Source organism: Erythrolamprus reginae, chromosome 3, assembly GCF_031021105.1.
Source record: "Erythrolamprus reginae isolate rEryReg1 chromosome 3, rEryReg1.hap1, whole genome shotgun sequence".
Classification (NCBI taxonomy): Eukaryota; Metazoa; Chordata; class Lepidosauria; order Squamata; family Dipsadidae; genus Erythrolamprus; species Erythrolamprus reginae.
In genome coordinates, this window is record NC_091952.1 from 119,362,581 (window position 1) to 119,640,927 (window position 278,347).

Genomic DNA, 278,347 nt, shown 5'->3' on the forward strand with positions numbered 1-278,347 from the left:
CATGTAAGTCACTTGCTAAGCAGGTGCTCATTAAGCTATCAGAAGTGTCATTCATCTTGAGAAATGGCCAAATCACTTCATCTGCTCTTTCTTATCTTACCTATTTCCCATTTATATCACAGTACAGTATATTGTACAGGAGTAGGCAAAGTTGGCTCTTCTGTGACTTGTGGACTTCAACTCCCAGAATTCCTGAGCCAATCATGCTAGCTCAGGAATTCTGGGAGTTGAAGTCCACATGTCATAGAAGAGCCAACTTTGCCTACCCCGACTTAGTACAATAATTGTTGCCCTGTATTGCATTCTTTATTAAGAATGTTGTACAGTTTCCTGGTAAACTTATATCGGGTTCTTTCATTATCCCCCTCCAGCGGAATACAATGTGCAGCTACTCCTAATCTGTAAATGACTACTTTCAGGTTATCCATGATAACCTAAATAATAATATCAAGTTGTACTTTCTGACATACTATACATTTAGCCAATACATTCATATTTAAATTTACACTTTTATTTCCTTACACATATTCAACCCTGTTCCATAAAATCAGATCACATTCATATTTATTACATTCTTCCCCTTTTTCTTAATTTCTTTGACACAGAAAATATCTGTGTTTCTTTTATTTCCTGTTTTAATTCATGCTGTTTGTCATTTTATATTCTAAGTCGCAATCTATATGTCAGGGCCATTGCCATAGATACTGATATTGTGGCCTTCACATAAAGCATTTAGTACCTGCTTAGAGAAGGAAAAGACTGGTTTGCCATCTCTAATTATATCTATGACCCTTGAAACATTTCCTGCTGTCACCAATGACAGGAGTAGTCAATTTTGCCCATTGTGCCAGAAGTACAAGAAGTCTAGTTCTGCCCCAAGTTTGACAACAGTATTCTCTGAGACGCTTATCTAGAGTCTATCTTACAAGCCAACATAGTTATCTATAGCTCCGCAATTTAGAAGTACAGTATATACAATGTGTTGTCATGCAGAGTGTATTGTCATCTACAGGTAGACCTTGATTAAGAACTGAGTCAGTTTGAAATTACAACAGTGGTGAAAAAGTAAATTTGTAACAAATGCCCACATTTACAGTCTTTTCAGTCTCTCCCTCTCCCTTCCTCTGTCATGTGTTAGCTATCACAGTCAGTTAGTATTCATCCTGTATTTGACTCATTTTTATCTTCCTTTTCCCCCACTAGCAGAATAAGCAATTGCCCAAGCAGAGTATCTCTTCTTGAGCTGTTTTTCTTTGCAGTGAGAATGCCTCTAAAAAGTGCTAACCACAAGTTAACAAGCTCAGCTCTGTGACCTCAATTAGCCTGCTTGCAGCTGCTGCCTGTAACTGACAAGACTTTAATTGCTTTCACACTTTCAACTTTTGTTTGTCCCAAGGGGCTTGGGACTCAGCATGCTAGACAAACAGCACTAATAAATCCTTTCAATATGTTTTCAGTTGTGTGCCGGCCAACTCTTGTAATCCCATTTTCTCCAATTAATATAAATAAAGCCATTGATTATCTTTGTGCTAAGGGATGAACATTTGATCCCAGTGACGCCCACCTTGATAATGTTCAGGAAGTTATTGTGAAGATCTGGTTATTCTCCCACACCAGAGATGGCCTGCTACGGGAACGGTTAGGTGCTTTGCTGCGGTAGCAATTTTTAGGATGTACATGCAGCTGTGCATGTGCAACAAGCGAAATGTTGTGTGAAGATGCTCGCGCGAGCAAGATTTTTGCGAGCCGCCCCAAGTCCTCGGAGAGGGGCGGCATAGAAATCCAATAAATAAATAAATAATAAATACATTTCAGCGATTTATAGATTTAGATTTATTGGATTTATAGGCTGCCCCTCTCCGCAAACTTCCATGCTTCCGTGCATGCGCGGAAGCAAAAATATCAGCAAAAATCACTGAAATCTCGTTCTCATGTGCATCCTCACACAAGATTTCCCTTGCTGCACATACACAGAAGCCAATTCTTGCACCCCCAGACACGTGCATGGCCGCAACAGCCTCGGAGCCCGCACCAGTAGTACCGAAGCCGGCAGTCCTTCACTGTCCCACACCTTGTAGTAGGTTAAAGGTCAAACTCCCATTGATGGATTTGTGTCTCTATGTCTATCTTCAGGTTGCATATGAATCTTTTTGATATTATTCTGATTTTTCATTACTGTAAACCACCCAGAATCATCAGGAGCAGGAGAGCCTCCAAATTGTAATAGATAAGTAGGTAAACAAGCAAAACAGGTTTGTTATCCCAAAGTTATTATTTTAAAGGAAAAGCTTCTATAAATGCCATTCTAAAAGCTATGTAATCCCCCCCCCCCCCATTAGCTGGCAGGCATATAGTGATATACAGTGCACTGCATCAATTCATTCTAAACTTCCTTCTTTACCTTCCTAGGCTAGACAACAGCAGGCAGAGCTGGCCCAGCAGGAATGGCTTCAAATGCAACAAGCTGCTCAACAGGCCCAGCTTGCTGCTGCCTCTGCCAGTGCAATCAACCAGGCAGGATCTTCTCAAGATGAAGATGATGAAGACGACATCTGAAATGTTTCTAGGCTGGAGCTTTCAGTCCTCACCAAGAAATAGTTTTCCTGCACAACAAAACCAGTGAAATTAATGCTTGCCTGTAACTTTGTCTTCACCTTGGACCAGCCATTGGTATTTTAAGGACGTCTGCTGTTGTGTGCTGTACATGTCAAAACTGTCTTTTTGAACTTTTGAGGACTTAAGGTTCAGTATCATATCAACTTTGGATTTTTAATGGTGTTTATGGAAATTTTAGACAGCTGTGCGTCATTTATTTGATCAACAGTGTTACAATAACGTTTATAAAATATAGCAGAATTTATACAGAAAACTCTAAATTCACACTTGCATTTCTCTTCCCTTTTAACCATAGAATCTTGTGTAAACATTTTTTTAATTTGTGTTTTTGAAATAGAGAAAGCATTTAATCTGCTTTGGGGAGGAAAAGCAAAAGCAAAGGGTTTGGCGTACTTTGAATTCTTTGTCTTTTAAGTAAGGAAAGAGATACATGGCAATAAATAACATTGCTAAATATTACCAATCTGAGAAATTATACATTTTTGCCAAACTAGAAAAATGTATGTTTAATAGCCGTTGTACAGATACATGATTTTTTTTTGTATGGGGTAAAAAAAATTAAAAATAAAACCCAGAACTTTATTATGATATTGATTCAGTGTTCTGAGCAAAACAGGTATTTCATTTCAAATGTTCCTCGATTTGGAGAATTAAAATGGTTATTGTTTAAAAGCTGTTTGATTTTAACAGTAGATGGGGTTATGAGCATAGTCTAAGCATGTTATAATGCACATGCTACTTGAAGGAAAAATAAAAATTTGGAAGAACAGATTTGTTTTTAATTCTGTTTGATGAGGAATACTTAAATAGGACTATGAAAGCAAACATTGGAATTAACGAGCATGCTCACTGTCAAAGGAATTTTTATTTAATTCTGATTATTAAAGTGTTGTCGTCAGCACAATGTTAACAGTTTTTCAGGTTAGTCTACCAATAGAGAAGTTTTTTCTTGTCAAACTGGTGGCATCTACATTCAGATATGGGACTAAATAACAATTTAGTTTCAAAAGTTTAGTGGCTTGAAAGTCTAGGCCAGCCAACAAAACCTGAATGAGGAATATCTTTTAGGGTGTGATTTTTTAAAAAAGAACAGTACTCAGATTATATATTTGGGGGAAAAAAAACCTCATTTTTCTGGTACTTTTTTGCAGAGGAAAGGTGCAATCTCAGGTTTTGCATACGGATACATGAAACATTTTAAAAATGATACGATTTTGATGATTACAGAAATACGCAACTGAAAGGCAAAGCAGAAGACTAAATTAAAGACATTCAATTAAAGGCCTGGCTGCAATTTAATTTTTAAGAGGTTTCCCATAAATTAACTTGCATCATTATTTATACACTGGTTACTGAGAAATATGTTTGTTTGAATGTTAAGCTGAAAAAAAAAGATGGGTTCAACTTGTTAAGTATTGGGACAAGATTTAGTTGTCATGAAGGTTGATGTACCAAAGGTAGAAACACTAGGCTAATGAAACTGTGTTAATGTGCAGTGTTGGCTTTTCTAATCTGTACTATGATACCCTTTCTCTTCCTGTTTTAAATGAAACACTTTTTTTAAGCAAAAACATTTTATTTTCTGATGCAGGGTTCAGGTTAATATTTTACTGCATCTGGCATGTATCATAAGTTTGAATCCCTGCAACTTTTCCTTTGGACATTCTTGTGCTTTTTCATATGCTGTATTCCTCAAGCAATAAAATTCAAATGTGTTTTTTTATTTAATGCTTGAATGTTCAGCTTTTGGGGGGATAATGCCATAGAGAAGCTTAACACAATTCACATTTATTTGGGTGGATTATGCACCTTCTTTAATAGCCAGGATGAAGTAACCAAAGAGGTGCTCAGAAGAGGTCTTTTATTCGAGCCAGTCCTTCAATGGTCATGTAATTTTCTCTTAATTACTCTTCCCCCAAATGTACAGGTAGTCCTCAACTTGCAACAGTTCATTTAGTGACCACTCCAAGTTACATCAGAAGATTGAAGAAGGTGATCGCATGACCCTGAGACAATGCAACTGTCATAAATACATTTGCCAAGCGTTTGAACTTTGATCACATGACCGTGACAATGCTGCAATGATTATAAGTGTGGCAAAATGTGGTAAGTGTGAAAAAAAATCATAAATCACTTACAACATCGGTCACTAAAGGAATGATGTAAGCTGAGGACTATCTGTATTCAAGAACACACCTGATCTATGTAACATAAGTACAGCTAATTGGTCATGTATAAAAATATTTGTTTGTTGGAATTGGTTAGCCCTCTACCTCCCAATGAACTGCATTCTTGATCTATGGAACTATTGCTGATCATTTTCAGGTCCTTCTCTTTTTTTTTAATCCTTTCATTCCAACACCATTAGGAGCTTCCTTTTGCATAATTCGGTTTTTTCAGTTCTGATTTGAGAAGAGACTTTTAATATGAAGCCCAAAGAAGATCTGTGATACAATTCTGATGCTATTTTTTTTTTCTATCCTAATTTCTGTTTCCTGGAATTCTTGTTGAAAGAGGCATATCAGTTCCTTTTTAATAAACCAAGGGTTATAGTAGTTGAATTTTAGGAACAGTTTAAGTCATTACAATGGGGACACTGAAAAAGGTATTTCCCAATGTCTGGGTAATTGTCAGCAAAACAGGGTAAGTCCTAACATTGAAATCTTTGGGGGTGAAGTTTAGTGCTTCTGGGTGAGTAGTGAAGGTTCTGGAGCTAGATTATAGTCAAGTATTGAGGATAATTCTACAAGACATTTTTTATAGGGAGTGCGATCCAGATAGGGCGGGGTTAAGGATGGTGCCATATTTTGCTGATAATGACTCATTCACACTGAAAAGAGGCAATTGTTTTGCAAACTTGCAAACCTCAGAATAGGTTGAGCAATAGCAGGCAGAATTGTAGGTTGTGCTGCGGCAAACGAGTCTGACAGCCTATTCATCATGCACTAACGACAACTGTAGCTTCCTGAACAGTTGCTTTATTGATCTGAAACTTTACGGTTTCCTATAACAGCAAATAACGTAGATGTAGAAAATTCCAAATATAGCCCAAGCATCACCACTGTCTCAAGGACCTTGATCTACCAGAACAGGGGTAGGCAAAGTTGGCTCTTCTATGGCATGTGGACTTCCAACTCCCAGAATACCTGAGTCAGCATAATTGCCTCGGATTCTGGGAGTTGAAGTCCACATGTCATAGAAGAGCCAACTTTGCCTACCCCTGTACCAGAACCTGAAGATTTCTACCTAAAGTAGGATAGAGAATTATTAGAACTTTTCAAAAGTTGTTTCTGGAAGCCTCAGCCAGAACAGCCAATAATGATGGAACTAGCAATGCTTGCAGGCAATGTTCCACATCCTTGAAGGACTAAACCCTGGGTGGAGGTTGGTAGACTGCTGGCAAATTTGTTCTTTGGACTTAGATTTATTCTTTAGACTTAGATCAATGCCCCCACCACCCACCACCAGGCGGGCTAAGGCCACTTGGGAGGTGACATGTGAGTGGGTGATGGTGATCGTAAATGCTACTTTGAGGGCAGGGATGGTGTCCCAGACTAATAATAAAGAGGCTTGTGGTTATGTTCCTCTTTAAGAGGACATTGTTACATCCTATCCAGATGAACATTTTTCATCCTATCTCCAACTTCCCCTTTGGGGGGAAGGTCATTAAGAAAGTGGTCAAGTACAGTTCCTGAGGACTCTGGATGAAGCAGATTATCAGGACCCCCTTCAGTTGCAATTCAGGTGTGGATATGGGATGGAAAAGGCATTGGTTGCACTTTGTGACGATCTCTAGTGGGAGTGAGATGGGATAATACTACTTGATTTCATCTACTTGATCCCTCAGTTGCTTTTGATGCCATCGACCACGTATGCTTCTGGAACAGATCTGGAGAGTAAGGGTGGCATGTGTTATCCCAGTTCACCTCCTTCCTTGAGGCCATTTCCAGTCGGTGCCAATTACTAGTGAGTGGTCCAATCCTGGGATCCTGATTTGCAAGGCTTGTTAAGGGTCAGCGCTTTCTCCACTTCTGTATAACATCTGCCTGAAATTGAGAAAGGAGATATGATCTGTCACCATGGAATGAGATACCTACAGTATGCTGATGACAACATTCAGCTCTACATTTCTGCCTGTGGTGAGTTAAGCGATGCTATGGCTGCCCTATCATCCATCTCCTCCCACTTATGACTGTAATTTGTTGCTTGTATACTTACAATTTATATTGATTGTTTCCTGATTGCTTATTTGTATCCTATGACAATCATTAAGTGTTGTACCTCACTATTCTTGACAAATGTATCTTTTATGTACACTGAGAGCATATGCACCAATGACAAATTCCTTGGCCAGTAAATTATTCTATTATATTCTCTCTCTTGGTGCTTGGAGACTATTGAGGTCTGGATAGGGAGCAGCAAGCTAAAACTGAGCTCTGAAAGTGGGTTAGAGGTTCTTGGAGAATTACAAATTATCTTTACTGGGGTGGATTCCCCCCAGTTCGGACCGGTTTGGACGAATTGGTAGCGACCCGCTTGTGACATCATGATGACGACACTGACCCAGTTCGGTTAGTGCTGGTCTGTGGGCGCCACCATCTTTTAAAATATATATATATATATATATATATATATATATATATATATATATATATATATATATTAATTCTTCTGAGCATGCGCAGAAGCCAAGTTTCTGGCACTGCGCATGCGGTCGCCATCTTGCTTTCAGCTTTTTTGTATTTTATTTATTTTGGGGGCAGGCACTGTGCATGCCCGCGCATGCGAAGTACCCACGAAGCGTGCCCAGGCCGCATGGGAGGAAACAAACTTCCAGCCAAGTAAGTAGGAACCCACCCCTGTCTTTGGTCATGAATGGGGTTGCATTGCCCCAGACTAACCCAATGCATAATATCTGGGTTCTTCTGAACTCCTGACATTTGCTTGAGGAGAAGAGACAGTTATGAATAACCGCGAGAGTCAGCTACAAGTTGTACACCAGTTAAAGCCATTTCTGGACCAACCTGCCTGCCTTTCTCGCAGTCACCCGCACCCTGGTCATCTCCAGTCACATTACTATTATAATGTGCTCTACAGTACATTGGGCTGCTCTTGAAGAATATCTAAAAGCTTCAGTCCAGAATGCACTAGACCAGAGTTTTATGCTAGCGTTGAGTTGTGCTCATGTCACCTCTTGCAGGAACTGCATTGGCTACTTCTGGATACAATTGAAGATCTGCTTATCACTTTTAAAGCGCTACATGCTATTTGAAGGGTCACCGATCTCCCATTACATCTCTCCTGATGGACAGAAAGGCAGGGTATATTGTAGATCTATTACCCTGTTTCCCCGATAGTAAGACACCCCCGATTGTAAGACGTATCGGGGGTTTCAGGGGGGTCGGCTAATATAAGCCGTACCCCAAAAGTAAGACATATGTCTTACTTTCAGGGAAACACGGGGGTATTGCCGCCTCCCTCTCATCTAGCTGCACGCCACCTCCTGCCCACGTCCGCACCGTCCCCCTCTCCATACGTTACCGCGTCTGCCACCTCCCTCTGATCTTAATGAGCGCCGCCTCCTGCCCACTTCCGCGCCGCTGTTCAGGTTGTTAATAAATGTTAATTTTATGGTTAAAACAAAAAATTCGACAATTTTTTTCCAATATAAGACATACCCCGAAAGTAAGACATAGTGGGGCTTTTGGGGATAAAAAGAAAGTAAGACACTGTCTTACTTTCGGGGAAACACGGTAGCGATGTACTCCTAGCAAGATGGAAAAAAAGGGCCTTTTCCATGGTGGTCCTTTTCCTATGGACCATGTGTGTGAGCTAGGCAGCCATATAAGTCTGGCAAATCCGATTGTGTCTTACAATATATTGTCGGAACCACCTCCAAATATTATCTTGCTCTCAGGACTTCAAAAAAAAATTCAGTTCTCTTTGCCTAAGTAACAATTCATGAATATGTCTATCAAGGCCGCCTCCATTACTCTCTACAAAAGCAGAGATTGCGTACAATAGATGTTAGCTTGGTCTACCTTTTTCTCTGCTTCTTTTCTGTGGATGGTTTCTTACCATAAAGAAATCAATATTCTCTGAGTAAGGCTGAGAAAACTGCATCTTCTACATAAAAAACAGTGGCATCAGCAAACTCATGGAAACTATATTATTTCTCATCTGCCCCCCAAAGCCACAAAAAAAACAACCACCCCACTATCAAAATTGAACATTCTTGGCAACAAAGAATTGTGGAATGACTGCTCAGAACACAAGAATAATTGACGGACAAAAAGAAAGTGAATTAATTGGCTTTAGCTTGCTCCAGATCCTAAACTGGGTTATTTTACATGGTGGTATTTTATACTTTATTTATTAGATTTATTAGATTTGCATGCCATCCCTTTATATGCTGTTTAAAGTGTTCACGTTTGAATGCACATTTGTGATACAGGGAGACATGTTACAGGAAAGAGTTAAAAAGCTGAAAGATGAGTTAAGAGCAGAGTCTTGAAGCACATCTATCTTCTAACGGGGTGGCAAGTTCATCTAGTTATTCTGCAGGTTGCCTGTTATTACTCGAGGCACAGATCTTCATAGTCATTTATGATTTGAGAGTATGTAACATCTTTACCCAGTAAATGTGCCCAGTTGTTTAGTAAAATGAAGAGGTGCTGAGGATGATTGTTTAATTATTTAATTGCCATTTTATAGTCCCTCGTTCTCTGAAAGGAGCTTAGTAATGGCACACATAATTCTTCTATCAACCTTTCAGATATTCTAACGGAAAGGAACAGGCTGGTATCATCCAGTGTCACATCGACTGAACATTTGAACCCATTCCACTGCAGCACTCAAATACAGGGTCATGCGGGGTCATTTGCCCAATGTGCTAAGTCATATATATTATGGTTGGATTTGACCTGTCATCTGAACCCTGACCATTGTCAGAATTGCCTTTATGGTGGAGACCCTGAACCACAATCTTCATCTATGGCAGACCTGGGCAAAGTGCGGCCCGGGGGCTGGATGCGGCCTGCCCGCTGTCTGTGACCGGCCCTCGGAGGTTGGAAGGAAGGAAGGAAGGAAGGAAGGAAGGAGAAATGGAGGAAGGAAGGAAGGAGAAATGATCTTTCCATGCCCTTTTGCAAAAGTCCAATAAATGCTCATTTTTTAATTGTTCATTGGTTACATTGGCCTTTCCAAGAAATTTAAAGCAAACCCCCCACCCCACCTCTCACGGGGGGAAATAGGGAGGACAAGGAAGAATAGGAATCCAAAGCTACTTTCAGGCAAAGCCTCCACTATGTTTTCTCAACAGACAATGTAGGTCAGTTGAAGAGAGGCACCTGAAAGGAATATTTTGAAAGAGAAGTAAAGAACTGCCCAAAAGCAGAAATAAAAGAGAAAATCAGAGAGACAGAAACTTCTCTCTATCTGGAGAAGGAAGGAAGGAAGGAAGGAAGGAAGGAAGGAAGGAAGGAAGGAAGGAAGGAAGGAAGGAAGGAAGGAAGGAAGGAAGGAAGGAAGGAAGGAAGGAAGGAGAAATGGAGGGAACAAGGAAGGAAGGGGTGGGCAATTAATTTATAATTATAATATAATTATAATATATAATTGTATATATAATATATATATAATATTATAATATAATATATAATTATAATTTATAATTATAATATAATTAACTCAGTTCTACCCAATAATATACAGTATTGGGTAGAACTGAGTTAATTATATTAATCCGGCCCTCTAAAACCATCCCAAATTCTCATGCAGCCCCATGGCAAAATTAATTGCCCACCCCTGATCTATGGTCTGTGTTTGGCTCTGCCTGTCATCTGGATTAATGGGTACCTTATGGTTAAGCAGCTGTCAGCCAGAAAATAGGCAGCCGTATTTCCATGGTTCTTGGATCTTTCAAAACCTCCCTTCCCAAAAATGTGGAAGCTGGAAGGGTGACACTTTCCCCCTCCCCTTCAGCACATTGTAACTCTGATCTTGATCAGGCCATCATAAGCCTAGATTAGTTTTTAATTGCAAGGGTGGCTGGGATACTAGCCAGGTAGGATGGGGCCCATTCAACAGCCCTCATGCATAGGGTACCATACTGTAAGGGTCAGAAATAATCTAGCAGCTGAAATTTCTGTAACCTAGGCTGCATAAACTTAGAGCAGTGATGGCGAACCTATGGCACGGGTTCCACGGGTGGCATATGGAGCCATACCTGCTGGCATGCAAGCCGTTACCCTAGCTCAGTTCCAATGTGCATGTGCGTGCCGGCCAGCTGATTTTCGGCATTCCCAGAGGCTCTGAGAGGTCATTTTCGGCTTCCGGAGAGTCTCCAGGGGGACGTGGGAGGGCATTTTTGCCTCTGAAGCCTGAGGAGGGTGAAAAACAGGCCTACTGGGCCCACCAGAGTTTGGGGAATGGGCTGTTTCAGGCCTCCAGAGAGCCTCTGGAAGGGTGAGGGAGGCCGTTTTTGCCATGCATTAAATTTTGGGTGTAGGAACTCGTGCATGAGTCTTCGGAGAGGGGCGGCATACAAATCTAATAACTAACTAACTAACTAACTAACTAACTAACTAACTAACTAACTAACTAACAGGTGCACATATGCTTTCGGCACCTGAGGGAAAAAAGGTTCGCCATCACTGGCTTAGAGCCTGGTGGTCACTGGAGCAGTTCTGTTTTGGAACTAGTAGCAGTTGCTCCATAGCAAACACATATTAATAACAATTAGGATTTTTGTTAGCGATGTCTCAGAAGAGAGCTCAACAGATCTGCTTTCCAGGAGAACTGGAGGTTCCAGTCACAGCTGTCCAAAACCACTCTTTCTGTATTTTTACCTCTGTCACTAATACTACGGTACCAGTAATTTATCAAGCCATCAAAAACACTAAAAATAATTTGGCTGATTTCAAATCTAATTCTCTCACATAATTGGAAATTATTTTTTCTGTTGTAGAGTATGCAAATCGTATGTAACTGGTTTTTGTCTTTGTTTTTATATACGGTATATTAAAAAATCCCATCTTTTACCACTAGGTGGCTGTCAAGGAAAATACAATAATTTATCGCATGGACTTTTGAAATATGGAATTGTAATAGGCAGTGTTTTGGAATGTTTCATCTTGAAATAATTTTTAATTTTTATTACCAGTGATTAACAGCAAAGCTGTAACATTATGCTGGGTAATTACTATTGAAAAACTATTCTGAAACATTACATGCATTAAGCCAGGCAATGATTTTATAATGAATTAATAGAGCAATTCTGTACCATATGTTGGATCCAGACACACATTGTTGCTATGGTAGTGGAATTCATGCCCATTTAGCCTGTCACGGAAGAGTGACATTACATGCAGAGAAAACATAATTTCAAAATGTATTCCGATTTCTCCCCACCATCACCCATGGCAGAGATCCCCAATCTCCAGGCTGCAGCCCAACTACCTGACTGCAGCCTGTTCGAAACTGGACCGCAGAAGAAATGGACAAGAACATGCAAACGAAATTCCACTCGTGCGAGCAGCAGGCAAGTGTGCGCACACATGCGAAGCTCCATTCGTGTGAATGGAGGGCACTTGCGCTTGAGCACGAAGTGCCTTCGCATAAATGGAGTTTAGCACCCTCCATTCACTTTCTCCCACGTCGCATAGATGCGCCTTATGGGTACGGGGGCGTTTTTCACGCGCGCATGCGCAGTGATGACAAATCTGGGGGTGGAGCCAAAAACATGATAGTAATTACAGTGTTCCCTCGATTTTCGCAGGTTCGAACTTCGCGGAAAGTCTATACCACGGTTTTTCAAAAATATTAATTAAACAATACTTCACGGGTTTTTTCCCTATACCACGGTTTTTCCTACCCGATGACGTCATATGTCATCGCCAAACTTTTGTCTGCTTTTAATAAATATTTTTTTAATAAACTTTAATAAATAAACATGGTGAGTAATAATCTAATTGGTTGCTAAGGGAATGGAAAATTGCAATTTAGGGGTTTAAAGTGTTAAGGGAAGGCTTGTGATACTGTTCATAGCCAAAAATAGTGTATTTATTTCCGCATCTCTACTTCGCGAAAATTCGACTTTCGCGGGCGGTCTCGGAACACATCCCCTGTGAAAAATGAGGGAACGCTGTACATGCATAGTGCTGGAAACTCAGCTTCTTTCTGCACATGCTCAGAAGAAAAAAATTGATCTAAATTTTAAAGAATTAATTTTTGTTTTTAAAATATCGCAGCACCCATGGACCGGCACTGACTGAACCAGTTTGGTGACTTCATTGTGACATCACCAGCGGGTTGCTACCGCTCTGAACTGGGAGGAACCCACCCAGTGAAGGGCTACCAAAATTTTTACTACCGCACTGTGGCCGTGGCTTATGCAGGAAGCCCTGCATTTTCTTTCAACATTTTTCAGTGCAAATTGGGTGCTCTGGGGTGGAGCTCCATTTTTGCTACCCCACTGCGTCCCCCCCATCCGGGCAGTAGCCCATCCTTGAGCCCACCCTTGTGAACCGCTCACAGAAATGGAGCTGCACATGTATGTATGTATGTGCCACTCACACACACTCTAGCCACCAAGCTAGAAAGATTGGGGACCACTGCCCTATGGAATTGAGAAATATTCTGGCAGAGAAAATCAAATAAATACAGGTAGTCCTTGAGTTATGACCATAGCAATTATATACCGCTTCATAGTGCTTTTAGAGCCCTCTCTAAGCGGTTTACAGAATCATATTGCCCCCAACAATCTGGGTCTTCATTTTACCCACCTCGGAAGGATGGAAGCCTGAGTCAACCTTGAGCCGGTGTTGAGATTTGAACTGCTGAACTACAGCTAGCAGTTAGCTGAAGTAGCCTGCAGTGTTGCACTCTAACTACTGTGCTACCCCGGCTCTTGAGCCCAACATTTCTGTTGCTAAGTGAAATATTTGTTAAGTGAATTTGCCCCGTTTTATAACCTTTCTTGCCGCAGCTGTGAAGTTACAACTGCAATTATTAAGTTAGTCACACATGATTGTTAAATGAAACTGGTTTCCCCGCTGACTTTGCTTACAAGGTCTTGATCACATGACCCTGGAACACTGCAGCTGTCATAAATCTGAGTCCGTTGCCAAGTGTCTGAATTTTGATCTCATGACCATGGGGATGCTACAACAGTTGTGTGAAAAATGGTCACTTTTTTTCAGTGTCACAACTTTGGTCACTGTGAACTGTCTTAAGTCTAGGACTACCTCTAGTGGACAAATCACCTACTCATTGATGGTCAAATCAGCGGTGGCCAACCCTTCCTATGTGTCTTTCAGGCTGTCCTTTGTACTACTGTTCATCAAAGGCTTGGGCCTAGTCTCGAGGCTTATCCGTGGGAGCTAGAGATTCGTTTTCCGTTTACTACCATCATGTTAGAAGGGGGAGAAATGGAGTCTGATGATACCACTTCTGACTGTTTTGGATTAGAATGGGGCTTGCTTTTGAGTTAGTAGAGGTGGGTCATTTGCTCCCGGCAGGACAACCACTTGTGGGTGAGAAAGTTAATTTTATTTAAGTGTTTATCTATTTATGCATTTATTTGTTTGTTTGTTTGTTTGTTTGTTTGTTTGTCAAGTACGTATTGGTAGTATACAAAGAAATAACACTGTTTATATACATAATTGTTGTGGTTAGCTCTGGCCCAGCTCCTGCCCCAAGGAATGTGGAGGTGGAGGTGGGGGAAACATCCACATGCCACAGGCCTGTTTTGCTCCTGATAGAATCTGCCGACAAAGCCTCTGACGAAGGAAGCGTGAGTGACAGGGAAGAGGGCAGTTTGGCAGACAGTCCAGGAGGAGATCAATCTTTCTTATCATCCCTGGATTCTGAACAAGAGCTTATGACAGACCTATGCATGCGCAGAGTGATGCATAGAAGAGAACAACTGAAGGATTATTACAGGAGATAAGTGAGGCCACCTGTGGTTGGGTGGGGCTGCTGTAATTAGTGCTACAGCTAAAAAGAGCAGCGTGCTGATCTTTTTCGTCAAGATCGTGGGTTTTGCTGTTTCCCTGTTCAAGGTTGTGTATGGACTTTCTGGACTTTGGAATTGGACTCAATTTTCCCAGTTATTGGGTGAGACATTGGGTTGCATTTAACCTGTGCCTTGTGTGTACCAGAAATTCCCTTTGACATTTAAAAAGGGAGTTTTTTCTGCTTTTCTGTTGATAAAGACTTTTGGTTTTCTTTCTATCGTGTGGTGTGTGTCTTTCTGGACTAATTACCCTGTAATTACAGGCGGTTGGGACACGCCGGCAGAACACATTATATTGGTACTAATAAGAGAGAAACTTGGGACAGGGACAGTAGACAGCTGGTGCAACAGTGGATAGTCTAAGGTTAAAGTTTTGGGGGTTTGGTGATGAAACAACAGAGTCCGGCAGTGAGTTCCATGCATCAACTACTCAGTTACTAAAGTTGTATTTCCTGCAGTTGAGTTTGGAGCAGTTTACTTTGAGTTTGTACCTGTTATGTGCTTCTTTATTGTATTGTATTAGTCTTAATTCTAAGAAGGGAGGGGAATTAGCCTTTCTGTGATCAGCTGGGCCTATCAGATAGAGATCACATAAATTGGCAGGCAGTTTTGGTCAAAGGGTTAATTGTCTCTTGATTGCGCCTGGGAGACCGGCCTTTTCCTCCTTTCTTTGTTTATGGGTTGTCCAAGTAACAATGGCTTATCAGCTAAAACAGGAACTGAAGGCAGGGAATCACAAATAATATGGTGTCTAGCTTTGCGTGCTCTTTATTTGAATGGATGATGAGGTGATATCAGACAGTAAGTGCCCTTTTAATGTACCTGATTGTTATCTGTTGTTGTGATGGAGACTTTCTCTCTGATAGTTGTAACTGAAGGGCAGTTTAATAAAATCTCTGCATTTCAAAGAAAATATAGTATATTTGGCTGCATGGAATTGGCATTCGTGGAAGAGGGGGAAAAGCAATGTGCTTGGACCCTTTCAGCTTTGCTGAAATAATCTATGCAGTTTTGAGAGTTGGATTACAATCAAATTATAGAGGAATAGCACTACACTGGGAAAGTTTGGCTTAGCTTCAGAAATTGCAACACCCGTGTTTTGGATTAGGTAATGACCGTATTCCAGATATAAACAAGGCATTTCCAGTTTCTTGAATCTCAATTATTTTTTATCAGCAGGAAGCATCTAGGAACTGTTTGATCAGGAATGTAAGCTTCTCTTTGTATAAGTCATGACTCACCAGCAAACTTCTATGGGAAGATGCCTTGACATTTTCCTTCTGCCCAGCCTGCCCCGCCTTCCAGGTAAAACTTTCCTTAGCCTTTCATGCCCCTTTTGATTAATTGTTGTGGTCTATAAAGGAGGAAGGGAAACGAGGGGATCCAACACGTATGGGGAAGGGATGGGTTGGTGGAGCGCTTGTACTATTTCCTCTTCAATGCCTGTACCGCAAACTGGAGCCGTCAACATCACTTGAAACGTAAGCATTGTGCCACTATAAACACGGGGTTGCCAAACAATGTCAACTTACAAAAGAACTAATCAGTGTGTATCCTGGTGATAACCAACCCTTGAAAAAACCTGAACAGCACACTTGTTTAGGCTGAGATTAAAACAGACCAAGTGGAAAGGTTAGACAAGGGATGAGGAAGACAGCAGAAAATCCAACACAGGAAAAACCCAACCAATTGTTTTTTTTTTAATGTTCTTTTTAGATGTTCTCTTTGTTGTGAGCTGCCCAGAGTCCGTGGGGAGTTGGGTGGCATATAAATTAAACTAATGAATAAATGAAACGAATAATAAATCCCAAGCACAGAGGTGCTTGGCAGATACTTCAGCTTCAATCGCAACAACACAAGAGCACGCAACAGATTCAAACAGATTCAAACTTAATATTAACCGCTCCAAACTTGACTGTAAAAAATATGACCAGCAACCGAGTAGTGTCTCAGTAGTGTCAACTCAGTAGTGTCAACCCCTAACCCCCAACATTTCTCCCTTAGACTATCCACGATTGACCTCTCCAGGTTCCTTAGAGGTCAACAAGGGGCGTGTATAAGTGCACCAATGTGCCTTCCGTCCCCTGTCCAATTGTCTCTCCTTATCTCATTTATCTTTTCTTCCTTTCAAATATGTTCACCTATACTTTTATATCTTTTCTTCTATTCTTTTCTTTATTTATATTACTACATATCTATTCACTTCAATGTGTATTATGTATTGGACTAAATAAAAATAAAATAAAAATAAATAAATAAATAAAATAGATGGCACATAATGTTCTTTTCAGCAGTAGGACGAGAGAAAAGAGTGTGAGAAAAACTTTGAAGGATGCTTCAAAGAGCAAAGGAGAGACTACAAGGAATTAAGAATTAAATGAACAAAGAAATGAATGAAATTATTCATTTAGTGAATTAGGTTTTATCTTCTGGGGTTTTTTTTTTCAGGCATGCAGAGATGTTTTGGTCCTGAACCTGTTTATTTGTAAGGAGTCACGCTACAGCTTGTCACATTCTCTGTACCTAACGTATCGCCTTTGAGGGAATTTAGCTCTCCCCAGTGCATACTTCTTTTAATTGGTCAGCAAAGAGTGTTGTTTTTCTTAGTAAATCTTCCTCCCAAGTTACTGGTGTTCTTATTTCACATTCCTTACTTTATGAGGTTTATTCCAGCTCGGTTTGCAGAAATACAGAAAGTTTAATGGCAAACTTTTTCCTCATGAGCTACTTTTTTTTCACCATTAGAAGTTTTTGATTCTCGCTGCGTATCTATTTATGATCTTGAAATATTATTTCTCCTCATTATTGAATTAGCTTTATATGAGCTTCTACAAGGCTTGTTACACAGCCATGTGTTTCTTGTCCTCCCGTACCCTTATAATATTCTTTCTAAAAAAGGCTCCCAAGACAACTCTAGGCTAAGACCTTCAAATATCAGTCACAGCAAAAGAAACAAGGCAAGGAATTTTTTAAAAAAATGTGATTGGAACAATATAATTAAAACCACCTAAAAGCCATGAATTTAAAAACCATGATGTCACTGTCCCGCCATTCTTTGGAAGCGAGATCTCTAACCAAGCTATGATAAAGTCCTGCTCCACATTGGACTTAGGAAAAGAACATAATAGCAAAACAGGGGCCTTGAGGAGTTGGGCGGCATATAAATTAGATAGATAAATAGATAGATAGATAAATAGACAGATAAATAGATAGATAGATAGATAGATAGATAGATAGACAGACAGACAGACAGACAGATAGATAGATAGAGAGAGAGAGAGAGAGATAAATAGAGAGAGAGAGGTTAGAGAGAGAGAGAGATAAATAGATAGAGATAGAGAGAGATAGATAGAGATAAATAGAGAGAGAGAGAGATAGGTTAGATAGAGAGAGAGAGAGAGAAAGAGAGAAATAGAGAGAGAGAGGTTAGATAGAGATAGAGAGAGAGAGAGATAAATAGAGAGAGAGAGAGAGAGAAAGAGAGAGAGAGAGAAATAGATAGATAGAGAGAGAGAAAGAGAGAGAGATAGAGAGAGATAAAAAGATAGATAGATAGATAGAGAGATAGGTTAGATAGAGATAGATAGATAGATAGAGAGAGAGACAGAAATAGAGAGAGAGAGAGAGATAGGTTAGATAGAGATAGATAGATAGATAGATAGATAGATAGAGATACAGACAGACAGACAGACAGGATATATATATATATATATATATATATATATATATATATATATATATATATATATATATCCTGTATATATATATATATATATATATATATATATATATATATATATAGAGAGAGAGAGAGAGAGAGAGAGAGGTAGATAGATAGATAGATAGATAGATAGATAGAGAAATAAATAGAGAGAGAGAGGTTAGATAGAGATAGAGATAGAGAGAGGGAGATAAATAGATAGAGAGAGAGAGAGAGATAAATAGAGAGAGAGAGATAAATAGAGAGAGAGAGATAGGTTAGATAGAGATAGATAGATAGATAGAGAGAGAGAGAGAGATAAATAGATAGATAGATAGATAAAGAGAGAGGTTAGATAGAGATAGATATAGATAGATAGATAGATAGATAGATAGATAGATAGATAGATAGATAGATAGATAGATAGGTAGATAGAACTTCTACAGCACGCTGAAATTAAAGGGCAGTTCACACATACCGGTAGGAGGATACTGAGATTTTCATGGCCATTTAAGAAAATGGAAAAATGAAGTTGAAACTGAACTCAGGGATTTGTTTCTGAATATTTCACTAATGGGACCGCATCTTTTAAGTTTGGTCCTACAAGCAGTGGGGCCTTCTCTATTCCACTAAGGTTCTCAGTCAATCTTCCTTGTTTTCCTAAGGCTCTCCCTGTTTTGTTTTGTTTTTACCCTGCTTGTGTTATATTGGAGGTAACTCAAGGCCATGAATCTATTCCTTACTCCGCCTACTGTCCTCACAATTATGAGGTGGATTGGACTGAGAAAGCGAGTGGCCCAAAGACACCCAGCTGACTTTTGTGCCTTAGGTGGGGGGGACTAGAATTTACAGCCTCCTCGATTCTAGGCCAGTACCTTAACACCACACCAGTTTGACTCTCTGAATTTTCAGACAGAATCAAAACAAGAATTAATTTCCAGTCCAATTGACAACTCAAAATGGACCCATATATCACTCTCTCAGGGGTGAAATTCAAAAATTTCCCTATTGGTTCTGTGGGCCTGGCAGGGGAAGGATACTGGAAAATCTCCATTCCCCACCCCGCTCCACAGGTATTTGCCGATTCTCCAAACTACTTAAAATTTCTGCTATTGGTTCTCCAGAACTTGTCAGAACCTGCGCTCTCTCCTTTGACTTAAGATAGCAAAACACCTTTGGCCTTCACTAAAGACTCAAAATGCTGTTATTACATTAATGCTTTCCCATCGACAAACTAGCCATTCAATATATCTTCATGCAAGCCAAGTTACTTTTCAGACCTCCACAGTAAAAAAGAAAAATGACGATAAAACGAAGACTGGAATTTATGTTTCTTCAGAATGACTGCTGCTCCATACCAGAAAAATGGTGTCATGTCTCATTCCCTGTCTTACCTTATGTTTTTCGAAGGTGATTTTAATTTTAAAAAATGACATGGGAAATTTGTATGATTCACGGCAAAGTTTAAGCCTTTGGCCTTGTCTCTGCTTGCTTCTGGGCTAAATTTAGACACTAAGCCAAACCATTTTAAAAACAAATGTGTCATAAATATTTGGAACTTCAGTGTGCCTTAATCACACCTTGTACCCAAAAGTTGCAATCCTGAAGGACAATTAAAGATGGGTGCTCCTGGCACAACTAGTATAGTGTTCATTTTTCTGAGTCATTTGACCCCGGTGAAATATTTTACCTGTTATTTACATCAGTTATGATATACGATGCACAAAATTAATTAGTTACGGTCCTTTAGATTAGGAGCCCTCCTAATTTCCAGGCTGTGGACTGGCACCAATACGTGGCATGCCAGAAACTGGTCTTCAAAAACAAGCAAACCCCCATCCATGGGTTGCAGGAAGCATATAGACACCCACACCTCTGGTCTGTGGAAAAACCTCTACGCTTGAAACCAGTACCTGATGCCAAAAAGGTTGAGGGCCACTGTTTTAGGTTATGTGAAAAAATCAGCCAGGTTAGACTTGTTGCAAATGTGAAAGTTACTTTATCAATGACTTGATAGGAATCATTGAGAACAGCTACACCATGAAGTCCAAAACAAATGGTGGGCATATCTAATTACATCTATACCAACAGCTTTGCTGTCTATAGGTTAACCTAGAAAAGTCAAAAAGAAATTTAGAGATTCAAAGAGGTTTAACTACCTGACTCAACATTAGCTCATATAGTACGTTCTCAAGCTAACCAGAGTGTTTCAAACTCTGTGCCAAGATCCTATCCACCACCTGTTTATTTGCTTGTTTTGCAAGCCTGTTATGGTTTCTTGAGTCAACCCTACCGCTCTTTTATACTGTCAATCCATCTGAAATGATACACATGCTTTATTTGTCCTTTCATGTACAGGAGGGCTGTCCAACTTGTGGCCTGTGGGACGAATGTGTCACGCACTAGCCACACCCATTCCTGATTTAGCGAAAGGGAGAAAAGTCCCAATGTATCATGTGATACTGCCGCGACGAAGCAAGTTTGACACCCCTGATTTACAGGTAGTCCTTGCTTAACCACCAGTTATTTAGCAAGTATTTGGATTTCTAAAGTACTTCCCAAAGCTACTCATGACCCATTTGGCGGAACCCAGGGGAAGAGCCTACTCTGTGGCAGCCCCAGCCCTCTGGAATCAACTCCCCCCAGAGATTAGAACAGCCCCACCCTCCTTGTCTTTCGCAAATTACTTAAGACCCACCTATATAGCCAGGCTTGGGGGAACTAAGACATCCTCCCCCAGGCTTTTATATTTTATGTTTGGTATGTATGTGCTGTATGGTTTTAATTGCTGGGGTTTTATATATGTTTTTAATATTGGATTTGTTTTACTGCTATATTGTTTTATTATTGTTGTGAGCCGCCCCGAGTCTTCAGGGCGGCATACAAGTCCAATAAATTATTATTATTATTTGCAAAGTTCTGAAGGCTGAAACCCTCTCTCCCTCTGATTATGTGATTTTATTTTGGGAGGTTGGCAACTGGCTCATATTTATAGGATTTTGCAGAGTTCTGTGATCACATGATCACAATTTTGGGCTTTTTTTGGCCGGTTTCCATGAAAAACCATTCGGGGGGGGGATCGGTTTGCGCAACAATTGCGGTGTTTGCTTAACAACAGTAGCATTCGTTTAACGTGCTTACTTAATGACCACTGCAAAAAAGGTTTTAAAATCAGGCAGAGTCGTGTGGTGATCCACTTAATGAGCGCCACAACCTACAACTTTAATTCTGGGCTCAGTCATAAGTCAAGGACAACCTGTATAACTTTTAATGTCAGGCAGAAAACAACAGAAAGACATGAGTTGATCAAACATCTTTATTGTTGCATGTCTATATACAAGAATCTCACCAAACTGCCTGCATTGTCTTGGGAAATGCCAGATAAGGGTTTCAAAGATTCTAGGGGAGCAAAGACCTGTGTCATTTCCTGATGTGCGAGGAATCTATGCTCTCCCTTCTTCACACTTCCCCTCCTTTAGCTGGAGATTCCACCACATTTAATTGTCAAACCTTATAACAAAGGAGTACCCAACCTTTAAACTGTTAACATTTCTTTCCAGAAGATATCTTCTTCATTTCTCTCCCCACCAAGTGTTTATCATCTGCAGAAGCCAAATGATTGCCTCTCCAATGTGTCAAGATCTTTTTTCCTCCCTCTGACTGCTGCAGTTTTGTTAACATAAGAGAAAAACAGTCATGCTACAAAAGACAGGATATTAAAAGACCTTGTTCCTTACTTGAAAATTAAGTATTTCGAAGTCAATGGGAGCTATTCATAGAAAAGATAGAGTGGATATCGCAGCAGGTATCAGCCTCCCTTTTTGCTCAGTAAGGTAAATGTAAAAAGGTAAAGGTTTCCCTAGTCTACTAGTGTCTGGCTTTAGGGAATGGTGCTCAACTCTGTTTCTTAACCCAGGGAGACAGCATTATGTAGCCAGCATGACTATATTCTGAGGTGCACAGAATGTTGTTACCATCCCACTGAAGTGGTACTTGTGTCAAGCCATCATTTTGAGTTAGAGACTTTGGCCTGCCAAAGTAGAATAGTACTGTGGGAATTGGGGAGAGGTGGTTGCATGAGAGGGAAAGATACTAGCCACAACAAATTCTTTCCAGAAGGTTCAAGGTCATCCTTTATTCAGCACCAGCCGGAGGTACAGGAGAAGACCATGGACTTTGAGTGAACCCGAGTGGTCCATGTGATGATGAACTTGTGGGTGTGGGGACAAGGGATGAACCTTAACCTGAGAAGAGAACTGTAGGAAAAGTTAGTATCAGGATGACTACAGTTCATAACCAACATGGCTCTGTCAATAAAGTGGAACTTGGGAGAAGGCCAAGATTTGGACTCTGATTTATTTCTTGGATGCTATTTGGAACACTGACAACCTGTTTATCGACTGGTATTTGCATCCTTTGAACTGCTAGGTGGCAGAAGCAGGCGCAGATAATAGGAGCTCACCCTGTCCTTATTTTTCCAACCATAGAGTCTCACTCCAACCCCAGATTTATGCAGAAATCCTATCCTCCACTCAGTCCCCTCCCCTTATATTCCTATAATCTGCATTATATCAGTTCTGGATCCCGTCAAATTAGATGATGGCACTTATTTTTTATTTATACCGACTGGTTACACCACTGCTTTTAACTTCTTTCCATTGCATTGCATCAATAGTTCTACTAGTCAAAGAGGGCGCATACCTTGTGAGGAGCAATGCCTCATAGCATAGGTTGATTATTCTGACATGCAATTGTGCAAAGTGGAGATCCAGGTACTCTTTGAGCTCGTTTGCTTGCAAACATTTCATTACTCCATTAATATTAGCAACAAGGAACTGCTTCCTGTAAATAACCCTTATTATAACGTTCAGTGGTTGGTACCGTCCCACTTTGCAAAAACAAACTATTGCAAAATAAAATCACATCAACACACACACATGGAGAAATATATAAACTTGGAAGCTTTTGTGTGTGCATATGTACACACACACACACACACACACATAAAAGCTTTTCCAAGGTAAAGTTTCAGCCAATTTAGATAGGAACCTGTTTATCTTGCCTAAAGCAGTTAGGACACTTTTAGATGTACCAGTACTAAGGGTTAACTGTGTTAGGCTATAATTTCTATACCTGAAGCATCAACTAGCTGACAATTATTTATCTTGTTATTTTGTTCCAGCAGCTATAAAACATTCTTGGCCTTCAAATAGGCAACATTGCCTGATTTTTGTAAAGTGTACATTGAATTCCACCTCTTCTTTTAATGTCTATCTAAAAACATGAATATGCACATTCTGAAATGTGGCCGAGGATAAAATGGAGGGAAGGAAGGAAAGGAATTAATAAGTAGTTGAGACAGTCTTTAACCAGTCAAGGATTTAGTTGTCTAAATGGTCTCTTTTCAATGCACCAAAATAAAATCTAGAGTCCAAAACCAGCTAACTAGAAAGGATAGAAGCCGTCTGAGGTGGCTTAAGCCAGTGATATCAAATCTATGGCATACATGCCACAGGTGGCAGTAGGAACCATATCTGCTAGCACACAAAGCTGCTGCCCTAGCTCAACTCCACACTGTGCACACTGGCTAGCTGATTTTCACCTTGCAGAGGCTCCGGAATGGCCTTTTTGGCTTTCAGAGGGTCTCCAGGGGGGCGGGGAAGAGCATTTTTGCCATCCTCAGGCTCCAGGGAAGTCTCTGGAGTCTGGGGAGGGCATAAAATGGGCCTACCAGGCTCATCAGAAGTCCACAAATGGGCCATTTATGGCCTCCAGGGGGCAGGGGGGTGTTTTTGTTCTCCCCAGGCATTGAATTACGGGTGTAGGCACATTCGCGCTTTCAGCACCTGAGGAAAAAAAGGTTCACCATATCTGGCTTAAACCAACTCTGCAGAAATATGAGCATCCTGACCTGGGAATGGGACAACTTGCTACAGGCAACCTAGCTGTGGGACAATTCAACAATTCCATACAACGATTTAAAATAAATAACATTTATTTTCAGCTTTGCCGTTCACATTTCATTCTGTCCCCCCTTTTGCATCCCTTCTTTCATAATTCAATTTCACCATTTCTTTAGTATTAGTGTAACTCTTGTACCCGCAGCCAGTTGTCTTTGGGGTGAGATGGCTGTGGGCAAGTTGTCTGTGGCGAATTAAGTACTGTACGGTGAATTGGCTATGGCCAATTGTCACAGATTTGCTTTGGTAGCCTTACTGAAAAGGGGGACCACGATTTCTCCGACAAACTACTCCTGCTGCTCTGTCTCTCTCTCTCTCTCTCTCTCTCTCTCTCTAGATAGATAGATAGATAGATAGATAGATAGATAGATAGATAGATAGATAGATAGATAGATAGAGGTTTGGCTATCTGATGAAGGCAAATAAGCCTGAAATAGATCTATAGTAGTCTCCCTTTTCATTATCAGCAAAAATGTTACATACATGCGCACACATGCACACACACAATGTTTTACTCGCACGGAATTAAGAACTAGGGTTTGCACTGTTTGCAAATCGTTTTGGTGCTTTGCAAGAGCCTGGGTGTGCAATGGTTACAGTGCAAATACTGCAAGCTACTTGTACTGATCACCCGACTGCCGGCAGTTTGGCAGACCGAATCTCAGTAGACTCAAGGTTAACTTAGCCTTCCATCCTTTCAAGGTGAGTAAAATGAGGACCCAAATTGTTGGGGGGCAATATTTTATTTTTGTTTGTTTTGTCCAATACACAATACAATGAAGGTTAGAGGATATATACGAGTAAAATGTATCAAAGAGAGTATAGAAGAGAAATATAGGAGTAAAATATAACTAGAGAGAATAGCAGAAAATATAAGAAATAAAATAGATATAATAGATAGATGATGAATAGAAGAGATAGAACAGTGTTTCCCAACCTTGGCAACTTGAAGATATTTGGACTTCAACTCCCAGAATTCCCCAGCCAGCATTCGCCCAGCCTAGAGAAAAGGAGGGCCAGAGCGGACATGATAGCAGTCTACAAGTATAGGAAGGGATGTCACACAGAGGAGGGGGTCACTTTATTCTTCAGGGCACCAGAGGGCCGGACGAGGAACAACGGCTGGAAGCTGACCAAGGAGAGATTCAACATGGAGATAAGGAGGAACTTCCTGATGGTCAGAGCGATCAACCAATGGAACAACCTACCAGCAGACGTTGTGAACTCCAACACTGGACATTTTTAAGAGAAGATTGAACTGCCACTTGACTGGGGTACTATAGGGTTCCTGCTTGGGAAGGGGGTTGAACTTTATGGCCTCCATGGTCCCTTTCAACTCTAACAATAAATTAATAAATAAATAAATAAATAAATAAATAAAATATAAATAAATAAGTCCAGATATCTTCAAGTTGCCAAGGTTGGGAAACACTGAGATAGAAGATATAGGAGAGACTATAGGACAGGGGACAGTAGGCACTCTGGTGTACTTATGTACTCTCTGTAAACCGCTCGGGTGGGGGGCGGGGCTGTAAAGCACTGTGAAGCGGTATACAGTACAGGTATTGCTTTTCTGAAGCGGACGAGAGCTTCCAGAAAGGTGGCAGCGCCTCACCTGTAGTAACCCAGAGGCTTCTCCCCGCCCCCCAACGCGGAGAGCCTGTCCTCTCCTGCCTGCAGCTCGTGAGGCGTTAAAGGCGGCCTGGCAGTAAAGCGGGCCAGCGGGGGCCGTCCACTACTCGCCTAACGCCTAATCCCCGGGCCTTCCCTAAGGAGCGGCTGCGGTGGCCAAGCCCGTCCCTCTCCCAGCTTCCTTAGCGGCTACCCTCCCTCTCTCCTTCTCCGTCCCCCTCCTTTTCCTTATCCCCATCCAAGCGAGGCGGAGTTGCTTCGTTCACCTCTTGCCTCTACCGCCGCTTTCTCTCCACAGCGCTAAAGCGGGGCGACGTTTCTCCACCGCCCCGGGGATTATTAACCCGGAGGACAAGGACTGGGAAGGGGTGCGTGGCTACTATCGTCGTTCCTCGCCGGCGCCGGAGCCCTCGGGAGAAGCGGACCCGCAAAGAACCACAAAGGAAGCGCCGACGGCGAAGCCAGCGGAGTCGCCATGAGTTGGGGCACGGAGCTTTGGGTGAGTTCTCTCCCTCCTCCCTCTTCCCCTCACACACACACAGCCCGGTTCCTCTTCATTGTGCCCGGGCTTCGCATCCGACCCTCTGCGGGCGTGTGTGGAACAGCGAGCCAAGTGGGCCGGCTGCCTTTGTGTATGCATGCATGCATGCATGTATGTATGTATGTTTTATGTATGTATGTTTTGTGTGTGTGTGCGTGCGTGTGTAAGCAGGCGTAGCCACCCCACCCCCCGCAATCTCCCTGTGTGGCGGGGAGCGGGAGGGGAGGTCGCGCCCGGGCTCTGCTTTGTTGAGCGAAGTAGTAGAAGCGCCTCGGCGGGGCGGGAGGGGGGTGGGTGAACAGAGAGAATAGGGTGACTTGGGTAACGTGTGTGTGTGTGTGGGGGGGTCGGTCTGTTTCCCACGTCGGGGGGCGGGGGTTAGGGGGCGGGGCCCAAAGGAAAGATTCCCCCTCCTCTCTTTCCCCCCCCTTCCCCTCCCCCCCTTTCTCTTAGAATTCTGCTATCGAGATTGCTCTAGATTTCACAGGCGAGCTCTGGGTGTGCGTGTGTGTTTTTCCTCTTTCCCCAGCGGTGGGTTTGAAGGATGTCTTTGCAAAAGAGCGCTGGGGTCTTTTTCAAAGGGGAATAATCCACAGCATCCCTCCCTCCCTCCCTCTCTCCTTCTCTTTCTCTCTGTCATTAAAGGAGTGGAGGGGGAGAGGAGGAGAACTTGCGCTGCCTTGGCTGGTTGTACAATTGTACAACCCCCCCCCCCCCTCCCTTAAACAAAGAAAAAAGAGGATTTGGACAATACAGGGCAAGAAAAGGAGACAGAGATTCATGCTAAGCCAGGAGGAAGAAGGCGGTTGTTTGTTTGTTTATTTGTCAAAGATGTATAGGATAGTAGTTTGTATAAAAATACAAAGTCGCCTGGAGAAGAGCAGCATAGAAAACTAATTAATTAATTAAATATTAAATAAATAAATAAGTAACACGAGTAAAAAGTAAGGATAAAAGAAAACAATAGGACAGGGACTGTAGGTGTGCCTAAGGTGAGGGTTTCGTCTTGTGAGGTGAGGGTTTCGTCTTAAGGAAGAAACCGAAGGTGGAGTGTGTCTCCAAAGGTTGGTCCCTGCTATCTTTCGGTGTGAGTCAGGTCTATGTGCCCCAGAGAAACTACACCAGGTTGGGCTTTAGTGAGCCGAAGGTGTAGAGGGAAAAAAAAAGACGGGAAGGTATGTTATAAAGCAGGCAGCCAAAAAATGAGCTAACTAGCAATCAAAGCTTCCTTTTGGCTTTAGCTGAGTTCCAGGGCTAAAATGAGAGAAAAATTCTTCCTTTGCAACCTTACTGTCTGTCAGAGATCTGAGTCACTCGGAAGCCTGTGTATTTAACATTCTCAAATACCACACCTTGGCTGTGGTGTATTTTCTGCTTGGTGTTAAGAGTTTCTTCTGTCAAATGTTTGAGTAATTGAAAATGGGGCAATTAATCCCTTCTGCTGTTTCTGTGCACATTTTTCTTTATTAAAAACAACAACAACGCCGCTTGTTATTGAATCTTGCTAGTAGAAACCATGATGGGAAGCCCAAGTACGGGGATCTTCCAACAACGTTGACAAGGGTCCATATAAGGCATCGCTTGGATGCTCTGGATGCAATTATTCTATTGATTATAGATGGAAAGTAATGGGCTGGGTTTGAGCTCTACAAAATACATCTTTGTTGTCAGGTGGTTAACTTTGGAGGTTGTTTTTGTTAATCAAAGCTGAAGCAGAGAGCAAGTCTTGTCATTTAATGGCTCTGCTTCTTCTATCCTAATTAATCGTGGCCAGTTTGCAGCCATTTCTGGTTCAGGAAGTACAGTACTATGCCTGGTCACTCATGTCTTCTTCATCTCACCCCTGGGCTCCTGCAGTTCAGATTGATGTTGAAATCCTTTTGGAAACCTCAGCTGGTACAGCAGGCAGCTGCCCATATAATTATGAGCATATCAACATTTTTCTGTGTTGCTTCTGGAACTGCACTGAGTGCCAGTTAGCTTCCAGGTACAATTCAGGTGATTGTCACCTTTAAAGACCTTTATTGCTCAGGGCTCAGATATCTGCAAAACTGCCTTTGCTGGATTATTTATTTATTACATGTAGATGCCTCCAGTCTCCCCGATAGGGTGACTCTGCTTCCTAATAGGATCTGTGGTTAAATCTGCCTCCCAGTTAGATTGGGAAGAGAGGCTTTGCTGAAGGTCCATTTTTGAGGGATGCTTCCAGATATGATTAGAGGCTGTCATAATTTTAACCTTATAGATTCATTATAATTAGAAGAGAATATATGTAGCTCAGGGTTGAAGTGTGAAATCCTTGACAGTCTCTGTGTTGGATTGTTTGCTGATGTTACTGATGATGTTACTTAGTCAGGTAATGAAATGCCTGCAAGCAAAACATCGAGGAAACCACATTGAATGATTCAATGGAGTCAGGTAATGAACAGGAATGTTGACATCAGAGTAGATTGTTTTCTTATGCACAAGTTTTAACTGATTCCTTTAAAATACCCCAGTTAGGGATGGTAGCCCATAGTTCAAAAACATTGTCCAAATTGTATGCAGTAACTTTTCCCAGATTTCATTCAGGAGATCAAGTCCACATATATTGGCCTGAAACAGTGATTAGCTCAAAGACACCCATTGAGTTTTTTCATTGCTTAAACTAGAATGTGCCCATCCCCCATTCTCCATTCAACATTTTAAACCACTAGTTGTCAAGTTGTATTTTAAATTGTCCATTTTTAAATTTTTGTATATTACTAATTTACAATTTAGTAGTATAACTTGTATAGCTGTTCTGGCACCCATAGCATTACGTAATTGGAAATTGAAAATGTGTCAGGAAATGTGGCAAAACATTTTAAAAATTATTGTAAATTTATTAATTAATTATTTATTTATTATTTGGATTTGTATGCCGCCCCTCTCCGAAGACTCGGGGCGGTTGAAGTGTGTATGAAATGAATTTTCTTTAATTAGAATCTTTAATCACTGAGTTTATCATCTGTAAAGGGGAAAAGCTGGACAATTTAATTAATTAATTAATTAAATAAATTTATAGGCCACTTTCTCCAAATAGACTCAGGGCAGCGTACAACAATAAAAAAAATACAATAATAAAATACAGTTTAAAACCCCAATATATACATTCATACAGCATTCATGCTGTTTATTCTCTCAAAATGATCTACTCTTTTTTCAGATATCAACTGTATTTTTAGATGCTGAAGCAACTAATATGTACATTTTTTTTCTTTGGGATCAACAGTGAACACTGAGTGAGTGAATACTGAGTTTAGGAAAAGCATTTGCATCTAAAATAAGTACAGTTAGTCTTCAACTTACAATGGCTTGTTTAGTGATCATTCAAAGTCACGACACTGAAAAATGTGACATGATTGTTTTTACAATCGTTACAGCATCCCAATGGTCATATGATCAAAATTTGTACATTTAGCAACTGGTCTTTATGATGTCATGTGATCACTTTTTGTGACCTTTTAATAAGTGAAGGCCTTTGGGAAGCCAGATTCACTTAACCTTGTTATTAATTTAACAACTGAAGTGATTCACTTAACAAGTGATTCACTTAACAACTGAAGTGATTCACTTAACAACTGAAGTGATTCACTTAACAATTAGGGCAATTAATGAAGGTCTTGTTTAACAACAGAAATTTTGGGCTCAATTGTGGTCATAAGTCGAAGACTACCTATATAAAATGTTTTTCAAAGAATATCAGTATTGCTTAGATTTATATACTGCTTCACAATGCTTTACAGCCCTCTACGCTATTTTCCAAAGAATGATGCACATTCATTTCTATATTTGCACTGAAAACTTTATTTTGCAATTTCAGTAGAATTTTAAGAAAGGGAGATTCAACCCATCCTTATTCATTTATTGCCTATATTTGAGCTAATATCTTGTGTTTTATAAGCATGATTTAAAAATCTAATTCATGAATGCAAACCATCCTCTATTTTATCGTGTTAATACTTTTTTTAAAAAACCCCAAGAACAGAAAATTTTCTCTTTTATGAAAATATCTTATCCTGTACACAGCAGTTACTGCCAATTCTCTAGTAATTGCTAAAGACAGAGAAGAAATATGTCAATTTGGCAGTGTTATGGTTAAGTTTTTATTTATTATTAATAAATTATTAAGCCATTTCTTTTGTCCTTTGTTTTACTTTGTCTTATCATGACTTGGGAATTTGGTTTTGTCAATATGCCTCTTTAAAGTTAAAAAAAATCTTAACAGGATATGAGAATCCAGCCTTCATGTGTTTGTCAGCTTTTTGGTGGTGTCACTATAGTATTTCTTCCCAACAACCATATAATAAATAACTTAATATTTTAAAAGTAGTTTTAGCCTGATTCGAGAAATAGATGTTTTTAAATAACACTGTGTACAAAAATGAATGTAAAATCCCAAGATTTCACCAGAATGATGAAACATGGGCTCCAACTGGTTGACATAAGCCTTTTCCTTATATGAAGTTGCAGTAAATGAACAAAAGGGGCTTTCCCAAATATGCCCATGTTACACCAACACTCCGCAGTCTGCATTGGTTGCCGATCAGTTTCCGGTCACAATTAAAAGTGTTGGTTATGACCTATAAAGCCCTTCATGGCACCGGACCAGACTATCTCAGGGACCGCCTTCTGCTGCACGAATCCCAGCGACCAGTTAGGTCCCACAGAGTGGGTCTTCTCCGGGTCCCGTCAACCAAGCAATGTCGCTTGGCGGAACCCAGAGGAAGAGCCTTCTCTGTGGCAGCCCCGGCCCTCTGGAACCAACTCCCCCCAGGGATTAGAATTGCCCCCACCCTCCTTGCCTTTCGAAAGCTGCTTAAAACCCACCTCTGCCGCCAGGCATGGGGGAACTGAAATACACTTCCCCCTAGGCCTTTACAATTTTATGCATGGTATGTCTGTATGTATGATTGGTTTTTATATAATGGGTTTTTAACTGTTTTTAGTATTGGATTTTGTTATATACTGTTTTATTGCTGTTGTTAGCCGCCCCGAGTCTGCGGAGAGGGGCGGCATACAAATCAAACAAACAAACAAACAAACAAACAAATAAATAATGCATATTTTGTAGTTTTGCTTTCTGTGCATCCCTATGACTATGTAGAATTGCAGTTAGTGGTAAACGGTTGGAGCCAACTAACAGTGCTTATAAAATTATGACTGTAATGGTCTACATTTCCACAGATGAGTTTATTGTTTTTGATGATAGTTCTCTTCATAGCTGCTTGAATACGCAAAGATAGATTTTCTCTGAGAGCCATCTAAAATGTCTTTTTATTTTCTGTAAGCTCCCTAGAGCAGTGATGGGAAACCTATGGCATGCATGCCACAGGTGGCACATGGAGTCATGTCTGCTGGCACATGGGCTGTTGCCCTAGTTCAGCTCCAGCACGAAGGTGCATGCTGGCCAGCTGATTTTCAGCTTGTGTGGAGGCTCTGGGAGGGACTTTTCAGCTTCCAAATGGCCTCCAGGGGGCGGGAGGACATTTTGCCCTCCTCAGGTTCCAGGGAAGCCTCTGGAGCCTCGGTAGGGCGAAAAATGGGCCCACTGGGCTCACCAGAAGTTTATGGCCTCTGGGGAGTGGGGGCAGTGTTCCCTCTAATTTTTTTGGGGGGGGCGCGGAAAAGTATAGTGTCTGAGCGGCACTGGGCGGCACAGAAATAATAAACAAACAAACAAACAAACAAACAAAAAAACCCACCCTGTTTTGCCTCAGAGAATTTCAAAATAAAATACTGTACTGTGTGTCTATAACAGTGAGCTCATAATAGGGCAACTCTGTCAATATCAAAATGCCACTTAAATAGTTGAGCTAGTTTCAAACTAGATTTTGATTTTCTTTCTCTCTTCCTTACTCCCATTCTTTTTCTTTCTCTTTTCCTTCCTCTCTTTTTTCTATCTGTTTCTCTCTCTTCCTCTCTTCCTCTCTCTCTCCTTCCCTCTCACTCTTTCCCTCTCGGCTTCTGGGCAGGTTTGGAAAACTCTGAGTTGATGATGATTTTTAAGTGAGCGATTGCTCACTGCTCAGCTTAGAGGGAACTATGAGTGGGGGAGGACATTTTTGCCCTTCCCAGGCATTGAATTATAGGTGTGGGCACACATGCGCTTTCGGCACCCAAAGAAAAAAAGGTTCGCTACCACTGCCCTAGAGTCACTGTGAGGGAGTAAGCAGCTATAATTTTCCAAAATAAATAAATAGTTTCTGAAGTAACTAAGCAACTTATATCTTTGAAGCATATTTTAAAGTTAAACTTGCCTTCTGATTTTTCTAATGGTGTACAGGTAGTCCTAACTTAACTATGATCCATTCAATATTATAACAGTATTGAACAATAGTTTTGGCTGGTTCTCAAAAGTTACACCTTTTGGCAGTCCACCCAATTTAAAACATCAGCACGCTCTTCAACATCAACATCGCCCTGCCTATTGGACTGCAAAATCCTGGCCTAATGACCACAATTTATGACCACCAGAATTGTCAACATCAGGCAGTGTGGTCATGTGATGCTTTGCCCAATGACTGCTTCATCAAGCAATGGAAATTCTGGTCCCAAATCGGGTTGTTAAATGGGGATTATCTGTGTTTGTAAAAGCAAAATACAGCCAATGTAATCATAGTACAAGTAGTCCTCATTTAGCAACCATTTACTGTTACAGCAGCAGTGAAAAATTAGCTTTACAGTCAGTTGTCACATTTATGACCTTTGCAGGTCTGTAAAGAAAAAGAGAGCTGAAGTCATATCATAAGCATCTTAGCAATCTTTTTTCTTAAGGACTGACTTACTGATCCCAATTGTAGTAGCTAAATTGTTTCCGGACATAATTCAAAGTGTTGGTTATGACCTATAAAGCCCTACATGGCATAGCACCAGACTATCTCCGAGACCGCCTTCTGCTGCACAAATCCCAGTGACCGGTGAGGTCCCACAGAGTTGGTCTCCTTAGGGTCCCGTCGACCAAACAATATCGGCTGGCGGGACCTAGGGGAAGAGCCTTCTCTGTGGGGGGCCCCCGCCCTCTGGAATCCGCTCCCCCCAGAGATTCGAACTGCCCCCACTCTCCTCGTCTTCCAAAAAAGTTTAAAAATTCATCTTTGCCGCCAGGCCTGGAGTTCCTTAGATCTCCCCCCCTGACCAATGAATGCTTTAGTTTGACTGTTGACTGAATGATATTGATAGTTTTAATTAGAATTTTAAGATTGTTTTTAAGGTATAAATTGGATTCTTATTATTGTTTCCTGTTTTCTGTACATGCTGTGAGCCGCCCCGAATCCTCGGAGAGGGGCGGCATACAAATCCAATTAAATCTAAATCTAAACGAGGGCTACCTGTAATTTTTTAAGGAATGGTCTTTCTCACAGACCTAGTGAACTGTGACAGGTATGTAGATTAGTATGTAGACACCAAACTAGCAGGAACAGCCAATTCTCCAGAAGATAGGCTAAAGATACAGAAGGATCTTGACAGACTTGAACATTGGGCACTATCAAACAAAACGAAAAAAGTAAGGTTCTTCATTTAGGCAAGAAAAACAAAATGCACAGGTAGAGTATATGTAGTACCTTGTTCAACAATAGTAACTGTGAGAAGGATCTTGGAGTACTAGTGGACAACCATTTAAATATGAGCCAGAAGTGTGCAGCAGCTACCAAAAAGGCCAACACAGTTCTAGGCTGCATTAATCGAAAGATAGAATCAGGATCATGTGAAGTGTTAATAACACTTTCTAATGCCTTGGTAAGGCCATACAGTGGTACCTCGAGATACGAGTTTAATTCGTTCCGGACCTGGGCTCTTAAGTCGAGCAGCTCTTATCTCGAACGACTTTTCCCCATAGGAATTAATGTAAATAATTTTAATTGGTTCCAGCCCTCAAAAAACTCACAAAGTTAGTCTAAATTATGCAGAAAGACATGTTTTTAATGAAGAAATGTACATGTACATATAAATGAATAATGAAGTTTCTTTCACTTAACTTGTAAACTTTCTTAAACTTTTAAATTTACATATGTTCAACTTCTCTGCCACCCAATCCTGTAGGACAGAGGTCCCCAACCCTTTTTGCACCAGGGACCGGCTTTAAGCGATCAAGAGAGGAATGGGTGAATGAATGGACGGAGGGTGGGAAGGAAGGAAGGAAAGAGGGAAGGGACAGGAACAGAGGAAGGAAGCAAGGAAACTTATGAAAGGGGAGAGTAAGAGAGGAATGAGTGAAGGGAGGGAGGGAGGGAAGAAGGTGGGAAGGAGAAAGAAAAGAAGAAATAGAGGAAGGGAAGGTAAAAGAGAGAAAGAAAAAGAGCAAGAAAGAAAGAAAGAAAGGGGGAAGGGACAGGAACAGAGGAAGGAAGCAAGGAAACTTATGAAAGGGGAGAGTAAGAGAGGAATGAGTGAAGGGAGGGAGGGAGGGAAGAAGGTGGGAAGGAGAAAGAAAAGAAGAAATAGAGGAAGGGAAGGTAAAAGAGAGAAAGAAAAAGAGCAAGAAAGAAAGCTGCAAGCACCCCCCCGAGCCCCCCAGGCCGGCTGCAACCTTTTAAAACATGCGCGCCGCTTCGCAGCTGTCTCCTGAAGCCGAACGCGGAAGTTAGCGTTTGGCTTCAGGAGACAGCTCCTTGGCGCTTGTATCTCGAATTTGGGCTTGTAAGTAGAACAAAAATATCTCTCCCCTCCCAGCTCTTATCTCGAGTTGCTCTTAAGTAGAGCAGCTCTTATGTCGGGGTTCCACTGTACTTGGAATACTGCATTCAGTTTTGGTCGCCATGATGCAAAAAGGATGTTGAGACTCTAGAAAGAGTGCAGAGAAGAGCAACAAAGATGATTAGGGGACTGGAGGTTAAAACATAGGAAGAATGGTTGCAGGAACTGGGCATGTCTAGTTTAATGAAAAGAAGAACTAGGGGAGACATGATAGCAGTGTTTCAATATCTCGGGGATTACCACAAAGAAGAGAGAGTCAAACTATTCTCCAAAGCACCTGAAAGTAGAACAAGAAGCAATGGGTGGAAACTAATTAAGGAGAGAAGCAACTTACAACTAAGTAGAAATTTCCTTACAGTTAGAACAATTAATCAATGGAACAGCTTGCCTCCAGAAGTTGTGAATGCTCAAACACTGGAAGTTTTTAAAGAAGATATTGGATAACCATTTGTTTGAAGTGGTTTAGGGTTTCCTGCCTAAGCAGACTAGAAGACCTCCAAGGTTCCTTCCAACTTGTTGTTGTTGCTGTTATTATTATTATTAATATTATTATTATTATTATTATTTTTCAGAGCATACTGCAAAATGTTGCATGTATTTAATATAAAGGTTTTTTCTCTAAAGAGCTTGAATCAAATGCTTTTAAAGCAGTTTTTAAAACTGGGTAATTATTTCAGTGTTGCAGATAAGAACAAATAGCTCAGAAAAAATGTTACCAACCTGGCTGCATATAATGCTGGACAGGTTGAGAGACAGGCTTGGCAAGTTATTTACCTTGAAGGAATTGTTATTCTCTCTCCAAATGAGTTAGCAATGGCTAGCTATAAGCCTTGCTCACTCAAGAATAGTCCAACTATGATGATAAGATTAAAAAAGAACCATACCAGGTCAATTACTGTTTCAATTCCATGCAATTTAAGATCCCAGAAGATGTCTGATTGCATGCCTACCTGATATTCTTATTTTGTTTCCATGGAAAATGAATCATTGGTCTTGAAAGAATCCCCCCGCCCCCGCCCCCCCACTTAAATTTTCCAGATTGGCAATAATATTTCCATGGTTGTAGATAAGTTATTTAAATCTTTGGAAACAATGTGCCGATTTCTTTTGTGAAGCTATTTAGGACAATTGTTCCTCAGACTGCTGTGAAATGGGAGACACCTTTTAAAAAAGTCTGAGTCTGTTTTCATTTAAAACTATCTGATGTCATTCATTGAGAGAAAGGGGGAGAACATTTGCAACATTTGTTTTCCATGTTCAAATAACCTGAACACAGTGGAGGTGGAAAAAATAAGATAAATTCTAGAAATAGAAGTGAATCATCCTCAGATGTTATTGATTTTAAACCATTAATTGCTTCTCAGACAATGTGTTCCATTTCTGCATTTGAAAGTTTAAATAATAAAGAATAGGGTTGGCATACCATGAAACTATCTGATACCATAATTGTTGGAATATTCATGAGCTGGAAGAGTCATGTGGTAGCTCAGTCAGCCAATGAGAGTAAAGTGCTATTGATCATGTGCAGAGAACTGGGCTTGGAGCTGGGTCTGGTCTCCAGTCTCAGTCTATCTCTGCTATGTCTCCGTTGTGTTATGTCTTTCCGCAAGGTATCTGTGTAAAGTCTTTATTGTGCTATAATTTCTGTAAGAAGTGCTTACAGAACTTCCTGTAAAGAAGAATGTATGGTACTGTAAATATTTAGATATAATTATAAATAAGTCATTTGAAAAAGCTAAATGCAACCGATTATGAGAGCTTCTGATTTATTTTCTTCAACAGGGATAAAATTCTCTGACAATGTATTTGCAGCAGCTTCAGATATATGAAGAGGTGAATGGTATTTCTGTATACAGGGACTGAAATATGAGAGTGGAAAACCAAACATGACAGTTTAACAACAATATATATATCCTGCTGATGTTTGGTTTTATATGATTTATAGACTCAAACATAACAAATTAAGACAACAAAGAGACAGAGAACGGCATAACTGTAATGGAAATATTTAAAAGACAATTTGAAAATCACAACAATAGAGCTATATATTAAAGGCTGTCCTAAGAAGAAAAAGACTTCTGATTTTGAGTGGCTATTAATGAGGAAGCATAACGATTGACCCAAAAGGTCATTGCAAAGCCTGTATAGACTTGCTCCCAGATATGAGATGGGTATGAGGAGCCCCTGAAATATATAAGAGGAGGGCCTGACAGAAAGTCAGATTTATACAGGAGGGGGAGCAGAAGGAGAAGGAATATCCTGATTGTGCAAGACTAAAGATCAATATCAGCAAGCTGAACTGTGACATCCTTGTAAGAGATAATGCATTCCTTTCACTTACATTCCTTCTGTACAGCTCTTGTTAACAAATAAGCTGTAGCTTTCTGGACCAGTTGTATTGCAGTAATCCAGACTTGATGAAATTTAAATGTTTTTCACATGCTCCACTTTCATTCAAAAGAACTCCAAGCTAATAACTGTTTTCAAGGAGAATGTTACATCAATGTACCCAGGTAGTATCACTGTTAATTTATTGCCTTCTTGGAATTAGTAGAGGAAGAGGAGTAAGAGAGTTAGGTATCATCCATATAATAATGACCTAACCCCCCCCCCCCACTGTTATACCCTCCTAACAGTATCATGTATATGCTAAATAGCATAAGGGATGCTTAGAGTCTATGGAATCATACAGTTGTTGTGGTGCAGTTGTTATAATGCAGTACTGCAGGTTAACTCTGCTCATATTGCCAGAATTTGATTCCTTTGATCCTGGCCGGCTCAATGTTGACAAGTCTTCCATCCTTCAGAGGTAAGTAAAATGAGAACCTAGATTTTTGGGGCAACATGCTGACTCTGTAAACTACTTAGAGAGTGCAGTAAAGCAGTATATAAGTCTTAAGTGTCACTGCTATTGACCAGTGAACAGGGAGCTCAATAAGCATCCCATAATGTTATCTTCTAAGACTGATCACTATCAAATGCATCTTCAAAGCCCATTCTTTAATGATTCAGAAGGCTATTATGACTGATGAAATTGAAAATCCCCAGGACTAGTTGGGATGTCTGCCCCTATCTAGTTCCTGACATCAAAGTGACCAGGGCTGTATTGACCCAAAGCAGTGGCTAAAATCAAACTGAGGTTGATTTAGAAAATCCACCAGCGTATCTGTTGTATGGGATTATACTGTAAGTAGTTGAAGAGCATTATTAGCAGATAAAAGTATCATGATGAGATCTGGATTAAGAATACTATTTATAGTGCTGCCAGTTATCCTAATTTTATTTTTTAGATATTTTTCTATAATACTGCAACTGAAAAGAGACTTAATGGCTTACATAAACTATAAAAAACCAGTAAGAGCATTATATATTGTGTTTCTTTAAAAAAGAAAGGATAGTGTCATACATTCCCACTAGACGTTTTCTATGTAGGCTTAAAGGATCAGACTTATGGAAAAATACAATTAATTGTTAAATACTATAGGTCTATAGATTGGTGAAGTATGAGGTTGGGAATTCCTTAATTTAATTAAAATAATTATTTTGGAGAACTTCACTGAAGGGTGCTGTATAGTTGAGACAGGGTTGTTGTTGAAAAAAGAAAGTTCCCTTGTAGTTTTTAGAGTGACTTGCTATTGGTGAGTTAATTGGTATGTACATGGTAAGGTTATACTTGATTCTAATTCAGTGGTATCTTGGCAAATAGTTTCTGTACTTAGCCTTTTGGATTATTTTCAGTTCTTCCAGCTGTATTATAGTTCTAAAAGAGGAGGAAATAATGGAAGCTGAAGGATTCCATCAAATGTTGATTTTCTGACTGAAATGCTTGCCAAATACAATTGGTTCTGTAACCTACAAAATCTTGACTCATAGTTGTAGGTTTTTTTGTTCTGGCACAAAATATGTTTGAGGTATTACATCATTTTTGGATATCTGCTAAATCTGAAAACTGTTGGATATTCTTAGTCCCTAAAATTACGCCACCGTCAAAAACATATAAAGACTGTCATTTTAAGTCTGCGGAGAGGGGCGGCATACAAATCAAATCAAAGAAAGAAAGAAAGAAAGATAGATAGATAGATAGATAGATAGATAGATAGATAGATAGATAGATAGATAGATAGTTCATAACTCTAAAACACTTTTTGTGTGTGCAGAGAAACTATTTTTTACAAACATATTCCATACAATCTATCTACAATGAATTCCAAGCATTTCATTAAACTGATTGATAGTGTTTGCTCCTTAGCATTTAAGCATATCAATTATTTGCTGAGCAGGGAGGGACTGTTAAAATCAATCTAGTACCAGTTGGGACAAAGCAAATTTGCTTAATGAATATTCCATTCCATCTACTAATATAATTTTGAACATTGCCGGATAAATTATTGCTAATTAAGGGCCCTCTTAATAACTTTAATAAATTAATTTAGAAATCAATACAATATTTACAGAATCAGTTATTGCTTATATAAACAAATCTTACAGGCCAACTCCTAATATTATTATGTTTGGTAGTTTTCCCAGTTCCAGTGGTTGAACATTGTCATAAATCATTGTTCAACTATTATTGTATCGGTAGCTACAGAAATAAAAACATAAGATGGACAGGTACCGTAATATCCTTGGAAACTTTAAACCCCATCTCAGTATTAAATTCTGATGATATTTCTGTTCACATATCAATGAATAACATTGTCTGGATGGCTGTATGATTTTTCTTTAGCAAGATCACATAGCTGGAAACAATGCGGTAGAATGTATTTCCTATAGAGATCACAGTGTGATTTTCTGTGCCATCTTGCTGTGCATAAGAGGCCAACAGAGATTCCAGAAGACCTGCAAAGCAATCAATACCTCTTCATAGCTAAATCTAAATTATTATTTTGCAGTATGGAAAGCCAGGGATTGCGGACCTAAGTAAGAATGGAAAATGCAACTGGAGGGTAGTAGTAAGACCTTTTGAGTAGGATATGATAATACAGCGATCCCTCGATTTTCGCGGGGGTTACGTTCCAAGACCTCCCGCGAAAATCGATTATCCGCGATATAGTGGTGCGGAAGTAAAAACACCATCTGCGCATGCGCGCCCTTTTTCCATGGCCGCGCATGCGCAGATGGTGGAGCCGGGGAGCGACGAAAGTGCGGAGGCTGTCAATGGTTCTTTTTAATGTCAGCCACCCTCCCAGTGCCTCCGGCCTCCTCGCCGCTACCCCCCGCCCGCCCGATTCGCCCCTCTCACCGGCTTTCTTGGGGCACGAGTCCTCCTGCATCAGCGCTGGCGGCAACGGCTTCTCGGCTTTTAGAATGCCCGCCTCCTTCCCTCCTTCCCTCCCTCCTTCCTTCCCTCCCTCCTTCCCTCCTTCCTTCCCTCCTTCCCTCCCTCCTTCCTTCCCTCCTTCCTTCCCTCCTTCCCTCCCTCCTTCCTTCCCTCCTTCCCTCCCTCCTTCCCTCCCTCCCTCCTTCCTTCCTTCCCTCCTTCCCTCCCTCCTTCCCTCCCTCCTTCCTTCCCTCCTTCCCTCCCTCCCTCCCTCCCTCCTTCCTTCCCTCCCTCCCTCCTTCCTTCCCTCCTTCCTTCCCTCCTTCCTTTCTTAAAAAGCACTTAAACAATGACAGAATAAAAACCTCCAGCCCTCACCTGTGTTTGAATTTCATTCACTCAGTCATCCATTCATTCATTCTTCTGTATGCCACTCAGTCCCAACACTTTTAACCCACAAATTACCATTTCCCATCCCCTTAATTACCATTTCCCCTTCCCATTACCTGTACCTGTACTGTACATATTGAATAAGACACTTAGTCATCCTTATTATAAATGATAACAATATTTATTTACATATTTACATTTGGGGGGGGAGGGTTAGCTTAACTAGGATAACTCGGGATCTTCTTCTATCACCATTTCTATAATGGACACTGCAGGTGATGGTGTGACAGACCTCTTGGTTTTCGTGACAAACATAGTTATGGGCAGTTGTTGGCGCAGTTTCTTTTTCTGGGCTAACATGGCTCTGTATGGTGCAAAGGTGTTGTCAAGGGAGGCCTTAAACAGTATAGAGCGAGTCATGTTGGGATCCCAAAGTTCCACCATGCGTTGTACATTTGCAGCAGCTCTGTTCAGTTCTGCAAGCTGCTCAAGCGTTAGGCCAACATCTTCTTCTTCCTCAGCTTGGTCAGCTTCCACTTCCTCCTCCTCTTCTTCACTCGCTGACCTGGTCAGCTCCTCCAGATCTTTGTCTCTCAGTGGTAGGCCATGCTCATCAAGCAAACCATTGACTTCCTCTGGTGTCATGTCAACGAAGCCTTCTCCACCCAGTGCCTGTGCCAGCTTCACAGAGTTCTGGACTGCAGCATATTGAATTTCTTCAGGAGCAAATCCCTTGTAATCATGCACCACTTCTGGCCACAATTTCTTCCAGCAGGCATTCATTGTCTGTGACTTCATATCCATTAAGGCATTCTGAATGTTCTTCAGACAAGATGCAATCGTGTACTGACGCCAGTAGGCCTTCAATGTGAAGTTTTCATCAGCATCCATTGCTTCCACGATGCTTCAAAGAGAATTGCGCGTGTACAGTGCCTTAAATGCGCGGATAACACCTTGATCCATCGGCTGGATAAGCGATGTGGTGTTTGGTGGCAAGAATTCGACTTGCACCCCAGCATGTTCATGTGCCAGGTCATCATGGCCTCCAGCATTATCCATTAGGAGAAGCACTTTGAAATTGAGTCCTTTGACAGCCAAATAAACCTGCACCTGTGGGATGAAGCACTGATGAAACCAGTCCCGCGTGAGGGGTTTTGTAATCCATGCTTTAGGATTATGCATCCAGTACACTGGCAATGCATTCTTATTTCTGTTCTTGAGGGCTCTTGGATTTCGTGACTTATAAATTAGCCCCAGCTTCATCAAAAAGCCTGCTGCATTCCCACACATGATCAAAGTCACCCGATCTTTCATGGCCTTAAAGCCAGGGGCTTTGGCTTCATCTTGCATCAAGAAAGTCCGTGAAGGCATCCTCTTCCAGAACAGGCCTGTTTCGTCCATGTTGAACACCTGTTCTGGAAGGTAGCCCCCTTCTGCAATTAGGTCTTTAAACGTGCCCTGGACGTAGTTTTCGGCTGCACCTGTATCTGCTGAGGCAGCTTCTCCATGCAATGACACACTCTTCAGGCCATAGCGCCGTTGAAATTTCTCAAACCACCCTTTGCTTGCTGTGAATGTGGCTGGGGCTGAAGAAGCAGAAGATGTTGATGGCTGGGGGTCTTGAGAGTCACCAGCACCTTCATCTACAGAGAATGACAGGAAAGGGAGAGAGAAGTGACTTGAATGAAAGCATACAGTACTGTAACTCCTTCCTTCCCTCCTTCCCTCCCTCCTTCCCTCCTTCCTTCCCTCCCTCCTTCCCTCCTTCCTTCCCTCCCTCCGTCCCTCCCTCCCTCCTTCCTTCCCTCCCTCCTTCCCTCCTTCCCTCCCTCCTTCCTTTCTTAAAAAGCACTTAAATAATGACAGAATAAAAAACCCCAGCCCTCACCTGGGTTTCCCTCATCTGCATCGCCTCCTTCTGTGTTTCCAAGACGGTTGTACAGTTGCTGTGCCTTTGTCCTTATGGTGTTTGTATCCAAAGCAATGCTCTTTTTGCGGCAGTCTTGTACCCACACGGACAAAGCAGCTTCCATCTTCATGAGTTGCGCACGTATGTACCCATACCCTAATTTCATGTGCCCCACACATGTGTGTGTGACCCCCTCTGCTCCCGGTACACAATGGCATACCCGTTTTTTGCTCTCCCCAGGCTTCAGAGCCTTTCTAGAAGCCTGGGAACGGCGTAAACGGTCTTACACACACACACACACACACACACACACACACACACACACACACTGATGGTCCTCTGGAGGCAAAAAATGGCCCATTTGGCAACTTCCAATAGGGACCATAAGGCCTGTTTTTTTTAATCTTTCCAAACTCCAGACCTTTCTAGGAGCCTGGGGAGGGCGAAAATGGCCTTCGACCCCCGGAGGTCCTCCGGAGGTTTCAGAGCCTTTTTAGGAGCCTGGGGAGAGTGAAAACAGGCCTTCCCCACCCCCTCCGCCTGTTTCCTGACTCCCAGTGGACCCAGAAAATCAGCTGGACCCAGAAAATCAGCTGGGCAGCGTCTGCATGCACGTTGGACTTGAGCTCACATGCCCACCAATATGGCTCTGTGCCATATGTTACCATCACTGACTTAATCCATTCAGATTTTACAGGGGTTTAAATTAATGATACTTTCTCAATATTGATTGTTATACCAATGTTACCACGCTAATCTTTATGAGTACTCATTCTAATTAATTTTGTTGTTCGTAATGATTTTGCATATTGCTTCATAAGAATTAATGTTCTGTGATAGACATTGAATTGAGAAGACCTTGATGCAAGCATGCTCATCCATAAAGCTTATCAAATGTTCTTTTTCTAGTAACCGTTTCCCAGCTTTTACTAATTTATAGAATAATTATTAGAATAGAGATAATCCTGTACAGTGGTCCCTTGACTTTCGCGGGGGATACATTCCAAGACCGCCCACGAAAGTCAAATTTCTGCGAAGTAGAGATGCTCCCTTCCTTCCTTCCTCCCCCTCACTCGTCCATTCCTGATTTTACTTACCCCCAGAACCCGCAGGGGCAACGGGGCGGCAAGCTTGGGGCTTTGCTGTGCTCGCTGCGTTGGTGGCGGGCAGCAGTAAGTCTCGGCTTCAAGTGGAGCGTACCAATGCTCTGAGAATTAAAGGGGAGGGATCAGGAGGCTTGGGCGGAAGTGGAGCTTTAATTTAAAGAAGTAGGACGGCTGGGGGAGGGAGGAGGAGAGTTAAAACACACAGTATTCTACATCGAGCGGCCCCGGAAAACCCTTAGTGTGCAAAAAAAACACAGATAATTTTTAAAATAATATTTTTTTGAAAAACCATAGTATAGACTTTTTGTGAATGTCAGACCCGCGAAAGTCAAGGGAACACTGTATATGCTACTTGGAGCTATACAAGTGCAATGCTTGATGCTTTCAAAGTTTTTACTAATTTTTCATAGATTTCTTCAGTGTGCATATAGAAAGCACATCCCAGTATTTTTCAGTATGAACATGTTGGTGATAGGGAGCAGCAAGCTGTGGCACAATTGTAGCTTCTTCTGCATACTATAAATGCAATAAGAGAGACCTCTTATTTGTACAGACTATTTCGCAAATGGCTGAAAAAGGAAAGTAGTTATATTTTATGCTTTTTGTCACAGTATATGCAGTATATAATGCATCCTTGAGTGAAGTTATTTTTATTTGTTTGCATTAAAACGCAAAAAGTTCAAGTATAGTAGTTTTTTTATGTAATTGGTGGTAGCTAATGTCATCGTAGTTGATTAAATATTAAGTAGTGTGTCTGGTTTCAACATTATGCATGCTGGCGTACTTCCACCTGAGAAATAGATCTACTGATCAATACAAATTTGTGTAACATAGATGAAAGTGTTACTTTTTAATTAGTTCTTCTCAAATACTGCATGCCAACTATTCCTAAAACACATTGGTTGCCAAAAAGATATCTGAGAATTTTCTCTGCATATGGAAGGATTAGAATAAAACTGCAGAGCAGTATAGTCATGAACGTTAGAAGTCTGGAGACGCTAAATTTGATTTCTTGAATGTTACCATATTTTTTGGAGTATAAGAAACACCTTAATTTGGGGGGGGGGGAAACAAGGAAAAAAGGCCTCTGCCTCCCAGCAATTTGCCAAACAGTACAGATCATATACACTATTTGCTACATATTTCTGTGCATGTGTGCCCGACCCATAGAAATAGCAAAGAATTGGAGAAATGTACAGTATGGTAGTACAGTATATTAATCCCAGAAAGTTTTCTTAAATGTAATCACACTAACTCCTCCAAATTATTTAAATAGATCTACTCCAAACTTTACTAAGTGAGGGTTTTACTCAACTTCCTTAGCTTAATATTAAACAGGACACTGTTACATTTCAGTTTATATTTTTAAAGATCTTTAAAATTGATGGGGCTTTCTGGAAGTATTCTCTGCTATTTAAAAGAAGATACAATAGTGCTGGGTCTCTTCAGATCAAGCATTTATTTTTAAAAAGCTTCTTCATTTTGTTAAGTTATAACAAAGCAGTCTTTAAAAAATAAGTCTAATAATTTGAACATTATATAGGCATTTATAATTATCGACTTACCTCCTTGCAGCAAAAAACAAACAGCCAGTTTCAGCACAGTCTGATCTCTCCAGCAATTTGCTTTCATGCAGCTTTAGTTTCACTTTCATTTTAGCACATGGGCTTGTTGGCAAATTCAATCAATCAGCTGAGTGTCAGGAGGCAACTAATCAGTGGCTTGTGCTAAGCAGGCTCTGCTGCTGTTTGCTGCAAGGAGGTAAATTGCTGACAGGCAGAGACCAAAGAGTGGGGGTGGAGAGGTGGGGCTACATTCAGTGTACAAGACGCACTTAAGTTTTCATCCTCTTTTGGGGGGTAAAAAGGTGTGAAAAATATAGTAGGTGTCAACATTGGATATGATATGGGAAACTTAAAAACAGGGAAAACATTTTTTATTTGGAAAAATACTATTAGTATTATTACTAATAAGTAATATTATTACTCTACTATTAGTAGAGTACTGCCATGTCTAAGCAGAGATCAGACTTCCAATAGGGTGAAAAAATGAGTCGTTATAATCATGTTGTTAAGATTGATTAAAATGCAGCTGACCAAATTTGGTCATATGTTTTATGTGGTGGCGAGAGTAAGTGTACAAATATATGAGCTATAATTTGTTAACAAGGCTAAAACAAGGTATCCCTTTGTAGCCACATATTGCTTCACCTTCCACTATTAATTTTATTGTGTCCTATTTTGTAAAATTGAATTGCATTCATCTGTCAGATGCAATGCTTCTAATATGAAGTGGCTGAAATTGCCTGCCTACATTCAGCATATTTAATGGATAGCTTATTAAATGTCTTGAATGCTATGGGGATAGCTGCAATTTTAAAATTCTCTTTCTCTGAAATATACATTTCAGCTAAATAGAGCTTAACGGTGATGAGAGTAAATGTTTTAATCATTGGATAGGACAGTGATGGTGAACCTTTTTGTTGCCATGTGCCAAAAGTATATGCATTTGCTCACCAGCACTCCCACATACCAGCACCCATAATGTCGCTACTGGCTTTCCAACCACCGGCAGGCAACTTGAACCGGGAGCATTTCACTCCTGGTTGGAAGCCAGGTTGAGTGAGGCAAGCCAGCTTGCGATTCCCGAGAGGGGTCGGCTGGGTGGGCTGGGCCATGGTGTGGCAGCTGCCATTTGTGTTCTTCTACATTCTGTGCAAGTACAGAATGCTTCGTGCATGCACAGAGGGTAGAACCCAGAATCCAGATAGTGGCATCTGGGCAGAGCTTCGGATTACCATTGCTACTGGCTTTCTGACCACCAACCGGGGAACAGTGGCTTCCAGCAGGGAGGAGCCCAGGCAAAGCCCCATGTTCAGAGCTTCTCCAGATGGCACATGGCACTGCTGAGGTGGGGGTGGGAACAGACAGCTACTGCTGGCCAGGGAATGGTGGCTTCCAGTGGGGAGGAGCCCAGGTCACACGGTCATCTGCACAGGTAGCCCACCACCCCACTCTCACTGCCTGCTCATTCACCAGTGCTCCATATTGCCTGAGGCCATCCAAGAAGCCCGCATGGGCAGGGAAGAAGGGAAGCCCGCATTACCTTGCTCTGCTTCCTTAGGAAGCAATCGCCGAGGTCCCCTCTCCACATCTTTTGACATGCGCACCTTTTGGTGGTCTTTGCATGCGCATGAGCACCAAAACAGACCAGGTGGTCGGTGCTCATGTGCATTCTGGAAACAGGAAGATCATCTTTCTGGAATGTGCATGCGCAATGGGAGGCTATTCTCATTACCATGCCCATGCGTATGAAAACTAGCTGGCGGCACACGGGAACCCAGAAGAGCAAGGGGTGATGGCTCTGCACACCCAGAGAAATAGCTCTCGGTGTTATCTCTGGCACGCATGCCATAGGTTCATCATCTCGGGGCTAGGAGACGTCCTGCTCAGAGCAAACAGTATCTATCTCCAGACTACTTAAAATGGAGATAAACTATTTAGTTTTCCATTTAATCTGTTTGGATAAAAGACAATACTTCGTTCCTTATTTTGGTAATAAATCAATATCCATTGTTTTGGGATCATCTGCTGATGACTGCAGCGACGTGTGTGTTTGCAACAATAAAGAAATGCCTTTTTCAGACTATTTAATTTTCCAAGTTTAGTTCATGGTATGGACTTTCTTGTCCCCCCCCCTTACTAATCAGATGTGATTTAATTTATTAACTGTAATTGAATTTACATGGTACTGGATGTGATTCAATTTATTAACTCTAACTTTATTTACATAATACTAGAAAGAATAACAATTAGCAGTCTTCAGCATGGCTGTTATTTTTCCCTTTTCTTTCCACTTGTTTTCATTTCTGATGAAACATTTCTTTTATTTTTCTTGTATATGCTTATTAGTGAAGACCTATCTTTCCACCCAAGTCGTTGGTAGGGTAGAGAGAGACACTTTATCTAGTTTTTAAACTATTTTTATCCTTTATTGATTTTATTGTAATTTTCTTTTTTGATTGTTGTGAGCTACATATGAGCTACAGTGGCACAGCGGTTATTTGATCACTAGGTTTGGAACTACAGTAATACCTCATGATACGAACTTAATTGGTGCAAGGAGGAGGTTCGTAAGACGAAAGGTTCGTAAGATGAAACATTGTTTCCCATAGGAAACAATGTAAAGTCAATTAAGCCGTGCAACCAAAAAAACCCCCGCAAAAAAAACGGCTTTCGGAGACTGCTGGGAAGCCGCGCGGCTGTTTTAAAAGGTGACAGCCGGCCTGGGGGGCTTCCCAGCACCCCCCGAACCTGGGTTCGGGGTTCGGGGGGGGTGCTGGCAAGCCCCCCAGGCCGGCTGCGACCTTTTAAAACAGCCGCGTGGCTTCCCAGCAGTCTCCGAACGCCGGTTCGTAACTCGAAAAAAGTTCGTAAGAAGAGGCAAAATTTTTCTAAACCCCGGGTTCGTATCACGAGTTGTTCGTAAGACGAGGGGTTCGTATCTTGAGGTACCAATGTACAGATAAGAAATTACTACTGTTTTATTATTTATTTTAGCATTGTTTTCTCATCCTCCCCTTCACTGGAATATATATATTGTTTTGGCCATGCTTCCCTCTTTTATTGTGCTTCTGATATTCATAGTTATTTTTTGGAACGTGCCTTTGTGCAACATGGAATTGAAAGGGTATGGATGAACTCTCTTAAACATGTTTTTTATTTCATCTGTGATTAAATTACACAATTTCCTGTGAGATACAGCAAAAGCATTTACTGAGGTCATATTCTTTATGTTGCATACAGAAAGAAGCAACAGGTAGTTAAGTTACCGTAAATTGTTATGTCTATGCTGGGTAATCATTTTCTCTATGATACAGATCTGTTTTTTCTTTTCTCTTTTGCTGAATAACAACTTTATAAGCATCATATGTAACCTTATTTTGAACGAAAAGTAAGAAATCCAATAAATACTGTAATTCACTTTTAGATTTTAATTAAGAAAGCAGTACTAGTTCTCTTAACGTTACAATTTTTCAAGAAAAAAAATTAAATATAATTTAATATATGATACTGTGAAACTATAGGTCCTGATAGATTTATGATTGACTGAAATAAAATATTGTATACATATTTTAAAATGTCCTATTTTATGGCAGACCTGTGATAATGCCTTCTCACACTAATTTCAATAAGTAGATTATTATATAATATATTCAAGTTACAAATCAATTTCCATAGTAAACTCAGCTTATCCACCAGAAAGCTAATATCGTTCAATTTATAAATGATATCATAGAATTAATTCATTGTAGTTTGTATCTAGGTTGTTATTCAGATATTGAGAAAGGTTTTAATTTGATTTCTTGGAACATGTGATTTACTCAGCCCTTAGATCATTAGTGATTAACAAAAAAAATTTTTAAATTTCATTTATTTTATAGAAAGGTGTTAAAGATGCTTTCTTTTAAAAAAATACAGTTTTGTCTTAAAATCTTTTGTTTTAGAAATTTTGAAAACATTAATATTTTAGTAGGTGTGATAAAACCAAGATGTTTGTGTAGTAATGATTTATGTTTTATAACTATATATTCTTTTCTAATTTATTCATAATTGGATTAAATCAGACTTGGTAGCATTGAGTCTTAGTTATAGGTTTTTAGGTTGTGTTTTGATTGTTTTACGTATCATAGTATAAAGGTTTCTAAAAAGTCTTCAATGATACATTTAAACTGTCGATATTTGCAATAAAGAACAAATTCTAGAGAGCTTATATGGAACTTCTTTCAGAAAGATGTAAATGAGATGACTTTGAAGGTCGATATTGTAAGAAGCTGACCTATTTTTAATGTTTTCACATTCAGAAATTGGTTCATTGGGTTTATGCTTATTCTATTGCTATTCTTTGAAATTCATAGGCTATCGATGTGATTTTAACTGAACAGTGGTTACAGTATGTGACAGAACTGAATACACCCTCTCACATTTTGTAAATATTTAAGTACCGTATATATTTTCATGTGACAACACTGAAAATATGACACTTGGCTGCAATGTAAGGTATTGAGTATACAGCTTACATAACAGTGTAAATGTGCTGCCCCCCTCAAAATAACGCAACACACAGCCATTAATGTCTAAATGCTGGCAACAAAAGTGAGTACACTCCTAAGTGATAATGTCCAAATAGGGCCGCACCATTAATTTCCATCACCGTCTAAACCACTTGGGCATAGAATTCACCAGAGCTTCACAAGTTGCTACTGTAGTCCTCTTCCACTCCTCCATGATGATGTCACAGAGCTGATAGATGTTAGAGACCTTGCACACTCCCACCTTCGATTTTAGGATGCTCCTCAGATGCTCAATAGGGTTTAGATCTGGAGATATGCTTGGCCAATCCATCACCTTTATCATCAGCTTCTTTAGCAAGGCAGTGGTTATTTTGGAAGTGTATTTTGGGTTGTTATCATGTCATAATACAGTCCTGCAGCCCAATTTCCGAAGGGAGGGGATCATGCTCTACTTCATTATGTCGCAGTCCATGTTGGCGTTCATGGTTCCCTCAATGAACTGTAGTTCCTCAGTGCCAGCAGTACTCATGCAGCCCCAGACCATGACATTCCCACCACCGTAACTCTGTGAGGGGATGCACTCACTTCTGCGACAAACTGTATATCCAATAATAATAATTTATTAGATTTATATGCCGCCCCTCTCCGAGGACTCGTAGCGGCTCAAAACAGCAAAACACAATGTACAAATCTAATGTTAAAAGCAATTTAAAACCCTTTAAAACCCGACAAAGATCATCCATCAGCACGACCAAAGCAGTTTCCATGCTGTAGCCAGGCCTGAATCCTGACTGTTGAGGGCCTAGATAAACGGCTTCTTCCAAGGACCGCTGGAGCTGGAACGACACCACCTTCTCAACAACCTTCCCCATAAAGGGAAGGTTGGAGACTGGATGATAGTTTGTTGAGAATGGCTGGGTCCAGGGAAGGCTTCTTGAGGAGGGGGCGCACAAGTGCCTCCTTGTAGAGAGCCAGGAAGGACTCCCCCCTCAGAGAAGCGTATCTTGCTGTATATCCAATATCTTAATTATATCAAATTATGACCCACTTATGTACAAGGAGTATACAAAATAATTATTATACAAAATTAGAAAGAGCACTTGCTGAGATTTCCAGCAAGGAACTGCTGATAAGTGCTGCTCATCAACATTTGAATTAGTTTCTTCATTTCTCACAGAGGGTCAAGAATTTTGACCACATTTTCTAGGGTCCTCCCCCAGGGTATCATTCCTAGCTGTCTGTTTTACTGGCCATCTGTATTTCCAGCTTTCCTTCATATTATATCTGATTTGTTTATATTGCTGATAGTTAATTCTGATTGTGTGGGTTTTTAAAAATTTCTGTTAAATTACAATATGGATTTGATATTAGTATTTTTGCTATGTAGTACTATATTATTGCTATTGTAAATATTTGTTTAATAAAATAGCCAGTTCAACTGTTTTTCCTTCAGAATTAATGTTAACCCTTTTGATTCTGCTATCCATTTTACACTTGGAAAGTTATATGATTAATTAAGTAAATTACATGAAAATACATTTTCCACAAAAGAGTGTACTGTATTTGAGTTCAGAATATCTTAAAAAAAAATCTCTTGTTCATAATTTTCTCTAAAGAGAGAAGAGCTAATTTGTGAGCCCCTATTATAATGGATCTAGAAAAAGATTATTATTATTATTATTATTATTATTATTATTATTATTATTATTATTACATATTCAGTATGCATTCAGCTTGAAGAGAATCAAAAATGAATGAGCAAATGATCAAATTAAGTAAAATAATAATTTATATAAGTATATTCCTCTAAATGTATTCTTGCTCCTCACTCACTAGTCAGTGACCTCTTTACTATGCATGCAGAATTGATCACTAGATTCATCAAAACCAATACACAATTTTAGCATACATTCTGAATCACCTTATGCACACTACAAGAGTTAATGCCACAATGCCCCCACCATTAGCCCTTACAATTTGTCTAACAACCACATAGTCCCTCCCCCTGCAGATTTTATTCTGCTAATCATTGCCAACCATAGGTGACAGTTCTTGTCTCTGTTTCAAGGCCCTTGGGCCAGATATTCCTGTAGTCATGATTTCACAGAATTTATGTATTTATTTATTCAATTTTTATGCCACCCTTCTCCTTAGACTCAGGGCGGCTTACAACATGTGGACAATAGCGCTTCTTAACAGAGCCAGCCTATTGCCCCCACAATCCGGGTCCTCATTTTACCCACTTCGGAATGATGGAAGGATGAGTCAACCTTGAGCCGGTGATGAGATTTGAACCGCTGACTTACAGATCTACAGTCAGCTTCAGTGGCCCGCAGTACAGCATTCTACCTGCTGGGCCACCCCGGCTCATGCTGTTACCTTTCCATTAAAGTGGTAGCTGTTTATCTACTTGCATTTGCATGCTTTCAAACTGCTAGATTGGCAAGAGCTGGAGTGAGGATGGGAGTTCACCTGGTCACATGGAACTCAAACCTGCACTGCCACTTTCTAACAACTGCGACTGCTCCTCTAACAATCTTGTTGCTACCAAAATCTCAGCATCCCTGGAGTCAGGGTTCCAAGTATTTCTTAAAGTATTAGTTGGATTATGTTGGGATCATAGTAGGATTCAGAAGTACTGTCTTTCTGATAGCATCATTTAAAAAAAAGAAAAAAAGATTGTGTTTGCTGAATTCTTTTTTAAAAAATGAGTGTGTTTTTGTGTATTTTATCTTTGGTTTTAGTATATTAAAAAAGAGTGTTTATTGAATTTGAGGGGGTTTTCCATTTGCCTAATGACTTTTTTTCTCTTTCCTTCCTCTTACATTTTATAGGATCAGTTCGATAATTTAGACAAGCACACGCAGTGGGGCATTGATTTCCTGGAAAGATATGCAAAATTTGTTAAAGAAAGGATAGAGATTGAACAGAATTATGCAAAGCAACTGAGGTAAGTTATTTGTAAAATTTTTATATTTTAAATTTAGATGTTAGCTAAAAATTATTGCCCAAATATTGTAATTTTGGAAGATTGAATATATTTTGGGCATGCAGTAAAAAACCAATGCTTTTCTATCCTTTTCAAATTAGTTACTACTTCCTGTAAATATCTATCTTGATTCCTTCCACTTTAATTCCGTCCATTTGGGCACAAGTAAAGACATGTTTTTAGTTCAGATATGCAAACACAAGCATGTATAACAAATGGCACGCCATGCTTTGCAAAGAGACCTGAACGAAATAAATTCTTCTAATGCAGAGGCATCTAAAAACAGTAGCTTTTTAAACTCACTATTGATCACTGCTGTTACTCATTTGCTTTGTTTGAAACATCACCTGTTTCTGCATCTTTTTTTTCCATAGAGGAGGTTATGGTTGTAGAGAGCTGAATTAAAATATAATTGCTCATTTTCAGTCCTTTTATGCTGCTTTTCATGGCTTTTCAGTATGTGGTGAAAAAAAGAAAGCTTCAGATTCTTAGGATTTCCTCTGTTATTTTTCATTGGATTATATTCTTCTGATCCTGATAGATATGGTAGTAAAGGGAATTTGTTACAGGTTTTTTTTTACCGTGATAGGAAATTGAAAATACTGAAAGTTGTAAATATATTCATTGGATTTAGCAACAGATGTCAGAGCCAATAGTGACTGTATTTTATTTTGTTTTGATGTTCACTGCTTTCTTGTTAAGGGATATTGTTGCTCTCATATAATGGTAGAAGCCATATTTGAGAACTGAGAATTTAAGCAGGGAAGCCTCCATGAAGCCCCGGAGTGCTAAAACCCATCCAATGGGCAAATTGCAATTTCGGAAAAATTGATTTCCAGTTTGCCTGTTGTGCTGTTTTTTCAGGAAGCTTCCCTGAAGGCTTTGCAGTGCGAAAAACAGCACAACAGAGTTTGGCCATTTTTTCCACGTGTCACAAGCTTCAGTGAAGTCTATGCACATGCATGGGGACCGGAGGGGGATTGTACGCATGTGCAGGGCAGTACGGGGTGTGTGCATGTGTGGGGGAGGAAATGGGTGTGGGCACGCGTGTGTGTGTGCATGCGAACCAAAAAAAGTTTGCCATCACTGGTATAAGGAGGAGGAGGTTAGACTGGAGGATCTCCAAGATGCCTTCCAACTCTTATTCTGTTATTCTGATATCCTTAGTAAGTGTGATAAAAAGGTTGTAAAATCAGGCAAAAAGGGGGTTGCACCACTCATTCAACTGTCTTGCTTGGTATTGGAAGTTTTGGTCTCAACTGGGGTCACAAGTTGAGTAATATTGTACTTGATTTTGAAGATGAATAAAGTTCTTTAAATAATCCTGTTGAGTTGAAAACTGTATAATTTGTGCATAGCCAAATGAAGTTTTAGTTACCCAAATTACTATATTTAGAAAGTTTGGCAAGATATCTAGATACTTTACTACCATGAATTCTAAATTAAAAGCAAATGTGGTTTCTTGTTTCTCAAGTATTTTTTCCTTTAATTGAAACTGAAAACATAAGAGGTTGATTGTGATCCAAATGTAGATGTGGCAGACTTTCATTCAACAGTTGTACAAATGAATTCATATTCTAAAGAGATTCATGCTGAAAAGCCTATCATTCCATAGTGAATTGCTCCCAGAATAAAAAGATTTTTCCATAAAATTGCAAATTGTCAGCAATAGTACTAAGTGCTTTTCTTGAAATATTCCAGAGAAAGAAACGTTTGAAAATGGTATTCTGTCTTCGGTTACTATATACCACTAAGGTGTGCAAAATATTTCAATTTAAACCATTTTGAATGAAAATCAATTTAAGCCCCTTTAAAATATGTTCAGAAATGTTTTGAGTTGGAAACAAAATTATTATGAGTGCAAAATCATTTCCAAAATGCTTTAAGCTAACCTGCTTTGCAAAGTTTCATACTCAAAATGGCTTAAAATAAAATGTTTTGCATATCTCTTTTATCTGCTTATGGACTAATATTTTACTTGTGCATTGAAATGTAATAAAATAATAAAAGTGTGTTGAAATAGAAGACCAGTATAAGTAAGCCGCATTTGCAAAAGTTGCAGCCTAAATCTTTTGCCACCACATCTCCCTTTAGCGCAGTGTTTCTCAAATAATGGGATGTCCCCCCCCCCCGGAGCAATGCTAGGGGGTTGCGTGTGACCCCAGGGAACATGCATGGTCCTTCTCATTCGATTCCCCCAGACGGGCAGTGTTTTTCCAGTTGCATGCTGCTCCGATCCCAGAAGAGAAAGTGGCCAGCTGGGATGGAGTGGCTACGTGGGTTCTTGTTATTCTCGGTGGGTTCTGCAGTAGCCATGAACGGCATGGCGAACCTGCTGCTGCCCAAGGAGGAGCATCCTCTGCACCCTAAAAGCCTCCTTCCACACTTTTCGCTGTGAGTGCCCAGCAGAGGCGGCATTTATGGGCCAAGCCGCCAATCCCAAAATATCGGCTTGATTAAGTTGGCCTGGCCCATGTCCAAAGAGGGCCCTCATCAGAGTAGCCTTGGCCTGCCTAACCGAAAACAGGCTCCACTGAGTTCAGTGTGACTTATCCCCAGGTAAGTGGTTAGAGCAGCCTTCCCTGGCCAATAGTTTGCTTGCAGCTTATAATTCTCTCTCTCCTCTCTTCTCCTCTCCTACGCTACCCTCTAGTCTCTTCTTCTGTTCCTTTCTATACCATGCCACACCACACTTTCTCCTCCCCTCCCCTCCTCTCTTTTCTATGAAAACAAACTAAATAAACTTTGGGAAAGGTGAATTTATTTTAACAGTAAAGCTTGAAAGGTTCTTCACACTTCCACTGGACTATCTGCCCCTCCCCAAGGGATGCATAGCTCACAGTCTGGGAAACCCTGAGTTATATTATTCTACCGTCCTCAAAACAGTGGTGCCAAAAGCAACACTAGGGAAAAGATTATGAGAAATGAATGATATCTTTTAAGTACTCTATAAAATGTGGTTGAGTTATCTGAGGCAGCTCTCCATTAAAAGCTCCTGTGAAAGAAGTCCATGAATTCCACATTGCCCTAGGAATTTTTTGACATGTGTTTAATGTTATGCAAGACTCTCCCAGGCATTAACAAAGTCAATATATAGCAAAGTGTGCTCACCCATATATCTCTTAAAGGCATAGATGGAAAATGTTCATCAACATTTTCCCATGGCCTTTTACAGTATGTAGAATGTGTTCAACATCTGTTAACCATTCATATCAGGCATCCTTCCATATTTCCAAAAGTTTCTCATTGTCACTAGCGTTTCTTAATTTTGAATAATTCATTAAATCCACTCTGCTAACTTCCCACTTTCATTTGCTATTGATGAAATGTGGATATTGCAATACAGTGGTACCTCTGCTTACGAACTTAATTCGTTCCGTGACCACGTTCTTAAGTAGAAAAGTTTGTAAGAAGAAGCAATTTTTCCCATAGGAATCAATGTAAAAGCAAATAATGTGTGCGATTGGGAAAACCACAGGGGAGGCCCTGTTTCCTCCCAGGAGATTCCTAGAGAGGCCCCTTGGAGGCTTCTCCCCGCCTTTTCCGGCCCTGTTTCCTCCCAAGAGATTCCTAGAGAGGCCCCACAGAGGCTTCTCCCCGCCTTTTCCGGCCCTGTTTCCTCCCAGGAGATTCCTAGAGAGCCCCCACAGAGGCTTCTCCCTGCCTTTTCTGGTTACAGTTTCGGAGGCTCGGGTTTGTAAGTGGAAAATGGTTCTTGAGGAGAGGCAAAAAAATCTTGAACACCCGGTTCTTATCTAGAAAAGTTCGTAAGTAGAAGCGTTCTTAGGTAGAGGTGCCAGGTAATTTTCTCATATCTAAAAACTAGAGCAGGGTTAAATTTAAAGTTAGTCCAAGGAAGAATGATTTATTTTATGTTCTTAGTATATCACTTGAGGAAATGAAATAGATTTCCTGCTGTGAAATGTGAAACATATACCATTATTCCTTTGTGGGGATATTTATGAGCAATTTGGTAACTTGAGGCCCCTGGAATCTTTGGAATTTCTGCTGTGTTCTTTTAGCGCCAGTCTTTTGCTGCTGCTATTCTTTACCCTCTTCTGGAAAATGGCTTGTTTTGGCTGAAAAAAAGCTGTTACCTGTCTGGAAAAAGACATTAAAAACACTGCTGCATTTGTAATTATAAGCTAATTTGTCAGTCTGTGCATAGAAAATTCTGCCTTTTCTTTTGGCTTCATTTTAACAGTGTGACCTTACACAGAAAGAAAATATGACAAATTGGTTTTGAATTAATATAGGTAGTCCCTGTGTGTTATGACAGCAATTGGAACTGGAATTTTTAGTTGCTAAGCGAAGCGGTTGTGAAACATGACATCATGTGACCACATTGCTTAACAATGGCAGTCCCCTGTTGCTGTAAATTAAAAAGGAAACCACGGGGGTCATTAAGTGAAGACATCATGTGATTGCAACATGGGAGAAGACAAGAATAGAAAAGTGTTTGCTTAGGACACTGAAATTATGTCCCGGGCCCGTGCATGGTTGTAAATGGCAGTCACGTGCCTGGGATGCTGCACCTTTTGCAATGATGAGCCATTGCCAAGTGCCCAAATCATGTTCATGTGATCTTGGAGATGTGTGATAGTCACAGCTTTGTACCTTTGAACAGCCATTGAATAAGAGGTCACTAAGTGTGAGCTACCTGTAATTACTCAACAGTGGAATAATTTGTGCTAGTTTGTGCTATGTAAATAATGTATGTAAATATAACTAACTAGTTGTCTTATTTTTCTGACTGGGATGGATCATTAAGCTCACCTTGCCATTTTTTTTTAAAAAAACCATCTTTCTCTTTCTCTCTCTAATAGAAATCTGGTGAAGAAATACTGTCCTAAACGTTCCTCCAAAGACGAAGAGCCCAGGTAATATGAATATGAAATATATATGGATCTTGGTCTAATCCCATTATCAGGGTTGTTGGGATTTAAATGTTTAAACCAGGTACATTGTTCTTAGAATGTACTTATACGTATATTTAAAAGTATTATTTTATAATAAAGTAAAGAAATTTGGATTAATTTGACTTCCAAATTCTGATACATTCAAGATCTTATGACTTGAAAAAAGCAGCATAAGTTTATGAGGTCTATTTTTAAGAAGCATTGTCTTTGTTCTTCCCTTCCATATATTCTTCTCTAATCTTTTCCTCCATTCAGTTCTAAACCTCTAAACCTCCCAGCGTTAATATCAGAATAATGTATCATATTTGATCTAACCCAGTGCTTCTCAATTATTTTCTGTTACCTCCCCCCCATAGGAAAGGTAAACATTTCATGCCCCCCCAACTCTCCACCGTGACTGTAAATAGCCCCCAAATTGTGCCCCACCACGAGATGCATGTCCTACCTAACACTTGTATCGGTACCTCCATTGTATTCCTCTGTGTTTTGTCCAGGGCAGCCTGTTCTAAAAGAAAACGACTCATAAGTTTGAGAAGTTTGATTGAACTCTCATCCTACTCCCTGTGGCAAAAAAAAGCACATTCTTTGGGGCCACGCCCCTTTGGCATCACTCCGCGTGTCATCGTCCCCCGCCCAGTGGGGGTGTATCCCACTATTTGAGAAGCACTGATCTAAACCAAGTGTTCAAATCTTCCACAATGTAGCAAACACATTAATTCAAAGGAAACCTATGAATGATATGTCCCATGTTCCAGATGAAGCGACTCATTTCTACATCGAGCTTAGTTTTCCTCATAATTTTAAATGTATTCCTAAAATCAGTCTTTTCATTTAACACCTTAGCAAATGCTTCTGTTCTTTGGGCGGTATTCTTTATTTTCTCCCCACACAAATTCCTGCTGATCTTACAAGTTTCTCTAAGGAGAAGTGGTTCTGGACTTTCTGTTTTGCTTTTCTTTTGAGGTTCTTTTTTTTTTTTTGATGGTCTTCACATCATGCTAGATACATTCATTTCCTTTTTGTTTTGTTGAAAAGCAGTTATACACCCACGTTAATAATGAAATGTCTTTTTTTAATGTCCTGTATTCTACCAGGTTTACCTCATGTATAGCCTTTTATAATATTCTTAACGAATTAAATGACTACGCCGGACAGCGTGAAGTAGTAGCAGAAGAATTGGGACATAGGGTATATGGCGAACTGATGAGATATTCCCACGAACTCAAAACAGAAAGGAAACTGGTAAAGGATGGGGATGGGAGATCCAAGTTACTGTTTTGCTGAACTATCTGTGAATATCAGAGCAATTTAATTATTTGATTTACAGCCCCCCCCCCTCCCCCAAAATAGATATTTCTTCTGCTTGGCTAGCTTGTATGTAGATCTTCATGTAGTCCTGCATTATTCTGTTGTAAAAATGCAGCAAACATATACCTGATTATAAGTTTCTAAAATATAGTCCATTTAAATCTATTAAAATACATGTATATTCTCCCTCCCTCTCTCTCAGTAGAGCTAATTTCTTAGTTAATTTAATTTCTTTTTTCTAGACCTATGTGATATTTAATATTCAATACATTTGATGACTTTTAGAAATATTACATCGTTGAAAATATGAAGCTGCTGTTATATACCTGAGGGAGCTTTCCCCCCAGCCTCCCCCCTCCCCAGCTATCAATAAAACTTGATATTAGTGCCCAAGGGATCCATGTACTGTAGTTATATAATCCACGTAATTACATGAATTGTAGTTCCTTCCATTATATCTTTTAAATTATTGAGGATAATTTAAATTAAAAGTGTAAAAATGCTATCTTAAATGCCAACGATAGCATTTTTACATCTTTGAAAGAAAGAAAACAATGGATGAATGCATATTAGTAATGTTAAAATGATGGTGGCTCTGTTGTGACTTACATTCTTGTTTGGCTGATATGTATCGTTTTGTGAGGTTAAGCTGAACAGTTTTGAAAGCAAGATTGGGTTTATAAAACATCATGTTTATTATGTTCCAGCATCTTCAAGAGGGCCGAAAAGCACAACAGTATCTTGACATGTGTTGGAAGCAGATGGATAATGTGAGTTTTTTTTTTTAAAAAAAATCCTTTTCTGGTTTCCTTAAGGTTGCAGTTTTATGGATGATTGATGCCAGACTGAAGACATAATTAACTTAGTTATCGTTGAGCCATCACAGTGCTTTCATTGTTCAATAGCCAAAATGGATCGTTGTGTTTGTTAGTTCATTACAGTGCTAATTTCTCAGTCACTAATATCTGCAGAAATATGACTTTGATAGATTTTCAGACTATACTTCAGCTGTCTCAAAATGTTTTGAAATTCTGCCTAGCCTTGGGGTTCTTAAGCAGGAATTTATTTTGGTAGACCAGAGGCTTAGCTTTATTAAAATCTTGTGAATCATATTTTCCCTGTTAATTGATACACTTTTGAGTTACCTGAAGATTATTTTTATGAATTAGCCTCAAAGTATTGTAGTGGGATAGTTTCAGAGTGGTACACATTGGGTTGCAAGAAATGCAAAATTTCCAATTAATATTGAAGTATTAAAAATTAATATATAAACTGTCAGTTTCTGTGGCCTACATCTTCATAGTCCCAAGTTACATGGTCCAAGTTTCTTTTTCATTCCATTCTATTAAACATTTTTACTGGGCTTCACCCATGTCTTTCTAAAAGAATGTATTATGAAGGAAACAAGTAATGATAATGGTAAGCCTAATATTTATACAGAGCTATTCTCTACTATACAAACTGCTCCACTATTAATAAACTCTACCACTGATGGTATACTGTATTTCAGATGCAGGACATTTCTATGCTACATACAAACTTTCAACAATGATTAATACTACTAAGCTATTCAGACTAGTTTATGTATTCTTAATTAGTGGGGTGTGTGTGGATACATTACTCTTGTTAATCTCATGCTACTAGTTCTTGTAATGATGCAGTTTCTGTGATGTATTGAGGATGTGATATTTTTTTCAGACAGATGGAAAACGCAAATACTTTTATATATGTGACTAGCCATAATGCTGTTCACATAGAAAAGGTAGATTATTCAGGGTTAAATTATTGTTCCTAACCTATATTTGCATCTTAGGAAAATCAATAACTAGGAAAAGAATAAGTATGTCCTAAAATAATGGAGAAATGTGATAACTAATAGCTAGCCTTGCTAATCTTAAAGTTCTTTTATTCCTAGCCTTGGAAAATGTTAGTATTAAACAATTGCAAAATGAAATGCCCACTGGTAAAAAGGAAATAATGTGGGCAGACTATGTTTCATCTAAAGAGCATGGATCTGAATTGTAATTGTGACAGTAGTGCAACCACTGATGTGTTGATTTGTAACTATGTCATTGCATTGTAGAGCAAAAAGAAATTTGAAAGAGAATGCAAAGAAGCAGAAAAGGCACAGCAATGTTATGAGAGACTGGACAATGATACCAATGCCACTAAAGCAGATGTCGAAAAAGTAAGATATTGTTATTGGAAAATAATAGTTCATATGGCTATATTTGGAAATGTTACTGGCATTTATTGAAAGAACATAGTATTTTGACCATCTAATGTGGATCTCAAAGTGTGTTGAATTAGCCAAGTTTCAGCCATCGCATTTTTTTTTCAAATTGTGGTTTGAAAATTATGGTTCTGAAATGTTCTGATTGCAAAATTTCATGAAATGTTCCATTTTGTTGGTAAAACTGCTGTGAATGTTTGAAATAACCTGTTTCACCTTTGAAAGAGAAGTTTCCACACAAATGACTGGACATTCTGTGAAATGCCACACACAAAACATTTAAAAATGCAATTTTTATAGTCCTATACTTGAGCCATTCTTAAACTTTTTTCCCCCTTGAGCGTTCTTGTTTTCTCATGGATTGAGCTGCAGATTGTTCTTATAAATCTAAAGCAGTAAAATGTGACTTGGACAAATATTTCAAATGGAGATTGAAAGCCACCTTTAGTCTTTTGAATATTTATCTAAACCAGTTTGCTGTTTCAGATTTTCACAGCAGACCATTGCTTCAATCATGCCCCTGAAACTTCCTTACCTAACTATTTTTTTAATCTTTAATTTTATTTTAAATACAAAAACATTATGGACAATACTCAAGATAAAGACTTCAAAATATTAAATGAAAAATAATGTTAAGAAACTATATGCAGTGTCTTATTTACTCAGTGTCTTGTATAGAATATTTATAAAATAGTTTATAATAGGAGTCAGCTTCTGTTGTGGGAATATGCTTTTCTGCTTATGTTGGTTGGATTTCTCCCCTTTTTTGTATTTATCCACAGATAGATACAAAATTAATATTTTTGTGACCATTTTCTCTTAAAACTAGTAGATTTGTGCAAGGATGTTTCCTTTATTTATTTATTTATTTATTTATTTATTACTTAGATTTGTATGCCGCCCCTCTCCGAAGACTCCTTAGTAAGACAGCATAAGGTCCTGCAGATGGATAGAGTGGACCAGTTAATAAACTATTCATTATTAACATTTAACTTTGCTCTTTTCCTATTTGCATTACAATATTGCTTGTAAGCACATAAAGAGCAAAACTTCTGTTAAGACATCACAATGCATTTATATTTATCATTTTGATGACATTTTGGCTTGCTGCAAATGCTGCAAAGTAGACTTAGTGTTTCCTTTCTAAATGCATTGTTGAAAGTAACATGAAAATTGATTTTAATTGATTATTAGTTAAAATCAAAAGCTTTTTAAAATAGTTGACTTCCTAGTTGAGAAACAGTTCCTATAATTTTACAAATGGGGGATATGTTGGACACAAAGACGTCATTGGGAATTAAAGATAATGAGCATGCTCTAAATAAGAATTTATTTTTTAAAAATAATAAAAAACGGTTACTGACCCATCTCTGTTTTTTAGGCAAAGCAACAACTAAACCTGCGTACACATATGGCTGATGAAAATAAAAATGAATATGCTGCACAGCTCCAAAATTTCAATGGCGAACAGCACAAGCATTTCTATATTGTCATTCCTCAAATATACAAGGTGAGTGTCAGGGTTCCAAGTAACCCCAGCCTCCCACCCCAGACTGCCAGTATGTTTTTCGTCTAAATGAATTTGGTCATGTAACTTTCTACAATTTACCATTTGTTCTACTAGATTCTGTTTATTTAAATGGATATAATTTATTTTATAAATTATATAATTACAGTGATACCTTGTCTTACGAACTTAATTGGTTCCGGGAGGAGGTTTGTAAGGTGAAAAGTTCGTAAGATGAAACAATGTGTCCCATAGGAATCAATGGAAAAGTCAATGTGTTGCTTTCACCGACAGTCCCGAGGCGGGGAATCCTGGCCGTGGAACAGACAAAGCTCCCTGGGTCGCCCCGTCACCTTAAAGCAGCGAAGCCCCCCCCCCCCCCCGCTGCCGCTTTTGCCTGGTCCTCCACAGGGGAGGGGAAGAGCCACGGTGAAACAAGCGAGAGGAAGCGAGCAAGCGGGCTCCAAGTGCAGGCACGGTTCCCCCCACCCTGCGGAGGACCAGGCAAAAGCGGCAGTGGGGGGGCTTCGCTGTTTTAGGGTGATGGGGAGACCCAGGGAGCCTTGTCTGAGGCGAAGCGCAGGTCCTTGCCACGGCCAAGATTCCCCGCCTCAGGACTGCCGGTGCAAGCAAAAGGAGGCGGGAAATTCCGGCGGGGTGGCAAGCAAATAGGAAATTCCGCCAGTGACAGTCACAAGGCAGGGGAATCCCTGCCGCAGTAAGAGAGCACACGGTAGAGCACATGTGCAGTAAGAGAGCACACGGCCCTGGCTCGGGTTTGTAAGGTGAAAATGGTTCTTAAGACAAGGCAAACAAATCGTAAACCCCGGGTTCGTATGACGAAAAGTTCGTATGACGAGGGGTTCGTAAGACAAGGTATCACTGTACTATTTAGTTTTAAATATAGAATATCATGCTAAAAATGAAGAACGTCCATCCAACTTTGTGTTATTTGTGAGATTTGAAAATGTTTTAGACATCAACAAAAGGCTAACTGGTTAATTATGGCATAAACTTTATAGTAGCAGAGTTTGTTTTGTAAGAAAAATGCTAGTTCTTAAGTTATTCTTTCTTATTTTTATTACCACAGTCTTAGGTTGCATGTGGAATACAAATCACAACTTTAATTATCGATGACTGTAGTTAGTACTTGCCAATTCTAATTGATTTTAGAAAGCATTAGCTGTGAATGCCATTTGTAAAAATGAGGTTTAGTTAAAACACCACAAATTGTACAAATGATAATTATAGGGAGGACATTGTTCCATTCTATTTGGAATGTTACTATAAAGATGTTCAATCTCTCCTTTATTATTTAGCACCTTCAAGAAATGGATGAACGACGAACCATCAAACTTAGCGAATGTTATAAAGGATTTGCAGATTCTGAGCGGAAAGTTATTCCAATAGTCTCAAAATGTATAGAAGGAATGATTGCTGCAGCCAAATCAGTTGATGACCGCAGGGTAAGTTAAATTTGTTCTGCATAATTCAGAGAGAGAGAGAGAGAGATGGCAGCCAGTCTACTCTTAGGGTTTTAGGTTTGCACATTGATATAGATAATAATGTAAATATAGCATGTTTCATTTTTATGTCTCTAAGCACTGTGGATATTTAATATAGCCTATTTCAAAAGGAAATCAATCTTTATATTTTCACATATCCCAAATAAGAGAATATTAAATCTAGATGCCAATATTAAATCTAGATGCCAATCAATGCATAATTTTTAACCCTGCTCTAGCATAATTTTTAATCTTGTAGAACTGGATTTTAAGTGTACGTATATAATTTCCTTAAGAATGTTGTTAGCAACTGAGCCTGAATGATTAATGTGTGTATTACACTATGTCAAAATTAGAGTTGACTGATTTCAAGAGATGTAAACACATACAGTGGTACCTCGAGATACGAGTTTAATTCGTTCCGGACCTGGGCTCTTAAGTCGAGCAGCTCTTATCTCGAACGACTTTTCCCCATAGGAATTAATGTAAATAATTTTAATTGGTTCCAGCCCTCAAAAAACTCACAAAGTTAGTCTAAATTATGCAGAAAGACATGTTTTTAATGAAGAAATGTACATGTACATATAAATGAATAATGAAGTTTCTTTCACTTAACTTGTAAACTTTCTTAAACTTTTAAATTTACATATGTTCAACTTCTCTGCCACCCAATCCTGTAGGACAGAGGTCCCCAACCCTTTTTGCACCAGGGACCGGCTTTAAGCGATCAAGAGAGGAATGGGTGAATGAATGGACGGAGGGTGGGAAGGAAGGAAGGAAAGAGGGAAGGGACAGGAACAGAGGAAGGAAGCAAGGAAACTTATGAAAGGGGAGAGTAAGAGAGGAATGAGTGAAGGGAGGGAGGGAAGAAGGTGGGAAGGAGAAAGAAAAGAAGAAATAGAGGAAGGGAAGGTAAAAGAGAGAAAGAAAAAGAGCAAGAAAGAAAGAAAGAAAGAAAGAAAGAAAGAAAGAAAGAAAGAAAGAAAGGGGGAAGGGACAGGAACAGAGGAAGGAAGCAAGGAAACTTATGAAAGGGGAGAGTAAGAGAGGAATGAGTGAAGGGAGGGAGGGAGGGAAGAAGGTGGGAAGGAGAAAGAAAAGAAGAAATAGAGGAAGGGAAGGTAAAAGAGAGAAAGAAAAAGAGCAAGAAAGAAGGCTGCAAGCACCCCCCCGAGCCCCCCAGACCGGCTGCAACCTTTTAAAACACGCGCGCCGCTTCGCAGCTGTCTCCTGAAGCCGAACGCGGAAGTTAGCGTTTGGCTTCAGGAGACAGCTCCTTGGCGCTTGTATCTCGAATTTGGGCTTGTAAGTAGAACAAAAATATCTCTCCCCTCCCAGCTCTTATCTCGAGTTGCTCTTAAGTAGAGCAGCTCTTATGTCGGGGTTCCACTGTATTACAGCAAACCTATTAAGATAGGAGTTGCAGTATTTGGCATCCCTGATTCTGTATTTGTTAGAGATGGCTTCAAATGTGATAAGATGATAAGAAACTGCTTCCTGCCTCTACTTAAGTCCCTTTTATTCCAAATGGAATTTCTTGTGTTCAGTGCTTGATAAAAATGAAAGGGTCTGTATCTTGGGAATCAATGCATTTCTTGGATAGATTCTATGTAACGATCCAATATAACAATAAAAGGAAAGGAAATATACCTGACAAAAATAGGAGTTAGAAAAATGGAAATACATTGGTACCTCTACTTACGAAGCACGTGTTTAAGATTTTTTTACCTCTTCTCTTGAACAATTTTCCACTTACGAACCCGAGCCGGCGCCACTAGGATGCTCCACATTGTGACTTTTATTGCTGGCCGAAGTGCCTGTCATTCTACTGCAGGGATCTCCCTTTGCTTCCCCCCACTGGGAATCCCTGAAAGGAATAATCTAGAGTTGTAAGAGGAAGAACTGCAACCTAGACCGTGGTCAATTAAACAAAATCCAAATAGAAATGTGATTTGAGGAATCATTTCAGAATTGATCCTTCCTAGTTTTCTGGAACATAAAGTTGGGGGGGGGGCACTTTCAGACTTGCAAAATTTTGTTGCTGTGACCTTAACAATAAAAATATTCATGATTTTGATTTCTTGATCTCGAGTACCATGATTGATAGTCTTTAAGTGCAATATTAATTAAATGCGATATTTAAGGCAATTAACTGTGTTTTGTTTCTCCCATAAAGGATTCTCAACTTGTAATAGACTCCTTTAAGTCGGGCTTTGAACCTCCTGGAGATTTTCCATTTGAAGATTATAGTCAACACATTTATAGGACTGTTTCTGATGGAACGATCAGCACCCCAAAACAGGAAGGAATGAAAATCGATGCAAAAACCACTGTGGGCAAGGCTAAGGGAAAACTCTGGCTTTTTGGAAAGAAACCAAAGGTAAAAAAAAATAAAAATGTATCCTATGATTGCACATTCAAGGTTGTAATTGGTGATTAAATGTTGCCTATTTCAACCGAATAATCAGATTGATTCTTGTTGGCTGATTGTAGGGGCAAAACTGTTCCTTTTAGAAACTGGCTTCTAGCATGTTCAAGAATATAAGAGCTATTACGAACACTCATCCCTACATAATTCAACTATGGAATTCCAGCAACTGAGTCCCAGCAAGCCAAAAGCATATACAGTACTGTGACTGATTAGGATTATAGATACTGAAATTACCCTGTAATTTTAAAATTATTGTGTATACCAGACAGTGACTTGGCCAGAAATTCCTGTAGCTGATCTGAACAGTTGTAGCAGCCTCTGAGATTGTTGCTAAACTGTTAGAGCTTGCAATCTTTTGCTATCCATGTGGAACTGTACTTGTTGAAATTGAAGTGTTCTGGTGGACTGAAGCACAATCGGTTTTTAACTTACATGATAAATGTAGCACATTCAGAGGATAGTTTACTTAAGCTTTGTTTGTCCTGGAGAAGCTTTGTTGAGGATGGCTTCATGTTTATAAGATAAAACTTGGGAAAAGGTGAATACTGTTGAAACGTAGCTGACATGAAGGTTCAAATTGAAGTTAGTGTTAATATGAAAATCTAGCAATATTAAGTTTAAGTTGACCCTATAATTGTGAATATTATTGGCATTGGAACTAGCAATGAGCATTAAAATGTTTTATTTTTCTTCATTTGATTTAATTGTGGTGGATTGTATGGGAAATTTGTGCAGAAAATTTTAATACTTTAGATCAGGTGTGTCCAACCCATGAGCTTCATTCGGCTGTGGGCAGCTAGTAATGCAGCCTACAATATTGTATAATTTTAAATTTATGTGCATTAATATATATTAACTACATTATATATTTATATGGCGCCCAATACAATCCCTTTTTACTTATTATAGTCGAGGCAAGCTAAAAGGTTCGACACACCTGCTTTAGATTAAAGAATGCAACTAATTTCTAACTACATGGTGTATCTCTATTAATATTTGAAGCCACTGGTTTTATGTATCATTAAAACGAGTGTTCAAATTAGGGATAAAATAAGGTTTTCATTTCATTTTTTCGTAGCAAGAATCAAACGTAATACACCACATATATAAATAAAATGCCAATGCCTATTGCATGTATTTCCTTTTATGACTGAAGTTTATTAGTGTAATTTTGAGTTAGTCCAAAAGGGCTTCACTGTGATTTTGACATTCTTCTAACCTCAACTTGGTTTCTTTAGCATTTTGCTAGTTAAAAACAAGAGCTTTGTGATGCCTGAAATATTATCAGTTATTTTTATTATGATACAGGTATTAGGATAATAGATGATGATGCTGATAATTATAATGATGAAAATATACAATCATATGAGCTTGGATCCAGACCCAGTGTACCGAAATGGAAGAAACTTTTTTCCATTCCTTAAAGCAGAAGTCTTCAAACTTGGCAACTTTAAGACTTGTCCACAAGTCTTAAAGTTGCCAAATTTGGGGACTCCTGCTCTAAGGTGAATTACTCGTATAATGGGGGCTATGTAATGTGAAAGAAGATTGTTTTCATCTGTTCCCTCTCTCCACCTCCAGTTCCACCTTTCGTGTTATTTTTAAAGCCCTCCAATCTTTATTTATGAAAAGATAGTTACTATAGGTTTCAGAAATAGAGGTATTTGGTTAAAATCTCCCCTTCTTTCCAGTTGGGCATTCAGTTTGCAGAATTCTGTTCCTTTGTTACTCTGGATCCAATTCATTATTTGTTTCTGTATTGAAAGGAGAAGACAGAATTTTCACCACTTTGAATGTTTGCCTGATCTCTTCCTTTCTTTCTATATCAGCCACAATCCCCACCCCTTACCCCTATTACTTTATACACATCCAGTACTTCTAATGATTCCCAGTATACTATATTCTCCATTGAACAAATGCATTATTGCATGAATGAAATGAAGGCAGGGAAGCCCAGAATGCCTTCTTTCAAAAGCCTCAACAGAGGGGTAAGTTTTTTTTGAGTTGTGTAGGTGCATGATAGCGCTATGGTGTGCTTCTGTGTGGCTTTTGTAGTACCTTTCACCATCGTAAGTTTTCTACTGGCAGTGGTGTGATCGACAACCATGTTGCTTAATTCCATGTTGTGAAATAGCTTGGCTGAGCTCCACGATGAATGTTAACATTAAAAATAGCTGACTCTGATGGTATTACAAAGAAGATGCTGAGTGCATGTTCTCATTGTTTCCGGAGTGTACTTAATATTGGCATTAATATTAATACAGCATTGGGAACTAGAAGTTGTTGGTAAGAAAAGAGAAGTGAGATAATTGTTTTTAAAAAGGCTGAATACTATCTTATTTGCTGACAAAGGATATCTATTTTTTTTTTTAGGAATTTAAAAAAGTCATTTTGACAGCTACCCATACTTACCCTATTTTTCAGACTATAAGACATACCGGACTATAAGACAAACCTAATTTTACAGGAGGAAAACAATAAAAAATAGTTTTGGCCTCCCAGGTATCGTGTTTTTGCCCCACCCCAGCCCCCAGAAGCATGCTCCACATGGCATGTTTTTGCCAAAAATGGGCCTTGTTTTTGGCCTGCAGAGTGCTTCTGGGGGACTGGGAGAGTGAAAAGGTAACAGGCAGAGGAATTGGGAGCTCAAAAACGGGCCCAGTTTGGGAGAAAACGCTACGCAGAGCCCTGCAAAACACTACGCATGAAGGATTTGGGAGGCCAAAAATACCCCTATTCAGTCTATAAGATGCACCTACATTTTCATCCTCTTTTGGGGGGGAGTTACATCTTATACTCTAAAAAAATAAGGTAATTCAGATGCTTATAAGAAATAATTATGATGAAAGGCAGGTATTTATTTTACAATTCTTTCATTCCAACCATCTTCCAAGAAGCTCTGCATCTGATAAACATATTTCCCCTAGGACAGTGGTGGCAAACCTCTATGGCACACAAACACAGGTGGCACGCGGAGCCATATTGGAGGGCATGCGAGGCATTGCCCTATATCAGTTCCAGCGCGCATGTGCACGCTAGCCAGCTGATTTCAATCATGGGGAAGGCAGTTTCATCCTCCGGGGGTTTCAGGGAAGTTCTCTGAAGCCCTGGAGTGTGAAAAACCACCCAATGGGCAAACCAGATACTCAGAAAAATGGACTTCAGGTTTGCCCGTTGTACTATTTTTTGCACTCTGGAGGCTTCAGGGAAGCTTCCTGAAACCTGGAGTGCGAAAAACTGCACAACAGGCAAACCAGAAGTTGGGAAAAACGAACTGCTGTTTTTTACACTCTGGGGCTTCAGGAAGCTTCCATGAAGCCTCCAGAGTGCGAAAAACAACACAATGGGCAAACCAGAAATCCATTTTTCTGAACTTCTGTTTTGGCCCTTTAGCTATTCTTTCCCTGTCCCAGGCTTCAGTGAGATCTGTGCACATGTGGGGATGGTGGGGGATTATGCACATGCGCAGGGGACAGTGCAGGGTGGCTGTGCATGGGGGAGGGAATGGGTGTGGACATGTGTGCATGTGCTACTATGCGCACACACCCTTTTGTCACGTGAACCAAAAAAGGTTTGCCATTACTGCTCTAGGAAGTCTAGGCAAGGCTGTTGTCTTTTTATCCAAATATAGTTTCTCTGCAGGCTAATTTTGCATTTTAGTTGAGGCCAGTCCTTTATGATTGAGCGCCAATATATTTTGCTCTGCACCGTACATGAACTCATTTCACTATGAGCTTCCCAAGATGTGGTCTAGTCAGAAAGATGTGTTTCTATCAGGTGCATCTTCTCAAATATTTATTATTGTAAAGTGATTAGGCACAAGTTCATAATTAAAGCTAGTCCACGACTTGACAATAATTTATTTAGTGACCATTCAAAGTTACAACATCAGATTCACTTAATAATTGTACCAACTTAACATAGAAACATAGAAACATAGAAGTCTGACGGCAGAAAAAGACCTCCTGGTCCATCTAGTCTGCCCTTATACTATTTTCTGTATTTTATCTTAGGATGGATATATGTTTATCCCAGGCATGTTTAAATTCAGTTACTGTGGATTTATCTACCACGTCTGCTGGAAGTTTGTTCCAAGGATCTACTACTCTTTCAGTAAAATAATATTTTCTCATGTTGCTTTTGATCTTTCCCCCAACTAACTTCAGATTGTGTCCCCTTGTTCTTGTGTTCACTTTCCTATTAAAAACACTTCCCTCCTGGACCTTATTTAACCCTTTAATATATTTAAATGTTTCGAACAACTGCAGTGATTCACTGAACAACTGGCAACAAAGGTTGTAAATGGGGCAAAACTCACTTAACAATTGTCTCACTTAGCAACATACATTTGAGGCTCACTTGTAGTCAAAAGTGGAGGATTATGTGTATATTGATCTCCACGTTATTGCCCTCCAGTGTTAATATGAATTTAGCCTTGACAACCGTGAACTGACTGGTTCATAATCAGTGTATATATTGCTAAGTACAGTATGTTATGAATCTTGTATAATGAATGTTAAACCCATTTTATGCCACCTTGGATATTAGTAAGCTTTTTAATTTTTCAGATTATTGATTGTAATGGGATATCTTAAAATGTTAGCTTCTGGGAAACATATTTTCATTTTTAAAAGAATGCCTGCACTTTAAGTGTTCCCGCACACATAAAACACAACTCTCTTCATTTTAATGTATAATAAATATTCAAAGAATATTTAAATGCAGTGTTCTTCACTCTAGTAGATAATTTACTGTTATTTCTTGAAGGACATTCTTGTTCAATCATTTTATGGATTACTACTAAGAGTGCAGTTCAGGAAGTATTCTTACTAATTTATATTGACAGATTCTGAAATGGGGTTTGTTCTAAGAAAGAAGCCATCGCCAACCAACATTTATTTTTCCATGACAAATGAAGTAGCATTGGATCATTTACTCTGAAAAACATTTTTTCATATATGTAGGAGTCTAATACTGAGCCCTGGATAACCAGAAATTTAATCAATTCCCCCATGTCCCCCTACATACACATCTACAGAAGAATCACAATTGATTATAACACTACATACGTATTACAGTTGGGCATGTTGGTCTGGAGAGAAGCAGTTCAGAGTCCAAAGATATCATAAGCAGTTCTAGTTAATTATTATATGGGTTCTCATTGTAGTGAGTTGGTTTGTCTTTTTTTCTCTTTTGGCTATGGATTTCGTATAGTTTCCTTGTCTTAAATTAGAACACAATGATGTAATCATTTTCCATTCAGCATCTGGTTTTAATCTATAATTCTTGCTCTTTATCCCAAAAAATCTGCAAATTTTGAACCAAAAAACCTTGCTCATTCATTTAGAATAAATTATATGATTAGGCTTCATTAAAAACATATCTTTGGATTATAATTTTGTTATTCTTTCACACTTCAGTTTTTCAGATAACTTAGATTTTATAAAAAGAAAAAGCAAATTTGGCAAGAGTTCTCATCTCTGGTTGGAATTAAGGAAGTTAGAGATTATAAAATATTTCTTAGGTTTCCTTTATATCTCTAAAATGTAGCTAGATTCTGGAATCATATTACATCTAATTCTTATATAGCATTTTTCTAATCATAGCCATATCCAGCATTCTGAGAAATTTTTTTTTAGCATAATAATTATTGCAGTAAGATAAACTTATATTTAATAAGTTTATAAATCATTAAAAATTACAGTCTACAGCCTCTGCTTTCTCCTAACTATTAATCATAGTGGCCCTGTTGAGAAGATTTATGAATTTTAACACCTATTTGAAAAAATGATAGCTGCCAAATTTAATAAAATTTAATTTAATAATACTGTCAAGAGTTCTCCAAATGCAATATTAGTCTTGAGCATTTATATTTATTTATTAATTTTATATGCTTTCTGACTCACTATTGAAAGTTAAATGGACAATCTCTGTAAGGACCTTGGCTTACATTATGGGATCTAGAATCTAATCTCCCATACCCATTTGGAAATAGTAATGATTTGCATTGTATAAAAAAAGGAAATATATACAGTTCCATATTATAGCCCAGGAGAGGTTTGTTCATGCCAAATAGGCAATATCTAAGGAGATGCCACAAAGAAGAGGGAGTCAACCTATTCTTCAAAGCACCTAAGGGTGAGACAAAAAGCAATGGATGGAAACTCATCAAGGAGAAAAACAACCTAGAACTAAAGATAAATTTCTAGACAGTTAAAACAATTAATCAGTGGAACAACTTGCCTCCAGAAGTTCTGAATGCTCCAACAGTGGAAATTTAAAGAAGAGATTGGATGAATATTTGTCTGAAATGGTATAGACTAGGAGTATCACTGCATCAGCATTGTAGCTTTCTTTTGCAGGCCGGCGGGGCGTGGGGAGACGGGATGAAAGCCTCATGCTGCACTCTGCTGGCAAAAATGGTCTGTTTTCAGCCTGAACGGCCTCCTGTAGCACTTTATTGACCAAAACAGGGTGCAGGGGGCACATGTGCCCCCATCCCTCATTTTCGCCCTCCATGGCCTCCTGCAGTACTCTGGCAACCAAAAACAGGTCACATGGAGGCCTCATGAGGGGTGTTTTTGGCTAGCAGAGTGCTGCAGGAGGCCAAAAATGGGCTACATGGGCCTGTATGTGACCCAGTTTACTAGGCAGAAGCACCATGGGCCAGTCCTTTGATATTTCCAGGCCGGCCCGTGGGGCCGATGAAGCCCACAGGCCTTGAGTTTGACACCCCTAATATAGACTATAGAGCAGGAGGTTGGACTAGAAGACCTTCAAGTTCCCTTCCAACTCTATTATTCTGTACTCTTATTAATTTATAATCAACATTCCAACTTGAAATAGTATTTCCTGTATTGGACAAAATAGACTAAAAATTTAAAAAACTGAACAATTCATATAACACCACCCTTCGATTTATCATTTTTAAAAATTGAAAATAATCAAGAAATGCCGTAACTATTATGACAAACAAGATAATCCAAACACTCTTTTTTTCCTTGAAAAGAAAGGCATGGACTTAAACTACAAATAGCTTTAGACATATATTGACAGCTGAACAGATCAAAAGCAGAGAAAAATACTGGAATGACTTGGTTTTCACAGTTTTCCCATGTGGATAAACCTAGCTAAAAATGCCTAGAGAAGTACATGAGCCTTAGAATTTTGGGAGCTTTATTTAAATATTGGCATTTCTTTCTAAATTAAATAAGAGTATTTTTGACTAAACCTAAGATCATTGCCATTGTCAAATGCTTCTGCATTATATGGAGTTCCCATGTGCTTTTTTGTAGAAATAGTAAAATTGTGATGTTATCGTGTACTTATGAACTATTGGGCTGTTGCTTCTGTTTTAAACCCCGATTCCCTGCAACCTCCATGTATGCTTATTGCAGTACTTCAGATCGGGGGTCCCCAACCTCTGGTCCGTGGACCGGCAGTGGTCAATGGCATGCCAGTATGCAAACCAGCAAAGTTTTATCCACAGGATGCAGGCAGCCTTCAAAACCACACCCTCTCTGGTCCACCGTGGAAAAACCTTTTTTCATGGAACCAGTCCCTGGTGCCCAAAAGGTTGAGGGCCACTGCTTTAGATGCTACTTAAAATGAGCATAACAATAAAATATTTCATAATGAGGATAGTACTATATATGCGTGATAATGAACCCCAGTTAATTCAATGGCAGTTGCTTCTCAATAATATATGCCAGATTAGTTTGTATTGGATGGATATTTTACACTCAGAAATCTTCCTATATATTGGTTGGAAGTATGCAAATAATTTCCTGTTTTTTTCTGTTTCCAACTAAACTGGTCAGCGGTCGATGAAGACGGTAAGGCATTTGTGCTGATCTGGTGCTGTAATTTGTAACACAATAGCATGAAATAGCCTATCCATTTCATAGTCAGATTCGTGCCTACTTCTGTTTGTCATTTTGTCTCCTAGTTTGTTTGCACTTGATGTAAACAAAATTCCCTGCTATTGTAGATTGTACAGATCCAATACGGATCATTTTAGTTAAAATTCTTCTTATAAAGTAGAATGTGTTTTATGCATTGTCATTGAGAATAATTTTATTTAGTTTACTTGAACTCTGTTATACCGATTAGACACACTATATATGAATTAGGTCTGTAAGAATAAAAATTGGTCTTTTGTCTTACATAATTGTTCTGTTTGAATGACTGAATATTTACAATTATTTGGGGGTGGGGTGGAGTGAAGTCTTATTTCTGCAACCAATTCCAATATAAACAAGGTCTTTGTACATCTTCCAAAGGGGCTCTGAAGTTTTTGGAGATAGTAGACGAAGCATACAAGGAGCATTTAGGGAAGAAAAAAAGAAAAATTAGTTTTGCCTAAGAGGCCTTACATTACATAGGTTCATCCATTATTTAGAAGTAATGTAAAACTGGTTCATTGTGATAAAATAATCCATTATCCTTTTCATTAACATACAGTTAGAAATGTTTTGCAAAATTGACTTAAATTAGAAAAAAAAATACTTAACATATTTTCCAGTGCACTTTCATATACTGGGCATGTTGTATTCAGGTTTAGTTAAAAAAAACTTACTAATTTTCAGTTAATCTTCTACTTACATCATTTGAATTTTTTAAAAAAGAATTTACAATAACAGTGAAATATATCAAGATAATTCTACCATCGATGTAGAATGCTATTACGGAAGTAGTAAAAAATGAAACTTGACGCTTGGGTGTAATTTACTGTGATAAAAGAAGAAATATTAAGACATTATCCTTCTATTAATAAAGCTTAATAATAAAACTATTAAAATGCACAATCATAATACTGCATAATGTTTTAGTCAGTTTTGTGAATCAATAGGAAAATTGAAACGTTTCTTTTGTTGCATATAAAGAAAGTTGATAAAAAAATGACTAATAGAAAAAAAAGGAAGATGTAAATGTAATTTTGGCTATCTTTCCAATTGATAAAGCATGAAACTTAATTTCTATAAGTAAGACTCTATAGCTGTCCTCTGCTTTTGTCAAAATAATTGTCAACATTTTGCTGAAAGTTCCGCTCCTTTTGGATATTTGCAACATGACAATATACACAAAAAACACAGGGCATGCAGCTTGGTGCTGCAGGGACACATGTCTGCAGATATTCCTGACAGTGATATTAATTCTTTGACAGAAAATTATCCAGAATTCAGTAAAAATCATATATATGGTGGAAAAAGCTAGAAACAAATGTTGCTTATTGTACTGAAGGCAATTATCGGAAATCAGTTTTGAAGGCAGCATTGTAAAAAGTACTGGATTTTGCAGTCCCTGATTCCACTCAATTTCTTTGGAACTTGGGCTATCTTGAGCCTTTATGGGATATTTTTGTACATGGCAGTGATTCTTGTGTTATATTTAAAAATAAAAATAAAATAAGTGTAGAAAATCTGTTTTTCTAAAGTGGCATAAGAACACTACTAACATCAATTGAATTGTAAAAGTAGAATGTAAGATGGTACAAAATCATGTTTTACCATATTATATTTAGGAACTTCACTAAACAGTCTCCTGAAAAATACTTGCAGTAAAACTATTGTTCTAGAAAATTAGTAGAAAATTATGTAGAAAAGTAGATTTAGCCGCCTTGTTAGCTTCTCTAAACAGATGGTAACCCATTAAAATAAAGGCTTGTAAATTTGGCTTGTAATTAACCAGTGAGTACTACACTTAATTTATTAAATTGTTAATCACATGTGTTCAAGTAGGTGGATTTGTGACTCTTTTCTTTGTAACAGCTTGTTTATGGGTTGGGATTTGCTAATTATATTCCCAGTGTTGAATGTGACAGAAATTGCTTGTACTGTCTTCAATATATTAGGGGGATTTGGAAAGGAACTCTTTGTAGTTTATGAAAAATGGTTTCTGTTTAAATTCAGTCTGTACTCATGCCAAGTAATTTGATTTCGGGATATGATGTAACTGTTCCCAAATCAAGCTTTCCAGAAAATGGAACAAATTATGAAATTAATTTGTTATCATGTGCTATGGGTAAACTAGAAATTAAGGCTAAAAAGAAGTGGCTGTTGGTTTCTAGATTTGGGATGCTGCTGTTCTTGGTTTTGATCAATCTTCATCTAAACTTTGACATGTGATCCTCCCTGTTGGAGATTTCAATGTTTCAGTGAAATTTGAAATCGGCTACTTCCAACTTCATTAATAGCTTTATTTCAGAAGAAATCTCTTATGGGCTAAAGAAGTGCTTTTATCACAGGTTTGTGAAGACCTATTTTGAACTAAGATCTATTGGGTTTACTGCCAACAGAAGTATCAATGGGAGAGTTGCCCTTTCTAATTGGTGTCTTTTTTTTTATTTTAGGGTCCTTCCCAAGAAGATTTTAGTCATTTGCCACCAGAACAAAGGCGGAAAAAACTTCAGCAGCGGATTGATGAGCTTAACAGAGAATTGCAGAAAGAGAATGATCAAAAGTATTTACTGATTTTATTTTTCTGTACCTAGAAATTTGAAAGCTTCAAGCATCCATTTGATTTGATTTATCATAAATCCTCCTAAGCACTTGGAATTTTGATTCTTCGGTTGCGATCTGTGTGATTCACATTTTATGGGCTTTGAATGATATCATTATGCAGCACTAAAGCTTAACTTTTATTCCCCAAAAGATGGTGGAATGCTCATCTTTCACTTTGTGAACAGTTATCTTCCTCTTGTGATGAAATGCAAGTTTATTGTTTGAATAGAATGCAATGAAAGAATTAATTGATCACCAGCATCTAAATATTTAAAGAAACGTGGCAAGAATGAAGATAATAACAGTGACAGGAAGTTGACAATTATAGGGTTTAAAGATAGGGAAAGAAAAATGAGATAATTAGTATCTAGAGAAAAAGAATACAGGTAGTCCTTTATTTACAATCACAATTAGACCGGAAATCCAGTGTAAGCTATTGTAGTTCTAATTCAGTTATGATGGCGAACCCATGGCACACGGGCCACAGGTGGCATATGGAGCCATATTGGATGGCATGCAAGGTGTTTCCCTATGTCAGCTCCAATGCGCATGTGCACAATAGCCAGCTGATATTCAGACTAAGAAAAGACAGTTTCGCCCTCTGGACATTTCAGGGAAGCTACTCTGAAGCCCTGAAGTGCGAAAATGCCCAATGGGCAAACCAGAAATTCAGAAAAATGGACTTGCGGTTTGTCTGTTGTGCTTTTTTTCACATGCACAATGGGCAAACTGGAAATCTGTTTTTCCAAACTTCCGGTTTGCTTGTTTGGCCGTTTTTTGATGATCCCAGGCTTCAGTGAGGCCTATGCACAGGAATGGGGGGAGATTGTGCGCAAGCGCAGGGGGCAGAGTGGGGGGGTGCGCATGCATATGGGGGAGGGAATGGCTGTGAGCACATGCATGCTAGCACGCACCCCCCCTTTTGGCGCACAAACCAAGAAAGGTTTGCCATCTCTGTTCTAAATCAAGGCACTTGTGTGACCAGACTTATTTTTCAGATTTTTTTTCTTTCTTTTTTTGCAATTGTTGTTAAACAAATCACACAGTCACTAAGCTAATGGTGCAGTCATTAAACAAACCCAGATGATAAACACAGGCAGGCTGTTGAACATTTGATGAACTGACAACTGTATTTTTCTATAGAGATGCCCTCATCAAAATGAAAGATGTGTATGAGAAAAATCCACAAATGGGTGATCCAGGAAGTCTTCAACCAAAATTAATGGAAACTATGAACAACATGGACCGTCTGCGAATGGAAATCCACAAGAATGAGGTAACAGTCTGTTAACTGGATAGTTTTTAGAGTAGGATTAGTACAACGTTTCAGATTCTTAACCACGGTTACATTCCACAGAGTCATTCATATCAAAGTAGGTGAAATCATCTTTGCTGCTGCCCATTTCAGCCCATTTGCAGCAGCCAGCCTCCATTTCTATGCCAGCTAGGTCCTAATATTCAGTTGAATGCAGCAACAGTAACTGACAGTAATTATGTGGATGGTTTTGCCTGCAGCATACCTAAAAATATTCAAGGCCTGTACTGTATCAAGCAGTGCAGTGGCTCAGCAGTTAAGACAGTAAGCTTGCCCGCTGGAAAGGCAGCAGCCCAGGTTCAAGACCCGAGCTCCAGTTCATTCCTAAAGACACTTTAGGAAAAAAAAATCTTGGCTTAAAAGAAAAAACCTTGCAGAGCCTCGGCACTTTAGAAAAGAAAACCTTGCAGGACTTTAGGAAAAAAACTGGCAGAGCCATGGGATTTTTTTTTAGAGTGGCGCAGCCCAAGGCTCAGAGGCAATGGGGGAGGGGTCAAAATAGGAAGCTCCCACCTGCTGCTGCCTCTCCATCCCTTCCCTGCTGCAGCCAAACTGCTTGTTCAGCATTCGGATCAGAGCCAACCTACCGCTGGCCCCCTCTGACAGCCCGCTTGCTCGTCCGACTCTTCATCCTGTGTCCTCAGTGAGTTATCCCTGCAGGGACTTTCCGGTGTTAGGATGTCCTGCAAAGAAATGGTGGTGTTGAATTGGCAGAGGAGAGCTAGCGGTGGTGAGAAGGCCGCCCCCTGCTGGCCATCCCAAGCTAGCGGCGTCAAGTCCTGCCATTCCACCATGAGACAGGGCGAGCTCTTGTCCTTGCCAACCTAGCAGTTTGAAAACATATAAATGCACTTGGATAAATGTCACTTCAGTGAGAAGATAAAGTGCTCTGTGACAGTATGCTGGCCACATGACTGCAGAAATATTTTCAGACAGCACTGGCTCAGTGGCCTTGAAACGGAGATGAGCACCGCCCCCCTATAGTTAGCAACAAAACTAGCGGAGTAAAATCCACAGGGACTCATTTACCTTTGAACTGAATCAAGGAGTTTGTAACTTTTCTGTACTTAATAGAATATTTGGAAGCACTTCCATTGGAAAAATATTTTGGTAGATAAATTTTTATTATACTATCTGCCCCAGTTGAAAACAATACACTTCAGGGAATTTATATTGAGTCAGTTTTATTCTTAAATGAAATTGGAAGTTTGGTAAACAAAGACACAATAAAGTATAGTTCTGCTAACTACGGCATTTCAAACTGTGATTAATTTAACTGTGTCTGGATATTTATAGAGTTCGTAAGTGGTGGCTTCATGATACCTGAACATAGAATTGATTTTGGACTACATTTTTATTTCCTTTGACTATACAAACATACAATCATTCCTTCTCAATTCTCTATCTCCCTTTAGTGCTTTTTAAATGTTCCTTGACATTCTTTTTCTGATCACTCCCAAGTTACATTTATCTGTTTTCTCTTGGACAGGAAGAAATATTTCCAAATAATTACTTGCCTTTGAGTAAGCATTTAACACCCATATGGAACCAAGTGGCTAACTGGAACCATAATGTTGAAGGCTGTCATTTTAGACTGCAATAGGCCAGTGTCCCTTGAAAAAAACACACCTGTAAAACAACTAAAAGTGCATACATATATACAGGAAATATAGCTTATGGGTTCCAGAAGCATCCTGGACATTTGAACAGAATTTTTGTATTTCATCCTGACACAGGTAACGGGTTTTCTCTCTCTCTTCAGGCATGGCTTTCTGAAGTTGAAGGTAAAGTAGCAACAAGAGGAGACCGAAGGCACAGCAGTGACATCAACCATCTCGTAACCCAAGGAAGAGAGAGGTCACTATATTACACTATTTTTTGTCTGATGTACCCCGTTTCCCCCCAAATTAAGACTTCCCCTGATAATAAGCCCAATTGGGCTTTTGAGTGTATGCCAGTAAGGTCAAGCGCTTATTTCAGGGTTCAAAAAGTATAAATAAGACAGGGTCTTATTTTCAGGGAGGCACGCTACCAGTAGTTTGTAAATCCAGATTTCTAAAACAAATAAATCTAGTGACTATTTATATACCTAAAATATACAGCAAGGCAAATCCTCTGAAAGTTGTGCTTTGCAATAGCAAGAACATACAATGTATACCGTATTTTTTGGAGTATAAGAATGCACTGGAGTATAAGACGCACCTTAGTTTAGGGGGCAGAAAACCAAGGGCAAAAAAAATCTGCCTCCTAGCAATTTGCCAAACAGCAAACCATACAGATTATATACACTGTTTGCTGTGTATTTCTGTGCAGGTGGGCCTGACCCATAGAAATAGCAAAAAAAATGCGGCAGAAGGCGGTCTCGCAGATATTCTGGTCCGGTGCCATGAAGGGCTTTATAGGTCATAACCAACACTTTGAATTGTGACCGGAAACTGATCGGCAACCAATGCAGACTGCGGAGTGTTGGTGTAACATGGGCATACCTAGGGAAGCCCATGATTGCTCTCGTAGCTGCATTCTGCACGATCTGAAGTTTCTGAACACTCTTCAAAGGTAGCCCCATATAGAGAGCGTTACAGTAGTCGAACCTCAAGGTGATGACGGCATGAGTGACTGTGAGCAGTGACTCCCAGTCCAAGTAGGGTCGCAACTGGTGCACCAGGCGAACCTGGGCAAATGCCCCCCTCGCCACAGCTGAAAGATGGTTCTCTAATGTGAGCTGTGGATTAAGGAGGACGCCCAAGTTGCGGACCCTATCTGAGGGGGTCAGTAATTCCCCCCCAGGGTGATGGACGGACAGATAGAATTGTTCTTGGGAGGCAAAACCCACAGCCACTCCGTCTTATCAGGGTTGAGTTTGAGTCTGTTGACACCCATCCAGACCCCAACAGCCTCCAGGCACCGGCACATCACTTCCACTGCTTCGCTGACTGGACATGGGGTGGAGATGTACAGCTGGGTATCATCGGCGTACTGATGATACCTCACCCCATGCCTTTGCCTCCTTGCATCTAGTTTCACTTTCAGTTTAGCACGTGGACGGCCTGCCTCCAGCCTCAAATCTGCTGAGGGTTGAGAAGCTGATAATGAGTTCCTTCTGCTAATCAGGCTCTGCACTGTTTGCTGCAAGGAGGTAAATTGCTGGGAGGCAGAGGCCAAAGGACGGAGGTGGCTGGGTGGGGCTACATTCGGTGTATAAGACGCACCCAGGTTTTCACCCTCTTTTGGGGGGTAAAAAGGTATACTCCAAACCCCCCCCCCCGGTAAAATGCCCCTTTTCCAACCTACAGTAACAACCAGGAACAGAGAGGCATACTTAGAAAGTACAACTTGACTTAATCATTGGAAGAGAGGTGCACCAAATATGTTCCTTACATTGCAAAGCAACTCCTTGCACAGGTGTGCCAGAAGTCTGCCTTCCCTGTGGCAGCACCTGACTTCGGGAATAAGGCTCTCCATCATTTAGATGCCCCCACCCCCACCCCGAAGAGCTGGCTTATCATCCAGTCCTTTGACAAAACAGAATGAGAACCCTGTCATTTTACTAATATATATATAGTGTGTGCGTGTGTGTGTGTGTGTCAAAAATCTAAAAAGATTTTTTTTCACAAGATGTTTTTGTGTCTCGTTCTCTCGGAAAGGCTTTGCATTAAATTTTCATGCTACAAGACGTTTTATCTACACCGTTCCAGTTTTATTGAACTTTATGATTGGAAATACTTGCCGCTTCCCAAATTTACCAGCTTCTCCCACCCCTAGTTTTTTTTAACATGTTTACTGGTATGTGCTGATATGCATAGAAATTTAAAGCACCAGTATTTTTTTATAATATAATTGCGTTTTTAGTGCATTGATTTCTTTCATATATTGTAAATTGCTGCAGTTGTTTAAAAAAGTGGTACTTTCATATCTTTTAATAGACAAAGATAATATTTAGAAAGAGAGTGTGTGTGCATGTGTGTGTTTATAACAAGTGTTCACAAAACCAGAGGAATGCAAAAGTTCCACCTGCAAAAATGCCTTCAGCATTATATGATTTGACCAACTTCATATAGTTCTCTTTTTCCCATAAAAAGGCTGTACCATTCATCAATCAGTTTTATATGCTTGGCTAACTTGCTAAGGAATAAATATGTTTTTCTTCATTATATAACATTGTCATTGAAGTGTAACAAGATTGAAACTGTGTGAGTTAAGGGTTGTTTATACAGGCAAAGCAGGCTGAAAAAGTAACATACTCTCCTACATGTTCTGCTCATTTTAGGCAGTCTGGATTTTTTTTTAAAAAAACTTTTTAGGTAAACAAAATGTTTCATTTTCTATTTTAAGTAAAGCGGGGATTAAAAATTATGGACTGTTTCACTTTGAAATTTTAAACAAGGGTATATATGGTTATTTTTTCCCTTTCCGTTATAATCATGTGTGGTGGAGAGAGTCTGAAGATGTAACAGGAGAGAGACAGGATTTTATTCCAGGAGACTGAGCGCATTTAAAGCACCAGTATTATTGCTGTGTATTTTCATATGCTGGGTAGATGTAATCAAAGCACTTTTGCTTTTAAAAGCCATTATATGTTCATTATATGTCTCCAACAACGTTCATCCCCTGCCTGTATTTTTCAGTAACATTTTACAGATAGAATCATAGAATTATTTATTGGCCAAGTGTGATTGGACACACAAGGAACTTGTTTCTGGTGCATAAGCTCATATATGAACAGCAAGTAATAGGTCATAGATCACAATAAATAACCATTGATAAATCATAAATCAAACCAATGACAAAATAGTAGGAAGGGTGAGAGGGTGAGAAAAGATGAGAAATTAGACAGTGCTGTGGGAAATAGGTGTTCAGCAGAGAGATGTCACAGAGGCAACTACCTTTCATCGTTTTGGTATGCAATGACCTATAGCAGCATCCTGAAGGGAGAAGTTGAAATTGATTATATCCAGGATGTGAGGGGGTCTGTAGATATTTTCTCAGCCTTCTTTCTGGTTTGTGCATGTTGTGGTTGGCTTCAGGCCAGCTCCTATGACTGCTGATTTTGACTCAGAGGAGCTGGGGCCGTCCGATCACAGAAGTGAACCAGAAGGAGAAAGGGGAGAGGAAGGGGCTGGAGAGGCACAGGGAGTAGCAGAGCTGGTCAGATCTCCAGCCAGAGGTTCATCTGAGCCAGACGGGGAGGACATAATGGACAATCCTATTCTCAATGTCCGGGTCAGGACAATGCTGGGACACCAAGAGCAGCTGCGCAAACGCAGAAACAGATTCTAAGTCACAGATGTTAGGAATGAAAGACACTGCCACAGCATTGAAAAAGGGAGGTTTTGCAGGTGACGTTGTGGGAATTTATCATTCAGTTTTGGAGAGAGACTTTGATGCATCGTGGTTTCGTGTTTACTTTGGATATCTTTGGACATTTTGACACTTAGGCAGTGAGTAAATTTGGCTGACGTAAGCCAGAAAGGCTCCTGGTGCTGGCTTGAGTGATTAACTCTGACCTTCTGGACTAATAAACTAGCATTGCTCGTGCAGTCACTGAGGCTTGCAGCCTTCTGTATATAAAGAAAACCTCTTTGCTTTTTTCCAAGCCTGTGAGTGTGTGTGTTTTTGTTTAATTGCTTCGTTTTTGGGTGGCCCCAGCAGCCAGACAGTACAGAGCAGTATAGGGTGGGTTTAAGTTTGCTTCACAAAAGTTCACGATTTGCAATAAAATCTGAACATGTTGAGATTCTGTTTAGCTGATGACAAAGCTATGCAAATTGGGTTAGAGAAATGCAAAGCTGCTTCCTTTTTTTATCAATTTGCATTTTAGTCCGGAAGGGAGCTACACAGATGACGCCAACCAAGAAGTTCGGAGCCCACCCCAGCAGCATGGCCCCCATAATGAATTTGATGACGAGTTTGAAGATGATGATCCTTTGCCGGCTATAGGACATTGTAAAGCTATCTATCCATTCGATGGTAAGGTTAATTTTTGTAGAATAAAATGGAAATGACCTTGAATCAATCCGGGATGTTTTCATTGTTCAACAAAACATGAGTGTTACACTATAACACTCTATGACACACGTGCCACAGATGGCACATGGACCCATAATCTGCTGGCACATGAGCCGTTGATCTAACTAAGCTCCAGCACATATGTGTGTGCCGGCCAGCTGATTTTCAGCTCAGGTGGAGGCTGTGGGAGGGCATTTTCGGCCTCCAGAGGGCCTACTGGGGGCTGAGGGAGGATATTTTCTCCTTCCCTAGGCTCTAGGGAAGCCTTCGGAGCCTGGGGAGGGCGAGGAATGGACCCATTGGAAATCAGGAAATGGAAGAAGGGTGGGCTACTGCATGCATGCGCAGGGGGCAGGGAGACATTGAATTATGGGTGTGGGTACTCGCAGGCACATGATAGTGCAGACGCTTGCACTTTCGGAGCAATGGGAACTCAAAGGCGTTTAATTTACCACAAAATTAGGGCTAATCCCTGCTGAATGCTCCCCATAACCATGTTGCAGAAATACTGGCTTTTCTGGTTATTGGCTGGAGGAGCCTTCTTCCTAACACATAGTAAGTACACTTGGGAAGGTTGTAGTTGTATTTCAACCAACTTGGAAAACTCAACAAATTCAATTTTTTATTTTGGCAACATGAAAGCTCAGCAGCACAGCATTATTAGCTGTAATTGCCACGCTTGTACATTTGACAGCCTGTCTAAGAAAGCAGCATCCAGGTAAATGCTACAGTAGAAACCATGACCTTAAATCTCTTCCTACCAAAGACAAAGCATGCAGGTAGCAATCATTTCTTAAAGAGCAATCTGTCACCAGCCAGTTACAGGACGTTGGAACACTTGAAGCATTTAATTTAAGCTTGGTGTATGTGCACATTCCTCTATGCATGTACTGTATACACACACACACCAACACAAACATTGTGTGTGCATCTTTGTAAGCAGTTTCCTCCCGCTCCTGATACCTAAATACAATTGTATGTACATTTTTATAATGGCATCTGGTTTCACTTCTGGGAAATGCATGCCGTAATGTGTTTCTGTTTAATGGCAATTGTACTTCTGCATTATAACAAAATACATATGTTAGATTAGAAAAGCAGTTGTTGGCAAGGATTCAACTTTGCAACAAGAGACCAGGTTTTCTCGCCTGTTGGCTTACATTTGAAACATATGTTCCACTGCAGAGAACTGATGATCCCCAGTTCCCAGAATGAAAAATGAGGGCTGAGAAAGATACCAGCTTTAACTCCTCCAAGGGAACAAGAAACCCTAAACTGCTACACTTTGTTTTGATTTCCTCCTAGGTCACAATGAAGGCACCCTTGCCATGAAAGAGGGGGAGGTTTTGTATATTATAGAGGAAGATAAAGGAGACGGATGGACAAGAGCTCGCAGGCAGAATGGAGAAGAAGGATACGTGCCAACTACCTACATAGATGTAACTCTAGAAAAAAACAGTAAAGGTGCAGTAACCTATATCTAATCTCCAGTCCATCACCTTGTCCATGAACATTGCTTATTGAATACTGAAAGCACGTAAATTGGATGAAAAAAATCCAAAGCTGTTTAGGAGCCCTTTCGATATGTGATTGACCACAGGAGTCCAAACTAAAAGAGTTCAGTTTTGAAACTGGAAAATGTCTGCATATAAATAACTTACATTGTTCTCGGTGCCATCTTTACTTAACGTTACTTGTACGTCTTCTTTTTCAGTACACGATCAGGTCGCGTTTTATTGGTTTTCATTGTCTTAATGTTATGTTTGTAAAGCTTGTTGCTTCTTTTTAAAAGAGCATCATTTTAGAACAAATTGTTTCAGGAGGGCATAACCATCTCTGGGCAATCGATTTATTCTTCTTGAGCCAGAGCTTATTCCAGTGTCCAAGCAATAACTAAACTAATGAAATGAAAGTGAAGATCAGCTTTTAACTTTTATTTTCTGGACAGCAACTCTTCTTATTGCCCTCTGCCCATTGACACCCATGCACACATTTTGTAAGGACAGTCTGCAGGCTAACGCGATGTAAAGTTATACAGGAAAATTTTGACTTGCATGCCATTTCTTGCTTGTAATGGAACCTAGGGAGTTGCGATGTAGACTTGCAAACATTCCTATTCTGTAAGTACTTTTGCAGCTTTTCCTTTCAAAATAGAATCTGAGACTCTTAAAAATGATACATGCAGAAGATTGCAAGAGCTATAGCGGCCGCATAGCTTGATCAGCTCTTTTTTTTGCTCTTTCTCGTATTGGGGATTTTGTACGTTTCTGTATACATAACCGAAGAGTCCCAGCCTCTCATGCCAACACTTGACACATTTCTCTTGTTAGTTGTCTTGTTCAAAAAGCGCACAATAGTTACAACTGCTTCCCGCAGGTCTCTCTTACTTGCCTCCATTCATCTCAATCGAATGTGCCCATAGGAATAACTGCAGATCAGTTCCTTTTAAAAAAATGAACAGATAACGTCTTTGTACGTGGAGAAGTTTTCATGGTTGCCTAAGGTTGTTTTATGAGGATGTTAATCTGTGGCATCAAATGATTAGAATTGGAGTGTTCTAACTTGTATTACTTGGGCTTTCATGCTTGTACATTTTCACTTGGATGCTAGGGACCATTTGGAAGTTAAATTGCACTAATTTCCTACTGAGTGAATGTCTATCCAGAAAGTGTGACATGGAGAACTCTTGCAAAGGATCTGAGCCATTATCTAGTACAATCGTAATAATCTGCGGTGGATGTTTATAAAAGGGGGGAAACAATGACTGTGCTTCTCGCTTTTTTTGAACAGCCCCTGGTAATTCTGTTCTGTTCTTCTTTTCCTCTCGGATTGCAGGTTCCTGAAGCGGGTATCTGAGAAAATGGGCGAGATGTTGAAGGAGGTTACATGCAGCTGCTTTTTTTGGGTGGGGAGGGTGTTAGGCCCCACAAGATGGGGGAAAGCCAGTTGCATGAAAGCATGTAGGCATATGTTTCCCACTAACAATGTTAGCATTTCTCTTGTGTGTTCAAAATTGTGGTAAACTGAAGCTCCATTCCAACAGAACCAAACACCCCAGTTTGAAAACCTATCCTCTCCATAGTTCTGAAATGCTAGCTGTTTATCACTTGCATTTTACATTGGCTGTTTCGGCTGCCTCCTTTTCCATATCCATTTTTAAAATCGGCATCCAGTCGAAATCTTGTTCATTGACAAGTCTTCTGCCTGTACCACTTCCATGCTCGCCCTAACCTTTCCCTGCATGTCTAGATAACGCGTCAGGCATGTTCGCCTACTGTTTTGTACTTCCATAGCTCTTCCTTCGTCTCTTGCATTTGTAGCCTTCTCCAGCACTAAAGTTGTTTTTTTTTTATAATTTCCCTGCCCGTTTGTGTCGCTGTGATTCGTTTTGTTTGTTTTATCTTCTTCATTGTGACCATTCCAGTTCTTTGGCATTACACCGGCTGTGAAAGTTAACATTCATTCTGCTTTGGGGAATGGAATACATCTCCGCAATAGGCCCTTCCAGCCTATCCTCATCACCTCAATACTTTCTCATGAGCACTGAAATCCTAGGATAATAAAGAGCACAGATTTTGCCGCTGTAAGACAACCAACTCTTTTCAGAAATTAAGTGCTTGTCATTCAGATGCTGCCTTAAAACTCTCGAGTGCCTAAATCTGTTGATTGCCAACAATACCACTTCAGTATCCCGCCAAGGGCTATTGGGTCTCAGCTCTGTATGACCTCCTGAATATTTCTACAGTTCTGCAGCTGTTGGTAGCCAATGGTAGACGTTTTCCTCGATCTCTACCATTCCACAACACAAGGTGCATTGTGAACGTGACACATCGAAAAACAAAAGTACATGTATCGATTTTGTTTTACGTCCAATGAATGTTTTTAATAGGATTTTTATGGAGCCTTTTTTTAAATGCCTATTTTTATTTTTATTTTTAGTTAGGGACGGGAGAAGACACCAGTTTTTAAATGAACTGCAGTGCTCGTCTATTTCCAAGTATGCTTTATTGTAAGGACCAGTTAAAAATTGGAGTGATACTTTGTAATGATCTATGTGCACTTTTATTTGTAAACATTGCGATTTGGACACATTTATACATGTAAATATAGTTGTCTGCAGCACCCTGTCATTGCTCATGTTATTTGTCTGCCATTTGTGAATTATGTTAATGAAATCATCGAATCTAAGCAAAATAGGGTAATCTTAGTATATGGGAAGGGATGGGAGGGGCAAAGGAACAGTTAAATTAAGCTTCATAAACCAGCTTTCTGCTGTTTTGTGGTAATATTTAAAATCCTGCTTTTCTAAAGGTGGGAATCAAAGCAATATTTGAACACAGCAATGCTGGATTTCTTTAGAACTTTTTTCAGTGTTACTAGCAGTTGTACTATCAGTAAAACTAAATCTGTGTGACTCTTGTGTGGAAATTTCTTCCTTTTTACTATTAAGTGTGCCACTATTACACAGATGATTTAGTGTATTTACATTGAGGGTGATAAAACACTAAAGGTTAGAGTTTTGGAATATTGTAAAACAGGGTTATTTATAATAATGTGACCGTATGCCATTACTGACCAAACTACATCAGATAGTTGTTTGTTTGATGCTGGCTTTTTATTTTAAAGTTCCAAACGAAAGACAATGATTAGGTTCTCACTCTTCCAGCCAAGAACCCTATGGATTTAGCTTAACAGCCAGTTTGAGCTGCTTTTAACACTTCTAGTAAAGGACTAATGGTTCTTTTGTGCTACTGTTTTTGTAAGGCAGGACTTGTTTCCTCAGGAGGATCTTTTCCTTCCTGTGGTATAAAGCAACGTTTATGAGGGTAGTTAAATGTAAAGGGGAGGGGGGGGGATCTTTGTACTTGCACAGTTGGCTAAAATTATTTTGAAAATGTTGAGAATTAATTGTCTGAGTCATAACTTTTCAGTAATTTTTAATCTTTCGTGCACGTGTTGATTTTTTAAATGTTTAAATGCTTTGTTAAATAATAGTCGTTCTCTTCAAAAATATTTTCATGGAATTAAACAATCTTTTCATGGCCCTCGTCATCCCTTTGTCTTCTGTTGTCTTGTTTTATTGGTCATAAATATGCTGAAGGAAAGCAAAAATTGCACCAGGAAGACAAATCTCCATGTTTTCCTCACTGTTTTAGTCCTCCGATCCAGAATTATTCCTTGGGATTACTTAAATTCTTTGCAAGGTTTTTCAGGTGACTTTCACTTCACTTTATACTCCACTTAATTTGCCAAAGATGCAGGCAGATCCAGTTTGGGATTACACTAAAGCTTACTAATTACACAAAAACACTTAGAAACAGCAACACATTTTGGCATCTTTAAACAATGCTACAACAAAGAATTGTATTTATATTTGGGCTCTGTAAACACATTATTCCCTTCACAATGCAAATGGCCTGCCAGAGAAAAATTGGAGCAGAGGCTGAAACAATACACTTCAGTGCGGCTTGTGGTAGAACTGCACACAGAAGCTTTTGGGAGGGTTCCAAAATTCCTAGAGATTTTTTTTTTACTTGGGTCCTGACCTACATAGTTATAGCATGATAGGTCTCCCGATTTCAGGGCTACTATGAAAAGGAAATGATTCATTCCATTTTCTTATCCTCCTTTTCCTCCAGTTTTCTCTTAGCTTTCTAATCCCAGCTGGATCCTTCCTGTTCAGATCATAATTTTTTTTTAAAAAAGCATTGTCCTAAAATTTGTGTATTCGTTTGAATTCTGAAACTATAGGTTAAGGCACCCTTTGCTGATGGAAAGGACTTTGTTTGGAACCGATAATGAAAATATGCAGCTATGGATTTCAAAAGCAGTCTTAAAAGGTCTTGGGCTGCCTTACGAGCTGATTAAAATAAAAGCTTCACATTTTCCAGTTGACTGATCAGGCCATGGTGGATTTAAATGCCTCTTATTAAGTTTGCTTGTTTCCTCTGTCTTGGGATTCATGTCATGCTCACCATGACTTCCAGAGTACAAAGAGGAAGATAGATGTCTTGTTTTTTTCCTTGAGGAAGATTTGATTAGGAGAGAGGGAAAAAAAGAGATGACTATTCCTCTTCTCTCAGTCTATGACCTTAAATGGTTTAGTCAGCAAATTGTGTTATACTGGTTAAAAACAGTAAATGTCTGTACAAGTTAGCATGACAAAAAAATATTTTTTCAATTATTATACTTTTAACATGAAAGGTAAATCCTATTTTTTTGAGCAGTATAGTAAGCAAGTGAGAAGAACATAAAATTGACCATGAATATTTGGCACTCTGAAAACTGCAATATGTCCAACAGAGTTGTCTCGGGAAGGTTCTAGCCTTCCTCTCATCAGCAAATATATAGTCATTGCTACACACTATTTCACATAACGAGAAACACCCGTCCATAGGAAAGTTTTCACTCTTGTCCAAGACTCTTGACATGTCCTCCCTTCAGTTTTGGATGGAAAACATGAAAAGTAGCATTGGCCGACAGGCTCTGCCCCTGTGATTCTGGAGAGATGGATACCATGTGTTGTGGTTAGCTCTGGCCCAGCTCCTGCCCCAAGGAATGTGGAGGTGGATGTGGGGGAGACATCCACATGCCGCAGGCCTGTTTTGCTCCCAGTAGAATCTGCCGACCAAGGAAGCATGAGTGACAGGGAAGAGGGGAGTTTGGCAGACAGCCCAGGAGCAGATCAGTCATCTGTATCATCCCTGGATTCTGAACAAGAATTAATGACACATCCACGCATGTGTAGAGTGATGCATAGGAGACAACAACTGAAGGATTATTACAAGAGAAAATGAGGCCCCCTGTGGTTGGGTGGGGCTGCTGTAATTAGTGCTACAGAGAAAAGTGCAGCCTGGTGTTTTAGCCTCATGGCAGTTTATCTGATTCATTGTTTCGTCAAGATCATGCTTTTTGCTCTTCAGGATTGTGTGTGTGGACTCTCCGGACTTTAGAATTGGACTCAATTTCCCAGTTATTGGGTGAGCAACTGGACTGCATTTAACCTGTGCCTTGTGTGTACCAGAAAATCCCTTTGACATTTAAAAAGGGAGCTGTTTCTGTTTTTCTGTTTATAAAAACTTTTGGGTTTTCCTTTTATCGTGTGGTCAGTGTCTTCCTGGACTAATTACCCTGTAATTACAGGCGGTTGAGGCAGAACACAGATTGATACACAAACAAACAACACATTGAGTGGCTTAGTGGTGGCCTCAAATCCTTGGGAGGTTGAGAGTTCAACCCTAGATAGCAGCAGATGTTTCTCTCCTAAAGGGTGTGTGTGTGTTTGTGTAAGTATGTATGTATAAGATTTGCCACACCTCTTAATCTCCTTTTAAGATTCACAGGTCTTGTGTTTAATACTATTGTTTTAACTGCTTTTGATTGTAGTTGTATTTACAATGGATCACCCCAAGCTATTATGGGAGTGGGCAACTTCTAAACATTTGAGAGGAAGAACATTTTATCAATGACACTCCAAAGAAGCAAAATGGTAGAAAAGAGAGTACACAATCTTGCTACAACCTTAAGAGTGTGAATGCAGGCATGGATACAGTTGAGTCCCCAAACAAGTCATTCTGTGTTTCATTGACATAATAAAATAAGGCATAAAAATAAAATAAGGCATAAAATATTTCAAGTGTTACTCTTTAATTCACAGCTATTATAAAATTTTCCATATCTATTTAAGGGATATCATACAACTGATACCTCCTTAAAAAGCCATTTCTTTAACTTCTATTTATATTTACAAAACAGGCTGTTAATAATATTATTGGATACGAGACCTACAATGATCACTTTTTAGAAATGGACCGGAGGTGTCCACGAAAGGTAACAATCATAACAAATAAATAGTCCTTTATAAATCACAAATCATTATTAGCAACTCATAAATAAATGTACATAAATACAGTTTAAAATTCTGCTTGATGTCAGAGGAACTTTACAAAAACTTTTTTGACAGTATAACCATGTTTTCCACACTCCATTTGGGGTTACGGCAGTTTCTTCAGAATAAGTGTAATCCACAAAGCAATGTCCTGATTCTCAATTGAATGTAGATGCTCTGTTTGCTACATGGCTTTTGATTGGCCTGAAACTTGGGATTTTTTGGGGTGGGAGCGACTGGGGAAATAGCATTAAAAAAAAAAAATTAGCAGCATAGAAGGGAGTTGGCAGACAGCAAATATTCCCAAGGAAGTATTTTGCTTAAAGGGTTTTTGTTTTTGTTTTGGCAGTCTTTGTCCTAGGGCCATGATGGTGAAATCTATGGCATGTGAACCGTTGCCCCAGCTCAGCTCCAGTGCACATGTGTGCGCCGGCCAGGGTGGAACTTCTGGGAGGGTTTTTTCAGCCTCTGGAGGGCCTCTGGGGCTGGGAGCCATTTTCGCCCTCCCCAGTTTTTAGGGAAGCCCCAGGTTCCAGGGAAGCCTCTGCGGAGGGCAAAAAATGGGCCTACCACTGGAGCAGGGAAAAGGGGATTGTGGGTGCATGTCCAGGGGGTGGGGCAGCCTGGGAGGGTCACGCATGCATGTATAGGGGTGTGGGGGGCATGTGGAGGCACTGAGTTATGGGTATGGGCATGCGTGCGTGCACACTTTCAGCACCCAAGGGAACAAAGGTTCGCCATCAGTGCCCTAGGCCAGGGGTAGGCAAAGTTGTCTTTTCTATGACTTGTGAACTTCAACTCCCAGAATTCCTGAGCCAATCATGCTAGCTCAGGAATTCTGGGAGTTGAAGTCCACAAGTCAAAGAGGAGCCATCTTTGCCTACCCCCTGCCCTAGGGAATTGAGCAATAAGCGACATAAATTACAGCTTTCCTTTAAAAAAATGTTTCCTTGGTAAGTATGCCAATTTCTTTTTAACTGAGAGTCCATCAGGCATTTCTATGGTCAAATCTGCTTGGTCAGAGGAGGTTCTAATTTTCGGGAAAGTGCTGTTAAAATTTGATTGAATTTTTCATATCTTTCGCTTTGGTTGACCTGTGCTCCTTTGCTGCCCCAGAGCAATCTCATCTGAAATTCTGTTTTGAAGATTTCGGTCATTGCGTCGTCTGGCTGAAAACCTGGCGAGGAAAATGGAAACGTACAAACATTATCTACAAAATAATACCAAGGGCTGCATGTGTTTAAGCTAGCTGTCGACTGCAGAAGATGATTTGAGCTTGCTGTAGGTTCTCCCTGGAGAAAACATGACAATATAATGGGCAACATAGTTGATCTAAATCAGGGATTCCCAACCTTTAGAAACACCCCTAGAACGCTTCTGCCGCATGAATCCCAGCAACCGGTTAGGTCCCACAGAGTTGGCCTTCTCCGGGTCCCGTCGACTAAACAATGTCATTTGGCGGGATCCAGGAGAAGAGCCTTCTCTGTGGCCGCCCCGACCCTCTGGAAACCCCCCCCCCCCCCGGAGATCAGAACTGCCCCCACCCTCCTTGCCTTTCGTAAAGTTCTTAAGACCCATCTCTGCCGTCAGGCATGGGGGAACTGAGACATCTCCCCTGGGCCTATACAGTTTATACATGGTATGTTTGTGTGTATGCTTGCTTTTAATAATGGGGTTTTTAGTGGTTTTTAAATTATTAGATTTGTTCTTACATTATCTTTGTTATTGTTGTGAGCCGCCCCGAGTCTACAGAGAGGGGTGGCATACAAATCTAATAAATGAATGAATGAATGAATGAATGAATGAATGAATGAATGAATGAATGAATGAATAAATAAAATAAATTCTCTCACCCCTTACAAAAGTAAATAATTATATGCATATAATTAAGCGCACACACTATAATTTTGAAATGTTTAAACCCACGTTTTAGCACCCCCTGATTTAGATCAACTACGTTGCCCATATCGTCTCTCACACCTGGGGGGGTGCAAGCACTCTGGCTGGGAACCCCTAATCCCGTGATGGCGAACCTATGGCACTGGTGCCACAGATGGCATGCGAAGCCATATGTGAGGGCACGTGAGGCATTGCCCTATGTCAGCTCCAGTGCCTATGTGTGCACTAGTCAGTTGATTTTCGCCCGTTTTCGTTCTCTCCAGACTTCAGGAAAGCCTCCTGAACCCCGGGGATGGTGAAAAATGGCCCAACGGGCCTACTGGAAGTCCAGAGGCCTCAGTAAGGCCTGTGTGCATACGCAGAGGGACCATGTGGGGGGTTGTGTGTATACTCATGGGGGAGAGCATTGCATTATGGGTGTGGGCACACACGCACACGCTATCACAAACATGCACACCCTTTTGGCACCCGAGCTAAAAAAAGGTTCACCATCTCCCAATTGCAAAATTCTTTTTTTTTTTACCCACGTTGAATGAATATGCCATTGGAAATGCACATGCAGAGAATATATACAACAAATAATGCAAGCAATAGTTATTAATTTTGGCAGCTCAAAGAGGGGTGGACTTCAACTCCCCAAATTCCCAAGCTATCTTGCAAAGTGTTGTGGTTAGCTCTGGCCCAGCTCCTGCCCCAAGGACTGTGGATGTGGGGGAGACATCCACATGCTACAGGCCTGTTTTGCCCCCCCCCCGGTGGAATCTGATGATGAAGGCTCCTCTGACCAAGAAGACAGGAGTGACAGGGAGGAGGAGGGTGTGGCAGACAGCTCAGAAGGAGATCAATTATCTAGCTCCTCCTTGGATTCGGAACAAGAGTTAATGATACAGCCACGCAGGCGGAGAAAGATGCATAGGCAGCAACAACTGAGAGATTATTATCAAAGAAAATGAGGCCACCTGTAGTTGGGTGGGGCTGTGGTAATTAGTGAGGCAGCTATAAATAGCAGCCTGTGGGTTTGGCCATTGTGGAGGTTTATCTGATCGTTGTGTTTCGTGCCTGCATTGCTGACTTCAACCTTTGCGGGCTGCTTTTTCCCCCGCTTTGAAACTGAACCAGAGCCAAGTGTGTTTCACTTTGTGAAAGAAGAAGGCCTGTGAATTGCCTCACAGCTGCAAGCTAAGTATCACAGAACTGATAAGGGACTTGTACAAATTACCAGTTTGTTTGGAGACAAGTGCTCTTTGCTATACAAAAAGAGTACTTAGTTTATTTGCATTTTCAGTATAAAGAACATTGTTTTGAATTTTCAAACGTGTGTGTGTCTGACATTTGTATCTGAATTTTCGGGAGGATTCTGCCAGAGACCTCGACAGAACTCATCTTCAAGCGGCCAAAATTTAGGAAATGCCGTAATAGAATCTCACTGAGTTAGAGATGTTGATATTTCTGCATTTTTCTAGGTCTCTGCCTCCGAGGACAAAGTGAACAACCAAACTAAGCCCTGGCTTTACTGTTTTAAAAAATAAACATTCCAGTCCATTTTTTAATCAATCTTGGAAACGGCTTTTCTCCAAAGGTAGCTAAAAATATGTTCTGAAGATGAAAAGTGAGTCATGCAAAGTCCCCAGGAAGGCCACATATTTCCTGATAAGCCATATTGAAAGTCAGTCCAATCCCGGCTCTTCCTGTTTACAGTTATGGGGAACGAGAAGGGACGTGGGTCAACTCAGGTAAAGCTGCTTTCTTCAAATTAGCAGACATATAAGTCATCTGTCAGGCACATAAATAAGGGTGGAAACAACCCTATTGTCTAAGGCTGCATTTACACAGCCCTGGGCTTGACTCTACCTGTGTCTCTTTTTATGAGCTTAACTACTTAAAAGCCTTAGAGCAGAGGTCTTCAAACTTGGCAACTTTAAGACTTGTGGACTTCAACTCCCAGAATTCTCCAGCCAGCACAGCTGGCTGGAGATTTCTGGGAGTTGAAGTCCACAAGTCTTAAAGTTGCCAAGTTTGGGGACCCCTGCCTTAGAGCCATATCAAAAAGTCTATTATCCTTTTTTCCCCTCTACCTGTAAGGATCCGTTCTGCGTTAGCGCTGTACTGTTCAGCGTTTTGTGCTATCAAACGCGCTGTTGCCAAATGTTTCAGCATGATATCACAGCTTTGGTCGGTGTTTTCCCAAACATCCATTCCCTCAAAGACCACCGCTTGACGTTCTAGCAGGTTAACCAGAGGCATCAGCAACGGCACAGCGATGACGTTTTGTGACACGCAAGTGATCTCTGAAAATGAAGAAATGAAAAGCACCTGACGTTAGCACTATGACTATGACAAATTGATCTACTAACTCAGTGTTTCCCAACCTTGGCAACTTGAAGATCTCTGGACTTCAACTCCCAGAATTCCCCAGCCAGCATTTGCTGGCTGGGGAATTCTGGGAGTTGAAGTCCAAATACAGTGATACCTTGTCTTACAAACTTAATTGGTTCCGGGAGGAGGTTCTTAAGGTGAAAAGTTTGTAAGATGAAACAATGTTTCCCATAGGAATCGATGGAAAAATTATTAATGCGTGCAAGCCCAAAATTCACCCCTTTTGCCAGCCGAAGCGCCCCTTTTTGCGCTGCTGGGATTCCCCTGAGGCTCCACTCCATGGGAAACCCCACCTCCGGACCTCTGTGTTTTTGCGATGCTGCAGTTTCACTGAGGCTCTCCTCGCTGGGAAACCCCACCTCCGGACTTCTGTTGCCAGCAAAGCGCCCGTTTTTGTGCTCCTGGGATTCCTCTACTGCAGTGTTTCCCAACCTTTTTTGAGCCGCGGCACATTATTCATGTTTTCAAAATTCTGGGGAACACTGAAGAGCGGGGCGTGGGGGCTAAAGAAAAGTTTGGACAAAAAAAATATCTCTTCCTCCATTTCACTCTATTTCTCCCTCCCTCTTTCTCTCTCCCTTCCTTCCCTTCTTTCTCTCCATCCCTCTTTCTTTCTTTCTTCCTCTCTTTTTTGCTCTCTTTCCCTCTCCCTCCTTCCCTCCCTCTATGTCTTTCCCTCTCCCTCCTTCCCCCCTTTCTTTCTCTCTCTTGCTTTCTTTCCCTCTCTTTCTCTTGCTTTCTTTCTCTCATTCTCTCTCCCCTCCTTTTTTTCTCTCTCTCTTTCTCTCTCGTTCACCACGCCAGCAACAGAGAGAAAAAGAAAGAGCGAGAGAGAGCCGGAGAGAGAGTGGAGTGCGCAGCAGCCATCAGCCTCCTCGCCCTCCCAGACGTCCCCAGCGCCCGGCCTCGCGCCGCCTCCCGTTAGCCCGGCCGAAAGCCACACAGTCCCGGACTCCCGGATCGCTCGCTTCTCCAGCCAGCGCGGCGCTTTCTGGGCAGATGGCTTTGCTGACCGGAGAAGCGAGCGATCCGGGAGTCCGGGACTGTGTGGCTTTGCGCCATGAAGAGAAAACGGCAGCAGGGAAAAGTCGGCCGTTTTCTCTTCATGGCGCAAAGCCACACAGTCCCGGACTCCCGGATTGCTCGCCCCAAGGCAGGAGGCGGCGGCGGAGGAGAGTGGGCGGATCGGGCGGGCAATGGGGCAGGGCGGAGAAGCCAGGGGTGCGTTTGGCCGGAGGCACCGTGGGGAGGCAGGGACAGGGAGGTGCGGCAGTAGGTGCCTCCGGCCAAATGCGCCCCTGGCTTCTCCGCCCTGCCCCATTGCCCGCCCGATCCGCCCACTCTCCTCCGCCGCCTCTTGCCGCGGCACAGCTGACGGTGTCTCGCGGCACACTAGTGTGCCGCGGCACACCGGTTGGGAAACGCTGCTCTACTGGGATTCCCCTGCAGCATCACAAAAACACAGAAGTCCGGAGGTGGGGTTTCCCATGGAGGGGAGCCTCTTGGGAATCCCAGCAGAAAAAAAGGGGGGGTTCACTGGCAACGGAAGTCTGGAGGCGGGGCATCCCAGCGGTGGCAGTGGGTTTGTAAGGTGAAAATAGTTTGTAAGAATAGGCAAAAAAATCTTAAACTCCGGGTTTGTATCTCGAAAAGTTTGTATGACGAGGCGTTTGTAAGACGAGGTATCACTGTATCTTCAAGTTGCCAAGGTTGGGAAACACTGTACTAACTAGACCATGGGTGTCAAGCTCATGTCGTCACAGCATGTCCATTTGCAACCATAATTGATCCCAACATTTGTGTTGTTAAGTGAGACATTTGTTAAGTGAATTTTGCCCCGTTTTATGACTTTCCTTGCCAAGTTGTTAAGTGCAACTATACGGCACTTGTTAAACTAGTTACATGGTCGTTAAGTGAATTCCCCAATGACTTTGCTAGTCAGAAGGTCCCAAAAAGTGATCGTATGACCCTGGGACACAGTAACCATCATAAATATGAGTCAGTTGCCAAGCAACCAAATTTTTATTAAATGACCAAGGGGATGCCACAATGGTTGTACAAAAAACAGTCATAAGTTTCAGCGCCTTTTAACTTCTAACAGTCACTAAATGGACTGTATTTTGGAATGCTTTTTTTAAAAAAAACCCAGTAAAAGTCCCTCCGAGGCCTTTTTATAGAATTTACACACAAGCAATTGTACATATATTCTTTGGCTGTAGGAGCTCTATTCTTCCCCAGACAAGATAAATAACAAAAGCAAAGCAGAATGTAATTAAATCAAATATATTCTGCCCCTTTACTGTCCTTGATAGGATATGACTTTTTTACACACTTTCCATTAAGGGAGTAATGGATGCTTAATTGGCTTAAAGGCTTAATTGGAGTCCCTCGGCAAAAATGAAAAATATTATATAAATAGGTATCTGTTCTGTCCCAGTGACAAGCCCTCCCCCCAAAAGGAATAGGCCCACATACACTGATTTTACAAGATTTAAGCATGTACCGGTAATTCTAATATTTTAGGAGCGGGGAAGTTTGGATTTAGAAATCCAGCAACAAAGTAAAGAATAAGTCTGTTTGGTGCCAGCTCTAATTAGAGTCCAGAACAGAAACCAAAACTCACAAATATTTGATTGCACAGCTCTCATTAACTGAACTCATTCTAAGTTGGCAGGAAGCCTGGAGATAATGAGCCCCACTCGCCAGTTCGTAATTCATCATTGAAATAATAATATCCCAAGGGAGAATTCGAGCACACATCTGGAACATAATCAATGTTGACTTCCGTACTGAAGTACCATGTGGCTCAACCTTAAATAGCCTAAGGGCATGGCCAATTGTTCTAGAGATCTATTCACAGAGAACCCTCCTCTTGTTTAGCCACTCGTGCCTTCTGGCAGCTCTGCGTACCCTAGCATCAAGAAGTGGCTCCTCCTCTTCTCATGAATCACTCACGTGCACCTCGGGAAGTGCAGAAGGCCCTGGTTGGCTTTCAGCCTCTCACACCACATCCTTTCCAACTTCCTCACTATCAGACTCCGGGGTGCCAAGTGGCCTAGGATACCAGGCCACAACCTTCTCTCAATCGTCGGGATCCCTGACCAGCTGTGTGGGATGCGGATGGGCCACAACAATATCCACACACTCACCTTTTCCTTCATGTAAGAGTTTGCTGAAAGGTTTCAGCTGTTTCTCATACATAATGGCCATTTGTGTATAACAGTGTCTCAAGCTGGTCCACGTTTGCTCCAATCGTGCAATCTACAGAGGGCAAAAAAAGAAGAAGCTCTTATGCTTTCCTGCTATATGTCACAATATTATCTCATTGTATGTAGCCCGATGGAAGATGGCTTCCATCAAAACCAAGGCATGGCAAGATAAGCAGGGAGGGGGCGGTGCTAAGTTGTTTTTAACGGCCGGCCCTCCCCCAACTAGGATACCTGGTGCACTTACAAGAGTTTCAAAGATAGATTTTTGCCTATGGTTTCAGGTGGGCTTTTCCCAGGCAGTCGTTCTATAACCCAATACAGGGGTGTGAAAAATCTCATGCTTGATTCCAGGGGTGAAATGTTCCCATTCGCTCATGCGTCTTAGAAGATTGATGGCAGAAAAAGACCTCACGGTCCATCTAGTCTGACCTTATACTATTTCCTGTATTTTATCTTAGGATGAATATGTGTTTATCCCAGGCATGTTTAAATTCAGTTACTGTGGATTTACCAATCACGTCTGCTGGAAGTTTGTTCCAAGCATCCACTACTCTTTTAGCAAAATAATATTTTCTCACGTTGCTTCTAATCTTTCCCCCAGCTAACCTCAGATAGTGCCCCCTTGTTCTTGTGTTCACTTTCCTGTTAAAAACACTTCCCTCCTGAACTTTATTTAACCCTTTAACATATTTAAATGTTTCGATCATGTCCGCCCTTTCCCTTCTGTCCTCCAGACTATACAGATTGAGTTCATTAGTCGTCGGAGAGCTGGTTGCGAAGGGAGCGTGAGGCTCCGCCCACCTGCCCGGACGTCACGTTCTGTGCATGTGCAGAGGATAAAAGGACCCAATGGCTGTGTCTGGGCAGTTGGGCAGAGCCTCAAGCTCCCTTAATGATCAGCTCTTTGACAACTGACCATCATGAGTGAACCGGAAGCATTCCACCTCTGCTTGCTTCCCTTCAATCAGCAGTTCATTTCAATAAATATTCAGCTGCCTTCTGGGAGTAGTGAACAGGGAGATCTGCGGAGGCAGAGCTAATGGACCTTGGCAACAGTTGATTTTGTTTGCATACTGTTGGCCTTTCGAGAAATATTCATTATTCCGGATATCCCCGTATAACATTTCCATTTTACCTGAGGCATTTCCAGAGCTTTCATTATAGCTGAGAAGGCATACAGATCCCCCATGGAGTCTTTCAGTTCGACTGCAACCTGGATAATCCTGTTTAATGTTGCAACACGCTCTTCTAAATTCCCTGTGCAGCCCAGAATATCCACTGCAATCCCTATTGCCATTGTAGTGTGCCTAGAGGAAACAAATTGGGTGTAGTTAGCGCTACCAAAACGATGCTACACTCCCTGCGAATTCAAGCAACAACGAAAGGATTCGGGATTTTGACATTACAGTGTTCCCTTGATTTTCGCGGGTTCGAACTTCGCGAAAAGTCTATACCACGGTTTTTCAAAAATATTAATTAAAAAATACTTTGCAATTTTTTACCCTGTACAGTACCACGTTTTTTCCTGCCTGATGACATCATATGTCATTGCCAAACTTTTGTCCACTTTTAATAAATATTTTTTTAATAAACTTTAATAACTCAACATGGTGAGTAATAATCTAAATGGTTGCTAAGGGAATGGGAAATTGAAATTTAGGGGTTTAAAGTGTTAAGGGAAGGCTTGTGATACTGTTCATAGCTAAAAATAGTGTATTTACTTCCGCATCTCTATTTTGTGGAAATTCGACTTTCGCGGGCGGTCTCGGAACGCATCCCCCGCGAAAATCGAGGGAACACTGTACTACTTTCCCATTGTCATTTTGATGAGAAGAAGCAAACCCAATCAGCACAGAGAGATCTACACCTGCCGATTCTAGGATTCTTGAGTGTTAAAAAAATAACAGAGTATTTTCAATTGATTGAAAATTTGCATATTCACCCTGTCTCATTTATACAGTCATGACAAACAGTATTCTTCCTCTGCTTCAGGTATCCCAGCAGACTCAAACAAGCTATTAGTGCACTTTTGTAAATATTTGCAATATGTTAAAATAATGAACTTGATTTAAATTTAGTTCTCTTTAAAATTAGAATCACTGCTGACTTGAGCTTAGATCCCTTGATTTCATGATTATGTTCCCGTAGCTTTCTGTGCAACGGTATGAAACTGATTTACCACTCTCTTCTGAATTTCCTAGCTGGCACTTGTGGTCTTTTCTTCTGACTTTCTCTCCAGGTATTAGACAACCCTCCCCTCTGCTTAGCTTTTTGAGATCAGCCTTCCAAAGTGGGTAAAATGAGGACCCAGATTGTTGGGGGCAATATGCTTACTCTATGTAAACCGCTTAGAGAGGGTTGTAAAGTGGTATATAAGTCTAAATGCTAATGCTATTAGCCAAGATTGGCTACGTGCTGTCATTAAGATGGACATGTCACTCTATGGCGGGGGTGTCAAACTCATGTCATCACAGCAGCGTCACATGACATATTGGGACTCCCCCCTCCCTGTCATAAAAGCAGGCATGGGCGTAGTGAGCATGTGATGCATCTGGCCCACGGGCCAGGAGTGATAGTGATAACCACGAAAATCCATGCAAATTAATCTTCAATGCCTTAAACCCTATACAAACCCCATAGATCTATGGCAGTTATTGAGTAAATGTGGATCTAAGTTAATTCTTAAAATTTTCTTGTGCAATTATCCAGAACAGGGTTCACCAACTTTTCGGACCACAGAAACCACCAAATTCATAATTTTAAATCCCGTGAACCACTAATATGATTTAAAAAAATATATATAAATAGTATTTAATGCAATATAATAAAAGCAAATAATATTTTTGTGGACCACCAAAATTTCCTTGCGTACCACCAGTGGTCCATCGGACCACAGTTGGTGACTGCAGATCCAGAATATATTTGAATAAGATTTGAATAAATGAATGTAACCAATTAAATTATGCAATGAAGTAATAGCAGAGGTTAGACCTCAAGGTGAAGAGCATTATCAGTTCAACCCTTCCTGGCTAATGCAAAAACATCCATAAACCTTTCCTTCTCCCACATTCAGTATTAGATTGCTAGCCGGTATGAGCTACACTGCACAGTGGTAATTTTGCGCAGAAGCAAAAGAAATCACCAAAATATCACACCCAGGTGGGTCCCCTCCCGAGATTCTGCTTCCTGCGCATGCGCAGAAGCAAAATCTCGCTGGGACGTCCACGCACGCCCACTGGTCACCCCCGCCTGCCCACATTCGTACTTCTACGTTGGGGTAGAGAGTAAGGGGCAGGATTTTATGGTTCATGGGACCTGTTTAGGAAATTAGAAGCTTTAGAGCAGTGATAGTGAACCTATGGCATGGGTGCCACAGTTGGCACGCAGAGCCATATCTGCTGGCACATGAGCTGTTGCCAACGCTCAGCTCCAACATGCAGGTGTGTGCCAGCTACCTCATTTGTAGCTTGCACAGAACCTTTGGGAGGGCATTTTTGGCTTCCAGGGAGCCTCCAGGAGGATGGAGGAGGGCGTTTTTACCCTCCCCCAGCTCCAGGGAAGCCTTTGGAGCCTGGGAAGGGTGAAACATGAGCCTACTGGGCCTATCAGAAGTCAGGGGAAAAGGCCTCCAGAGGGCCTCTGGGGGTTGGGGGAAGCTGTTTTTGCCCTCCCCAGGAATTGAATTATGTGAATTATTGGCATGCGTGATTGTGTGCGCGCACGCTCTTTTGGCACCCAAGGAAAAAGAGGTTCGCCATCACTGCTTTAGAGTCAAAGACTCTAAAATCCTTCTGACCTTCCATTATGCTTTAGGTAAATATGAGAAGAGTTCTAAAAGCTAAACTTCAATATTCTCTCTCACTGAGTGCAAAGAGGAGTTTTTGTTATCTTTTTTATTCTTGAAGGAAGTGAAAGAGAGAGAGGGAGAGAGGCAACCTCCAACCCCACCCTTCCATTCTGTTGCTTGCTTGCTGGCATATGGTAGTTTCCTTTAGAGTTTCTCGGAAAATAGCCATGGATTTTCACGATACATGGCAATTAGCATGATACGCTTGTATCAACCTGGTGCTGTGCTCCACATTGTATAGCTAGTGCCTTTCTGATGACCTGGGAAAGGTTGAGTGTTGTTACCTTGGCATCTATGGAAGCCCTAACCCCACCTCTAACGAACAAAATACCCTAATATGTCAATTTTTGTATTTCCAGGATAAGGAACAACTTTGATGGACACAGCCTTCATCCTAGAGAAGGCCCTGTCCTTTAAAGCAGGGGTCTCCAACTTTGGCAACTTTAAGACTTGTGGACTTCAACTTTGCTGGCTGAGGAATTCTGGGAGTTGAAGTCCACAAGTCTAAAGTTGCCAAAGTTGGAGACCCCTGCTTTAAACAATCTCTAGCCAAAGCATCTATAAGCTCCATTTGATATGTGTTGCTACACTGTTGTAAACATGAAGTAATGCATTTATCTGTCCAAGGTGTCTCAAGGTGAGTTCTCTTATGGCTCAGCAAGGAAAGGACACATCTACAGGTAGTCCTCAAATGATGAGCAGAAAAGTTTATGTTGCCAAGTGAAAAATCTGTTAAGTGGATTTCGCCCCATTTTATGAGTTTTCTTGCCTTATTTATTAAGTGAATCACTGCAGCTCTTAAATTAGCAACACGGTTGTTAAGCAAATTTGATTTCACTTGTAAAACGGGATGATTGTATGACCCCCCCTCCCCCCCGACTGCAACTGTCATAAATGTGTGTGAGTTGTCACGCCCTCTGAATGCAAATCATATGACCATGGGGATGCTGCGATGGTCGTTAGGTGAGAACAATGGTCGTACATCCCCTTTTTTCACTGCTGTTGTAACTTTGAAAAGTTGCTAAGCAAACTGTTGTAAGTCAAGGACCCCTTTGATTTGCCCAAACAGGATATTTTTACAAAGGACTTCTGTGGAAGTAGGAAACCGTGGTAACTTGGCTAAAGTCTTCAAACCGCAGCATTTACTCTTTATTTCAAAGATTTGGGCGAGGTTAGAATCCTTGGGCTTTTCAAAACTTTTTATTATTTGATCTGCAGGATTGTTCATGCAGGAGTTCTGTGCAATAGAAGCTATCAGACATTCAGGTATTGATATGCAAACTCTCTCTCTCTCTCTCTTTACTGCTCAACAAGCATATTTTTTTTAAATATGCCCTCTCTCCAATTTTCTTGGCAAGATTTCAGAAGGGGTTTGTTTTGTCCTTGTCTTTTTCTGCCTAGGCTAAAAGAGACAGGCTGGCTTAATGCCTAAGTAGGACTAGAACTCACAGTCTCCCAGTTTCTAACCTGATGCCTTAACTGCTACACTAAACTGGCTCTCTTAGCAAATGTAATTAAATGTTCCAAGGGAAGTGTGGCTCTTATGTTATCGGGGCCCCATTTAAAATTCTGACATAAATATGGACAGGCCCTTCATTCCCAAACTCCAAAGCCCCAATAGACTTTGCATGCCCTGATAGGATGCAAGGGTAACTTCAGTGTTCAGTCTTGGTTACTTGTGAATCGTAAGGAACCTGCTCCGATGGTATTCAGAAACATGGGAAGGGGGTCTACCCACCCAGGAACTGCCCATTTGGCAGCTTTTGGGAATGTGCCGAGAGAAACGTAACGGCAGTGCTCACCTTTCAATGAGATCCAGGCGCAGTTGGTGTCCGTAGGGCAAGGTAATCAGTTCCAAGCCTGATTTTACTCCCATGATGCTCCTCGTCTCTTCGGAGACTTCAAGTATCCTAGCAACCTGACAGGAGGCAAACGTGTAAACAAAAGAAAGCCGGTTGGAATCAAAGTGGCCCAGACATTAACCCGCATTGAAGGGAAGCGATCCCAGGCGCTCTGCAAGCCAGAGGAAGGCTTTTCTGTGAGGGGACACCCCATTGTTGATGGAAAGCCTCCAAGGCCGTTCCCAAAAGAAGTCACTATAGATGCCTCTCAAGCTGCAGCTGTATCCCCTCTGCTGGAAGACCTTTCTAGCCATTTAAAAGGCTCCCTTTGCCGCTTTCTGCATAGTGTAGAATTTTAAAGAAGATGGGCCTGGCCAAACCAGCTTTTGTCCTAGTCCGACTTCGCTTTTTGGCCTGCCACTCATTGACAGTAACACCAATTCTATTCCTTTTAGGAAACTGTGCAGTTGTTTCCACTGTCTGGTTTCCCTAGTTGCAGATGACAAAACGCTGCCTTTGGGATATGAGAAAATTACAACAACTTAAAACACTCTGGGACCAGGGGTAGCAACCTTAAACACTCAAAGAGCCATTTTGGACCCGTTTCCCACAGAAAAGAAAACACCGGGAGCCACAAAATCCCTTTTGACATCTAAAATGAAGATAACTACTCACAGTACTCACAAGAGCCTACAAAACTTTTGCCAGACCCATCCTTGAATACAGGTCATCTGTCTGGAACCCATACCACATCTCACCAAAGATATTTCACAAGAAGAGCCCTTCACTCCTCCACTCAAAACAGAATACCCTACGAAAATAGACTAACAATCCTGGGTCTAGAAAGCTTAGAACTACGGCGCCTAAAACACGATTTAAGTATTGCCCACAAGATCCTATGCTGCAACGTCCTACCGGTCAATGACAACTTCAGCTTCAACCACAACAATACAAGAGCACGCAACAGATTCAAACTTAATATTAACCGCTCCAAACTTGACTGTAAAAAATATGACTTTAACAATCGAGTTGTCGAAGCGTGGAACTCATTACCGGACTCAATAGTGTCAACCCCTAACCCCCAACATTTCTCCCTTAGACTATCCACGATTGACCTCTCCAGGTTCCTAAGAGGTCAGTAAGGGGTGTACATAAGTGCACTAGTGTGCCTTTCGTCCCCTGTCCAATTGTCTTTCCTTTATCTCATACTGTATATCATATATATTTTCTTCCTTTCATATATCTTCTCCTCTATTTTTACATATTATATTTATATATATTACTTCATGTCTATTCTCTTCCCTATGTATTGTGTATTGAACAAATGAATAAATAAATAAATAAATAAATAAATAATATTGCATATATCATTCTTTACCTTAATACAAGGTATATAAAAAAAATATAGTGTGTTGCATTTATCAAATCAGTGACCTGCTACAGCCAACACACATTTTTATTTCTGCATGCAACAAAAAGTGAAAGTCCCCCTCTTTTTTTGATGTTTGTCAACACCATGCTCACAAAAAGACTACACCCGTTGTGAACTAGTCTGAGATGTTCTCTCCAAGTTAGTTTCTTGGCTGAGGCTTAAAGCCCTGCTTATCAGATCCATTGCCTTGATAATAGTTCTTCCTCCTGTCTTCAAAGCCGTCCCCTCTGCCCTCCACACACACATACACACACAAACAAAGCTTTGATCACACAATTCCCAATCGCCATCTAGACACTTCCTGCAGATGCTTCAAGTATGAGCTGGGATTTGTCAACCCTGCACAGGCACCTTTAATCTTCTTACTTGCTCCCACCCCCAGTGGCCCATGATCCAGCTCCCCTGCCCATCACCTTTTCTACCCAATGACCTATTGAACTCAACAGCTGTGTCCTCCCCCCACTCTATGAGCTGATACTTTTAAAGAGACAGCTTTGCCCTCCATCACTTGCCAGTGAGCTCCTCCCCCCAATAATCCTTCTGTTATCACTAGTATGCTTAACTGGGTAGATGCTTCAGGAAGGGGGAAAATAGTTTGTTGTAGAACCCCCCCCAGTGTCAAATAAGCTAATGAATTAATTCCCAGGGGATGGTGGTTAAATTTGACTCCAAACTGACAAAGTCATGCACAAGTGAAACTAATTATAGGCAATCTCAGTTGTGACATGGAAACATCTACACCCAATCAATTAATTTATTTCCCTTAGCCCAGTTTTCCAAGAAATAACAACAACAACAACAGAGTTGGAAGGGACCTTGGAGGTCTTCTAGTCCAACCCCCTGCTTAGACAGGAAACCCTAGACTACTTCAGACAAATAGCCTCGGCGGTGCAGTGGTTAGAGTGCAGTACTGCAAGCTACTTCTGCTGATCACCGGCTGCCAGCACTTTGGCAGATCAAATCTCGGTAGGCTCAAGGTTGACTTAGTCTTCCACCTTTCCAAGATCGGTAAAATGAGGACCCAGATTGTTGGGGGCAATATTCTTACTCTCTGTAAACCACTTAGAGAGGGCTGTAAAACACTGTGTAGCAGTATATAAGTCTAAATGTTATTGCTATTGCTAAATGGTAATCTAATATCTTAAAAACTTCCAGGGTTGGAGCATTCACCACTTCTGGAGGCAAGTTGTTCCACTGATTAATTATTCTAACTGTCAGGAAAGTTCTCCTTAGTTCTAAGTTGCTTTTCTCCTTGTTTAGTTTCCACCCATTGCTTCTTGTCCTGCCCTCAAGTGCTTTGGAGACTCGTTTGACTCCCTCATCTTTATGACAACCCCTGAGATACTGGAAAACAATGTCCCCTCGATTTTCGCGGGTTCGAACTTCGTGAATAGCCTATACCACGGTTTTTTAAAAAATATTAATTAAAAATACTTCGCGGGTTTTTTTCTATACCACGGTTTTTCCTGCCTGATGACGTCATACGTCATCGCCAAACTAATAATTTTTGCAAATAACAAAATAATAATTATTAATAAATAATTATGTTTATAAATATCAGGATCACTAAGTGTCTTATTCAATGGTTAGTACTAGTAATAATGGTGAGTAAATGGTTGTTAAGGGAATGGGAAATGGTAATTTAGGGGTTTAAAGTGTTAAGGGATGGCTTGTGATACTGTTCATAGCCAAAAATGGTGTATTTACTTCCGCATCTCTACTTCGCGGAAATTCGACTTTCGTGGGCAGTCTCGGAACGCATCCCCCGCGAAAATCGAGGGAACATGTCTCCCCTAGTCCTTCCTTTAATTAAACTAGACATACCCAGTTCCTGCAATTGTTCTTCATATGTTTTAGCCTCCAGTTCCCCAATCATCTTTGTTGCTCTTCTCTGCAGTCTTTCTATAGTTGAAGTTGGAGAAAAAGAGTACCAGATATAGTAAGCCTCCCCATTACAAAACTCAATGCCAAGACCTGGGATTACAGGGCATATATCCAAATATTGATGAGGGATTGGCTCTTGCGCTTCTGGTTCACTAATGTTTTAGGCTGAGTGTGATTCTACTCCCAGCAGCTCTTCCAAGAAAAGCAATGAATGGTAGCAGGAAATACATATAAATGTATATGTAAAGATAGCAAGTAAACTTGATGGTGATATGCCAAGGCAACAACAGCTACAGCATTTTAAATCCAGAATATTCACATGACATTTGGAAGGAGCTCACATAGACATTTCCCTAATTCATCGACCTATAAGAAAGAAGAGGGGGGATAAGGAGAGAAGGAAGAAGCAATACAGCACTATGAGGCCTGCAAAAGTCTCTTATTATGGCCAATCTCAATAAAAGTAGTCTGGACATTCTGTGCAGTTGTTTCCACTGTCTGGTTTCCCTAGTTGCAGCTGACAAAACGCTGCCTTTGGGATATGACAAAATTATAACAACTTAAAACACTCTGGGCCAGGGGTCGGCAACCTTAAACACTCAAAGAGCCATTTGGACCCGTTTCCCACAGAAAAAAAACACCAGGAGCCACAAAACCCTTTTGACATCCAAAATGAGAATAACACTGCATATATTGTTTTTACCTTTATGCAATGTATTAAAAAAACCTATAGTGTGTTGCATTTATGAAATCAATGACCTACTACTATATGACCTACACTGCATTTTTATTTCTGCATGCAACAAAAACATTTTGAACTCCGGGAAAAAACAAAAAGATGGGTCAAAAAGCCCAATAAATCACGTGCCGGTAAGTGTCAAACATTGGTGGTTGTGATGCATATTGAAGCCGCAGCAGAGGGATGAAAGAGCCACATGCAGTTCCAGAACTACGGGTTGCAGACACCTGCTCTGGAAAATTGCACACCATTTCCCATTCTAAGGGGACTCTCTGCCTATCATCACAAAATGTTACATTTAGAGCATGGAATGGAGGGAAGGATACCTTCTTGGAATGCATGATTTTAAAACTTGCATCAACTGCTTGGAATTTGGGGGCAGAAAGAGGATGGAAGAAGAAGGATTATAAGGCAAAAAAGTCATCCAGAGTTCAGTAAAATTAATGAGGCACAGTAATTCTAGACTAAAAATCTCATTTCATGTTTGCCCCAAGAGCAGCTTGTCTGCAAGTTCCAGACCTATGATTATCATATTAGGTTTGCTCTCTTGAGCCATCAATTCTTCCAGTCTTGCGGGCTTCAATTAATCTTCCCCAATCAGTTTTTGGCTTCTTCATTTAAAAATATTCACCATCTGCATCTATAATGTCGTATTATCTCTTCATTTGGCCATGTATAATTATGCAACATTTGAGAGGTAAAATAAAAATCTATTAGCAATTGATTAACTTTTCATCAGTTTTTTTTTAATGTTTTTCCTCTGGAACTTATTATCTTCTGCCCTCTCTTTCCCTATTTATAATTCTCTGATCGTCCTCAGGTAATCCTCTTGACTGCCCTTCAACCAAATTATACATAATCCAATAATGCAATACACTATCCTCCTGTTCAAAAATGTCACTCTCCATTAAACAAGCATTTTCCAGGCCTTGAATGGAATGTTTTCAACTAAGGTATAGGTAAATGCATGTAAATGATGGGATGCCTCTAAATTTGGAGAGTCATTTAAAGGGCTTAAAATCCTTGAACCAATCTTGTTGCAACCGATCTCTGCTATCAAAACAAACTAGGAAACAGTCTCAGGCCATAGATAAAACAAGCCCTCTTCTCCTTAGCTTTGTTGACTGGAGTTAATGGCAATTCTACAATAATTCAAGACTTATGGAAGACATCAGTTTGAGAAAGCTGTTCTCAAGGTACATGTTACAGGAGTTTTCTAAAATTAAACAAATCTGGATGGCATCAGTACCAAGATGGGGTGTTCTATTTACATTGGCCATTGTGGTAGGAGGGATACAAATAGAACAACTAACCAATTGGACAATTACACAAATGTATTATATGATGGAGGAAAAGCAGGGGTCAAACAAAGCTTATAAAGATCAAACAGAGAGGTTAATTATTCAAAAGAAGAGCATCCATTAACTTATGTCAGAATTCACTTAAGAGAAAACAGCAAAACACATTTACTCCCTTGCTAAATGCAAGGAGAAAGCAGGGAGTAATCATCAACAGATGTGCTTCAAGAAGTTTATTAAGACACGGTGAATCAGATAACTCCTGTTTCGGTCAAACACACTCATTTCTCCCTGACAAAGTAGAATACTGGTTTTAACACTGACAAAGAATCAAGCACACCAAAACGCATTGGATCCTTGAAAATCCAGGTTTTTTTGTTTTTTTAATAGTTTGCTTTCTGGATTTCACTAATCTGCTGTCACCCAGACTTTGTACATCTTGCCACATGTTTCCACCCCAACTACAATAAAGGTGCTTATGTTTAGACAGTAATTCTGGATTGGTTTCCAATTTCTGCAAACTTAAAGGCTCTTTCAATTCCCCAAAGAAAGGAACTGTGCCTTTTTTTTTTTTAAAGAAGAAAGTGATTTTCCATCATTATTCTTTGCTTTTTAGGTCTACTCTGTCTATGGGCTGTTCTTGAGAATCTTCAAGTAATCTGCTTTCTGCTCAGAAATGTAGGTGGCTGACACAATCTCACTCCACAATATTGTGGATCCAAGCCAAAATAACATGCAAATCCGATTCAGCTTGAATAGGGAGGTGGAATATGGATATATCATTTCTCATACTAATCTCTCCTGCAAACTACATTGGACTGAATCAGATGACCGGCGTTTTCAGTAGCGACTCCTACTCTACTGGTCTTTAGAAAAGTAGCAAAATCACTACTGTTCCAGCAGGAATTTGGTCCTTACTATATAATATAACAGTGTCTAGGAAGTTTCAGATTGTTTACTGGTGATATTTTAATACTTACGGTATATTGGGACTTTAGATTGTACTTTTGCTTTTGATTTTTTTTATGCTTATCTAAATTGGGGGGGGGGGGTAGAAATACTGCCAAATCCAATTAAAATAGTTAATCAGTGTGGCATTCATTATAAAATTGATTCTTTTAGCTTTCCCCATAAGCATTGGGAGAAAATTAGGTAGTACATTAACACGCATTGACGCCAGGTCGTCATTGTTTTTAATGTTTTATGTTTTAACTGGTTGTGGGGTTTTTCATAGCTTGAACATGATTTTTGATGTCTTTTCATCTTCGATTGGAGCCTCTGAAAGATGGGTGGCTGTTTTCAATAAGAAACTAAGACTGACGTTGTTGACAAAAAATAGATAGACCCATGTTTCTCTAAAACATATATAAGAATTAGAGGCCATCAATGTATTATTGGAGATCTTGTACATGATTGCCACCAGGGTGGATTCACTCTCAATAAATGCATTTGAAGGAAAGAAAAGCATTTAGCCATTCCACCCACAATCCTAATGACAGTCATATATTGCCGCATTAGCTTAATAGGAAGCATCAAGCTCATTAGGGACCTAACCCTCCCTCGGCTGCAGGTGGGCTGCACTAAATGTCATTAGTAATATTATTCCCGCCTTCCTTAATAATGGGTCCAGTGGGCTATTGTGTTTAACTGATCTCATCCAGAGATCCCTCCTGGGACCATGACAAACATGATGTCAGGAAACAGACGATTCTTCTCCACTCAATTTAAGTGGCCCCGTGTATATATATATGGATTGAAGCCTCCAAATGGAGTGCTCTAAGTGATGAGGAAGAGAACATAAGGAGGTTCTTTTTCAAGCCTGAGTGCACAGGATCACAGCTGGGGCCAACATAATTTTGACAATTCAGACAGACGCTTGCTTTTAATAAGGCTCTGATACTTTTTGGGAAGAAGAGGTTAAAGAATGACAACGGCATCAAGAAGCATGATCTTTTCAGGAAATAGGGTGAAAAGTAATGCTGGTTGACATTTAGGAGATTATCTAACCGAGATTCAAAGGAATAAGTAATTTTCACCGAAAGCTAGCATGGAAGACACATCACTGCAACAAGGGCTATATTTAATTCCCCACCATTGACTTAGTTATTCTAGATACTTTAGGGCAGTGGTTCTCAACCTGGGGGTCGGGACCCCTTTGCGGGTCGAATGACCATTTCACAGGGGTCGCCTAGACAAATTTCCCATAGTGTTAGGAAGTAAAGCTTCTATTCTGGCACCTTGGAACATATTTTTTTACAATCCGACCAATCAGGGTTTACAGTGGGGGTGTCCCTTTGACTTTCCTGCCAATCAGCTTAAAGCTCTGTTGGGAGAATTGGCGCTAGACTTATGGTTGGGGGTCAGCATAACATGAGGAAGTGTATTAAGGGGTCACGGCATTAGAAAGGTTGAGAACCACTGCTTTAGGGTAACCTTTCCCAGGTTGAGTTGGATTATAGCTTTCAAAATGTCCAGCCAGTACATGCATTTTTTATGGAATTCTGGGAGAAAATGTTTGGAGGGTCCCAGGTTAGAGAAGGCTGCTCAGGATGTTTCCAAGCACGTTTGCAAGACTGATTCCCCATTGTGTGGAGGAATCAATCTGCTTCAATTGGACTTAATCCCTGGAAAGTTCAATGGATTTGCAGCTGGCTGAAGCGTAGACATCAGAGAGTTATTGTTAATGGTGAATATTCTGAGCAGAGACAGGTTACAAGGGGTGTGCCACAAGGGCCTGTTCTGGGTCCTATTCTTTTTAATACGTTGGTGAATGACATAGGGGAAGCTTTGGTAGGAAAGGTTTGCCTATTTGCCGATGACTCTAAAGCAATAGGGTTGATATTCCTGGAGGCGTCTGTAATGTGGTAAATGATTTAGCTTTACTAGATAAATGGTCAAAGCAATGGAAACTGCAGTTTAATGTTTCCAAATGTAAAATAATGCACTTGGGGAAAAGGAATCCTCAATCTGAGTATTGTATTGGCAGTTCTGTGTTAGCAAAAATTTCAGAAGAGAAGGGTTTAGGGGTAGTGATTTCTGACAGTCTCAAAATGGGTGAACAGTGCAGTCAGGCGGGAGGGAAAGCAAGTAGGATGCTTGGCTGCATAGCTAGAGGTATAACAAGCAGGAAGAGGGAGATTATGATCCCGCTATATAGAGTGCTGGAAGTGTTTTTAATAGGAAAGTGAACACAAGAACAAGGGGACACAATCTGCAGTCTGAAGTTAGTTGGGGGAAAGATCAAAAGCAACATGAGAAAATATTATTTTACTGAAAGAGTAGTAGATCCTTGGAACAAACTTCCAGCAGATGTGGTTGGTAAATCCACAGTAACTGAATTTAAACATGCCTGGGATAAATATATATCCATCCTAAGATAAAATACAGAAAATAGTATAAGGGCAGACTAGATGGATCATGAGGTCTTTTTCTGCCGTCAGTCTTCTATGTTTCTATGCTTCTCTTGATAGGCACTATGTTGCCACAGTATTATGAGGACTGAAATCTAGCATATTTGAAGAGTATCAGAGTGGGACAACTTAATATCTTCATATGAGGCTAGCTTTGTCAGCTTCAGAAAACCTTCCAAATTTGATCCTGGAAATTCCTACACCAGCAATTGTTCTCACATTATGTCCTTGGAAGTTTCTAGAACCAGTAGCAATCAGAAAGCTCAAACTGTCCAAGGAGCTGTTGATTCAATTCTACAGAGGAATCATTGAGTCCGTCATCTGCATCTCCATAACTATCTGGTTCGGTTCTGCAATCCAACAAGACCGACACAAGACTTCAGAGGATAATCAGAATTGCAGAAAAAACAACTGCTGTCAACCTCCCTTCCACTGAGGGCCTTGTATACTGCGTGAGTCAAAAAGAGGGCCGTGAAAATATTTACAGACCCCTCGCATCCTGGACACAAACTGCTTCAACTCCTACTCTCAAAATGACACTATAGAGCATTGCACATCAGAACAACTAGACACAAGAACAGTTTTTCCCGAACACTCTGCTAAACAAATAATTCCCTCAACACTGTCAAACTACTGTATTTACTAAGTCTGCACTACTATTAATCTTCTCATCATTCCCATTACCTACCTCCTCCCACTAAAGACTGTGTAACTTTGTTGCTTGTATATTTATTTATATTTATATTGACTGGTTCCTAATATGATTTGATTGCTTATTGGTAGCCAGACTACCATTAAGTGTTGTACCTTAACAAATGTATATTTTCTTTTATGTGCACTGAGAGCATATGTGCCAAGATAAATTCCTTGTGTGTCCAATCATACTTGTCCGATAAAAAAATTCTATTCTGTTCTGTTCTATTCTATTCTATCCTATTCTAATCTATCACAAATCTGATAAGACCTTTAGTCTCTTGCCAGGGATAAAAACTGTTCTTTGTTTGTTGACATTCCTGTAATTTTCCTATAACTATTCCTATATTCCTATATATATAAAAAAATATGGAGCTTAAGAAACAGAGCGATTGGGTCCTATGAGATATTCCAAACGGAAGGCAAGAAAAGCAATTTTTCTTCATTCCACCAAATTCCTCCAAAGGCAACCAGCTCCATATACTTACTTCAAAAGCCAGTCCACTAGAGGGCAGACTTAACATTCCAGTGGACATTCTGGAGTTCTTAATTGGCTTTGAGCTAAATGCATCCTGGACAAGTTGTATCAAGACCACCCTGGTCATTTATCAAGTTAAGGAAAGATTAGAATTCAGACAAGTATTCGATCCTTCCTTTTGAAGGGTTCTTTCCCTTATCCTTATGTTGTCTCCTTATCGATAGATTGCCTGATTTGGCTGGTTTACAAGAGTCTCCTTTCTTTACAACATAAAGCATTTAAAAAAAAATAGTTTGAAGAGTATCAAATCCAGACCCATTTTGAGATAGGAAGATGTGTCCTGGTTCCACCCATCATGCTAAACCTGCTTATTTGAATAAACCGAAGTTGCCTGGGCTCAACTACAGTATTGTGAACCGTGAAAAATAGTTTACAGACCACTAAAGCCGATTCATTCAACATCATTCAACCTTCTGACTTGTAGCATTGGAGTGTGGTGTGGTTGTGTAGTATTGTTTTTTTGGTAATAATGAGTTTTAACTTGTTCTTTATTAGATTTGTATTATATTGTATTGTTATTGTTGTTGTGAGCTGCCCCGAGTCTTCGGAGAGGGGCGGCATACAGATCTAATTAATAATAATAATAATAATAGTAATATAATAATAATAATAATAATAATAGTAATATAATAATAATAATCATCATCATCATCATCATCATCATCATCATCAGCATCATCACAAACCAAACCAAACACAGAATGGCTTCCTGAGATAAAGGCAGAATTGGTTCCTAACTGGACAGGGGGGGATGGCGCACCAGTAGCTGAAATGGAGCTGCGCATGCAGATCTGGGTGACTGGGGCACATGTGTGTGCATTGGAGCCAGATTTTTTCTGTGCATGCGCAGGAAGCAAAATCTTGCGAGAGGATATGTGTGTGTGTGTGAGAGAGAGAGAGAGAGATTTCAGCAATTTTCATGCATGCATGGAACCAAAAAATCACTGAAGTCTCACGCGCCTGCGCGTCATCTTGCAAGATTTGCTTCCTGCGCATGCGCAGAAGCCAAATCTCGCTCCGATGTGCATACCCACTGGGCACGCCTGTACGCCAGTCACCCAGAGCTGTGCGCGCATCAACAATGGTAGCGGCAGTAAGTTGGAACCCCTGCCTGGATATGAGGAAGTATGTTCCTAAATCAGCCTCCAGGGGTCATATCCAGACTTACTCTCCTGTGCATCTCATCCCTTTTGTACAAGAAGATGGCCATTTCTCAAATAACTACCAATATGTTTTGGGGCAAATAATACACCAGATGTACTATTCTTAATCCAATTGTGTATTTGGGCATAGCCCCAGTTTAAATTGGCTGCAACAGAACTAATCTAATTATTGGATTTGTCATATATTGTTTACTGTTGTTGTGAGCCGCCTCGAGCCTTCGGAGAGGGGCGGCATACAAATCTAATTAATAATAATAATAATAATAATAACAACAACAACAACAACAACAATACTTCTTATGTCAGTACAACACAGCAAACGAGATCACTATGGTGGATTTCGTATTTCATCACCAGTTGGGCGCTTCCCAAGCACCTAGGACTGCGTGATGTAGTGGCGAATTAAGTTTGCCGATCCCAGTAAAGCGGCCTTTTGCAATTGACAGATGGAGATTTTGTCAATTCCAATGGTTTTCAAATGTCCGCTGAGATCCTTTGGCACTGTGCCTAGTGTGCCAAGGACCACTGGGACCACTTTCACTGGCTTATGCCAGAGTCGTTGCAGCTCAATTTTTGGACCTTCATATTTCACTAATTTCTCTAGTTGCTTCTCCTCAATTCTGCTGTCACCTGGGATTGCAATGTCGATGATCCATACTTTCTTTTTCTCCACAATCAGGATGTCTGGTGTGTTATGCTTCAGAATTCGGTCAGTCTGAAGTTGGAAGTCCCACAGTAGTTTAGCTTGCTCATTTTCAACCACTTTTTGGGGCTTATGATCCCACCAGTTCTTTGCCACAACATACATTATTATTATTATTATTATTATTATTATTATTATTATTATTATTATTATTATTATTCCTCTGCTCAACACCTTCAGCACACTGCTTCTCTCTGATCAGAGGTGGGTTGCTCCCAGTCCAGACCAGTTTTTCAGAACTGGTAGCGGGAATTTTCCTGCACTTACTGAATGTGATCACCAGTTGGCCATGCCCCCAAACCGCCTCTAATGGTGGCACCTATGGTTTTCAGCACTGTGCATGCCTAGCTGTGTGGCATGGCCCTGTGGCGCCCAATACACAACCACCCACACTGTGCAGGAAGAAGCAAATTGGCAGAGAGGTAGGTTAGAACCCACCCCTATCTCTGATGATCACCCTTCAGTTTGTAATCTGACCAGCTCTACAGCTCCTGCAGCTCCTGCATAGAGACGTGGTCCTTCATTCAGCATGCAAAAGCAGATACTGGTTGGCCCACCACATTCTCAGAATATTCCTCCCTAGAGGGGTTTGCCTGAGGCTCCTCTTTATTTATTCTATAATAAATAAAAACTATTCACCTGGATCTTTTCTTGCCAATTTTGGGTGGTGTTGGCATTGGATCTATTGTTAGTACTACTTGTGTATGCTTGGCATTTATTTCATGCGACTCTGGAGTGACTCATACGTTGTGTTAATGTTATTAATACATAAGTAAATGTATATTTAGAGAGCGCGATATTCTAAAGCCAAAATATGTTTGCTTCTAGCTGTGCGTGAAACAGAACACCCGATTAGCCACTGGTCTGATTTAATATGAGAAATCATATTAAAAAGGAGGCCAGAGCGGACATGATAGCAGTCTACAAGTATACGAGGGGTTGCCACAGAGTGGAGGGGATCACTTTATTCTCCAGGGCACCGGAGGGCCAGATGAGGAACAATGGCTGGAAGCTGACCAAGGAGAGATTCAACCTGGAAATAAGGAAGAACTTCCTGACGGTCAGAACGATCAACCAGTGGAACAACCTACCAGCGGACATTGTGAACTCCAATACTCTGGACATTTTTAAGAGGAAATTGGACTGCCATTTGGCTAGGATGCTATAGGGTTCCTGCTTAGGCAGGGGGTTGGACTTGATGACCCGCATGGTCCCTTCCAACTCTAACAATAGATAGATAGATAGATAGATAGATAGATAGATAGATAGATAGATAGATAAAATAAAATAAAATAAAATAAATATGACTGTTTAAACCACCGCCCACCTTGTTTCAATTAAAAATAAAGGTTTTTACCTTGCAGTCCATCTTTAGTATATGCTGGGCAATGACCTTTGCATCGTTATTCACAAACAGCTCTTTCACTCTCTTTAACATTGTGGTCTCCAGGGGCTTATTTTCTAGGGGAAGAAGTTTTGACTCAAAATGGTTTGGCCTGAAACTAGAGACCTTCTCAATGGCTGGTGCGACAAAGATAGGACACTCTTTGCTCATCTCCAACTGAGCTGTGTGTGGATCCGCAGAACTCAGCAAAGAGTCACTGTCATCCAGGATCAAGGATGAATGTGTCCCATTGTCCTTAGTTGTCAGATGCTCTCCAAAGCTGTCCGTCTGACATAAAGGTTGCTTTGTTGGCCTGCCCTCGGTGGGAAGAGCGGCGTTCAGTTCACAATACAGGACTTCCAAGCCTTGCTGTGGCCTCAGAAATGGCAATTTACTGGGCTTCGGCGGAGGTCTCAAATGAAGTTGGCTGTCAGATCCCCTGAGGGCATCACTAATCTGCAACTCTGAAGCGAATCTCCGGAACATCAGGGGGCTCAGATTAGGTTCACTGCCAGTTCTGAAAGCTGGAGACTTTGTACAAGGACTATTTTCAGTTTCTGTTCCTTGGGAAGGATATCTTGACCCTGAAAAACAAAGGGTGGGAGAAAAGAAGGGTGATGTTGCTATTTGAGGCATCGAGTTGAAGGTGACCAACGCTTGATCGGAAAGTCAAAGAAGGGGAAATTCCTAAAGTCCCTTGCCAGAATACTCATAGCTATGTTATTTTGAGTCTTGTTTATGAAAGAAGGAAGCAAGACTCGAGCTCCGAGTCTTCGGAGAGGGGCAGCATACAAATCTAATAGATAGATAGATAGATAGATAGATAGATAGATAGATAGATAGATAGATAGATAGATAGAGAGAGAGAGAGAGAGAGAGAGAGATAGATAGATAGATAGATAGATAGAAAGATAAATTTCTTGAGAAGTGGACCAGACCTACCCCTTTGTCTACTATTCTGCCTGACTTCAGGATATGATATTATTCTTTAACAAGGTAATTTCACTGAAGTGAACAGAATTCACACCGCAACCGAAGGTTGTGATATCAGTAGGCTGCACTTAGTCCTCAACTTACAGCAGTTCATTTACTGACAATGGCACTGGAAAAAAAGTGACTTATGAGCTTTTTTCACACTTAACAACTGTTGCAGCATCCCTGTGCTTAGCAACTGGTCCATATTTATGATGGTTGCAGTGTCCCGGGGTTACGGGAGCAGTTTTTTGTGACCTTTCAAGAAGGAAAATCAATGGGGGAGCCAGATTCACTTATCAACTTAACAACTGGAATTATTCACTTAACAACTGTGGCCAGAAAGGTTGCGAAACGGGGCAAAACTCAGTTCACAGATGTCTCAATTAGCAACAGAAATTTGGGGCTCTTTGGTAGTTAAGACAGAGTGGCTGTGGGTTTTGCCTCCCAAGGACAATTCCATCTCTTCGTTCATAACCCTGGGGGGGGGAATTATTGACCCCCTTGGAGAGGGTCCGCAACTTGGGCGTCCTCCTCGACCCACAGCTCACATTAGAGAAACATCTTTCAGCTGTGGCGAGGGGGGCGTTTGCCCAGGTTCACCTGGTGCACCAGTTGCGGCCCTATCTGGACCGGGACTCACTGCTCACAGTCACTCATGCCATTATCATCTCGAGGCTCGACTACTGTAATGCTCTCTACATGGGGCTACCTTTGAAAAGTGTTCGGAAACTTCAGATCGTGCAGAATGCAGCTGCGAGAGCAATCATGGGCTTCCCAAGGTATGCCCATGTTACACCAACACTCTGCAGTCTGCATTGGTTGCCGATCAGTTTCTGGTCACAATTCAAAGTGTTGGTTATGACCTATAAAGCCCTTCATGGCATCGGACCAGAATATCTCCGGGACCGCCTTCTGCCGCACGAATCCCAGCGACCGGTTAGGTCCCACAGAGTTGGCCTTCTCCAGGTCCCGTCGACTAAGCAGTGTCGTTTGGCGGGACCCAGAAGAAGAGCCTTCTATGTGGCGGCCCCGACCCTCTGGAACCAGCTCCCCCCAGATATCAGAGTTGCCCCCACCCTCCTTGCCTTCGCAAGCTCCTTAAAACCCACCTCTGTCGTCAGGCATGGGGGAATTGAAATTTCCCTTCCCCCTAGGCTTATAGAATTTATACATGGTATGCTTGTATGTATGAGTGGTTCTTTAAATTGGGTTTTTTTAGATTGTTTTAATATTAAATTTGTTTACATTGTCTTTTTATATTGTTGTTAGCTGCCCCGAGTCTTTGGAGAGGGGCGGCATACAAATCTAATAAATACAAATAGTTGTAAGTCGAGGACTATATAAAGACAAAGCAAGTTTAATGAAAGGGTGAGATGATATGAAAGAGTCCTCCCAAAGTTGGGTGGCATATAAGTCCAAACAAAAAACAAACAAATAAATAAATTCCTGACATTTATTCATAACACGGATTTTTAATAACTTGGACACATTGTAGAAAAAGGTGCGAACTGGGACTTTGAGCTTTGCTTGGGCCAATTATTGGGAGAAGAAGAGAAGAGTAGAGGATAACCGGATTCTCTAAAGTTTTGTGATGTGCGCTACATACCTTCTAGCATGGGAGTGTCCCATCTTCAATATGTCCCCCTACAGATATTTTCATATGTGAACATAGTGAGCATGCCAGCCCCCTGAGCTTTCTTATTTCCCCTCTTCCCTGGGCCTGTCATTATTTCCTAGTGGAATGCCACATACGTAAGATAGCTGAGGGACACTTGAGTGACAAATTCCATCCATCCACAAACTCTCCCCATTGACATCTTAGCTATACAAAGCAGCTGCAGTGGGAAATCGCTGTGTGGTAAAGGAGATCATACCGGCTGTACAGTCAGCAGTGGAAAATCTCCAGGCCTTAGAAAAGGAGCTGATCCATAATTGACTCTGATGGGCCAAAGAAGAAGCGAGGACTTTGTGACTCACTAAGATGAAAAGAATATTTTTTCTAGAACAGGGAAGCTGAGCAAACGAGGATTTATGAATGGAATGAACTCCAGAGATGAGCCCCTGTGTCATCCAGAATGCCAATGGCCTCTAGAATATAGGGCAAAACTTATAGTTATTAAAGTTCAGGATTTGAAAAATTGGTCCACAAGCAAAGGTTCTGCTGACATAAAAGAGACTTGGTTAAATTGCAACATCAGCATGCACAGTGGGAGACTGTTAAAGCTTCAACATCCTCTTAAAGTAAGATGGGGCAAATTCAGCCACTTCTCCTGTTCTCCTCTGTTCCTCAAAACTGTTTGGAGGAATGAATAGCGTATCGGTGGTCATTGAAACGGATGTCAATGTGCCGCCTCTATGTTGGTTGAGGCAGGCAGGATTCCCTTGAGTACCATTTGTTGGGGGTCAGGGGAAAGGGAGAGTTTTGCCTTCTCTTTCTGCTCAAGATCCCCATGTACAATTGGTGGGCCACTGGGTGACACAGAATGCTGGACTCGATGGGCTTTGGCCCGATTCAGCATGGCTTTTCTTATGTTCTAATAAGGAAATGTGGGAACATTCAAACAAGGGAATAGATAAATCACAGATATACATCCAACAGCACCTGTATTAGTAATAATATTCAGGGGGAATATATCTTCTTTTAACATAATCTTAGATTAGATTAGATTAGATTTATTAGATTTATATGCCGCCCCTCTCTGCAGACTCAGGGCAGCTCACAACAATGGCAAAACTACATAGTGACAAATCCAATATCCACCAATCCAGTTACAATTTTAAGCTAAAAAATTCATAAAAACAACCCCAATAAATATAAAAAACAAGCAGACAATCAATCAAACAAACACCAGAACAACACGGGCATGGGGGAAATGTTTCAGTTCCCCCATGCCTGATGGCAGAGGTGGGTTTTAAGGAGTTTACGAAAGGCAAGGAGGGTGGGGGCAATCCTAATCTCAGGGGGGAGCTGGTTCCAGAGGGTTGGAGCCACCACAGAGAAGGCTCTTCCCCTGGGTCCTGCCAGATGACATTGTTTAGATGGTAACTATTTTGCATTTTGCTAAAATTATACGCTGGACTTTGCAAATTGAAAACAAAATATGTCTGGTTTCTCTCTACATAATTTATTCTACAATTAGTTTTGTTTTGCATTCTTTATTTTGCTTTTACAAGCTTGGAAATTATCAACAGGCAGTTTAGAGAATAGTTCAATCCCTCAGCTACCTCAGAGACTGAATGAGGAATTGCTCAAAAACACTTTGAAGTACAAAATGCTTTCTTGAGGAAAAAAGAGAAGCCATAAAATAAAAATGGGAATTGGGAATGAAGTTATCACTTAATTTAAGTACTGAGGCCCACAATTCCTCTTGTTTTGTCAATTTATCATATTTTGGCCCCAAGGGTACTCGTCATGGAGATTCTCTGGACATGTTACGATACATCTGTGAGACAGATGTTTTCTGCTACAACAAGCTGACATAATTATCATTCTCTGGAGGAAGAGGAGCAGAGAAGAGGAGAAGATTGAGTGAAAGACCCAGTTGCCATAGATTTTATTATTTCCTCTTTATGCTTTAGTTTTCTTTTTTTAAAGAAACCAAAACTGTACAGAGATGTGTTTGTTATAGTTCAATATAGTTGGAGGACAAAATAAAAAACATTCCCTGGAATTCTTCCCATTCTTTTGTTGAATTTTGTTGAATTCTGGCATGTTAATACTGTTTGTTTGTTTGTTTATCTATTTACTTATTTAAAAAATGAATAAATGATTGAATGTATATATATATATTTTAAAATATACTTTATTAAGTTATTTTTAAAAAGGGAAAGGGGGGATGGGAATACAAAAAGAGAAGTAGGAGGGGGATGGGGTAAACAGTATTTTTATACAGTAGCTTATATATATTGTTGTATATACATTCCAAATATTTGTCTATATGTAATTATTTTGTATTCAATATTCTTATTTGGATAATCTTAAAACTGTAGTATTTAGTAGTCCAAGGCTGACGTGGAAAGGAAAGGTAGTTGGAGGTGGGATAGAAAAGAAAAGAAGGAGGAAAGGAAACAAGGAGAAAGAAAGAAAAGAGAAAAAGAGAGGGGGGTAGTACCTGCAAACTAGCAGGAATATGAATTGTGACGACTTAGTTTGATTATGTTTGTTATTTTTGTTAGTGAGAAGTATTTGTGAGTTATGATATTAGTAAGTTGTTAATAATTATCAAGTGGATTGAACTCAGACAGGGATTGAATGAATATTAATTCTGGGGTTTTGTTGCCTATGTGTAGCACTTTATGTTTATTTTTAAACCTTAAAGCATGTAGTAGTATTGCAATATCTGGAACAACAGCAAAATGCTGACCCTTACCATTTGTTTAAAGTGAAGAGTCCTTCAAGCTGAGTTTAACTTTTGGTGTTTCTTGCCAGTTAATACTACCTGCTTCCACAATGTGTTTTTTTCTTCAAATTCTCAATCTGTCCTGCAGCTCTGAAAAATCCCAAATAGTCTCCCATCTGAATAATAATAAGTCCCTGCAGATTTTATTCGGCTAGTCGTTGCCAATGACTTTATAGGGCAGTGATGGTGAACCTTTTTTGGTTCACTTGACAAAAGAATACGTGTGTGTGTGCTAGCACATGTGCACATATGTACCCACAACTATGCACCCGCCCCGCACTGCCACTGTGCATGCACACAATCCCCCCCTGTCCCTGTACACAGGACTCACTGAAGCCAGGGACAGTGAAAAAAATGGCCAAATGGGCAAACCAGAAGTTCAGAAAAACAGACTTCTGGTTTGCCCATTAGGCTGTTTTTTGCAGTCCAGAGCCTTCAGGGAAGCTTCCTGAAGCCCTGCAGTGTGAAAAACAGCACAACAGGCAAACCGGAAGTCCATTTTCCAAACTTCCGGTTTGCCCATTGGACTGTTTTTCACACTCTGGGGCTTCAGGAAGCTTCCCTGAAGCCTCCAGAGTGCAAAAAACAGCACATTGGGCAAACCGGAAGTCCTTTTTTGTGAACTTCCGGTTTGCACTCTGCGGCTTCAGGGAAGCTTCTCTGTGGAGAGCAAAATGGCCTTCTTCAAGGCCGAAAATCAGCTGGCTAGTACGAACATGTGCTGGAGCTGACCTAGGGCAACGCTTCGCGTGCCCTCCGATAGGGGTCCGCGTGCCACCTGTGGCATGGGTGCCATTGGTTCGCCATCATGGGTGGTGCTCATCTCCATTTCAAGGCCATGAATTAGCACTGTCCGAAGAGGTTTCCATGATCATGTGGCCAGCATGACATTGTGAAACACTGTTTCCTTCGCGTCAAAGTGGTGCCTGTTAGTCTACTTGCATTTGCATACTTTTGAGCTGCTAGGCAGGTAGAAGCAAGCTGAAAATGAGTGCTCACCTTGGCTGAGATGTTTGGGTTTCGAATTCAGGCTGTCGGCTTTCTAACCAACAAGCCAGTGTCTTAACCTCTGAGCCATAATAATAATAATAATAATAATAATAATAATAATAATAATAATAATAATAATAATAATAATAGTTGTTGTTATTATTATTACTATTATTATTATTATTATTAATTAGATTTGTATGAAGACTCGGGGCAGCTCACAATAATGCTGCCCCTGAGTACTAACCGGAGCAAATTCTGCTTAGCTTTCCAAAGCAACTAAGGTTGGCTAGTTACCGTTACTTGCTGGAACATTCTTTATTCCATCCTTTGTAGAATGTCTCTTTAACTCACTAATTTTTGTAATAGGCAGAAAATTTGCTTCAAATGTTATTTGGCAAATAAGCTCCTATACAATGCGACCCTATGGATTTTTTACCTAAAAGTACATTGGATGAGATTGCAGTCTTTAGTTTAACTAAATTGCATTGTTCCCAAGACCAAAATAAGATGCAGATAGGTAAAGACTCAAAGAGGCCATACTGTGTTTATCACTAAATTAAGAATAAAAAAGTAATCTGGTTAGATTGAGCTTCTGCTAGGATAAGGAATAGATGAAGAAATCCAGTTAGGTCCCACAGAGTGGATCTTCTCCGGGTCCCGTCAACTAAGCAATGTCGCCTGGCGGGACCCAGGGGAAGAGCCTTCTCTGTGGCGGCCCCGGCCCTCTGGAACCAACTCCCCCCAGAGATTAGAACTGCCCCCACCCTCCTTGCCTTTCGTAAACAACTTAAAACCCACCTCTGCCGCCAGGCATGGGGGAATTGAGATCCTCTTTCCCCCTAGGCCTTTACAATTCTATGCATGGTATGTATGTATGTATGTTTGGTTTTTATATTAATAGATTTTAAATCATCAATACCAAATTACTATTGTACACTGTTTTATTGTCGCTGTTAGCCGCCCCGAGTCTCTGGAGAGGGGCGGCATACAAATCCAATAAATAAATAAATAAATAAATATAGATGCTTTATAGACAGAAGATATTTTAGTGTAGGCCAAACATACCTATTGGCAGATAGCTTTCCGATTGATGCGTCTTTAAGGGGAATCGCTTCTCCGGCACGTGGTCCAAACATGCAGGCTGGCTACCACTTTTTTCTTTGTTTCTGAAAGAAGGAAGCAATTGGCCCAATGTAGTTCAACTTTTGGGGGAATCTGTCTTCATCCCTCCGCATTTGATCTATTTCCTCTAATGCTCCACTGAGCTTTATTGGGTTCAAGGAAATGCAAAGTTCCAAAGAGAGAGAAATATTGCTTTTCAGAGGCCCACAGAAAATCTGCCCTTCAAAGCATGTCCAGCTTGCTCAGGTGAGAACATGGCATGTGCAGGAAGTGTATGCTCCTCTGGGAGCACGTAAGAAGAATTCTGACAGCTTCAAAATTTAGAAAAGTTAACAGCATTCCAGAAATCCAGTAAATGTTGGCCTTTCAAATGTTGGACTTCATCTTAGATCAGTGTTTTACAACCTTGGGTAGTTCAAAAAGTGTGGACTTCAACTTCTAAAATCTTGGGAACTGAAGTCCAAACTTCTTGAAGTTCCTAAAGTTAGGAAACACTGTTCTAAATGGATAAAGACAGATTAAGTCTGTCTTTAATATTTTATTTTTGTTTAACTTCTGTGCACCAGAACCACAAGAGTGTAAAACTTTTAAGAAATCAAGCTTTTGTTATAAGTAGTCTTGTGGGCATCTATCAAATGTCACACAATGTAAAATAAAATAATCAACCCTCTCTGAGCCCAACCTGCTTGTGAACCCATGCTATTGGTTTGTTTATGGTTCACTGTGACTCAGAAGATTGGACTAATGGAATAAAGTATGGTTAAATTAGCTAGGAATCCAACAAGTGGTATGAATGAACCCTACTGTGGTATCATTCTCAAACTGCAGAGGTTGGGTCAGAATATCAAAATGGGGGTAGTAACCTTACCCTCAACCTAGTTTATATGTCCTTATACTCAATCTAGTCTACTACACTTGAGAAAATGAGAAAGGAACCACATAGATTTCCTTGAGCTCCAGAGGGAGCAAAGAAGGATTTAAATTCACAAACACACGCACACCAATAAAGGTATTGCCAACTGGTCGATCTACTTGCCTGGTTATTTAAAGCAACCTAGCCAAAGAACAAAAAGAAATTCAGGAAAATTCAGGCACTGGATTTCTGGACATGCTTAAAATTATTTTAAATGACTATTTTAAATGGCTTGCAAACACCGAGGTGGATTAGGAAGTGCTGGCCCTTTTGCACAATACAAATCCCCCTTCTTGACAAGGTACTAGTTAACTCTGTCTGTCTGTCTGTCTGTCTGTCTGTCTATCTGTCTCTTTCTCTCTCTCTCTCTCTCTCTCTCTCTCTCTCTCTCTCTCTCTCTCTCTCTCTCTCTCTCTCTCTATCTATCTATCTATCTATCTATCTATCTGTAAAGATGGATATTGTTGTGGTTAGCTCTGGCCCAGCTCCTGCCCCAAGGACTGTGGATGTGGGGGAAACATCCACATGCTGCAGGCCTGTTTTGCCCCCGGATGATGAAGGCTCCTCTGACCAAGAAGACATGAGTGACAGGGAGGAGGAGAGTGTGGCAGACAGCTCAGAAGGAGATCAATTATCTAGCTCCTCCTTGGATTCAGAACAAGAGTTAATGATACAGCCACGCACAAGGAGAGCGATGCATAGGCAACAACAACTGAGAGATTATTATCAAAGAAAATGAGGCCACCTGCGGGTGGGTGGGGCTGTGGTAATTAGTGAGGCTGCTATAAAGAGCAGCCTGTGGGTTTGGCCATTGTGGAGGATTATCTGATCGTTGTGTTTCGTGACTGCTTTACTGACTTTGACCTTTTGTGTGCTGATTTTTCCCCTCTTTGAAACTAAACCAGAGCAAATTGTGTTTCATTTTGTGAAAGAAAGAGGACTGTGAATTGCCTCACAGCTGCAAGCTAAGTATCACAGAACTGATAAGGGACTTGTACAAATTACCAGTTTGTTTGGAGACCAGTGCTCTTAGTTTAAGTGAATTTTCATTATAAAGAACATTGTTTTGAATTTTCAAACGTGTGTGTGTCTGAAATTTGTACCTGTGAATTTTTGGGAGGAGTCTACCAGAGAACCCGACAGAACAGATATACAGATATATAGATTGTAATAGAGAAAAACCAAAAGAGTCCTCAGTCTTTTTCTGCCACTTGAGTGAATGCAACCGTGGGATGCATTTGAAAGCAACATGGCAGGGAGCAAAGGGTTAAAGGGATTTCCCCAACCATTGGCCCCCCCAGAGCTCTCTTCCAGCTTTCAGAAAGATGATGCCCTTTGGTTCAGTTGCAGATCTTCTGCAACATGTTTGAATGATTGAACGAAAAAGGAGTGGTTTTGCAAACCAGTCCGTAAATGTACCCCGGATGTTCAACAAATGTACCGCCACATGCAACCACCCCCACTGGTTGGTGAAACCAAGCGGCAGTACCTTAAAAGGTTTCCTTTGGCTAAAGTGGGCTCTCGGGCCTGTCGATTGCACATATTAAGGCTCAGCCTCTGTGGGGTTTCTCCTTGCCCCTCTGTAATGCTGTCTTCTCTTGGCAGGCCTGGAGAAATCCCGTATTTCTCCTCCAGGCATCTCAGAGGCACCGTTCTGTTGATGGGCTGAAATATAATGGCTCCGCTCTGCTTTGAGATGGGCTTGCGATTCCCTACGTAACATCGCACCAGGCCAGGGATGGTGTCAAAGCCTTCGTCTTCAAAGTGGAACTGCACCCGGCAGTGAGCTTCGCTGAGCCGCACGATCGTTTTATTGATCTTGAAATGCTGGGAGATGTTTTTCCACTGACAGGTAAGGACAAAATTGCCAGGGCTGGAAAGGGAATCTCTAATCAAAAAGTCACCGTCTCTCTGAACGAGGCTCTCAGACACCTTTAAAAGGGAAAAAAAAAGAACATGCCTGTTGAAACAAGAAGAAATTATCCATTGCTGGACCACCACTATCAGTGTTTTTTTAACCCATGGTATACTTTTAGTAAAGATACACACACCACAATCTTCATGGCACAGTGTGGAAGAGCTAGATGATTAGCTATCTCCAATTCTGCCCATCCCCTTAGATCCAACAGGATGGCCACGCTCTGGGTTTTCTCTGTGAAACAGCATCAACTAAGGCGACCCAACATTGTCACTTCCCTGTTGCAATTCCTACCCTTTACAACAGTGATGGCGAACCTATGGCACGGGTGCCACAGGTGGCACGTGGAGCCATATCTGCTGGTATGCGAGCCATTGCTCTAGCTCAGCTCCAATGTGCATGTGTGTGCCAACCAGCTGATTTTTGGCTTGTACAGAGGCTCTGGGAGGGCGTTTTTGGCTTCCAGAGAGCCTCTGGCTGGATGGGGGAGGGCTTTTACCCTCCCCTGCTCCAGGGAAGCCTTTGGAGCCTGGTGAGGGCGAAACACGAGCCTACTAGGCCCACCAGAAGTTGGAAAATAGACTATTTCCACCCTACAGAGGGCCTCTAGGGGACGGGGGAAGCTGTTTTCTCTCCCGAAGCATTGAATTATGGGTATGGGCAATTGAGCATGCATGATAGTGCACACATAAATTTTTTCGGCACCCAAGGAAAAAATGGTTTGCCATCACTGCTTTAGAATGATGCTGACCCTGCTGGCTTTCCATAACTCTTTAAAAAGTTGGGGGTTCTTTTTTCCTTCCCAGGTCTGTATGCCAAGTAATTGGATTGTCTGAACCAGTTGGGTTTGGCCTCAGTTTGTGCTGCTTCATGCTATGCTTTTTTGGTCTGTATGCTTATCGTTTTATATAGGCAGATGTGGAAGTTTGATGGCATTAGAGGTAGCAGTGCAGGTTGTAAGCTGTTCTGAGTAAAACTGCCTTTTGCAATTGACTGGTGGTGAATTTGTCAATGCCGATCATTATTATTGAGTCCCTCAGCTTTTCTGTATTAAGATTTCTGCCAGACTTTAGTTTATATATTCTTTTTGGCTTTATTTTCATTTCCTCTGCCTCATGCAGACATTTATGTTTGAAGCTTACAAAAAGATTAAGCTTTTCTCTCACGAGACGGATTTAGACTGCTTTTATAAATATAAGGCATTCCAAACTCCCTTATCTGAGGAGAATCATTATAATTCTGTTACTTCTGAAATCAAGACCAAGGTTATTTGGCTAGAATGCAAGAATGTTTTGAAGAAACAAACTCCCATCAGCAGAAATCCCTACCCTACCATATCCTACCTTACCTTACCATACAGAGCAAATTGGACTAATTATGGTAAATTCCATTTCTTGAAGAAAAGATATGTTCTCTTTTACAGCAATTAGTTCAGTAATACTTGGGTAATATGCTACCCCCATCACTATGGAGTCCCCAGAGAGCATTTCACAAGGTTTAACAATCACCTAGATCATTTTGTTTTCAACTGAGATGGAAGATTTCCTGTTGTGTTTTCAATCTCACTCAACTACCGGTATGTACAGCAGCTATTACCAGGGAGACTCTACACTGCAATAAAATTCTTAATCTCTGAGGCTGCGTAAACACTCTTAACCTTCTGACCGCTACAAAATCAGCATTAATATTCTTCTGGAATTATTCAGGGAATGCACATTAATTGGAAAAAGAAAACAGAGTGATCAGAACACGATGAGGTTTAAACATGCTATTGCTTATAACAGTGATTTTCAACCTTTTTTGAGCCGCGGCACATTTTTTACATTTACGAAACCCTGGGGCACATTGAGCGGGGGGAGGGTGGGTGTTGTATCTGCTCAGTTACAGCCGCAGAATAGAGCCGGGCGATAGGCGTCCCTATCCAGGGTGCTGATTGGCCGCCAGCCCGTAGTTACAATGTAAGCGGGAAGTTTTTCTCTGCGGGATTGGGTGCTGCCTCAGGCAGCTTGTTATATATAAGCCTGTGTGTATATTATTGCTTAAGTCTGTACCTGCCAGGCCTGGCATGAGTTCTGTAATAAACTTCTGAGTTAACTGTGGCCTCCATTACATTGGCGACGAGGTAGCGAGCCTATGCGGAAGATTGACAGTTGTGACAGTAAGTCAGGATGTCTGTGCATTTAACATTCCCCCCCTTTGATCCTCAAGGGGAGACGTGGGACTCCTATGTCGCCCGTTTTGATTGTTTCCTGATCTCAAATGGATACCAGGACATTTCCGGGGATAGGAAGAGGTCCTATTTCTTGGGGTTTTGTGGACCCGATATGTTTGAGACAGCTCGTGCCCTGTTTGCCCCAGTTTCCATCCATGATGTGACTTGGGAGGATTTCTTGAAAACGTTACAAGATCATTATGCCCCTGCCCCTTCGAGGTGTGCTCGTCGCTACACTTTTTATCAGCGAAATCAAGCCGAAGGGGAGTCTATTAATGACTTTCTGGCTGCTCTCCGTAGAGCGGCATTATATTGTGAGTTTGGGGACCTTAATGACTACCTTTTGGATAGACTAGTTTTCGGAGTCAGAGACGGTCGCCTCAAGCGGCGCCTCCTGGCAATCCGGGATTTAACCTTTCAAGCTGCGGTGGCGGAGGCTCTTGCTTTCGAGTTATCTACACAATCTTTGGCTTCTATGGACAGCTCAGTTAATGCCACGCAAAAGGCAGCCACTGTTTCGGATAAACCTAAGCTGGCCCCGAAGGAGGTGGGCGATGTAGGGGGCGAAGAAGATGAAGAGGTCTGCAGATTGGCTACTAATCGGGCTAGGGAAGCACCGACGGGACGTCCTCGTCCTCCTTTGTCGCCTTGCCGTGGTTGTGGGGGGGGTCATTATCGTTCAAATTGCCCGTCCCGAGATGTGGCATGTTGGCGATGTGGTGCCAAAGGTCACATCGCCAGAGTTTGCCGGTCTCGTAGATCCCCGGCTGCCCCGTTCCGGGAGCAGCGTGAGTTTTCTGGCTTCAATTCTCGGGAACAAAGAAGATTTCCCCCCCCTAGAAGAGATGACTGCAACGCGGTGTACAGCTGCCATCGTCCGGTTTCGTCTTATGTCAGGAGGACCGCCGGCTCGGCTGAGAAAATTTCTGTGGTGGTTCAATTGGGGGGTTCTCGTTGTAACATGCAGGTAGACACCGGTTCTGCTCATTCTTTAATTTCTTGGGCCACCCTCAAGCGCTGTTTCCCGGCATGGAGGAAGAATCGCCTGCTGCCCTGCGCTTTGAGCCTGAGGGATTACCAAGGAGCTGCAATTCCTATCATCGGAGAAGGCCGTTTTGCAGTCCGCTTCAAGACTTTCGCCGGTAGACTGCCTCTCGTAGTGGTGGATGGACCCTTTGCCAGCCTCCTCGGACTGGACTGGTTCTCTTCTCTGGGACTCTCCGTGGAGGGGGTTAACGCAATTGTGGGGGAGTCGGGATTTGAACAGCTGGCACGGGAGTTCCCTGCCGTTTTTGACTGCAATTTGGGCCGTTATACTGGCACCCCCATCTCGTTCAATTTAGATCCTAAGGTTCCTGCAGTTCGCTTAAAGGCCCGCCGTGTCCCTATTCCCCTCCGTCCCAAAGTAGATGCAGAGTTGGACAGATTAATTGCCCAGGGGGTTTTAGAGCCGGTAGATCAGGCTACATGGGAGACCCCTGTGGTGATTGCTTTCAAGGGGGATGGGGGAATCAGATTGTGTGGGGATTATAAGTGCTCTGTGAATCGTGCATTGGCCCACCATTCATACCCCTTGCCAGTGGTGCAACAGCTGCTACACACTCTGGGGGAGGGTCGGGTGTTTGCCAAGCTCGATTTATCCCAAGCTTACCAGCAGCTCCCCGTAGACTCCCTGACAGCCGAGGCCCAGGCGATCATCACCCATAGGGGGGGTATTTAAATGCCACAGACTGCAGTTCGGGGTTTCCATCGCCCCAGGCATCTTCCAAGGACTGATGGAGCGCCTATTATATGGACTGGAAGGAACTGTGCCGTATTTCGACGATGTTCTAGTCTCGGGAAGTTCCACAGACGAATTAATGGCACGAGTAAGGAAGGTTTTGGCTAAATTCAGGGAGGCTGGGCTTAAACTGAAAGCTAAGAAATGCTTGTTTGGTGTGCCCCAGGTCGAGTTTCTAGGTTTCACGGTGGATGGGCAGGGAATACACCCTACTCCTGAAAAGATTCGTGCCATCAGAGATGCCCCCAGGCCACAATCCAAGGGGGAGCTTCAGGCGTTCCTGGGTTTACTAAATTTTTATGCGGTCTTCATCCCGCATAAAGCATCGGTGGCTGAGCCTTTACACAGACTTCTGGACAAACAGTCCCTTTGGCATTGGGGAAAGAGGGAGGAAGCCGCGTTCTTGGGGGTTAAGGAGTTACTCACTTCTAATAACATCCTGGCTCAATACTCACCTGGATTGCCCCTGGTGCTCACCTGTGACGCTTCTCAATATGGGGTGGGCGCAGTCTTAAGCCACAGACTGCCTAATGGTACAGAAGCCCCCCTGGCTTTCTTCTCCCGCACGCTGGCTAAAGCGGAACGTAATTACGGCCACATCGACAAGGAGGCGCTGGCTCTGATTGCTGGAGTCCGAAGGTTCCACGAGTACCTGTATGGCCGTCACTTTGAACTGGTGACCGACCACCAGCCGTTATTGGGTTTATTGTCTGGGTCCCGTCAAAGCCCTGTAGTAATCTCCCCCAGGATGTCACGATGGATAGTTTTCCTTGCAAACTATAATTACACTTTATCATACAAACCTGGGCGCCACATATCTCATGCAGATGCCCTTAGCAGATGCCCCCTGGCCGAAGTTCTAGTGGATCCCGCACCTGCATGTTCAGTCTTTGCGTTGTCAGAAGGAGGTCTTATTTTATCTGCAGCCGAGGTAGCTTGGGAAACCGGGCGGGATTTCATCTTGTCCCAGGTAAGGCAATGGGTGTTAAGGGGGTGGCCTGTCTCAGCCCCTGCCGAGGAGTATGTGCCCTTCTTCAGGTGTCGGAACGAGTTCTCCGTGGAAAGAGGAATTCTGCTGAGAGGTTGCAGGGTGGTAATTCCGAGCAAGCAGCGCAGCCAGGTATTATCTCTCTTGCATGATGGCCATCCAGGCATTGTGCGCATGAAAAGCCTGGCGAGGGATTACGTGTGGTGGCCGGGGCTGGATAAGGGGGTAGAGCAAAGAGTGGCAGATTGTAGGACATGCCAAGAGCACCGGCCTTTCCCTCCCCGGGGTGAGCCATTGGCCTGGGAGCCGCCTGCGGGCCCCTGGGCTCGGATACATATTGATTTGGCCGGCCCCTTCATGGGGCAGTCTTTCCTAGTAATGGTGGACGCACACTCTAAGTGGGTGGAGGTGGTGCACCTAAAATCCACACAGTCACAAACGATTATAGAGGCACTGATGACAGTATTTGCCACGCAAGGGTTTCCAGACCTCCTGGTTTCCGACAACGGCCCGCAATTCACATCTGTACTGTTCGAGTCGTTCTTGGCATCGGTGGGCATCCGCCACGCGCTGACCTCGCCTTGGCATCCGGCCAGTAATGGCCAGGCGGAACGGGCAGTTAGGTCAGTCAAGGAGTCTTTAAAGAAGATGACTGGGGGTTCATGGCAGAAAAGGTTGGCAGATTTGTTATTAGCACAGCACACTACACCTTGTGTGGCCACTGGCAAGACCCCTGCAGAACTATTAATGGGTCGCAAACTTCGAATAGTTTTAGATAGGCTTCACCCGTGGTATTCACAGTCGGTGCCTTGGCCAGAAACCCCGGCCAGAATGGTGAAAGTGGGTGACCGGGTGTTTGCGCGCTCATATTCTGGAGAGCAGAATTGGGCTGAAGGAGAAATAAGCAGGGAGCTGGGTCCCAGGTCTTTTGAGGTCATGTTAAGGGATGGCCGAGTGTGGAGGAGACATTTGGACCAAATTCGGTTAGACAAGGGAGTGGATACTGGCGAGGAAAGGGGTCAAGGCCACCCAGGAATTGTTATGGAGGAAACCCTAAATCGGGGTGGAAGTAATGGGGGAACTGGCAGCTCGGAAGAAGCCTCGCCGTTTGTAAGCGAGGGAAGCAGAGAGGCGAGCCCGGAGACCAGGGAGGAACAAGAAATAGAACCACGGAGATCGGGACGTATTTGCAAGAGACCGGAATATTTGAAAGATTACGTATGTGCTAACGAAAGGGATAGGAGTGTTGTATCTGCTCAGTTACAGCCGCAGAATAGAGCCGGGCGATAGGCGTCCCTATCCAGGGTGCTGATTGGCCGCCAGCCCGTAGTTACAATGTAAGCGGGAAGTTTTTCTCTGCGGGATTGGGTGCTGCCTCAGGCAGCTTGTTATATATAAGCCTGTGTGTATATTATTGCTTAAGTCTGTACCTGCCAGGCCTGGCATGAGTTCTGTAATAAACTTCTGAGTTAACTGTGGCCTCCATTACAGTGGGGGCTAAAAAAAGTTTGGACAAAAAAATTCTCTCTCTCTCTCTTCCTCCCTTTCGCTCTATTTCTCTCTCCCTCCCTCTTTCTCTCCCTTCCTTCTTTCTCCATCCCTCTTTCTCTTCCTTCCTCTCTTTTTTACTCTCTTTCTCTCTCCTTCCCTACCTCCCTCTATGTCTTTCTCTCTCTCTCTCCTTCCCTCCCTCTCTTTCTCTCTCTCTATTGCTTTCTTTCTCTCTTGCTTTTTTTCTCTCTCTGAGCTTCGCGGCACACTTGACCATGTCTCACGGCACACTAGTGTGCCACGGCACACTGGTTGAAAAACACTGGCTTATAAAATGTAAAGCTTTGATAATATTAAGCAACTTGATGCCTTCTATCGTGTTTCCATGGTAGTCTTCTACCATGGTCATATATTAATTTTTACTCCAAAGGACACATTAGGGCTTATTTTCTGGTTAGGTCTAATTTTCAGGGAAATATGGTACTAAATGCATCCGTCTGGCTGATGATCTTAATGGGAGCTTATTTTGGGGATAGGGCTTGTATTACGAGCATCCTGAAAAATCATGCTAGGGCTTAATTTTCCAGTTGGGTCTTATTTTCAGTGAAACGTGGTAGATGCTTGGAAGTATAATTCCTGTAATACTGGCCATGGCTGTAATCCAGGTAACAGATAATTGATAACTGATGTAGTTTGACGGTACTTACACTGACAATTTGATAGGTCACCCAATCCCATCATGATGTCCATTAGGATCAAACCAAGGGTGAAATTCAATATTTTTTTCGCTACCAGTTCTGTGGGCATGTCTTGGTGGGCATTGCAGGGGAAGGATACTGCAAAATCTCCATTCCAACCCCACTCTAGCGGAAGGATACTGCAAAATCCTGATTCCCACCCTACTTTGAGGCCAGCCAGAGATGGTATTTGCCCGTTCTCTGAACTACTCAAAATTTCTGCTACCGGTTCTCCAGAACCGGTATTGGTTGCCGATCAGTTTCCGGTCACAATTCAAAGTGTTGGTTATGACCTATAAAGCCCTTCATGGCATCGGGCCAGAATATCTCCGGGACCGTCTTCTGCCATACGAATCCCAGCAACCAGTTAGGTCCCACAGAGTGGGTCTTCTCCGGATCCCGTCAACTAAACAATGCCGCTTGGCGGGACCCAGGGGAAGAGCCTTCTCTGTGGCGGCCCCGACCCTCTGGAACCAGCTCCACCCAGAGATTAGAATTGCCCCCACCCTCCTTGCCTTTCATAAACTCCTTAAAACCCACCTCTGTCGTCAGGCATGGGGGAATTGAGATACGCCTTTCCCCCCAGGCCTATACAAGTTATGCATGGTATGTTTGTGTGTATGTTTTGTTTTTTAATAAGGGGTTTTTAATGATTTTTTAATTATTGGATTTGTAATATATTGTTTCTATTGTTGCTGTGAGCAGCCCTGAGTCTGCGGAGAGGAGCGGCATACAAATCTAATAAATAATAAAATAATAATAATAACCTGTCAGAACCTGCTGAATTTCACTCCTGGATCAAAATATACTTGGGGTTAAGGGCACTAATACAATTACCATACATATATTTCAAAATTACAAATTGTAGCTACAGAAGTATGAAGCCAGTTGCTAGACTTACTCTTACAATGCAGTATTAGAATGCTGGCTAACTCTGCCCACAGTCTGGAATTTGATCCTGATGGGCTCAAGGTTGACTCAGCCTTCCATCCTTCCAACGTTGGTAAAATGAGGACCCAGATTATTTGAGGCAATATGTTGACTCTGTGAACCTCTTCGAATGTCTGTAAAGCACTATGGGATGGAATATAAGCCTATAGTTTTGCTAACCAAAACTCTCCCTCTGCCACTTGTATTTGTATTGAGGACAAGTTCACTGAATCAATTTCTAAGACATATTCTAGAAGACATCTGAACCACAGCAGGGTGAGAGCATTAAATGCTTTGTCCTGTGGTCAGAATGCGACTTTTTGTTCTTTATATATCACATTTTAAAAACTGCACATTTCCCTCAAAGATGGACTCTATGTGGTGTACATATAAAATATTGGAAACATAAACACCATGTATAAAATTTAAGAAGAATGATATTAAAAATTAATTAGAAGACCATTTACAGCTTTAAATGATCTTTAGACCATTTGCAAGGACTCATTTAAAATGTTAAAACATAAAATTAATATAGATTTTGCCCTGACTGCCACCAATGGACAATCTTTTATTTTAGAAACTCAAAAATATTAGATTAGATCTGGCCGAGTCTGAGCAAATTCATTAAATCAATGGAATTCAAATTGTAACATAAGTGCAATTACATAGGATTCTGGACTATTGTGCACAATATTTTTTCACTGGCTTCTTCACGGTTTTTTCAGTGGCTTCTTTACCTGTAACTAACACACTTACAACATGAAATACTATTTTAATTGTCTTTCCTTTTTTTTTAATCAGGCAACCTTTAATTATCAGGCACTGCAAAATTGATTCTCAAAGGAGTAGTTATAACTAAGATTTGCATTTTGATTACTCGCTCATGCTGTTTTAGTTGCCCAGGATTAAAATAGTAACACCTTTTTTCACTCAGGTACCAAAGTGCATGTAGATGTCATGGTAAAAATCAGATTGAGAACAAAAATATAGTTTATTGCTTTTAACTATCTCAGAAAATCCCTAAAAAATAGGCATTTTGCAAATGTCAGTACTATTATTTGCAGCCTGAATTAAGCTATTTCTCTAACCAGTTTGGTGCATAATGTACTATTGAAAAAGCAATAAGCAATAAGCAATAAGAATAAATTATGCAAGTTAAATATATTTGGACTATTTTGAAATAATGGAGCATTAATATCAAATAACTCTGGAAGTCTTTTCTCTAAAAAAAAAGCTTAGCAGAGAACAACAGAAAAAGGATCCCTAAAATGATTCATGAAAAATGTGTGAGAGCTAGAAGCATGCTTGTTCCTTTTAAAGAAAGTGATTTTTTAAGAATAAATTAGCATAAAATATGCAAAGTCAGACAACAAATTATGTGGTTATGTGGCAGTTTCATCAAAACCAAAAAACCTTTGAAAATGACAAAATCGACAGCCGAACATATGGTGAGTATCAGAGGCGGATAACCAACTCAAGTTGGTTATCCACCAACTGCCAATAACTCAGACATATTTCCAACAATTCTTCATTAAGGAACAAATCACTACACCTTACCCCAGCAGGGGTGGGTTCCACTTACCTTCGTCAGTGGTTCACATCACGATGTTTTGCATGCATGCATTCGATACACTCACGCACACACCTGCCCCCATGCAATTTTGCTTCCGCGCATGCTCAGTAGCAGGATTTCAGCCCGAAACACAGCTGAAGGAAGAGCTGATCAGCTGTGCTTTGGGTGAAGAAATAAAGGTTGGTATTAACATGGGGGGCAGGCAGAAGGGCCCTTTTTCAAGCAGTGGAAGAGGTGAAGCCATTCAATCGGGGGGGAAATTCACTAAAAATTTCAAAGAAAAGATGGAGCTGCCCACAGACCGGCACCGATTGTGATGTCACCAGCGGGTCACTACCAATTCAAGTGATCTGGTCCGAACCGGGAGGAACCCATCACTGTACCCCAGGGCATGTCAAAAGAACCAGGCCTTTGTGGCCTTATGAAAGCACAAAGGAATCAGGGCCATGCAGACCTCGAGGAATACGATGTCTAAAGGACAGGCACAACTAACAAGAAGCATCTTCTCAACCCGACAAGATACAATGGTTTACAGCAGGGGTCTCCAAACCTTTTACACAGGGGGCCAATTCACTGTCCCTCAGACTGCTGGAGGGCCGGACTATAAAAAAACCCTATGAACAAATCCCTATGCACACTGCACATACCTTATTTAAAGTAAAAAACAAAATGGGAACAAATACAATATTTAAAATAAAGAAGAAGTAATAAAGTAATTTATACTTCTTTATTAACAAGTAAATTTAAACTTAAATCAACGAACTCCATTTCTCCTTCCTTCCTTCCCTCCCTCCTTCCTCTCCACTTCTCTCTTCCCTCTTCCTTTTCTCTCATTTGCTTCATTTTCCTCTCCCTCGTTCTTTTCCTCCATCATTTTCTCATTTTTCTCTTTCTCTCTCTCTCTCTCTTCCCATCTCTCCTCTTCCTTTCTTTCTCTCTCCTTCTCTATCTCTCCCTCTTTCTCTTTTTTTCTCTCTTTCTTCTCTCTTTCTCTCACTCACTCTCTTTCTAACTCTCCCTCTTTGTATCTCTCACACTTTCTCTCTCTACCCCTCTTTCTATTTCTCCCTTTCTCTCTCTCCCTTTTTATCTCTCCTCTTCATTTCTCTCTCCCTCTCTATTTCTCCCTCTTATTATATCGATCGTAAAATCTCGTGTGCTGCTGCGGGCCGGTTAAAAGACCTCAGCGGGCCGCATCCGGCCCGCGGGCCGTAGTTTGGGGACCACTGGTTTACAGCTTGGAGCACAACAATTGGTCCAGATCTTACTGGTCAGGCAGAAACAACTGGAGAAAGAAACATCCAGTATGTTTTATTTGTCCACCAACTGTTCCTTTGTTCCACCTGCTCAAATCTTAAAGCGTGATTCCTGTATCTTGTCTCATTAAAACCTGAGCTGTTGTTAACTACATGAAGTATTGGCAAGATTTGGTTCTAGAGATAAGCAGGGAGAACCCAAAAGGCTCTGCAGGATTCTCTAAAAATGAGACCAAAAGAAACACACCTGCCGTGGAATCCGCCCATGGTACCATGCATGGCTCCGCAAATCGTCACTGCTCATCTGCAACTCTTCTTCCAGCTCCTTCTTCAGTTTTTCTGGAGAAATATCCATCACTTGCTTCTCCTTTAAAAACTGCAAAAGAGAACATGAGGAAAGGCTTGATTATGTCAAATCAATCCTTAAACAAGCAAAAAAAAAGAGAAAACCCTATCTAGCCAGAAACTTTGATTTTGCATCACATGTCAAAAGGTCTGCAATTGCCAGCAATTTTTTTTTTTGGCCAGCCTTTGATCTTTAAGGAGCATTTGCTAAAACTACTGCTGGGTGAGCAACTTAGGTAATGATTGCTTGCAAAGGGGTGGATCACTCCTGTCCCACCTGGATGTTTTGGGATAAGCACGAGTGTTCTGTTGGTCATTTATGTCCTTTCCTGCACAGAATGCAGGAAGAAAATAAAAGAGGTAACGCACTTAGGAGCAAGAGCTGGGCTGAAGCGGAAAGTTCAAGTTTAAACCTGTTGATCACGATATGGTACCTTTGCACCAAGCTTACCCAACATACACATTTGGGTTATGGAATTAATTCATTTCCTAACTTTGCAGAAACCACCCAGGTTAGACTCAGCTTTCCTAAACACCTCAAGGTATAACCAGGCGGGGGGTCCAACTTACCACCACTACTGGTGCTGATGTGCACGCAGCTTTCAGTGACCGGCGCAGGGGAGCATATGTCCAGCGTGCACCTGTGTGTATCAGAGCAAGATTTGGCTTCTGCGCATGCACAGGAAGCAAATCTCATAAGAAGACATGCGGGCGCGGGAGATTTTGGTGGGGTTTCTTTGCTTCCGCGCAAGCACGGAAGCAAAAAAATTGCTGAAAATTGCTGAAAATCTTGCATGCATGTGCATCCTCTTGTAAGATTTTGCTTCCTGCACCCGTGCAGTTAAGCCAAATCTTGCTCCAGGGCATGCGCCCATCCACCGGTCACCTGGCGCAGCTCCTACTGGTGCAATATCCTCCCCCATTCTGGTAGGAAGCTAATACATTGGTACCTCTACTTATGAACTTAATTTGTTCCGTGACCAGGTTCTTAAGTAGAAAAGTTTGTAAGAAGGAATTTTTCCCATAGGAATCAATGTAAAAGAAAATAATGTGTGTGATTGGGAAAACCACAGGGAGAATGGAGGCCCTGTTTCCTCCCAGGAGATTCCTAGAGAGGCCCCACAGAGGCTTCTCCCTGCCTTTTCTGGCCCTGTTTTCTCCCAGGAGATTCCTAGAGAGGCCCCACGGAGGCTTCTCCCCACCTTTTCTGGCCCTGTTTCCTCCCGGGAGATTCTTAGAGAGGCCCCATGGACCGCTTCTCCCCACCTTTTCTGGCCCTGTTTCGTCCCAGGAGATTCCTAGAGAGGTCCCACAGAGGCTTCTCCCCGCCTTTTCCGGCCCTATTTCCTCCCAGGAGATTCTTAGAGAGGCCCCACAGAGGCTACTCCCCACCTTTTTTGACCCTGTTTCCTCCCAGGAGATTCCTAGTGAGGCCCCACAGAGGGTTCTCCCTGCCTTTTCCGGTTACAGTTTTGGAGGTTTGGGTTTGTAAGTGGGAAATAGGCGTTGATTGCTTACCTGAACGCCTCTTCTCGTACGGTGAGTGGGTACAGCAGTCACATGGGTTGCTCCTGTCCAATCCGTTGGAACTGAGCCTAGTATTAAAAAAGACTGCTGGATCCGCCCCTTCCCCAGAATTCGCGAATCCATAGACTAGGCTCAGTAGTGAAGCTCTTTAATGTTCAACTCTCATGTGTTATAAGAAAATAGAATAGAAGGTAAAGAAGACCACACATAGGGAGGGAAGTGACTGCTGTACCCACTCACCGTACGAGAAGAGGCGTTCAGGTAAGCAATCAACGCCTATTCTCCGTACTGAAGGAGTGGGTCCAGCAGTCACATGGGACATACCCAAGAGATAGGTCCCTAGGGTGGGAGTACATTGCTATCGTGAGAGATAACGGATTGGAGTACTCTTCTGCCGAAGGCAGCGTCCGCTGATGCGTACGAATCGATTTTGTAGTGCCTTATGAAGAAATTTGGCGAGGCCCAAGTGGCTGCTTTGCAGACTTCTTCCAACGGAGCCTGAGTCGCCCAAGCGGCAGATGTGGCAGCACTTCTGGTGGAATGCGTTGTAATATTCCTTGGAATGGAAAGGGGAGCTGTCTCGTAGGCCTTAGAGATGGTCCCTCTGATCCAACGACCTATTACTGTAGGAGACACTCTGGATCCCAAGGATCTGGGATGGTAGGCTATGAAGAGTGCTTCAGATCTCCGGATGGATCTTGTGCGTTGGATATAAACCTTTAGCGCTCTAGTGAGATCCAGAGTGTGCCATCTAGTTGCCAGGGGATGCTCTCGTTGGAGGCAGAAGGAAGGTAATATGATATCCTGAGATCTGTGAAACATGGAACTAACCTTTGGTAGAAAGGTGGGGTCCAGTCGCAGAACCACTTTATCCTGGTGAAACCTGGCAAAGGTCCTGTGTGATAGAAAGGGCTGCCAACTCAGATATGCGTCGGGCGGATGTAATCGCCACCAGGAATGCTACCTTAAAGGATAGGTACCTGAGGGACGCAGAATTCAGGGGTTCGTAAGGTGCCTGAGTAAGAGAGTGGAGAACCCGTGGCAAGTCCCAGGTAGGATATCTGTGGATTTTAGAAGGCCTGAGGATGGCCACTCCTCTTAGAAATTCTTGGATTTCTGGAAAAGAGCGGAGGGGCTGCCTGCGAGGCCCCGCCAAGACGGAAGAAGTGGCGGCCAGGTGTCGGCGGATGGTGCTGAAAAACCCTCCTGCGAGCACCACTGATGGAATTTGGACCAAGTATGGTCGTAGATCCGGTTGGTAGACCCTCTTCTAGACTTCAGGATGATTTCCACTGTGTCCGGGTCATACCCTCGCAGGTCTAAGTCCCTCCGGATAATAGCCAGGCGGTGAGGTGGAACCACTCTGGGTCCGGGTGGAAGGAGGCCCCCTGTCGCAACATATCCTCCGAAACGGGGAGTCGCCAGGGGTCCTGGACGGACAGTTGTTGGAGGTCCGCGAACCAGGGCCTGCGAGGCCAGTGAGGGGCAATCAGAATTACTCGGGCCTTCTCCAGGAGGATTTTGTTGATCACGTCTGGCAGAATTGGAATTGGAGGGAAGGCATACAATAGACCTGGAGGCCAAGGGCTCCTGAGAGCATTGATAGCCTCTGCTCCCGGAGACGGGAACCTGGAGATGAAGCGAGGGAGCTGGGCATTGGCTTTGGTCGCAAATAGATCCAACACTGGATGGCCGAACCTGAGGCAGATCTGGTGGAACAGTGACTGATGGAGATTCCACTCGCCTGGATCTAAGGTCACTCGCGAGAGCCAGTCCGCTTGGACATTGAGGCTCCCCGAGATGTGGTCGGCTAGAAGCGACTGGAGAGTTTTCTCTGCCCAAAGGCCTAACTTCGGGCCTCCCTCATGAGGGCCTTGGATCTTGTGCCTCCCTGTCTGCAAATATGGCCTTTGGTGACTATATTGTCGGTGAGAATCAGCACATGTTGGTTGGAGATGTGAGAGTGGAATTGTTTTAGAGCTAGAGACACGACTCTTAATTCTAGCCAATTGATGGGCCTGGAAGCCTCCTCCGGTGCCCATGTGCCCTGAGCTAAAAGACCCTGGCGTGGGCTCCCCAGCCCGAGAGGCTGGCATCTGTGGTGACTACAAACTGGTCGGGGCACCGGGAGGGAGATCCCTTGTCTAGGGCTGGAGAAGTCCACCACTTGAGGGATCTGCGAACCGTCGGTGGGATGGTGATGCGACGATTCGAGTTGCTGTGGCCCGATCTCTGGAAGGGTAATGGGAGCCACTGTAGTTCCCTGGCGTGAAGACGGACCCAGGGAACAATACCAATACATGACACCATTTTACCCAAAAGGGAAGATAGGGTGGCAATGGAGGTAGATTGCTGGGGCAGGATGCGAGCAATGAGATCCAAAGAGCTGCGTTTTCTCTCAGTGGAGAGGAAAACCTGGGATATCTCGGGATTAATGATAGATCCCAGATGCAGAATGGAAGTGGATGGATCAAGGTGGCTCTTTTTAAGATTTATGGAGAACCAAGATTCTGTAGAACCGACATGGTAAAACAGAGGTCTGCAGCCCCACCAGATCTGGAATTTCCATGAATTAAAATGTCATCTAAATAACATAAAATATGAATGGGAGAGGCCCGGATATGAGCTGCCAAGGATCCCAAGAGTTTAGTGAAGACTCTGGGAGCTGAGGAGAGCCCAAATGGCATAGCCCTATACTGAAAAGCCTGCCTTGAAGGGCAAAGCGCAGAAAATTCCTATGGACCTTGGCAATGGGAATATGGAGGTAGGCCTCCGTGAGATCCAGAGACCCCATAAAGTCTCCCTGATGTAGAGCTGCTAAAATGGAAGATAAGGAATGCATTTTGAATTTCCTATATTTTATGAACCGGTTCAAATTCTTTAGATCTAAGGTGGCTCTCCAGCCTCCAGAGGTCTTAGGGACCATGAAGAGGATGGAATAGAAGCCTAAACCTCTCTGGAGAGAGGGGACCGGTTGAAAGCTCTAATAGTCAACAATGAGAAATAGCCTCCTCCATTCGGATACGAGATGGAGTGGAACTGGAAGAAGGACAAGAAATAAAACGGTTAGGGGGAGGTGAAATGAACTCTAACCTTAGGCCCCTTTCCACAGTGTCAATGACCCAGGGGTCCTTACAAGAACGGTGCCAGTCGGAAGAGAACCAGGCTAGGCGACCGCCTATGGGAAAGGAGGAAAACTTACCATCTGGCTCTTTTGGAAGCCCTGGTAGAAGAGGATCCTCTCTGATAATGGGAACCTCTGCCCCTGGTGGTTCTAGATTGGGATCGAAACCGAGGGAAATACTGACCTGGATTCCTTTGAAATGCGAAGCCCTGATCCTGTTGACGCCCTGTGCGCCGAAAGGGCTGCGGTTTAGGGACCTTCTTGGTGGTAGGTCCGAAGACCTTTTTCTTGTCTGTGGTCTCCGTAAGGAGAGGGTCCAGAAGGTCTCCGAAGAGGAGGTTACTTTTCAGCGGACCCATGGCTAACTGCCACTTCTGTCTTACTCCCGCCTGCCAAGGGCGGAGCCATAGAAGTCTTCTGGCCGTTGTGGAGGCTGCTACTGACCTGGCTGCAAATCTGGAAGATTGGAGGGAAGCATCTGAAATCCTGTTGACCCCGTAAGTCATCTGGCGGCAGGTGTGGTTGGAGCTGACGAAGCCACAAGAGCACAGCTCTGGAAAAGAAGGATGCCGCTGCAGCACTCTTAATGGCCCATGAGTCTGCAAGGAGACTCCTTTTGAGCATTTGCTCAAGTCGTTTGTCCTCTGGCCGGAGGACCTCCTTTGCTTCGCCCGGTATGGCAGAAGTCGAGTGGAGTGTCTTCACTGGTTCATCTGGCTTGGGACATGTTAGGAGTTCCTCATAGGAGGAGAAGAGCTTGTAGAGTTTCTTGTCCTTGGGAGTGGGAGTAAGGCCAACGGTTGGGTGGTCCCACTGTTTAAGCAAAGCATCCTTAAACAACTTGGGCATAGGTATTACCTCATTGTCTTCCTGTTCTTCCATGAAATAAGGAAGATTTTCCTCCGGAGGGTCTGAGGAAGAAGTAGCCTGTTTTTCTTGCCCGGCTAGCCCCGTGGATACTCTAGCTTTAAACAGGAGAGATTTGAAAAGCTGCGAAGGAAAGATAGCAGCTGGGGCTGGAATCTTAATCTGAGATTCCTCATATTCCGACAGACGCTGAAATGGGTCATCATCCTCTTCTGCGTCCCCATCCTCATCCTCTTCCTGAGAGGAGTCAGAGACCTCCATGGCTGGGGCTCTGTAGGAAGGAGAAGAACTCACGGGACGGGAGGAGCGTGGTGGGGGATGAGACAGAGAAGGCACATTGAAAGATGAGAGTTTAGCGTCAATGGTGTTAGTCAGAATAGTCAAGATAGACTGAAACTCCGGCAAGGAAGAAAAATCAGCCGGAAAAGCCGGAGGATCCCTGAGGGCCTGAGCAGGTTCTGGCTGGGAGGAATCCTCGGTAATATCTGGCTCCTCTGGACCTAAACCCCATAGGTTAGGTTGGGGTGGATTTAGGTTTGGCTCATCCAGGGATAGCACAGGAACCCCAGAAAGAGGCAGGTTAGAGGCCTCCGGGGGGGTTGGATTGATATGCACTTGGGCCTGCACCTTAAAAAGTTTGGCTGATTTATCATGTATTTTTTGTAGGGCTGGGTCCCTTCTCTTCTCAGCCCTGGTGGGCTTGGCTAAGGAATGGGTGCCTGAGGAAGAGGAGGAAGAGGCCTGGGGAACTTCAGTAGAATTACCAGTAGGCCTAACCTCTTTGGGACCTTTAGTTGTGCCTCTCTTGGGAAAAGTAGCCATAGTCTGACAATTAACAGAAGACAAGGCTGAGCCAATAACTGAATTATAAGGAGAAGATTTCAAGGACTTCCCAAGAGGAATGGATCCTGCTTCGAGGCCTCGAAGCTGCTGAAACGTGAGGACAATCTGGGCAAACCCAGAGTTCGTGCCCCCAAATCCAGCGGGGCCAGCCTCCCTAAACTTTGTAATTAAGTAAACCAAGGCACTCTGGTTGGAGGCTTAGCCGGTGGAGAATTTAGCCTGGGACCCCCAAGGCCCGCTCCCGGATCCACGCGGTGGACTGAGGCCTACGCGGCTGGCAGAAGGCCAACACGAGAGGCCTAGATTTTTAAAAAAGGGCGCGAAGGCCTTCGCGCCGAAAAGATCGCTGCTGAGAATTTCTTAAGGGAAAAGCGATCGACTAAGTCCAGGAGACTAGAAGGCGTCTCACTCCGCAGGAGGTATTTTATAAGCCCTTAAATATTTATATACAATAAATAATCAATATTTCAATGGATAAATACTTGCACTAGGACCTCCAGGCCAAGGGATTAGAAGAATCCACAAGCGGCCGCAGGAATCGTAACCGGCAAAACCGCCGGGGGAAAACGAAACCGCAACTTCTCCCAAGGAAATAAAGCCAAGCCGCGTTTTTTTTCTTTTTTTCTTTTAAACGGCTGGCGCAATTAGTGCAAGTAATTAAATAAAGACAATAAATCTTACTACTTTTTGAAGGAAAGATCGAAGGGAAGGTGTTAGAATGTTGAACGAGCATTCACAATACAACCGCAGGATATGCGAACTGAGCGAATTCTGGGGAAGGGGCGGATCCAGCAGTCTTTTTTAATACTAGGCTCAGTTCCAACGGATTGGACAGGAGCAACCCATGTGACTGCTGGACCCACTCCTTCAGTACGGAGAATGGTTCTTGAGAAGAGGCAAAAAAATCTTGAATACCCGGTTCTTATCTAGAAAAGTTTGTAAGTAGAGGCATTCTTAGGTAGAGGTACCACTCTACTGGGTATTACCAAGTGTCAGATATTATGCAAATGTACCTGAAAGGTCTTAAGTGACCTGGTCAAGACTGGTTTAAAGAGGGACGAAATGGGAGGCACCATTTATGCTTTGTTATGGGTTGTGATCAATGCATTTGAAACTCTACGATCAAGTATTGAAGGTCCTGAACACCAGGGTCAATAATAAAAAAAACCTGTACCTCTGTTACAACAATCGCTCACAAGTGATTGATTATAATTTCACTACTTCCCTATTTCTAATACATCAGTAAGGCAACTATGTTACATAATCCTAATTTGCTTCTATATACCAAAACGAAGGGCCTGTTCCGAAGCTTTGATTTTATGTGCAGAAATATTCCTATTCCTATAGCTTTTCTTTAAAGAATAAGCTGCAGTGTATTACAGACAGACTGAATAAGCAGCATGACTGACCTAATCTCTCAACCCCATATAAAATTATTTTTGATGAAGCAGCAACACCGTGCAGTGTGAAGCTCCTGGTTGCAGTGGGAACAACTCCATCATTGCTAATTCAGCATCCTTTGCTAATTCTGTTGTGGATTTCTTAAAAACAGTAGAAATGATCCAATAATAATTAAATTCCTCCGTATCCTTTTTCAGTGCAAAAAACCCACAAAAAAGGGCAACAAGAATGATAAAGGAAATGGAGCACCTCCATTATGATACCAGGTTGCAATGTCTTGTTCTCTTCTGCCTTTAAAGACGGTGTTTAAGGGGTGACTTGATTGAAGTGTATAAAATCATGCATGGGATAGAAAAGGTGGATAGAGAAAAATTATTTTCTCTATCACACAATACTAGGACGAGGGGGCACTCCCTAAAGCTCTTAGGTAAGAAAGTGAGGACAAATCAAGGGAAATATTTCTTCACCCAGAGGGTTGTTGGTTTATGGAATTCACTTCCAGAAGAGGTCGTGACAGCTGTCAGCCTTGATAGCTTCAAGGCAGGATTAGACAAATTCATGGATGCCAAGTGTATCGGTGGTTATTGAAACGGATGTCCATGTGCCACCTCTAAGTTGGTTGAGGCAGGCAGGATTCCCTTGGGTACCATTTATTGGGGGTCGAGGGAAAGGGAGAGTTTTGCCTTCTCTTTCTGCTCAAGATCTCCATGGACAATTGGTGGGCCACTGTGTGGCACAGAATGCTGGACTCGATGGGCTTTGGCCTGATTCAGCATGGCTCTTCTTATGTTCTTATGTTCAGTCCTTTTTTGCCTCTGAGATAAAAAATGAATTGTGTGTGACAGGGTGAAATGCTCCCAGTTCGCTCGTGCCTATTGGTTGTTGGAAAGCCGGTCGCGAAGGGAGTGCAAGGCTCCACCCACCTGCCCGGATGCCGCTATTTGGGTTCTTTTACCCTCTACGCATGCGCAAAGCATTCTGTGCATGTGCAGAGGATAAAAAAACCCTCAAATGGCGGTGTCCAGGCGGGAGGGTGGAGCCTCATGCTCCCTTTGTGACTGGCTCTCCAATAACTGACAGGTACAAGTGAACCGGGATCATTTAACCCCTGGTGTGTGAAGGAATGAAGGACATCGATAGTTGGCCATAAGAGAAGGTGTAAATTAGACGTAGCTTTTCTCTTTCAACAACACAATTGACCAAAAGGGGGCAGTTTAAACTTCAAATAATCCTGAAACCAGTTTGGTGTTACAATGTTCCCTTGACTTACACAGGTCCGACATTCGCGAAAAGTCTATACCACGGCTTTTCAAAAAATATTATTAAAATAATAGTCTGTGGGTTTTTTGCACACCAAGGGTTTTCCGGGGCCGCCCGATGTACAATACTGTGCATTTTAACTCTCCTCCCCCCTACCTCAGCCGTCCTGCTTCTTTAAATAAAAGCTCTGCTTCCGCCCCAGCCTCCCGATCCCTCCCCTTTAATTCTCGGAGCGTTAGTACGCTCCACTTGAAGCCGAGCCTTACTGCCACCCACCGCCGCCACAGCGAGCACAGCAAAGCCCGCAGCTTGCCGCCCAGTTGCGCCTGCGGGTTCTGGGGTAAGAAAAGCCAGGAATGGAGGAGGGAGGGGGAGGGAGGGAGGGATGGAGGAAGGGAGGAAGGGAGGAAGGAAGGAAGGAAGGAAGGAAGGAAGGAAGGAAGGAAGGAAGGAAGTGTCTCTGCTTCGGGCCACTAATCGTTAAATCAGAGGGGAAGTGTGGTGAACCAGGAGGAGGACAGATTGGAACCTAAACTTCATGACTCCCTGAGCCGGGGCACCAATCCCCCCCTCCCCACAGATCGATATGACTTTTGTGGGCGGTCTTGGAACGTATCTTGGAACATATCCGGTTTTGGAATGTATCCCCCGCAAAAGTCAAGGGACCACTGTAAAGCAAAATGACAAGGACTACATAATTGCACAGATGCTTATCCCACCCTTGATACAGTCATGAGATCTCTGATAATTAGGAGATGCAAAGTTAAAATTAAACCAGGTCTGCAATCCGTATTCTCCTGATGCTTTAAAGTTTCATGAACATCGCCACAGTGGTATGGGAATTGTAGTCCAAAGCATCTGGAGCACTCCAAGCTTCTGCATTAGGCCATCTATGAATTAAATTAATCTTGTTCTAATTTAATCCACCCTACTTTAATTTACTTCTGTTTTCTTAGATAACTCACAGGGATTGCAGTGGCATTTTAATTAAACTCTACTTGCAGATTTTGCCTCAAATCAGCTATAAGTGTAAATGTAAATTATTTTACTCCTTTCAGGACACATCTGCTTTCTTTTCTATTTACGTTAATTACATTTTACATCTTTACCTGAGAACATTAAAAGAGCAACATATGAAATTCCCAAATCATTATAAATGGTTGAACCATTAATTTTTCCCCCCAGATAAAATAATATCTGAAGCCGCTGCTACACACGTTCTTGAAATATAATTCTGCATTTTTAGGAAGTCAGTATAAATTTGAAAAAGAAACAGGCTGCCCAACTCTGAGTTAAGGAATGTCTTGCCAGGAGTAGATAATGTACTACCCTGTGGACTGTACGTATTCTCTCAACTGTTTTTCTCCCACTAAAACAGAGGTCTTCAAACTTGGCAACTTTAAAACTTGTGGACTTCAACTCCCAGAATTCTCCAGCCAGCATAGCTTGGCAACTTTTAGACTTTGTGGACTTCAATTCTCAGATTTCTCCATCTTAAAGTTGCCAAGTTTGAGGACCCCTGCAATAAAAAGTCATCAGTTTCTCATTAGAATGGAGAAAAGATGTCTTTAAGCTTTCAGATGGGCTAATTGTTCCCTCAAAATTAAAAGGATCTTCTCCACAAATCTTCAGAAAATCCTAGAAATCATCCTTTCAGCAACACAATGCCATTGACTCGTCCACTAAAGCTCTTGGCTACATATGAATAGAGAAGTATTAGTGTTGAATGTTGAGAGTACAGATACTCTGGACAGCATCTGTGTTCCAAAAGCAATGTTCTTTTTTTCTAGCTGAAAGTCTTTGTCAAATTGAAAATACAGACTACAATGGCCCCATTCTAATCAATATGTTTTCAATGGTCCTCTCTGGAACCTGTAGCTAATGTTTTTCTCCACAGATATTTCATATTTGTGACAAAAAATGGAAAAATCGAGGAGATCCAGGACCTGGGGGTCTCCTCATAATCAGCATTTTCACTAATCTGATCCGATCAGAAGCCTTTAAAATATTTCAATTCTCCAGAAAAGAGCAAAACACAAGACGTTCTACAATTCAGCCACCCTCGATTGAAACTATCAATGAAAAAGCCAGCGAAGAAATAACTAGACTCTCAGGCATTTGTAGCATCCTGCTGGTTTCTAAAGAAACCGCCGCTTACAGCTCCTGAGAAAGAAGCAGAACTAAGTTGCATTAAGTTGGAAACGCCATGAATATGCTCTGAAAGCTACCATGCAATAATAACCACCAAAACATTTTTCCCATGATTACAGCCCCCCCCCCGCCCCCCGCGCCCTTTTTTTAGTTACTTGGATGAATTCCCAGACTTCTAGTGATGTGAATGAATCTTTATAGTACTTGGAAGCCTAAAGGACAAAACTTCTTATTCTCTAATCTAGCCTTTCTATGTCTGAAATCCTGGGAGCTTCCACTTTCCTGGATTCTTCTTATAACCATACAATACTTTTGATATACTGTATAGCATTTTTAATGAACTTCCAACAATTGTCTTTTGGGATGTAGTTAATCCAGTGATTTTCAACCTTTTTTGAGCCGCGGCACATTTTTTACATTTACGAAACCCTGGGGCACATTGAGCGGGGGGGGGGGGGGAGCTAAAAAAAGTTTGGACAAAAAAAATTCTCTCTCTCCCTCCCCTTCACTCTATTTTCTTTCTCCCTCCCTCTTTCTCTCCCTTCCTTCCTCTTTCTTTCTCTCTCTTTCCATCCCTTTCTCTTCCTTCCTTCCTCTTTTTTGCTCTCTTTCTCCCTCCCTCCCTCCCTCTATGTCTTTCTCTCTCTCTCCTTCCCTCCCTCTTTCTCTCTCTCTCTTGCTTTCTTTCTCTCTCTTACTCTCTCTCTCTCTCTTTCTCTTGTTTTCTCTCTCTCTCTTGCTTTCTTTCTCTCTCTCTTGTTCTCTTTCTCTCTCGCTCGCTCTTTCTCTCTCTTTCTTTCTCTCTCTCTCTCTCTCTCTTGCTTTCTTTCTCTCTTGCTTTCTCTCTCTTGCTTTCTTTCTCTCTGAGCTTCGCGGCACACCTGACCATGTCTCGCGGCACACTAGTGTGCCACGGCACACTGGTTGAAAAACACTGAGTTAATCTATTAAGAATCAACGTTTGGCAAACAGATTTCCTTTTATTCAAGTATCCCTTAACGAAGGATGAAACATGACCATTAATTTTAGTAGACTTATTATTATCCTGAATCCAGGAAGAAGAGACCAGGAAGGACAACCTACTTTAGGATGTCTGGGTTGCCTGAGGCTCATCAAGTGATTTTTTTTTTTAATGGAATGTAAATGTTGCATAATTGCAGAGACACCCTGGCTGGACCACAGAAAGCCCTCTCAGAAGAACAGTGGCATGAGGGCAGTAATGGGTTGCTAGCCGGTACACGCCACACTGCATACCAGTAGCAAAAATGGAGCTGCGCGAGCAACTCCAGGTGAGCGGCAGGCGCATGTGCCCGAGCAAGATTTGCAGAACCTGTAATAACTCTCAAAGCAAGGTTGAATCAAGCAAGGTTTATTTCGCTAACAGGACAAGCAAGTCAATTCAGTCAAGAAGCAATGGAGTATATTGAGAGCTCTATACAATGACAGTTCTCCTATTTATACAATCTAGCCCAGCAACAGGGCAGTTTTACAAAGATACATTTTAAGCACCAAAAGAAGGCAACCAATCAACATGCAATAAACAAATCTGAACTTTTGACTTTTACCCTGTCTGGGTAGGTCACCCAGGCAAATATCTAACAGAACCCATGTGCGTGTGAGATCTCAGCGATTTTTGCCGACTTTTTGCTTCCGAATATGCACGGAAGCAAAACATTCATTGAAATCTTGTGCAGCCATGTGGCCTTGCACGATAATTCATTTCCTGCGCATGTGCAGAAGCCAAATCTCACTCGGACGCACATGCGCCTGCCGATTACCCGGAGCTGTAGCGGTAGTAAGTAGGAACCCCCACCTGCATGAGAGTCACAATTCAACCAAGTTGGAGGGCTTTCTATTCAGTCATCTAGGCTAGGGGTGTCAAGCTCAATTTCACTGAGGGCCACATCACAGCTGTGGTTGACCTCAGGGGCCTGGGTGGGCATGGCAAGTATGACCAACTGGGTGGGCGTGGCCAGCTTGATAGCACTCCCCAAACTGCTGGCAAGTTTCCTCTTCGCATTAGGTAGACTGGGCCGAAGCTACATGGCCCGGCCCCTTACATTTTTTCAGGATGACCCCATAGGCTGGATCCAACCACATCATAGGCTGCATGTGGTCCACAGGCCTTGAGTTTGATATCCCTGCTCTAGACACGGGCAACAGACAAGTGAGGCTTGACCAGGGAGGTGGTCAGGAGGCTGAATTTGGTTGAGGGGTGGGTGTTGTGGTTGGCTCTGGCCCCAGCTCCTGCCCAAAGGAATGTGGAGGTGGATGCAGGGGAAACATCAACATGTCATAGGCCTGTTTTATTGCCAACAGAGTCAGGTAGTACAGTTTCCTCGAATTAAGAAGAAGAGAGGGGCTTGGCACACAGTCCAGGAAGCCAATCTCCATTATCTTTGGTCGATTCGGATGAGGAAGTGTTAGACCCATGCATGCACAGAATTATGCATCGAAGAGACCAATTGAAGAAATATTACAGGAAATAAGAGAGGCCACCTGTGTTTGGGTGGGGCTCCAGTAATTAGAGCTGCTGATATAAATAGCAGCATGCTGGCTTGGCCGTTGTGGAAGATTATCTGATCGTTGTTCTTCAGGACCATGCCTTGCTGTTTCCAGGCTTTCTTTGTTGATTTTTCACGACTTTGAAACCAAAGTGGAGCAAAGTGTGTGTGTTTCACTTCGTGGAAGAAGGAGGGCTGTGACGTTCCTTCACAGCTGCTAGCTAAGTACTTAAGGACTGATTAAGGGGATTGTACAGACTACCAGGTTGTTTTGGGACGAGTGCCCTTGGCAATACAAAAAGGGTGCTTTGTTTCTTTTGAATTTTTGTGATAAAGAACATTGTTTTTGAACTTTCAAATGTGTGTGTGTCTGAAATTTGTACCCTTGAATTTTCAGGAGACTCATACCATAGAGCCCGGTAGAACAGGTGGGTATAGCCACCTTTCCACACAATTGAGCAAGAAGTGAAAAAGAGAGTGAAGAAGAAAACAAGGTCTTTCTGAAAGGAGGGAAAAATCCATCTATTCAACAAAGAGATAGAAGAAAAACAAAAGCAGAAGGCCAACCCCGCTAGCTAGAGCAGATAGGAAATCCAGAAAGATTCAAACCATCTGATAACAGTATATAACAAAATCAACAACTCTGTTTTATACGTCGTCGTCCTCCTCCTCCTTAAACTTCAGTGTACTGGACGTTTCCGCCTCAGCTGCTTCCAAATATTACCTCATATCACTGGATTTATAAAAAAATGTTTCAACCCCTTTTGCTTTGGTAACAATTTCCATCATGGTCATCTTCCTTATGGTCTACACCAGATTTGAGCTAATTTTATTTTATGTTACAGGTGATTTTGAAGGACCAGGCCTGGAAAAAAATAAATGAGGTTGACGTCAACTTGCTGCCACATAATCCTGTGAAATGCCCATCCGATCATGACTTCATTGCTGGCACCTCCATTGATTCTATTTGTTGGAAACCAGTCATGGAGTGTGCAAGTGGCAATCCCTCGACCATGGGACATTGCTATGGTCCTAAGTGCAAGGACAGGCCATAGAGTTAATTCTTGAGCAGCATTATAACTTCAAACAATTGCTAAACAGGGCAGAGGTTAAACATGGACTACTTGTAGGCCTCACGTAAGAAAAGGCCTCACAATGATTTGAGTTTCAGATAAGTGGGAAAATAAAATAACAGAAATGAAGTATTTTTGCTTTTGTGATTTCTCTCTCTCTCTCCCTCTCTCTCTCTCTCTCTCCCTCCCTCTTTCTTTCTCCCTCCCTCCCTCCTTCTTTGACACACACACAGAGACACACATCTCTTTACATTACTGTACTATTATACACTTTTCCACATTGCAAAAGGACTAATATTATGTTTCGCCTCAAGTTAAATCATATGGCAGATGATTTCCAGATGACCAACTTTTCCCATCACCCTTTTTTATTTCAAAATAAAAGTAAAGTAGGCTGCTTTTTTCAGGGACAACAGAATGCCACTGGAATCAGATCATGTTTAAATCTTTTGGTGATTCTTTACTAAGAACCAGTCAAAGATTGCCTAACCTGGGTCTGCTATCCTGTAAAAAGAGCATTCTCCACAATTTATTCTGCACCAAACTCAACAATCATTACCTTCATTAGAGGTAATGATTTACCTCACTAAATTGGGAATCTACCAATCACCTTATTCCAGTGATGGTTATCATGTGTGCATGCCCACACCGATTTCAATGCCCCCTCACTGCCCCACGTTGTCCCATTTTCCAACTTCCGGTGGTCCCAGTAGGTCTGTTTTTCGCCCTTGACCGCCCTTCCAGAGGCTGAAAACGCTCTCCCAGAGCCTCTGCACAAGCTGAAAATCAGTTGGCCAGCACATACTGGAGCTGAGCTAAGGCACCACATTATGTGATAGCAGATATGGCTCCACGTACCACCTATGGCACATGTGCGATAGGTTCACCATCAATGCCCTATTCTATCTCCTCTGTCCCCATGACTCCTTTCCTCAGTTCTGTTTTTTTGGTGCCATGTATGATACCAAAAGGGATGGAAGACATGACAAGCCATGCGCTCCCTACAATTCTTAGAAAGACTGTAACACTACACACTAACTAACATCTTAGAACAGATCTTCCCCAATTGCAATGAACTGTACAACTGTATAAAGAGCCAAGACAAAATAGAAAGATCCCAAGGAAGGTGGAATCAATTCATTTTAATGGTGCAACTGCATCCCATTCTGGATTACGGTGAGTGGGTCGACAATCCTTTGCAGGTCTGGAACACAAAGAGGTTTGAGCCTAGGCTAGTTCCTGGACCAATTTTTCTCATTTCAGGGAATTGTAGCCATGGTGATCTAGTAGAATGAACCTAAACCTTTGTTTCAAATGCTTAAGCAAACTGGGTTATCTGAACTGTGTTCTATGTTTTTTTAAAAGATTTTATGTTCTTCTTTTTTTAAAGATTCACACTTTCCTTAGGGGAAAAATGAGGTCAACTTCTTACCACTTGAATGAGGTGAACAGAATGGGAGGCTGGATTACATATATGCACTTCTCTCCCGTCCCCCAAATAGTATTGGCTTTTTCTTAGGAGTGTTTTATGCCATTTGTTCCTTAATATTTTAGACAGCAATGTTACCTAAAAAACTATTTCCCATCTATTTGTAAAGCGACCATGATTCTAAATGGCACAGGTGCCATCTAAAATAACACTATAGTTATTTTTTATGTTTTAAATATATTTTAGAACTAGTTAGTGCTAGCCTAGGGGACTATGAGTTCTAGTCCCACTTTAGGAATGACAGCTGGCTGGATGACATTGGACCAGTCACTCTCTTTTAGCTCAATCCATCTCACAGAGTTGTTGTTGCTGGGAAAATAGAAAGATGAGGGAGTATTAGGTATGTTCACTGTCTTATGTTATCTGTAAAGTAGATGTTAATGGAGTCATCCAGGTCATGGTTGTCTTAAAGGCACATTTTTTCAAACAACAATAACAACTCAACTTTATTTAAACAAAGTCCAGTTGCCTTTTGAAAAGTAATAATGTCAAGTTTTTTTTAATAATAATAATAATAACAACAATAATAACAACAATAATAACAATAATAATAATAATAATATCATCATCATCATCCCAGGAGACAGCAGAATTGAGGAGAAGCAGCTAGAGAAATTTACTAAATGTACGAAGATCTGAAAATCGAGCTGCAACGACTCTGACATAAACCAGTGAAAGTGATCCCAGTGGTCCTTGGCACACTAGGCACAGTGCCAAAGGATCTCAGCGTACATTTGAAAACAATTGGAATTGACAAAATCTCCATCTGTCAATTGCAAAAGGCCACTTTACTGGGATCAGCACACATAATGTACCACCACATCACGCAGTCCTAGGTGCTTGGGAAGTGCTCGACTGGTGATGAAATACAAAATCCAGCATAGTGATCTCGTTTGCTGTATTGTAGTGTTAATAATAATAATAATAATAATAATAATAATAATCATCATCATCATCATCATCATAATAGCTTTATTGAACTAAGTTCTTCAAAAATGGTTAAGATTTAAAGATTTGATGGTTTGCTAAACGATGCCTCCCAGATTTGGAATCTTTCAATCTATGAAGAACTATGGATACATTGTGCCTGGACTGTAACTAAAGTTTTTTTAAAAAATCTGATGATGTAGATATAGAAGAATGTCTGTGTTCCAGTCTCTAAATACTGAGTTAGTAAGATCTGTCATGTCTCACTCTTTGAAGTATGTTAGTATTATTCACAGTCCAATCATTAAAAAAAGTAGTTGCAAGACAAGCCTGAAGCAATTACTAGTATGAGGAAGGCACCAAGTGAGTTCTCTGTACTCTTATTTCTCCTCAGATAGTACAAACTTTGTGTTGAAGGAGAGATAAGAGACCCAGTAATATGATTATATGAGTTCTAGGTTCATTGTTGAAAAACTGAACTCCAGTGTGGAAACATGGAAGGAAATTATAGTTTAGTAGAGCGATATCAAATTCGGGCTTTTTTATGTATGTTTAAGATATAATTTAGGTACAGATATAATTCAAGTACGGCTTTGCTTTACTATTTTGATATGATTATGTTTTACTTAAGGTTTTCTTTTTCACTTTTAAGTTTCTTTGGGGGGGGTTTCTCTTTGCTTTTGTTTTTTATAGACTTCTATTTTCTTTCATTTCTCTTCAAGAGATGGATAGATAGATGGATACCCCGTTTCCCCGAAAATAAGATATATCCCAAAAATAAGATCGAGCATATTTTTTACATGTGCGCATAATGGTGTTTTGAAAACAAAATGTTAACTGTAGTATTTTTACATTCAAATAAAATTAAATTAATGAACCAGATAGTAAATATTGTAGAGTTCACCAATAGAGGGTTCGGCAGTAGTAGAGGAGACAAAGATCATCATGGGTTGGAATTTGAAGCTGCTGGAGTTGGAATCAAATAGACAACCTTTTTTCCTTTCTCTTTTGACACTAGTTAGAATCAGAAAGGGGAAGCTCTCTCAAAAATTAGTAGACATTAATGACACAACAGTAACCTAAGAACCTTCTGCAGGCAGTGGAAAATTCAGTAATTTCTCAAAGGGAGCCATCAGACAGGTTTTGGGTCATGAGAGAAACTTGAAGGAAGACAGTTTGATCCCAAAGGCTAACTGCAGATGAGTAGAACTATTGCACCAAGATCAATTGTAAACTCCCAAAGTGTTTAATAAATGTTTGCTCCATGACCTTTATAAAGGCCAAAAAAAGGAGAGAGGGAGAGGGAGAGAGAGAGATTAGGTTATATCCACTTGACACTAACACTTTATGCAATGGCCACAGGGTTGAAGGCCATAGCTGGATCGAGTGAGACAAGAGGTCATCCACATGAACAGCCTTAAGGAGTTTTGAAAGTACTAAGAGAAAGGAAGGAAAACAAGACAACAATAAAGCAGGAAAAATAAATAGATTTGGTAAAGCAGAAGGACTATCAACTCAAGGATGACATGCTGATATTCTGTCTATGAAAAAGAAACTAAAGGGGTTCAGTAGGAATGAGGTCAAGTTGCATAGCAGCCATCAGGCCAAGGCTCCCATAAATTAATTCTAGAAGATCTTGGTGGCACAGTGGTAGAGTGCAGTATTGCAAGCTGCTTTTGTTGACTGCTGGCTGTAGTTCACCAGTTCAAACCTCACCAGGCTCAAGGTTGGCTCAGCCTTCCATCCTTCCAACGTGGGTAAAATAAGGACCTAGATTGTTGCGGGAAATATGCTGACTCTGTAAACCGCTTAGAGAAGGCTTTAAAAGCACTATGAAGCACTATATAAGTCTAAGTGCTGTTGCTATCTAGAACCTCTGAACTGTACAAGGATAAAACTCATGCATGTGAAATACAGAAAATACACCAAAAACTCTTCTTTCTGGTAAAGGCAAAGACAAAGACTGGCCCTAGGTTTGAATTGTAGACAAATAGGAAGTCAATATAGAAAGACTTGGCATGTATTTATTTTATTTATTTATTTATTTATTTATTTTGTCCAATACATAATACCCATTGAAGAGAATAGATATGTAATATAAATAAAGAAAAGAATAGAAGAAAAGATATAAAAGTATAGGTGAACATATTTGAAAGGAAGAAAAGATAAATGAGATAAGGAGAGACAATTGGACAGGGGACGGAAGTCACACTGGTGCACTTATGTACACCCCTTACTGACCTCTAAGGAACCTGGAGAGGTCAATCGTGGATAGTCTAAGGGAAAAATGTTTGGGGTTAGGGGTTGACACTACTGAGTCAGGTAATGAGTTCCACGCTTTGACAATTCGGTTGCTGAAGTCATATTTTTTGCAGTCAAGTTTGGAGCGGTTAATATTAAGTTTGAATCTGTTGCGTGCTCTTGTGTTGTTGCGATTGAAGCTGAAATAGTCATTGACAGGTAGAACGTTGCAGCATATGATCTTGCGGGCAATACTTACATCATGTTTTAGACGTACTTCTAAGCTTTCTAGAACTACGTAAACTAAGCTTTCTAGAACTACGTAAACTATGTAAAATGAGCAAGGATCCTCCAGTAAATTGTCCCTAATTTTTGTGTGTGCGCATAATGTCAAATCGTTTTTCTGGCCACACATCTGGCTGTGATTGCATGTTCCATCTGCCAACTTGGCTGATTTAGTTTCATCTATCAATGTTAAAATAGATCTGCAAGTGGTTGACCGGCATGTGGGGTTACTCAGAACAACCTACCTGTTCAAAGCCCCTATTTTCTCATGCTCTTTGCTTTCATGATTAACATGCTTTCACGATGAAAGGCTTCTGACAGCGTTGCCGCCACATTTGTGAAAATGACTCCGTTCACTGGGAATCATAAATCCAAGAAATCTATTACTGTTTGCAACAGAACGATAAACATACTCCAGCTGCCATCTCATGAGATTCCCAAGCAGTAGAACTCATTATTCTTTACTGCAAAAGCTATGATGAAGACCAAGCACATCTTTATAGGTATTTCCAAACTAAAAATTGCATCTGATTTAAAAAAACAGTATGTACTTTGATTAGGGCTCAGATCCTGTGTCTCTGAAAAACAGACTAGAACAATTTTATATTACTTGGTATTATTAGCAAGACAAATTCTGTTTCTTCCCTTGGTAATCCAGCAAATTGTCAGCAACTCTGGGTGGTTTTCCCTATAATAAAATTAAGATTTAAGGTTTAATTGGATTTGTATGCCGCCCCTCTCCGAGGCGGCTCACAGCATATACAGAAAATAGTAATAAACAATCCAATTTATAATACATTAAAAAAAAAAGAAGTAGAACCTTCTAATTTCCATACTGTTCATTGTAGCTCACAAGTCCCTTCTGATTGTCTTAATTTTATAGATGCTAATTGGAGTCATGGCCTGAGTCCAACATCTCTCAGACATATATTCTAATTTTAGATAGCCAAAATTAGCTATAGAAGATATTTTTTTCTATATCCAGAGAAGTTTAAAATATAATTTCCGTAACTTTTATTAAACCGGAAGGAATGGAGATCTTGAAAGCTTTACCAGGCCTATTTTAAGCATCTGAAAATGGTTTAATTTTTTTTTTTTAAGCTTATATCTGAAGAAGGCCAGCTGGGTTTCTTTATAAAATGCTGCCCTTTCTCCTGTTCCCTGAGATAACGTATAGACTAAACCAATGGAAAGTTACCATGACAACGCACAGCATCATTTTAAGTATTACAGACTCACAGCAAGATAATCAGCACAGTCAAGAACTGGATTTACGATTCTGCTTTGATAGCCAATGTTAAGCTCCAACATTCACATGGATGCTTTGATTGTAGTCAAAAATTAAATAACAGCAATTACGTTCTTAATTCTAATCTAAACACCCTTTATTAAACTGCATCTTTGCATCAGGAGCAACCTTTCCAATTATTCTGACACTGTTTTTCGGATAATTTTGGGATTTCTCTATGAGGTTTTCACAAACCTTTCCCACCCTGGCACTTTCTACCTGTGTTAGATCCAAAAATAATTTGGTTGAACTGTAATCCCAGCATGTGCTGAAGATCCTGGATTGAGGAAGATGATTTACATTCAATTGACAAAGAACACCTTAGAGAGCTTTTTCAATAACTGCAATTAGACAGTTTTAAACTGCTGTATTATGGGATTAGAACATTCTCTTTGATGGCTATCAGCATTACTCAGATTATGAAGCTGTCTTTCTTCTTTCCTTGCTAATCTTGATTAAAAATAAGACAGTTTGTACAAATTTCATTTTTATCAGCATCAAAATGGACGTTGCTTCTGCTGTTTGACTGCTAAATACGCTTACGGATCATTGAGACAAAATGAATAAAATGGAAAGTGAACACAAGAACAAGGGGGCACAATCTGAGGTCAATTGGGGGAAAGATCAGAAGCAACGTGAGAAAATATTATTTTACTGGAAGAGTAGTAGATGCTTGGAACAAACTTCCAGCAGACGTGGTTGGTAAATCCACAATAATTGAATTTAAACATGCGTGGGATAAACATATTTCCATCCTAAGATAAAATACAGGAAACTAGCTGGACCATGAGGTCTTTTTCTGCCGTCAATCTTCTATGTTTCTAAAACAAGCCTCTATAATGAGATAGTTTTACCATCAAGTATCTTCAACTACAAAATGCCTTTTCAAAATCACAAAAGAAGACACCATTGATCGATTTCAAGGCCTCGGCATACTGAAGCCTGCCAATTTCTCTTTAACCATCGCCACAACCAAAGATGGGTTCCAATTTATCTCGCTGCCGGTTCACTTCCTCCCATGCCGCTGGCCATGCATGTGCAATGCCAAGACCCCCCCCCCCCAAAGAAAAGATGGCAATGCATGCACAGTGATGGAAATTCATCTTTTTTTAAAAAGATGGCAGCGCTCACAGCCCAGCACCAACCGAACCAGTTCAGTGACATCATTGTGACATCACCAGCAGGTTGCTACAGGTTCGGGCGAACCAGTCTGAACCAGTCCGAACCCACCTCTGGCTATGTGTTACTCACCACTGTAGACACAGTCTTACTTGTTTTGGTGCCTATTAATTATCACTATTACATCTTTTACAAGTATCAGAAACAAGGTGATTGGGCCACTTTAATGAAAAACCCCAAACAAAAACAGAACACTTGAGAGCAGTACTAGGAAGAGAGCACGGAACTAGATCAACTGATCTGATCCAGCATAATAACAGGGTTGTAATTGAAACATATGACAATTAAAGCTTCACATTTGGATAATAATTATATATTCTTATTAAAAGTGCTTTTGGATTTGTTACCAAAAGTTTTTGTAGAACGATAGCAAACCTTTTGTAAGACTATGTTCTTTTAAATATGTTTTTAAGATGAAACAACAGAAAAGTACATTTAAAATGGAAGGAAACTTCTAATTATTATTAATATCTCTCTATGTCCCTCCTTCCCTCCCTCCCTCAAAGAATAGATACTTCAAACAACCAGACCTGTTTTTAAAAAAATCCTCACTCTATTTTTTTAGTTTTACCTTTTCTTTACACTTCATTTTCAAACACAGATGCTTGAGAAATTCAGTCTTTGAATTTTTTAATACATTGACTTGCTATCCAGCTCCTTATTTAAATACAGTATATGCAAAGAATAGCTTTTGTGCGTTTTCTAAATATTTTGAAATAGTTTTAGTTTAAAATCTATAGCAAAATACGTATATGTAAAAGTATGTTTTCAAATTAAACATATTTAAGTGGGACTCATATTTGAGAGCCAATACAATTTCAGTTGCATTGTTCAAGCAATTTTGATGCAAGAATAAAATGGCAATTTAACGTGGAAAGAGACTTGAATGAAAGAACATAAACTAAATGCGTACAAAAATAAAACACATCGAGAATACGAGCTTTATACATGCTCAGTCTGAAATTGTCTAGTTTGTTATTTTAAGTTACTACTATTTCTAATGAATCCTTCTGCAAAAAAGCTGAGAGTGGCATTAATACAGATTTCCCACTGTATCCTCTTAGCTTTTAAAGTCAATTCAAGCACATTATAATACTATAATCTCAACATCTGCTATTCTCAAGATATTCTAAAGTAGTGGTGTCACCATTATTATGCTTCATATCATAGACAACCTACCTTGACCCCAATAATGGAGTTCTGATGATAAAAGCAGCATAGAGATGCCATGAACGTCTGAACAGTGTTGTACTCCTTAGGCATTTTTTTCCTTTGGACCCATTGACCAAAACCTCCCATGGAGAACCAAATGGATGTGGTCCCTTCCCAGCTATGTCCAAGAGCGCTTGCTAAGCTCTTGTGCTGAGTTGCTGTTGTCCACTGGGGCTCCTACACACCCCACCTCATCCTCTCATTCCAGGCTGAAAACTGATCCTGTCATCTGTGCCTGTCTCGCTTCCATCAACCATGGGATCAGTGACACCAGGGGACTTTATGCAGCCTGCCAATGAAACTTCAAACCCTTGGAGGACTCTTCTTTTCTCTCTCCCTCCGGCCTATTTTGGAGTCTCCCAGATTACGACATAAACAATCAACACAAAAAAACCCCTCCACATCTTTAATTTTGGCAGCAAAATCTTTGGAATATTTTCTTAAGTCCAGTTTCTCCCCAGCAGATAAACAGCAAAACCTCCACAATGACATCAGTAATGCTGCTAGATATATAAGCAATAAAAAGAAGGGGCAGTTATCTAGGGGGCTTGCGTGTCTCTTCATAATTAAACAGGTTGTTGTATCTTGCAAGCAAGTAACCAAGGGACTGGGGGATGACAAGACTGTTTTAAATTAGAAAGCTGCTCACAAGCCTTCCTGCAACCAGGAAGTAGTATCACAGAGGGCCTCTTTAGCGTCATTGTAGTAAATGCAGCCTTCTACTCATTTAATTAAAAGATTGACCACTGATTTTTTTCCCCAAACTCAACTAGGGCAGTCTTCTGGAGAGCAACACTTAAGGGTGCTCACTTGAGGTCTTGACTTTGCTACCCAAAAGAGCTGCAGGGTTTTTGCCCTGTATTTTGAGGTTTGCAGGCTTCAGACGTTGAAAGGAAAGTATGTCCCTTTGAAATCTAAGATCAAAATAAACTTTGTAATCAAATGTCAAGCAGGGCATGTCCACTGCAATTGCTTTGTAGAGAAAAGCTCTAAATAAAGCTACGGCAGGAGTGTGTTTTCAACCTTTAATAACAGGCTGTCCTTTAATAACAAGATGCCCTTCACGCTGGCTGCAGTATGTCGAAATCAGAGAACAGGAATCTTATGGAAAAAGATTTGCAGAGCAAATGACTCCAGTGCAGCACAACAACCAAGTAAAACGTGTGTTTATAAGAAAGAAAACACCTTTCAAATCATACCGTCATATTTTAGTTCAGCAAAATCCACCCAATAACTCTAATGGCATATTGCCTGGTGCTGTACTGTATCTTTAATTAAGGCCAGCTTTGAAGAAATAGTATTAGAAAAATCTAAGAAATCTAGTAATCCAAAATGTAAAAATCTAAATCTACTAAAGGTTTAGAGCAAGACATTTGGATTCCAAAGCTACCTTTGTCCCTGAGAAAAAAGAAAGGTTTTTTTTCCCTGATAACAAGACGCTTCAAGTTGGACTGCTCCTCTTTGCCAATAGAAAGCTAGCACAAAAAGTTCCATCATAATACTTGTCACTGTTTAAGCACACGTGCTTGAACTTTTTCTTTCAAGTCTGAAGCATTATTTTTGATGTGAAAGTTCCATAAAACAGAAAATGCTTATAAAGAATTTTTTTAAAAAAATCAGTAACCGGAATTTTTGACCACAAGATATTTATTATGAGATAATCTCTTAAATAGCCTTAACAATGTGATCATCCATTTATAGTCATGAGAACATCATCCCATGGTTAATTTTAGATAGAGTTAGAAGTCCCTTGTGAAGTAAATGAATTATAACTTGTCCATGAAGCTATTTGACAGAAATGTTTATATGAATAGCTCCTTTCTTAATAGTCTTGTGCTGTGTAGTTTTTCCCTGACTGTAAAAGTTTCTGCTTTCTCTGTTACTTGGATGGAGAAGTATTGCTCTAATACACGATTTGAAAATCTAACCATAGTATGAAAAAGTTATTTGACGACTGTGTTAGCTGCCCGTATCTTTAATGCAGCGTTTCCCAACCGGTGTGCCGCGAAGCTCCTAGGGAAGCTCCAGCTGGGCGGGGCGCTGCTGGTGCCTCCGACCTGGAGCTCCCACTCGCAGCTGTCCCCCGGCTCCTGCCCGATGGGGCCCAGTGCGTTTTTTTAACCCTGCCCAGGAGCCAATCGCCTACCTTTTGCAAAAGCCTACCTTTGGCGATTGGCTCCTGGGCAGGGTTCAAAAACTGAAAGACGCAGCTAAGTGCGCCATGGCTAAGTGCACGTGGGGGAATTTCCCTGGCAGCGGCAGCAGCGGCACCAGGAGTAGCCGCCTCACAGCTGACCACCTTGCCCCTGCTACCACTGGCAACCCTCCCTCCCTCCGGGCCCCAAAGCTCACACCCTGCTGCCGCCAGGGAAGCTGCAGCCGGGCAGAGCGCACCGTATAAAACATGAAGAAAAGGTCCCGTGGAAAGGCGGGGTGGGGAGGGTGCCGCCTCACAGCTGACCTTTTCTTCTTGTTTTACGGTGCGCTCCGCCCGGCTGGAGCTTTCCTGGCGGCAGCAGGGTGTGAGAAAACGGCTCTGGCAGCAGGTAAAAGTTAGCCTGGCTACCGGGAGGCGGAGCGTGGTCGGGCGCCGCCTGGGGGGGCGAGGGGGTTGATGGCTGCTGCCTCTTAGCTGCAGAGCCGGGCGGAGGCGAAGACAACGGCGCTCTCCGGCTCGAGCTCTTTTTCTCTCTGTTGCCGGCAAGTCATCTCCCACCTTGAAGGGGGAGGCGGCTGCAGTCTCACAACGCCCTCCCACAGGAGCAACAATAAATACCAGGGTGGGCTGTGTTTCAAGCCCCCCTTTCGCCCCTTGTCAGCTCCTCTGCAATTCTGCCCCTTCTTGGCTGAATCCCCAGCATTTGCTCCGATGGTTTTAAACACTGAGCTTAGGGCTGGTTGGTTCCCCTCTGAAGAGGCCCCGGTTAGGTTGCAGATCTTCCTGCTGTGTTTCGTTCTTGGAGAGCCGCTGGAATGAAGTTGTGATGTGTTTCAACGGCGTGGTGAAAGAAAGAGGGAGAGAAAAAGGAGGGGAGAGAGAATGAGACAGAAAGAAAGCAAGAGAAAAAGAGAGGGAAAGAAAGCAAGAGAGAGAGAAAGAGGGGAGAAGGAGGGAGAGGGAAAGAGAGCAAAAAAGAGAGGAAGAAAGAAAGAGGGATGGAGAGAAAGAAGGGAAGGAAGGAAGAGAGAGAAAGAGGGAGGGAGAAATAGAGCGAAATGGAGGAATATATTTTTTTTTGTCCAAACTTTTCTTTAGCGCCCCCCCCCCCCGGTTCAGTGTTCCCCAGAATTTTGAAAATATGAATAATGTGCCGCAGCTCAAAAAAGGTTGGGAAACACTGCTTTAATGAATGAGGTACTTTGAATGAGGGTGTACTTTGGGCTTTTATTTGTGTGGTGCCTGTTATAATGTGGGTTTTTAGATGTTGACTGGGGTATTGATGGCTGTCTATCAAACCTCTCTGAAGAAGGGCTCTTGCACAAGTCCAAAATCTCAGAAGACTAAACTTTTGGTCCCGGTGACCAACCCAGATTGAATCCTGCAAGAGTTATTTGGCTTAATTACTATTCTAGTTGGATAAAAGTTTATAATAACCCAGTTGCTGATTTTCTTAGCTACCTTGGGTATTCTTAAAATAAAAATATGAGTTATAACTGTAACAAAGCAACAGCCCATTTTTTCTAATTTCACAGACAGATATTTGGGAAGGAACATTGAGATACGAATGGAACCTCTTGTAGGGTACCACGAAGCCCTTAAACCTGCTTTGGTCTCAGGCCTGTTGAGGGGTGGCTGACATACCTGGTTTTAAACTTGTTTGTAGTCTGGGCTGTCTTATTTTACTTTGTTTATGCTTTTAATTGTTTTACTTATTATAGTTTGCAAGCTGCTGGAGTGGTAACTTATATTTAATCAAATTAACAGCAACACTATTCTTTCATTGCAATGTCAGAGCAGAAGCAATTGTTTAATTTCATTTATCCTTGTAGTAAACTGGGGTAGTCTACATATGATTCCAATGGTGTTGCCCTTTAAGAAAGCCATAAAGATCCTAACTTATTTAACAGGGCCTGAGAAAGGGCAATTTATGACCTCATTCATGGCTGTGTTTTTATTACTCTTTCTCAATATGGGTGGTTTAGATTTGCTTAACACTGGTTATATTTAGCCTGTTTTAAATTATTATTTTATTATAGTACTCCCACCTAGAATAAGGCAATTAATAAATCAGTTAACAAAAAATAATATAAACTTGTAGTAGAATTCTCAGCAATGAACATGCTGCCTGGAAAACAGTGAAGCTGAAGTCTGAATCTCTGGGGAATGCTAGGCAGGAAAAGGCTAATGAACTAAAGAAGCATCTCTTCACATGCAATTTATTTTCGGAGGCCCAAATGAAGGTAGGAAGATGGATGCATGGGAAATGATCTTGATGATGATACCCTATCCAGGAAATGCCCTTTCTAAAGCCATCTGCCCTGCTGCCTTTCTATTTCTTTTACCATACTAGAAACGTCTCTTGGGTATTTCAAGTTTCAAATCCTCCCTTGCAAAAAGAATTTTAATACCCCTGGTTGCAACAGTAATCCTTTGGCATTTTACATTTCCCTCTTTTCCATGGAGGTTACTGATTTTATTTATTGATTTGTACATAATCCACTCAGAAAACATCACAGAGTGGATTAAAAATGTAATAAATATTAAGTATCAATATTATATTTTCCCTCTAAACCTATTAACCAGGTTTACACAGAGATTGGTCTTCTTAGCTGTTAAAATCCACAGGAGATACCTATAAATAACACTTGCAAGCACAGGCTAAAAAAGCATAATTATCATCCTAAGTGAAACCACTACACATCTGCTATATATTCTATAAATCAGGTGCAAGCCATTTGCAAGTCTCTAATTTCTAACCGGTATTCCTCACTACCTATTTATAATGTCTTAAAGCAGTGGTCACCAACTGGTGATTCGTGGACCACTAGTAGTCCACAATAAAATGTTGGTGGTCTGCAGAAAAATTATTTGCATTGTTTATACTGTATTACACTAAATCGGGGGTCCTCAAACTACGGTTCCTGAGCCGGATACATGCAATGAACGCTTATGTTGCTGCAGAGTGTGTTCCCCTTTGGGGTCTTTTTGTGCAGGTCGGAGTGGGGCAGAGAAATGGTGCGAGGCTTTAAGGGAATGCTGGAAGGAAATGCCACTGGTGGCAAAGAGCCAGAAGTCCTTGTTCCAGTGGGATTGTGTCTCAGCCTGCTGAGCCTCCAGGTGATGGTACCTGGCCTTGCACTTCTGCAGGTCTCCCCTCTGCCTGGAAAGCCTATGCTCCTAGTCCTCAGTGAGGTGCTTCTGCTGGGCCTCCTTCTCAGGGTTGGGTTGCACTTACCTTCGTCACCAGTTCACATTGTGTGCACTTGCTCCACTCGCGCGTGTGTGTCCTCGTGCAATTTTGCTTCCGTGCATGCTTAGTAGAAGGATTCAGCCCAAAGCACAGCTGAGGAACTGATCAGCTGTGCTTCGGGTGAGGAAATAAAGGTCACTATTAACCTGGGGGTGGGCAGGAGGGCTCTTTTTCAAGCAGCGGAAGAGAAGCCATCTAAACACAGCAAAATTCACCCAAAATTTTCCCCCAAAAGATGGCGGTGCTCATGGATCGGCACCGACCAAACAAGATCTATGACGCCGTCATCACGTCACCAGTGGTTTGCTAACAGTTTGGACGATCTGGTCCGAACCGGGAGGAACCTGCCCCTGCTCCTTCTCAGTCAGATCCAATTTGAGCTATTTTGCCAACTCTTTCTTATGGTAGCAGCTAAGCTCCAAGAACTGTTTCCTATTGAGGCCCTAAAGAGCCCAGGCGGGCAGGCATGGAGTAGTTGGGAGGAGAGGGGCGAGTAGAAGCTGGCGAGGTGCCCTTTGACACGAGTGAGATCAAATTAGCCACACCCACCCATTCACATGGCCACTTAGCCACACCCACCCAGCCAGTCATTAGGCAGATCATATTATTAGTGGTCCGCGGGATTTAAAATTATGAATGTAGTGGTCCCTAAGGTCCAAAAATTAGCATCTTTCAGCAATTAAAGCCTGTCAGCAATTAAAGCCTGTCAGCAATTAAAGCCTGTCTTTAGTACCAATATGGTACATTGAGTGCATGGGTGATTATTACTGCCCATAAGATGCTCTCAGTCACTCATAAGGAAATAGCCTAAGTGATCAAACCTTTGGGGAATCCACTGAACAAGAGAGACCAGAGGGGGACGAAAAACCAAAATTAGAATGAGAGAGAAAATGGGAGAGGAGAAAAGTGGCCTACATTTTTTTTTGGTTGTGGCCATCCCTACCTTGTTTCCAAACAATAATTCCACAGGAATGTGTTTTTCAAACAGAGAAAGGTTCCCTGAACTACCTCATCAAGATAAAAGGGGTGCACATACGTGCACTAGTGTGCCTTTCGTCCCCTGTTCAATTGTCTTTCCTTTATCTCATATATCATATATATTTTCTTCCTTTCATATATCTTCTCCTCTATTTTTACATATTATCTTTATATATATCATGTCTATTCTCTTCCGTATGTATTGTGTATTGGACAAATGAATGAATGAATAAATAAAATAAATATAATTCAGCAGTTTCTCTAACAATTGCTTTGGTAGTACTGTACTTGGGTTTCCAAACTAATCATAGCAGAATGAATGGATGAAAAAATTCCACTCTGTAATAAGACTTGCTATTGCATGTTGTAACTGTGGATGATAATGCTACACACAGCCTTTGATTCCCCAAAACAGGTTCCTTTTCTCCAGAGATTCACAACCTTCACAAGTACAGATGGAATTGCTAGTACTAATATATTTTGTTGCCTTGGAATTTGCTATCATTTAGAAAATAGGTGGCTTTTAAAAAAAAAATAGACTGCAGATATGAATCACTGGGCTTTGATAAAGCCCTCTCTGCTACGGGTGCTGTTTCTAATTAAGCAGTTTCCCCTCTGCAAATCATTTCATATTCAGTTTCCTTTGTTATACAATTTGAGCCCATTTCTAAAATCCACATGCTGAGAAATTGGGCTCTGGCTCCCCCCTGTGGTTAAGAGCTATAGGATGAAAATACTGTACATTCTTTTGAATAAGAAGAATAAAATCAATTCAAATTGATAGCAAAAACTTCAGAAGAAAAGGATTTAGGGGTAGTGATTTCTGACAGTCTTAAAATGGGTGAGCAGTGTGGTCGGGCGGTAGGAAAGGTAAGTAGGATGCTTGGCTGCATAGCTAGAGGTATAACAAGCAGGAAGAGGGAGATTGTGATCCCCTTATATAGATTGCTGGTGAGACCACATTTGGAATACTGTGTTCAGTTCTGGAGACCTCACCTACAAAAAGATATTGACAAAATTGAACGGGTCCAAAGACGGGCTACAAGAATGGTGGAAGGTCTTAAGCATAAAACGTATCAGGAAATGAACTCAATCTGTATAGTCTGGAAGACAGAAGGAAAAGGGGGGACATGATCGAAACATTTAAATATGTTAAAGGGTTAAATAAGGTTCAGGAGGGAAGTGTTTTTAATAGGAAAGTGAACACAAGAACAAGGGGATACAATCTGAAGTTAGTTGGGGGAAAGATCAAAAGCAACATGAGAAAATATTATTTTACTGAAAGAGTAGTAGATCCTTGGAACAAACTTCCAGCAGACGTGGTTGGTAAATCCACAGTAACTGAATTTAAACATGCCTGGGATAAACATATATCCATTGTAAGATAAAATACAGGAAATAGTACAAGGGCAGACTAGATGGACCATGAGGTCTTTTTCTGCCATCAGTCTTCTATGTTTCTATGATTGCAGCCCTAAGGCCAGATTCGAACAAAACATGGAATAAAACAGGTAGGACATCCTTCTATGTGCATAAGAGAAAAATAATTAAAATAAAGTCTAAAGATCATTAAAAGCATAGCTACTAAAACAAATCCAAATAAAAACATCATATTATTATTATTATTATTATTATTATTATTATTATTATTAACAGCAACAACAACAACAATAACAGAGTTGGAAGGGACCTTGGAGGTCTACTAGTGCAACCCCCTGCTTAGGCAGGAAACCCTACACTACTTCAGACAGATGGTTAGCCAACATCTTCTTAAAAACTTCCAGTGTTGGAACTTCTTATACATTATTATAAGAGGTTCCAATCCTAAGTAATGGCATCGTATATTGTGTAAAGATAGCCTAGAACTGGGTGACCCGAGAAGAAGGGGGGAGAAGCTTGCAGCAGAGTTGATTTATTCTGCTCCTTTGAAAAGCAGAACTGTTTAATAACAGAAGTAATAATAAGAATGACTGGTCTCAAAACAAAAGCTATATACTGTATAAACGTTTTGCATGCACAGATACACAGTCACATAAACAATGCTTCCATTTTAAAAGCAGGGCAATGCATTCCAATAGCCTTAAAAGGGACAACATGTTTTCCTCAGGCTAGTAATTTCTCCTGTTTGCACCATATGGCTTCCTATTTTGACCTAAAAATGTCCTTTTATTTTTATTGAGAGAGGGAATGCCAACTTTTACTGCTTCCCAGTGAGCCTTGGGCACCAAAGGTTAGGGCTTTTTTTTATAATACCAAGAAATTCCTCAATTGAAAAGTCCTCAGTCATTTTGGATTGGTGGGGAGAAACTACCCCAAAGCTATTTTACTTCCTCTAAATTTATTACATTCCCTCCCTGCCTGTAAAAAGGAGCTCCTTTTCTTGCTTCTTCAGAGGTCTGCTGTACAGGTTTGTTTTATTCATTTATCCAATTTGTATACCACCAGATTCTCAACGACTTTTCCTGTTTGGCCCAGTCAATAATAATAAGATTTATTCAGATAATATTATCTTACCAGAGGTAAATAATAAATCTACTATGATGTATGCCAGACGTCTGCATGCTAACATATAACATTATAGCTCCCAAAATATGTGAGATTTGAATTGCATTCAAATATACATTTTCCCTTCAGACATAGACACTTGATAGCAATCATTTTTACATCTTTAACTTTTAAGCTATTTTATTGGACCACTTTAGCTCAATGAAATAGTGTCAATCATTTAACAATTCAAACACAATATAAAGTAATATGAAATATCTTTTGGAAAAACTTTTTTAATTCTGTACCATCTGAGGTTTTGTAGGATTTCAACTACTCTTCTGAGGAAAACATATTAAGTTCTAAGTACATGCAAAATATCTAGCTTTATGTTACCATAAACCTACCGGTATTATAAGGTTTAGAATAGAGGTCTTCAAATTTGGCAACTTTAAGACTTGTGGACTTCAACTCCCAGAATTCTCCAGCCAACATAACATAGCTGGCTGGAGAATTCTGGGAGTTGAGGTCCACAAGTCTTAAAGTTGCCCAATTTGAGGACCCCTGATTTAGAAACTATTTCTATATACAGTGGTACCTCTACGGAAGAATTTAATTTGTTCCATGACCAGATTCTTAAGTAGAAAAGTTCTTAAGTAGAAACAATTTTCCCATAGGAATCAATGTAAAAACAAATAATGTGTGCAAACCCATTAGGAAAGAAATAAAAGTTTGGAATTTGGGTGGGAGGAGGAGGAAGAAGAAGAGAAGGAGGACAGTTGCTGCCAAGGGAAGAAGGTGAGGTGAGAAATCCAAAATGTTAAGGCTTTTTTTAAAAACAGAGGGACTCTGAGGCGGTGAGGAGGAGCACACGCCTCTCATACACTGAGCCAGAGAGAGAAACCCAGGGGGAATGGCAGGAAACTGGCCGGCCTTCGTGCCGCTCTCAGAGTTTTGAATAATTAGTTACAAATATACACAAGTAAGAAAACAGAATCAGCTAAGGGTCATTGCAAAGAAACCATTTCCAAATCTGAAAACCTCTTTTAAAATACATTTTACTGTTTGCAAGCTAAGCTGGTGCTTATTGCTACATCAATTCTTGTACATTTTCTTTGGCACTGTATATCAATTTGATGTATTACACTAGAGGGCAGCATACTACTACAAGGAACATGCTTTGGAAATACTGTATTTCTAATTAAATTTAATCCAAATTATATAATATTTATACTTAAATGTAACATAAAAATAATATTTCTAATTACGTTTATCAAATCAAATGCTATTTTTAATTACATTTATTTCTTTGTTAAATTTAAATGCATAAGTTAAATGGTTGGAATTTAAAAACTGCAAAATATGAACTGCAAAATAGGGGAGAGAGGGAGGGAGGGGTGGACGGGTAGATAGACAGGCAGGCAGACAAGTTATTATTATTATTATTATTATTATTATTATTAATTATTATTATTATTTATTAGATGTGTATGCCGCCCCTCTCCGCAGACTCGGGGCGGCTCACAACAGTGATAAAACAATATACAGTAATAAATCTAATATTAAAAGTCTAAAATAACAAATCTAACATTAAAAGTCTAAAAAGTTAAGTTAAGGCCTGGCTTTTCCAGCAGGCCTGAAATTAAGAATGACTGTATGTATGTATGGCTTTTTAGACTTATGTACTTTATAGTACTGTATTGCTGTTTTATCACTGTTGTATTTTTATTGCTTTTAATACTTACAATTATTGCTTTTAATACTTACAATTACTGTTAGCTGCCCTGAGTCCCGTTGGAGTGGGCGGCATATAAATATAATAAGTAAGTAAGTAAGTAAGTAAGTAAGTAAGTAAGTAAGTAAGTAAGTAAGTAAGTAAGTCCTGATTTCTGTTTAAATTCAATACTGCTGCTGAGAAAACTTCAAATGAGGTGTCAAGTCCAACTTCTGAAGTTGAGCATTGGAACTTCCCTTGCTTATCTAACACTTGTGTAACTCTGACCATGACTCTTCCACTTTCAGTCAGAAGGACCTCATGTTCTGGAAGAAATACCAGATATTTAACAAAGTCATCCCTGGCAAGTTGCAACAAGCGTAGTATTACATTACCTTCCTGGGGCTAGGATTAACTGAAAGTTAATTCAATGCCTTGACTGGCTCCAAGGGACATTCTGCATTCAAAAGAGATTCTGCAATGGCTAACTCATGTCTTCCTGTAACTTAACTGCTGCTCTCTGTCTCCTATACTCTGAGTTGACAAAATACATATTGTGATCTTCTTTATGTAATAGCCCTTCCCCTATTTCCCTCAGTCACTTCTGTAATATCCCTTACCTTCCCTTATTTCCCTCAATCACTTTTTCTCCAAAGCCATTTTTTCTTTATAGGCCAAATTTTCAGTTGTCAACTCTGTTCCTTTCTTTGCACCTGGTTTGCTTCCTTCCCTTGGTCTTCCAAGTGGAGAACATGGAGGTAAATTTCAAATTGTTTGAGAATGGTAGAATGTTACATGGTTGAACCAATATATATAAAGGTTTCTTCCTACATGAACCCGTAACCTAGAGAGGTATAAATGAGCTAATACATGTTTGCTGGTGCAATGGGAAAATATTTATAAGAATCTTTGAGGCACAATTAAAGTGTTTTAATTTTGTAGTCAATGATAATATCAGTGGTGGGATTCAATTTTTTTTACTGCAAGTTTTGTGGGCATGGCCTGGTGGGCGTGGCGTGGCAAGGGAGGGATACTGTAAAATTTCCATTCTCTCCCCATTCCAGGGGAAAGTTACTACAAAATCCCCATTTCCTCCAGTTCAGCTGGGACTTGGGTGGCAGATAGTAGATGGGGGTGCGGCCAGTCAGAGGTGGTATCTCCAAACGTCTCAAAATTTCCACTATCAGTTCTCCAGAACTGGTCAGAAGCTGCTAAATTCAACCTCTGTAGAATATCCTAATATAAAAATAACTGTAAAGGACTAAAGTTTCTAGAGGTGCCACACAGAGAAGTGTGTGTGTTTGTATTATGTGCACACATGTGTATGTACACACAAATATATGTTTTCTTAGATTTTCACAGGTATAGTTATGTAGGTTGAGTATTCGGGTCTTTTCCTGTGTAAAATTGATAGAATTGATACATAGATTATATCAAACTTACATGGGAACAGACCTGAGTATGCCAAGACCTACACACAGACACACACACACAGATAAACCCTCAGAATGTCGCTTCAAACTATAAGCATCCTAGAAACCCACTGATAATTTTGTAACTGTTCCCTTAAGATGATCTTAACTCATCAAAGCCTCAAAAAATGATCTTCCATAAGTTTTGAATAAAATGATGCTTACTTGCAATATGAAACTAATATTGTTTTCCATGTTCCTTCTTTAAAGTCCAAAATAGCAACTGGTTTAAACTAGATTTAAAGTCCAGTTTTAGCATTAAATTACCGTATATAAAGGAAGAAGACAACTAGAAAACAGGTCTACAAATTTTACTACAAATACCCAGAAATCCTCTTCTTTGATTCTCATAGCCACTATTGTTGGATCTTCTTACTTTAAAAAATGAGTCCATTTATCTACGCTTTATGTAAAGCACAAGAGTCCTTTAGTAGCTCTCTCTCTTGCCTCATTGGTCATTTAAAAAAAAATGAAATAACAAACTGAATTCACTGCAGATGATGGCGATGGTGATGATTTATATCGAAGGGCGAAATTCCATTCATAGATTCTCCTAAGCAGCCAACTTAGAGCAGCCTGGCCTGTTTTCACTTGGGAAATAAAAGCCAATTTCTGAAAGAGCTCTTTAACTGTGACCAGCCTTGCTGATGGAACAAAAGAGGAACTATAGACCAATGGCTTCTTCTCAGAACATTTGCCTGTTTATGGGACCAGCATTGTATATTGAGCAGCTCTCTCTTTTTTTAAACCACAGAATGACCTAATGCATCAATACTTTAAATGTTGTAAAAAGCATTTGCATACAGCCATCACAAGGCTCCAGGCGAGGGGGATGAAAATATCTTGATGTGTTTCTGAGCAACCTTGGGAGGAAATGAAATGAATTCTTTCTGCTTTTGCTTTTTAGGGAAGCATCTTTAGACAAATCTCTTAATTGACATTCAAAATGCAACTAATCGTTTTCTTCACAGTCCTACACAATCATTTGTCCAACCAAAGGAAAGCAGAAAGATGAAAGGTAAAAGGAAACCACTAAACTTAGAACAAATGCACGGGGCAAAAAAAGAGAGGATGAAAAGGATTTGAAATGGTTGGCAAGGCTCATCTCTAAAACATAAGCACAACAGAAACTGCAATGGTTTTCTTAAAACTGGCCAAACAGACTTTAATTAAAATACAGGTAGTCCTTGATTTACAACCATTTGTTTAGCGAATGTTCAGCATTACAATTGCACTGAAAAATGTGATTTACAACCAGTCCTTGCATATACCACCATCACAACACCCCTATAGTCACATGATCAAAAGTCAGGCACTTGGCCACTGGCCTCGATTTATGAAGGTTACAGCATGCCAGGGTCACGTGATCAATAGTGTTGGGCAAACCCAACGAAGTTCGGGTTTGGCGAACTTATCCGAACTTGGAGGCAGAGTTTGGGTAAGTTCGCCAAACCTGAACAGCAGCAGCGCTGCTGCAGCGTCCTTTTCCGTAAAAATAAACAAGGAGGTGGGGAATCCCATGATGGGATTCCGGGGGTGGGGTTTTGACGTCACGGAGACTCCTTCCTGGCCAGCCGAACAGGGAAGTTGAGGAGGGAATAAAGCCACGGGCCAGGAAGGAGTCTCCGTGACGTCAATGTCCCACCCCCGGAATCCCATCGTGGGATTCCCCACCTCCTTTTGCTTGCAGCGCCACTGCGGCATCCTTTTCCGTAAAAATAAAAGGAAGCAAAAGGAGGTGGGGAATCCCATGATGGGATTCTGATGGCAGGGCTTTCTCGTCATGGAGACTCCTTCCTAGCCCGTGACTTTATTTCCTCCTCAACTCCCCGTTTTGGACGGCCAGGAAGGAGACTCCATGATGTCAAAGCCCCGCCCCTGGAATCCCATAGTGGAATTCCCCACTATCCTCCCGGGCGGCGGCGCTTCGCGGTGTTCAAGCGAACGCCGAACCCGAACTTAAAAAGTTCGGGTTTGGCATGCCGAACACTGCAAAGTTTGGCATGAACCTGAATTGTGCAAGTTCAGTTCGCCCAACACTAGTGATCAACATTAGCGACTTCCCAAACCAGCTTTTTCCCCAGCAAAGTCAATAGGGGAAAGCATGATTCACTTAGTGACCATGTGGTTCACTCAACAACTGAAATGATTGTCTTAACAACCATGGCAGCAAAGGTTGTAAAATCAAGGGCAATTCATTTAACAACCACTTTGCTTAGCAACAGAAATTCTGGTACCCATTGTGGTTGTAAGTTGATTGACAGGGCTATGTAGAATCCCATACAAAGAGAATGATGACCATTGTTCATTTGGCAAATTGGTAATTCTGATGTTAGGATGCAAAAAAAACCTGTTACCATTCTTCTGCAGTTGATGGACTTTGCCCCAATGGTTAGGACATTATCAACTTGCAGAAATGATACTTTGCATACCTGGATAAGGTAGATAAATGGTTCCATTCACTCTTTGACAAGGCAGGATCGATGACTAGGAGAAGCCATGGAAAAACACAGAACAAGAAGAACTCAAGTTTTGGTTCATTGCAAGAATGAAGTTCAGGATATTAAATGGTAGGCGTATTGTACGTGTGATGGAGTTTGCCCAAGAAGAATTTCTGGATCCTTTTTTGGGGGCAAAGATTTATACGGAACTGGCTAGATTCTGCACCGTGAAGTCTAAAATTGTGAGATAGGGGACAAGTTCCCATTTGGGGTACCAAATCATATTTCTCCATCAAATTTAGTTTGAAATGCAAATGTTTGAGGGACCTTTTCCTCAGATGCAAAATGTAATTCTTCACAAATGAATTAGCTAAAACAGTGTGTCTCAGATAGGTCCAGAAGAAATTATAGGACTACCAATTTTCAAGTTCCTTTCTTGTTAATGTAATGTTTTTATTAATTATTAATATTTATTTTTGCTATGAAAAGCAAAACAACGAACATATCCAATACATCCTCCTCCACAAATTTTCCTCATAAAAACAACCCTGTGAAGTGGGTTGGACTGAGGAAGAATGACTGGCCCAAAGTCATTCTTCATAGCTTTCATAGCTAAGGCAGGACTTGAATTCACATTCTCTCTATTTTCTAGCCTGATATCCAAACGGACTCTGTCAAGTGACTGCACCTACACAGTTATAACCCTTGTACATCCTCACCAACCCCCTCACCAATATTTAACTGAGACATCATTCATTTCTGCTAGGCTTTCTACCTGTTGGAAATTCTGCAAGCATTTTTGAAAGCCAGGCAAACTGAAAAGCAAGCAACAGATGTGAAATCCTATCTCCCATTAGCCTGAAATGATAATCCAAGTATAGCACATCCCTAGATGCACAGATGATCTAGCCATGGTTACTCAGATGTTCCAAGGCATGACCTCTTCGGGATTACCTGGAAGTTCCCTCGAATTCAAAGGTCACCCCCCATTGCAGAGAATTGCAATTTAAGGATTATTTTTATGGCTTCCTGCTTATCAAAGTCATTTCCTTCTGTAATAGGCATGTGTCAAAGATTATCTGAAATGAAGAAGTGCAATCACTAATGGACGACCTTTAGGGCAATTAGTTCTCTGAGTTCAAGGTAAACAAGCAAGATTTATCTCTCATATATTTACAAGGAAAAAGAAAAACTAAAGTAGAGGAGTTAGAAGCATAGTTGCTAAACAAGCCAAATCACCCTTGGACGTTGGCAGAGATGCTGCTTGATAGCTTTGGAATATAATTTGCATGGATACACACACTTCCATGACTAAAGTCAACAGAAGCTGTGTTGTGCTGATTCACCTCCTTTTTCCAAGATTGGTTCCAAACAGTGGGGATTGGGAAGGAGAGATCCCACTCCCAGCCTCTATCAGTGATTTTCAACCTTTTTTGAGCCGTGGCATATTTTTTACATTTACGAAACCCTGGGGCACATTGAGCGGGGCGGGGGGGAAGGTGAAAAAAAGTTTGGACAAAAAAATTCTCTCTCTTCCTCCCTTTCGTTCTATTTCTCTCTCCCTCTTTCTCTCCCTTCCTTCCTCTTTCTTTCTCTCTCTCCATCCCTCTTTCTTTCTCTTCCTTCCTCTCTTTTTTGCTCTCTTTCTCTCTCCCTCCCTACCTCCCTCTATGTCTTTCTCTCTCTCTCCTTCCCTCCCTCTCTTTCTCTCTCTCTCTTGCTTTCTTTCTCTTGTTCTCTTTCTCTCTCTCTTGCTTTCTTTCTCTCTCTCTTGTTCTCTTTCTCCCTCTCTCACTCTTTCTCTCTCTTGCTTTCTTTCTCTCTCTCTCTCTCTTACTTTCTTTCTCTTTCTTTCTCTCTCTCTTTCTTTCTTTCTCTCTCTTTCTCTCTCTCTTGCTTTCTTTCTCTCTCTCTTGTTCTCTTTCTCTCTCTCTTGCTTTCTCTCTCTCTCTTGTTCTCTTTCTCTCTCTCTCACTCTTTCTCTCTCTTGCTTTCTTTCTGTCTCTCTCTTACTTTCTTTCTCTTTCTTTCTCTCTCTCTCTCTTTCTTTCTCTCTCTTGCTTTCTTTCTCTCTCTGAGCTTCGTGGCACACCTGACCATGTCTCACGGCACACTAGTGTGCAGCGGCACACTGGTTGAAAAACACTGCTCTATGATGTAGGCTGCTAAAAGGTTCAGTGCTCTCTCTGTTCTTATTCAGCTTCTACGCCAGACTGTGAGTGAACACATTTGTCACCAAAGAGTGAGATATCATCTCTCCAATTTACATCTGCTTTGTCCCTTCAAATTTGGCAAGAGAGTCATGATGTAGATCTTGTCCCTTGGGAAATTATAGCAATAGTACTTTGATTTATATACATTGTTCCCTCGATTTTCGCGGGTTTGAACTTCGCGAAAAGTCTATACCACGGTTTTTCAAAAATATTAATTAAAAAATACTTCGCTGTTTTTTCTCCTATACCACGGTTTTTCTCGCCCAATGACGTCATATGCCATCGGCAAACTTTTGTCCGCCTTTAATAAATATTTTTTTAAAATAAACTTTAATAAATAAACATGGTGAGGAATAATCTAAATGGTTGCTAAGGGAATGGGAAATTGTAATTTAGGGGTTTAAAATGTTAAGGGAAGGCTTGTGATACTGTTCATAGCCAAAAATAGTGTATTTACTTCCGCAACTCTACTTCGCGGAAATTCGACTTTCGCAGGTGGTCTCGGAACGCATCCCCCACGAAAATCGAGGGAACACTGTACTGCTTCATAGTGCTTTACTCTCTAAGCACTTTTTTGGACAGTCATCTTATTCCCCCAACAATCTGGGTCCTCATTTTACCGACCTTGGAAAGATGGGAGGCTGAGTCAACCTTGAGCTGCTGAGACTTGAACTGCCAAACTGCTGGCAGTCAGCAGTATTAACCTGCAGTACTGCATTCTAACAACTGCGCCACCACACCTCTTAACAATTATACTGTTCTGACCCAGCTCCCCAAACATAACAAACCGTCTGAAGTTAACTCAAAGATTCCCTTATTAGAAGCACCAACAGCCCTGGTAAAAGATTAGATTAGATTAGATTTATTGGATTTATATGCCGCCCCTCTCCGCAGACTCGGGGCGGCTCACAACAATGGCAAAAACAGTACATAGTGACAAATCTAATATTTACCAATCTAATTACAGTTTTAGGTTAAAAAAATTCATAAAAGCAACCCAAATATATATAAAAAACAAGCACACAATCAATCATACAATCAAAACAACATAGGCAAGGGGGAGATGTTTCAATTCCCCCATGCCTGACGGCAGAGGTGGGTTTTAAGGAGTTTACGAAAGGCAAGGAGGGTGGGGGCAATCCTAATCTCTGGGGGGAGCTGGTTCCAGAGGCTCTTCCCCTGGGTCCCGCCAGACGAAATTGTTTAGTCGATGGGACCCGGAGAAGGCTCACTCTGTGGGACCTAACCGGTTGCTGGGATTCGTGCGGCAGAAGGCCGTCCCGGAGATATTCTGGTCCGGTGCCATGAAGGGCTTTATAGGTCTCTCACCACAGACTAACAAGTATGTCTGACAGGGAGATGAATAATTGTCTGCCACATCTATTCATCCTCACCCTTTTACTGCCAGAGATAGGGTGGGGCTTCGCTAGCAGCGCTGGGTCTTCCTTCCTAAGGATTGGCCCATGGATTTCCACTGCTCTCCTCTCCTCTGTTTTCTGCCCATCCATACAGGCACTGGACCCAGCCATCTTCATCAGCCATCTTCAGACCTGGGGGCTGTTGACTCTCTATCTGAGAGCTGAAAGACAACCCAGGCTCTGCCTCTGTTTCTCTCTCTGCCAACTTCAGTCCCTCTTCTTCCTCGGAGCTCTGAGGTTGCTTTGATAAGGCCCTGACTCTCACGCTTCTTCCTCCTCTGATTTGGCTGCTGATGGAGCCGATGGCCGACCAGCCATAACACATACTTGGCAAGCCAAAGGAGGCCTTATCTGTTGTGGTGTCTGCCTTGTGAAACATCCCTCCCACTCAAGAAGTAAGGTCAGCTCCATTCCTCCTTACTTTCTGGGAGCCCCTCAAGCAATGACTCCACCATTAGGCCTGGAGATCTCAGAGCATAATGTGGTGACTGATAGAAACATAGAAGTCTGATGGCAGAAAAAGACCTCATGGTCCATCTAGTCTGCCCTTATACTATTTTCTGTATTTTATCTTAGGATGGATATATGTTTATCCCAGGCATGTTTAACTTCAGTTACTGTGGATTTATCAACCACGTCTGCTGGAAGTTTGTTCCAAGGATCTACTACTCTTTCAGTAAAATAATATTTTCTCATGTTGCTTTTGATCTTTCCCCCAACTAACTTCAGATTGTGTCCCCTTGTTCTTGTGTTCACTTTCCTATTAAAAACACTTCCCTCCTGGACCTTATTTAACCCTTTACCATATTTAACACTTGACTGATGATACAATCTTGTATATTTCTGTGTAAGTGTGTGCTTATGAGTGTATTTGATGTGTTTATTGGTTTTATACTTTTGTTATACACTGCGTAGAGTCACTTCTTATGAGATAGGCAGTCATATAAATTTGATAAACAAAAGTAATTTATTTATGAATAAAATAATAATAATGATGACTGCAAACAACAGCAGTAGTGTGGCAATAGAAAGCAAATATGTACCAATAATAATAGGCTCCTTGATGCAATCCCAAAACAGCTGGAGCGCCACTAGGAACACTATTGGCATTGACAACATCCCCATCAGTCTATTACAAAAGGCAGCTTTACTTGGAACAGCTTACATCCTGCAACAATGCCTTTGACACCATCAAACTACAACACCTGCCTATCCCGGTCTTTAGGAAGGATGTGATAGGTGGATAAAAGTGCCAAATTCAGTATAAACATCTGCCTGACATTATGACAAACAACTGACTTAACTGATAAGAATACTTTAACCTATTATGAAACCCAAAGAAAAATATGGTTACATTCACACAGAAAATATACTGCCCCCCAAAATACAGGGAACACTCAAATAACACATCCTAGATATGAATGAATAAAATATTCTCATTGAATACTTTGTTCTGTACAAAGTTGAACGTGCACAACAGCATGTGATTGATTGTCAATCAGTGTTGCTACCTAAGTGGACAGTTTGATTTCACAGAAGTTTGATTTACTTGGAGTTATATTGTGTTGTTTAAGTATTCCCTTTATTTTTTTGAGCAGTGTAATATTGGCCTTCCTTCTTTTAGTGTATTGTTTGAATCCAGACTTCCTGCTTGCTTCTGCTAAACAGAATAAATTTGTACACCAAGAACAATTCTGGATTATTATTCCAGCTTCTAAAGAGAGCAACAAGATAATAATCTCATGTTAAACTAAGTAAAGCATTTTTAGTTTCTTTTGTTGTTTCTACTAGAAATAAGACAACCAAGCAGGAATAAGTAATCTTAATCCCATTAGAATCCTGCTTGCTCACAATAAACCAGGATTTAGATAGATTCAGGGTTCATCAATTGCTCTAGTTTTCTTAGCTTTCTTTCCAACACTGGTTCACCATTTCAGCATGTGGAATGAATGTGTCCTACAGACAGGCATTCTGTTCATATTAAAGTAGCCTGTGGCAAAGACATTGAATATCAAATTACAAATTTCATTTCATCTACTTTGATACAACAGAGTGATTGCTGGAATATTACCAGGAAAAAATGAAAAAGCCGTTAGCAACAGTGATGATTAATTACTAAGTTTGCAATATGATCTTGCTTTCTCCAAGCTTGATTCAAGTAATCTAATTAGCTATCATTCTCTCTTTTAAAAAAAAAAAGTCAAGCTTTTAAAAAAATGAAGTCAAGCTACTATAATATATTAGACTTAATGAACCAAAGAAGGAATACATTATTGCAATTACGACAACTTACTAATACAATAGATGTTTTCACTTTATTTTTTAAATTATGGAAGTAATTAGGTCATATTTCATACCTTCACATACTCCAAAGCTGGATCCATAGCGTTCTGATCTCTGAAAAGAAGTAGCAGTATGTTAGCACAATAATAATTTTGTGTAATTGAAAATAAAATAGGTTTTATCTTGTTACTCCGCTTTTATTGTCTCTTTTAAAGGAGAGTGATTTAAATCAGGAGAAATAGAGTGGAAAGGCAGATTTGGCCTTTTTCTAACACAGAATCCTAATGCAACATTTGTCCAGCTTCTTGGTCTTGAACGGCTTCTTCTCCAATTTGACTTTCAGTTTGCATCTAGATTGAATTCTAGAATGAATTCACACATCATATGAAACCACAATGTAGTTTCCTGTGCAGCTCTTACCATAATGGTTTATAAACAAGACCCATGTCCTAACATTATTATTCCCTATCAAATAAATATGATAAAATAAAGCATTTTTATTATAAGATTCAATCCTAGCCTTGTGTGATGGCAATATGTAATTAATGTAATTAATGTAATTAATTACATTAAAGATGTAATTAATCAGAATCTGGATAATATATAGCACTGGCTGTTTTTTAGCTATTCAGCAAACATGGGATGAGCTGTCAACCCAGCAAAAATTAATATGATAAAAAATTAAACTCACAATGGATTACCTATCCATAGCAGCATACCAATTGATAAAATGCTAGTAGTTTCTAAGTAATTATAAGAATGGATGTACGGGAATATCTGAGCAATATTCAAACAATAACAATACCCAGCAAACGTCCACAAACATCTGCTCTAAAAGTCTGTAATCTTCCTACAGAGCATTATAAACATTCTATTCATTAGGAAAATATTTAAAAAATACAAAATGCCATGTTTTTAATGGTACATGTCTGAAATGGTAAGGAATATTATTGGGTTTTGAACAGGAAAAAAAAGCTTGCTTCACTGAGCGAGCACACAGTATTTTCCTTCATCATTCTTCTTCCCAAATGTGAGTGAAAAGAAACTATTTCTATCCATCCCCATTTCCATCTCCCCCTCTAATATGATAGGAAGTCAGCTTTTAAATGCACTTTTATTAATTGGGGTGATTGAATAAGAGAGGAATTGAATCATTAAAAGAGACAATGAAAACTACTTTCATTCTCTAAGAAGTAATTTAAATAACACTAAATTCTATAATAAGCCTTTTGAAAGATATAACATATGAAGGCAAATGAACAGACTTTTAATGGAAAATAGTAAAATAATTTTAGAACAAAATAACAAATTAGCATAGATGTTATTTAAAAAGTACAGATGTAGAGGTGATACTGCTATACAGTGATCCCTCTATTATCGCAAGGGTTCCGTTCCAAGACCCCTCGCGATAATCGATTTTTCGGGATGTAGTGGTGCGGAAGTAAAAACACCATCTGCGCATGCGCGCCCCTTTTTCCATGGCCGCGCATGCGCAGATGGTGTTTTTACTTCTGCACCTGGGAAGACCCAGCAGCTGAGGAGCCGCCTGCCTGCCCGCTTGTCCGCTGCTTGTCCGCTTGTCTGGCCGCCGCTTGTCCGCCGCTTTTCCGCTTGTCCGTCCGCCGCTTTTCCGCCGCTTTTCCGCTTGTCCGGCCGCCGCTTTTCCGCCGCTTGTCCGCTTGTCCGGCCGCCGCTTGTCCGCCGCTTTTCCGCTTGTCCGGCCGCCGCTTTTCCGCCGCTTTTCCGCTTGTCCGCCCGCCGCTTGTCCGCCGCTTGTCCGCCCGCCGCTTTTCCGCCACTTGTCCGCCCGCCGCAGCTGATCTGCTCAGCAGCGCAGTAGCAGCGAGGAGCCGAAGATGGGGTTTCCCCGTTGCCCACGCAAAGGGGAAACCCCATCTTCGGCTCCTCGCTGCTACTGCGCTGTCGAGCAGATCAGCTGCTAGGCGGCCGAAGGAACCTTCCCTGGGTGCCGCCCGCCGCTCGAGAGCAAGAGGGGGAGAGATAGAGAAAGAGAGAGAAGGAAAGAAAGAGATGAGAGAGGGAGGAAGAGAGTGTGAGAGAGGAAGAAGCAAGATAGAGAAAGAGAGAGAGAAAGAAAGATGAGAAAGGAAGGGAGTGACGTCATCGGGTGGAAAAATCGCGATATAGCGTTTCGCAAAGATCGAGATCGCGAAACTCGAGGGATCACTGTATTATATAGAGACTCAAATTACTTTCCAGGTTTAATACAGAACTAACTAGAAGTTGATGTTCTATTAAATCACTCTGAATAAAGTATCATTTAGATAACTTCAGAAGAGCTGGGGGCAGATTGATTGAACAATATGAACTTGAACAATACGTTGTACATCAACTTTATTACAAATCAATTAAAATTACACATGTTATAGTAAGAATGGAAAAAATTAGATATGAACTTTTTTGTTCTTTTCCCTAAGATCCTCTAATTAACTACAGTAGATTCTAACTTTGAACTCTTACAAATTCTTACAATTTCTATGCCGATTGGAGTGGATGTGCACTTAAAATCTATAAAATTTTAACCAACTCAACCAACTTTAACCAACTTTAACCAAACAACTCTGGAACCAACTCCCCCCGGAGATTAGAACTGCCCCTACTCTTCCTGCCTTCCGTAAACTTCTTAAAACCCACCTTTGCCGTCAGGCATGGGGGAATTGAAACATCTCCCCCTGGGCACGTTTAATTTATATATGGTATGCTTGTGTGTGTGTCTGTTAGTATATGGGGTTTTTGTTTTTTTTTTAAATCTTTAAAATTTTAAATTGTTTGATTACTTATGATTTGTTTCTACATGTTGTGAGCCGCCCCAAGTCTTCGGAGAGGGGCGGCATACAAATCCAAGTAATAAATAAATAAATAAATAATAAAAGTCTAAAGACCACCAGATTCTTTCTCCTACTACTGTCCTTAGTGACTAAGAAACATACACTACAAACCCTAATAAATTTGTTAGTGTTTAATGTTACAAGGGCCTTTATTTTTCTATGTGTGTTTCCCTGCCCTATCCTTTGAAGATAACACCAAGTATCTGGATGAAAAAAGAATGGTCCTTATGATCTTGTGCTAAATGCATGTATTATGGTTTTTTAATACAGTGTTCCCTCGATTTTCGCGGGTTCAAACTTCGCGAAAAGTCTATACCACGGTTTTTCAAAAATATTAATTAAAAAAAATACTTTGTGGGGTTTTTCCCTATACCATGGTTTTTCCAACCCGATGACGTCATATGTCATCGCCAAACTTTCATCTGCCTTTAATAAATATTTTTTAAAATAAATGTTAATAAATAAACATGGTGAGTAATAATCTAAATGGTTGCTAAGGGAATGGAAAATTGCAATTTAGGGGTTTAAAGTGTTAAGGGAAGGTTTGTGATACTGTTCATAGCCAAAAATAATGTATTTACAGTGATCCCCCGGTTATTGCGTCCCCGACCATTGCGAACAGGGTAATTCGCGATTTTTCAACCCGGAAGTCAAAACACCATCTGCGCATGTGTGCCCTTTTTTTTTTTTTTAAATGGGCACGCATGCGTAGATGGCAGCCGGGCAGATCAGCTGTTGGGCGGCTTCCCTGTGTCTTCCCCCTCTTGCTGGCGGGAGGGCGAAGCCCCCCCCAGCCCCCGCTCGCCCGCCCTTCACCCTGGAAGTTCGCCAGGAGTCAGCGGAGAACGGCGCGCCTGTTTTAAAATGATCGGAGCCGCGTTTTATTTTTTAGCTTGATCAGCTAAATCCGAATTTTAAACTCGCCGGTTCGTTCGGCTGGCTTAGAAAAAACCAAATCCAGCCATCAAAAGCCTGCCTACGTTTTTGGAGCCTGGATCGCTGCAAGCCAACGCGCAGCGCGCGCACTTCCAAGCCAGGGAAGGGAAAGAGAAGAAGCTGTGGCGGAAACTTTGTTTCTCAAGCAAACAAACAAAAAAACCCGTTAACCTTTCGCATCCGCTTGGAAAAGCCGGGCCCGAGTCTGCTTGCAAAAAATAATAAAAAAAATTAACTAACAACAACCGCTCGCCGCCGCTGCGCAACCTGCTTTAGTTTCATATATTAAAGCAAGCAGGATGCTGACGGACGAGATTCTGCTGGACGGTTTTGCTCATTAAAGGGAGAAGGAGGAGGAGGAGGAAAGGAAACTCCAGATAAATTATTGGAAAGAAAAGACGGGGAAGCCGTTGCACTTTTCCTTCCTCTGTCTCAGTCTCTCTCCTTTGCTGACGCGTTGCCATCACTGCAGGGCTGCCGTGCTCCCGGCCGTCCTCCTCCTCCTCTCCCCCCCACCCCCACCCGGCCAGGACATCTCTATTTTCTCCCTGTTTGCTGATCTGCAGTCCGACTCCAGCGCGGGAACAAGCGGAAAGCTCGGCAGGGAGGTCGACCGGGAGAAGGAGGAGGGATCCTTCCAACCGTCGCCACCTCCGAGCAGAAGAGTTCCCGGTAGCCCGGCGGTACTACCGCCGCCGCGGTGGCGGGGAGGCAGAAAAGTTTGCCCGGCCTTTGACAGAGGAGGAGGCGAGGAGGGGAGCCGGGCGCTGCGAGAGGGCAGGCGGGTGAGTCAGCGCCTTCTCCCGCTTTGCAACTTCCCCTCCTCGCGGGGGGTCGGACCCCTTCGCCCTCCACGCGCGCCTACACACACAAACACACAAGCGCAGCACTCACTCACACACACGCACGCAGAGAGAAGCACTGCACGCCCACGCGCACGGTAGCCTCCCGATTCCTTTGCATGGGGGGAAGCCCCAGGCTCCGGGTGCGATCCCCTTGGAGAAGAGCAGAGCCGGTCGGCGCGGACGGAGGAGATCCTCGCGGCCCTTTTTTCCTCCCCACGGCGCCCCTTCTCTCCAGCCTTCCACCTCCCCCGTCCGCCACACGTACGCGCTCCACCGCTCCTGGCACCCGGCGCCTCGCCTCCCTCCCTCTCCCTCTCTCTCGCTTCCATCTCTCCGCCGAGGAGCAGGACCATGTTTTGCTGGAGGATGGCTCTGTGGCTGGCCGGGGTGGCCCTCTGGAACAAACTCTGCCGCTCCCGTGGCTCCGGCTTGGATTTCGACTACGTTTACGACCTTAGCCCGGAGGATCAGGCGGAAGCCATCGATTACAAAGATCCTTGCAAAGCCGGTATAAGTGTCTTTTCCCAGGCGAGGTTAATCCCCTCGTGCTAGTCGCCCTGCCTCTCTCTCCCAGCCGCCCACCCACCCGGCTTCTTCCCCGTTCCAAAAAAAGGATTTTTTTTTCTTTCCAGCCGGCTGGGGCTTCAATGGGGCGGACGGAGGAGAAGTTCACCTATTTCCTTCGCTTCGGAGAGGCGAAGTGAGAAACGCCGGAGCCAAGAAAAAAGGAAGCTTTGGAGAGGCGCGCTTGGATTCCGCTAGAGCGATGGGTGCGGGTGTGTGTTGGGGGGGGCAGATCGCTCGAGAACCTGTTGTCTTCTTGAGGAACCCCGCCGGTTCTCTCCACCTCTCCGCGAGCCGCGTCCTCCTCCAACCTTTTGCGCTTTGAAAAAGCCGGGTCGCTGCTTGTCCGCAAGGCTCGGAGCAAAAGAAAAGTCCGCGGGAGAAAGGGAAATCTAGCCCCGATCCCCCACGCCCCCACGCCCGGCCTTGGAAATGTCATTCTTCGAGTTGGGGGGGGGCGGTCCTCTTCTCCTTCTCTCGATATGCCGGCTCCGATCGTTTTAAAACAGCCGCGCCGCCCCCAATCTTCGGCTCCTCGCTAGCGCTGCGGAAGTTAAAAACACCATCTGCACATGCGCAGATGGTGTTTTTACTTCCGCAGCGCTACTTCGCGAAAACCCGCTCGTTGCGGGGGGTCCTGGAACGGAACCCTCGCAACGAGCGGGGGATCACTGTACTTCCGCATCTCTACTTCGCGGAGATTCGACTTTCGTGGGCGGTCTCGGAACACATCCCCCGCGAAAAGCGAGGGAACACTGTACATTGTTTTTGTTAACTGGTTAACCTGGTTGTTCCATGGGAAAAAGCTTTTGATGATGCTGAATGACAAAGCTCCATCAGCCCCGCTCCGGTAGCTTCAAACGGGATATTTATTAAGTTAATCTTGTGCTAGCAATTCAATATCCAACTTTAGGAGACATGACTTTGGAACTAATCAGACTAGGAACCTTCTAACCTCTGTCTATTGTTGGAAATAAGATTCTTTTGAACTCTGTGAACTCTACAAACCTGAAGTATAATTCATGTTTTATTTATTTATTTATTTAATCACATTTCTATGCCACCCAACTCCCCAGGGACTCAGGGTGGCTCACAACAAAAACAGGTATAGATCAATATATAAAAAGTTACAATTTAAAATACTTACAGGCATCCATCCATACATACCTTGCTAAATTGCTATTTAATATCTACATGAAACCGCTGGGCGAGATCATCCAAGGACATGGGGTGAGGTATCATCAATACGCCGATGATACCCAGCTATACATCTCTACCCCATGCCCAGTCAACGAAGCAGTGGAAGTGATGTGCCGCTGCCTGGAGGCTGTTGGGGCCTGGATGGGTGTCAACAAACTCAAACTCAATCCAGACAAGACGGAGTGGCTGTGGGTCTTGCCTCCCAAGGACAATTCGATCTGTCCATCCATTACCCTGGGGGGGGGATTATTGACCCCCTCAGAGAAGGTCCGCAACTTGGGCGTCCTCCTCGATCCACAGCTCACATTAGAGAAACACCTTTTAGCTGTGGTGAGGGAGGCGTTTGTCCAGGTTCGCCTGGTGCGCCAGTTGCGGCCCTACTTTGACCGGGAGTCATTGCTCACAGTCACTCATGCCCTCATCACCTCGAGGCTCGACTACTGTAACGTTCTCTACATGGGGCTACCTTTGAAAAGTGTTCGGAAACTTCAGATCGTGCAGAATGCAGCTGCGAGAGCAATTATGGGCTTCTCTAAGTATGCCCATATCACTCCAACACTCCGCAGTCTGCATTGGTTGCCGATCAGTTTCCGGTCACAATTCAAAGTGTTAGTCATCACTTATAAAGCCCTTCATGGCACCGGACCAGAATATCTCCGGGACCGCCTTCTGCCGCACGAATCCCAACGACCGGTTCGGTCCCACAGAGTTGGCCTTCTCCGGGTCCCGTTGACTAAACAATGTCGTCTGGCGGGACCCAGGGTAAGAGCCTTCTCTGTGGCGGCTCCGACCCTCTGGAACCAGCTCCCCCCTGAGATTAGGATTTCCCCCACTCTCCTTGCCTTTCGCAAACTTCTTAAAACCCACCTCTGCCATCAGGCATGGGGGAACTGAAACATCTCCCCCTTGCCCGTGTTGTTTTGGTGTTAGATTGATTGTATGCATGTTTTAATATTCTGGGGTTGTTTTTATGAATTTTTAGCTTAAAATTGTAATTGGATTGGTGGGTATTGGATTTGTTATTATGTATTGTTTTTATCTTGTTGTGAGCCGCCCCGAGTTTTCGGAGAGGGGCGGCATATAAATCCAATAAATCTAATCTAATCTAATCTAAATTATCCCCCCAAGGTCAATGGTCCCAAGTTGGTCAGAAAAGCCTGGTTTTACAGCTTTCTGGAAGGCCAATAAGGTGGGGGGGGGCTGGATCTCAAGAGGTAGCTGATTCCAGAGAGTCAGGGCCACTACAAAGAAGGCTCTCCCCCATGGACCCGCCAGCCAACATTGTTTAGCTGATGAGACCCAAAGAAGGCCAACCCCGGCTGGGAGGTATATGGTAGAAGGTGGTCTCGGAGATACTCTGGCCCTGAGCGGTGTAGGGCTTTAAAGGTAATAACCAACACCTTGAACTGTGACCGGAGACCAATAGGAAGCCTGTGCAGCTCGCAAAGAATTGGTGTAGTGTGGCTATATCAAGGGGCACCCACAACAGCTTGCGCAGCTGCATTCGGGACCAACTGTAGTCTCTGAACACTCTTCAGGGGTAGCCCCATGTAGAGTGCATTGCAGTAGTCCAGCCATAAGGTGATAAGGGCATGAGTGACTGTGAGAAGGGCCTCTTGATCCAAATAGGGTTGTATTTGGTGCACTAGTCCAACCTGTGCAAAGGTCCTTCTAGCTACAGCTGTCAGGTGTTGATCTAGTCTTAGCTGTCAGTGTGTGAATTCACCAGATATGACAAAACCATCCCCTATCTTCAGCAATTAATTCAGATAACACTAGGGTCACAAACCAGTACTAATGGGAGAAAGAAAGAGAACAAAAGATGTAACCTTTAATTAAGCAGGCTACAAAACAATGGTTTACACTGGATTTGATACAGGACAATCATGATATCTGCACTCATCAAACCAGAGTTAAGGGAGCTCAGAATAAGGAGACAGACTGTATCTCTCTACTAAAAAAACAACAACTAAAAACAGTAGAGGTTCAAGTTGCTAAACTAAACGGTTTGTTATCTATTTGAAATCTTAACCTGCATAGTTCATATAATCATCATTATCCATTTTTACTGCATCTCCCAAGATCCAAGTGAAGAACAAGTTTTGCTTTTAAAAAAATCTCAAGTTACTGGTTGGGTTTTTTCCCAATCGAGCTTTTTCCCACGCAGTGGAGAATGACCCTAGGAAAATGTGTTTCATACACTTCTAGAAGGCAAAACAAACCTCACAATCTCCAAACCCAAACTTGGGCATCAGAAGGCTAGAGGGAGCACAGACTCAAACTCAACCCGGATAAGATGGAGTGGCTGTGGGTTTTGCCTCCCAAGGACACTCCATCTGTCCTTCCATTACCCTGGGGGGGGGGGAATTATTGACCCCCTCGGAGAGGGTCCGCAACTTGGGCGTCCTCCTCGATCCACAGCTCACATTAGAGAACCATCTTTCAGCTGGGGCGAGGGGGGCGTTTGCCCAGGTTTGCCTGGTGCACCAGTTAGATTAGATTAGATTAGATTAGATTTATTGGATTTATATGCCGCCCCTCTCCGCAAACTCGGGGCGGCTCACAACAATAATAAAAAACAGCACAGTACATAATACCAAATCCAATGCCCACCAATCTAATTACAATTTAAAATTAGTAATCTCATAAAAACAGTATATATAAAAAACAGGCACACAGTCAATCAGTCAAATGGCAAAACAACATGGGCAAGGGGGAGGTGTTTTAGTTCCCCCATGCATGACGGCAGAGGTGGGTCTTAAGGAGTTTACGAAAGGCGGGGAGGGTGGGGGCAATCTTAATCTCAGGGGGGAGCTGGTTCCAGAGGGTCGGGCCCCCCAAAGAGAAGGCTCTTCCCCTGGGTCCCGCCAGACGACATTGTTTAGTCGACGGGACCTGGAGAAGGCCAACTCTGTGGGACCTAACCGGTCACTGGGATTCGTGCGGCAGGAGGCGGTCCCGAAGATATTCTGGTCCGGTGCCATGAAGGGCTTTATAGGTCATAACCAACACTTTGAATTGTGACCGGAAACTGATTGGCAACCAATGCATACTGCGGAGTGTTGGAGTGATATGGGCATACTTGGAGAAGCCCATAATTGCTCTCGCAGCTGCATTCTGCACGATCTGAAGTTTCCGAACACTTTTCAAAGGTAGCCCCATGTAGAGAGCGTTACAGTAGTCGAGCCTCGAGGTGATGAGGGCATGAGTGACTGTGAGCAATGACTCCCGGTCCAAATAGGGCCGCAACTGGCGCACCAGGCGAACCTGGGCAAACGCCCCCCTCGCCACAGCTGAAAGGTGTTTCTCTAATGTGAGCTGTGGATCGAGGAGGACGCCCAAGTTGCGGACCCTCTCTGAGGGGGTCAATAATTCCCCCCCCCCAGGGTAATGGACGGACAGATAGAATTGTCCTTGGGAGGCAAAACCCACAGCCACTCCGTCTTGTCTGGATTGAGTTTGAGTTTGTTGACACCCATCCAGGCCCCAACAGCCTCCAGGCACCAGCACATCACTTCCACTGCTTCGTTGACTGGACATGGGGTGGAGATGTACAACTGGGTATCATCGGCATATTGATGATACCTCACCCCATGCCCTTGGATTATCTCGCCAAGCGGTTTCATGTAGATATTAAATAGCAGGGGGGAGAGGACCGACCCCTGAGGCACCCCACAAGGGAGAAACCTCGGGGTCGACCTCTGACCCCCCACTAACACCGACTGCGACCAACCGGAGAGGTAGGAGGAGAACCACTGAAGAACAGTGCCTCCCACTCCCAACCCCTCCAGCCGGCGCAGAAGGATACCATGGTCGATGGTATCGAAAGCCGCTGAGAGGTCAAGGAGCACCAGGACAGAGGACAGGACCCTGTTCCGGGCCCGCCAGTTTCCGTGCTGTAGCCGGGCCTGAATCCAGACTGCTGAGGACCTAGATAATCGGCTTCATCCAAGGACCGCTGGAGTTGAAGTGCCACCACCTTCTCAACAACCTTCCCCATGAAGGGAAGGTTGGAGACCGACGGTAGTTATTAAGCACGGCTGGGTCCAGGGAAGGCTTCTTGAGGAGGGGGCACACAACCGCCTCCTTATAAAGGGGCGGAAAGGACCCCCTCCCCAAGGAGGCGTTGACAATCTCCCGGACCCAGCTCCATGTCACCCCTCGACTGGCCGAAACCAGCCAAGAGGGACACGGATCCAGTAGACAGGTGGCGGAACTCACAGCTCCAATGGCCTTGTCCACTTCATCAGGTGTCACCAAGTCAAACTCCTCCCAGACAGATGGACAAAGACGTTTAGCCCCAGTCACCTCGACTGACTCATTGTCAGTAGACTCTGTTTCACAATTGGAGTCGAGGTCCGCTCGGATCCGGGCGATTTTATCAGCGAAAAACGTGTTAAAATCCTCGGCACTACTCTGCAAGGGCTCCCCAACTCCCCTCTGATTGAGAAGGGAGCGGGTTACCCTAAACAGAGCGGCCGGGCGGGATTCCGCTGATGCAATCAAGGCGGCATGATACGCGCATCTTGCCGCCTTGAGCGCCACTTTGTAAGTCTTAATATGAGCTCTTACAAGGGTTCGATCGGATTCGGACTTACTCTTCCTCCATCACTTCTCCAGACGTCTCTTCTGGTGCTTGAACACCCGGAGCTCCTCGTTGAACCATGGAGCTCTACGGGGCCTAGTGCCGCGGTGAGGTCGCAACGGCGCAATCTGGTCAAGAGCCTCTCCTGCCGCCTTGTTCCAGGCCTCAGCAAGAGACTCTGCCGAACTGTGGACAAGTGTATCTGGAATAACCCCAAGCACCATCTGGAAGCCTTCTGGATCCATCAGGCGTCTGGGGCGGAACCTCCTAATTGGTTCCGCCTCCCTGCGGGGAAGGATTGGAGCCAGGAAGTTAAGCCGCAGTAGGAAATGATCTGACCACGACAAAGGCAACACTTCTAAGCCCCTTGCGGCCCTATCTGGACTGGGACTCACTGCTCATAGTCACTCATGCCCTCATCACCTCGAGGTTCGACTACTGTAATGCTCTCTACATGGGGCTACCTTTGAAAAGTGTTCGGAAACTTCAGATCGTGCAGAACGCAGCTGTGAGAGCAGTCATGGGCTTTCCCAAATATGCCCATGTTTCACCAACACTCCGCAGTCTGCATTGGTTGCCGATCAACTTCCGGTCACAATTCAAAGTGTTGGTTATGACCTTTAAAGCCCTTCATGGCACTGGACCAGAATATCTCCGAGACCGCCTGCTGCCGCACGAATCCCAACGACCGATTAGGTCCCACAGAGTGGGCCTTCTCCAGGTCCCGTCAACTAAACAATGTCGGTTGGCGGGCCCCAGGGGAAGAGCCTTCTCTGTGGCAGCCCCAGCCCTCTGGAACCAACTCTGAAGGGGGAAAAACTTTACAAAGCTTATAATGTGAGTTCTCCACTCTTGTTGATCTGATAGGTACCTTCAAAATTTTAAAATCGGGTTTGAGATTCTCTCAGACAAAAGCTATAGCAAGGGTGCTATTGTGACAGCTTGTGGGACGGACACGTCACAACGTAGGCTGTGCCTGTCCCAGCTCCGAAAAGGGGGAAAACGTAACAATATGTCACATGACGGCAACATGAAGTGGCAAGTTTGACATCTTTCATGACCAAATTTTATTTTATGAATATTGTGCGTGCATAAGATTTGACTGGTTTTTATATAAATGGGTTTTATTGGGGTTAGTTTTTAGAGATTATATTCAACTTCTTTTTATTGCTATATATTTTTGTATTGTATTATATTATGTTGTAAACCGCCCTGAGTCCTTCGAGATTGGGCGGCATAAAAGTCAAATAAATGAATGAATGAATGAATAAATAAATAAATAAATAAATCTGTGAGCTATAGGTTTGCTCATATCCACAGTCATTATCAGCATGATCAGTCAGAAAACATCAATTACTATTTTCTCACCGAGATATTCTCTGCTTTATCTTTTTTCTGGGCAAGTGGACACCCTTCCAGAAAAAGCCCAGGACTGTAACTACATAATTCTAAATTTCTAAGATAATTCATAAAACTTATTTGTGGCTCAGCTGCATCCTGGAAAATAAAGAAGCTGGCTGTTTATTTTGTAGCATGCAGTCTTTCTGCTGATAATCAAAAGAATTTTGTTTTAAAATTCAAAAAGGGTGGGCAGGGAGTCTGGGTGGGATCAAAAAGAAGTGCCAGTAGCACATTAGGAATCCTGGTTGTAGTTAATATACTGTCTAGCTATTGCCCTGAATACTGTCTTTGCTTCTTTTGATAAACAGAGATTCTAAAGAGTTCCACAAATAATAAAGCTTTTGCAATTTTACTGTGTGTGTGTGTGTGTGTGTGTGTGTGCATCCTTCCTCCACCCCTTATCCCCTTCTTCCTTTGCAAAATTTCTGTTTACAGGTCCTCTTCTGAAGATGAAAACACAATGTCTCTTACGATGATCAATTGCCCTTCTCTCAATTATTTTGCACATACATATGCAGGCCAACCCAGAAAACCAATAAAGCGAACTGCTAATGTTGCTCTTTTCATCAGTCCTAATTAACATTTATGAGGCCACCAGCAATAAACCTACAGGATTATAACTCCAGTCAAACACAGCTGCACAGGAGTCCTCTTACATCAATTGTAGCTGAAAGCTTGTCTCACCACCTCAATCAGCTGCTTTTCATCTGGTGTTATAAACTTCCTAGTCTGAAGATGTTTGCCTTCCTGGAGAAACCCACCCACCCCCAAAGTCATTCCTCTTTTTCTTGTCTCTAGTGCTGTTTGCTTACAGGTTCTTTCCTGTAACCACCAAAGGAGAGCTTCCACTGATACATGGATGAAAATCAACTAACCCAGTGGTATCATAAGTGCTGACTCGGCATGACTCCGCTTCCCAGTGATCAGACAAGCCCCATTCCCATGTCAACAAAGGGCCATTTGATGTAGCTCATTAGCATTGGAAAGAAAAAGTGGCTTCGTCCTTTGGAAGTTAAGAGAACTAGCAACTTCCCATCTAAAAGAAATGTTAACTTCTGGACATACCCTGGTTCCTACTATAAGCACTAAAACCGAAACATGTACACACTAGGGGTAAAATAATCCAGTTGTAAATGTGTAAATGTGGTTATCATCAGGCATGGGGGAACTGAGATATCCTTTCCCCCTAGGCCTATACAATTTATACATGGTATGTTTGTGTGTGTGCTTGTTTGGTTTTTAATAAGGGTTTTTTAGTTATTTTAAATATTAGATTTGTTATATGCTGTTTTTAGTATTGTTGTTAGCTGCCCCGAGTCTACAGAGAGGGGCGGCATACCAATCTAATAAATAAATAAATATCTTCAGTGAACTAATATTCTGAAACACCTATTTACAAGTGACATTTTGCTGTCAAATAACCCAGCTTTATCTGTAGAAATGTATATGTTAAACATACTGCAATACAATACTATATTTGTATGACAAATTAAACAAACAAACAAACAAATAAATAATCCAGCCAAGATTTTCCTACCATGCAGTCTATCTTTTTCTTTATGCCAGAAAAAAAATCCATTCTAGTGGAACAATGGAGTAGCATTACAGTGACTTTTAACTAAATTTATCTGGGCTACTAAAGTGAGGCCATGAAAATGCAGACAATTACCATATTATTTTCACCATAAGATGCTCCGGACCATAAGATACGCCTAACTTTTGGGGAGGAAAACAAGAAAAATAAATTCTGCCTCTGCCTCCCAGCATGCATCAGTATTCATCTGTTTAGCGTCCTTGCAGAAAACAGCCCGGTCAGCTTCAGCATGTTATTGCAGCCTGATTTAGCACAAGTAGTTGATTGGCAGTTGGATCGACCTCCCAGAATACTGCCGATCAGTTGTTCCAGGCTGTGTGGATTGCCGCCTATTGCTGCCTCCATGCGTCCCATTTGTGGCCTCTGCACATCCTGTTTTCTACGTCCGAATGCCCCGTTTTTGGCCTGTTCCAGATGGCAAAGATTGCCGCTGCTGATTGCTACTGCCTGGAACGGGCCAAAAATGGGGCATGTGGAGGCAGAAAAGGAGATGTGCAGAGGCAGAAAACAGCTAACGGGTGGGTGGGTGGGGCTTTGGCAACATTCACTCTATAACAGTGTTTCCCAACCTTGGCAACTTGAAGATATTTGGACTTCAACTCCCAGAATTCCCCAGCCAGCGAATGCTGGCTGGGGAATTCTGGGAGTTGAAGTCCAAATATCTTCAAGTTGCCAAGGTTGGGAAACACTGCTCTATAACACACAGAGACATTTCCACCCAATTTTGGGAGAGAGGGGAAGGGCATCTTATTGACCAAAAAATACAGTACTGTATATGACAGATCATTGGATCTGAAAGTACTCAGAGATTCACATATCCAATATTACTTTTAATAAAGGCCACTGGTAGAAGATAACCACAATGTGGTTATCATTCTCCACTCTGTTCTTGACATTCATTGGTAGAACTTTAACTTGGACATCTTGGATCATGCAGAGTCCAGCAGCATGGAGTTCCTGATTATCAAAACCCAGATGAGGTGGGGGGAGGGGAGACACATCATCACAATTAATGATCACCAGATGCCAAACCAATTGCTTTATAGTGTTACTGAAATCTGGGCAGAGACCTTGAGATTGGCCATTCAAGGGACACAAAGGAAACCCTACACTAGTGACGGCGGACCTTTTTGTCACCGTATTACAAAAGTGTGTGACTGCATGCACGACAGCGCACATATGTGCCGACACCCATAATGCAATATGTGCCCCCACCTGCGCATGCAACCACGCTCCCCCAGGCTCCCAGACCAGGGTGTCACCCCAGGCATGGAAAAGCATCTCCCCCAGTTTGGAAAGTTGCTCTTGGTGGTGCACAGTTCTTTAGAAGAATTTAATTTAATTTAATTTAATTTAATTTAATTTAATTTAATTTAATTTAATTTAATTTAATTTAATTTAATTTAATTTAATTTAATTTAATTTAATTTAATTTAATTTAATTTAATTTAATTTAATTTAATTTAATTTAATTTAATTTAATTTAATTTAATTTAATTTAATTTAATTTAATTTAATTTAATTTAATTTAATTTAATTTAATTTAATTTAATTTAATTTAATTTAATTTATTAGATTTGTATGCCGCCTCTCCCCGCAGACTCAGGGCAGCTCACAACAATAATAAAACAATGTACAATGTGACAAATCTAATGTTTAAAAGAAAACACATTAAAAACCCAACATTTAAAAACATTAAAGATGGGGACAAGGGGGAAGCAAGGCTGCTTGGAGGAGGATTCTGCTGAACACTATGGGGACAAAAAATGGCATGATGATACCATGCAGATTTTACACCAACACTACTACAGCTCTAATTCCCCAGAAAAAAAAAACCATTTCTATCTGTCCCTTGCCATTCTTCATTTCAAGCAAAAAGGTGGAATCCATCAAAAGTCAGAATGGTCATAAGAGCCTTCCAGAGACATCATGTGGTTTGTTTGACATGAATCTTACGTAGAAGCTTCCTCAGGTTGAACTCACCTCCTGACAACTACCTGGACTACCTCGTCATTTTGTCTGCAAAAATATGGCAGTGGTTGCTACAACTTTCCTCCAGGATGTTTTTCCAACTTTACACTTTAGCCTGTAGGTTGAAGATTTCCTAATCAGCTCCCAATCAAGTCTGTCCCTGTTTAGCTTGTCTGAAAAATCAGCCTTTGAGCAAACTACAATGGTTAGCAAATATCCTCTCAAACCATCAACATCAGAGTGCTAGTTCCTCTTTGCACATTGAGACTACCTGGAGAAGATGACCTTTTTTGCAGTTTGTCTACATGCAGATACTTTGAGGCTATGCTCAACAGTTCTAATTGATTCACAGAAAAAGAATTCAGCTCAAAATTGGATTTGTCATGCAAGAAGAACTAATCACCAAGCCATTAGTGAAGTTGAACTGAATTTGAGTTTTCATGGTTCCTGGAACTTTTGAAGCATTTCCCAAATTGTTAAGGGAAACACATTAAAATTCAAACTAAAGGTAAATCCAAAAAAGGTCAAAAGGTTATCTTCTCGATCCATCCCACAAGAATGTTGGTACGTGACTCTGGTTGATACCAGTCTCTGCTTTGTGCATAAAACTAACTTGCACCTTTCAGACAAAATTATTCAATTTTCGTTCTCATAGAAACATAGAAGACTGACAGCAGAAAAAGACCTCATGGTCCATCTAGTCTGCCCTTATACTATTTTCTGTATTTTATCTTAGGATGGATATATGTTTATCCCAGGCATGTTTAAATTCAGTTACTGTGGATTTATCTACCACGTCTGCTGGAAGTTTGTTCCAAGGATCTATTACTCTTTCATTAAAATAATATTTTCTCAGGAACTGGTTATGAAAAGAAGGGCTAGAGGAGACATGATAGCCATGTTCCAATATCTCGGGGGTTGCCACAAAGAAGAGGGAGTCAAACTATTCTCCAAAGCACCTGAGGGTAGAACAAGAAGCAATGGGTGGAAACTAAACAAGGAGAGAAGCAACTTAGAATTAAAGAGAAATTCCCCTATGGTTAGAACAATTAATTCAGAACCTCCAGAAGTTGTGAATGCTCCAAACCATGAAGTTTTTAAAGAAAATGTTGGATAACCATTTGTCTGAAGTAGTGAAGAGTTTCCTGCCTACGAAGGGGGTGGACTAGAAGACCTCCAAGGTCCCTTCCAACTCTGTTGTTGTTGTTGTTATCTTGCATGTAGTGGACTTCTGAATATGTTGCATCTATTGTTTACAACTGCCTTTCCTCCAAGAGTTCAAAGTAGTTCTTGAGCAAGGGTGTCAAACATACGTTATCATGGCGTCATCACGTGACATATCGGGACTCCCCGCCCCTCGCTAAACTGGGCATGGCCAGCGCATAATGCATCCGGCCTGCACGCCATGAGTTTGACAGCCCTGTCCTTGAGCTACTACTATATTTGAGCAATTGTGCAATTACAGTTGTAAGTCATTGCAGTTGTAAAGTAGGTCCCCATTTAACAGGACCAGATGTGGCTTTTTTCATATCGGTCATTAAATGAATGCGTAATGCCTTAAACAAACATACTGTTTGCTCCTAGGCTGGTAGAACTGTTATAATTTGTGCTCATATGGCCATAGGGTTCTGCAAATGTCCATAAACGCAGGTCAGTTATCAAGTGCGGGAGAGGGGCATGACATTGGAACTTTGAAACTCGGTCTTAAATAGCTTTTGGAGGGGAGATTGTTGTAATTTTAATCAGTGATAAGTCAAGGACTATCTGTAGCGCAAATTGGGAGATTTATTTATTTATTATATTTGTATGCCGCCCCTCTCCATAGACTCGGGGCGGCTCACAGCAATAATAAACAATATATAACAAATCTAACAATTTAAGAGAAACACTAAAAACCCCATTATTAAAAGCAAACATACACACAAACATACCATATATAAACTGTATAGGCCCAGGGGGAGATGTTTCAATTCCCCCATGCCTGACGGCAGAGGTGGGTTTTAAGGAGTTTACGAAAGGTGAGGAGGGTGGGGGCAGTTCTAATCTCTGGGGGGAGCTGGTTCCAGAGGGTCGGGGCCACCACAGAGAAGGCTCTTCCCCTGGGTCCCGCCAAACGGCATTGTTTAGTTGACGGGACCCAGAGAAGGCCAACTCTGTGGGACCTAATCGGTCGCTGGGATTCGTGCGGCAGAATGCTTCCCTTTATCTTATATCCACACTTTTCTAAAGTAAATTGGGTAGGGACAAAGTCTGATCCAAAGTCACCCCAAGAGCTGTCAGCTGAAAGCAGATTTAAAACTATAGGTCTTCCCAGTTCCAAAACTGTGTATATACTGTATATACAAGAGAGTATTTGCCAGAATGCTGCATCTTGCATCTATGCGAAATTCTTAACTTCATCTGAGCTACATGTGTTCAGTTCACCTCCAAATCAGGAGCAGGGGAGGGAGACAGAATTCAGTCCCCATTTAATGCTATTCCTAAACAGAATGACTAGCACCATCCTTTTGGTGGCAAAACCTTGAAGGTCACTTGTGTTCTGACTTAATTCTACTCCTATTCATGCCAATTTGGATACCATCATTGTAAAGAGCTGAAATAGCTGGAGTTTATGTACTGTTAAGTCCTCACCTGTTTCCAGTATACAACTTATGTGAACAAGGTGAGACTGATCACACATACTTTTTAGCTGTACTGTGGTCAGAAGTCAAGGCTAATAGTTATCCACAAGAGGATCTCTTAAAAAGAAAATAACAACAATGGTGAATGTGAGCTTTTGGTGTTTTAGCCTTTTTAGCATTAGGCATCTCTTGGGTTACCTCAATTATTGGGATGTCTGGTTTTTTTCCTTATTCAGGATGCCAGAAGGCTGGGTTATCCCTTTCGTGTAGCTGAAACCATTTTCTAAATACAGTGATACCTCGTCTTACGAACTTAATTGGTTCCGGGACGAGGTTTGTAAGGTGAAAAGTTTGTAAGATGAAACATTGTTTCCCATAGGAATCAATGGAAAAACGATTAATGCGTGCAAGCCCAAAACTCACCCCTTTTGCCAGCCGAAGCGCCCGTTTTTGCACTGCTGGGATTCCCCTGAGGCTCTCCTCCATGGGAAACCCCACCTCCAGACTTCTGTGTTTTTGTGATGCTGCAGGGAAATTCCAGCAGGGGAATCCCAGCAGCGCAAAAACGGGTGCTTCGCTGGCAATGGAAGTCTGGAGGTGGGGTTTCCAGGGAGGGGATCCTCAGTGAAATTGCAGCATCACAAAAACACAGAAGTCCTCGAAACCTCACCTCTGGACCTCTGTGTTTTTGTGATGCTGCAATTTCGCTGAGGTTCCCCTCGCTGGGAAACCCCACCTCTGGATTTCCGTTGCCAGTGAAGCGCCCGGTTTTGCGCTGCTGGGATTCCCCTGCAGCATCGCAAAAACACGGAAGTCCGGAGGTGGTGTTTCCCATGGAGGGGAGCCTCAGGGGAATCCCAGCAGGGCAAAAATGGGTGCTTCGCTGGCAACAGAAGTCCAGAGGCGGGGCATCCCAGTGGCGGCGGCTTGGGTTTGTAAGATGAAAATAGTTTGGAAGAAGAGGCAAAAAAATCTTAAACCCCAGGTTTGTATCTCGAAAAGTTTGTATGATGAGGGGTTTGTAAGACGAGATATCATTGTACTGTATTTGGTGTCCATAAAGGTTAAAATTTGAATCTTAAAATTTCCTAGACAGTATAATAGAAATTATTTGGTACATAGGTTTATGTAACAAGACAAAAATAAATGATCAGCTAAGGGAAACAACCATATGTAATATATTTATTTTGCCACATGACACAGTCTGCTATCCAACACAGGCAGACATTTGGACCTATTTCTTTATTATAATCATAAAACTTTCCAGAGCACAAGCTCAAAAGGCTAATAGCAGCACTAGATGTTACTTTTTGAAATACCTAATAATGAATAATGATCTGGCTAAATATCACGAGATAAGAAAGGAATGTTTAAATAATAAAAGGCACTAAAATCAGTATATTCATGCTGCCTTAAGGGTTTTTATACATTCCGGAGATCCACTTGCATTCTTATTCTTCATTTCTCTTTCCCTTTCCACATTCTTGTAACGCTAGTTAATAACTTACAAGGTTTTTTGGGGGGTGGGGGGTGAACATTCACTTTTCAATTTAAGGTCACAATGTCAAAGGCAGAAATTCATAAAGATTGAAACTTTACAGAATTTTTATTCTTGAGTCATCCAGTGTACTAAACAGCGTGGTTTTACAGTACTGTACTGTAAAGGCCATGAACTTTGACAGGGCCAGTCTTCTTCACTATTGTACAGGGAGAAACAGCACTCAAGTTATAGCTCACAAGCATGGTGTCTGTTTGTTTTGCCAACGAAAAGACGATCATTATTTCCTCCATTTTTTTTTTAAAAGAACATTAATTGTATAAAATGTGCACTGGCTAATCTATATATATAAAAGCGAAATACTTCTCACGCATCATCATGAAATCTCCAGAACCGTAAAGCCTACAAACTTGAAACTTGGCACATATCTACATCTTAGCTTCTAGGTACTCACTAACAAAAGATTTTTTTTGAAATGACCATCAGATCATTAGTTATTTCTTATATTATTATGAATATGTTCTGAAGCTAAGGAGTTAGATGTTCTACTCCCCCTCCCCACCTGAAAAGAACTCTGCTCATCTGCTCTGATGCTACTCCTTTGCTAAACTGGGCATGGGCATAGCCAATACGTGACTCATCCGGCTTGCCGGCTGGGAGTTTAGACATTCTACTCCCCCTCCCCACCTGAAAAGAACTCTGTTCCAACTGCCAGTTGCCTTATATTATTTATTTATTATTTGGATTTCCATGCCGCCCCTCTCCGAGGACTCGGGGCGGCTCACAACAATATAATACACAGAATACAAAGTTAATATGCTCTGATGTTACCCCTTCATTAAACCAGGCGTGGGTGTGGCCAGCGCGAGACTCATCTGACCTGTGGGATGGGAGTTTAAACATTCTACTCCCCCTTTCCACCTGAAAAGAACTCTGTTCCAACTGCCAGTTGCCTTATATTAACATGCTCTGATGCTAAAGAGTTACACATTCTACATAAATTTCCAAGCTTTAAGTGTCAATGTATCAAGCCCAATCTTAACCACTCATTTAATGTTTAAGCTTTAACTGTCAATTTATCAACCCTGATCGCATAGTTTCATAGAGAAGCATAGGTATCCAGGTACTAGTTTACAAATACAGCTCTTTAGGACAGTAAGTTTGTGGCATGAAGCTCACATCAGTTGTTGGACCAGTGACATCATTATACCATGGTGCATAGCTCTCTAGAGTTTATTGTTCAGACTGACTCAATGAATCTTCCTGAATGGACTAAAAGTAAAAAAAATGGATTTGTGGTGTCTCACCCTGAGGATAACCTCAGAGCTATACTGAGGATAAGTAGCATCATTCAGAATCAAGGCTGAGCAAAGGATTAAATTAGATTTAATTAGTTCACAGTGCATTTCACCATTAATTAATCAGGTGGGTCCTTTGCCAGGCTTCCAGAGCTGCTTCAAAAGCTGTCCCCCATAGATGCCATATGCATTATTTGCACAATATATATGCACATGTATTGTACACATCAAAACAATCACACAAGCCTTGCAAATAGACCCAATTACATTAAAGCTTACAACAGATTGTTCTGCTTAGGCTGTGCACGTCCATTCATGGTTTCCTGCAAATCCCATTGGATTTTGCAAATCCCACTTCCAATATTTTCTAGAATGTCATGTCCCATTCAAATGGAAACAAGTTCATACATTCACAATAAACCTCTGAATTATATTATACTTCTACTGGTTTTCAAAGCCAAATTTTATCACCCTGAAAGGAAGTAACACTTCATTTATCAGAACTGGCCTTTTCTTCTCCAATAGCATTGCAATGTATTTTTAAAAGCATTGCCACAAAACTAGAGAACTATTGTTTGAATGGTGGCAAATTATCCGCTTCCCACACCCTTTGTCTTCTTTTAAAACAACATTAATCATGTGTAGTCTGCATGGAAATGGGATTATCGTGATCCAGCCTGAGAGCTGATTATATAGCTTATTTTTAAACGTTTCCAAGAATGGGGGATTCCACAGTGTCCTTTTGATGACTCAGCAGCTGTTGGGCAGTGGTGAAATTCATAGTATATCGTGCAGTTATTTGTTCTACATTGAGCTAATGAGTTAACATTTTTTTTAAGATTCTGAAACACAGTTGGATGTGCCGAATAACATCAAAACCAAAATGAGCAAGTTAGGATATTTTGCACCACGACTGGTTAATTACTGAGAGAGAGAAATCATTTTGTTAAAGAAAAGGCAGATGGTACGGATAGAAAAGTTAAATGATAATTGGTGTGACGGAAGAGAAAAGCTATAGCAACACAGATTAGGTTAGATGGCTTCCTGTTGGCATTCACTTTCCTCTGAGATAGGATATTGTGTATTTGTTCATTCAAGGGATGGAGAGGGGGTGGATATGATATTGTGTATTTGTTTATTCAAGGGACAGAAGGGAGAGAGAGGGGGAAGAGAAATGGAGAGAGAGAGAAAGAGAGAGGCTCAGATGTTGGGATCCTTCATCTGTTTTTCTATGTACTCTGGAGACCAATTTATTTAATCTGATCTGGACTTGTAAATCCTATCAGCATTACTGGTTCCTCCTGTTTTTATGATATCAGTGTCTATGATGATTATGGTATTTGTCCTCCCCTCCTCCCTATGGACTACTCACGTACCAGAATGCCAGGAGGAGTCAAGAAAGTTTTGAAATTTTAGCATGGTATTTCTCAACCTTGGCAACTTTTAAGATACGTGGACTTCAATTCCCAAAATTTTCCAAGCCAAAACACTAAAAGAGGCTGACTGCTTTAGAATCATAGAGCAGGCGTTGCATGAACAATTAATTCCATTCCTTACTTGGTACAGAAAATCCAAAGATAAAGACTTCCTGACATATGGGGGTCTAGGGGTTTGCTTGAAGTTCACCAGTGAGAAAGAGCTGACCATATCCCATGAAATTGCTCCTATGGTCAAAACTGGATTTGTAATTAAAATTAAGTCAATCTTCGATCATGGGTTACGGGTATTTTTTAAAAAAACTTAAATTTAAACAGCAGTAGAAAACTACTCTTTACTGTTTCCTTTGTGACAAACTTCCAGATACAGTGGTACCCCTACTTAAAAAGGCCTCTACTTAAGAACTTTTCTAGATAAGAACCGGATGTTCAAGATTTTTTTGCCTCTTCTTAAGAACCATTTTCTACTTAAGAACCCGAGCCCAGAAAAATTTCCCAGGAAATTTTAGAGCGGCACGATGGCCGGCCAGTTTCCTGCCACCACCACCCCTTTAACCCCGGCCACCTGGGCTGCCAGAGGAGCCTTTTGGTGGCACTTAAGGAGGTTTTGGAAGTCCAGAGCGAACAAAGCATTTTCCTTTCTCTGGGTGCTTGGACAGGGAATAAACCTCTGCCAGCGTCCAGAGAAAAGAAACGCTCCCTTCGCTCTGGGCAGCTGAGGAGTCACCACAGCGAAGGAAAAGCGCCGGCTACAAAGCGAGCGAGGGAGCGAGAAGAGAGGGGAGCCCTTCAACATTGGAAGGAAGAGGCAGCAGATAGCAGCAGCAGCAGCAGCCAGTGTATGGGAGGCAGTTTATGGGAGGCAGCCTTACACTGGGTGTATGGAAGGGCTGTGTTCCTCACCGCCTCAGACTCCCCCCCTTTTTTTTAAGCCTTAAAGTTTTGGATTTTTTTGATTCCCCTCACCTCACCTTCCTCCTTCGGCAGTGACTCTCCTTCTCCTCCTCTTCTTCCTCCTCCTCCTCCCACCTAAATTCCAAGCTTTTATTTCTTTCCTAATGGGTTTGCACACATTATTAGCTTTTACATTGATTCCTATGGGAAAAATTGCTTCTACTTACAAACTTTTCTACTTAAAAACCTGGTCACGAAACGAATTAAGTTCTTAAGTAGGGGTACCACTATATTTCTATGTACAGTATATCTCCTATAAACACAGCCTGCTAAACAAACTAAATAAACAAAACCTATTCTTTCAACCTTTTCTCATGGGAATTCTTTTTTAATACTCATTAAACCTATTTCTTTATAGAATTCTTGATTGGCCAAAGTATGAGACTGGACACACAAAGAATTAGTCTCTGGTGCATAAGTTCTCAGTGTACATACAATCTACAAACCTACAGTGTACATACAAACGTGAGCTTTCACTGTACAATTTATTTACATTCTTCTTACAAGCGTGAGGCATCCCAACGTGCAGATTATAGTTTGCACCTTTACTTCTCAAGATTCAGAATCTCAGATTCTACAGTTGCAACTAAAATTGCATCATTTTTTTGGCAGTTGCATGACATGTTGATTCATGTTCAGCCTTTTCACATATACGATTGCCAAGTCAGGTATTCTCCCCCAATCTAGTTAATATTTGTGCATTTGGTTCACCATCACTGGTTTAGGAGGTGTGAATGAAAGACAGCAAAAAGTCAGAGTTTCTATCAGTAGAAAAACAGTTTACCCCAAGCTCCATAGAACGGCAATGTTGCCCATTGAAAAACAGAAAGCAATCAATTTCTCTTCCACAGTTGGAAACGGGTTCAGATGACAGGGGTGACAATGTTTGGCCCAGATTCACCAACTTCTGGTGAAAGTCTGAAAGTACCTAACGGTATAACTTATAATTTAATCTCCATTTTTTTACTCACCATAATGAGTACATATTGCTGTGGCTCTAGTAAAATATAGTCTTCACTAGGCTGGTACACTAATATCCATTCTTCCATCTCAATTAAGCTTCAGGCATTCTATCAACCCAACCACAAGTACCCATTCACACACACACACACACAATTGTGTTATTCTATTTCCTGGCTAGGTGCACTATTCAGCTGCTCCAAACCGTTGAATCATCCCTTGCAGCTGTTGTTCAACAGCTGTACTCCTTGTGTTTTCAATGCCAGGGGTTGCCAGGGCTCATCAGCCAGCACCACTGCAATGGGGAAGGGAAAGGAAAGGCCACACCAATGGGAAAAAAGAGTGCATCAGGCCTTTTAAATATAGGTAGGACTACCATTGAGCCCAAACTTTATGTCACTAAATGAACTGTTGTAAGTCGAGGACTATCTGTAGTAAACCTGGTCTGTTTGCAAATCCTCGGGCCAAATTCTTTTATGCATTGAATTTCCCCAGAAGACAGAGAACAAAACTCTGGATCTGCAGCAAGATAGAACTTCCAGTGTGCCAAATTAAAATAAAGACGATGGGATCTAGATGCTTACTATTTCAAGGGTGAAATGCTACCAGTTCGGGCATACTGGTAGCAGCGACTGCTGCTGGTTTGGAGAAGTTATAGCAGCAGCAGCATGAGGCTCTGCCCACCATTTTCTTTTTTTTAACCCTCTATACATAGGCAAAGCATGCATTTCTGAACTGGTAGGAAAGGTAAGTAGATTTCACCACTGTACTATTTCAATGGGGGGATGAATTAAACACTTGTTACGTGTTGCTTTTGTTTGTGTGGTGAAATGCAAAAACAAATATGAATTCATTAAGGAAACAAACAAAGACCGGAAGGATTACCGAAACAAATCACAAAAGAGAAGAGAGTGTGTTATGGTACCATCAACCTGCTGTTTAGACTGGATTTGACTTATCTGTACCCTTATCAAGTCCTTCCTGAAAACACGGAATAGGCAGAGTTGTTTAATAATATTAAAAGTATCACTGCAGAATGTACACTTTCCAAATAGAGCTGCCTTTTGCAATTGATTAATAGCGATTTTTGTCAATGCCAATGGTCATAAATGGTGCTTCTCATATTTTGAAATTGCACGCACACCTAATACTATTGCAATACAGATAGTCCTTGATTTGAGCCCCAAATTTCTCTTACTAATTGAGACATCTATCTATCTATCTATCTATCTATCTATCTATCTATCTATCTATCTATCCATCCATCCATCCATCCATCCATCCATCCATCCATCCATCCATCCATCCATCCATCCAATTTTTATGCCGCCCTTCTCCTTAGACTCAGGGAGGCTTACAACATGTTAGCAATAGCACTTTTTAACAGAGCCAGCATATTGCCCCCACAATCCGGGTCCTCATTTTACCCACCTTGGAAGGATGGAAGGCTGAGTCAACCATTTGTGTGTTTTGCCCCATTTTACGACCTTCCTTGTAACAGTTGTTAAGTGAATCACTGCCATTGTTAAGTTGATATCATGGCTGTTGAGTGAATCTGGTTCCCCAATGGATTTTGCTTGTCAGTAGGTTGCATAAGGTGATTACATGATCATTGCATGATGATTGACACAGCAACCATCATAAATATAGTCAGCTGCCAAGCATCTGAATTTTTTTTAATTAAAAAAAATTATTATGTGTGTTTATACCTTTATTTAGGTATAAACACACATAAACAAACATAGACAAACATTTTAAAAACGACATTGGATGCGTCGTGACTGTCTGTAACGTATTACAAATTTTAATGATTCCATATTACCAACATGTGTTATTATTATTGCTATCTACGTAACAGCATTTATAGGTCTTATTTAGGTATCCCTCTTATTCCTTTATCCCTCCAATTCCCTTTCTCGTTCTCTTTCTATCACTTAATTTGTTTGACTACTTTTTGGTTGGTTTTTTGTTTACTAGCCAGTAATAAAATATTCTCCAGCTCTTATAGTATTCTGAATTTTTAATCACATGACCATGGGGATGCTGCAATGGTCATCAGCATGAAAAATGGCCACTTTTTTCAGTGCCACTGTAAACCAGGGGATAAAAAGTAAGCACACATGCTCAAAACCAGCAAACTAATGTGCTGAAGCAGACCAGACTAAGGGCTAGCTAGATTAATACCTGGTAGGCAGATTATTTTTTCCCTGTTTTCCTCCCTAAAAACAAAGATGCATCTTATACTCTGAAAATACGGTACATATATTTCCTTTCTCAAGATGTCCAGGGGGGAAGCATTTTGAAATTCCCTGACATTTCCCTGTAACTTGCGATCTAGTTAAGGTGTGGTCGTAGATGACGTCATACCAAACAGCTAAACTGTAGAGAAATATCGGTAGCCGAGGAAGCAAGTTGTTGCCACAGTTATGCTCATTTTTGCTTGCCTCTGCCAGGGAGCGTGACCCTCTTTTTTTTTTTTTCATGATTTTCCCCCGACTTTTAAACATTTACAGTACTACAGTTTATTTCCCCCCCCTGATTTACAGTGTTCCCTCGATTTTTGCAGGGGATGCGGAAGTAAATACACCATTTTTGGCTATGGACAGTATCACAAGCCATCCCTTAAGACTTTAAACTCCTAAATTACCATTTCCCATTCCCTTAACAACCATGTACTCACCATTATTACTGGTACTCACCATTGAATAAGACACTTAGTGATCCTGATATTTATAAACATAATTATTTATTAACAATAATTAATTTTTTTGTTATTTATTTGCAAAAATTATTAGTTTGGCGATGACATATGATGTTATTGGATGGGAAAAACCATGGTATAGGGAAAAAAACGCGAAGTATTTTTTAATTAATATTTTTTGAAAAACCGTGGTATAGGCTATTCGCAAAGTTCGAACCCGCGAAAATCGAGGGAACACTGTATTCCGTTTTTGTCACTAATTCCCTGTTATTTCCCAAACTGCCAATTTCCTTGGCAATTCACTGATTTCCCTGTTTTCCAGGTTTGCTAGACACCCCGCTTTCTATAACTATGCTGTTGTAGATGTGATCTATTCAGAAGACATGAGACATGATTGACAGAAGATATGACTCAGATATCTATCTACAGAAGTGGGGAAGAGGACAGATTTTCTTAAGCATTACTGCAAATGCCAATAAAACAGAGCAGCATTCACAATATGTTTCAACTAAACATGATTTACCTGTGCAGGCGGCAGTCACTTTTCCTGTTTTTCTGGGGATACTCTTCAATGACACCTTGAATCAAAGGCCCTGGAGACTGATTGGCTTGGGTGTATGGCAACTTTCTCACGTTATTGAAAACATCACCTGACCCAAGAAGAAGGGTTCCCTTTTTTTTCCTCGGAAGGGTACCATGGATAGAAATATCTTGATGGGTACCAGAATGAAGTTCATCAGCCAGAATGGGTTTGCTGCTCAACAGATCCATAGAAGAGGCCAAGGGGAACTCATGGTTCATCTGCATGTCCCGTGGAAGACTTGCAAACTTCCCAGCTGCTAGCATTCTTTAAGTCTAGGAAACAAAAATAGAACGTACTATTGTGACCAACAATATAGCATTTTATGTATTGTTTTGCCACAAAGGTTGCAGTTTTTAGACCAGTCAATGTGCCTCGCAAATTGTGCCGGGATTAGAGTCTCGAAAACACACCTGCAGAAGCATTTCAGGAAGATACGATAATTTTTACCCACAACATTTCTCTTTCTAATTGTTGTTTAATGCCCCGAGTTCTAAAGCAGGTCAAACATCAGCCAGGAATCATTAACATCAACATAGGTGTCAGAGAAGAATGATATTGTACAGATAATCCTCAATTTAAGAGATTAGCAGTATGAATTTGGCAAAGGGTGTCATTTGAAAAAAGAAACCAGCCTAAGAATGATCCCTGTATTTCAGAAAGATCTATTGAGACAGAAACAGATAACTGAAGTCTTATTTGTGGCTCCTTTGAGTTAAGGACATGTCCTTGCAGTTGTCTTGGCAGTAGTATGAAAATGTGTTGCCAAAGTCTGCTTCTTCAAAAGATATTTGTCAACTTCCCTGTCTAGTCTACAGCTTGGCATTCCCTGGCAGCTTCCCATCTACCTACTAACCAGACCTGACCTTGCTTAGCTTCCAGATTCAGATAAAATGAGCCAAGGGCTGCTACCCACTGGCAAGCTTAGGATGTATCTAAATATCATCATAAGAATATAATGATATAAGTAGAAATACAGTGGTCCCTCTACTTATGAATTTAATTTGTTCCATGACCAGGTTTTTAAGTAGAAAAGTTTGTAAGAAGAAGCAATTTTTCCCATAGGAATCAATGTAAAAGCAAATAATGTGTGTGATAGGGGAAACCACAGGGAGGGTGGAGGCCCTGTTTCCTCCCTTGAGATTCCTAGAGAGGCCCCAGGGAGGCTTCTCCCTGCCTTTTCCAGCCCTGTTTCCTCCCAGGAGATTCCTAGAGAGGCCCCACAGAGGCTTCTCCCTGCCTTTTGCGGCCCTGTTTCCTTCCAGGAGATTCCTAGAGAGGCCCCACGGAGGCTTCTCCCTGCCCCTTCCGGTTACAATTTCGGAGGCTCGGGTTTGTAAGTGGAAAATGGCTCTTGAGAAGAGGCAAAAAAATCTTGAACACCCAGTTCTTATCTAGAAAAGTTTGTGAGTAGAGGTTTTTTTAGGTAGAGGTACCACTGTATATATAAACTTTGGATCTTGGGTAATAATAAGTGGGATCTTTTTTTTATTATTATTATTTATTCGATTTGTATGCCGCCCCTCTCTGAAGACTTATTCATGGGTTGGGATAGTTTTTCTATTCAGAAAGGGTAAAATAAAGATGCATTATTGGAATAGCTTTTCATAACAGAAGCAAATTGAAGGGGGCTTAAATAAGATTGTAAGAGAGAAATCAATTGTAATAAATGAAATGGAAAGAAAAAAGTCACAGAACTTATGGCAGAATGCTCCACTTACTACACTTTAGTAGGTATCTTCCAGAGAAAGGACCTTTTCATTGTAGCGTATCATTCATGGAAAACATTTCTCAAAGAGGTTCCCTTTTGTTTGCCGTATAGCATTTTAATTTGGGGCGCTGGATGTTGGTGCTGATTTTACATTTTAAGCAATTTTTGAGAACAGCATGCATACTTTTCAAGGTTACCATTGTGAAGCACTTTGTTATTTTCATTTTGTAACCTCTCTAGATGTTTGGAAGTTATGGAAGTGTTAATGAAATAGGTCATCAGAAGTAGCTACAGTAGAGGTCATGCACAGGGAATAATATCCTCATTTTTAATATTTATTCCAGAAACCTGTTTACAAATTATCTATTTATTCTACAGGTCCCCATGTCTTAGTGAATTATCTATACATGTGATAAACAGACTCCCAGGCGCAAAGTACAAGCTAAGTAATTAACATAGAAATTATCTATTATCCCACCCTGTATCTGACTTCTAGAGAAACCTATGTAGAATTGCAGTCCTGAAACTGGCTTGACAAAAAAAAAATCTGGAAAGAGACACTGAGATGCTAATCTTAAGTGTTATCTTTGTTGAAGAAAAGAAAAGTTTTCTTCCCCCCACCCTTCAAACTCAGGGCTACATTTCATCTTGTTGGTAGTTTTCTGCTGAACATGGAGGGGGGGGGCTGTGGTTAAATGAATTCTAATCCCCCTGCATTTATTGTTAATGCCACATAAAAATTAAAACTAAAGACAACTTTTGCAGTTGTCTGGCAGTTGCATACCCGAAGTTTTGGGGACCACATGTGATTCTGTGGCAATCAGAGTGAATAAAAATCCATTTTTTTTAGAGAAACAGATTTTTTAGATTTTTTTTTAAATTAAATTGGATTTTTTAAAATCAAATTTATTTTAATAAAATTTTATTAAAATATATATTTTAATAAAGAAAGCCGCCCCGAGTCTTCGGAAAAGGGCGGCATACAAATTTAATTAATAATAATAATAACAACAACAACAACAACAACAACAATGATAATGTGCTTTTGGAATAAAAATCTCTCTAAAGATAGTTTTGGTGGAAGGTCTTAAGCATAAAACCTATCAGGAAAGACTTAATGAACTCAATCTGTATAGTCTGGAGGACAGAAGGAAAAGGGGGGACATGATCGAAACATTTAAATATGTTAAAGGGTTAAATAAGGTCCAGGAGGGAAGTATTTTTAATAGGAAAGTGAACACAACAACAAGGGGACACAATCTGAAGTTAGTTGGGAGAAAGATCAAAAGCAACGTGAGAAAATATTATTTTACTGAAAGAGTAGTAGATCCTTGGAACAAACTTCCAGCAGACGTGGTTGGTAAATCCACAGTAACTGAATTTAAACATGCCTGGGATAAACATATATCCATCCTAAGATAAAATACAGAAAATAGTATAAGGGCAGACTAGATGGATCATGAGGTCTTTTTCTGCCGTCAGTCTTCTATGTTTCTATTTAAGATACATTAACAATTTAGTTTATTCAGCATGAAATGGAGCTTAGATATGTAGCATGAGGCTGTATATTCTACAACATTTCGGTGAGTCAACTGCAGGTCAGGGGAACCACTGCAGGACAATGATGACAGTGGCTCTTTGAAAATTATGACTTAAATCAAGCCTTTTTACTAGTAGTGATTTAAATCGTGATTTTTTAAAATCGACTTGATTTAAATCAAATCCACCATGATAGCAATTTAAGCCTCTTGGCTTCAATGATTCCTTTTGCATAATGTTCATCACTTCTAGAGCAAACCAACAACCAAGGAAAAAGATGCTGGTAGATACTTTAATGATACTTCCAACAAGCAAAAGTTGTAGCTTTTGCCAAGTCTGAAAAGTGTAGACATTACCGATTTTGCAGCTTAAACCTTAAAATGCAAAGGTCTTCAGAAAATAAGTACTACTTAACAACCGAAAAAAGGTAGGAAATATTCTTTTTTTCTTCCCTTGCCAGGGAAAGCTTACTCAAACAACTTCAAAGGATGGAGTAAGATGCAGGAAGGTTTTCTTACAAAGAGATATGGAAATGAGCCTCTGGATGCCCCAGGTTTGCTGATGTGCCATCCCCAGTAAGAAGTTGCTAGCTCTGCAAACCATATAGCTTCAGGCTATTTTCCTTGGCAGACTGGATTATCTGTCAGTTCTTTACATGACAAAAATTATAATGAGGTCTATTAGAGTTGCCAGTTTTGAATCAGCCCCTAAAGTTATGCCTTTTACAGCAGCTGGATCAGTCAACTTATTAAAGGGCAATGTTAAACTACTATTGTTTTCTACACATCAAAGTTGTTTTTAAAGAGGCTGAAGATAATCAGACAGTTTTGTTATTTTGCTTCGGATCCAGCTAACCCTGTGGCTTGCACTATCCATTCAAGAGCAATCAAAATTTATGTATACTTTTTTTTTCTATAGTCCAAATGAATTGGCAACTTTTATAACTTTTTTAAATTTGTAAACTACTTTTACAGAAGTTGAAATTATTATTTTCCCAGAATGACCTAAACATTCTCTGGGCTCAATTTTAGAGGAGGCCATGGTAAACAAGCATCAAGCCAAAGCAAATGAAAAAATAGATATTTCCATGGCTGTTTGATCAGACAATGTAACCAAGAGAACGTCTGAAAATTTTTGTTTCAGCTAAATAAAAAAATATTTCATCAATTCTGACACAGGAACAGTAGTCTTTTCCATAGAAGGTTATGGATTAACCATAATAAACAATCTATTGTTTGGAGTTAAGTTTAATTAATAAATGTTTTTATTATTGCGCATGATGATTTTGGAGAAATTTACAGATTGACTCATGGTAGACATGAGTGGAGAATCAGTTTGGGGGCCTGCCAAGCCGGCCATCATTATTGGTAGATACTTCTGCCGCACGAATCCCAGCGACCAGTTAAGTCCCACAGAGTTGGCCTTCCCTGGGTCCCGTCGACTAAACCAGTGTTTTTCAACCAGTGTGCCGTGGCACACTAGTGTGCCGCGAGACATGGTCAGGTGTGCCGCGAAGCTCAGCAAGAGAAAGAGGGAGAGCGAAAGAAAGCAAGAGAGAGGGAGAGAAAGAAAACAAGAGAGAGAGGAGAGAGAAAGAAAGTAAGAGAGAAAGAGAGAGAGAAAGAAAGCGAGAGAGAAAGAAAGCGAGAGAGAGAGAGGGGGAGGGAAGGAGGGAGAGAGAAAGAGAGCAAAAAAGAGGAAGGAAGGAAGAGAGAAAGAAAGAGGGATGGAGAGAGAGAGGAAGGAAGAGAGAGAAAGGAGAGAAATAGAGCGAAAAGGAGGAAGAGAGAGAGAATGTCCAGACTTTTTTTAGCCCCCCCACTCCCCCCCCACTCAATGTGCCCCATGATTTTGTATATGTAAAAAATGTGCCGCAGCTCAAAAAAGGTTGAAAATCACTGGATTAAACAATGTCGTCTGGCGGGACCCAGGGGAAGAGCCTTCTCTGTGGCAGCCCCGACCCTATGGAACCAGCTCCCCCCGGAGATTAGGACTGCCCCCACCCTCCTTGCCTTTTCCTTAAAACCCACCTCTGCCTTCAGGCATGGGGGAATTGAGACATCTCACCCAGGCCTATATAGTTTATGCATGGTATGTTTGTGTGTCTGTCTTGCTTTTGAAATAAGGGTTTTTTAGATATTTTTAAATATTAGATTTGTTGTACATTGTTTTTATTATTGCTGTGAGCCGCCCCAAGTCTACGGAGAGGGGTGGCATACAAATCTAAATAATAATAATAATAATAATAATAATAATAATAATAATAATAATAATTACTGGTTCGGCGAACAAGGCCAAATTTCTGCCACCTGGGGACAGTGAAAAAGAACCCAACGGGCCTACCGGAAGTCCGGAGGCTTCAGTGAAGAGAGCAGTGGGGGGGGGAGGTTTGTGCGAATGCACATGGGGGGAGAAGAAATTGCACTATGGGTGTGAGCACATGCACACAAGCGATCACGCACGCACACACACTTTTGGCATCCGAAACAAGAAAGATTTGCCATCATTGTCATATAGCCATAATAGGAGTATGGGTATGATGAGACTGTCTCCGGTCCATATGAGATGAGATATGATTGGGTTGGATGAATGTATGTGAGCGTATGTGGGTGTTTTAAAAAAAATGTTTTTAGTAAATTTTCATATATTTTAGAGAGATTAGATTTCTTATATATTGTTATTTTTAATGTTGTATGCCGCCTCGAGAAGGACGGCATAAAAATCTAGTAAATAAATAATAAATAAATAAATCTTCTAAAACATTGTGAGAAATAAACATTTGCTGATTTTTAATTTTGGCAGGTTGCCTTAGCCATCATATGAGATTATCCGATAGAATGTTGCTGAAAAACTGAAGGCCAGGGAAGGACTTGGTCATATCCCAAAATACAGCACTGTTGAAATTAAGTAAACAAAAGTGAATGTATCAAAACCTGGGCTCTCCGTGTAAATTCCTCTTTTTAAAAAAAACACAACTCTATAAAGATATTGTGAACAGAGGTGGTATTCAGCCAGTTCCGGCAAAGCACACACACATAGAACAGGTAGAAAAAGATTTGGAATCCAACCACTGATTATGTGAGCAGGGTTAAAGAACAAAGAAAGAGAAGACAGAAGTTATACCACCCAAGAAAATAAGCATTTGTCCATATTATCAATCAAACTTGGCTCAGTGATAAGTACTAAATTAATAGGACATAAAAATAAATTAATCAATATAACTTTTGGTTTGTCAATGGATATTGGAATACCTGTTGGAACAGACTGAATAAAGGTAGTTCATAACCTATGACCACAACTGAGTCCAAAATTTATGTTGCTAAGTGAGAAATCTGTTAACTGGTCAAGTGGCTCGCCGCAGTTGTTAAGTTAGTAACCCGTGTTAGAGTGTTCATGACTGGGGAAGCCAGTGTTAACAAGGTCAGCCAATGAATAGGCATAGCAACTAAGTCAGCCAATGAGAGCTAAACACTTTTGAGTCTGTGCCGAGCATCAAAACTGAAAGTTTAAGCTTAGGGCTGGGCATGGCTCAGTCCACCCTGCACTCTCCTCCCTGTACTCTCAGTCCACTCTGAACTCTGCTGAAATGAAACTAACTGTTCTCTGCTATCTATAACTGCTTGAAGAAGAATTCTGCTAATGGTAAATTCATCTGTTATGGTTATAAAGAAGTTAATGAATCCAGCTGAATCAGTCATCTGTATGTGCTTCTGGAAATTGATTTTTCTGCAACAAACTTTAATTGCCTGTCAGAATATCGCAAAAGGGGGTCATGTGACCCCAGGAAATCATCATAAATCATCATAAATATGAGTCAGTTGTCAAGCATCCAAATATAAATCACACAGTCTTGGGGATGGTGCAATGGTCATAACTGTGGCTTCGAACTGTCACTAAGCGAAATGTCGCCAGTAGAGAACTACCCGAATAACAGTTGCAAAGTCTTGTCAGATTTGATTTAGGCCCTGATTACAAAAAGTTTTCTTCTGACCTAAATCTTTGTTTTTTGCTGCTCATGTTATGTGTTTGATAACAATAATGGGATCCAGATCAAATAAAAGAGGGATTCCGCTCTGAGACACTTCAAAGGACTGCAGAACTATTTAAAATGCATCTCTGGAAACAAGCTCTCTTCTCTTATTACCAGGGGATGCCTAAAACCATAACAAAAACAGATGCCTGGACCAACAAAAACATTCTTTTCATCTCCTTGTCTTGTATCCTTTTCTTTTAATGTACAATAGTACAATTACCTCTGGGACAGTCATTAATCTTAAGCAAAGTTTTATTAAACTTTAAAATACACATTTATTTTAAAGCCTCATTCATTTCATATTAATTTCCTCATGAAATTATTTAGGATCATACCCTTCATTAAAAAAGTAAAATGCTAGCGGTCTTGAATAGTTTGGCAATAAGAGGTACAGGTAATCCCCGACTCATAATCACCATTGGGACTAGCATTTTTATAGCTAAACAAAGAGGCTTGTTAAGTGAGTCAGGCCCAATTTTGCAACCTTTTTTTTGCCACAGTGTTAAAATATTCATGAGCTGGGAGAGACACGGTAACAAGGTCAGCCAATGAATAGGCATAGCAACTAAGTCAGCCAATGAGAGCTTAAACACATCTGAGTCTGTGCAGAGAATTGAAATTGAAACTTAAGCTAGAAGGCTGGGCGTGGCTCAGCCCACTCTGTGCTCTGAACTCTGAAATTAAACTGTTCTCTGCTGTTGATAGTGTGTGTGTGTGTAGATATAGATATATAGAAATAGAGGCCCTTTGGAGGCTGGAAACGGCCTGTTTCCCAAATTCTCGTGGGCCCAATAGGCTTGTGTTTCGCCCTCCCCACGCTCCAAAAGCTTTCCTGGGGCCTGGGGAGGGTAAAAATAAAAAACCCTCCCCCACCCCTCGGAGGCTCTTTGTAAGCCAAAAATGCCCTCTCAGAGCCTCTGTGCAAACCAAAAATCAGCTGGCCGGCACACACATGCACGTTCAAGCTGAGCTAAGGCAACGGCTCATGTGCTGGCAGATATGGCTCCATAGTTACACCATAGGTTTGCCATCACTGGTCTATGGAGATTCTCAGTTATTCAGGTCCCAGATGTCCCACAGGTCATCCATCTTCTTTTTCAAGAAGCTTCTTGAATGAGAAGCAAAAGAAAGTCTTTAAAAAACCCAGAAAGTCCAATTGCCTCTTGAAAAAGCACCTTTGAGATATCCAAGACTAACTGTTATAAGAACTCTACAGTGCCTCCATATTGAAAGGCCAAAAATACGCAAGGCTTAAGTATGCATCACTTGTCTGTAACTTAAGAGAAAACCTGAATTTTCAAAGATTATACTACTGCTTTGAAGGGGACTCTTATGATCCTAGAAAAAGATGCAGCCACTTTAAAAAGTCCTCGTCTTACATCAGTTCATTTGGTGACTGTTTGAAGTTTCAATGCCACTGAAAAAATGCCTTATGATCCTTTTTGCAAACTTATGACCACTGCAGCATTCTCCATGGTCATATGATCAAAATTAAGAAGCTGACTCATATTTATGACCGTTGCAGTGTCCTGGGGGGCATACAATCCCTTTTTGTAAGTTTTTGACAAGCAAAGTCAATGGGGAAGCCAGATGCACTTAGCCATTGCACTTCTAACTTAACAACTTCAGTCATTCACTTAACAACTGTGGGAAACGAGGTTGTAAAATGGGGCAGATCTCATTTAAAAAACGTCTCACTTAGCAACAGAAATTTTGGGCTCAATTGTGGTTGTAAGACTCTCAGGAACCCCTTTTTAATCTTTTGATCCAAAGTGCTGCACCATTTGAGAAGTTAGAAATTTTCGCTGGTCACTCCAACAGCATTTAATTTTGGTTCATATATTTTCCGCTTAAACAATAATATCTTGAAAGACATTTTCTGGTCAGGTTAATTTAAAAAAAAAAAAAAAAGTCTGCAGAGAAGAATGAAATTTAGTGGGTTTGCTACTATTGAACTGAAAACTGGTTTCACTTGAAGAAAGAGAATTGCAGTTTCCTTTTTCCTGAGAAGAACATCATCGCCAAATGATCTGCAGAAAAGATTATTAATATTTCAACAGAAGGGATCGAGCTCAGAGTATTAAGAAGAAAAAAAGAGTATTAAGCAGATTGCAGAACTGCCTAGTCTGGGATTCTGGTCAACCAGAGAGAATTCAAAACAGAACATGAAAGTACATGTCCCTGCCACAAACTGCCTCTGCAAGAATCAGCTATCATGATTATCAACTACCAATAGCAATATTATATACGAATCTGTCTATTGACCTACTAAAGTCAATTAATCTGCCAGCTATTGTCATATCCTATCCTAGCGAAGTCCAGAATCATTTTAAGTTCCATTACAATGAAAAAGTGATTTCTTTTGCCCATGCTGAATCAATCACTTTTAAGTGTCACTGGATGAATTTGGCACCAACCTACATTTTGGTGTGATTTATGTACAGTGATACCTTGTCTTACAAACTTAATTGGTTCCGGAACGAGGTTCTTAAGGTGAAAAGTTTGTAAGACAAAACAATGTTTCCCATAGGAATCAATGGAAAAGCGATTAATGCGTGCAAGCCCAAAATTCACCCCTTTTGCCAGCCGATGCGCCTGTTTTTGCACTGCTGGGATTTCCCTGAGGCTCCCCTCCATGGGAAATCCCACCTCCAGACTTCTGTGTTTTTGCGATGCTGCGATTTCACTGAGACTCCCCTCGCTGGGAAACCCCACCTCCGGACTTCTGTTGCCAGTGAAGTGCCCATTTTTGCACTGCTGGGATTCCCCTGCAGCATCACAAAAACACGGAAGTCCGGAGGTGGGGTTTCCCATGGAGGGGAGCCTCAGGGGAATCCCAGCAGTGCAAAAACGGGTGCTTCGGTGGCAACGGAAGTCCGGAGGCGGGGCATCCCAGCGGTGGCGGTGGGTTTGTAAGGTGAAAATAGTTTGTAAGAAGAGGCAAAAAAATCTTAAACCCCAGGTTTGTATCTCGAAAAGTTTGTATGACGAGGCATTTGTAAGATGAGGTATCACTGTATTTCTATCACAGCCTCTTAATTGCCTTCCTTCTAAACTTAAAAGCCCCCAATAATGCTATTAGTTCCCAATAGGAAGCTGTTATAGCCCTTTGATGGGTTCATGTGGCTCAGCACTTTGGCAAGCGGTAGTTACACTGGCCTAGCCAAAATACTTTTCACCTGCACAATTTTTAGGGCTCTGATTTTTGTTGAGAATTTACCAATCATGAGTTTAGTCCACCAGTTTTGAAATTCTGGTCAGAATTATCCAACTTACATTACTTTATATTCAGACTTGCTTGAAATAAAATGACAGCCTAGGGCTTTTCCTTGGGTACCAAAAAAGCGTTTGTGCATGCTATCACACATGCACGAGTGCCCACACCCATAATTCAATGCCTGGAGAGGGCAAAAACAGCTTCCCCCACCCCCTGGAGGCCCTCTGGAGGTCAAAAACAGCCTTTTCTCAACTTCTGGTGGGCCAAGTAGGCTCCTGTTTCGCTCTCCCCAGGCTCCAAAGGCTTTCCTAGAGTTGGGGGAGGGTAAAAATGCCCCCCCACCCCTCAGAGGCTCTCTGGAAGCCAGGAAAGCCATCCAAGAGCCCCTATGCAAGCCAAAAACCAGCTAGCTAGCACATTCATGCACATATCAGCTGAGCAAGGGCAACAGCTCATGTGCCAGCAGATATGGCTCTGCGTGCCGCCTGTGGCACCCGTGCCATAGGTTCGCCATCACTGTCCTAGGGTTAGGCAAATATTTTGGAGTGCTAAATACATTTGGAATTGTGAGAACCTGTCATAATTCCTATCAGGAAATGGTTAGCATAAGCTGGCTGTGCCAATTACAAAATGGTAGAAAAATACAATTTTTCGTAAGTTAAGCTGGTAAGAGTTACTTCTTGCCATTTAAACAATCTAGAGGTGTTAGATCTCATCCCAGCTTCTCTTGGCCTTTTGAAAGAGGGGCAGAAGGTCACACAGGGATGAAATACAGGTAGTTGTCAACTTACGACCTCAATTGAGTCCAAAATTTATGTTGTTAAGTGAGACATTTGTTAAGTGAGTTTTGCCCAATTTTATGATATTTCTCGCCACAGCTGTTAAGCAAATCATTGCAACTGAGAAAGTTAGCTATTGGATTGTTAAGTGCATCTGGCTTCCCCACTGACCTTGCTTGTCAGAAGGTCGCGAAAGTTGATGACATGATCTTGGGACACAGCAATGGTCCTAAATATGAACCCGTTGCCAAGCATCTGAATGTTGATCACATGACCATGGGGCTGCTGCAAAGGTTGGAACCAGTATTGGGTTCCTACTGGAACGGGGAGGGGGGAGGTTGCCGCACCGATAGCAGAAATGGAGCTGCATACATAGCTCCAGGTGAACGGCGGGCAAGTTGGAGAGAGATTTGGCTTCTGCGCATGTGCGGAAGCAAAAAAACCCACCAAAATCCCACACGCCTGCCCATCTTCTCACGAGATTTGCTTCCTGCACATGCGCAGAAGCCAAATCTCACTCCAATGTGTGCCTGCCCGCCAGTCATCCGGAGCAGCGCACACATCAGCACCAGTAGCGCTGGTCATTTGGAACCCCCGCCTGGTTGTAACTGTGAAAAATGATAATAAGTCACTATTTCAGTGCTGTTGTAACTTTGGATGGTCGCAAAAAAATGTTGTAAGTCAAAGACAACCTGCATAGGGATACAACCATCCAACACAGAGACTGCCTATAATGTCTTCATATCTCAAGAGCATTCTTGTAACTGAGGGAGATGCAGGAAGCTGACTGAATTTTGCCGTCCTGCAGTCCAGCCACCCATTTACCGTATTTTGGGAGTATAAGACGCACTGGTGTATAAGTTGCACCTTAGTTTTTGGGGAGGACAATAGGGCGGGGAGGAATCTACCTGCCAGGTATTCATCTGGCTAGCATCCTTAGTCTGGTCAGCTTCAGCACATTATTTTATCCCCTGGTTAAGGCTGATAAAAATTTTTAGAGGGAGTAGCAATGAAAACAAGCCTGCAAAGACTTAGGGCAGGAAAAAAACTTATTCCAAGTAACAATGAAAAAATCCTGCAAGCTGGGAAGATCATAAGCACCTCGTTAGGGCCAAAAAAACTTTTTTTTTAGAGCAAGTAGCAATGAAAACAAGTCTGCAATCTGGGAAGAACAGGAAAGTTTGTTAGCACCTTGTTAGGGATGGGGAAAAAAGCTTCGAAAAAGCTACATTCAGAATATAAGATGCGCTCAAATTTTCCATCTCTTTTAGGTGTGTCTTATACAGTAATACCTCGTCTTATGAACTTAATTGGTTCCGGAAGGAGGTTCGTAAGGCGAAAAGTTCGTAAGACGAAACAATGTTTCCCATAGGAAACAATGTAAAAGCGCTTAATGCGTGCAAGGGGGGGGGGGAAATCGCAAAATGGTGCTCCGCTGGGCGCCGCCGCCTTGCTGTCACCTTTTGAAACAGCCGGGGGGCTTCTCGGCGTTCTCTCGAACCCGAAGCCGAACTTTTGCCGAACTTTTCAGGTTCGTGAGGCCGCCGAGAAGCGACACCACCCACCTGTCACCTTCTGAAACAGCCAGGGGTCTTCTTGCCGTTCTCCCGAACGCCAAACCCGGAAGTTCGGCAAAAGTTCAGGTTACGGAGGCCTCCAAGAAGCGCCCAGCTGTTTCAGAAGGTTACAGCTGGGCAGCGCCGCCCGGCAGAGCGCCGTTTTTGCGATCAGCGGTGGCGTTTTCGGTCAATCTGGAGGCTGAAACGGAGGTGGGGAATCCCAATAGGGAATTCCATGGGCGGAGCTTTGACGTCACGAAGACATCCTTCCTGGAGGCCACGTTTCAAAAGGTGACAGCCGGGTGGCAGCACCAAGCGGAGCACCATTTTGCGATCTGCGGTGGGTTCGTAAGTCAAAAAAAGTTCGTAAGAAGAGGCAAAATATTTCCAAACCCTGGGTTCATATCTCGAAATGTTCGTATCACGAGGGGTTCGTATCACGAGGTACCACTGTACTCTGAAAAATACATAATCATTTTATACATTACAAGATTTTTTAAAAATCAGTGGGTGGAGGAATTCAACAGGTGTCACATTGCATACCGGACATTTTTCTGTTTGACCAAGGAAAAATATTCAAAACCCAGTGCATTGAAGGATTTTAAAAATAGAGGAGTACATGCTTTGCAATTTCATATAATTGTTCATAGGCAAAATAAATCCAACAAGAGAAATGACTGCAGAAAAACAAGTGGTTGTGGAGCTAGGCCATGTTGGCACCAAACTGCAATCTGACATAAAATGTGAGACATTCTACAGGTAGTCCTCGACTTACAAAAAACTTTGTTTAGTGACCACTCGACATTACAACAGCACTGAAAAAAGTGACAGCAACCCCTGTGGTCCTGTGATTAAAATTCAGGCACTTGGCAACTGACTCATATTTATTATTATTATTATTATTATTATTATTATTATTATTATTATTATTATTATTATTTAGATTTGTATGCCGCTCCTCTCCGCAGACTCGTGGCGGCTCACAACAACAATAAAACAGTGTACAATGAACAAATCGTATATTTAGGATGGTTGCAGTATTCCAGGATCATGTGACACACGCATGCGCGTGCGCGCACACACACACACACACACCATGCTATGTTCTGACAAGCAAAGTCAATTGGAAGTCAGATTCACTTAACAACCATATTACTAACTACACAACCGCAGTGATTCCCAGTGGCAAGGTAGGTCGTGTAGTGGGGGCAAAGCTCACTTAGCGCCATGTCTTGTTTAGCAACAGAAAGGTTGGGCTCGGCTGTGGTCATAAGGTGAGGACTACCTTCATTAGGCCCTATCCTGTATGGCCAGTAGGATTCTACCAAATTTGCTGAGGGAATGAAACAAAAATCAGTGTCTACTTGTGGTATAAAATGGTATGTCCCAGATGCAGACAGAATGAATGACAGACATCTAGACCTGTAAAGCTTTTGCCATAACCCTATAATCTTTAAAGTTATTTCACTTCTATTCTAATTTAGCCACTTCAACAAAAGCTCCTAAAATATTTGTTTACATATAATGTATTGATACAGATAATATCCTTTGAGGCCAGTTCAACTCATGTCCTTTTTATCCTCTTTGCAATATAACGGCAGTAATGTACCATTTCACAGTTTTAAATTTATAAATTTATAAATCATAAATAATAAGAGTGCAGCTTGCGATCTCCTTCTCCATCCCTAGACGGATTTCTTTCTTTCCTTCTGCATGGTAAGTCCATCCATTGTTCTCACCCCATTCAGTCACCCTGATTTCCGAGAGTTGTCATGGCTACGCTTTGTGAACTTTTCCAGACAACTAACTTTCAGTAAACCTAAATACCTTTGGAAAGAATGGACTTTCGGAGGGGGGTGGACGAAAGGGAAAGGAAAATAATGAATCCCACTAAAAGTGGCTTATTGGTGTACTCAGACCATGTTTTTATTAACTCATTCAATTAAATCAGGGAAAGAATGTCGTCACCCACATTGGAATGCTTTCGGGGCAAAATACATTCGAGGCAAAATGATTTAAGTGCCGGAGTTGCAGTGATAGTTAAAATGCCTCCTATGCAAGGGGGGTTTCTAATTTACTTTGCTGCCGGTTTGCTTTCTCCCATGTCACATGGCACACCTCATGGGCGCATGCACACAGGCGCAGTGCCAAAACAAAAATCCAAAAAAATAAATAATAAAAAAATCCAAAAACAAGATAGTGACCGCATGCACAAGTGCCAGAAACTCGGCTTCTGAACATGCTCAGAAGGGGGAAAAATGAAAAACATTTTTAAAAAATTAAATTTATTTTTTTTAATCAAATTAAAAAATATTTTTAAAGAAAGCTGAAAATAAGATGGCGACCGCATGTTTAGTGCCAGAAACCCAGCTTCTGCACATGCTCAGAATAATTTTTTTTAAAAGAATTTTAAAATATTCAATTTTTTAAAAAGATGGTGGCGTCCATGGATCAGCACCTGTTTGGTGACATCATCCCAGTGGGTTGCTACCAGTTTAGGGAGCTGGTCCGAACTGAGTGGAGCCTACCCCTGCTCTTATGGGACTTTAAGCATATTCATTTTATCTGGATCATATTCAGAATTATTGGGGCCTTTATTTGCCCCAATAAACAAGGTGAGATTGACAAAACATATTCACAATGGCATCCAAGGCAGTTTTCCATCTGGTTTTGAAATCATGGTAATTCCAACTCTCCCTATCTCTAGAGATAAAAGTATTGCTTTAGCATCAACAGCTCACAATGGCTCCCGAAATCCTTTCTGTTGTCTGGCAGCTTAAGATTTGTATCAATCCTTCATATAAATGAAAAGAAAGAGAGTTCAGGGTAAATCACAGCCAGAGAAGACTTCTCCTTCATGCCCTCTAGAGCAGTATTTCTGGAGCTTGGCACCTTAAAGCTCTGTGGACTTCAACTCCCCGAATTTGCCCAGCCAGAATTCCTGGGAATTGAAGTTCATACAAGCTTAAAATTGCCAAGGTTGAGAAAACACTGCTCTAAAACAAACACAACCATTCATTTTTGACCAAACAGATAAAACAATGTGGTTGGCTGAATCATAAGAAAACCCACTTCTCCTTCTTCTTTACCAACTTTACAAACTAAGTGATGTAGGCAACTATTCCTCTCCGAGAAACCTTATCTTTGAAAGTGACTGATCCAAAATGTATTAATTTATTATTTATTAATTTAATTTATATGCCATCCAACTCCCAGAGGATGTTTGGCGGCATATAAATTAAATTAATAAATAAAAAATGATAATGAGGCTACCACAGTTCATTTTATTGAAACAAAAAAGCAGGCTAGGCAATAAAAGAGTGGCGAGAATAGAAATTAATTAGTACAGTAGTAACTTTAGAAATTAGAGGTGTTTAAAGGGTTTGTTTCTAGGTGCGTACTTCATGGAGGAATATTTTGTTTATTCGGTTTTCAGAGCCAGCTGAGTTTTCAAGGGGGAAAAAAAATCAGATGGGAGACTTCATGGGAAAATTCCATTGCATCTCAATTTCCATAGTATGGGGGGTTTTTTGGACCTGTTTTTAAAGACACTCTTACACCTCAATACGTGCAGCAGTTGACAGTTAATGAAGCAAATATCTCTTTTATTAACTTCTCCCAAATGGAAAGTTCATTTTGTTCGCATTAATCACTACCAAAGTTAGAAAAACGGAGACATGAAACAAGTTTCCTGAATAACCAGTGTAAGAGATACACTGGAAATACAGCATAACCAAGTTGAAACAGAATTTTATAAAACTTGGCAGGTTTACAACTGGTGGAACATGAAAAAAGATTTTTAAAGTTTTTTTTAAAGATATTAAAGTGTTAAATAGTTAAATTTACTAGATGAAATATACCATATAGAGATATTTGATAGATAAGTTTATTTTTCTGAATTAATATAAATTACAATTATATAATTGATGGAAAATATTGAAAAGTTGACATTTGTATGATAGCATATATTATATAGAGATATATCATTGATATGTTTACTTTTCGTACTGATCTAAACTATAATTACTTTTTCTTTTCTGTATTAAGACTTCTATGCTGAGCGGAGCAATTGTAGCTCCTTTTTATGTTAAATGTTGTACGTCATGTCATGTCTTTATTTTGAATATTAATAAAAAATATTTTTTTAAAAAAAGGAAATACAGCATCTTGGGTGGGCATGGTGACAGCATAAGCATCAATACCAATCAGTATTATCCATGCTGTTTCTACCCTACCATACAAAGTTTAGTGAGTACCAAACAAACAAACAAAAAAACCCATCCCAGAATAATTCCCAAGGACATTATAATCTAAAATCTGACACAAAATAACAAAGAGAGGCAGGAAAAACTGCGATTGTTGCAGTGACTAAGAATTACTGTAGGGAAGGGACACAATTTTCGGGGATCTCATTGTGAATCATACAATATTTATTATTCTAAATCCTGAAATCAAATTTAAAATACCATTTCATCAAACCCGTTTTGGCTTGTTGCAAAGACCTAGCCAATTATCCCAACAGTCAAGTATGCAATATGTGAGTAGAGTGTGTGTGTGGAGTGGGGGGGGGGGGAGGGATGCCAATTGGTAAAATGACTCATATCAGCCTTTTGCCCTTGTATCATATTTTTAAAAACTCAGAACATCTTTAAATGAGTCGTTCTAACAATGACACCCCCCCAAAAAAGTGCACCCTTCCTTTTTCCATATATCAAATGACCAGCTCCCTCCGGTGCAACAGTCTTTCCTTGTTGTTTAGTCATCATAGTTCACCTACCATCATACATCAGTCTTTGCGGTTAATTGTGTTGGGGAAAGCATGCACAATTTCTATGCCCACAGCTCTTTACACATACTTTCCATTTTTACTCCCCCCCCCCCCCAAAAAAAAGCCCAACCAAAGGAGAGAGAGAACGATCTCTTTTTAGCATCCAATCCTTTGAATAAATTGAACTGGAAACTTTTAAAGTTTGATTCTGTAGTTTTATGGATATTTATCTCAGTGGGACATTATGCACAGGCATCAACTGAACTAATTTTTTTTAATGTTTCTTTGACTCCCAAAGGAGTTCCCAGAAGTTTGATAGTTATCTTCTTCTTCCTCTGCTCTTCCTCTTCCTATTATCATTATCATTACTACTACTACTACTACTACTAATAATAATAATAATAATAATAATAATAATAGTAATAATAGTAATAATAATAATAATAATAATAATAATAATAATAATAATAATAATGGAAATTCGCCCCTGCGTTCTTCCTAGATTGAGAGAAGTTGGACTCTTCTAAAATCACCTACCTAGTTGGCGTTTGTGCCGAAGACAGCACTTGAACTCAGCTCCTGCTTCACCTCTTAGTCCAGACTGACTCCCAAACCAGCATTTGATTTATACGCCTAAACCTGCCTCGCATCAATGGGTAGATAAATTGTCCTCGAAGTTCTGTCAAAGCCGGCTATTTCAGAACACCCGGGAGCAAAATGAAAATTAAAAACAGCCCGGATTTTCCAAATGGGAACCCGGCTCTGAATTCGAATCACTTACTTCTGCGTAGAGGAAAAGGGGCGGAAAAAGGAATCGGTTTCAGTCCGCTTTCGTTCTCCACGAGTTCGTGCCACCAAGTTCACTCCCGGCGAGATCGGTCAATCCATCGCTCGGTCCAGGGGGAAAAAACAACACGCGCAACTTCGGGATTTGCCCTCCACAGCAGCTGGACTAACGCTGAGCAGCTGCAACCAGCGGCACCGCCAGCCAGGACTTTTCCCCCCGAGTTAACCTGTCTTGGGAGTTTCTGCTGCGCACTTTCTTCCCACACCGCTTCAGTCCTTATGCCGGGCATTTGCAAAAGCCAAGCAGGCGGCGGCGCCTCTCTTACCTTGCCTGGAAGGGAGGGAGGGAGGGAGGGAGGGGGGCGGAGGCGGGTGGAGCGCCGCCAGGGGGCTCGCGCGCGCACCGCCGCTAGCGAAGGGAAGCCGTGCGCGCGAGCACCATCGGGCGCGAGCTTGTCCCGGGGTCTTTTTTGGCGGCCGGCCAAGAGGTGGCTCGTGCGAGCTGCTGAGGGAATGAGGCGGGATCTTCGCCTGCGGTTCGGGGTTTTCCCCGCTCCCCAAGCGAGTTCCCTCACCGCGGCGTTGCCCCGCTTGTCAAGTTGGGCAGCTGCAGCCGGGGAAGAGGGCGGAGAACAAGGCGGGCATCGGCCTCCCCAGAGTGATTTAAGGGCTGCTGCTCGGCTCCCGCCCCATCGCCGGGTTGTGGCGGCGGTGGCTCTTCTATATACGTGATTGTCATTTGCATTTGGGTGACCTCTTCTTGCCCTGGCCTGGGGCTCTTTTGGAAAGCGTTTTCTGCAGTCTTCCACGTTTAAAATATTTTTTTTCCCCTCTCCCCAAACGAAAAAAAGTTTTTTATTTATTTGTTTGTCTGTGTCTGTCTGTCTATCATCTATCTATATCTATCATCAATATCAAAAAGGAACTGTGATCTCCTTCAATATACCAGGGTGATCTGACAGAAAAAACATAGCCCCTCCCTACAAAGCTGATGGGATCAGATCCTGTGGCCTAGAGATTAATTCTCTTCCTTACAAGGTAGAAGCTACAGGATCAGATCCCAGTAAGGGTACGGCTAGCCAGGGCCACCATCAGGAATTTTGGGGCCCCATACAGCCTAAGTGTCTGCCCCCCCCCCGCCATTTTAAAACTATTTAAAGTCGCCGAGCCACTGCATCCCCCGGGGATCATTTCCTGCTTCACGCCAAGCGAGGCGGTCCCATAGGCCAGTGTTTCCCAACCTTTTTTGAGCCGCGGCACATTATTCATATTTTCAAAATCCTGGGGAACACTGAAGGGGAGGCGCTAAAGAAAAGTTTGGACAAAAAAAAATCTCTTCCTCCATTTCGCTCTATTTCTCCCTCCCTCTTTCTCTCTCTTCCTTCCCTTCTTTCTCTCCATCCCTTTTTCTTTCTTTCTTCCTCTTTTTTGCTCTCTTTCTCTCTCCCTCTTTCCCTCCCTCTATGTCTTTCTCTGTCCCTTGCTCGCTCTGCCTCTCTTGCTATCTCTCTTTCATTCTCTCTCTTTCTCTGTCTCTCTTGCTATCTCTTTCTTTCTCTCTCTCTGTCTCTCTTTCTCTCTCTCTCTTGCTATCTCTCTTGCTATGTCTCTCTTTCTCTCTCTCTCTGCCTCTCTTGCTATGTCTCTCTTTCTCTGTCTCTCTTGCTATGTCTCTCTTTCTCTCTCTCTGTCTGTTGCTATGTCTCTCTCTCTGCCTCTTGCTGTCTCTCTCTGTCTCTCTTGCTCTGTCTCTCTTTCTCTGTCTTTCTCTCTCTGTCTCTCTTGCTGTCTTTCTCTCCCCCCTCTTTCCCTCTCTCTTTCTCCCTCTCCCGCTATCTCTCTCTCCCCCCTCTCTCCCTCTCTCTTTCTCTCTCTCCCTCTCTTGCTATCTCTTTCTCTCTCTTTCTCTCCCTCTCTCCCTCTCTTGCTATCTCTCTCCCCCCTCTCTCCCTCTCTTTCTCTCCCTCTCTTGCTATCTCTTTCTCTTTCTCTCCCTCTCTTGCTATCTCTTTCTCCCCCTCTCTCTTTCTCCCTCTCCTTCTCTCTCTTTCTCTCCCCCCTCTCTCCCCCCTCTTTCCCTCTCTCTTTCTCGCTCTCCCTCTCTTGCTATCTCTCTCTCCCCCCTCTCTCCCTCTCTCTTTCTCTCTCTCCGTCTCTTGCTATCTCTTTCTCTCTGTTTCTCCCCAGCTCCTTAAGATCGCCTAGGGACAGGTGGGAGGGGGGGCGGATCGCTTTCCAGTTTGAAATGCCAGTGCCGACCCTCATAATCGAGATTTGGGGGGGGGGCGACCCCAGGCTCTAGCCTGGAGGGGGGGTCTCGGCCGGAGGGGCGGGGAGCCAAGGGACAGGTGGGGAGGGGATTTGGAAGAATCGGAGGAGGGGAGGGGAGGGAAAGGAGGAGCCACCCCGCCGTAGCGGCTTGTAGAAGAGGGGGGCAGCGGCGCGCCCAGCCGATCGGGCAGGTGTGTGTGTGTGAGAGAGTGAGTTGCGAGGAAGGGGCTGGAGCAGCGGCCGCATCGCCCAACACCGCTGCCCCGGGAAAAGGTAGAGCTGCGTTAAGGCCCCGCAAAGCAGGGCTGAAGCGGCAGCCCAGAAGCCGGCATGCAGAAGCCCACGGAGAAATCCCACAACTTCCGCATCGACGCTCTCCTGGCCGAGGAGCCGGCGCGGCCGGTGCCCAGCGTCTCCCCGGATAGCTCCGCCGGCAGCCCCGGCGCCTGCCTGCGCACCGAGACGCCTTCGCCCTGCGCCCCGCCGGGCTTGGTCCCCCTGCCCGCCGCCGCCTTCGTCCCCAAGCCCGGCTTGCTCAACCTGCCCCCCGCCGGCCTCCCTCGGCGGCTTGCCAGCCATCTACCCGCCTCCGCTTTATCCCATCCCGGCTCTGGCCGGCCAGCACGCCGCCTTCGCCTACCCCACCAGCCCCAAAGCTCACCTGCTGCAGCCGCCAGGGAAGCTCCAGCCGGGCGGGGCGCTGCAGTTGCCGGAAAACTTGGAAGGCGCTAAGAAGGAAGCTGAGCTTCCGTTCTCACAACTTTTTGAACAATTAGGGGGCCCGGCCATGCGCAGACTGTACCCTCCCTCTTTTGCTGGCTGCCTGCTGCCTCACCTCAGCAAAGTAAAAGGCCCAGCCTTTTTCTTTGCTGAGGTGACAGTCTGCGCATGTGCAAGGAGCTGGTGACTGCGGGGCCCCCCCTAATTGTTCAATTTCGCCAGGCCCATCACGGGACTCCCAGTAGTACCGGTCTATCGGCGGCCCTGCGGCTAGCTGATGAGGCCAGAACAAGGCTGAAATAAGTGCTATCCTAGTCTCCTTTAATTTTAAAAATTCAACAGAAACGTGATACATCTATCTATCTATATCTATCTAATCAATCTATCTCTTCGGATTTGTATGCTGCCCAACTCTCGAGGGAATCTGGGTGGCTCACATCCAGAAAGTAACACATACATATTTTATTGCCAGCTCTAATTATTCAACTAAGCAGTTGGAGGTGGCAGGGTGTCACTGGGTCTGTTTCCCTCCCTTGACTGGCATCCAATGCCCACAGGAGAATGTGTCACAACATCTCTGTGCCAGCCAAAGAGTTTGTTGTGGGCCATTCACTAAGCGTCTTTAATTGAAACTGCAGCCAAGGAAAGAAAACAAGCTTCTGTGTATTTTTGCTACCCTGGAAAAGGGCAATTGGCACCACCCATCAACTTTGCACTGCCACACTCCAATCTATGGCCGGCTCTACTATTTATCCAGGAGAAGCTGTCGATCTAATCACAGATTTGGTGACAGGATGAGCAGGCAGCATGTTTTGAACCATTCTCATTGTATTCTCATTGTATCTAAACCATGACCTTTATAATCGATAATTTAACATTATTGGAAGTTACTGAAACAATGTGTCAACCAGTTTAAAACTGATTATTGAAATGTGATTTAGACTTAACAGAAAGGTTTTTATTTATTTATTTATTAGTTCTATTTGTATGCTGCCCAACTCCCTTAGGATGCTAGCTAATTTAGTTAATGAATCCCAGGAAACAGTCACATAATTTGAATCTGCACTATTCAAATAGTGAATAGTCTTGTTTGAGGATTTCAAACATCAACTTAGAACTACAATTGAGCCCAAAATTTTTGTGGCTAAGCAAGGCAGTTGTTAAATGGGTTTTGCCTCATTTTATGAACTTTTTGCCACAGTTATTAGGGAAATCAATGCAGTTGTTTCCCAAATCATGCAGTCATTAAACAAATCTGGCTTCCCGAATTGATTTGTTTGCTAGAAACCAGCTGGGAAAGTTATAAATCAGGGGGGTGTTCTAACTTACTTCGCTGCCGGTTCACTTCCTCCTGCACCAATGGGTACACCGCGTGGGTGCGTTGCCTGGATGTGCACACTTCGGGTATGTCCGCATGCACAGTGCCAAACAATCTTTTTTTTAGAAAAAAAGCCCAAACCAAGATGGCAGCTGCATACACAGTGCTGTGGGAGGAAAAGAACAGGTAGTGGAGTATGTTAGAACCCACCCCTGCTTCAAAAAGTCATTTAATTAATGATTGTAAATTGAGGACTACTTGTGGTTAAGAAGGAACTTGGAAGGGAATAAGTTTTTTATTATCTCGTGTATGTTGGCTAGTGTGTTTTTGTTGTTGTTCATCAGAAAAAGGAAAGGAAATGATAGTTAGAAAGCCATTACAAGGATTGGAATAACAACCAGAAAGGAAAAGGACGTGCAGAGCATTGCCAAAAGCTGGACAATTATAGATAAGCTTAACAATAGATTAGGGGAAGATTGGGGAATTTGTGATACTCCAGAATTTGCTGGAAAAGTGGGACACAGGAAATTGTGATTCAGCAATACCTCTATGTCACCGATTTTTCAATCTGTTTGCATTAGGTGAGTAAAACAAGCCAAAGTCATAGTTTTTCACTTTTCCTGATATCATAAACCATGGTTTAAAAGTCACATTTATCCCCATGATACATCATAGTTAACAGAAAAAGTGATGCAAGCTTTTCCACTTTATTTCTCTCAGCTCTGATAAAGAAAAAGAGAACATCAGAAACTCCTATGATTAAACACAAAGTTAAATTACAATTTCAAGGATTAGATATCCTAAAACAATGTTTGGAAGCAAATCTTTTGGATGTCTTAAGTGTTAGAAAAAGAGAAGGTGAAAATCACATGAACTATAAACATTTTGCTATTTTATAAATCGGTTTGAGTACAAACCATGCAATATTTAAAAGTTTTATAAGGGGGAAAATTTAAAAGTGAAAATAACAGACAGCTTAAATCCAGAAAAAAAGTTGCAAAGTTATTGCATAACTTTCCTTGTTTGTAAGTCTTGGGAGAGAATATTATTTACCCAGATTCTCACATGAAAATGCGAACACGACGTGAGGATTTGTGATCTATATATCATGCAGATTAAGACAATAGTGTCATATAAATTTAATAGTAAGGCACCTACCTGTTTCTGATAAGACATCATACAGTGCACAAGCTTAAGTCTAAATGCAAGGGTTCTCCCTGATGGTTGAGGTGAAGTGTTCTCTTCTGAGTCCAACAAAACAGTTCCAGCATACCTTTTACTGCCCTCATTGCCAGTCTCAATTCTATTCTGGCTTGCAACTGAAGGACAGTATTCTTATTTCCCCATGCATGGAAGCCTGCATTTCCATCTATCACCATCCCTTTTCAAGCACCAGGAGAACAATCTGCCAGTCACAGCATGACAGTGACCGCCCATGGTTTTGACAGATAGATAGACCTACAGATTTATCTATCGGACCTTGCTCTCTCTTTACCTATCATCCTTTTCCCGCCTGGGAATCAATTGTCTGGTTGGTTGGTGGGTTGTGTAAACCAGCTCTTACTTTTCTGCTTCATTGTTCAATCATCTCCCCTATCTTTTATTGTTCCATCTATGTTTGAGGACGAGTTCACAACTTTTCTAGGAAAGCAGTAAAATCTGCAATCAAAAGTAGCCCAAACAACAAGTGACAAGGATTGTCTGTGTATAATCATGAAGTAGCGTAGAGGAAGCTAGTTTTTCCCTCCTCCCAGATGAAATACACACTCTCCACTCTTTAGCTGCTTTTTGAGACAGAATTGACTTAGAATCTGTTTTGTGCATATGTGTTGTTGCAGTTTGTTTGTTTGTTTGTTTGTTTACTTACTTACTTACTTACTTACTTACTTACTTACTTACTTACTTACTTACTTACTTACTTACTTACTTACTTACTTACTTACTTACTTATTTAATGTGTATGCTGCACCTCTCCATAGACTTGGGGTGGCTCACAGCAGTAATAGAAATACAATATATAAAACTATACAAAACTAAAAACCCATAATTTAAAAAACATGCACACAACATACCATACATAAACAGTATAGGCCTAGGAAGTTATCTCAGTTCCCCCATGCCTGATGACAGAGGTGGGTTTTAAGGAGCTTACAAAAGGTGAGGAGGGTGGGGGCAGTTCTGATCTCTGGGGGGAGTTGGTTCCAGAGAGTCGGGGCCCCCACAGAGAAGGCTCTTCCCCTGGGTCTCACCAAATGACATTGTTTAGTCGACAGGACCCGGAGAAGGCCAACTCTGTGGGACCTAACTGGTCAGTTGGAGATGAAGTATTCATTGATAGGTAGGACATTGTGGTAGATGATTTTATGAACTACATTTAGATCAGATCGATGATGAGGTAGCTGTAAGCTATCTTTATCATTTGTCTGCTTGCAAACTGGCTCATATTTATGATGGTTGCTGTGTCAGGGGTCATATTGCTTTGTGGGTTTTTATAAATAGGGTTTATTGGTTTAGTTATTAATATTTGACTTCTTTTTATTGTATTGCTTTGTTATATTGCTATAAACCACTCTGAGTCCCATTGGGATTGGGCGGCATAGAAGTCTAAATGAACGAATGAATGAATGAATGAATGAATGAAGGATGGATGGATGATAGATAGATAGATAGATACTGTAGATAGATAGATAGATAGATAGATAGATAGATAGATACTGTAGATAGATAGATACTGTAGATAGATAGATAGATAGATAGATAGATAGATAGATAGATAGATAGATAGTAGATAGATACATACATAGATAGATACTGTAGATAGATAGATAGATAGATAGATAGATAGATAGATAGATAGATATGATTATCTTCTGACAAGCCAAGTCAATGGAGAAGCGAGATTCACTTAACAATCGTATTACTCATTTAACAACTGCAGTGATTCACTCAACAAATGTGGCAAGAAAAGTCATAAAACAGGGCAAAACTCATTTAACAAATGTCTCACTTAGCAACGCAAATTCTGGGCTCAAATCTGGTCATATATTGAGAACTGCCTGCACCTCCTGCTGAATCATCAGCTCTATGACTACTGAAGTATAGATATACAGTGATCCCCCGAGTTTCGCGCTCTCGATCATTGCTAATCGCTATATCGCGATTTTTCCACCCGGAAGTAAAAACACCATCTGCGCATGCGCGCCCCTTTTTTCTATGGCCACGCATGCGTAGATGGTGGAGTTTGCGTTCCCCGGGCAGATCAGCTGCTGGGCGGCTTCCCTGGGTCTTCCCCCTCTTGCTGGCGGGAGGGCAAGCGGCGGGCATCAGCGAGGAGCCGGGGTTTCCCCTTTGCGTGGGCGGCCAGTAAGACCCCAGCGCCGCTTCCCAGCTGAGTCCCGAAGCCAAACGCGGAAGTTCGCCTTTGCCGTCTGGCTTCAGGACTCAGCTGGGAAGTGGCGCGAGCGAACGGCGTGGGCGGGCGAAGGGCGGACGAGCGGCAGCGAGGAGTTTGCGTGGGCGGTGGGGAAACCCCAGCGCCGCTTCCCAGCTGAGTCCCGAAGCCAAACGCGGAAGTTCGCCTTTGCCGTCTGGCTTCAGGACTCAGCTGCTGCAAGCGAGCAGCCGGGCAGGCGGGCGAACGGGCAAGCGGCAAGTGATCTTGGGGTTTCCCCGTTGCCCAGGCAAAGGGGAAACCCCAAGATCGCTTGCCGCTTGCCCGTTCGCCCGCCCGGCTGCTCGCTTGCAGCGCCGCAGCAGCGAGGAGCCGGGCGGGCGGGCGAACGGGCAAGCGGCAAGCGATCTTGGGGTTTCCCCGTTGCCTGGGCAACGGGGAAACCCCATCTTCGGCTCCTCGCTGCTGCCGCATTGCAGAGCAGATCAGCTGTTGGGCGGCCGAAGGGGTCTTCCCCGCCGCCCACACGCAAACTCCACCATCTGTGCATGTGCAGCCATGGAAAACAGGACGCGCATGCGCAGATGGTGTTTTTACTTCTGTGCCGCTACATCGCGAGTTTACGATTATCGCAAGGGGTCTTGGAACGGAATTCTCGCGATAATCGGGGGATCACTGTAATCGAATTAAGAAGCCTGGCTGGCGTCAGGAAAAGATAGAAAACTCTGCTCCCACCCACATTGATTCAGAAAGAGACAAAGTTAGTTGATCCTGGCTTTGGGCTAGGGATGAAAAGAAGTCTGTGTGCTGAGTGCATGACCTTTAACATTGGTTAATGAGGCATCCTTGAGCTTAATTTAGAGAGACATGTAGACAAACTCAAACTGGCTGATTTAATGTTATCACACTGACCAGCAGTGATATCCATCCTCTCCTGACGTGCCAGTTATTGAACTTGGTCTTTCTGCAACTAAAGTGTCTGCTCTACCATGTTGTAGTCAATGGAAAAGGTCTTTGGCTAAATGTGTGCTTAATTTTAGACATTCACGTCCTGATTGGAATCTAGCACTGGGAGGTTCTAATGGGAAAAATGGAAAAAAAATAGTTCCACTAGGCTTGAAACCTGCCCATCTTCAAATTAACTCCTTTCTCCAATTCTTATTAGGTCTCCAACAAAATGCAGAGATTTTTGCACAGGGAATCAGATGATGAGAAGAGTGTTACAGCAGCAAGATAAAAACAAATCTCACCCTGATGATTAAGTGAATTATTACTATTGAAATGGCTAATAGTTACTATTCGATATGAGTTAAAAATTGATGTTATAACTCTATGATGTATCTTACTGAACCATTTAAAGAAGATGGGAGTCACTTATTGTTTCTTTTGTTTCTTCACTTCAACCTCTTTCCCTTCCTTTTCCCCCCTTTTCTTTATATTTGTATTTTATATTAAGAAAACCTTTTAACTAAAAACGTCATTGGAAAAAAAGCTCCACCCCTTTTGTACATGTGTTATAATACTGTGGACATGTGCAAAAGGGACAGAACTTGCAGCACGACAACCTCACAATGCTTTCATCCTTCTGCAGTCCCCTGCATAATCTCCTCTATTCATTAAATACCTCCTTTCATCTTTGATCCTATGGAAAAAACGTACCAATGAATTTTAGGTTGGAAGCGACCTTCCTCAGCTTACTGCCTTTCAGAAGACAATTTTCCCCAGAATAGGCTTATTATATTATGATCTGTAAATTCCCAGACTATTCCAGCATGTCTGGAAAGGACCAGACTGGGAAAGCTTCGTTTGATGCTTAGCTCATACACAGGTCTTAAATACATTGTACACTGCATAATACTGCATGCATCAGTTTCTTTAATCTCTTTGCATGGAGTTATACCCTGGCCAAGAGTGAGTAGGTGTAAATGCACCAACTCCAGCCATTGTCTTTTGTTTTTTGGATTTAATTAAAAGCCTTTCAGTAATCCCCTCTTTTACCAATTGGCTATTTATAAAGGCTTCATCATCTTAAAGGACCTGAATTTCCAGATTAATTCCTTTTTCTTCAAGGTTATGCCCTCTTGCTACCAACTTTTCTCAACTCCTACATGCTAGCAGCTGTCTGAGAGGAGTCCCTCTTTTGCCTCAGGTTATGATATTTTGCAGCTGTGTTGTCTTCTATTATCCCAAACAACGCCCCATTGCTTTTTTTTTTTGTCTGAGTTCATAAAACAGTAGCCCAAGGGCTTTGCTATTACCACACGAATAATTGCTCTGTTTTAGCCTAAGAAGCACCTTTCTAAGTATTTCTTGGTCAGCAATATTAATTTTTTAACTTTGTTAGAAGATTTGATTGAAGAAACACTGACAAAACTATTTTAAATACCTTTCCCCAAGATTGTTCGTGCTTGTGTGTGTGTGTGTGGTTTTCTGAGCACACGGCAGACTCTGCAGGTTCAAATCCACGTAAGGGTATGGCTAGCTGAGGAGAGCATAATAAGATCAAAATAGATCTATACTAATCTCCCTTCCTTTTTATTATCAGCATAAATATGTTACAGAGAGAGAGAGAGACAAACACATATTGCTCAAAGAAACTAATGCAGTAACTCTTTGTCTCCAGCTACAGCTGAATGTCAGCCATTCACACAACATCCATTTATTAAGAAGAACAAACAAGCATGCTGCTACGTGCCTTCTGGACTGTTCATTTTTGCTTCTTCCTGCCCATAAGATTGGGTAAGCAAATAGGGAAACCTGTTCTCCTTCCTTTGTTTTTTCTCTCATAACATTTCATAAAGTAGGATTTGATCTTGGCTTCTGATTCTGGCTGGTTTGGGCAGGAACAACCAGGAATCTCAGCCTACAGTTAAACACCCATAAACGGAGGGTTTTTAAATGATTAAGGCCCCAAGCTAGAAGCCAAGAGACTAAGTTCTAGTTCTGCCTTAGGCACGAAAGCCAGATGGATGACTTTAGGTCAGTCACTCTTGCTCAGCCAGGCTTATCAAACAAGGTTGTTGTGGTGGAGGAATGTTAGATATGTTCACCAAGAAGAAATTTTAAAAATTAAGGAATTCTTGAGCCACCGCCTATTAACCAAATACTATTATTTCTACCTATGCATTATATTCTAAAGCTATCCCTCCATTTCTAGATTCTCAACATGACAACATCAACCAAAGACGTGTCCCATGATAAACCATATCTTAACTGGGAAAGCATTAAAATATTCAGAACAAATTAAGATAATAAACTACAGTTAATTTTCTGTTGCAATTTTTTATCTTAAGGCAAAGCTGCTGAAGCAGCTTTTTCTTGAGAAAGGAAAGAGCAGTATAAAGCCAGGGCACCCAGCTGCAAGATATGGCATATTTCATCTAATTAAACAGATAGTTCTAACCAAACAGCAGCCATTATCTATTTCTAGTACCCATTGCGTTTTGGAATTATGCAGCCAATTTCAATGAGAGTGAGATTATTAGAGAATTGCTAGCGCAGAATAAGAACAGATCTAGAAGAAAAGCAGTTGTGTTTGTATAATCAATATTATCAAGACCCTTTTTATCAAGACCCTGTTAGGAATAACTCTGTGAAACACATCACAGTAATTCCTTTCTGACCAACAAAAAACATTAATAGAGATTAATGTAATAAAGATTAACCAGCAGCTTGTAACATACCGGAATATGTCCAAATTTCCTAATTATCTCAGAAAAATTATGTGGGGAAAGCCTTCTCTGCGGCGGCCCCGACCCTCTGGAACCAACTCCCCCCAGAGATTAGATTTGCCCCCACCCTCCTCGCCTTTCGTAAACTTCTTAAAACCCACCTCTGCTGTCAGGCATGGGGGAATTGAGATTCTTTCCCCCTTAGGCCTTTACAATTTATGCATGGTATGTTTTGTATGTATGTTTGGTTTTATAATAAGGGTTTTTAATTGATTTACTATTGGATTGTCACATGTTGTTTTATCACTGTTGTTAGCCGCCCCGAGTCCACGGAGAGGGGCGGCATACAAATCCAACAAATAGATAGATAGATAGATAGATAGATAGATAGATAGATAGATAGATAGATAAATAAGTTGAGATGAAGGGCTATTTTTTATTATTGTTCTAAAAAATATACAGGCAATTGTTCCATTCAAAAAGAAAACAAAGTCTCCTGCAAATCTACAGGTGAAACTCAAAAAATTAGAATATTGTGCAAAAATTCATTTATTTCAGTAATGCAACTTAAAAGCTGAAACGTATGAGAGAGACTCATTACATGCAAGGCAAGATAGTTCAAGCCATGATTTGTCATAATTGTGATGATTATGGGGTTTTATTATGTATATAAGATGATGTCATTCTGGACCTACCCCATCCTTAAAGTATCCTCCACACACTTCAAGTTCAGATCAATGGATTCAAGATGAAGTTGGAAGGCAGATCAGGTCCTCTCAGGGTCCTTCCACTTAAAACATAAAGGGTAGGAGTAATGCATGGCAGGTGCATCACATCCAAATCTAATGTACCAAGCAGTGAAGAAAAGGTACTTATTCTAGTTGTCAACATGTTGGTGATACCTTAAAGCTGAGAGACAAAAGACCTACAAAAGCAATTTTTTCTTGGTTGGAATTTCTTTTGTAATTTCCCTAAATGATTTCCCAGAGATTTAATTCTACTTTGCAAAAGAATCAGTAAAAAATTAGAAACATCAGTTTCATGGTAGACCCAGATCACTGCTCATTCATGTATGTGGTGATATTCCTATAGTGTAATGGGTAAGGCAGGCTAGAAACTGGGAGATGTGAGTTCCAGTCATGCCTTAGACATGAAGCCAGCTATATGTCCTTGGGCAGTCACTTTCCCTGGGAGTAAGACAAGGAGAAACCATTTCTGAAATCTTGCCAAGAAAAATAGGCCAAGCTGTCTCCTGGACTCCACACTGCTTCAGAGGCAACAAAAGAGCACATCCGCACCTTTCCAAGAATTTTGATTTTTTTTCCCTTCTCAAATCAGCAACATATGGACTGGGCCTCCATTTCTGAATAACACTAAGAAGAATATAATTGCAAAGATGTGTGTGCATTTTGTAAGATTGATAATGAGAAGCAGACAATTTGTATTTGAAGCACTTTATAAGACGTTGGTAAGACCACACGTGGAATAGTGCATGCAGTTTTGGCACTGCAATATTAAAGCGATGAGACTCTAAAAAGACTGCAGAGAAGAACAATAAAGATGATGAGAGGGTTGGAGGCTTAAACATATGAACTGATGCAGGAGTTGGGTATGCGTAGTCTAGGCTAGGGAAAAGAAAGCCTGGGGCAACATGATAGAACTGTTGCAATATTTGAGGGGCTTCCACAAAGAAGACAGGGTCACCGACTCATCATGCTTTCCAAAGCACCAGAAGGCAAATCAAGAAACAATGGTTGGAAACTAACCAAGCAGAGAAGCATCTTAGAACTAAGGAGAATTTTTCTGACAGTAAGAACAATAAACCTATAGAAAGACTTGCCTTCAGAAGCTGTGGGTCTCCATCACTGGAGGCTTTTAAAAAGATACCGAACAGCCATTTGTCTGATCTCCTGCCTAAGCAGGGGGTTAGACTAGAAGACCTCTAGGGTCCTTTCCAACTCTGTTATTTTGTTATTCTGTATAAAATACTTAAAGCCAAAACAGGCTCCATTGATATTGACTCTAGACAATAGAGATTTGGGGGCATATGATCTTCAGAAAGTGTCACTTGTTTTCTCAGATCCATACTGACTTCAGTGGAGTTTACTGTCAGGTAAATGCAAAGAGAAATGCAACTTTGAACCCAGAAAATAACAGTCCAGTTTTATTGTTTTTATATTACTCACGTCTATCTCACTTTTTCAACCCAGACCAAAAAAGTTGTTGCAAACAGTTTGGAAAAGCCTTCAAGCTTAAAAGAATTAAGGCCTATTTGCAACAAGATATAAACAACAGCACAAAGAAACCACAAAGACTCAAGGATTATAATTGAGTAAGTAGAATAAGGAAACCCTCTCTTTAGTTATCTTTCTCTACATCCCTAGAAATAAACCTTATTTATTCTCTGCCAGAGAAGGAAAGTTACTTTCTCATTAGTACTGATGTGAATGCGTTATAAGTAACTTCATTTTTCCTGATAGCAAAATTATTATTATTTTCCTCCCTTTTCTTTGAAACGATGAGATTCAATGAACTGTAGATTATTTTACTTGGACAGTTCTCTGCATCCTCCTCAACCTTATCATTGAAGTTAGAGCGGCTTGACACACAAGGACAATCCCTGCAAATGAACAAATCTCTGACAGCTGATTCTTGCAGAATGATTATTATAAATACTGTCATTTTGCTGGCAGAACTATAGATAAAAATCAATAGATAAAGAGCGCCCCCAATTTAGCTCAGGTATCCTCCCCTCCTCCTTCTGCCTTCTTCAGATCTCATACTAAATACTTTGGCTGCTCTTATGTAAGCCTCTTATGTTTTGCCAGCAAACGCAGAGTGGGATCAAACGTTTTTATCTGAAATTTCCCGTCAAGCAGTATATTAAAAAATGAAAACAAATGAGATGGTATTACTCTCTTTCCCTCCTCTCTCTCTCTCTCTCTGTGTCTCTCAAAAAGTCTAGACCCACATTTGGAAGATGGATGGAAAGTCTGTCCAAGGGGCTCATCTACAAAGGATGGATGAAGGTTGGATGGATTTGGAAACAAACCTACAAATCCTATCTGTTCTATGATGAGAGCTATTGAATTTTTTTTCTTTTTGATCCCCCCCCCCCCCATTTGAGCACTTCTCGGAGTGTCCGAAATAGATGGCTTTTCCACCTGCCAGTTAGGACTGTACCAAAGGGAGGGGGGACCTTTGCATATCCCTCTTCCCAAACCACCTGATTTTCATATAAAACATATCTGGATATTTTGATTGTTTAAAGATACGTTCCCTGTCTTCCCCTTTTTATAACTCTTTTCTTTTGTGTAGTAGCAAGTTCATAGGGTGTGAAATTGACCAGAGTTTCAGTTAGCAATAAATCATCTAAAACGATCCATTCCAGGCCATTTGGATTTTGTTTATTGTTTCCATGGCTTGTCAGTTTCACAAGCGCAACTGCTTTGAAGCAGAAGGAACCAAAAAAAAAATCCATGTCTTAAAACATTGAGCAAATCACAGGTCTTAGGACACAACATTGTTTGATCAAAAGGAAAGGGAACCAGTCTTTGTCAACATCAGGGCTGTCTCTTCATTTACTCACTCCTTCACTCTCCTAGTTGAAGATCACTGTGTGAATAATGCAGGTGTGCAGAAATGTTGAGAAATGAGTTATCATATAAACATTCCAAGAATGCATATTGTTTGATGCACCCAATTCTGTCAGATCTCACTTAATGAGGGGGAAAGATGAATTTGACCTCCCTGAGTGCAGATCTAGGCATGAAGTATGATTTTTATAAAACCTAGTATGCATGAAGGACAAAAGTACCTTCAACCCATTCCTTTCACTAGTATGTGTGAATTAGTTACCAGTACCTATATGAATGCTTAACACTTTCCAGGTATTTCCAGAGATGTCTAAAACTTGGCTGGCCTTGATAACTTTACTTCCTGAAGTGTCACCCCCAAGAAAAAGTTTTCATTTCATTCTTGGTGTTATGAAGATACTCAGGAATGGCAAGAAGGAGTTGCCCCTAATTCTGAACAGCAGAATTTTCTAAATACCAAATACAGCAAATAAATAAATAAAAATCAACCCCTTCTGTCCTTAAGTCTCCTGCTTAAGCACAAACATTTTTGAAACTTATGAGAGGGAGGGAAAATTGGAAAGAAGTTATCAGGAAGCTCTATGGAATTGCTAGAGCTGCTCTGCTCACACAGTAGTGAAATTAAGCAAATAGACAAATGGGTAGGGATGCAGAGCCATAAATCTAACTTTGCTCCTATTCTTGTCCTAATTCTTGCCCAAATCTATTAGAGGGCGATGGGATTACTCAGACATTCTGTTAATAGAAATATTACCATTGGACTGTAGGTGACTATAGATTAAAATGTATATAGAGATAAATATATAAAAGGTTGTGGGATAATTATACAAATAATGTTTATAACTATGACGAACAACATTATGCATTTAAAATAGACAATAATTTATGATTGAGAGAATACTGTTTATAATCAGGGTGTATAATACTATATATACTTTGATGTATTATAAAGAATAATGTATAATAATAATAACAACTTCTTTTTAAAAAGATTCTGATAATAGAGTTTTCCAAGGATTATCAATCTAGTCCAGGGGCAGGCAACGTTGGCTCTTCTATGAGTTGTGGACTTCAACTCTCAGAATTCCTAAGCCAATCCTGCTGGCTCAGAAATTCTGGGAGTTGAAGTCCACAAGTCATAGAAGAGCCACCTTTGTCTAGTGACTAGTCCATAAGCACCATATTAAAAGTTTGCAGTTCTCTCTTGCTTTGTTATTAAATATTTACTTTTATGAACAGGAAAGGACTAAGAAATTAGCTCATTGCAGAAACAAATCACATAGAGCAGCGTTTCCCAACCGGTGTGCCGCGGCACACTAGTGTGCCGCGAGACACAGCCAGGTGTGCCGCGAAGCCTAGGGAAGCTCCAGCTGGGCGGGGCGCTGCCGGTGCCGAACCGCCGGTGCCTCGGACCTGGAGCTCCCACTCGCAGCTGTCCCCCGGCTACTGCCCGATGCAGCTGTTTCCGGCGCTCTCCTGCTGGGCCCCAAAGAAGGAAGGCGGGAAAAAGGAGAGCTTCATTATTCGCGCCTCCTTTTTCCCACCTTCCTTCTTTGGGGCCCAGCAGGAAAGCGCTGGAAACAGCGGCATCTGGCAGTAGCCGGGGGACAGCTGCGAGCACCGTTCCCCGTAAGCTGCCCCCTCTCCTCCTCCGCCGCCGCCGCCTCCTGTCTTGGGGCACGATCTGCCCCCTCTCCTCCGCCGCCGCTTCCTGCCTTGGGGCGAGCAATCCGGGAGTCCGGGACTGTGTGGCTTTGCGCCATGAAGAGAAAACGGCCGACTTTTCCCTGCTGCCCGAGCCGTTTTCTCTTCATGGCGCAAAGCCACACAGTCCCGGACTCCCGGATCGCTCGCTTCTCCGGTCAGCAAAGCCATCTGCCCAGGAAAGCGCCGCGCATTGAAAAAGTGCGATGCTTTTCCGGCAGCCAGCTTGCTGGCTGGAGAAGTCAGCGATCCGGGAGTCCGGGACTGTGGCTTTGCGCCATGAAGAGAAAATGGCAGCAGGGAAAAGTCAGCCGGGCTAACGGGAGGCGGCGCGTGGCTGGGCGCTGGGGACGTCTGGGAGGGCGAGGGGGCTGATCGCTGCTGCCTCTTAGCTGCAGAGCCGGCTGGCGGAGGCAAAGACAACAGCCGCTGGCTCTCTCCCTCCACTCTCTCCGGCTCTCTCACTTTCTTTTTCTCTCTTTTGCCGGCGTGGTGAATGAGAGAGAAAGAGAGAGAGAGAAAAAGGAGGGGAGAGAGAATGAGAGAGAAAGAAAGCAAGAGAGCGAGAGGAAGAGAGGGGGGGAAGGAGGGAGAGGGAAAGACATAGAGGGAGGGAAGGAGGGAGAGAGAAAGAGAGCAAAAAAGAGAGGAAGAAAGAAAGAAAGAGAGATGGAGAGAGAGAAAGAAGGGAAGGAAGGGAGAGAAAGAGGGAGGGAGAAATAGAGTGAAATGGAGGAAGAGATTTTTTTTTGTCCAAACTTTTCTTTAGCCCCCCCCCCCCCGCCCCCCCTCCTCAGTGTTCACCAGAATTTTGAAAATATGAATAATGTGCCGCGGCTGAAAAAAGGTTGGGAAACACTGACATAGAGTACAGGATTTTATTATCAACAAGAAAGCAATAAAATCTGTTGACACTTTTTTTCTTCAGAATAGCCAAAACCTCCCAACTTGGTTTCAAAACCTTCAAATAAATTTTAGTATATATGAGTGGTCCTTGGCTATGATGGCAGTTGGGACCAGAATTGCTATAGCTAACTGACACCATCATAAAATGCAATGTCATGTGACTGTGCTGTTTCCAATGGCAATTCCGGCAGTCCTGGTTACGGTCCAGGGTGATGAATGCATGGGTCATTAAGCAAGGATCTCATGAGCTGTGACTTCTGATTTCTTGCCAATTTCCCCATGGACGTCACTCACGGAAACATGGCAAGAAATGTTGGAAATCATAGTTGGGCGACCACAGAATATTGCTGAAACTCCAAGGACCACTCATAAGTACCATTCGTCCAGAGCAAATTGAATTTGAACATTTAATAACAAAAATATGCTGGGTCTTATTGGCAGATGTATTTATTTGTCGAATTTAAAAGTGGCTCAGGGCATTGGGCAACAATCGCATAAAACAGTAAATGTAAAAAGAAACCAGATAAAACCACATTGGTAAATATCATAAAAAACAAAGCTACAAAACATGGGTGAAGGAAGGATAATTCTTTTTCATTGTTTTATTATTAATAAGTACCCAGGCCTCATAATATAATCAGGTCTTTCAGACTATCACGAGCAAGCAAGCTAATCTAATCTAATGATTGTTTGGTATGCATGAATGTATGACTGTACAGTGTAGTTTAGGGTTTTTATTGACTAGTTTTATTGGGGTTTTAATGTTTGTATTGTTTTATATTTGACTTATCATTGTATCTCTGGATTCTGCACATGCACCGAAGCTAAAACACACTGGGACGCGTGCACACACTCAGGATACTCAAAGGTGCATGCACAGCTCAACTTTTACTACTGGTGTGGCGGCCTTTACTATTCCGGTAGGAACCCACTACTGCTTGGATAGCTACTAATTAATTTTATACTACTGTACTAGTCTAAAGAGTCTCTCTCTCTCATCAAATGATTTGGAGCTTTGAAAATAATCTAATATAGTCACTTAATTAATTAATATAGTCACTTAAATAAAATCAATTAATGAAATATTGAAAATTGTAACTTACTTCTACGAAACTTGCAGATGCTTATTGTTCTCTTTTTTCTTTCTTCCTCTTTTGGTAATGTTTAGTTAAAATATAATTAACAAGTAATATTAAGATTTTAGTCCAAATCAAAAAGTGAAAATTAACACAGCTCCATGACATATGAATATCCAAAGGGAAAAGACAAAACACTGCTGTAACTAAGCTTTTTTGTCTACTCCTTCAACAACGTGATTCCAGACTTCTAGGACACAGCAGTGTTGATAAACAGCTGAACTCTGAGCTCACGGGTGCTGATAAAAAGCTCAACTGTTTGCTCTGATGGCCAATCAGATATGATCAACAGCATCCTCATGTTTGGCAACTCTAAAAGTTTTTTATACTAAGTTCAATGAGAAGTGTCTCAAAGTAGCATATGGTCCTCAGAGCTTCTCATCTAACCTCCCAAGCATAAACATTACCCTGAGAGGCACAAACCGAGGCAATGGGAAATAACAGAAGATAAAATAGGACATTATCCTTAGCAAAACAAAGCACACAATACACAGAAATGAAAAGCCAGCCCAAATATTCAAGCATCTTGTCAACAATTGCCAGCTCCAGAACACCAGCTCGGTGTGCCAAGGTCATTCTCCCCCAGGAATGTTCCTATGAAAGCAGCTGGATAATATGATATGTCTACAGTGGCAGCCTTCAAAAGCAATCCAAGTCCTAGCTCTTGATAATAAGGCTTTGAGAATATAGTTTTCAGGACTGCTTGTTGAATTGTTAATCTCACTCTCACTACACCTTTTCAATTTAGCGTATTTTTCGGAGTATAATACGCACTGGGATATAAGACTCACCTTAGTTTTTGGAAAGAAAAATAGGGAAAAGAATCTGCTTACCAGGTATTCATCTAGCTACCGTCCTTAGACTGTTCACCTTCAGCACATTATTTTATTCCCTAATTAAGGGCTTAAACATTTTTATTTTGAGAGAGTAACAATGAAAGAGCTTGCAAGCCAGTAAGAGCTGGGGACATCATTAACACCTGGAAAGAAACAGTCTGAGAAAGTAGAGCAATGGAAAAAACCCTGCAAAGGCTTAGGGCTTGGAAAACATTCTTCTTTACAGAAAGTAACAATAAAAGAGCTTGCAAGCTGCAGAAGAGCTGGGAACATTGTTAGCATCTGGTTAGGGCTGGAAAGAAACTTACTCAGAGCAAGTTAGAGTAATGAAACAAACCCTGCAAAGACTTAGGGCTTGGAAAATATTCTTCACAGAGAGAAACAATGAAAGACCCTGCAAGGCAAGAGCTGGGAAGATCATTAGCAGCTAGTTAGGGCTGGGGGGGGAGGGGGAAAGTTACATTCAGAGTATAAGACGCACCATAATTATCGGCCTCTTTTAGGAAGGAAAAAGGTGCATCTTATACACTAAAAAATACGGTAAGGTTTTTCTGTTAATGAGGCTTGCCCTGAATTAATTTTTCTGAACAGCTCATTTTTCAATTCTGTATCTCAACCAGCTATTAATGTTAGAAGAGCAACAATTCTAAGTAATCACTTTTAAAAACTATTTGTGTAGACAGCAAAAATTAAAACTAGGACACTTCTAAAAAAACACATTCTCGAGTGTCGGGCAGTTACCCAACATACAGATTAGTCAGTTGCTGGACTACAGAGTTATGATGAGCGTTTGATACAAAGATCAAAATAGCTGGCGTAGACCAGACTGAAAGCCCATTTAGCCCAGCATCCACTCCTCTAGTGCTCAAATAGTTGCCATGGAGAAATTCATAAAGAGGAACTTATCTTGCTGTTCTCCCAGCATTTGTACTATAGGACATAAAACCAAGGTTAAACAACAAAGGTTGCAACAACTCACTCTAAAGAGAGAAAAAACAGAAGCCAGTGTTAGAGCTACAGTGGCAGTCTAGATAAGATGAGTAGTAAAGAAAGCATAGCTACCAGGATAATAAAAAACCCCAACAAGACCCTAAGCTTGAATGCTTCGAAGGGGAAGGGGAATTCATCACTAGGGTGGCAGAACCAGGGATGGTATTTGACTGGTCCGGGCAAACTGGTAGCAGCAATTTGAATTGGTTGACCAAACTGGTAAATACTACCTCTGGCTGAACCCCCCTCCCCCATGGTTGCCCAATCAGTGGTTGCCCCTCCCAGCCGGTCGCTGCTTGCCCTGCCCACCCACCCTGTCCTATGTATGTTGCCACGTGGCCCAGCTAATCGCCTTGCCAGTCACTCAGTAGTTTGACTAGGTGGGCTAGAACTCTTGGTCCCTCTGTTTCTATCCTGGAGCCTTAATCACTACACCAAACTGGCACTCTTTTGCTCTAATATTTAGACGCTATGTAGTTATTGATAACTAAAGTGGTTATTGATAATTCCCAAGAAAAGTGTGCACATAATAGTAATAGGGAGGGACATTTATTTCTAGTAAGAAATAGTTTTCACATATTTTCACTCATTCATGGGTATGAATGGGTGAAAGAAAATAACCGTGGGGAGCACCTATAGCAGTGATGACAATATTGCTTGGGTGCCAAAACAGTGCGTGCATATGTGATAGCATGTACGTGCGTGTCCACCATAAAGCAATGCCCTCCCAGTAGACATGCACGTACAATCACCACCACTCCACGAATGCACACAGACTTCACTGAAGCTTCTGGACTTCCGGTAGGCCCGTTGGGTCCGTCCACAGGCTTTGGAGGCTCTCCTGAAGCCTAGGGAGGGCAAAAATGGCCTCCCAACAGCCTCTGGAAAGCTGAAATTCAGTTGGCCAGCTGACATAGGGCAACATCATGCGTGCCCTCAGATATGGCTCCACATGCCACCTGTGGCACATGTGCCATAGGTTCACCATCATGAGCCTGTAGTCTAGTTGGGGAATTCTGGGAGTTGAAGTTCACAGGTCTTAAATTTGCCAATGTTGGACATTCCTGACATAGAGGGTATTCAACCCAGTGATGGCCTGCTACTGGAACGGTAAGGTGCTATGTTCCGGTGGTAATTTTGGGGATCCGTGTGCAGCTGCACACCCCTGATGCATGCATGCACACCCCCGCATGAGATTTTGCTTCTGCACATGCGCAGCAAGTAGAATCTTACATGAAAAAGCTCGTGTGGGCAAGATTTTGCTGATTTTTGCTGATTTTTTTGCTTCTGCGCAGGCGCAGAAGCAAAAATATCAGTGAAAATCACCGAAATCTAGCTCGCACAAACATCTTCACACAAGATTTTGTTTGCTGCGCGTGCACAGAAATGAAATCTCATGCCGGTGGGCGCTTGAGCGCTCGCAACGAGTGTGGAGGGCACACCAGTAGCGCCGAAGACAGCAGGTCTTCGCTGAGTCAATTCCAAATAAAGTTTCTTTTGTTCCCAAAGTTGCAAAGAGATGACTAAGACAGTGCTATGCAGGAAATGTAATATGTGAACAATTCTAAAAATGCATTAGTCTAAACCACAAAATAAATAATGCAAAGTAATAGATTACTGAACATACACATCAAAAGCATATTAAGTACAGTATTCATGTTTCATATTGCTATGAGTAAAAAAAAAGAAATGTATCCCATCCATTCTTGCAAAATAACCAAGTGCTGCCTAATGATGATGTTACCTGTATATAATCACATCACACCTCAGGAATTGTTCCATTTTGTTTGCTACTGATTTTATTTCCTGAGTAATATTTGCAACTATTAAAAATGGTAATAAAATGTCAGGATTCATTCCAGAGTTATCAGAATTGTATGGAAAAATTACAGCACGCCTAACTGATGTGGAATTCTCTGCTACGGTAGACACACCTAAATAGATAGTCCTTGACTTATAACCACAATTGAGCCCAATCTTTCTGTTGTCAAGTGACACATTTGTTTAAGTGAGTTTTGCCCCATTTTACGACCTTTATTGGCACTGTTGTTAAGTGAATCACTGCAGTTGTTTAATTAGTAACACGGTTGTTAAGTGAATCTGGCTTCCCCCTTTGACTTTGCTTGTCGGAACGTTGCAAAAAGTGATCCCGTCACCCTGGGACACTACAACCATCATAAATATGGCTCAATTGCCAAACATCTGCATTTTAATCACATGACCATTGGGATGCTACAAGAAGGGGTGAATTCCTATTACCGCCACTATGGTGCACTACATGCGCCGCTTCAGTTAGCTTGCATGCACGCATGTGCATCCCAGCATGTGGAAGCAAAATCTCGCAAGGGGATGAACGCATGCGTGAGATTTTGCCGGGTTTTTTTGTTTCTGCGCATGTGCAGAAGCAAAAAAAGTGCCGAAATCTCACACGTGAACCCGTCCTCTCACAAAATTTTGCTTCCTGCACATGCATAGAAGCAAAAACACACTGGGACATGCACATATGCACACAAGGTAATTGAAGCTGCATGCGCAGCACAGTGATCGCTACCAGTGTGGTGTCCTCTACTGTACTGGTAATAACCCACTACTGGTGAAAAGCATTCGTTAGTCACTTTTTTGAGTGCCGTTGCAACTTCAAAGAGTGAACTGTTGTAACTTGATGACTCCCTGTATTGTGAAGTTGGCAATGTCATATTCTTCACGTGTTTAGGGTTTATTTATTTATTTATTCATTTTTTATGCCACCCTTCTCCTTAGACTCAGGGCGGCTTTAACAGAGCCAGCATATTGTCCCCACAATCCGGATCCTCATTTTACCCACCTCAGAAGGATGGAAGGCTGAGTCAACCTTGAGCCAGTGATGAGATTTGAACCGCTGACCTGCAGATCTACAGTCAGCTTCAGTGACCTGCAGTACAGCACTCAACCTGCTGTGCCACCCCGGCTCATTGTTTCTTTCTTCTTTAACCAGCGAGACTAATGGAAAGGGGAAATATTGGCTAGAGTTGAAAGGAACTACATCTTCTGAAGCCTGCAGGGAAAACTATACGCATGCAGTGCTCGATTTACCATCATTCACTGGGAACCATTCAAAGTTGCAGTGACAGAAAAAAAGTAACTTATGATTGTCATAAGATGAGGACTACTGAAACTGTCTTTGAGAGGTGGTCATCTAAGTTCATTTAGAAAACCTCCAAGGATGGAGAACCCAGAGCCTCCAAGGTAATTGTTCAATTGTGGTACAGATCTTATTGCGAGAAATGCACGACCGGCGGCTTAAACCACCGGCCGAAATTGCCCCCGGAACAGGGCAATGCTGCTGTCGGCTCCACGGAGCCCCGAACTTCCAGTTTCCAGTGAAACCGGAAGTTCAGCTTTTGGCAGCGCGCCAAAGAGGCTCGCTGCTTGCTGGGCTTAGGGGGAGGCCTTATTTAATCGCCTAGATCGCCTTATTTAAGGGCTATCCAAACAGGACTTCCTCCTTGCTTGGTGGAAACTCCGAAGCGAACACCCACCCACCCTCCGCTATCAACAGTGTGTCTGAAAGAGGTCGCTTCGGGGCCGAATAGGAATTTTTTGCGGCCTTCCATTTAGAGGCGGCCATTTTTTCACCTATTCCACACTGACGGTACGGATGGAATGGTTAGGGGTACGGCGCACATAGATTTTAGATTTATATTTCCCTTTGGTCACTGGGGTTGGCAGGTTGGGGCGGAAATGGGCAGTAGGAGCAACCACGCATGCTCCTTTGGGCATCTTTTTAAAAGGTGATGGACCGCCTCTCTCCAGGAACTAGAGGTTATCACAACGTCGGGGATTGGAGAGAGGATGCCCATGGGACTCACCGGATCCAATTTCCCTTGGGGAATTCGAGGGTGAGCTCCTCCCACACGCCAAGGGGGCGTGGCTCGGATCCAGGTGAAGGTGGCTACCTTCAACTGGTTCAGCAAGGAGTTATGCCCAATGTTGCCAAGGAAGGTTCTGGCAGGAATTTCCGCCCTGTTAGTTTTTGGCCTCTGCAGGTCCTTAGTTATAGTTGAATTTAAATATTTAAATTTACGTATTTAAAGTTACGTTAATTAAATTTATGTTAATTTAATAAAGTGACCCTATATTTAATCCATACAATGTCTCAGCGTCTTTACTCCGCTTCCGGGGCAAAGTACTTCTTTATATTTAAGCAAAATCCAGGCAGCTCAGGCATACTTCTGATCTCATCTCTGTCAATAGAAAGTAGCTTCTAATCATCTTCCTAATTATATCCTTCTATGTATGTCAAACTGATAAACATGTACTTCCTCTGTCTTCTCTATACTGAATATCTGAAATTTCTTCTTTTTTCCATATAAGGTTGTTGTCCGCAAGTCCTTGTATCTTCTTTGTCATCCTCCCAATTCTGTTTTAATCAGTCAATACTCCTCAGGAAATGTGATGCTCAGAATAATGCACATTATTCAAGGTGTGGTCTCAACAGTGAAGACATATAGGGGGAATAAGGAATTTACTTACCTTTGATATAACATGCCTCTTCTGAAGTCATAGCCGTATCAGCCCTTCTAGCAACTGATTCACACTTCTGGTTGATGTACTGTTTATTAGTTACCACACTCAAGACCTTTTCCAATGCATTGTTTCCAAGCCTTGAAACTATAATCAAATATAGGATTTGTTAATTATTTATTATTATTATTTATTAGATTTGTATGCTGCCCCTCTCCGTAGACTCGGGGCGGCTCACAACAATAGCAAAGACAATGTAAGAACAAATGTAATAATTTAAAAAACACTAAAAACCCCATTATTAAAAGCAAGCATACACACAAACATACCATGTATAAACTGTATAGGCCTGGGGGAGATGTCTCAGTTCCCCCATGCCTGACGGCAGAGATGGGTCTTAAGAACTTTATGAAAGGCAAGGAGGGTGGGGGCAGTTCTGATCTCCGGGGGGAGCTGGTTCCAGAGGGTCGGGACCGCCACAGAGAAGGCTCTTCTCCTGGGTCCCGCCAAACGACATTGTTTAGGGACCCGGAGAAGGCCAACTCTGTGGGACCTAACCGGTCACTGAGATTCATGCGGCAGAAGGCGGTCCCGGAGATATTCTGGTCCGATGCCATGAAGGGCTTTATAGGTCATAACCAACACTTTGAATTGTGACCAGAAATTGATCGGCAACCAATGCAGACTGTGGAGTGTTGGTGTAACATGGGCATACCTTGGGAAGCCCATGATTGCTCTCGCTACATCCTATATTTGCCTCCCTAAAAGTAATACCTTACATATCTACCTGATGAAACACACCCCGTTCCTCTTAGCTCAGTGTGCTAATCTATCCAGGTTCAATTAGAAATACTTCCAATTTTGTGTCACATGCACATAAATTAGATTAAACAGCCCATTAATGTCATTATTAAGGCCAATAAAAATGTTAAATAATACTGACTGTAGAGAGATCCCTGCAACATCAGACTAGCTACCGCTCTCCAACTCAATGAACAGCCATTAATGTTCACTTTCTGAATGCAATTAGTCAAGTAGCTATGGATTCAACTTAGCGTAATGTTCTCCCAGCAATTTTAATAGCTTGTCACTGAAAATGCCACATGGAACCTTTCCAAAAGCTTTGTTGAAATGGAAATAGAATAGAATAGAATAGAATAGAATTCTTTATTGGCCAAATGTGAATGTACACACAAGGAATTTGTCTTTGGTGCATATTCTCTCAGTGTACATAAAAGAAAAGATACCTTTGTCAATAATCATGGGGTACAACACTTAATGATTATCATAGGGTATATATAAGCAATCAGGAAACAATTAATTAATAAAAATCTTAAGGATACAAACAAGTTACAGTCATATAGTCATAAGTGAGAGGAGATAGGTGATAGGAACGATGGGAAGACTAATAGTAATCGTAATGCAACCTTAGTAAATTGATTGACAGTGGTGAAGAAAATATTTGTTTAGCAGAGTGATGGCGTTGTTAAAAACTGTTCTTGTGTCTAGTTGCCTTGGTGTGCAGTGCTCTATAGCAACATTTTGAGAGCAGGAGTTGAAAGAGTTTATGTCCAGATGCGAGGGCTCAGTAAATATTTTCACAGCCCTCTTTTTGACTCTTACAGTATACAGGTCCTCAGTGGAAGGCAGGTTGGCAGCAATTGTTTTTTCTGCGGTTCTGATTATTCTCTGAAGTCTGTGTCTGACTTGTTGGGTTGCAGAACCGAAGCAGACATTTATAGAGGTTCAGATGACAGACTCAATAATTCCTCTATAGAACTGTATCAGCAGCTCCTTGGCTTATTTACTTATTTTATTTATATATTGGATTTGTATGCCGCCCCTCTCCGTGGACTTCCTGATTTGGCACATTATGTCTACAGTATTTCCCTTGTTCACTAAAGTTGGTACCTAGTCAAGATGGGATTTGTCTTAACTGATCTATCTTGGCAAACCAATATTGAATATTAGCAGTCACAATACAGTGTTCCCTCAATTTTTGCGGGGGATGCGTTTTGAGACCGCCCGCGAAAGTCGAATTTAAAAAAATATTTATTAAAGGCGGACGAAAGTTTGGCAATGACATGACGTCATTGGGCGGGGAAAAACGTGGTATGGGGGGGGGGAAAGGGAAGTATTTTTTAATTAATATTTTTGAAAAACCGTGGTATAGACTTTTTGCAAAGTTCGAACCCACAAAAATCGAGGGAACACTGTACTTATCTTCAGATGTGTACTAAGAGACTTTTATGTTATCTGCTGTAACTTTTTTTATTATTACTGTGAAGCTTACTGGGCAGTAATTTAGAAAAACCACTTATTTTGTTTTCTTGGACAGGGAAACAAATACTGCTCAAAATAAATAAAGGGAACACTTAAACAACACAATATAACTCCAAGTAAATCAAACTTCTGTAAAATCGAACTGTCCACTGATTGACAATCAATTTCACATGCTATTATGCACATTCAACTTTGTTCAGAACAAAGTATTGAATGAGTATATTTCATACATTCAGATCTACGGTGTGTTATTTTTTGAGCAGTATACCTGTATTTGTGTTTCTCCAGGCTTCTACCATCTCAGTTTCCAGAGTGCCTCAGAGATAATAACTGGAGCAAGTTCCTGCAGTATTCTGGGGTGTATTTCATCAGAGGCCGAGAATTTGAATGAGACAATTAAGTTCTTTGCCACACTTAATTTACCTGAATCCACATCTGATGTGAAGACAGAGACAAAATAGGAATTAAATTCCTCTGCTACCTTCTGGTCATCTATCAAGAGTTCTCCCTTTGAAGTAAGCACAGATAGTTCTCAACATATAATCAGTCACTCGGTGACCATTGAAGTTCTTTCAGACCGCCCCCCCAATAGGTACATATAGAACAATTTTATTTATTTATTTATTTATTGGATTTGTATGCCGCCCCTCTCCGTGGACTCGGGGAGGCTAACAACAGTGATAAAACAACATGTGACAATCCAATAGTAAAACAATTAAAAACCCTTATTATAAAACCAAACATACATACAAAACATACCATGCATAAATTGTAAAGGCCTAAGGGGGGAAGAATCTCAATTCCCCCATGCCTGACGGCAGAGGTGGGTTTTAAGAAGCTTATGAAAGGCGAGGAGGGTGGGGGCAATTCTAATCTCTGGGGGGAGTTGATTCCAGAGGGCTAGGGCCGCCACAGAGAAGTCTCTTCCCCTGGGTCCCGCCAAACGACATTGTTTAGTTGACGGGACCCGGAGAAGGTCCACTCTGTGGGACCTAACTGGTCGCTGGGATTTGTGCAGCAGAATTTCAAAGTTCTGACAGCTGCCCTCCCAGGTCACATGACAACACAAATATGTTTTCCCCTCCAAGAAAACAAAACAATGGATCACATTTATGGCTGTTTACAATGTCCCACCGTATTTTGACCATGACTTAAAATGCTTTTCCCAGAAACCAACATTTATTTCAGTTTCTGGGTGGGAGGAGAACATCCATAATGAATAATGGGTTTGCTTAATGACTGCCGTGTTTGCTTAATGATTGCCACAAAAAAAATTGTAAAATAGAGTCCAGATATGCAATCACATGGTTTAGCACTGTCATGATTTGTTAGACTCAGTTGTGAGTGTAAATTGAAGACTACTTGTAGATTTTACTACTTCTTTACTCTGCTTCTTGTTGTTGATATATTTGACAAAACTCATCTTGCTGGATTTTGCTTCTCTTGCTAGCCATAGCCCATGTTTTAGCCTCCCCTTCCTGATCTGAAGCTTTGGAGACTACTTGGCTTAGCTGTTCTTTTGCTTTCCAATTAGCATATTTCTTTAACCTAAACTCCATTGTGAGCTACCTTTTAACCACATCGATTGCTTTAGATGTCTCTTAAGTTTATTCTATATTGGTATGATTTCAATTGCACTGTGTTGTGGTTAACTCTGGCCCAAATCCTGCCCCAAGGACTGTGGATGTGGGGGAGACATCCACATGCTGCAGGCCTGTTTTGCCCCCCCCCCAGTGGAATCTGCTGATGAAGGCTCCTCTGACCAAGAAGACATGAGTGACAGGGAGGAGGAGAGTGTGGCAGACAGCTCAGAAGGAGATCAATTATCTAGCTCCTCCTTGGATTCAGAACAAGAGTTAATGATACAGCCATGCATGCGGAGAGCGATGCATAGGCAACAACAACTGAGAGATTATTATCAAAGAAAATGAGGCCACCTGTGGTTGGGTGGGGCTGTGATAATTAGTGAGGCTGCTATAAATAGCAGCCTGTGGGTTTGGCCATTGTGGAGGATTATCTGATCGTTGTGTTTCGTGACTGCTTTATTGATTTTGACTTTTTGTGTGCTGATTTTTCCCCGCTTTGAAACTAAACCAGAGCAAAGTGTTTCACTTTGTGAAAGAAGGACTGTGAATTGCCTCACAGCTGCAAGCTAAGTATCACAGAACTGATAAGAAACTTGTACAAATTACCAGTTTGTTTGGAGACGAGTGCTCTTTGCTATACCAAAAGAGGGCTAGGTTTAAGTGAATTTTCATTATAAAGAACATTGTTTTGAATTTTCAAACGTGTGTGTGTCTGAAATTTTTACCTGTGAACTTTTGGGAGGATTCTACCAGAGAGCCCGACAGAACACACTGGTCTTAATTTTTTTTGGTCATCAAGTCCCAACTACAGCCCTTTTAACTTTTAAGATTACCTTCCCATGCTATTTCTCATAGTTTATTAAAATCACCCTTGCTTTCTAAAAATCATTGGTTTGTGTTTAACTATGTTCTACCAAGCTTTTTGTTCCTTATGATGTCATCACATATTTACATCTTCATGACACTTCTGTATGACTGTTGTGGTTGGCTCACGGCCAGCTCCTCTGGCCACTGATTTTGACTCAGATGATCCGGGTCCGTCAAATCAAAGAAGACCTGTCTGGCTTAATAAGGAGTGAAGGGAACTGAGAGGTACATGCCGGAGAGGCAGAGAGGCCTGGAGAGCTTGTAGGATCTCCAGTCAGAGTCTCATTTGAGTCAGATGAGGAGGGGGTGATGGATGATCCCATTCTAAATGCCAGGGTCTGTAGAATGCTGGGATGACAGGAGCAGCTGTGCAGACGTAAATTCTAAGGCACAGCTGTCAGCAATCAAGGATGCTGCAGCAGGGTTAAAAAGAGAAGGACTGCGAAAGGCGGTGTGGGAAATTATCGTTCAGATTTGAGAGAGAGAGACATTGATGCTTCATGGTTTAGTTTTTCCTTTGAACAACTTTGGAATTCTGACACTCAATCCGAGTGAGTAATTGGCTGAAGTAAGCCAGAAAGACTTTTGTTGTTGCCGGCTTGAGCCTTTAACCCTGACCCTTGGACTCATAAACCAGCATTCCTTTTGCAGTTGCTGAGGCTTCCAGCCAATTTTGTACATAAAGAAAGCTTTGCCTTTTGCAAGCTTCTCTCTGTGTGTGTTTGTATATTGCCTTGTCTGGATGGCCAGCCGGCCAGGCAGAACAATGACAAACCAACTATGGGATTCGGAGGAGAATGTGATGCTCCGGTGTCAAGATACATTGCTTAACAACATATTATGGGGAGAGAAGAAAATAAATGATATTTATGGAAGATAAGCCTGGAATTTAGATCACGTCATTGCAGTTGTAAGTCAAGTCACCATGCAAACATTTTTATAGATGTTGTTAAGCAAATCACCGCAGTCATTAAGCAGATCACATTGTTATTAAATGAATCACTTCAGCATAAATGCAAGCCACTTACTAAGCACGCAAAATGAGTAAGTAACTTTTTAAAAATCCATCAGAATTTTAAATACCGGTAGCTGTTAAGCAACTAGTAAGTTGAGGATTGCCTGTAGATTTTTTTTAAAAAAGATTAATTGCATCTTGAAGACTTAGTGAAGAACAGATTATAGAATAATAATTTCATATTTGTTTGTTTAGATCAGTGTTTCCCAACCTTGGCAACTTGAAGATATTTGGACTTCAACTCCCAGAATCCCCAGCCAGCGAATGCTGGCTGAGGAATTCTGGGAGCTGAAGTCCAAATATCTTCAAATTGCCAAGGTTGGGAAACACTGGTTTAGATAACCCTATATATATTTTCAGTTTTGAAGGATGAATGGATACATATTGATCTACATTTATTTTGAAATCAAATATATGGCTAAAAGGATAGTTCTGATATGAAACGAAATGACACCTAAAATTGATTAATGTTGTCAGGAAAAGAAAATCAAAATGAAAATATATTATAATTTTTTTCTCTTCTATTAAAAAAAACATATGTAACAGATATAAAGAAGAAAGATTGGGAGAATATGTTGTGTCTTCAAAGAATGGAGTGATGTAGTAATAAAATAGTAGTAAAATAACATATGTGACTGCCTTAAGGATCTACAGTACATGATACATAAAAGACAAATCTGTCTGTTTACATTTTTTGGGAACTAAGTTTACACATCCCACTCTTTTTCAAATGAAACATAAGTGCTTAAAGATTTATAGTTCTGGTAGTTGCCAAGGTCAACCAGAGGGCTACTTCGATCCAGATAGATTATTTGACAGAATAATACTAATATACCACAGAAGACTTTGACTTTAATTTTCAGTCTGCACCTTATGATCAGTGAGGATCAAACTCATCACTTGCATTGATAATGGGAATTTTAAATGTGAACAGAAAAAAAGGGGGGGTACAATTATTGCTAGGCACTGTCCATTTCTTTGATTGCTTGAGGCATGCATAGACTGAATTCGAGTCTGTGGAACATACTTTTTATTTGTGTTTTCCCCCAGTCTTTGGGTCGCTCTCTCAGGGACCAATAAATTCTTAATTTTAAATCCCACAGACCACTAATATGAATTTTTTTAAAAAGATAAATAGTATTTAGTGCAATATAACAATGGAAATAATTTTGCTGACCACCAAAATTTTCTCACAGACCACGAGTGGTCCAATAGAGGGTTGGCAGAGGTGTATAAGGATTGGGGAAGGTTGTAAAGACCATAAGAGTAGATACCGTATAGTGTTAGAATCAAGACTGAAGCTTACATCATCTTTTTCTCAAATCTAGTGTCCTCTAGATTTTTGAGCAAAGGCCACGTTAGCTGAGACACTCTGGGAACTGAATTCCAGTGCTCTGTGCCTGCAGGCCCCTTGTTTACTGACCTACCCTCTTGTTGGCTTGTCTCGGTTAGCTAGGCTATGAAACCTACGACAACACCGAGCAGAGAATTTTAACAGAGCGTGGATGTGTGATAAAGCCAAGACACAGACTTAGTTAAATAAGTATTATTTACATATAAATAAAATATAAACAATCCAGAACAAGCACATAGTGAATACAGAATAATAAGCACTGAGCAATCACAAGATAGAAGCACAAAGCAAAATACAATATAGATAATAAGCACGAAGCTTATACAAGAAGATACGCACGAAGCGTAAACACAACTCCCCCTTCTCAGGCAAAAGTAAAAGGAAGTGACTGAGCAGAATAATGAGCTTTTATAGCTTCAATGAGGAAGTGACGAAACAGCCTTGAATATTAACTCTTCAAGTACAAGTTAACCCTTTAAGTGCACATTAACTCTTTAAGTACAAGTTTGGTACAACAATATGCAGTTTACAATGGCAATCCCTAACAACCATGTACCCTGTACTAACACCTCTCCTATACAGATGCCTACATATGTTTGCTTCTAAACCACACCACAGTAGCAATTCCATGAATATAATATAGGAGTGGGCAAAATAACTTTTAATTGCCTGGACTGTTAAATTGAAAAGAGTCCAAAACGTAAACCAAACTGCAGCTTTTGGTCAGGTCAAAAGAAACAATTTCTCAAAGTTATAATTTTCTCACCTTACTGTAACTTTTTAATCTTCTAAATACTATTTAGTATAATAGAATGAGGCAAAAAGCAAAAAGATTCCATAATAAACTGACAATCAGATAAAAACTAGTTCCTACTTTTCAATGGTTTGCGATCATATTTAGTTTAAAGCAGGGGTATCAAACTTAGTTTCATTGAGAGCCAACGTTATGTTTGACCTTGTGGACCAGAATGCGTGGCCAGGGGGGTAGCCAGCTCGACGTCACTCGTGTAGGGGACATCTGTGGTGGACCGAGAGCTCTGCCAGTGAAAATGAGCTCCCAAGCTCCATTTTTGGCTGCAATGGCCTCCTGCAACCCTCTGCCAGGGAAAACAGAACTCAGAGAGGCCACACACAGCCCTCTCGAGCTCCGTTTCCTCCGACAGAGGCACCACAGACCAGTCCTTCACTGTTTCCAGGGTGGCCTCTCAAGCCAGATCTAAGCACCCCACAGGCTGAATCCAGTCCCTGGGCTTTGAGTTTGACACCCTTGGCGTAGCCGTAGAGTATAGATTTATTTACAAACAAGATTCTCAAATTGAGTATGAGGACTTATTGTCTCATTTTCTGTGCCATAAGAGAGGGAATAAATGAGTTACTGAATTTCAGTTCTACTATTTGACTCTCTCTATATCTAGTAAAATGAATACAGTAATTGCAATAGCACTTAGACCTATACACCACATTACAGCCCTCTCTAAGTAGTTTACAGAGTCAATATATTGCCCTCAACAATCTGGGTCCCCATTTTACCCACCTCGGAATGATGGAAGGCTGAGTCAACCTTGAGCCTGGTGAGATATCAACTACCAAACTGTAGGCAGCAGGCAGGCAGCAGAAGCAGCTGCAGTACTGCACTGTAACCACTGCACCACCATGGTTTATAATGTGACGTTATTCATTCAATTGATCCAACTTTTGGCGATTCTATGGTTTCTCCACATATTCCAATCTTGCACAACTTCCTTGCATTTTTTGATAGCCGAAATTACATTTCCAATTGATTCTATTATTTACACCAAGATTTAAACCAGTTTTATGTGATCTGGCGGGTTTAAGTTAGGGCACAAAATGTCAGCAATTTCATCTCTGGAAGTAGTCTCAGCACACATCTAAAGAATATCTGGTTAGAGAAGTTAGTAATAAGAATTCAAGAATAATTCTTATATAAAACTCCTAAAAAAAAAGAATTACATGCATAAATACTGTCTGCAGGCAGTATCACTTGAGATAAGGGTTTTAATTGCAAAAGCCATACATGTTTTTCATATTTCACTTATCTCCAAGTTTTTTGTTTTGATTCTATGTTTTATTTTTGAAAGTTCTTCTCTACATTCCTGAGGAAAGCTCTTGAGTTTGTTGAACCTAAAGCAGGACTGAAGTTAGAGAGGATGTTTACAGGCATATATCTTGTGTTTCTTGCAGAAAAAGTTACTTTCTGTGATTTATTTTCTCACTTGCATGTACAGTACTGCTCTTTTCTTTTCATTTCAACCAGTTATAATCCAGGAAAGCATATGCCAAAATAAATCTCAGTCTTAAAAATGATCTGTTCTTATTGCTTCCAGAGACTAACGGTTACTATTCTGGAAATCCCGTAGGGTTTGGATATCATGTATAACTATAGAGCTGAAAGATTTTAGATGATTTCAACCCCTGAAATATTTTCCTACAAAAGGGAAGTTAAATTTAAAATGACAACTTTTCTATTAAATGAACTAGTTTTGTATAGTGGTTAAGGCACCAGGATGGAAACCAAGAGATTATGAATTCTAGTCCTGCCTTAGCCATGAAAACCAGTGGGGTGTCCTTGGCCAGTCACTCTCGCTTAGCCTAACCCACTTCACAGGGTTGTTGTTGTAGGCAAAATAGGAGGAGAAAATTGTGTTGGATACGTTTGCCATCTTGAATTGTTTCTAAAAGTGACAAAGGTGGGATACAAACAAATAAATATGAATCTTAGCAACGATAGAGCTAAATAATTTTAGACTGGCAATACTATAAAGATGGGTGGGAAGGAAGATGCACAAATAAATGTTTCCCTTTCTGAAAACAGATGCATAAAACATATACATGCTAATATCCAAATTTGCAAAGCAAATATGGAAATGATGACTACAGTTTTACAAGAAATATAACACATTTTACCCTCTTGTAGAAGAGGCTGACCAGTTGACTTGTGTGGCTTTTCAATCTGTCATTCAGGTGTGGCTAAATATTGGGACAACTTCCAGATTTCCATTTCATTTTCTTAAAGGTTTCATCCTGTAGCAGGATAGAAATTTGCCAGCCTTTCCTGCCATTTTGCAGCTGCAATTTGACCAGATTATTCTTTGGAGACAATGGCTTCAACAGGTGGGTACTCCTCTGTAAAATATAGGACATGGCCTTCCTAAGAACATTCCTCTTTAGAAAATTATGACAGTTATAGTAAAACTGCTGCATTTGAAAGACTTCCTTATAATGCAAACTATGCTGGAAAACACTTTCTGGATTGCTTGTGAGCTGCAAAGTAGCATACTGTACATTGTCTTCTTGCTGGAAGAGATCAAAGGAGTGAGAAACCTATTTGAAGCAATAGGTTATTAGCATAAAAACCTCTTATAGTTCCAATGTTGGTTCAAACAAATAGAGCCAACTGGCAATTCACAGGATGGTTTTCCTCCAAATATATTCAATCCATCAAAGGTGGTCTATCAAATCAAAAACAGATTTAAAATTTATCCATAATTTAAAAGAAAAAGAAATAACATGTACCCAAACAATAAAAAATAGAGAAAATCTGGATCCGTGTTTCTCAACTTTCAGATGTGTGAACTTCAACTCCCAGAATTCCTCAGTCAGTCATGCTGAGCCGTACCTGCTGATATGACTGATAAAGTTCCCAAGGTTGAGTAACACCGATCTAGATCCTGAGATATGATCACTAGATTCATTCATTCATTCATTCATTCATTCATTCATTCATTCATTCATTCATTCAGGGATGAAACCCACAAATGGAACATACAGCTAGAGAAATTTATATTATTTAAAAGAAATAGACCAAATAAAAGAGGAGGTGGAGTTGCACTATATATAAGAAATAACTACATCTCTACAGAAATAGCACAACAATGATGAAAATTATATTGAATGCATTTGGGTCAATATTAAATGGGAGAGGGAAATGACATTGCCATATGTCTATACTATAGGCCACCCAACCAAACAAAGGAAGTAGATGAACCTTTTGTTAGTCAGCTAACCAAGGTATATAGGAAGCACATCACAATAATAATGGGGGATTTTAACTATCCTGACATCAACAGGGAGACAAACTGTACACCAAGTTGAAGATCCAATAGGTTCCTAACAAACCTAGCAAACAATTTTGTTTCCCCAAAAGTAGGGAAGGGAACAAGGGGATTAGTTATGTTGAACTTATTTCTCACTAACAGAGATGAAATGATAGAAGGTGCTAAAGCCCATTGCAACAATATCGCCAAAAAGGCTTCCAGAGTTGTTAACCTGATCCTACGTAGCTTCTGCTCTGGCAATCTCACACTACTGACTAGAGCCTACAAAACCTATGCCAGACCCATTCTCGAATACAGCTCATCTGTCTGGAACCCACACCACATCTCAGACATCAACACTCTCGAAAACGTCCAAAGATATTTCACCAGAAGAGCCCTTCACTCCTCCACTCGAAACAGAATACCCTACGAAAATAGACTAACTATCCTGGGTCTTGAAAGCTTAGAACTATGGCGCCTAAAACACGATTTAAGTATTGCCCACAAGATCATACGCTGCAACGTCCTTCCGGTCAACGACTACTTCAGCTTCAACAGCAACAACACAAGAGCACGCAACAGATTCAAACTTAATATTAATCGCTCCAAACTTGACTGTAAAAAATATGACTTTAACAATCGAGTTGTCGAAGCGTGGAACTCATTACTGGACTCAATAGTGTCAACCCCCAACCCCCAACATTTCTCCCTTAGACTCTCCACGATTGACCTCTCCAGGTTCCTAAGAGGCCAGTAAGGGGTGTACATAAGTGCACTGATGTGCCTATCGTCCCCTGTCCAATTGTCTTTCCTTATCCTTTATATCATATATATTCTCTCCTTCCCATCTACTTCTCTTCTTTTACTTTCTATCTTTATATATATTACTTAATGTCTATTCACTTTCATATGTATTGTATATTGGACAAAGAATAAATATATAAATAAAAAGGTGTTGAAGCTATAGTAACCTTGGGGGCAAATGATCATGCAATATTGGAGGGAGGAAGACAGTTTTCTAACGTTTTATAATTATACTTGTAATATTTGATGTAGACACTTCAATAAACAGTAGACATACTACATTATAATACTGCATGGCTAATCCACATTTGTTAGTGATTCATTTAATAAATTATATTTACTGTGCAGAGTATTGATGAAACTACCATACTAGTAAATGATCTCATTTAGCAGGATAATGTAGATGTTAGCTAGAATAATGAAGAGAACTGAGGGACCCCACAAGAAAGAGATCTTCAATCAGATCTTAATACTAATTTGAACTGGCCTTGAAGAGACAGAAGAATGTCCACAAAACTGTGCCTCTTACTCACAACCCCAATGATTGATTGTATAAAAAAAGCTACTGAGAAATTAAACAGTGCATGGGTGGTGCACTCTCATCTTGATCTCACCAGAATTCACTCTCAAGTGCAATCAATGCTGCCAAAGTTCTATACCTGAGTCAGAATTAGAAACCCAGTTGGAATTAGTCCAGATAATCAATGTCTCTCAGGGTTTTCTGAAGCTGCATTATGACCAAGGTTGGAGATGTGCTAAAAGCTGCCAAAATGATTGTGTCCAACAATGGCTTCTTGAGCAGCTGTGAAGATCAGTGAGGGTAGAGTGCGCCATTGGAATAATCTCTTCTCTCAAGGATGAATTCGCCACTATCATATTTCAGTCCCAAATTGTCTCCTAGAATTTGAGGACTGAAACCAGAGAGGTATGGATTTAGTGTATAGGTTCATAGCTCTAAGAATCCTGTTCACAACCTTGAGAGTAATAGCCCAACATTTAATAATTCCTTGTACTTTGCCATAAATTCCAATTCAGAGGTTAGTACAGTGGTACCTCTACTTGAGAACTTAATTTGTTCCGTGACCAGGTTCTTAAGTAGAAACTTTCTTAAGTAGAAGCAATTTTTCCCATAGGAATCAATGTAAAAGCAAATAATGCGTGCAAACCTATTAGGAAAAAAAATAAAAGTTTGGAATTTGAGTGGGAGGAGGAGGAAGAAGAAGAGGAGGAGGACAGTCGCTGCCGAAGGAAGAAGGTAAGGTGAGGGGAATCAAAAAAATCCAAAACTTTAAGGCTTAAAAAATATGGGACTCTGAGGTGGTGAGGAGCACCTGTCTCCAATACACCGGGCACGAGGCTGCCTCCCATACACTGCCTCCCATACACTACAACCTGCTGCCTCTTCCTTCCCATGCTGAAGGGCTCTCCTCTCCTCTCGCTCACTCACTTTGTAGCCGGCGTCTTTCCTTCGCTGTGGTGACTTCTCAGCTGCCCAGAACGAAGGGAGCATTTCTTTTCTCTGGGCGCTGGCAGAGGTTTATTCCCTGTCTAAGCGCCCAGAGAAAGGAAAATGCTTTGTTCGCTCTGGACTGCCAAAGCCTCTTTAAGCACCACTGAAAGGCTCCTCTGGCAGCCCAGAAAAGCCGGGATGGCCGGGATTAAAGAGGGAATGGCAGGAAACTAGCCGGGCCTTCATGCCGCTCTCAAATTTCCTGGGAAATTTTTCCGGGCTCAGGTTCTTAAGTAGAAAATGGTTCTTAAGTAGAGGCAAAAAAATCTTGAACATCCGGTTCTTATCTAGAAAAATTCTTAAGTAGAGGCATTCTTAAGTAGAGGTACCACTGAATATGTTATATTGTAAATATTGTCACTGAGGTAAATTATATTTCTCCTTTAAAATAGAAAATGATTTTTTAAAATCATCATTTTCATTCGCTGATTGATACAACATATACATTCCAATTTCTACCCAATGTGTCCATAAAAAAGCCTTTTATTTTATTCTGAGCTGGTGAAGATATGAAATGCTTTTTGGCTTCTAGTTGTCTGTTGGGCGATAATAGAAATTCAGAACTATACAGTAAGTTTGAATCACTGAAGCTAGCTATCAGCTTCTGAATTTGTGAGTCTATATAATAGAATACATGTTGTGCCTTGTTTTTTTTCTAGTTCTTGAAGGAGTAAAAATATTCAACATTGTTTATCTGGTTCAGATTTTCAATTCCTGTTTCTTTATATTCATCTTAACTCAGGTGGGATGAATTCTACTACAGGTCAAAAGAATATAAAAAGGCTTCATAAATATTAATATAGTTATACATTCAGATGCTTTTTTGACTTTGAATCTGAGCAATAAAATTAAAAATACTTATCTTACATCTCCACAAAATATTGAATTAGAAAGATACAGATGAGTGTAACAAGAATATATTAGCTTATTTTTTATTTAAAAGAGTTTTCCAAGGGTGTTAGTTTCTCTGATTTACCAGTAAGTGAAGGCAATCTAGTAAATTCTTCAAATTGAAGCTGACATTCCATGTTCCATGCAGTACATAAATAATTTATTGACCACTGCATTCTATGAAGTACATTACAGATCAATATGAGCACCTTTTAAATGATATATTATGAAGATTGATGTATAAAATGGCTAAACCACTGTTTCTCAATTATTTTCTGTTACGCTCTCCCTAGGAAGAAGTAAACAATTTGCGCCCTCTCCAACTCTCCACCAGGACAATTGCTTGCAATATTCGGCACATTTTCGCTGGTTTATCAGTGTGATTGGGGTGTAATGTGATTAAGTGACGCCTTAATTTATTTAGCTTCATGCTGTCCGCTGCCGATATTTTTAGACCCAGTACACATTCCAGTCTTTCCTCATCTCCTACCATAGTCACAGTGAAGCTAAGCGCTATACAGTGGTACCTCGAGATACGAGTTTAATTCGTTCCAGACCTGGGCTCTTAAGTCGAGCAGCTCTTATCTCGAACGACTTTTCCCCATAGGAATTAATGTAAATAATTTTAATTGGTTCCAGCCCTCAAAAAACTCACAAAGTTAGTCTAAATTATGCAGAAAGACATGTTTTTAATGAAGAAATGTACATGTACATATAAATGAATAATGAAGTTTCTTTCACTTAACTTGTAAACTTTCTTAAACTTTTAAATTTACATATGTTCAACTTCTCTGCCACCCAATCCTGTAGGACAGAGGTCCCCAACCCTTTTTGCACCAGGGACCGGCTTTAAGCGATCAAGAGAGGAATGGGTGAATGAATGGACGGAGGGTGGGAAGGAAGGAAGGAAAGAGGGAAGGGACAGGAACAGAGGAAGGAAGCAAGGAAACTTATGAAAGGGGAGAGTAAGAGAGGAATGAGTGAAGGGAGGGAGGGAGGGAAGAAGGTGGGAAGGAGAAAGAAAAGAAGAAATAGAGGAAGGGAAGGTAAAAGAGAGAAAGAAAAAGAGCAAGAAAGAAAGCAAGAAAGAAAGAAAGAAAGAAAGGGGGAAGGGACAGGAACAGAGGAAGGAAGCAAGGAAACTTATGAAAGGGGAGAGTAAGAGAGGAATGAGTGAAGGGAGGGAGGGAGGGAAGAAGGTGGGAAGGAGAAAGAAAAGAAGAAATAGAGGAAGGGAAGGTAAAAGAGAGAAAGAAAAAGAGCAAGAAAGAAAGCTGCAAGCACCCCCCCGAGCCCCCCAGGCCGGCTGCAACCTTTTAAAACACGCGCGCCGCTTCGCAGCTGTCTCCTGAAGCCGAACGCGGAAGTTAGCGTTTGGCTTCAGGAGACAGCTCCTTGGCGCTTGTATCTCGAATTTGGGCTTTTAAGTAGAACAAAAATATCTCTCCCCTCCCAGCTCTTATCTCGAGTTGCTCTTAAGTAGAGCAGCTCTTATGTCGGGGTTCCACTGTATACGCTTCATCATATTTCCTTGTCTTAGCTTTCAGGAGACTTACGTTTGACTCATTATCTCCGTCTCTCTCCTCCTTTCTTTTCATCCCTGTTAAATATTTTTCCATGGTGTCTCTTAGGGCTTTGTTATATATATACTTCACTTCTCCTACTCTGTGCTGTGTGCTATTGTTTGGTGCAAAAAACCCACTACTTCCTGTGGCAAAAAGCACCTTCCCCAGGGTCATGCGCCCCCCCCCCCGGCATCAGGGGAGGTGCCCCTCTATTTGAGAAACACTGGGTTAGACTAAGAACAGGAGAGAAAAAACTAAGAAGATACGAAGTGTACAGGTTTCTTACAGAAAAACCTCTAAAAAGATGCTTTGGAGAAGCATGTGTACGCATGTGTGTTTGTATTTCATTGCAGTACTGAAATAAAACAGCATCTCAAGCTGTAATAAAATTCTATTATCTCAAAGATCTGAACAAATCCATTGTTTCCACAGTGACACAATACCAGTCAGCCAAAAACTAACAGCTAATTCCTACCTTTAAAGGCCCCTCAGGCAAAGGTTCTGGTCTATTTAACTATTAAACCACTTCTGTGTTTTATCTTCCAGTTTTCTGTCTGTAGACTCCAGTTTTTGATCTTCTGCGGTTGTATGATGAAATTCTTTATGTGAAAAAAGAAAGGTGAATTCCACAGGAACATGTTTCAGTTTAATGTCCCAGAAAGTTGACTGCTTGTCTGTTTGATGAATGGAGCTATCAAGGGGGGAAAAGTTATTCTCTCTCTAGCCATTATTGATGCTACATTATCTTCACAATCTTTCATCTTTAATCAATTTAAATTATCCAACTACAATTTCAGACTCAACAGGATACCCTTGGAACAACCTCTTGAAAATAGGTTCATACAATTGGAGGACTTAGATAATATTTTTCTCTGTTTAAGCTTGTCATTATTTTCAGGGAACTATCAATTTGTTTTCTCAATAAGCTTCTAGGAATACAAGCTATTGTTATTTGTAAAGTGCATTTGTTTACATAAGGAAATAGAGGTTAGATTAGATAGATGATAATGATTGGTAGATGAGAGAGAAAGAGAGAGAAAATGTGTGTAAAGAGACAGAGAGATTGTATCTAAGAAAACCATATGAATGTGTCCATAAAGTCACCAATAGTTGAGTTTATGGATATTATTGTTGTGGTTTTCTTATCAATGGTATGAAAGTGATTTTCCACTGTCACCTTCTGGGATTTTTCACCCTTGCTTAGACCCTGATAGCTTCTGGAAGTCTCCCATCCAAGTATCATCTTGAGCTGAACATGATTATCCTCCAAAGTCAGACAAGGTCAACCAATAAAGCCACTCATTGAGGCCTACATAGGCACACATGTAAGTTCAACACATCCTTGACATTCATGGATATTACATGAAGGGTTATATCAATATTAGATCTAACCGTTCCAACAGGCTCTGTTTGAAATGTGGCCTGCAGGGTCTCCCACTTTTGCAAAACAGGCTTTGAGAGAGTGCCATTGAAGTGGAAACAAAGAACAAAGGGGATCATTCTTCTCTCTTCCGTTGGCAGAAATTCTTGCAGTGCCAGGAAAGGTTAACTGGATGCAACTCTCCTTGCAAAGGGGCTAAGAAGTCTGCCCAAAGCTGAATTCAAAGGTCTATAAGGACACATCCATGTTCCTTTTATGGCAAGGGGCTAATTGGATGCCATGCCTCTTACAAGGGTTCTGTTGCAGAGGCCAAATTTTTTTTTTTCTAACTGCAATCTACTTAAGACCATTTAATCAGGTAGCAGTAATTTCGTGCTAGAAATACACTGCTCAAAAAAAATGAAGGGAACACTTAAACAACACAATATAACTCCAAGTAAATCAAACTTCTGTGAAATCAAATTGTCCACTTAGGAAGCAACACTGATTGACAATCAATTCCACATGCTGTTGTGCACATTCAACTTTGTACAGAATAAAGTATTAAATTAGAATATTTCATTCATTCCAATCTAGGATGTGTTATTTGAGTGTTCCATTTATTTTTTTGAGCAGTATATTTGTTATTCCTGCTAACCTGAGTAACAAGTTCTACATTGGAAGACAAATCACTGCAGTTGCAAAAATATTCTAAATTCTAAACACATAAATGGTGCTGTGTCTGTAGTCTTTATAATATGAACAAGAGGCACCACACTACTTATTATTGGACGTGTCACCCAATTCACACATATGTGATTTCAGGTAGCTTACAACATTTAACTTGTTCAAGAGAACTAGGAATCATCAAAATGACCATAAAATGTTCTTTGTGACAAATAGTACTATATTTTCAGGCTGTGACTGTTATGGCTTCTCATGTTTAATTTTTTGTCCTGTTTTTTTTAAAATTGGCAAACATGCATAGAATCAAACATCTTCTTTCTTCTTTTATATTTGATGCATATTATTTTAAAAAAATATTTCATGTCCACCAGATACTTAATTGAAGTAGAAATTGTTCCTCTTTCTCCCTTCCTTCCTTTCTTTGGATGTTACCAGCAAACTTGATCTTATTCCTTTCTTGTAGGTTATAGGTTACCTACAACTATTCCTCAATACACACACCCACTGTCATAACAGTATAATCAAATAACATGTCGTTAAACTACATATACCTACTATACTGCAGGTACTACCTCCTTCCTTTTCCCCACCCAAATCCCATCGTATCTTACCTAACCATACTACTACATCTCTAAGCTAATCTATAGATATGAAACCATAATGCGTTAAATATTAAGTATAACATGAAAATGCACAGTTGAAAGTTTAGAATTGATACATAATATCTTATGTTGAAACATGTCTATTGTTCTGTATCCCCCTTACTTTCTGTATCCCTATTCCCCTCTCTTTTTTTTCTTTTCTTAAAAAAACGATAAACTATTTTTTTTTAAAAAGATCTTATTCCTTTTTAATCACTTTCAATCCTCTCTAGTCACTTTCAAAATACTACTGTATTTAGAGAAAACCAGTCTGTTTCATTTTTCATGCTGAAAGCATGATCCACTTTCTCTGTAAAAGAACCTAACAAAAGAAACCATTAATGTTTCAGCTGTGCCACACAGTATATTCAGCAATGCCTGGCAGCTAAAATTGCCCAAAAGACTAATTATAAAAGTAGTTACAGAAAATAGAATAAGGAAGTTGGACTGGTGCGTGTCTCAAACGTTTGGTGAGAAAAGCTAATGGGATATAAATACTCTATAAATCTAGTCTCATGTCTGCTATTTTGAGCAAAATCATAATCATCCCAAGATTTTGTAAGCCTTTGGCTGCTCCTTTAAGGAAGCACGCTAAATAGTTGTGAAACTTATCTTTGTGTATAAATACGAAGGAACAGAACTTGCCACTGAACATAATGTTTTCAGTTATTTAAAGATATTGGGACCTGGCCCAAACAGTAGCACTGGCATTTACTAAAATACTGATTCTCATCCCACAAACAATGGGAAATACCTAGGAGCAAAAAAAAAAAGTATCCTAACAATGCCTACATTTTCTAAAAGCAGCAACACATTTGGAAAAAGCTATTTTGGAAGCAGCAGACAGAAGTGACTTCAAAACAATAGCTCTTTATTTGGGAACTAAATTCTAAACACATAAATGGTACTATATCCGTAGTTTTTATAATATGAACAAGAGGCACCACACTACTTATTATTGGATGTGTCACCCAATTCACACATTTTTGCGGGGGATGTGTTCCAAGACCACCCGTGAAAAACGAATTTCTGTGAAGTAGAGGAAAGATATTTTTTAATGTATTTAACGAGTATTCGGACTTTTAAAACCAACCCCTTGCATTAAACAGTCGTTTTATAATGTTTCTCAGCTGGAACTACGTGTGATATCCTACCAGTTTCTTTAATAGAGTACAGTAGTACTGTGAAGAATTTTATGAATTTTTAATGGCTTTAAAATTTTCAATGGATTTAATGGATTTAAGCCCCCTTTGAAACCCCGTGAAATAGCGAATCCGCGAAAGATGAACCGTGAAGCAGCAAGGGATTACTGTATTTACAACCCAGCAAAAGCTCTGTCTGTCAGCCAGTCCTTTTATAGGGAGCTGCCAGACAGTTTAGCCAATCAGCAGTCAGTATTTTCCCTCCAGAATGGAGGACCTGACTGAAGCCTAAGTCTAAGAATGTAACAGTGGCCATCCACACACACGAAACCTATAAACAGCAGGAATGAGAGCACCTCGACAGAGCACTGAGATCCATAAAGGCTATCTGGCATTTTGTGACTGATTCAGAATTTGAAGGCAGCCATTTTGAGAACATATACTGTATTTTTCGGACTATAAGACACAGCTTTACCCCCCCTAAAACTGGGTGAAAATGTTGGTGCAACCTATGCACAGAATATAGCCATTTTTGGCCTCCCGAAGCCCCGCCCCTGCGTCCCATTTTTGCGAAAAGGGGGCCCGCTTTCACAAAAACTTGATGCGCATAGGGGGCATTTTTACCTTCCCCCAGCCCACAGGAGCACTCTCCAGGCTTCACAAACCCTCTACACACCCCATTTCTCACAAAACTGGGCGAAAAACAGGCCCATTTTTGCAAAAAATAAAACGAGCAGAGGATTAAAGAGGCCTGTAGAGTACTTCTGAGGGCTGGGGGAAGGCCCCTAGAAGCACTCCTACAGAAGGAAGTTCCTGCACCAACTTGGAAGCCAAAATGGGGTGTGGGGCATGCATGCGCCTCCCCCGTGCCCCATTTTGAGTTAGGAAAGTCCCCTGTCCCAATCTGGCAGTCCAAAATGGGCAGGGGGGAGGAGTACATACAGGGGGGTGGGGGGGTGCACATGTGAAGGGTGGTGGGGCGCATTGGCAGCAGGCACATCCATGGGGTGCGCTCGCATTGCATTTTGGGGTTTCACGTCCACACTTTGGGAACTCAGCACTAAAAGGGTTAGCCATCATTGACCTAAGGAAAAGCTATAAATGATTTTTTTTAAAAAAAAATCTTATTTTAATGGCGTGAATTAATCAAGTGAATTTCTTTTAAAGTGCAACCAACCGGTTCACCAATAGTACAGTAGTGGTGATTTATATGCTTATATAACTTCTGATAGGTCTTCAGAGCACCCAATGTAAAAGTCATAGCTGTAATAACATCTGTCTGTGTTTTTGTAGGGCATTCATCATAGAATCATAGAACTATGGACTTGAAAGGGGTCACAAGGATCTTTTGGTCCAAAGCTCCACAATGTGACTTTGCCGGTTGGCTTGTGGGCGCTGAGTGGGACATTATACCCTGGAGGTAGTTGAAGGGGTAAGCAAAAAATCTCATTCCTATATTGTCTGTCTGCTTGGTCCTCTTTAGTTGTTTTATATTTATCTTCTTACTATTTGTTAGCCACCCAGAATCATACAAATATAATACATAAATAAATATGTGCAGAGAAACCAATTAAAATATCCATAAGAAATAGCTATTCAATCAATTTCTTTAAGACATTCAGATATGGAGAACCCACAACTTCCGTAGGTAGATTATTACACTGTTATACAGGTCTTATCCTGAGGAATTTTTCCCTTGTTCTTTTTTATCTGTATGAGACGTGCAAGCTGTATGTATCTCTTTTCAAACGTGCGAAATCCTTATTGTACTCACTTAAGTTAAACAGCACCTTCCAAATACAAGGGAAATCCTAGCAGGCTTGTGGAATTGCAAAGTCTACAGAAAGACTAACAAACTTTTTTTTAAAAAATCCTTTCAACCATGATGTAAAAAGAGAGGAAATCCTAGATGAACAAAAATGGAGAGCTTCACTTCGAGAATTCTTTGAAACAAGGAATGTCCACACAACGTTCTAATATATGCACTTGTTCCAAATTTATTTTTTTTAATTTTATTCTTTGTCCAATATACAATACATATGGAAGAGAATAGACATTAAGTAATATATATAAAGATAGAAAGTAAAAAAGAAGAGAAGTAGATGGGAGGGAGAGAATATATATGATATAAGAGATAAGGAGAGGATAGATAGATAGATAGATAGATAGATAGATAGATAGATAGATAGATAGATAGATAAGGAGAGAATATGTATGATATATAAGATAAGGGAAGACAATTGGACAGGGGACGATAGGCACATCAGTGCACTTATATAAGCCCCTTACTGGCCTCTTAGGAACCTGGAGAGGTCAATCATGGAGAGTCTAAGGGAGAAATGTTGGGGGTTGGGGGTTGACACTATTGAGTCCAGTAATGAGTTCCACGCTTCGACAACTCGATTGTTAAAGTCATATTTTTTACAGTCAAGTTTGGAGCGATTAATATTAAGTTTGAATCTGTTGCGTGCTCTTGTGTTGTTGCTGTTGAAGCTGAAGTAGTCGTTGACCGGAAGGACGTTGCAGCGTATGATCTTGTGGGCAATACTTAAATCGTGTTTTAGGCGCCATAGTTCTAAGCTTTCAAGACCCAGGATAGTTAGTCTATTTTCGTAGGGTATTCTGTTTCGAGTGGAGGAGTGAAGGGCTCTTCTGGTGAAATATCTTTGGACGTTTTCGAGAGTGTTGATGTCTGAGATGTGGTGTGGATTCCAGACAGATGAGCTGTATTCGAGAATGGGTCTGGCATAGGTTTTGTAGCTCTAGTCAGTAGTGTGAGATTGCCAGAGCAGAAGCTACGTAGGA

At 41.3% G+C, this 278,347-nt stretch overlaps 3 protein-coding genes and 1 long non-coding RNA gene across 5 annotated transcripts in view; 3 read left to right on the forward strand and 1 right to left on the reverse strand.

Annotated features, from left to right (window-relative positions):
- DR1 (down-regulator of transcription 1) overlaps window positions 1–4,339 on the forward strand; it is a 20,911-nt gene extending 16,572 nt beyond the window's left edge. Inside the window, exon 3 of the mRNA XM_070746498.1 lies at window positions 2,410–4,339. Within this exon, the coding sequence (XP_070602599.1) occupies window positions 2,410–2,556 (147 nt within the window). The 3' untranslated portion in view covers window positions 2,557–4,339. The remainder of the gene's footprint in view (window positions 1–2,409) is intronic.
- An 11,003-nt stretch (window positions 4,340–15,342) lies between these two features.
- Window positions 15,343–16,381, forward strand: LOC139164412 (uncharacterized). Its single transcript, XR_011558618.1, has 3 exons — window positions 15,343–15,430; window positions 15,806–15,934; window positions 16,346–16,381. It is a non-coding gene; the product is annotated as an uncharacterized lncRNA (long non-coding RNA).
- A 9,752-nt stretch (window positions 16,382–26,133) lies between these two features.
- FNBP1L (formin binding protein 1 like) lies at window positions 26,134–89,677 on the forward strand. 2 transcript variants are annotated; one of them, XM_070746496.1, is made up of 15 exons: window positions 26,134–26,420; window positions 52,753–52,868; window positions 57,734–57,787; window positions 58,921–59,068; window positions 59,842–59,904; window positions 61,218–61,322; window positions 62,749–62,877; window positions 64,194–64,340; window positions 66,556–66,759; window positions 77,162–77,271; window positions 78,456–78,588; window positions 80,390–80,484; window positions 84,446–84,594; window positions 85,939–86,097; window positions 87,469–89,677. In XM_070746496.1, the coding sequence occupies exons 1-15, from the start codon at window positions 26,397–26,399 to the stop codon at window positions 87,474–87,476; spliced, it is 1,644 nt and encodes a 547-aa protein (XP_070602597.1). In that variant the 5' UTR covers window positions 26,134–26,396; the 3' UTR covers window positions 87,477–89,677. The 2 variants fall into 2 exon arrangements, with proteins under 2 accessions (XP_070602597.1, XP_070602596.1); XM_070746495.1 differs by having other exon boundaries at window positions 85,939–89,677.
- Window positions 89,678–92,261: 2,584 nt separating this feature from the next.
- On the reverse strand, window positions 92,262–231,034 carry BCAR3 (BCAR3 adaptor protein, NSP family member). Its single transcript, XM_070746494.1, has 12 exons — window positions 230,736–231,034; window positions 212,292–212,623; window positions 184,430–184,469; window positions 140,473–140,601; window positions 128,830–129,272; window positions 126,371–126,471; window positions 118,911–119,521; window positions 105,655–105,770; window positions 101,141–101,312; window positions 99,946–100,057; window positions 96,496–96,708; window positions 92,262–93,698 (listed from the first exon to the last, which is right to left on the reverse strand). Exons 2-12 carry the CDS (start codon window positions 212,612–212,614, stop codon window positions 93,526–93,528), a joined length of 2,433 nt encoding a protein of 810 aa, XP_070602595.1. The 5' UTR covers window positions 212,615–212,623; window positions 230,736–231,034; the 3' UTR covers window positions 92,262–93,525.
- Window positions 231,035–278,347: the final 47,313 nt, after the last annotated feature.

Excerpts from the sequence above, each read along its gene's own strand:
- FNBP1L (XM_070746495.1), top strand. The coding sequence starts at position 26,397 with ATGAGTTGGGGCACGGAGCTTTGG. Across the intron at positions 59,905-61,217 it reads GTTGGAAGCAGATGGATAAT|AGCAAAAAGAAATTTGAAAG; the intron begins GTGAGTTTTTTT and ends ATTGCATTGTAG. Across the intron at positions 84,595-85,938 it reads AGCTATCTATCCATTCGATG|GTCACAATGAAGGCACCCTT; the intron begins GTAAGGTTAATT and ends ATTTCCTCCTAG.
- BCAR3 (XM_070746494.1), bottom strand. The coding sequence starts at position 212,614 with ATGCTAGCAGCTGGGAAGTTTGCAAGTCTTCCACGGGACATGCAGATG. Across the intron at positions 129,273-140,472 it reads ATGGGCGGATTCCACGGCAG|GTGTCTGAGAGCCTCGTTCA; the intron begins GTGTGTTTCTTT and ends TCCCTTTTAAAG. Across the intron at positions 105,771-118,910 it reads TACTAAAGATGGACTGCAAG|GTTGCTAGGATACTTGAAGT; the intron begins GTAAAAACCTTT and ends GCCTCCTGTCAG.